The sequence below is a fragment of the Abramis brama genome, assembly GCF_963993115.1.
Source record: "Abramis brama genome assembly, chromosome: 21".
NCBI classification, from domain to species: Eukaryota; Metazoa; Chordata; class Actinopteri; order Cypriniformes; family Leuciscidae; genus Abramis; species Abramis brama.
This window is the reverse complement of record NC_139983.1, coordinates 1,942,996-2,231,353: the sequence shown is the minus strand read 5'-3', so window position 1 is coordinate 2,231,353 and position 288,358 is coordinate 1,942,996. Positions and strand designations below refer to the sequence as shown.

The 288,358-nt window shown below is 40.8% G+C and overlaps 8 protein-coding genes across 11 annotated transcripts; 3 read left to right on the top strand and 5 right to left on the bottom strand.

Annotated features, from left to right (window-relative positions):
• Positions 1–28,984: 28,984 nt before the first annotated feature.
• On the top strand, positions 28,985–40,709 carry LOC311072351 (complement C1q tumor necrosis factor-related protein 3-like). The gene is made up of 4 exons (XM_084097315.1): positions 28,985–29,169; positions 29,659–29,733; positions 39,197–39,328; positions 40,212–40,709. Exons 1-4 carry the CDS (start codon positions 29,109–29,111, stop codon positions 40,499–40,501), a joined length of 558 nt encoding a protein of 185 aa, XP_083953441.1. The 5' UTR covers positions 28,985–29,108; the 3' UTR covers positions 40,502–40,709.
• Positions 40,710–56,633: 15,924 nt separating this feature from the next.
• On the top strand, positions 56,634–59,403 carry LOC311072350 (nuclear factor 7, ovary-like). Its single transcript, XM_084097314.1, has 4 exons — positions 56,634–56,869; positions 56,946–56,968; positions 57,050–57,168; positions 58,464–59,403. Exons 1-4 carry the CDS (start codon positions 56,762–56,764, stop codon positions 58,946–58,948), a joined length of 735 nt encoding a protein of 244 aa, XP_083953440.1. The 5' UTR covers positions 56,634–56,761; the 3' UTR covers positions 58,949–59,403.
• Positions 59,404–68,496: 9,093 nt separating this feature from the next.
• On the bottom strand, positions 68,497–111,906 carry LOC311072349 (uncharacterized protein). Its single transcript, XM_084097313.1, has 4 exons — positions 111,793–111,906; positions 70,814–70,982; positions 70,564–70,685; positions 68,497–69,635 (listed from the first exon to the last, which is right to left on the bottom strand). The coding sequence occupies exons 2-4, from the start codon at positions 70,962–70,964 to the stop codon at positions 69,321–69,323; spliced, it is 588 nt and encodes a 195-aa protein (XP_083953439.1). The 5' UTR covers positions 70,965–70,982; positions 111,793–111,906; the 3' UTR covers positions 68,497–69,320.
• Positions 79,729–113,645, top strand: LOC311072348 (nuclear factor 7, brain-like). Its single transcript, XM_084097312.1, has 6 exons — positions 79,729–80,441; positions 83,370–83,465; positions 83,682–83,912; positions 83,990–84,012; positions 84,094–84,212; positions 111,334–113,645. Exons 1-6 carry the CDS (start codon positions 80,040–80,042, stop codon positions 111,807–111,809), a joined length of 1,347 nt encoding a protein of 448 aa, XP_083953438.1. The 5' UTR covers positions 79,729–80,039; the 3' UTR covers positions 111,810–113,645.
• A 1,751-nt stretch (positions 113,646–115,396) lies between these two features.
• Positions 115,397–128,537, bottom strand: serpina10b (serpin peptidase inhibitor, clade A (alpha-1 antiproteinase, antitrypsin), member 10b). Its single transcript, XM_084097117.1, has 5 exons — positions 128,022–128,537; positions 127,087–127,711; positions 117,412–117,685; positions 116,432–116,579; positions 115,397–115,779 (listed from the first exon to the last, which is right to left on the bottom strand). Exons 2-5 carry the CDS (start codon positions 127,676–127,678, stop codon positions 115,588–115,590), a joined length of 1,206 nt encoding a protein of 401 aa, XP_083953243.1. The 5' UTR covers positions 127,679–127,711; positions 128,022–128,537; the 3' UTR covers positions 115,397–115,587.
• Positions 128,538–131,134: 2,597 nt separating this feature from the next.
• atxn3 (ataxin 3) lies at positions 131,135–144,075 on the bottom strand (the record flags this gene model as incomplete). 3 transcript variants are annotated; one of them, XM_084097569.1, is made up of 11 exons in its annotated part: positions 144,013–144,075; positions 141,889–142,053; positions 141,757–141,801; positions 139,836–139,921; positions 139,692–139,758; positions 138,553–138,640; positions 138,347–138,467; positions 135,179–135,342; positions 133,994–134,123; positions 133,885–133,913; positions 131,135–131,763 (listed from the first exon to the last, which is right to left on the bottom strand). In XM_084097569.1, exons 1-11 carry the CDS (start codon positions 144,034–144,036, stop codon positions 131,726–131,728), a joined length of 957 nt encoding a protein of 318 aa, XP_083953695.1. In that variant the 5' UTR covers positions 144,037–144,075. The 3 variants fall into 3 exon arrangements, with proteins under 3 accessions (XP_083953695.1, XP_083953696.1, XP_083953697.1); XM_084097570.1 differs by having other exon boundaries at positions 133,994–134,120; XM_084097571.1 differs by lacking the exons at positions 131,135–131,763; positions 133,885–133,913 and having other exon boundaries at positions 133,990–134,123.
• Positions 144,076–146,990: 2,915 nt separating this feature from the next.
• nek9 (NIMA related kinase 9) lies at positions 146,991–180,498 on the bottom strand. The gene is made up of 23 exons (XM_084096705.1): positions 180,054–180,498; positions 177,821–177,998; positions 177,525–177,580; positions 177,352–177,422; positions 175,291–175,396; positions 172,558–172,689; positions 172,368–172,478; positions 172,208–172,272; positions 171,285–171,335; positions 170,909–171,101; positions 168,920–169,064; positions 167,229–167,429; positions 164,737–164,783; positions 163,669–163,830; positions 162,461–162,569; positions 160,083–160,244; positions 159,058–159,225; positions 158,195–158,254; positions 156,812–156,990; positions 153,811–153,945; positions 152,729–152,821; positions 152,179–152,232; positions 146,991–149,006 (listed from the first exon to the last, which is right to left on the bottom strand). Exons 1-23 carry the CDS (start codon positions 180,237–180,239, stop codon positions 148,917–148,919), a joined length of 2,754 nt encoding a protein of 917 aa, XP_083952831.1. The 5' UTR covers positions 180,240–180,498; the 3' UTR covers positions 146,991–148,916.
• Positions 180,499–184,619: 4,121 nt separating this feature from the next.
• On the bottom strand, positions 184,620–284,826 carry dph6 (diphthamine biosynthesis 6). 2 transcript variants are annotated; one of them, XM_084097317.1, is made up of 15 exons: positions 284,553–284,826; positions 284,380–284,471; positions 283,836–284,029; positions 269,587–269,660; positions 265,263–265,381; positions 249,857–249,918; positions 248,520–248,614; positions 248,349–248,442; positions 243,962–244,106; positions 242,583–242,708; positions 240,851–240,980; positions 237,091–237,265; positions 216,723–216,962; positions 193,461–193,824; positions 184,620–185,983 (listed from the first exon to the last, which is right to left on the bottom strand). In XM_084097317.1, the coding sequence occupies exons 1-15, from the start codon at positions 284,573–284,575 to the stop codon at positions 185,487–185,489; spliced, it is 2,430 nt and encodes an 809-aa protein (XP_083953443.1). In that variant the 5' UTR covers positions 284,576–284,826; the 3' UTR covers positions 184,620–185,486. The 2 variants fall into 2 exon arrangements, with proteins under 2 accessions (XP_083953443.1, XP_083953444.1); XM_084097318.1 differs by lacking the exon at positions 184,620–185,983 and adding an exon at positions 193,079–193,247 and having other exon boundaries at positions 284,553–284,719.
• Between the last annotated feature and the right edge of the window lie 3,532 nt (positions 284,827–288,358).

The following is a 288,358-nucleotide window of genomic DNA, read 5'->3' as shown; positions in this document are numbered from 1 at the left end:
TGGTATAAATCTCTATGGTAAGCTTATTTTTATTTTAAAGCCGTCTGGACTTTCATCATTAGTCTGTGTGTTTACTTCATATTCATAATAAATGAAAGGTCAGGCTACTACTTGGCTATATGCAGAAGCTTGAAGCCCAACAGCTGAACCTCGAACTGAAAAGAGTTTGCAAGTAAAAAGAAAAAGCAGCAGTTATCCGCAATAAAACATGAATCAACATGGTTTGTGTGGCGTCACATTTGTTGTGCTGCTTGTGTGTTGAGTCGGATCTGCTTTACACAAACTCCATCTTCAGTGCAGACGAATCACATCTGAAAACTGAGTGTAAGAGCGGACGACCATTCCTGATCCGCTCCCGATGTGACGAAGATAAATTCTGCGGCTCAATTCGGCTAATTATACTACACCCTAAAAGTATGTACTCTTTTTGTGAAGAAAAATATACTTTTGTATGGGACGAATTTAGTCTCAAAATGATTAACACATGCATGCACAATTATGCATAAACCTGATAAATGATAAACTCGATGTGTATTCACAAACAAATGCCTTTCAACTTGCGTATGTAAAATTCAGAATTAAATGAATGTGCAGTATTTTGTAAAAAATAGATTCATTTTTGTGAATACAAATGTTTTCTTTTGTGTTAGTGTATCAGAATTTGCGCGTACAACACAGAAGATGTGCATTTGTGGATCAGGCGACAAGTCAATCTCATTAATTTGGATATTGAGACTTTCTTTTTGCGGTTTTCAAGCATTTCACAAACCAGACACAAACAACTACAAATGAATAGGCCTGGTGCTGATTATTAATGTTTGCACTACCCATCTATTTGACAAATTCACGTTACTACATTTAAACTAATACTTTACAACTTGAGTGAGCAAAATCCAGTGTTACATGAATTTGCAGCATTTTGTACAAATAGAGACAGTTGTAAATATAAAACCTTGATTTTGCATTAATGTTGGTCAGAATTTGTTCATGCAATAAGATGTGCATTTGTGGATCAGGTGACATGCGTGCATTCATTTACTCGTTTCTGAGGCCCTGTTTACACGAGAACGCTCGCGGGTGAAAACGTAAAAATATTTTATCAGATGTGCCTTTCGTTTAGACGGCGACGGCGTTTTTGGGGCTTAAAAACGCAAAAAAGTGAAACCACCCTCCAGAGTGGAAATCTTAAAAACGCTCCACCGTCGCGTTTCCGTCTAAACGGTAAAAACGCAAAAGTCTGCTAGACAGTGAAGGCACCGATCAGTGCTTCACATTGACACCTAGCCGCCTGGAGTGCATACTACATTGAATTTCACACACTTTTGCGTCACCATATGCACGCAGATTTCCCCCCCATAACGTTCGTCTAAACGCAGAATAAAAAGTGATCACTTTTGCGTTTTCTCTTCAGATCGTTTCCGTGTAAACGTAGCCTGAGTCGATCCTGTTTAATTCATTTGGATTTTGAGACTTTCATTTCGCTGGTTTAGCCTTGCACGATCCCCCCCCACACACACACAGTCTAAGAAAACCTGCTACCACTAGATGGCAGTAGCTGCTAAAACAGACAACGGCACCGTAATCAAGCGTTCCCTTTTGTGGTCACTACGAGTTACGTCAGTGACGACGAATGGGGTTTCGCTTAGAAAGCCTGTCACCTTCGAGTATATAAAACGAGCTAATGGCAATGGAATGCCATGGGTCTGTGGAATTTGCATAGCGTAACTCCGCCCCACCTCGTGGGTATATAAGGAAGTACGCCAGCAACATGCAGATATGTTTTCGCTTCGGAGCCAAGTATTCACTTCACTCCACATGCCAAATCTGAGATTCATCTCTACACTCTTCGAGACGAGCTTCTCTCCAGGTGTTGGTGTGACAGCGAATTCCAGCGAGTGCACATTCCCTGCTGATCTGTGCAGTGATCTGCCAGTGTTTGTGTGTTCATCTCCCTGGTCGCTTCAACATTCTGCGGAGACTTCTCCTTTCACAAAAGAGCTTGCACGCGGCACGTCTTTTTAAAGATGCCTCGCCCGTGCACTTCTGGTTGCGGTCGCGTTGTGTCAGATTCTGATGGGCACAATCACTGTCTTGCGTGTCTGGGCGTTGATCACGCTAAGGCAGCGTTTGTGGATGAGTCATGTTCCCATTGCGGGAACATGACCATCGCGCTGTTACGGTCTAGACTCAATGATCTCGTTAGAGGGAGAGTCCTCATCCACACCCCGATCTATGAGCTCCACGAGAGCTGGTACTTCAGCTGGTGGCCAGGGTGACCTGAGGGTGACGGTGTTGAACAAAGCGCCGACTATTCCACGCTCCACACCCCCCTCTCTCACAGCGCAACCCGAGAGCGTCCCGACTGAACCCGCGGCATTGTCTTTCGGTGTGGCGTGGGTCTCTTTCGGCGCTCCAGATGACGATACGATGTCGATCGCGGCATCACAAGGTGGGCAGGAGTCATCAGGAGATGACGATTCGGCTGTGCTGCCGCCTTCAGGCGTGCCAGCATTGCCCGAGTCTGATCCCGAGCTGACAGCCATGCTTTCCCGGGCCGGCGCGGCCATTGGGCTCAAGTGGTCCCCGCCGCCCGGCCCTGTGCGCTCGCGGCTGGACGATTGGTTTTTGGGTGCGGACGCTGACCCCTGTCAGCGTCCAACCCCAATACCTTTCTTCCTGGATGTGCATGAGGAGGTCACGAGGTCCTGGAAGACTCCCCTGTCTTTCCGCGATCGCTCGTCGGCCTCCTCCGCCTTTCCTCCTCTTGACCAGGCAGCTGCCAAAGGGTACACTGGGGTTCCCCAGGTTGAACGCTCTGTTGCGATGCAACTATGTCCGCAGAGTGCTTCTTCCCGCAGCGACCCAAAGCACCCCTCCAAGGCCTGTAGGTTCTCCTCCACTCTTGTGGCGAAGGCCTATAGAGCCGTGGGGCAGGCGGCTCACATATACATTAATTTCAGTACATTTAATTGAGATAATAAGGTATTATGCTGCATACAAACATAAAAAAAAATGTCCAGAGCAAAATATGAAATGTAGCCTATAATAAATAAAATCTATATATTGATCAAAATGAGAGAAATATATGAAATATTACTAGGGGTGGCACGGTTCACAAAACCCACAGTTCGGTTCGTATCACGGTTTTAGGGTCACGGTTTTCGCGGCACGTATGTACCAATACAAATAAATAAAACATCTCCAGTTAACTAGCAAAGTATTCGTTTCGTTCATTTGTTAAGAAGCAATCTAGCACTGAAATGTGTTTTTTTTTTTAAATCAAGTGATCACAGTGCTAGTTGCCGCTGCGATCAGTGGCGCGGATACAGTGTTCTCTTGTGGCTCGCGCACACGCCGCAGCGGCCGCACATTCTTCACTCGGACACGCGCTTCAATCCGTTGTGGAGACACTCTATTCGTTCCGGTGAAATCACAAAACAAAATTCACACAAATCTGTCCCTGCTTGATATACAACCACTGATAAACATAATCGGTTTTGATGAAAAAATAAAATAAAAAAATATACGAGTGCGGATTAGAACTCAGAACCTATGACACGCTTGGCAAAAGTTCTGCCACTGGACCATTAAAGTACATACGTGAAACAGTCGATCTATGTATTCACGTGAAAAAACAACATATAGTGGAGTAGATCTCATTAAATGTCTAAGTAAACCCAGTGTACTATTTAAATCGATTTCTGGACATCGTAATGTTATTCTACATACATCTGATTTATGATTTTGCATTGTATTAGCACGGGCACAAGGCTACATTGCGCATGTGTCAAACCGTGCGATGCACACACAATCCGAACCGAGACAAGCGAACCGAACGGTTCGGATGTTTTTTCATGTACCGTGCCACCCCTAAATATTACTATCATTGGGGTGAAATACAATTTTTTTTTGTCAGTTTTGTTACCTGACTCATGTGGAAGGGAAGGCAGAACGTACTCGGTTACTTATGTAACCTCGGTTCCCTGAGAGATAAGGGAACGAGTATTGCGTTGCAAACGCTATGGGAAAAGTCCTTTTCTCGAGAAAAGAACGGCCATGGTGTGTAAAGCAGAAGCAGTTTGGTGTGTAAAGCAGAAGCAGCCTGGCCAACGGCGGAGTATGCACGATCCGCGAGTGCTGAAGACGTTCTGGGTGCGCGGCCTTTGCTCTCCAACTGCCAGCAGCAGGTAGGACACAGATGGGTGGCGACCGCTTCTTCCAGTGGCGGGAGCTTCACATATCCTTTTTTCCTCAGCGCCGTGACCGTCAACAGATGAGAGCGTTAAGAGGCAGAAGAGCGTGTGCGCGCTGAAAAGGGCGCGCTGAATATTTCATATTTTGGTATGAACATTCACCTGCCAGTGTGGCGGATAGCCTTTTGAGATTTACTCGCCAAACGGAAAAATCTACCCGCATTTGGCACTTGGCGGGTGTTAATTTCAGACCCTGAGTACGCGGTTCTTCCATTCGGGCTAGCCCTGTCTCCTCGCGTCTTCACAAAGGTCGTCGAGGCAGCCCTTGTTCCTCTATGGGAACACAGGGTTTGCATCCTGAACTATCTCGACGACTGGCTGATCCTAGCTCACTCTCGAGAACAAGTTTGTGAACACAGGGACCTAGTGCTCCGGCACCTATCTCGTCTGGGCTTTCGGGTCAACTGGGAGAAGAGCAAACTCTGCCCCGTGCAGGGGATCTCTTTTCTCGGTTTGAAAATCGACTCGGTCGCCATGTGTCACGCCATGTGTCACATGTGTCACGCAGTCACTGCTGACTTGCCTCCATCAATTCGAGGGCAAGAGTGCGGTTCCACTGAAACTGTTTCAGAGGCTCCTGGGGCATATGGCATCCGCAGCCGCAGTAACGCCACTCAGTAAAATTGCCCTGTGACATCCATCCTATGACATAATTGAAGACAGAAAGATAAAGGAACAAGAGAAAAAGCTAATATGACGGTGTTTAAGACAGAAAAAGACATTTCCACAATGAAATACATTATGCATATTTCATGTACATTAAATTATATTACATTAGGGACGTCTCTACAATTATTAACCCAGAAAAACAAAACAAAACTATGCTTGACACATCATTTAAACCGAAATAAACAATTATTTATTTACAAATTCATTGAAACTGTCCATGTAGAATTAGGCTCAGTTTATAGAAAAAAATATTATATAATTATGTGAAAATGAGCAAAGTGACAAACTTCACTGTTGTTTATTGATCTGTTAAATGAAGCGACACCAGCTCAAATGAGGGGAATGTACAATTATTGATTATTAAAGGAGAACTCCGGTCAATTTTAACATTGAGCTCATTTTTTTGTACATTTGGAGTGCTGTCAATACAGAGAACAACGACAAAAATCGGTGTTGCCTACACCGTGTTATCCTCTTTTTAAAATTTGCACCCTGTTGACTTCAATAGGGCAAGTTTTAAACCTGCTTAGCCTCCATAGTAATCGACTGTCGAGTTCACGCGCATAGGTTTAGTACCTATGATCACGCGCGTGAACTCGACAATCGATTACTATGGACTTTGACCAAAAACAGGATGTAAATACAGGTATGAGCGCTGGCTGAATAAACATAATTTTTATTCATATCTTTCACATCTACTGCAGTCAGATTGACCCGTGTTCACGCTGAAGGAATCACTCACATTGGCTGTGCACTTGTAATGACACATCAAGGATGTTAAGAGGCTAAAAGCAGGTTTAAAACTTGCCCTATTGAAGTCAACAGGGTGCAAATTTTAAAAAGAGGATAACACGGTGTAGGCAACACCGATTTTTGTCGTTGTTGTCTGCATTGACAGCACTCCAAATGTACAAAAAAATGAGCTCAATGTTAAAATTGACCGGAGTTCTCCTTTAATTATCAATTATTAATTATTAATAATCAATAACTAATCATACTGGCTATCGCTAACACACTTTAAATCGCCAAAAAAGGGAATACAAAGCCCATATATTTGTATCTCTATGTATAAATAATTAACCACAACGAATTACAATTAATTATGAATATACAAATGGGCTATATATCAAATTTGTGAATTCCTACAAAGTTAATATTACATTGAAAAATTAGTTTGTCTGCCAAATGAATCTTGCGATTTCTTATCGACTCTCAAGGAGGATTCTTCTTATAAACTTTCATGAAAGGCTATTCCTCTGGCCATGAGGAAGAACTTTCTTGTTTTACGAAATTATTAACTTGTAGTCTGATCACAAATGCAGTTTGTAGCTAAGATCGTACACATTTAAGAGGCTTTTGTTCTGTGAGCAGCAAACAGAGACAATCAAGCGTATAATTGGTTTTTAATAAACGAAACTATAAAAGTACAACTACATCTAACAAAGAATACATATTTGAGCAGTATAAGGAAAGTAAATAAAGACAGAAAAACAGATCACAGCGTGGAAAACACAAACAATGAACCTTGAGAACCAGCAAAAGAATCAAAATCACCTTAAAGGGTTAGTTCACCCAAAAATGAAAATTCTGTCAGTAATTACTCACCCTCATGTTGTTCCAACCCCGTAAGACCTTCGTTCATCTTCGGAACACAAATTAAGATATTTTTTATTAAATCTGAGAGCTGATCACTCCTCCATAGGCTTCTAAGACATTATAACTTGCTGGCCCAGAAAATTCATTAAAGACATCGTTAATATAGTCCAAGTGACTACAGTGGTTCAATCTTAAGTTTATAAAGCGACGAAAATACTTTTTGTGCGAAAACCCCCCCCACAAAAATAACAACTTTATTCCACTATTAATTTCCTTCTCTCTGGGCCTCGAGTTTTTTCACGTAGTATAACTGCGCAGCGCTTCTGTGTTATACGTCACACGTAGGCTCACTATTGGCCGACGCTGGTCATGTGTGTGATGCGTGTGACGTACACGCTTGCGGTTCTTGCGGTTCTTCCGGAGCTTGTGTAGTTTGCGGGAAGTTCAAACGGTTTACTTGTAAGAGTTACCAGAAAGTAGCTTAAAGACTGTTTCGTTGGTAAGTAGAGATGGGTGAACACGAGACTAAAACTCGGCAAGGACGTAAAACAAAACGGAGAGAGAACAAACTCTAGATAACGAAACCAACTTGAAGAAAACAAAAGCTTAGAAGCAAAACGAAGAGCGACGAAAACATGAAGAGACAAAACGTGAAGGGACGAACAAGCAGAAGAGAAAAAGCAAGGACAAAAAGCAAAGACAAACAGCAAAGACTCTGGCGTGTGTCTCCTTTTTTAAGGATTTCAAAGTCCACTCCTTTTCTGTGGAGTCAGACCAATCGGAACAAGACATTCTGAGCGGGAAAAAGTTTATTTGTCTCAGCTCGCAGCTTAATTTGCATGTTTTACGACAGTGTTAGTATTTTGTCAGTTCTACTCCAAATGATGGTAAACACAATATAATACATTTTATCATAAACTAATACATATATTTAGCCTAAGCACACCGAGAGGTTTAATTAGAGACCAAGATTGATATATCTGGAAGATACTACATAGAGATACATTCTTATTCTTTAAAATAGGCATTTAAAAGTTCAACTAACAACTAGGAATAACACAACTATGTCCATATAAGGGCATATCATACATGCATACTTTAATAAATATACAGATTTTGAATCACTTATATTCTGAATTAAATGCAAGGAATGTGTGTGTGTGTGTGTGTGTGTGTGTGTGTGTGTGTGTGTGTGTGTGTGTGTGTGTGGAATGACATCTCAGAGGTCTTCTGGCCTGCAGAGATGGGGGAGAATAGATAACAATCTCTTTAAAACTGCAAGAGAGGAGCTTGGAGATGGTCCTGTTAAGCTTCAGTTGGCAACAAACGTGTCAAAAAGGGTAATTTGATTCAGACTCTTAGGCGCTAAGCTGTGATTTACACTTATGGGTTAACGGTTAAAAGCTTTTCTGAATCTTAATAATGACAAGTCACTGTGAGATTGTCCATACGCTACATAAAGCAACATGAGAGTGTGAGTGTTGCTGTAGTGCTGGATATCAGTCATGTGATCATCACGGCCCAATCACAGCCACCGTACTGATATTCAGATCAACAGCACTCTTACTCATGAGATATGGATTAAATATTGGAAACATGATGAAAGCAGGAAGATCCAGATAGGAGTGACGTCATAGTCCTCCGTCATAGTCCAGATTCACTCTCACACGATCAAGATCCTGATTAACACGAAAACCTCCTATACATCCGTACGACACACTCCAGACATCAGTGTTGAAGAAAACACGTCCCTTCCTCTTTATTGATGCTGTAGTTACTCCAAGACTCCAGCATTCACTCTCTTTAACCTCCACATCCCAGCAGTGTGTTCCTGAGTTAAAACCCTCTGAACCCAGAACACAGAGACAACCGTCAATTCTCTCTGGATTATCAGGAAGAGGTTGATTGTTCCGGCTGTATCTCACAATGGTCAGATCATCAGACAGGACGAGACGTGGATTCGCAGTATTTGGATCCAGAATCACAGGAGCTGATGAGACACAATCAACAGATGCTTTTATTCTGATCTTCATATAATGATCAACAGTGAACCCAACACAGATTATTATGAATTATGACACTCGTCCTGTTGATCAAACACATTTTCCTCTGATCACTGTCAGTGCTGTTATTAGTTTTGTAAGGATGGACTTCTACTAAGACTGAATTCAAGAATTCAAACCTGCAATAAAACAATAAAACTTACTAATCTGAAGAAGAGATCTATGGGACAGAGAGCACAACACAACTGGCCCAATCTCATCTCTTCCCCCTATGCTGAGTTCCTGACCCCTCACACTGTTTTCTCCCCTCAGTCATACAAAACACACAAACCTACTGCCCCCAGCTGTTCTATGTGAGGGCAAAACAAATACTTCTGGTGCGAATGGTAAAGGAGTTTCATTCCCGCAGCAGCAGAACAGTCAGAAAAAAGAAAACAATGCCTGTTCTTCTGATGTAGGAGATGCCCCAATAAAGATCGCTGATAACCATTTGTCTTTTTATCCCCCAAACTCAGGCGTGACCACTTGGGGCATGAAACTATTTTGATATTGCATTTTGAATGATGTCTCTATTATATGCTGATCAGTTGTATACTATGTATTCTTTTTAATTATTTTATTTGATGTTTAATTCTGCCTGGCAAAAATAAATGTTAACTTTGATTTATTCTGCATTCTTCTGAAATCATTATCTACTAGTAGATTAAAGTGCAGTCTGGTGTTTCCGCAAATCTCTGTCCAGGATAGATCAAACCGAAGGCACTATGAATGGAGCATGGGGACACATCATTAGGGAGACCTTCCGATTTCTGACTATCACTGACTTAGCATGTTGCAAGCTCGCAACTATTAAAAAAAATGACACCTTTGTTATGAGTCAACAGTGAGCAGCCGCTTAGGGTAAAATAGTTGCACTGCACCCTCTGACTATACGACGTGACGTCTCAAAGTGACACTGGGTCCTTAATGAACGAATATTTGAAATTATGAGATGCCCAGAATAATCCTTGGTCTAAATTAAATCACAACTAATCCGAGGATTAAGATAGAAAATTGTAAAAAAACAAAGAGTCACTTAAATTTGGAGTCAGATTAAATTATTTATGGAGTCCGAATTAAAAATTGGAAATCAACTGTTTAATAAATGAAAGTGATTTTTCCAGAAGCGTCCGAAAAGACATACATGCTGAATTACCTTCGACCACGACACCGGACACCGTTTTTGGGCCAGTGGGTGGAGTTTACAGTTTCACACTCGTTTTATCATCAGCATTTAACGGCATCAACTACAAACAATAAATCTATCTGTCTGTGTCATGAAGAACATTTAACTCTCCAGCTCAGATCTTCTGCAGTATGACTCACTGTTTTGGACGATGTCCTGCATCTTCTTCCAGACTCTGAACGGCAGGTTGCCCAAGTATCGTGGCACATGAATCAAAGCTCCAGAAGCCATCTGTGGATCCGGCTGTGAGCTCTGGACTCTGGAAGAACATACAGGAGTCAGAACTGCAGTGGCTTTGGATCAGAACCAGAGAGACCAGAGACAGGAGCAGATCACTCACCATTCCATTGAGACTGGAAACTCCTGCAGAACAAACACATCATTTATCATCAACAACTCAATCAATCAACCAATGATCAACCAATGATCTGAAATCAGACCTTCAGAAAGCAGACGTCATTGGCTTTCATCATCTCCTCCATGTCTTTGATTGTGTGTGAAAGAGCTGAGATGTGTGTGTTCATCTCCTCCAGCTTCTCCTTCATCATCTGCTTCTTCTGCTCCTCTTCCTCCCTCAGTGCAGTGACTGTAGCTTCTTCTTCATCTCTGAGAAACTGATGAAGCTTCTCAAACTGCTGTTTAATCTGACGCTCTGTGTGCTCAGCTTGAGACTGAAATCACATCACATTCTTTATTCTTTATTCTTTATTTCAAGGATAGCCCCTTGAGATGTACCATCTCATTTTCAAGGGGGTCCTTACAATCATAACGAACAATACAAGATAATAAAGAGTAAATATTAAAGATAATTTCAAACACATAAGCACAAAGACATACACACACTCACATACCCACACACTCTCCAACAATGCTCCCCGAAACTAGCCCCCCATGAATAAATAAGTAAATAAAAAAATAAAAAAATTACAAAAAAATAAAATCCCTCTGCGAAAAATAGTAGACATTTGTACACATAAGCATACTATACACCCCCTTATAAATACATCTGCTTGCATGCACAAATAAAGAATACAATACATAATTGTACACAATATATATACGATAAACTGGACAGTGAGTAATGTAAGTCCTAAAACAGTTCAGAAACAAAAGCAGGATGTTTGAAAATGCGTGATTAGAGATGATTTGAAGATATGAAAAGAAGTGATCGACCTAAGTGAGGAAGGAAGGTTATTCCAATCTGATGGAGCTTTATATTTAAATGCACGACGACCAATTTCTTTACTGATTCTAGGTGTAACTAGAAACAGTTGATCCAAGTGCCTTAGGCTATATTGAGAGCTGAAAGGGATTAAAAGATCTTTCAGATATGAAGGAAAATTAAAATGAATACATTTGAAAATAAGTGTTAACCAATGGAGTTGCCTTCTGGACTTCGGGGCTGGCCAGTTCAAGGACTCGTACATTAGACAGTGATGGGTTCTATAAGGACACCTGAGCACAAATCTGCAAAGACTATTATATAATACATTAAGAGGATAGAGATTTGTTTCAAAGGTGTTACCATAAATCACATCAGCATAGTCCAGTATTGGGAATATAAGTTGTGTTATAATTCTTTTCCGGACTTCTTGTGAGAAGCAGTCAGCAGAACGATAAAGTGATTTCAGACACCCAAATATTTTCTTAGTGATCGAATTAATATGAAATTTAAAAGATATCTGGGAATCAAGCCAGAGGCCTAGATATTTAAGTTCTTCCATTTTATCTATTGCTGTTCCATCAAGAAGGCTAATAGACCAGTTACTTAACAGCGAAGGATTAGGTCGAGTGCAAAACAACATATTATATGATTTTCTCTTGTTCAACAGAAGCTTGTTTGAGGAAAACCAACCTTGAACCAAATTGAAATCAGATTGTAAAGAGTACTGAATTTGTGAAATATCAGCGCTGGAAAAGTATAATACAGTGTCATCTGCATATAAATGAATTTGACAATCAGAACAGATTTGAGAAAGATCATTAATAAAGATTGAGAACAAGAGAGGACCTAAGGATGAGCCCTGTGGAACACCTTTATCAATGATCTTGAAATCTGATTGACTTCCTAGAAAGGAAACACACTGACTTCTATTATGAAGAAATGAATTAAAAAATAATAAAGAGTTCGAAGAAAGACCAATGGCATACAATTTATCTAAAAGAAGATAATGATCAACCATATCAAATGCTTTTGAAAGATCAATAAATATAGCACCCGTAAGCATATTGCTGTCAGCTGCTGACAGTATATCATTTGTAAATTTTAAAAGAGCAGTGGTGGTTGAATGGCTAGGTCGAAAACCTGATTGATATGGAGATAATATATTATAGTCTGTAAGATATGTAGATAATTGATTAAATATTAATTTTTCAAATATTTTTGCTATACTATTGATAATAGAGATTGGTCTATAATTATTGGTGTCTGAAGTGTCACCTCCTTTATGAAGAGGGATTAGTCTAGCACTTTTCCATGATATGGGTGTTTCACAAGATGCTAAAGATAAATTAAATAAGTCAGCCAGTGGAAAGGACAAAACATGAGAGGCAAGTTTAAAGAACTTAATTTCCAGACCATCTGGACCAGCATTGCATCCAGAACTTAGACTATCAATAACCCGCTGAACATCAATTGGAAAAATAGTTTTAAAACAAAAGGAGCTGCCACACCTATTCTGAGTCGATGTAAGACCAGAGTAAGTGTAACCGGACAGAGAGCTGCCAATTGTAGAAAAGTGCTGGCTGAATGCCTCTGCAATTAATAAAGGTTCACTCACAGTTTGATTGTTTAATCTAATGTGTTGTAGAGCTTTTAGTAGATTTATTGGTTATACCATTGATTCTCTTCCAAAATTTCTTCGGGTTCTTAAAATCAGTTGATAGGCAATCCTTATAGTAATTTGCTTTAGCATTTCTTGTATTGGTTTTACATTTATTCCTTAACTCCTTATATACATTCCAGTCAGTAGAGTCCTTTGTGTTACGGTATTTTTTCCAGGCCTTGTCTCTTTGTTTGAATAAGTATATGAGATCTCCCTTGATCCAAGGTAGATGTCGACCCTTGACCTTAATTGATATCCAAGGAGCATGCTTGTTAATAATCTAAAAAAACTCGGTATAAAAAAAATTCCAAGCATCTTCCACAGATGGAATTAATTGAAATCTCTCCCAGTTTATATTGAATATATCCTGTATGAAGAGTTCAGGGTTCATTTTATTAAATTGTCTTACTTTAATCAATTTAGAAGGAAGACGAGGCACTTTAATTTTCCAAATACAAAAAAACATAGAATGGTCACTAAAAGAATCCGGTAAGACCCCAGATTGTAAAATCCTGTCAGGGTGGGAGACTAGAATCCAGTCAAGCAAAGAAGAGGAACTGGGACCGACTCTAGTAGGTTCAGTTATAAGTTGAGTTAGATTTATACTGTTAAAGAGATTGCGATCTTTTTGAGAGGAGCGATCTAGCCAATTAGAATTGAAGTCACCTAATATAATCTTTTCACATTTGCAGTCTAAAGAATTAATGGTAGACAAAATACAATCAGTAGTTTCTGCTGGCGCAGATGGAGGTTTATAAATATTTCCAATGATTAATCGTTTGTTTTCATGAAAAATGATTTTGACAAAAAGGCCTTCAAAATGCCGGGGATACTCATTTGGAAGAACAAGTTCTGCAGTCAAATTTGAGGATACATATATTAAGAGGCCCCCACCTCTTGAACCTCTACTGTATCATTCCTAAATAAAACATAATTGTCAAGTTTGACATCATCATCAGAAATATTGCTGTTTAGCCAAGTTTCAGACAAAGTAATTACATGGGGTTTATTATAGGTAAGCCAGGCTCTCAATAAATCCATTTTCGGTGGCAAACTCCTAATGTTCAAATGAATAACATACAGCCCTTTAGCACAATTCATTGTTCCAAAGTAACTGAATAAATATGTGTATAATCTGGCAGTAAGAATGCACACAAAGCATCATCGCAGATTGAGGTATATAGCAGGCGGAATAGGTGGAGAGAGAGGCAGAAGGAGAGCAACAAACAAAAACACAGGCACACACGCACTCACACATAGACCGAACAGGAAAGCGCATACGGAATTGGAGTAAACACATACAGCTCTTTCCAAATAAGTAATAATAAATAATAATAAATAATACGCAGCTCAATCTGCATGGCTCAGCATAATGCGAACATATCAAATGAAAAATCCAGATCTACTAACAGTAAGATAAAGGGCTTTTATGAAGTCGTCAGAAGACAAACAAACAAAAATAAGATAATATAATAATAATAATAATAATATGCTTCGACAGCTTCATAATTTATTAGCTTCAAAAACCCAAAAGTAGGCAATTCTATAATTTTACTAAACAAATTATTTATGGGCGTCTATCATACCCAGTTTACATCATTTAGACTAACCCATCTTTTAGTGTTAAGCTATTTTACAACACTTGTGTTATGCTATACGGCAAACAGTAATAAAGAAGCTGCCACTAGCATTGCACATAAACAATTTTGCCAAAAAGAAAGCAAAAGTAAAGCAGCAGTTGCCAACACAGTAATTCTATCAGCGACAAGACTGAACATATGAAACATAAACTCAATGCCAGTCCGATGATGAAATAAATTCACAGATATAAATAACAGAAGAGTTCCAAAGAGAAAAAAAAAAAAGTTCATCAGTCCGCAATGTATTATGCTAGCGCTGGTACTATCCACTGATCACCAGCCATTAGTCTGCTGCCATCTCAAAGTCAATGGAGGAGTTATTGGAGGAAATTGCACCGAGGAATTTGAAAGATCATGGAGGGAAAGATCAGGCCATATTCAATGTCCCGATCACGGAACTTTTTCTTCACAGTATCAAATTCTCGGCGTCTCTGGACTACACCAGTGGAGAAGTCCGGGTAAATATAGACTCAAACTTCTTTCGAGGAGCCCTCTCGATTCACAGCCCTCACTTTGTACTGAAGGAGGTCCTTCTTGTCCCTGGCTAGTTTCATTATCTTCAGCTTGTCTTGGAAATGCTGAAACTTTACCAAGATAGGCCTGGGACCCTTGGCTTTAACGTTGTCCATGATACCGATGTGATGACAACGCTCAATCATAGGAGGAACGGAGAAATTTGTTTCACCTAGGAGCTGTGGAATCAGATGACTCATGAAGCCGAGAATATCTTTAGCCTCAGCCTTCTCAGGAATGCCGATGAATCGTAAATTAGAGCGTCTGCTTCGGTTCTCGGCGTCTTCAGTCCATGCTTTAAGGTCAGTATTTTCCTTTTCGAGCAACTTTACGCATTTGACCAGATCAGCTATGTTATCTTCGTTTGCGCTAACTCTCAGCTGAATCTCATTGACCTGATCTCCAAGCATATGAAGTGAGTCATCTATTTTCTCCAGACTGGGTCGAAGTGAATCTATTTTAGAGTCAATATGTGAAATCATGTCGAGCTTCATTTGCTGCATCATATCAAAAATGCTTTGGAGAGTAATTGGTTCACCCATTGTGAGGCCAGCTGCGTTTCCACTCGCACAGAAAGAAGGGTGAATTCACAAAGCTCATATGGTTGAAGCTAGAGGCTGCTTTAGTATTTCTTTCTTGTTTCACCACATGTAGATCATTAGCACCAAATACTTTTTGAAGTAGAAATATAAATCACAACATCCTTAGTAGACAAATAGTTGAGCCAGCAGAATAGAGCTCACAGCACTCACTCACTACACGGCAGCACATCTTGGATTGGAAAAACTCATGCTCACTTCACTTCAATCATCTCAGTCGACACACATCAACACTTCACATCATTCATATCAGAGATAAACTCAGATACCCGACATAGAACGGATCCAGAAGCAGATTGATGCTCGTCATTTACAGAAATAATAAACTATAATCCATTATATTAAATCATAACTGTATACAGTGATACTATACATGACTTTTGATTCTGTTTCCTCACCTTGATGTGTTGAACTGTTTTCTCAATCTTTCCTTTCATTTTTTCATTACGTTTAAGTTTCTCTTGTAAGGTCTTCAGTGCTGTATTGAGCTCCTCCTAGAATTGAAAAAAAAACCCCCCATAAAACACTAGATTACAGTGAAGAGAAGAAGAGAAGACAATACAGTGATATGATCATATAATGCAGTGAAAAAGTATTTGCCCTATTCTTCTAGTTTTGTGCACATCTCATATTAAATTGATTCAGAAATTAAAACATAAAACAAAGACAACCTGAGTAAACACAAAATACAGTTTGTAAAAGAAAATGTTATTTATTGAAGCAAAAAGTTATTGTTGTGGAAAAATTCAGTATTTCTTATATTCATTTGTTTCCAAACTGTTAATTTCATTTAATCATGTGTTTCTGTGAGGGTTTCTAACAGCTGAAGAGGGACAGGAAAGAACAGACATAATAAACCAGATGGGCCAGGAAGATAGTGGACACCTGGACACGAGAAAAAGTTTTAGTCAGGAATACAGGGTGTCGTTTAGTAATAAAGTTAAGTCCCATGCCCTCTCCTGAGGGAAGCAGGAGGTAATTTAGGTCATAAATTAAGGCCTTTTGGCTTCTCAGCCAAACTGTATAAAATGTCTATGTTTTATTGAGTCTAACAGGAATTCTGTTCCCTAGCTGGGTGGCTGTGGCTGGTTGTGAAAGAATCCTCAAAGAATAAACATTTTCTCTTTATAACAATTTGCCTCTTGAAAGTTTCTTACACCTTTTGATGCTGTTTTTATTAACCTCTGAAAATTGCTGTTACAAGTGGTGTCAGAGTCCTGAGAACGGATTTGACAGAAGTGCACGACCCCAGCAGCACCAGGCGGCCGGTCTCATACCTCGACGGCTTGAGATAGAACTCAACGGGTTAAGGGAGAGAGAGCCAATACCCGCATTCAGGACCAAGGGAAGAACTCCCACCAAGGTGTAAAGAATCTGCGGCAATTACAGAAAAGAGAAAGCATCTCTGGGTAAGAAACGGCAAATTGTTTTATTGATGTTGAGTGTAAATTGATAATTGTGAGTGAACGTGAACCATATTGGCTGAATTTGTCTTTTGGTACGAGCAGAGAAAGTTTTGAGGGAGAAATTGATCTGACAAAATCAGACCGGTTTCTACAAAAAACTAGCTCGTAGGTGGACGGAAGTACCACAGTTGATTAAATAGGTGAACGGAAGAGTCACAGATAATCACAGAGCATATTTGCTAAAACCTGGCCGATTTTGGGTGAAAAAATCGGATCTGTTGAAGACGTCTGACAGACTAGTAGGACGCGCGTCAAAAGGAAAATCCAAGAGAGTAAATTCAGCCAAAATGGGGTCATCTAACAGTAAATTAGACCATTTTTACACACCCATTTTCTGTCAAATGAGAAATAATTATGGGGGTAAATGTATGGTTGACATACAGAAACTGATCAAATATCACGATTTCCCCGAGGCGGGGACCTTGAGTAAGATAAGACTTAATGTCGTAAAAGAATCAATAGAAAAAAAGAACGAGGGAAAACAGAATGGTTGCTGTATGTGTGTTAAACACGTATGCAAGGGCTGTGAACAGACTATAATCAAATCAAATCAAATCAAGTATATTTGTATAGCGCTTTTCACAATACAGATTGTATCAAAGCAGCTTCACAGTATTAAAATAAAATAATACAACAAAGTTATATAATGTGTTGGGTGGAAGAGGCTGACAGGCGAGAATGAAAGCAAATACAAAAAGAACTAGGGGGTAGCAGTGAGAGAGATGTGAAGAATGTGGTATGTGTGAAAACAGTTCCACTGGAACAGAATGCTACTAATGAACCCAATGTATGCGTTTCCCCACATGTGACCGAGATGGCAACGGCTCCGCCGCCTGCCTACAACACAAACCACTATCCCGTAGCAGAGATAACGGCCCTCAAGCTGGACCTCGATCTGGACCGCTCTCCACCGCCCCTGAGAACCGCACAAGAACAGGAGCAGGACAGACAACGAATGGCACAGCGAATGGCAGCCCAAGAAGAACAACTCGCAGAAGCAAGAGCACAAATTGAATTGACATTGGCAGCCCAAAGAGCAGCGCAGACAAAGGCAGATGCAAGAGCACCGCGAGCGGGGGCAGAAGCCGCAGAGCGAGTGGCACAAAGACTAACAGCGCAGTTTCATGCACAATTACCAGTGTCGCCAGTACAGCAGGGGGAGGCAGACTCCTCAGCACGGGCCACGACAGGCAGCGAAGAAGACGAGGGGGAGGTTTCCGGAGAAGCAGTTCCGGACACCCCAAATGAAGAAAGACCGGGACCAAGCGGACAACAAAGGCTGACAAGATCACAAGTCAAGCAAGAAAAGGTCAGTTTTACAGCGGCAAAAGTTAAAGTGTCGAGTGTGACGGCTCCGATGGTTGAAGTTGCCGGCACGGACCAATGCTTGTTTTCAGAGCTTGGACAATGTCGGACATGAAGGACGCTATGGCACATCTACCATATCCGCAAGATGCGGGTGAACGTTTTGCCAGTGAACTGCTTGCAGTATGCAGAGAATTCAGCCCGACCACACAAGAACTGAAACGATTGCTAACTGCGAGAATGGGCGCTGCGAACTGGGGCAAAGTGGCCGGAAAGCTGGCGAAAGCAGACATTAGAAGAGTGCACGCAGACTGGGACCATGACAGCAACGAGCCATACAGGAAAGAAGTGGAAAATTTCTCCACCGCCATCGGTGCAGCCTTTCCTCCACGTGTGGACACTGAAAAAATCACATGTTGTGTCCAGGAGAAAGACGAATCGGTAAGCAGCTATTATTTCAGACTTTTTGAGATATTTGCAAAGTACAGTGGCTTAACTGAGCCAGCAGATAGGGGAACGAAAGCAGGTACTTGGGAAAACCATTTGATGGGCTATTTTCTGCAAGGACTGAAACCCGACATCAAGAGAGGGACAAAGTCAAGTTATGTGGAGTGGAAGGGCGCCCTGGTCGCCTTCACTGCCTGATCCGCCCTGGTCGCCTGCGTCGCCCTGCACCGCCTGATCCGCCCTGGTCGCCTGCACTGCCTGATCCGCCCTGGTCGCCTGCACCGCCTTATCCCCCCTGGTCGCCTGCACCGCCTGCTCCGCCCTGATCGCCTGCACCGCCTGCTCCGCCCTGATTGCCTGCACAGCCTGGTCTGCCTGCTCCGCCCTGGTCGCCTGCACCGCCTGGTCTGCCTGATCCCCCCTGGTCGCCTGCACCGCCTGCTCCGCCCTGATCGCCTGCACAGCCTGGTCTGCCTGCTCCGCCCTGGTCGCCTGCACAGCCTGGTCTGCCTGCTCCGCCCTGGTCGCCTGCACCGCCTGCTCCGCCCTGGTCGCCTGCACAGCCTGGTCCACCTGCTCCGCCCTGGTCGCCTACACCGCCTGATCCACCCTGGTCGCCTGCACCGCCTGATCCGCCCAGGTCGCCTGCACCGCCTGATCCGCCCTGGTCGCCTGCACTGCCTGATCTGCCCTGGTCGCCTGCACCGCCTGCTCTGCCCTGGTCGCCTGCACAGCCTGCTCCGCCCTGATCGCCTGCACAGCCTGGTCTGCCTGCTCCGCCCTGGTCGCCTGCACCGCCTGCTCCGCCCTGGTCGCCTGCACAGCCTGGTCCACCTGCTCCGCCCTGGTCGCCTACACCGCCTGATCCACCCTGGTCGCCTGCACCGCCTGATCCGCCCAGGTCGCCTGCACCACCTGCTCCGCCCTGGTCGCCTGCACAGCCTGGTCCGCCTGCTCCGCCCTGGTCGCCTACACCGCCTGATCCACCTTGGTCGCCTGCGTCGCCCTGCACTGCCCTGGTCGCCTGCACCGCCTACTCCGCCCTGGTCGCCTGCACAGCCTGGTCCACCTGCTCCGCCCTGGTCGCCTACACCGCCTGATCCACCCTGGTCGCCTGCGTCGCCCTGCACTGCCCTGGTCGCCTGCACCGCCTGCTCCGCCCTGGTCGCCTGCACAGCCTGGTCCACCTGCTCCGCCCTGGTCGCCTACACCGCCTGATCCACCCTGGTCGCCTGCACCGCCTGCTCTGCCCTGGTCGCCTGCACAGCCTGGTCCGACTGCTCCGCCCTGGTCAACTACACCGCCTGATCCACCCTGGTCGCCTGCGTCGCCCTGCACTGCCCTGGACGCCTGCACCGCCTGCTCCACCCTGGTCGCCTGCACAGCCTGGTCCACCTGCTCCGCCCTGGTCGCCTACACCGCCTGATCCACCCTGGTCGCCTGCACCGCCTGATCCGCCCAGGTCGCCTGCACCGCCTGATCCGCCCTGGTCGCCTGCACCTGGTCGCCTACACCACCTGATCTACCCTGGTCGCCTGCACCGCCTGCTCCGCCCTGGTCGCCTGCACAGCCTGGTCCACCTGCTCCGCCCTGGTCGCCTACACCACCTGATCCACCCTGGTCGCCTGCGTCGCCCTGCACCACCCTGGACGCCTGCACAGCCTGCACCGCCTGATCCGCCCTGGTCGCCTGCTCCGCCCTGATCGCCTGCACAGCCTGGTCTGCCTGCTCCGCCCTGGTCGCCTGCACCGCCTGCTCCGCCCTGGTCGCCTGCACTGCCTGATCTGCCCTGGTCGCCTGCACCGCCTGCTCCGCCCTGGTTGCCTGCACTGCCTGCTCCGCCCTGGTCGCCTGCACTGCCTGATCTGCCCTGGTCGCCTGCACCGCCTGCTCCGCCCTGGTCGCCTGCACCGCCTGATCCACCCTGGTCGCCTGCACCGCCTGATCCGCCCAGGTCGCCTGCACCACCTGCTCCGCCCTGGTCGCCTGCACAGCCTGGTCCGCCTGCTCCGCCCTGGTCGCCTACACCGCCTGATCCACCTTGGTCGCCTGCGTCGCCCTGCACTGCCCTGGTCGCCTGCACCGCCTACTCCGCCCTGGTCGCCTGCACAGCCTGGTCCACCTGCTCCGCCCTGGTCGCCTACACCGCCTGATCCACCCTGGTCGCCTGCGTCGCCCTGCACCACCCTGGACGCCTGCACAGCCTGCACCGCCTGATCCGCCCTGGTCGCCTGCTCCGCCCTGATCGCCTGCACAGCCTGGTCTGCCTGCTCCGCCCTGGTCGCCTGCACCGCCTGCTCCGCCCTGGTCGCCTGCACTGCCTGATCTGCCCTGGTCGCCTGCACCGCCTGCTCCGCCCTGGTTGCCTGCACTGCCTGCTCCGCCCTGGTCGCCTGCACTGCCTGATCTGCCCTGGTCGCCTGCACCGCCTGCTCCGCCCTGGTCGCCTGCACTGCCTGATCCGCCCTGGTCGCCTGCACTGCCTGATCTGCCCTGGTCGCCTGCACCGCCTGATCCGCCCTGGTCGCCTGCACTGCCTGATCTGCCCTGAGCGTCTGCACTGCCTGATCTGCCTGAGCGTCCTTAGAGGAGGGGTAATGTCACAATGTCTGGGTGATGTACCCTGGGTAGCCACTAGAGGTCCTCTTCCCCTACAGGTGTCAGTCACTATTGGACTACAATCCCCATCACCCTTGTCGGACTCATTATTCATTATCACACTCAGCTGTTCCCACTCACCTTGTTAGTGTCTGTCTATTTATACCCTGTCTGTTTTATCACTTGTTCTGAAATCCTTGTATTTTGTCAACCGCTTCTGTCTTGGTTTGGTTAAGTGTTTATTTCTTGTTTTTGGACTGCTTACATGGATCTTGACCTTTTGCCTGTTCCTGGATTTATGATTACGGATTACCCAATAAAACTGCACTTGGACTATCACCCTTTTGTGTGCGTGTCGTGACACATGTCTTTGCACAATGACACCTTCAGTCTGGAATGTATGTGGGCAGGTTTTCTTCTGAATAATTAGTTACTAATAATTCTAATCAGTAACATAGTTATATGACCTCAATGTGCCGCCCATATAAGGACAAATCTGAATTTCTCTGAAATATCAAGTACAAGATAAACAAGATGAACAAGAGACACACACGTACACACAAACACACACGTACACAATTCAACATCTGTGACGCCCTTTTTGCTGTCGACTTCTATATAAAGCTTACACAGGTTTACAGATGGCACAGTTCAACAGTAAGCTGCCAGTGCAAGAATTAAGATCTCTGTGAGTTCTCTTACGAGAGGTTCTCTCGTATTGCGTAAGTAGCTTACGCATCGGAAAGTCTTCTTTCTTCGAGATCTGAAGCCAAAAAATTATCCTTAATTTTGTATTCATTGTCAACGCAGTGCAGCAGCCGACAGACCTAGGCAGGCTAAATAAGCGTGCTCATTGGCTGCTCGGCTGCAACTGCTTAAGCCTATCGGTGAGTGCTCTGAACGCGGCAACCAATGAGGGCGCTTCGCGCCCTCCACACCCTTCTAACCGTCAGAATGGGCGTGGCCAGCGTGTATATATTCAGCGCTCACAGGCTAAAATTCTGATTTTCTTGTCTTCAGCGACGCTCTTCGCATCGCTAGATCTTGAGAGCCGCCGCCGTTGAAACCAGCGACCAGCAAGCTTAGGACAGCGCCTGAGGAAGCCGGCCGTCTTCGCCGCCTTCAGCCATCCGTGCCTGCTACGCTATCCGGCGACATATCCTTTACATTATTACTGTTTCTGTGTGTACTCTAAAAGAGCACGAGGCGTTTTTGTAAAAACGCCTCGTTTTTGCGGCTCGTGCCGCGCCCCGCTCAGCAACGGAGACCGCCACCTCTCTGCGCTCTCCGCCTGGGCCGCGGGCACGCCGCCACCGCACTCTCCGAGTGCGAAGAGCTTTCAATGTCGACCCTGCGGGCTCGACTTGAAGCTTTCGACCAAGCTGTCGCTCCGCCTGTCCCTGCCGGGCCGCGCAATAAGAAGTGCCGCTCGCAGCGACCACCGGAGACTGTTGTGACTGAGGAGCTCGCCGGAACCTCTCCCTCGAGCTCTCTCTCGCCCTCTCCCTCCCGGCCGCTCTACCGCCGGCTCTGCCCGCGTCGCCGCCGCGTCAGGAGATGAGGAGAATGTGATAGATACCCGTACTCTCCCTCTGTTCGAGCCGTGCAGTACGCCGCTCACAAGGGATGGCAGAAGCGGACGGTCCCGGAGCGAGTTTCCTCTCCCTCTGTTCGAGCCGTGCAATACGCCGCTCACGAGGGATGGCAGGAGCGGACGGTCTCGGAGCGAGTTTCCTCTCCCTCTGTTCGAGCCGCGCAAACTGCGCCGCTCACAAGGGATGGCAGGAGCGGACGGTCTGAGCTCTCTTTACGTTACAAGAAAGCTACTCCGTCCTCGCGCGTCACTGGTGAAAGGGGAACAGAGTGTTTTCGTCCCGCCGTGGCCTGGACTATAACCTCCATTCTCACACATTTCTCAGTCCCCTCTTAAGTTCAGGCGACTGGAATTGTTACTATTGCAGTATACGAGCCTGTTATAATACACGCTCGCCTGCAAGCAAAGCCGTCACAAGACATGATACTAATGTATTCTCCCCTGTGGCTCAGTGGCGGAATCCTAGACTGTCAAGCTAGAGACCGGGGTTCGGTCCCCGCTCTCGCGGCAGTTAAAGTTTATGCTGTTCGCTTCTCCGAGCTCGCGGCCAGTTTTTCTTACATACAGAAAACAAGCCCGCTCTCTCCCTCGTTGGGCCGCGCAGATTGCGCCGTTCAAGGGATGACAAAGCGGACGGTCACGAGCAGCGTTCAGCGTACGCGCCTCACTCACCGGCGAAAAGAGAAGAGAGTGTGTTAGTCTCGCAACGGCTGGACAACCGCCAATTCTCACACATTTCTCAGTCCCCTCTTAAGTTCAGGCGACTGGAAATATTGCTATTGCAGTAAACGAGCCTGTTTTAAACACACGCTCGCCTGCAAACGAACGCCGACGCGACACATGAGGTCGCTTTTTATATGCTCGCGCTAACTTAAAGCCTATGTGATTCCCCTGTGGCTCAGTGGCAGAATCATACGCTTTCATGCGAGAGACCCGCGTTCGAGCCCAGCTCTCGGGGAAAATAAAATTTATGCTGCTTGCTTCTCCGAGCTCGCGGCCAGTCTTTCTTACTTACAGAAAGCGAACCCGCCCCTCGCACCACACCTTCTCAGGGTGCTCGAGTATTTTTTGAGCGTCTAAACACGAGAGAAGAAAAGACGGTTAAATCCCGCAGCCCTGCGGCTGGACCACCGTCGAAGCTTAACGCTCTGTCAGTCCCCGTTGCCACGGCTACTGCAGCTGTTTACCCCGCAGTCAACGAGCCGGTATCTACCCGCTCGCCTGCGCGCATCCGCCGTTCTCACGGCAACCCAGAAAAATGTCAAAAGAGCATAATGTCTGGTTGCACGGCTGACGCCGTATGTGTTTCTAGTACAGTGAATGTGCCCACGTTCTGTGCTCACCCCTGTACACAAGCACTATACATCCCGTGTCTCTCACAGAGCCCACTCTCATGAAGCAGGCAAAAGCCGCTTTAGTGTTAAAAGTAGGTCACGTGTCCACTTCTCCGTGCCCACACCTACTCACTGCCCGCTCTGTCACACGGCCTCGCACGACCGGTCATGTTTTAAATGTGAGTCCTGTGCCCGCCCTCGAGCGCTCACACATACATTTTCGCGCCTCACACTATATGTTCCCCGTTCAAAGCCACCGGGACACTGTGTGTAAAACGGCCAGCTATCGCTACGTGCGATCCGCCGTATCTAACCACCAAGAGCGCGCGCGCCGCGCCCGCCCCTGAATGTAACTCCTGTGCCCGCCCTCGAGCGCTCACACATACTAACGAACATTTTCGCCCCGACGCCGCCATCGCGCGTCGTGCCTCACACTTTATGTTCCCCGTCTAAAGCCACCGGGACACTGTGTGTAAAACGGCCAGCTATCGCTGCGTGCGATCTGCCGTATCTAAGCACCAAGAGCGCGCGCGCCGCGCCCGCCCCTCCGTTTCGAGCTCTCGAGCCCGCGATGCGCGGCGATCGGAGCCCGGAGGCCATTCTGCCCCTGGCTGCACACGCAAAAGCGTGGGAAACTATTCCAGGCGCATCAGAACGGGTGCTAAGCACAGTAAAACAGGGCTATACTCTGCAGTTCGCTCGCCGCCCTCCGCGCTTTCAAGCGCGTATCGAGACCAGAGTGAATGGGGAAGTAGCACATCTACTTCGAGCAGAAATAGCTACACTTCTGTGCAAAGGGGCTATGGAACCGGTTTCCCCTTCCATGAGCGAGTCGGGCTTTTACAGCCGTTATTTCCTCGTTCCCAAGAAGGACGGAGCACTCAGACCAATTTTGGATCTGAGACGTTTGAACGAGGCTCTTATGAGAAGACCGTTCAAAATGCTCACAACCAGACAAATTCTCGCGCAAATTCGCCCGAGGGACTGGTTTATATCTCTCGATCTAAAAGACGCGTGCTTTTCAGATCCTGATAATACCCCGTCACAGGCCATTCTTGAGATTCGCCTTCGACGGTCAGGTATATCAGTACACGGCCCACCTGTCGACACAGCGCGCGCGCTGCATTCGACGCCTGGCCGCGTCCCTCCGGCCGGGCAGCACCGTACCTCTCAAAACATTTCAGAGGCTACTGGGTTGTATGGCCTCAGCCGCAGCAGTGCTTCGGCTGGGTCTTTTACGAATGCGCCCGCTACAACGCTGGCTGAATGCCCGAGTGCCTCACAGAGCATGGGCTTCCGGCGGTATTCGCATCAGAGTCACTCAGAGCTGCGTTTCAGCTCTGAAGCCCTGGTTAGCGGTCGACTGGTACCAGCGGGGAGTGACAATGGGAGCTATCTCACACCGCAAAATTATCTCGACGGACGCTTCCACCTCAGGCTGGGGCGCTCTGTTCGAGGGCAAACCGGCTTTTGGCCTATGGTCAGACCGGGAAAAATGCCTCCACATAAACTGTTTGGAGATGATAGCGGTCGAGAACGCGCTCAGGCGCTTCCTCCCATTCATACGGGATCACCATGTGCTAGTCCGCTCGGACAACATGTCCGTGGTATCCTATGTGAACCGACAGGGCGGTGTCAGATCCAGGAATCTGTGCAGGCTGACAGAACGCCTTCTCGTGTGGGCTTACCGCTCGCTGAAAGCCGCGCACGTACCGGGCCACCTGAATGTCGGTCCAGACAGACTGTCCAGGGACAACATTCCCCCGGGAGAATGGTCTCTGCACCTCCAGACAGTCCAGTTTCTCTGGCGCCTATTCGGCAGAGCGGAAATCGACCTCTTTGCGTCGAAAGACAATGCTCAATGCCTGAAGTTTTAATTTGAAGAGCGAGGACGCGCTGTCCCAGACATGGCCCAGCCTCCCGCTGTATGCTTTTCCTCCGATCTCCCTGTTGCCACAGGTCATTTCGAGGATCAGAGAAACGCACCACTCAGTGCTGCTTATAGCCCCGCGATGGGAAAACCAAACTTGGTACCCAGAGCTAGTGAGGCTGTCGCACTCACCCCCGTGGCCGATCCCGGTGAGAAAGGATCTCCTCTCCCAAGCCGCTGGATCGATCTGGCATCCCCATCCAGAGCGCTGGTCGCTGCATGCATGGGTGATCAACGGATACCCGTTGACCTGTCAGAAGGGGTCGTGAACACGATCACACAGTCGAGAGCCCCCTCCACGAGACGGCTCTATGCGTCTAAATGGTCGGTGTTTTCTAAATGGTGCGCTACTCAAAACCTGGATCCGCGCGCATGCGGGGTCCCGCGGGTGCTCTCCTTCTTACAAGAGCTGTTGGAAAAGGGCAGATCCCCTTCCACGCTCAAAGTATATGTAGCCGCTATTACAGCGTTCGCTGAGACGACGCGCGGCCGGGAAATGGGAAGGAATGAGCTCATTATCCGCTTCCTCAGAGGAGCTAGACGGATGAATCCCCCGCGGCCCCCCTCGGTTCCCTCGTGGGATCTGTCCTTGGTCCTGGCGGCCCTAAAGGCTTTCCCTTTGAACCGCTTGAATCCGCGGATTTAAAGTATCTGTCGCTTAAAACCGTTTTTCTGATAGCTCTGTCTTCAGCCAAACGAGTGGGTGATTTGCACGCGCTATCTGTTAGCCCTGCATGTCTCGAGTTCGGGCCGAATGACTCGAAAGTCATTCTCCGACCGAGGCACGGTTACATCCCCAAAGCGATTGGAACCCTGTTTAGGGCACAAGTTATTTCCCTCTCGGCTCTGCCAGCATCCGATAGTGGGGACAGTGATAACCTCCTATGCCCTGTCCGGGCGCTGAGAGTTTACATCACGTGCTCCGCCGCTTTCAGGCGTTCAAAGCAGCTCTTTGTTTCCTTCGGCGGACGCACCAAAGGTCTTGCCGCCTCGAAGCAGAGCTTGTCCAGGTGGATAGTGGATGCGATAGCAGCAGCTTATGCCTCCAAACACCTGCAGTGCCCTCTGGGCATCAGAGCCCATTCCACTAGAGGCATGGCCTCGTCGTGGGCCTGGTCCAGCGGAATTTCTATCCACGACATTTGTATGGCGGCGAGCTGGGCCTCCCCGTCAACATTCGTGAGGTTTTATAACCTGGAAGTTCCTGCCCTACAGGCAAAAATATTGTCAGTATAAGTGACATGTATGCTCTGCCCAGCTCCCGTGTGCAGACTACGTTCATATGCTGGCGCTATTCTGGTAACTACTCAGGGTGAAGTGTTTGACTCAGACCGGCTGATCCGTTCTGTTTCCTATTTCCCGTTACGCGCTGTTATCGGTGCTGGCCCGCGCTGCTGGCCGCCCGCATTATTCTCTGCCGCGCGGGAATTTTTCTCTTCATGTGAGACCGACTATGTCGTTTTCTCCTACCCTTATGAGTGCTTATGTACTGTATGGGCTCGCTCCGCCGGCCCTACTGTTTGTACTGTTATGTTTATAGACCGGCCGCGCCGCTCTATTTCATATGCTGCATGAAGTGCATGTACTGCGCTGGCCCGTCTCTCCGACCGGCCACATTTCCCAGCAGAGTGTTTTCCCCGGTTCCCCTGGGATTCATGGGCTGGATGCTCGGCGCACACGGCGTTGACAAAGGGTTCCCGATGCGTAAGCTACTTACGCAATACGAGAGAACCTCTCGTAAGAGAACGTACTCGGTTACTAATGTAACCTCGGTTCTCTCTAGAAGAGGGAACGAGTATTGCGTAACCTGCCGTGTCGCGCCACGAGCTTTTGCGCTTCAGACTGCGAAAACCAGAATTTTAGCCTGTGAGCGCTGAATATATACACGCTGGCCACGCCCATTCTGACGGTTAGAAGGGTGTGGAGGGCGCGAAGCGCCCTCATTGGTTGCCGCGTTCAGAGCACTCACCGATAGGCTTAAGCAGTTGCAGCCGAGCAGCCAATGAGCACGCTTATTTAGCCTGCCTAGGTTTGTCGGCTGCTGCACTGCGTTGACAATGAATACAAAATTAAGGATAATTTTTTGGCTTCAGATCTCGAAGAAAGAAGACTTTCCGATGCGTAAGCTACTTACGCAATACTCGTTCCCTCTTCTAGAGAGAACCGAGGTTACATTAGTAACCGAGTACGTTTTATGCTGTTGCTGCTACTCGTCTCCGCAAAGTGAAAGTGTTGAAAGCCAGCAGACTTTTCCTCAAGACATCTACGCTGTTCTGATAGAGATGACTACCTCGTTGTGTCAACTGAAGGAGGACATGGCGCTGTTGCAAAGAGAGACTAAAAGTACAGTAATGATCTATTTGCATTGTATCATAGCAGTTCAGAAATACCCAAAAGGATAGAAATAAGCATTTTTCTATCTAGTGACGCAAAGTAGGGCTGCACATAGCTACCGATTATTTTCATTGTGGATTAATGTGTGGATTGTCTTCTGGATGAATAGATTAGTTGTTTGGTCTCTAAAATGAGGATCAGTGTTTCCCCTGTCTTGGTTTGGTTAAGTGTTTATTTCTTGTTTTTGGACTGCTTACATGGATCTTGACCTTTTGCCTGTTCCTGGATTTATGATTACGGATTACCCAATAAAACTGCACTTGGACTATCACCCTTTCGTGTGCGTGTCGTGACACATGTCTTTGCACAATGACACCTTCAGTCTGGAAATTATGTGGGCAGGTTTTCTTCTGAATAATTAGTTACTAATAATTCTAATCAGTAACATAGTTATATGACCTCAATGTGCCGCCCATATAAGGACAAATCTGAATTTCTCTGAAATATCAAGTACAAGATAAACAAGATGAACAAGAGACACACACGTACACACAAACACACACGTACACAATTCAACATCTGTGACGCCCTTTTTGCTGTCGACTTCTATATAAAGCTTACACAGGTTTACAGATGGCACAGTTCAACAGTAAGCTGCCAGTGCAAGAATTAAGATCTCTGTGAGTTTTATGCTGTTGCTGCTACTCGTCTCCGCAAAGTGAAAGTGTTGAAAGCCAGCAGACTTTTCCTCAAGACATCTACGCTGTTCTGATAGAGATGACTACCTCGTTGTGTCAACTGAAGGAGGACATGGCGCTGTTGCAAAGAGAGACTAAAAGTACAGTAATGATCTATTTGCATTGTGTCGTAGCAGTTCAGAAATACCCAAAAGGATAGAAATAAGCATTTTTCTATCTAGTGACGCAAAGTAGGGCTGCACATAGCTACCGATTATTTTCATTGTGGATTAATGTGTGGATTGTCTTCTGGATGAATAGATTAGTTGTTTGGTCTCTAAAATGAGGATCAGTGTTTCCCAAAGCCCAAGATGACGTCCTCAAATGTCTTGTTTTGTCCAGAATTCAAAGATATATTGAGTTTCCTGTCACAGAGAAGAGAAGAAACTATAATATTCACATTTAACAAGCTGACATCACAAAAGTTTCACTGTTTTAAAATAAAAAATGACTTGAATCGATTCATCGATTATCAAAATAGTTGGAGATTTATTTAATAGTTGACAACTGACTCATGCAGCTCTAAAGCAATGTCCAAAGAAACTGAAGGTGCAGTAAAATGAAGCTGACAAAGAAATCTGTTTTTGCAGGTCAAGTAGCACAGCTGAAGACTGAAGTGGACAAGCTGAAGACTGAAGTGGACAAGCTGAAGCAACAACTGACAGGTATTGTTCTCTCTGTTCAACTGTGGCATGAAGTTCAACTTATTCATTCTAAATAACTGAAAACTGCAGAGGTTGTAATCAGAGTGCGAATTACCCCACCATAATTCAGGGATGTGATTTTTCCGGATTAATCCGGAATTCCGGATTTTCCGACCTGAAAATGTGACCTACGTGAATCATGCAGATCTGTAAAAAAAAAAAAAAAAAAAAAGGGGGGCGGGGGGTAATCTCACAGCCGTCACCATGGTAACCCGGGACGGAACCTCAATCGCCGCGAATCGCGGCCACACCGGGCGGCACGTCAACATGGTTACAGATGGCAGAGAGATGCAATCTTTCCCCGCCCAGCGAGTGCTTGAAGTGCGTCAGAAACAGAGCGCGCGCGCGATCAGTTGTTGGTAATTTGTTGTGTAGCGTGCGCGACGCCGCATCCAATGTAGACAGCATTGCTTTTTTTTTTGAGGGCGCTTAACACACAGGCTCGTAGAAACGGGTCTGGCAGCTCGCGCCAGTTCTAGACGCGGTGAAAGTTTCCTGATTGTGACGGATGGCTGAATTTACATGACACATTATAAATGAGCATTATAGTCTGCGATAGATACAGTGCCAAAAAGAAGAGAAGAGGATAAAAGGGGATAAAGACAGAGGTAAAGTGATGTAGTGAATGAACAGTTTATCTAATTGCATAGGAGTGAGATACTATAATTTCATGGCAGTTATTTTTACCTTAAACTTAATGTTAGCAGTTGTTCTGAGTTCTCCAGAGGCCCCAGACTGTGTGATTTTGTTACAATCATGTCAGTTTTAAGACGCATTTTTTATTATCACTTTTTTATTAATGTTTTACCCTACAGTTGTGCAGTTTTGGGGGGAATACAGTATACATTACTATTTTTAATGTTTTTGAAAGAAGTTTCTTCTGCTCATCAAGCCTGCATTTATTTGATCAAAAAACCAGATTTTTTTTTTTTTAATATTGTGATATATTATTACAATTTAAAATAATTGGTTTTCAATTTATTATACTTTAAATTATAATTTTTTCTGTGATGCAAAGCTGAATTTTCAGGATCATTACTCCAGTCTTCAGCATGTGACATCCGGTCTATCACATGATCCTTTAGAAATCATTCTAATATTCTGATTTATTATAAGTGTTAGAAACAGTTCTGCTGCCTAAAATATTTGATGAATAAAAGGTTAAAAAGAACTGCATTTATTCAAAAAAAATATATATATATTTTCTAATAATATAAATCTTCTTTACTATCACTTTTTATCAATTTAACACATCCTTGCTGAATAAAAGTATTGATTTATTTCAAAAAAAGAAAGAAAAAAATTACTGAACCCAAATTACTGACCAGTCGTGTATATTGTTGTTACAAAAGATTTCTATTTTTTTTTTTTTATTATTATTCTTCTATTTTTATTTTATTTTAATTTTATTACTTTTTATTCATCAAAGTATCCTAAAAGTATCACAGGTTATTAAAAAATATTAAGCAGCAGAACTGTTTCCAACTTTGATAATGAATCGTCATATTAGAATGATTTCTAAAGGACTGGAGTAATGATCCTGAAAATTCAGCTTTGCATCACAGAAATAAATGATAATTTAAAGTATAGGCTAATAAATGGAAAACCAATTATTTTAAATTGTAATAATATATCACAATATTGCATTTTTTTTTTGTTATGTTGTTATGTGTCATACTCATGACATAAGTTGGATATTGCACATTAAGCAGTTTAAGTTTGGTGTAAATTTTTTTAAAAAGATATATTTTATTTTTTAAATTCAAATAAGTTGTTGTCATGTGTCATAAAAAGTTGGATGTAGCGCATTTAGCAGTATAGGTTTGGTAAAAAGATATTATTTTTTAAAATTCAAATAAGTTATTGTCATTGTTGTTATAATTATTATTACTACTATTATTATACTATACTATACTATACTATACTATAACTATAGTATAGTAATTACTATTACTATATTACTATACTATTATTATAGAATGGTGTTGATGGCACAGTGGATTAGACACTTGGCTTTGATTTCCACTGCAACACATCCACCAAATAAGTTGTCATTTGTCATACTGTACAAAGAAATTTGCATGTTGCACAACTAGTTGTAAAATAAATTAAAATGTATTTTTTTGTTCAAATAAGTTGTTATGGGTCCTGCTTTACTATCCATATAGATGTGCCACCAGTTTGATCGGCGGGGGGGGGGGGGGGGGGGTCTCTCAGTATGTTTTCCTGCTTTTTTGTCCTTAGCCAATCACATGCCTGATAATTGGGGGGTACTGCTCCTTCACTACTTCTATGACCATCATGGTCCACCACCATTTTAATCCCCACCGTAATCGCCAAGTGCAACATGTGTTGTGCAACCCACTTACAAGGTCTAAACATGCGACAAACATACTCGGTTCTCTCTAGAAGAGGGAACGAGTACTGCGTAAGTATCTTACGCTAGGGAAAAATCTCTTTTCCGCGAGATATTGAAGCCAAAAAATTATCCTTTAATTTTGTATTAATGTAAAACGCGTTGCAGCAGTATGCAGGCATAGGCGAGACAGCTCGCGTGCCTCTTGGCTGCTCTGCGGCAACTGCATCAGCCTATCGAGCGAGGCCTATCGTGACGTCAGATCCAATGAGGGCGCTTCGCGTCCACTGCGTCATGTCCCGCCGAAACGGTCGTGGCTTCGGCCTATAAATAAGGCTCGGAGGCAGCTGATATCTGGTTTTTCATCGCCGAAGCGAACCAGAGCGTGTTGCATGCACGGCAAGATATGCAGTACTCGTTCCCTCTTCTAGAGAGAACCGAGGTTAGGTCAGTAACCGAGTACATTCTCTTACGAGAGGTCTCTCGTAAGACAGACAGACAGACAGCACTGATTCGTCTAGACCGACAACAGCTTGGCCTGTAAGGCGGGAACCTCTAGGTTATAAAACCTTATAAATGTAGACGGGGAGGCCCAGCCTGCCGCCATACATATGTCTTGCAAGGCAATCCCACTGGACCAAGCCCATGAAGAGGCCATGCCCCTTGTGGAGTGCGCTCTGACACCCAACGGGCACTGCAAGCCCTTGGTAGTGTATGCCAGCGCTATAGCATCAACTATCCATCTGGATAGGCTTTCGATGCAGCTAGTCCCTTGAAACGCCCGCTGAACAAAACAAATAGCTGCTCTGTCTGTCTAAAAGCAGACGAGAGAGAAACATAAGCTCTTAGCGCCCTAACTGTACAGAGAAAGCTTCCTCGTCAGAGACCGGCAGGGCTGACAGGGAAATGACCTGAGCCCGAAACGTTGTGTTGAAGGATTTTGGAACATAACCATGCCTAGGTTTGAGTATGACTCTCGAGTCATTTGCCCCAAACTCCATGCATGCCGCGCTCACGGAGAGCGAGTGTAAGTCACCTATTCGCTTCACTGAAGCGAGAGCAAGTAAAAACACTGTTTTGAAAGACAAGTGTTTAAAATCAATCGTTTGGATAGGCTCGAATGGGTCACCTTTCATGGCCTCCAACACCGTAGAAAGGTCCCACACAGGGACTGAAGGAGGTCTGGGAGGATTCAGCCTCCTAGCTCCCCTAAGGAAGCGGATGACTAAATCGTTCCTTCCTATTGACTGACCAAGCGCCGTTTTAGAAAACGCTGCTATAGCCGCCACATAGACTTTGAGCGTGGAAGGGGTCCTGCCCTTATCCAGCAGCTCTTGCAGGAAGGAGAGAACCTCCATCACCCCACAGTCTAGGGGTGAAACGCCCCGAGCTGTGCACCAGCCGGAAAACACTGACCACTTTGAGGAATAGAGCCGTCGAGTAGACGGGGCCCTAGCCTGAGTGATAGTGTTTAACACTCCCTCTGGGAGGTCAGCGGGTACCCGTTGATAGTCCATACATGAAGGAACCACAGCTACGGGTGAGGATGCCAAATCGATCCCCTGGCCTGAGAGAGGAGGTCCCTCCTCACTGGCACTGGCCATGGGGCAGTGTCCGCTAGCTGCATCAGAACTGGGAACCACGGTTGGCTCTTCCAGAGCGGCGCTACGAGCAGCACTGAGCACCTGAGGCAGGAGAGAGACGGGGGGAAAAGCACACTTGGGCCAGCGCGTTCCTGCTCTTGGAGAAAAATTCCGGACAGTGAGCGTTTTCGTGAGACGCGAACAGTTCCACTTTCGCTCTGCCAAATTTCTCCCACAGCAGTTCGACTGTGTGCGGGTGTAGAGACCATTCGCCTGCCGGAACGTTGTTCCTGGACAGCCTGTCTGGTCCCAAATTCTGTAGCCCAGGCACGTGCACCGCTTTCAGCGAGCGCAGGTTGCGCTGAGCCCATACCAGAAGGCGTTCCGCCAACCTGTATAGGTTTCGGGATCTGAGACCACCACCGACATGTTGTCCGAGCGGACCAAGACGTGGTGACCCTTTATCTGGGGACAAAAACGCGTCAGCGCGTTGTCCACTGCCAACATTTCCAGGCAGTTTATATGCTGAAGCTTTTCCCGTTCTGACCACTGGCCGAAGAACGGTCTGCCCTCGAGCAGCGCTCCCCATCCCGAGGTGGACGCGTCTGTTGACACCACTTTCACCCTCGAGGAAGTCCCCAGGCTTACACCTGATTGGTACCAGTCGTTCGCTTTCCAAGGTTTCAGAGCTATGATGCATGTCTGATCGACCTTGAGATAAAGCAGACCGGACGTCCATGCTCAGCGCAGCACTCGCGCTTTCAACCAGAACTGCAGAGGGCGCATGCGGAGCTCAAGAAATTTCAGAGGATGCTGGGTCTCATGGCCTCAGCATCCTCTGAAATTTCTTGAGCGGGACGGTCGCGCCGCAGCGGAAAGAGCTCGCTGCGCGCTGAATGTCTAGTGCGCGCTGTGATGACAGCCACGCTATCATAGACCGCGAGTCCAGTTCTGTGCAAATTCAATCGTCCAAATAGTTCAACACTCGCATGCCCCTGAGTCTGAGGGGCGCGAGCGCTGTGTCCATGCACTTCGTAAATGTACGGGGTGCTAGGGACAAGCCGAACAGTAGGACTGTGTACTGATATGCCTGGCCCTCGAAGGCGAATCTCAAGTATCGCCTGTGACGTGACGCTATCTGTATTTGAAAATACGCGTCCTTCAGATCTATTGACATAAACCAGTCTCCTCGGCGAACCTGCGCAAGGATTTTTCTGGTTGTGAGCATTTTGAACCGGCGTCTCGCCAATGCTTTGTTCAGTTTGTTCTAGTATGGGTCTGAGACCCCCGTCTTTCTTCGGCACCAGGAAGTATCTGCTGTACAGCCCCCCTTCGCTTTGAGCTTGAGATAAAGGCTCTATAGCCCCTTTGCTCAACAGTTTCGATATTTCGGCTCGAAGTAGGTGTGCTACTTCTGTATTCACCGTGGTTTCGACGCGCGCCGCCGCACGGCGAGGGCGTCGACAGAACTGTAGCGAATAGCCTCTTTTTATAATGTCTAGCACCCATTCCGAAACCCCGGGAAGCGCTGCCCACGCATCTGCATGGGTGGCTAGGTGTTGAATGCGAAGAGCGCTCTGGTCGCTTGGCGACAGAGGCGCTTCGGTGTGCTGTAACATAAGCGTTACACTCGCGACATTTGAGGCGGGGAGCGCGCTGATCACAGCGGGCAGATTGCCCGCGCTCGACCCCGCTGCGGTGTTTAACCGAGTGAGGGAGGGCTGGGCGAGTCCCGTCGGACTTGTCATGTCTGTGAGTGAATGTGGGCGCAGGAGAGCGGGCACATTTACTGCGTTGAGCGCATTGTCTGCCTGAGCAGAGTGAATGCACACTGGTTTCGTTTTTACAGAAACCGTGAGACATGCAGAACATAGTGTTTGTGGGCACTGGGCAGTGGGCACGTTTACTATGTTTGATGCGCAATCAACCTGAGTCGATTTTATTAGCGCAAGCCCTGTGTGGAGGGCTGTGCTTGTGTGTAGGGATGAGCACTGGGCAGTGGGCATTTTTTCTACACTCATAGCACCATGGGACACCAGAAAATACACTCTTTATGGGATTTATCTGTGTAGCCGTAAAAACGGCATTTGTGTGCAGGCAAGCGGGCAGCTGTTCCGGCTTGTACACTGCAGAATACACTGGAACAGTCACATTTCTTGGAACTGAACGAGCGATGAGCTTTGGTGGAAGCCCGGCCGCGGCGGGACTCGAACACCGACGCTTTCCTAGGCGTGCTAGGATGACTTCGGGGCCTCGGGCTTCACCGCAATCCTAGGCCGTGGCCCACGCTGAGCGGGGCGGCGGCTAGTCGAGCGAGAGCGTGGCCTCAAGCTTCGGGCCTGTCGGCGCTGCGACGAGGCGGCAGGGGGCGGAGGCTGTGGCTGGGAGCTCCGAGTAGGTGGTTTTGCACGGCCCGCTGCGGAACTGGAGCGCTTCGGTAAGAAGTGCTTCATGGCCTGTGACGCTTTCTGCACCCCGGCGAATCTCTCTACGAACTCATTGACAGAGGATCCGAAGAGGCCAGCAGAAGAAAGCGGGGCGTCGAGGAACGCGGTGCGCTCAGACTCAGACATCAGACACTATTGGATAGGCGGTTTTCTTCCTGATTGGACTCAGGAAGAAAGGGTGCCGGTTTGGACTCAGGCGAAGCACGCTCCCCAGGAAGGAAAAATCCATCCAGCCGGTTGTGAGAGGGTAGCTCAGGCGTAGACCACTCGAGGCCGAGGCTCGCCGCGGCCTCCGCGAGTATACGCATCAACTCCGTCTCGATGCTAGCTCTTTTGCTTGACGGTCCACGAGAAGAGGGCGCGAGATCCACAGAGCTCGGCCAATCCTCACTGCTCGACGCCAGAAGAGAGCAGGTGTCATTCTCCCCAGACGCGGCTTTCTCGTCAGCATCATCAACAGAAGCGGCACCGCAGCGGGCAGAAGTGCAGGCTCAGAGAAAACTGCCAGGCGAGTCCTCAGAGTCGCCATAGGCAGTAGCTCGCAGTGAGGGCAGCCGCCATCGGCGAGCGCGAGAGCTGCATGATCTTAACCCAGGCACGAAACGCAGATCACATGGCGGTCTCCCTCGCTGAGTGGGGCTCGGCACGAGCCGCAGGAAGGCATCTTTAAAAAGACGCTAGCTCTTTTAGAGAGTGTGTGTCGCGCCGGCAAACACACACACACAGAACAGAGAGTAAAAGGATATAGGTGCCGGATAGCGCAGCGGGAGCGGCAGTACAAGGCGGCGTGGCCAGCAGCTTCAGATGATGGCTCGTCCCGCTGAGAGGCTTTTTCAGACGGCGCGGCTTCTCTCTCCGGATTCAGTGATGCGAGAGCTTCGCTGAAGAGATGAAAAATCAGAAATCAGCTGCCTCCGAGCCTTATTTATAATCCTAAGCCACGCCCGTTTCGGCGGGATGTGACGCATTGGATCTGACGTCACGATAGGCCTCGCTCGGTAGGCTGATGCAGTTGCCGCAGAGCAGCCAATAGGCGCACGAGCCGTCTCGCCCATGGCCGCGTGCTGCCGCAACGCGTTTTACATTAATACAAAATTAAAGGATAATTTTTTGGCTTCAATATCTCGTGGAAAATAGATTTTCCCCTAGCGTAAGATACTTACGCAGTACGAGAGACCTCTCGTAAGAGAACTGATAATCAGTAGGCTACAGAATATCTCATTGTTATTATATATCCAAAAGAGAACTGTTTTGATCAACTCCCAAAAGTTAGAAGTTAAGTGCACTGAAATACCTAGTAATTACTCTAATTACTAGTAAAAGTTATACCTTTACAAGAAGCCTATTGCCTATTTCAGGGTTTTTCCTGGCTCAAAATGAGGCGGAGGTGGTAAAATCATAATAATGTATTTTAATAATAAGATAATAAAATGTGTATTTTTTTTTGGTAGATCATCCTATAGCCTAATGTGTTTCCCACATTTTTTTGTTGGTGGAGCTTGGTACCTCTAGGGGGGTCCGGGGGCATGCCCCCCCAGAAGAAAATGTTGTACATTTTAAAGATAAATGCATTAATCTGGTGCACTTTGAGGCACCCAAATCCACTATTAAAAATAGATAATCCACGCGCAAACCGCCTATATTCTTTGATTTAGATATCTGCATCTGATCATCACATTACAATTATTCAAATTCTTGTTAAGCATGATAATATGGTAACATGGTAACATATCACACTGAAGTAGGCTGACTTAAAATGAACATTTATTTAAAATACAAGTTCTTCTTTTGGCAAAATTAAATTTCCTTAATAGTCTAAACAGAGGCTTTACTCCCTTCAAGCTTAAATTGTCAATGTTTCATTGCATCACTGTTTGAAAACACAATCATTTTTTGTACCTTTATAAAGGGCATTTTCCCCTAATTGTATTAAATGTATGCTCCATCTTTCATTTCAAATTAAATTTGATAAATATATTTAATAATAATAATTAGACACTAGGTTGTTACCAATAAAATTAAATAATTTACATGGAAAAATTATAACTGTATTTAATTAGATTATTTTAAATATTTTTGAATATACAAATAAGGAATGTTGAAAAGAATGATACTTTATGAAACTAGCGTTTTTGTCATTCAACGTTGACACTTGCTTGAGAAGTTGAAGTCGTTCTCTATCTCCGTTGCTTCTAGCCACGGTGGTTAAAAATGGTACGGTCCACAATAGGGGTGTCTGAAATCGCTTTACATTCAAATGTTCCTACAGTGAAAATAGGAGTTGACTTGTATTGTAACTGTAATTATATTTTTTCACAATATCAGAAAAATTATCTCCCCTACCCCCACCCCCCCCCCCTGATATTTCTATCCCTTTGGGGGTAATTCAAACTATATATTCGAACTGAATATTCTAACTCCTAGAAGCAGCCAAATCCCTAGGTACTTATGTAGCTGCTGCCTCGGAGCCGGCTGCCACCTCTGAGTGCTCCACAGTAGAGAAAAGTGTAGTGGTGAGATCAGGGAAACACAGCAGGGACAGTCAGGGGAGACAGGTGAGGTGCAGACTGATGAGGTTAATGAAAAGGTAAATTAAACAGTGGAACAAAGTGTAAAGTGGAGTGAACAGGTGGAGGAGGTAGTAACGGAGGAGGAAGAGGCAGCAGTTAAATCTAAAATGACTGCTAAACGCAGAAGGAAGGCAAACAGTGAAGTTAAAACAAGGGCAGGGCCGTCCAGAGCAGTCTGGCTCTGCAACATCAGGGCCAGACTCTGGTTAGAGTTCAGGTTTTATAAACATATTGGAGACATTGATGTTTTTAAACAGCGTTGGTGTTTTAATGGTATTGTTTGTTCTGTTGTTGATGAAGAGTTGGTTTTTGCACAATTTTTTACCGGATATTATTTTTAAACATATACTGAGATTTTAATGCATTAGCGCTTTATTTCATTGTGAAATTGTACAAATTATAAATATGTAAATAAAGTGTTTTTGTAAAAAACAAAAAAATCTCTCTCTCTCTCTCTCTCTCTCTCAGTCCGACAGGTTGCATTCTCAGCCTCTCTGGTGGTTGCAGACCCAACAACTATTGGACCCTTTCCCAAGGATACTACCCTGATCTACAAACACGTCGCCACGAACATCGGAAATGCCTACAACTCAAAAACAGGTAGCTCTGATATTCTAACAAACATTTTAGGGATGCACCGAAATGAACATTTTGGCAGAATACCAATATAGCGATATAAAACAAGTTTCTATGATAATTATATTTTGTACGTTCACGTGTAAACGCTATATTTATAAAACTAATGTCTTTTTTGCAAAACATTTGGAAAATCCCATAAATCATAGATTATTATTCTAAGTGTCTGACAACATTATGGAAAGGATCCCTATAGAGATAGACCTTTTTGTTAAAGAGTAAGATCCTTTTAGTTTAACATGAAACAGCCCCGAAATCACCAAACCCACCAGACCCCATGTAAATAATCAGTACTTTTAGCGTGTTTAGACGCTAGAGCCAGCATATTTCCACATGTAAATGGGTGAATTAAGGGTTTATTTCAACCAAACCAGATTGGTGATTGTTGGAACAGTGGAAAGATGAACCAAGATGGCTGTTGATAGTTTTATTTTGTTTCTGTCCACTTTGAATGAAGTGTGTTTTACGATGATAAAAGTGCTGATTATTTACATGGAGTCTGGTGGGTTTGGTGATGGTGATTTTGGGGCTGTTTCATGTTAAACTAAAAGGATCTTACTCTTTAACTAAAAGGTCTATCTCTGTAGGGACCCTTTCCGTAATGTTGTCAGACACATAGAATAATAATCTGAGTCTGTCAGCGGCAAAAACAAACATTTTTAGTTGACGCTAACTGATGCTGAACATTTGTCCTGTAGGGTTACATTAGAGCTTGTTTCTTGTTTAATACTGGACCAGTTTCAGAGATGTGATATATTGTGCATCCCTAATATATTTCACTTTTATGTTGCTGTTCAAACTTTTTTTTCGTTTTCCATTTAAAATGACAAAAACAAACGTCCAACAGGTATATTCACTGCTCCGGTGAAAGGAGTGTACAACTTTGAGTGGTCGATCGGTGCATATGCAGATGGCAGACACGGTTCAGCGGGTTGGTTGGTCAAGAACTCAGAGAATGTTTTCATGGCATGGGAGAAACAGACGTCCGGTTTTATGAGTTCTTCTAAAGCCGTTGCGCTGTTGCTGGAGGTGGGAGACGTTGTGTGTGTGCGTCTGGTGGCTAACGGTGGCAATGTGGCGTACGACGATGGAAGTCACCACAACACCTTCAGTGGGCATCTGCTGTTCCCCATGTAAGACAGAAACAGCAGCTCTGTGTGATAGTCACGCAGGTTTTTGTTGTCTTAAACAAGTCTTCATAGCACTTCAAAGATTTGCTCAGATTTTCATCTGCATCCAAATAACAAGTAATAATTGTCGACAGGCATCTTTTTTTCCTTCAAATATAAAGTGATTAATGTATCTGATTCTCTCTTGTTTCTGTCATTTTAATCAAATAAACATATCATTGCAATTATATCTGTGAGCATTTCTTTAATCTGTTTGTTTCAACTTTAACTTATTGAAAGCAGATAATCAAATTCAACATCATAGCAGTATAAAGAAACAGAGAATGTTAAGCTGTTGTAACATATCAACTCTGTACAATGTCCACATGAGATTCTCTGGACATTGTACGGTTCAGTCTCGCTTTCTAACATGAAGCACACAACAGGAGATTTGTAAACTTAAGTAGTTTTGGTGCCTAAATCTAACCAAACTGTGACTGTTTCCCAGCGTTAACAGCATAATTTTAGGTGTTAAAATCATGTCTCTAGATCAGCTGGCTCACTCAGTTCGAACCGCAAATCAATTTCCAAATATCAAATTGTTGGTTTCACAGGTATTGGGACCAAGTGGCCTATAACATTTCAATTGTTGTTATACTGGCCACAGTTAGAGGGCACTCCCTCAAAAGGCAAGAGGTTTGTTGCCAAGCAACCGCGGCCTTGGTCTTGACTGGCAAACCTCATTCCCAAAGATATGCGGCGCAAAGAGAGACATAATCAACCCAAAAAAGAAAACTGGACCAAAAGAAACGTGTCTTCCAGGCAAGATGGGAAACAGATTATCTTTTTACAGAATTCAAACTCACTGCCTCACAGTGATTATTATTTAACCAGTTCTTAAGAAACTTCATAATAGCTGGAACAGCTTCCAGAAGAGATCAGATGTGCTCCTACAGTAGCCACATTCAAATCCAGACTCAAAACACTTCTGTTTAGCCGTGTATCTGCTGAATGAGCACTGTGCCACTGTTCGTCCGACTGTTTTTACTGTATTATTTTATTTTATTTTTATTCTAAACTGTTTTAATTATTCTTATTTCTTTTGATTATTTTAATTTCTTCTATGTAAGCACTTTGAATTACCATTGTGTATGAAATGTAATATATAAATAAACTTGCCTTGCCTTAGCCTACATACATTTCAGAAACTCGCAGGCTAAATTCCCATCCGACCCACTCTTCGCAGACGACTCCAATCACCCCGTCACACGATTCCGCTTTCAAAAACACCTTAAGTCCATTTTGCTCCAATCCGGCATCCCATCCTCACTTTTCCAGCCATTCATTTCGTATAGGTGCAGCTCTGGGACAGCGCTTTCAGTAGGAGCAGAGGGGTCTGGGACAGCGCTTTCAGTAGCGGGCTCTGGGACAGCGCTTTCAGTAGCGGGCTCTGGGACAGCGCTTTCAGTAGGAGCAGAGGGGTCTGGGACAGCGCTCTCTGCAGCAGCGGGATCAGGACCAAGCAGAAATGAAGGACGGGAGGCTCCCTTCCTCCTCTTCTTCCTCCTAGGTCGCGGTGCAGATGCCGTTGGCGGACTGGTGAGTGGTTGGGGAACAGACATCTGTGTCTGGGGTTGGAAGATCCGTCTCTAGGAGGGCTGATTCCGTCACGGAGGTCTCTGATGCCGACTCCCAAGAGGTCCGTCTCCCTCGCTTGCCGAGAAGACTTTCGGGTCCGGATGACGTCTCGGGAGTGGAAGTGGGACCAGCTTGATCCCCCTGGGAAACAACACCTAGGACACAACCCTCCGGAATCACTGGAAGTGTGGTAGAAGGAGATCCCGTGGAAGAAGCCTGCAGCTCTTCCCGACTGTGAAACTCCACCAACTCCCAGGATGGGCGAAGAAACAACTCCTGCCCAGACAGAGGGGGAAACAAAATCCCGCCACTCTTCGTATAAGAGACAGACGGCGTCCACCAGGATTCCTGGAGCCTTAATTGACACTTGGAAAGGGAGGACATACAATCTGCTGGGTTCTGTCTTCGCCGGTTCATTCTGTTATGGTGATTGCGGAGGAGATGAACCCAAATGCAGACAGTATGCAATATACATGGTTTATTGATACAACTTGACGGAATAAACAGGAAAACAAAACCCACGAGGGGGCAAAACAAGACAGGATAGACTAATCTAGACTAGGACTTGACAGCTAACTAGACGATAAACAAACAGCAAAAACAGAACTTTCTCTAGACAATACTCTTGACAGGATACTCACAAGGTTTCACAATGAATAACAATGAACCAGCACAGGACAGCAAACACAAGGGGATTAAATAGGGAGACTAATGATAACATAACAGGTGACACAGGTAAAGCAATAATGACAAAACGAGGATAACAAGGGGGCGGGACGAGGAACGAGACAACACAAGCACATGGCCCAAACAAAAGGCCATGTGCTTGCACACAAAATATGGGTCTGTCATGATCCTGCCACAAGAATTAAAGAATGACAAGGATTAGATGGCAGAATCATGACACCCTGCCATGTTAGTCGTGCTGCCGGTGGAATAATGTGGTATACGTACATAGCAGAGCTTGCAAACTGTGTTTTTTTTGTCGACAACACGAACGTTGTCAACATAACTGACTGGAAATCCAAAATACTTCCACAACGGCGACTTCAGTGAAAGAGGAGGGGGTTCAAGTTCTGTCGACGGGTCTCCTGCGTCTGCAGTTGCCATGCTATCTTTTGGCTGGTTGTTGTAGCTGTTAGGTTGACTCGCAGCACTTCAACGCATGGGTTTTTTTTTTTTTCGCTTGGCAAGCCGAGCTGACGTGACATGGGGGCGTGGCAGGATCGACGATTCCATTTTTTGATTCGATAATCGAGATTGAGCATTAATTTCGATCGATTTCGATTTAAAATCAAACTCGTGACACCCTTAATACATATTCAGTGTCTTGTACTCAGTTACCTCACTAAATACAGTAATGTGTAACTTTACTGTATTTTTCAAATGGCTGTGCAAATAATATATAGTGCTGTCTTGAGCATTTTCAGGTAGTGTCACCAAGATCTGACTTTTTGCATTGGAAAACATTTACAGAGTAAACTGTCATAATGAAAACATGACAAAGCCATTTGACTATCTTGTTCATAAACAATGGTGTCAGGACTTTTCATCTTGATGACACTGACACTTTCATTGACATGAATACTTGCTTTTGAGGAATGAGCTATCCATTTTGAGCAAGTGACACGCTTTTGCAGGTTATCAACTAGGTTTTGCAGTTTGTAGTAATTGTTTTGAGAACTGCATTAACTGTTGTGCAAATGTAAATAGTGATGTGAGAAATGCACCAAAGCGACTGAGAAAAACTGTAACTGTATCAATAACAGCGCATACGTTAGCCGAGCACTAACGTGAATGACTGTAATGTAAACGTTGGTAAAACAAATCTTGCTCCATCCTTTATTTTTACTCAAAGTAGTAAGAACGACAGACGATCTGCATTAATAGACACAGTTTTAGGTAACAGTGATTAGCAGAAGTATTTTAGTAAGACAGTAATAACTGAAGTTAGCCGGTTAGCCGGAAACTTGCACAATATTAAACACAAAGCTATGTATTCTGAAAACCCGGTAGAAAATATATACATCAATAATTAATCATACTTGCAGGTTGTAATTCTGAGGAGCAAGTTGTTCAAAATAAAGTGGGTACTGACCCATCTTTAATGAATGAGTGTTTTGTAAATCTCATTTAGACCTCACAGAGATTTGAGAAGCAGTCGTCAGAAGGTTACACTGCTGTTGTATCGCTGTGGTCATTTTAACCACTGATTTAATTTTAATCCTCATCCTTTGGAAGTGTTTACAAAGAGAGTTTTCTTTTGTAGCGCAGAAAACTGCATCTTCTCGACATGTACACAACATGAACACGAACAGCTGCAGCTTTTGAGGGCGGGGCAAAGTAGACGTTGTTCGCGGGCAGCCAATGAAGACCATAGGCGTTAATTATGCAAATGTGTTACATTGTTACGTATGCCGGTCACAGAAGTGAGACTTGAGTTACTGACGACTCGTTTACGCGGTTCTGACTCGATTCTTTCTTTTGGGAGACAATAACTTCATTTATCGAGCACTTTCCACTTTACAACTTTGCAGAACATTTACATTCACAAACAGCCGTATTACACACTGCATGAAGGGAATATTCTAAAAAGCATATGGGGCACTTTAAGACCTTTTAACAAACTTGATGGTGTTGAAAAAGTCCTATTTAAGTGTTGATTTGATTGAATAGGGCTTCAGTAATCAGGACTAGTTGTGTTTAGTCCAGCTGAACCACATTATAAATACATTTCATAGATTTGAGGAATTAGTAACTACAGGGGCACATACATTTTCACGCAGGCCTTGTTGGTATTGGATAACTTTTTGCTTCAATAAATAACATTTTCTTTTACAAACTGTACTTTGTGTTTACTCAGGTTGTATTTGTTTTATGTTTTAATTTCTGAATCAATTTAATATGAGATGTGCACAAAAATAGAAGAAATCAGGATGAGGATAAATACTTTTTCACTGCATTATATGATCATATCACTGTATTGTCTTCTCTTCTTCTATTCACTGTAATCTTGTGTTTTATGTTTTTTGTTCAATTCTAGGAGGAGCTCAATACAGCACTGAAGACCTTACAAGAGAAACTTAAACACAATGAAAAAATTAAAGCAGAGTTTGAGAAAACAGTTCAACACATCAAGGTGAGGAAACAGAATCAAGAGTCATGTATAGTATCACTGTAAACAGTTATGATTTAATATAATGGATTCCAGTTGATTATTTCTGTAAATAATGAGCATCAATCTGCTTCTGGATCCGTTCTATGTCGGGTATCTGAGTTTATCTCTGATATGAATGATGTGAAGTGTTGATGTGTGTTGATTGAGATGATTGAAGTGAATGTGATGTCTCAGTCTCAGTCAATTTCAGTCTCAAGCTGAGCACACAGAGCGTCAGATTAAACAGCAGTTTGAGAAGCTTCATCAGTTTCTCAGAGATGAAGAAGAAGCTACAGTCACTGCACTGAGGGAGGAAGAGGAGCAGAAGAAGCAGAGGATGAAGGAGAAGCTGGAGGAGATGAACACACACATCTCAGCTCTTTCACACACAATCAAAGACATGGAGGAGATGATGAAAGCCAATGACGTCTGCTTTCTGAAGGTCTGATTTCAGATCATTGGTTGATCATTGGTTGATTGATTGAGTTCTTGATGATAAATGGTGTGTTTGTTCTGCAGGCGTTTCCAGTCTCAATGGAAAGGTGAGTGATCTGCTCCTGTCTCTGGTCTCTCTGGTTCTGATCCAAAGCCACTGCAGTTCTGACTCCTGAATGTTCTTCCAGAGTCCAGAGCTCACAGCCGGATCCACAGATGGCTTCTGGAGCTTTGATTCATGTGCCACGATACTTGGGCAACCTGCCGTTCAGAGTCTGGAAGAAGATGCAGGACATCGTCCAAAACAGTGAGTCTGACTGCTGGAGAGTTAAAGGTTCTTCATGACTACCGATAGATAGATAGATAGATAGATAGATAGATAGATAGATAGATAGATAGATAGATAGATAGATAGATAGATAGATGCATAGATAGATAGATAGATAGATAGATAGATAGATAGATGCATAGATGCATAGATAGATGGATGGATGGATGGATGGATATGAAAACTGTATTTCTGGGGTTTTTTAGCTTGTTTGCTGTACACCTTGTAACATAGCAGCTTTTAGACATAGTTTTGTTTTTTGTTATAAGTCATAAATGACGGACGACATCTTCACACAATGCAAAGTCAATGGAGAAGGTTGGATTGCCCCCGGTGGGCGTGGCCTAAATGTGCTCTGTCTCTATGGGATTCTCTCTGTTTAAATGTGATTTTTTATTTTATTTTATTTTTTAGTTTTAACAGTTTTGGCTCATTTGAAGATTCTGTCAAAGACAGTCAATGAGATTAAGTAAGTATGATCAGTTATAACAGAAAGTAGTAAGTCTGATCAGTTATAAGAGATAAAGCCGGAGTCAGAACAGTCTGATGGTCTGAGCCGAGGTTGGACGTTGTTAGGAGGAGTTTTAGAAAATTAGAAAATTTTGTCTCAGAATAATAATAATAATTTCCAATCCAAAATAATTAGTTAGTCAAACACAACGGACCGTAAGAATAAACTGTTTTAAACGATACACAGACTGTCCTCCTTATTTCTAGCTCCCATGAATCCATTTCCTTGCGTGAATTACGTTTGATGGGTAATCGCTTTAGTGTCTGGTAACAAATCAGATATCACTTTATTATATAAGTCGTTTGAACTATGTTTAACGACCATGGATGTCTTTTAACTTATGTTTCATATACTAGTATATAACTGAAGCTATAGATTGTTAAATTAAACATTTCTCGTTCTTAGTGTTTTTTTAGTTAGCTTAGATAGTAGCATTGCATACAGTTGTCCGAAATGATTATAGATAACGTTTTTTTTTAACCATATGCAATATTTTTCTATAAAAAACATTATAACATTACATTATAAATTACATCAAGAATTGCGAGAACAGCTTTAGATCAGGCATAATACTGGGGTCCTAAGCTGGACTCAGCACTTCACCACACCGGAACCGGAGGTTTCCATGGTAACGGTCATAAACAGTCTATGCTAGCGGTACGCTAATCCTCTTGTTAGAGTGCTTGGGAACTAAAACATGTGGGAACACACCCTGTTACACCTACAGTAGCGCCCGAGAATAAGGAGGATAAGAGCCAATAAAATGAAGATGATCAGATGCTGATGAAGATCACACACACACTTACAGTTCTTCATCTACAGCAGAAATATCAACACATCTCATTGATTTATTGTTATTTAAATTTCCCAAAGTATCAGTTTCTCCTGATGGACACAAATGTCTGAATCCCATATTTAATGTTTGTAGTTGATGCCGTTAAACGCTGATGATAAAACGAGTGTGAAACTAATAACAGCACTGACAGTGATCAGAGGAAAATGTGTTTGATCAACAGGATCATAATTCATAATAATCTGTGTTGGGTTCACTGTTGATCATTATATGAAGATCAGAATAAAAGCATCTGTTGATTGTGTCTCATCAGCTCCTGTGATTCTGGATCCAAACACTGCGAATCCACGTCTCGTCGTGTCTCATGATCTGACCAGTGTGAGATACAGCGAGAACTATCAGCATCTTCCTGATAATCCAGAGAGATTTGACTGTTATCCCTGTGTTCTGGGTTCAGAGGGTTTTAACTCAGGAACACACTGCTGGGATGTGGAGGTTAAAGAGAGTTTATTCTGGACTCTTGGAGTAACTACAGCATCAAACCAGAGGAAGGGAGGTGATTTCTTCAACACTGATGTCTGGTGTGTGACGCACAGATGGACTCCAGGTTCTGGTTTTCTTGTTAAACAGGATCTTGATCGTGTGAGAGTGAACCTGGACTGTGACGGAGGAACGGTGTCGTTCTCTGATCCTGTAACTAACACACATCTACACACATTCACAACCACCTTCACTCACACACTCTTTCCATTCTTCCGTTGTTCCTCTCTGAGGATCTTACCGGTCAATATTCAGTAAACGTCACTCCTGTAGATCTGGATCTTCCTGCTTTCATCATGTTTCCAATATTTAATCCATATCTCATGAGTAAGAGTGCTGTTGATCTGAGTATCAGTACGGTGGCTGTGATTGGGCCATGATGATCACATGACTGATATCCAGCACTACAGCAACACACACACTCTCATGTTGCTTTAACAGATCAATAAACAACAGTGAAGTTTGTCACTTTGCTCATTTTCACATTATTATATGAGAGCTTGACATTTTTTAATGGTTAATTATTAATTAGGAATTGTGAAAACTCAAGTGTGTCAAACATAGTTTTGTTTTGTTTTTCTTGGTTAATAACTGTAGAGACGTCCCTAATGTAATATAATTTAATGTACATGAAATATGCATAATGTATTTCATTGTGGAAATGTATTTTTCTGTCTTAAACACTGTCATATTAGCTTTTTCTCTTGTTCCTTCATCTTTCTGTCTTCAGTCACGTCATAGGATGGATGTCACAGGGCAATTTTAAATGAATGTGAAGATAATTTGCAGCTCAAAACCTTATTTATCTTAAGGCTCTTTTCATTTATAGAATTTATTTCTATATATAGATTTCCTCCTAACCTTATGCTTGCAGTTTAACACACAAGTGTTTGTTTTATTATTCATATTCCATACCTAAACAATACATGTCTTTATAGAAATGTTTAAACAGAAATGAAATTGTCTCTTCATTTTAAATGTGTTTTATTGGGGTCTAAAAAATTCAACGTTAGACTTTATTGTAATTTTTAGAAATGCTGTCTAGTGAATCTCAGTAAAAGATTCAAATAAAAACAAAACTTAAAACAAACAACAATAAACAGCAACAATTACAGCAGAATAAAGTGCAGTTATGTCACTAGCTGGAAGGTGTTTGTATGTGTGTGTGTTTAGTGTCACCATCTATCTGTGTTGCCATTGTTATGGAAAATTTTGATTTTCATTGATTTACAGTATTGATTTTCATTTACTTTCAGTAAGACATTGAAATGATCCTTGCTGGACTGTACGTGGTCTGCCAACATATGACTAATGTGTGTGTGTTTTGAAACACTGGGAAACAGGTGAGACCCCTAGGGTCAGAGGCCGTCCAATTTAGAACTTGTGAGTTTGTAAGAATAAACTCAGCAGGATTAGATCACTAGCAGAGAAACTTTCCCTTGTTTAGATAAGGGCCTGTAAGCTATGGAAGCCCGTTTCCGCCACATTGAGTAAAAAAAATAAAGATTCTTTAAGTCATAATAATGAGAAACTTTCTCATAATAATGACTTAACATCTCATAATAATGAGAAACTTTCTCGTAATAATGACTTAACATCTCATAATAATGAGAAACTTTCTCGTAATAATGACTTAACATCTCGTAATAATGAGAAACTTTCTCGTAATAATGAGAAACTTTCTCGTAATAATGACTTAATATCTCGTAATAATGAGAAACTTTCTCATAATTATGACTTAAAGGTAGGGTAGGTAGGATTTTTCTAAAAAAAAAACATTCCAAATTTGTTTAAACTGTCTTTATATACCAATACATAATTAAAATGTAAGAATTCTGAAAAAGAGAGCATAAAAATCGAGTGTCTGTAGACCTCTCACGACTGTTGTAAAGACAGCTCATTATTTCCATTCACTCCACCCCCTCCCTTCTGGGCTCCTTCCAAAGCCACGCCCCCAAAACACATGAACGCGCGACTCCAAATGCTCAGGCTCAGCTGGAAGACGCATTTATTTACTTATTTATTTACCTGAGACGAGTGCAGAGGAAGGAGCGCAGTGCATGCAGTGACATCATGTCAGAATCACATGTAATAAAATACCTAACTTTATCACTATAAATAGAAACAAATAATATGGCTTTTAGTACTCACTATCAAGCTAGCATATCGATACTGGTAAAGTTTAAAATATAATTTGTTTGATTCGGTAACGAGCTATATTTAGGCTATAGGTAACGAGCTATATTTATAAGGCAAAGCTAAAAACAGGTTGCATTGATACACGTTTTTCCATTACCATCAGTTAAACTGTGATGAAGGTGAATTTCGTGTAAGATTCATAACATATACGGTGTTTTGCATGTAAGAGTTTTCATGATGAAAACGTACTCGGTTACCTAATGTAACCTCGGTTCTCTCTAGAAGAGGGAACGAGTATTGCGTAAGTAGCTTACGCTTCGGGAAAGTTCTCTTTCTTCGAGATCTGAAGCCAAAAAATTATCCTTAATTTTGCATTTATTGTCAACGCAGTGCAGCAGCAGGCAGACCAAAGCAAGCTGTATAAGCGTGCTCATTGGCTGCCAGGCGGCAACTGCTTAAGCCTACCCGGCTTCGCGCCCTCCACACCCTTCTAACCGTCAAGAAGGGTGTGACCAGTGTGTATATATTGAGGGCTCACAGGCTGAACTCTGGTTTTCATAGTCTGAAGCGCAAAAGCTTGTGGCGCGTCACGGCAGGTTACGCAATACTCGTTCCCTCTTCTAGAGAGAACCGAGGTTACATTAGCTAACCGAGTACGTTCTCTTACGAGAGGTTCTCTCGTATTGCGTAAGTAGCTTACGCTTCGGGAACCCATTGTCAACGCCGTGCGCGCCGAGCATCCAACACATGAATCCCAGGGAGACCGGGGAAAAACATAACGTTGAAACAGGTGGCCGGTCGGGCCCACACCTGTACTAAGCACTTCACTTCACATAAATGATAGAGCGGCATAGCCGGTCTGTATACATCAGTGGAAATGGTGTGGCCGGCAGCGCGGGCCCACACAGTGCATAAACACGTATAGGGAAAGGGAATAGAGCAGAAACACTGGTCTATTTGTGGAAAAGAATCCTTCCCCTGGTGCCAACCAGAAAATTAACCAGTATGTGGACATAGTCTGCGCATAAGCGACTAGGCAGCATACATGCCACTTATACTGATAACAGTTTAGCCTGCAGGGCAGGAACTTCCAGGTTATAAAACCTCACGAATGTAGATGGGGAGGCCCAGCCCGCCGCCATACAAATATCGTGAATAGAAATTCCGCTGGACCAGGCCCACGAAGAGGCCATGCCTCTAGTGGAGTGGGCTCTGACACCCAAAGGACACTGCAGGTGTTTGGAGGCGTAAGCTGCTGCAATCGCGTCCACTATCCACCTGGGCAGACTCTGTTTCGAGGCGGCGAGACCCTTGGTGCGTCCGCCAAAAGAAACAAAGAGCTGCTCGGACCGCCTGAAAGCGGCGGAACACGTGATATAAACTCTCAGCGCCCTAACACTGTTCCCGTTATCGGATATTGGCAGAGCCTAGAGGGAGATGATTTGTGCCCTAAAGGGGGTACCAATCGCTTTGGGAATATACCTGTGTCTCGGTCTGAGAATGACTTTAGAGTCATTCGGTCCGAACTCAAGACATGCAGGGCTAATAGATAGCGCGTGCAGATCCCCCACGCGTTTTACTGAAGACAGAGCTATCAGAAAAACGGTTTTGAGCGAAAGGTACTTAGGATCCACAGATTCAAGCGGTTCAAAAGGAAAAGCCTTCAGGGCCTCCAGGACCAAGGACAGATCCCAAATAGGAACCGAGGGGGGCCGCGGGGGATTCATCCGCCTGGCTCCTCTGAGGAAATGGATAATAAGCTCATTCCTTCCGATTGCCCGGCTGCGCGTCATCTCAGCGAACGCTGCAATAGCCGCCACATACACTTTGAGCGTGGAAGGGGACCTGCCCTTTTCCAACAGCTCCTGTAGGAAGGAGAGCACTTGCGGAACCCCACATGTGCGTGGATCAAAGCTCTTAGTAGCGCACCATTTAGAGAACACAGACCACTTAGACGCATAGAGCCGTCTCGTGGAGGGAGCTCTAGACTGCGTGATCGTGTTCACGACCCCTTCTGGCAGGTCAACGGGTATCCGTTGATTACCCATGCATGCAGAGACCATCGCTCCGGATGGGGATGCCAGATTGACCTACCGGCTTGAGAGAGGAGATCCTTTCTCACGGGGATCGGCCATGGGGATGAGTGCGACAGCCTCACCAGCTCTGGGTACCAGGTTTGGTTCTCCCAACGCGGGGCTATAAGAAGCACTGGGTGGTGCGTTTCCCTGATCCTCGCAATGACCTGTGGTAACAGGGAGATCGGGGGAAAAGCGTACAGCGGGAGGCTGGGCCATGTCTGGGACAGCGCATCCTCGCTTTTCGAGAAAAATTTCGGGCAGTGAGCGTTGTCTCTTGACGCAAAGAGATCGACCTCCGCTCTGCCGAATAGGCGCCAGAGAAACTGGACTGTCTGGGGGTGCAGGGACCATTCTCCCGGGGGAATGATGTCTCTGGACAGTCTGTCTGGACCGACATTCAGGTGGCCCGGCACGTGCGCGGCTCTCAGCGAGCGCAATGAGAGGTGAGCCCACACGAGAAGGCGTTCTGTCAGCTTGCACAGGTTTCTGGATCTGACGCCGCCCTGTCGGTTCACATAGGATACCACTGACATGTTGTCCGAGCGGACTAGCACATGGTGATCCTGTATAAATGGGAGGAAGCGCTTGAGCGCGTTCTCGACCGCTATCATCTCCAGTTTATGTGGAGGCATTTCTCCTGGTCTGACCACAGGCCAAAGACCGGTTTGCCCTCGAAAAGAGCGCCCCAACCTGAGGTGGAAGCGTCCGTCGAGATAACTTTGCGGTGCGAGATGGCTCCCATTGTCACTCCCCGCTGGTACCAGTCGGCCGCTAACCAGGGCTTCAGTGCTGAAACGCAGCTCTGAGTCACTCTGATTCGAATGCCGCTGGAAGCCCAGGCTCTGTGAGGCACTCGGGCATTCAGCCAGCGTTGTAGCGGGCACATACGTAACAGACCCAGCTGAAGCACTGCTGCAGCTGAAGCCATACAACCCAGCATCCTCTGAAATGTCTTGAGAGGTGCGGTGCTGCCCGGCTGGAAAGACGCGGCTAGGCGTCGAATGCAGCGCGCGCGCTGTGTCGACAGGCGGGCCGTCATTGCCATAGTGTCCAGATCCAAACCCAGAAAAGAGGTTGATTGACTGGGCACTAATGAGCTCTTGGTCCAGTTGACCGTGAGCCCCAGGCTGTCCAGGTGGCTTAGAAGCACTGTTCTGTGGGCGATGAGTTCGGCCTCTGACTGTGCTAGAATTAGCAAATCGTCCAAGTAGTTCAGAATTCGCATTCCCCGACCCCTCAGGGGAGCGAGAGCCGTGTCCATGCACTTCGTAAATGTACGGGGTGCCAGCGACAGGCCGAAAGGCAGGACGGTGTACTGATATACCTGACCGTCGAAGGCGAATCTCAAGAATGGCCTGTGACGGGGTATTATCTGGATCTGAAAGTACGCGTCTTTTAGATCGAGAGATATAAACCAGTCCCTCGGGCGAATTTGCGCGAGAATTTGCCTGGTTGTGAGCATTTTGAACGGTCTTCTCATAAGAGTTTTGTTCAAACGTCTCAGATCCAAAATTGGTCTGAGAGCTCCGTCCGTCTTGGGAACGAGGAAATAACGGCTGTAAAAGCCCGACTCGCTCATAGAAGGGGAAAACCGGTTCTATAGCCCCTTTGCACAGAAGTGTAGCTATTTCTGCTCGAAGTAGATGTGCTACTTCCCCATTCACTCTGGTCTCGGTACGCGCTTGAAAGCGCGGAGGGCGGCGAACGAACTGCAGAGTATAGCCCTGTTTTACTGTGCTTAGCACCCATTCTGACGCGCCTGGAATAGCTTCCCACGCTTTCGCGTGTGCAGCCAGGAGCAGAATGGCCTCCAAGCTCTGATTGCGGCGCGTCGCGGGCTCGAGAGCTCGAAACGGAGGTGCGGGCGCAGCGCGCGCTCTTGGTGCTTAGATACGGCGGCTCGCATGCAGCGATAGCTGGCAGTTTTACACACAGTATCCCAGTGGCTTTGGACGGGGAACATACAGTGTGAGGCGCGACGCGCGAGGGCGGCGTCGGGGCGAAATGTTTGTTAGTATGTGTGAGCGCTCGAGGGCGGGCACAGGACTTGCATTTAAAACATGACCGGTCGTGAGAGGCCGTGTGACAGAGCGGGCAGTGAGTAGGTGTGGGCACGGGGAGGTGGACACGTGACCTACTTTTAACACTCGAGCGGCTTCTGCCTGCTTTATGAGAGTGGGCTCTGTGAGAGACAAGGGATTTATAGTGCTTGTGTGCAGGGGTGAACACAGAAACGTGGGCACATTCACTGCATTTGAAACACATACGGCGTGAGCCGTGCAACCAGACATTATGCTCATTTGAGATTTCTCTGGGTCGCCGTGAGAACGGTGGTTGCGCGCAGGCGAGCGGGTAGATATACCGGCTCGTTGGCTGCGAGGTAAACATCTGCAGTAGCCATGGCAATGGGGACTGACAGAGCGTGAAGCTTTGACGGTGGTCCAACCGCAGCGGGACTTAACCGTCTTTTCTTCCCTCGTGTATAGAGGCTCAATAATAATCGAGCACCATGAGTAGGAGGGGTGCGAGAGGCGGGTTCGCTTTCTGTATGTAAGAAAAGCTGGCCGCGAGCTCGGAGAAGCGAACAGCATAAATTTTATCTGTTGCAAGAGCCGGGATCGAACACGGGACTCTGGTGCGAAAGCCTATAATTCTGCCACTGTACCACAGGGGAGAACACAATAGCTTTCGGTTAGCGCGAGCATATAAGTGAGCGACCTCAAGTTTGTTTGCAGGCGTGCGTGTAATAAAAACAGGCTCGTTTACTGCAATAGTAATATTTCCAGCCGCCTGAACTTAAGAGCGGACTGAGAAATGTGCGAGAATTGGCGGTTTGTCCGGCCACAGCGGGACGAAAACACTCTCTCTCCTCTTTTCGCCGGTGAGTGAGGCGCGCGCGCTGAACGTTGCTCGTGACCGTCCGCTCTGTCATCCCTTGTGAACGGCGCAATCTGCGCGGCCCAACAAGGGGGAGAGCGGGTTCGCTTTCTGTAAATAAGAAAAGCTTGCCGCGAGCTTGGAGAAGCGAACAGCATACATTTTTATCTGCCGCGAGAGCCGGGATCGAACCCGGATCCCTGGCGCAAAAGCCTAAGATTCTGCCACTGAGCCACAGGGGAGAATACATAAGATTTCAGTTAGAGCGAGCATATAAGAGCGTCATGTCTTGCGACGGCGTTTGCTTGCAGGCGTGCGTGTATTTATAACAGGCTCGTATCCTGCAATATGAACAATTCCAGTCGCCTGAACTCAAGAGGGGACTGAGAAATGTGTGAGGAATGGAGGTAGGTCCGGCCAGGGCGGGACGAAAACACTCTGTTCTCCTTTCGCCGGTGAGTGACGCACGAGGACGGAGTAGCTTTCTTGTAACGTAAAGAGAGCTGCAGGACCGTCCGCTTCTGCCATCCCTTGTGAGCGGCGCAGTAGCGCGACTCGAACAAAGGGAAAGGAAGCTCGCTCCGAGACCGTCCACTTCTGCCATCCCTTGTGAGCGGCGTAGTAGCGCGGCTCGAACAGAGGGAGTGTATCTATCTCATTCGCCTCATCCCCTGACGCGGCGGCGGCGCGGGCGAGAGCCGGCGGTTGAACGGCCGGGAGGGGGGGCGGAGAGAGCGAGCGAGAGAGAAGCTCGAGGGAGAAGTTCCGGCGAGCTCCTCAGTCACATCAGTGTCCGGAGGTCTCTGCGAGCGGCGCTTCTTCTTGCGCGGCCCGGCAGGGACAGGCGGAACGACAGCTTGGTCGAAAACTTCAAGTCGAGCCCGCAGGGTCGACATTGAAAGTTCTTCGCACTCGGGGCAGCCGCCCGTAGAGAGTGCGGTGGCGGCGTGCTCGCGGCCCAGGCAGAGAGCGCAGAAGAGGTGGCGGTCTCCGTTGCTGAGCGGGGCGCGGCACAAGCCGCAGGAAAAAACGAGGCATTTTTAGAAAAACGCCTCGTGCTCTTTTAGAATGAGAGAAAGTATGTGTCGCAGTAGGCGAACACACACAGCAGTAAAAGGCTATGTCGCCGGATAGCGTAGCAGGCACGGATGGCTGAAGGCGGCGAAGGCGGCCGGCTTCTTCAGGCGCTGTCCTAGGCTTGCTGGTCGCTGGTTTCAACGGCGGCGGCTCTCAAGATCCAGCGATGCGAAGAGCTTCGCTGAAGACAAGAAAATCAGATATTCAGCCTGTGAGCCTTCCTTATATACACTCTGGCCACACCCATCTTGACGGTTAGAAGGGTGTGGAGGGCGCGAAGCGCCCTCATTGGAGGCCACGTTTCACGAGGCTCACTGATAGGCTTAAGCAGTTGCCGCCGAGCAGCCAATGAGCACGCTTATACAGCCTGCCTTGGTCTGCCGGCTGCCGCACTGCGTTGACAATGAATACAAAATTAAGGATAATTTTTGGCTTCAGATCTCGAAGAAAGAAGACTTTCCCGTAGCGTAAGCAACTTACGCAATACGAGAGAACCTCTCGTAAGAGAACCGAGTTTATCTCTGATATGAATGATGTGAAGTGTTGATGAGTGTCGATTGAGATGATTGAAGTGAATGTGCTTTGATTTCAGTCTCAAGCTGAGCACACAGAGCGTCAGATTAAACAGCAGTTTGAGAAGCTTCATCAGTTTCTCAGAGATGAAGAAGAAGCTACAGTCACTGCACTGAGGGAGGAAGAGGAGCAGAAGAAGCAGATGATGAAGGAGAAGCTGGAGGAGATGAACACACACATCTCAGCTCTTTCACACACAATCAAAGACATGGAGGAGATGATGAAAGCCAATGACGTCTGCTTTCTGAAGGTCTGATTTCAGATCATTGTTGATCATTGGTTGATTGATTGAGTTCTTGATGATAAATGGTGTGTTTGTTCTGCAGGAGTTTCCAGTCTCAATGGAAAGGTGAGTGATCTGCTCCTGTCTCTGGTCTCTCTGGTTCTGATCCAAAGCCACCGCAGTTCTGACTCCTGAATGTTCTTCCAGAGTCCAGAGCTCACAGCCGGATCCACAGATGGCTTCTGGAGCTTTGATTCATGTGCCACGATACTTGGGCAACCTGCCGTTCAGAGTCTGGAAGAAGATGCAGGACATCGTCCAAAACAGTGAGTCTGACTGCAGGAGATCTGAGCTGGAGAGTTAAACGTTCTTCATGACTTGATAGATAGATAGATAGATACAGATAGATAGATAGATACAGATAGATAGATAGATAGATAGATAGATAATAATTTCTCAATCTAAAATAATTAGTTAGTCAAACACAACAGACCGTAAGAATAAAGAGTTTTAAACGATACACAGACTGTCCTCCTTATTTCTAGCTCCCATGAATCCATTTCCTTGCGGGAATTACGTTTGATGGGTAATCGCTTTAGTGCCTGGTAACAAATCAGATATCACTTTATTATATAAGTCGTTTGAACTACGTTTTAATGACCATGAATGTCTTTTAACTTATGTTTCATATACTAGTAAATAACCAAATCTATAGATTGTTAAATTAAACATTTCTCGTTCTTAGTGTTTTTTTAGTTAGCTTAGACAGTAGCATTGAATACAGCTATCCGAAATTATTAGAGATAACGTTTTTTTCACCATATGCGATATTTTTCAAAAAAGAAAAACTTTGAAAATATGATACAAGCATAATTCTGTTTAAGAATTAATTATGTAAAAAATATATTATACCTCATTACTTAATAACAATGAACAATGGAAAAACATACCTAAAAATGCAATTTCTTTCACTTATAACTTTCACTATATAAATAATCAGGATAAAAAATAAAAGATTATTACATTAATTAAAGTTTGATTGATTACATCAAAAATCACGAGAACATCTTTAGATCAGGCATAATACTGGGGTCCTAAGCTGGACTCAGCACTTCACCACACCGGAACCGGAGGTTTCCATGGTAACGGTCATAAACAGTCTATGCTAGCGGTACGCTAATCCTCTTGTTAGAGTGCTTGGGAACTAAAACATGTGGGAACACACCCTGTTACACCTACAGTAGCGCCCGAGAATAAGGAGGATAAGAGCCAATAAAATGAAGATGATCTGATGAAGATCACACACACACTTACAGTTCTTCATCTACAGCATAAATCTCAACAGATCTCATTGATTTATTGTTATTTAAATTTCCCAAAGTATCAGTTTCTCCTGATGGACACAAATGTCTGAATCCCATATTTAATGTTTGTAGTTGATGCCGTTAAACGCTGATGATAAAAACGAGTGTGAAACTAATAACAGCACTGACAGTGATCAGAGGAAAATGTGTTTGATCAACAGGACGAGTGTCATAATTCATAATAATCTGTGTTGGGTTCACTGTTGATCATTATATGAAGATCAGAATAAAAGCATCTGTTGATTGTGTCTCATCAGCTCCTGTGATTCTGGATCCAAACACTGCAGATCCACGTCTCGTCCTGTCTGATGATCTGACCAGTGTGAGATACAGCGGGAAAAATCAACCTCTTCCTGATAATCCAGAGAGAATTAACGGTTGTCTCTGTGTTCTGGGTTCAGAGGGTTTTAACTCAGGAACACACTGCTGGGATGTGGAGGTTAAAGAGGGTTCAAGCTGGATTCTTGGAGTATCTACAGCAAACCAGAGGAAGGGACGTGTTTTCTTCAACACTGATGTCTGGTGTGTGTCGTACAGATGGTCTCTAGGTTCTGGTTTTCGTGTTAAACAGAAGCTTGATCGTGTGAGAGTGAATCTGGACTATGACGGAGGAACGGTGTCGTTCTCTGATCCTGTAACTAACACACATCTACACACATTCACAACCACCTTCACTCACACACTCTTTCCGTTCTTCAGGTGTTATCCCTCTCTGAGGATCTTACCGGTCAATAGTCAGTAAACGTCACTCCTGTAGATCTGGATCTTTCTGCTTTCATCATGTTTCCAATATTTAATCCATATCTCATGAGTAAGAGTGCTGTTGATCTGAGTATCAGTACGCTGGCTGTGATTGGGCCATGATGATCACATGACTGATATCCAGCACTACAGCAACACACACACTCTCATGTTGCTTTAACAGATCAATAAACAAGAGTGAAGTTTGTCACTTTGCTCATTTCCACATAATTATATAATATTTTTTTTTCTATAAACTGAGCCTAATTCTACACATGGGCAGTTTCAATGAATTTGTAAATAAATAATTGTTTATTTCAGTTTAAATGATCATTTGCTCACTTTAGTACATGGATGTAAATGATAACCATTATGAGGAGATGAGAGCATAGACATAATAAATACATTGTTGTAAACTCAGAATCGAAGACCGGGGGCCTGTACCATGAAGCCGGATTAGGTGGCTAGCCAGCTATGTTTCAGCTTAGTTTCCGCCAACCCTGGGTTTTAGGTACTATGAAAGTAGCTCGGCTTTAATCGGTGTTCGTTGCCATGGTATCTTGCGCTGCACGGCTAACCTGCTCCGGGGCAGGTTATGTTCTGGATTCAAGATCTCAGACCGAAGTTTGACCAATCAGCTGAGAGCAAAGAAACATACAGGTGACGTAACTTATTCCCAGTGTCTGTTGCAATGACTTCACCTTTTCTTCCAAATCCGGTGGACATCTCAGCGCAAATTGTTTGACGAGCACTTCGTAGAGAAAGAGTTTTTAGCCAGACAAAATCCCCTTGCCTTAACTGATAGTTACTTGTATGAAAGATACAGATTTTCCGCGGAAGCAATGTCTTATCTTTGCGAACTTCTTGAGCCGCACATAAAGAATTTAACACGTCGAATTCATGCACTTACTGTACCGCAAATTGTATTGCGTTGCATTTTTTTTTTTTTTTTGCAAGTGGTACATTCTTGCACGGTGGCTGACCAGGCGGGAAGGAAGTCGACCGGAAGTTGAAGTCGGCCGGGTGCCGACATCTTGTAGCAGAACTTCACTTGCGTTAGCATCCCATTGACTCCCATTCATTTTGGCGTCACTTTGACAGCGAATAACTTTACATCTGAGGCGTTTAAAGACTCCATTTGTCCATTATTTATTTCTAAAGATACACGACAATGTATAAAATGATCCATTACCTTGTAGCTTATGTTATGGACCCGTAGAAGCAGTTTTTGTAAAAGTAGGCTAACGATTGCGTCATAACCACGCGACTCTCTGTCGCACACTAGAGAAATTACCGTATAGACGGGAGGAGAAGCTCGCAGGCAATCGGGGGGACGTGGAGGCAAAATGACAATATAATTAATCAGAATACCTAGCAAAAGTTTCTCCTGCTCCAAGCTTATGGACAGCTCCTACTCACACTCTCCGTCTCTGCAAGATTCGGAAGGGAATGATTCAGATTTCTCTTGGCACAGCTACTAGAAGACAGACAGGTTGCTCACGTGGTCCGTGTAACGCTTTGCTCGGTTTGAGTCTGCGCGTCAGGAAAGGAAGTGCTAAGAAATCGCTGAAAATGGGCTTCACTTGTCTCAATTGAGTTCCAATGGGGTCGCTGTGTCCATTTCTTTTACTGTCTATGTGGCTGACGCACAGAAGCTATAGGGGAAAACACGGTTTGTCGAACCATTCGCAAGGTGGTCCTCGCTCTGCAGGAGTACATGAAAAGTTTAATTAATAATGTTCCCCGGACATTTATCGACCATGTCCATAAAAGAGGGCTTTTATAAAATTGCCGGTAAGATATATTGATAGGGTGACATCACATGAACACATTTTTTTTTCTCAAAAAGCAAATTTCACAAATGTACTATACAATATAATACATATTAAGAATTATTTTGAATCTTTTTTATTATTATTCTGTTAATCTTATGATAGGATTCTTATTCTTAATCTTATTCTTATGATGCAACATGTATGCAGTCTATTGCTCCAATCTCCACTGCTCTAGGGGAACATGAGGCAGATTATGTTAATAGGAAGTCCTATCACAGCCTTAATGTTCAGGTAGAGATGATGTGAATATGTGAGATGATTATTTTCTGTGAGATGAATCTTTAAATTAATAGTAACTTTAACAGATATAACAATGATCTACTAAACATTTCATCTGCAGACGACTTGTGGTCATGAACATATGATCAAGTTTGGATGCCAAATGGCCTGGCTCCAGTACTTGTCTTACAAATTTTCCATGAGTCTGTGTTGTGTCAGCGCTTTGAGGAAAGCAAGTTAAATTTGGTACAGTACAAAACACTGTTCATTTAAACTGAGATAGAAAAACCTACACAATAACCCCCTATCATGACCCTCAGACAGGGCCACAGCACCGCTTCAGTGTGGCCCTCAGTAAAACCAGAGTGAAGATATGACCTTTGGCATCCTAAAGGCACATTTCAACTGTGTTCGGCGCTTCAGAGTCACCAGAGCGGGCATCACAGATAGTGTCTGCATGTGCCATTCTGCATATTATAGCCACCAGTAGAAAGGAGCGAGAAACACCACAAAACCAGCTTCTCCCTGATGAAACTGACCCGATCACACTTAACCACCCAGCTGGAGCAGATGTAGATGCAATCACCATACAATATTACACTTAATAAAAGCACATTGAAACTGCAGATATGTCTCAAACTGTTTTATTGGTTTTGTGGGATGGGAAGGAGAAAGAGAGCAAGAGAAAGTTGCATTAATAAATATTCGTACTAAAGTGTTACTTGGTTAAATAAGTTATACATATATATATATATATATATATATATATATATATATATATATATAACTATATACATACTGAGATCAGTTTTATCCAGCTGTTTGATTTTGTTTGGAGCCTCCTCAGCTCACAGTCTGCTCCTTTAGTGTGCAGTCTAGTTCAAGTCTCCTTTAGTGTGCAGTCTAGTTCAAGTCTCCTTTAGTGAACAGTCTAGTTCAAGTCTCCTTTAGTGTGCAGTCTAGTTCAAGTCTCCTTTAGTGTGCAGTCTAGTTCAAGTCTCCTTTAGTGTGCAGTCTAGTTCAAGTCTCCTTTAGTGTGCAGTCTAGTTCAAGACTCCTTTTGTACAGGGCCCTGACTGAGTCGGTTTCCACCTGAAACATAATTCCACCACAAACATGATCATTACAAGTTTTCTGGAGGCTCATCAAAATCACAAAAAGTTCCTTGACTTCCTACAAACACAGGACTGACTGTAATTTATGTCAAGGGTTTTAAATCCTTACACATTTCTTCTGAAGCCCATTGAGTAGAGGCCTCAGTTTCTGGGGCAGGTTGTGAAAAATCCTACAAAAGAGATGTGTAAGGGCCAGTCCCTTTTTTATGCCACACATTCAAATGTTTGCCATAATAAAAAGCCCAGTGCATTCACATCAGCAACTGAACACACAGACAGAGTGTCTTCATCATTTGCTTCACCCTAATAAATAAAAAAAGGCCAATGTAAAGCAGGTTATGTTTGGTGTTCTGTCTGCTGCATACTGACCTCTGTGTGGGAGACTGTGTGTGTGTGTGTGTGTGTGTGTGTGTGTGTGTGTGTGTGTGTGTGTGTGTGTGTGTGTGTGTGTGTGTGTGTGTGTGTGTGTGTGTGCTAGCTTCAACAGGGACACTGTATTTCCCTGCAGAACATACAGTCAGCCATATTTAAAACTTAAAAAAAGTAGTAATGTATTGCACACTTACCCAGTGTTACTTGCTTAGAGGAGCCAGCACCAGGGTCAGACTGTACAGCACCTGTAATCACATCCATAATCGGCCGTCCCTTATTGCCTACTCAGAGCCAACTCCTCCGCCAGTGTATTCTGGTTTTCTGAATTTAATTCTTTATTTCTGTTTGCTGCAAACAAGTGTGATAAAATGTTCACAAAAGTAATAAAAGGTTGTGGTAAATACTCTTTGAATTAACTCCTTGAAATAACCACTTTGAATTATATTTTTATATTTTGTCTTTATCTGCTGCCAAGAACATTTGGAGTTGGGGTTGCATCTAAAAATCTAAAAATCAATGAATATTTATCTTTCTTAGGACATACATGCACATTTTTTATATATTATAAAAATAGGCTATTGGCTATATTACACATATAGGCTACACATACATATATACATACATAATTTTAGATAAATATAGAACGTATTTGTTTAACTTACACATTAACAATCAGCAATCTTTCTCCAACAGTCTTCTCTTGCTTTGGCAGCAGAGACCGTATTGTTTCGAGCTTGACATACATATTTAAATTAATCGTAATTATGAATGATTATCTCTTGCTCCTCCGCGGAAAAATATATCGCTCTCGCTCTACCCGCGATTGGCTGTTCAGTGTCGACGTCACTCTTTTATGTGCACGCGCGCGTGGAGTAATCATAGCTTAAGGATCAAAGCCTGAGTTGACAAAGAAAGTTGATGAGCTGCATCATGGTACCAATAAAGCCTGATTGCATCGGTTTGGTTTTGTCAACTCAAAACTAATCCTGTAACCCCGAGTTTGTTAAGCTACCTTCATGGTACAGGCCCCAGGAGTCTTGGTTGTTTCTTCAGCAGGATTCTTTATTGAGATCACAAGGTGTCGGTAGCTGCAGTCACCAAAGTCTAACTAAAACATTATACATTGTAGTTATATACATTCCAAGGGGAAGGGATTACATAAAATCTGAATAAAGCATGCAAATGAAGTGGGAACACACCCTACTCTGAGAGCACTACCAGTCCCATTGAATCAGCATAACTATTCACATGCTGATACTGGCCAGGAACTCCAATTCCAAGAGCCATCCCAGAGCCATTAAAGACAAAATTTGAAAGTCAATCAACCTAACGATTCAACGTCTGGGCTCCGAAAGGTGAGAATCTCAGTGATCTGACTTATTTAAAACACAATAGAGAAAACAGGTCTGGCAGGAAAGGAGACTCTTGCTGGAGACTCAATAATCATCTGAAATCAGTCTACTAAACTTTATCAGTTTATATACTATTGCCGTGGAAAAACTAAATTAAACATTTAATAAATATGTAATACAACACTTCCCCCTTTGAGAGTTCTAATAACTCTCACAAAAATACAAATTTAAACACTTAAAAGTTCATTCTTGTAACTTGATCGTTACAGGCACATACAGTAGCATGTTCTGTGCTGTTCATCTGTAATTGCATGTTGACACTATTGCATGTTGACACAGAAACAAACGTGCAATTAGGGTCCGTGAAGTTCTTACGGGTAATATTCTTTTATGATTGGACCAGTCATGTTCTCGTGCGAGGCGTGAGTCATTTGTTAAATGAAACACTTGATACTGTGGACGCATACGTAGAATGCCAGTAGGAGAAACAACAGCAGAATTGCTATTTCTTTAATCCACAGCCAGGGTTTACCAATCAAGTTTCTGAACCATGAAGAATTGTCTTCAGTCATCTGGTGTAATTTTGTTGAAAGATCAAGAATGTCTTGTTGGATTTTGTTCAAATTCTCTGTTGGATCCATTAACCCAGTGCAGCACTCAGGTCCGATAATGGTGCAGGCCCCCCCTTGCGTTGCAAGAATGTAATCCAAGGCCACTCGGTTCTTTAAGATCATTATCTTGTGTGAAGCTAGAGTGTCTGTGATGTTACCCAGGACCAAAGCCGTATCGTTGGCCAATTTCTGTACAGAATCCGACAGGCTTCTGACTTGATCGAGAGCCTGCATGACACCATACGATGGGATTAAGGCTCCAAGAGTTCTTGACCACCACGTTTGAACACAAGTGAGTCCTGGAATGCAGCCATCTTTGTTGGTAGAAGGAGCTGAATTATGTAACTGTGGAGAGCTTGGGGTGGAGTGTGTATTTTCTCTGATAGCTGGCAGAACATACACCAGGGTGCACCTGCCGTTGAATTGGCTGGGTAGGATGCTGTAGACAGAAGTTCCACATAACCAAAAAGTGCCAGTTGGTGGAGGAATCATACACAACTAATTTATTGCAAAAAGTTTCGGAAGGGATGTTCCTTAAGAGACACTCATTTAAATCATTTTCCTGTTTCATTTCTGTAGTAGTGACGTACACATGGGACTCATCTGTTCCTCTTTCAATCACAAAATTGCAACGTTCACGAGGAATTTCACCCAGTGGAGTCGATGCTGGAGCATAATTTTCTATGCCCCAGTGGAACATCATTGGCAGGAGTAGATCTGTCATGATGGGAGTAGCTGAAGTTAGGTTGCAGGATGGTAGTCCAGGAATGCAACACTGAGAAACTGGAGGAATGGTTACATTGTGACATGTATCCTTGTTGAATAATCCACTGGTATGATGATCGAATAAGGTACACGTGTCACATTTGGAGATAGGGTGTGCAACCCAAGGGATTCCGGCTCCTACTGAAGGTGCATGTGGCATGCAAACGTTCTTTCCAGCAAACAAGGCATTTCTTGACATATTCATCAGCTCTAAGAATATGTTGTTTCTGGGGTCTACACTTTGCGCTATGTCCATGATGGTTAGTATTAAGGCAATCTTGATCATGTTGCTGGATGACTGAAGTTCCCGTAGGTGTGTCTCTGCGTTGTGTATTTTTCTTATGTGTTGGTTGTAGTCTCTGCAGTTGGTCTAGTTGTTTCCTGGAGGTTGGGTCTTCATATGCAGGTGTGTAGGTCCGTGCATATGGTTCTCAGGATAACCGTCAAGTGGTATCTGCACAGATTTAAGAAAACAAAAACAAAAGAGAACAACAGCAAAAGAGTATTTGTTGTAAAGACTGCAAACATTAGGGTTGTATCCTCTGTTCAATCTGATTCTGCTATTGTTGTTCCTTCTTTCCCTATTTCTTAATTCATGAGACACCTAAAAGGAACAGTGAGGTGAGGATGGACTAGTGGTTGGGCAGGGCCTATAAGGGAATCTTCACCGCAGGATTGGCCCCCGAAGCCTGTTGCTTTCGGTTCTTCCCTGGGCTCCTCACTGGTCCATGTGTCCTATCCTATCCCTGTAGGTGGAGGAACAACTTTACAGTGTGAAACATGAGTCCAGGTTTTCCTTCCCTGACACAATACTGCAGCTGCTGTAATCAACATAACTTGATGTGGTCCTTGCCACTAAGGCTATAGTCATTTCGCCTTCATCCTTTAACACAACTTCAGTCATTGCAGACATCATACATGTTGAGGGGTTCGTGACTGGTGCACGCTGTAAAACAATGTTCGGGGCTGTGAGAGTAGTCAACCAATTTCCCCAACGAGAGGAAGTGACAGAAGTGACTTTTGCTTGATTCATTAGTGCGGACACTGCGGGAGGGCATTTTACATTACAGTCTGACCTAACACCATTACTGATGAAGCCTGAAGCGCTAGATGAACTGCCTGTATTGCTCTGAGGCATGGTCCCATACCTTGAGCGACTATGTCAAGTTTACCAGAATAGTAATGAATTGGACGTAAACTGCCCCCATGATCTTGCATTAGACATGCAGTCATAAAGCCCAAGTGTTCATGCACAGCAAATCTGAAAGTGTTAAATTAACACTCACAGTGTGAAAATTAACACTTTTTCGGGGTTTATATAGGTCCACACTAAATAGAGTTAAACTTACACTTTAAATAGTGTTGCTTTTTTTTACACTTGCTTAGTGTAAAAACAACACCGTAAGTGTTCACCGTTAACACCATTAGTGTTCCCCTACCTCATTTACACCAAGTTAGTGTTGAAAGTACACTAGGTGTGTCAATATCTTAACACCAAGAGATTTATTTCAGCCCTAATATAGTGTTCATACAAACCCTGATTAAGGTAATTGGTATTTGACTAAAAAAAATGCATATGTGCATTCAGTTAAATAAGTCAACACAACACGCTGTATCAGTTTGAAATTTTATTTTCAACAACAGAGATAACAATTACACCAACACAAAGGAAGGTACAACATATTCACCATCATCTGACCCATATAAACACTGCAGATCAAAAGGCCTGTAGAACTTCAAGCTGTTGGCTTTTACAAGTTCACTCAACTCACAGTATCGCTGTACTTTAAATGCATGATAATGTTCTGAAAAGTGTTCTGTGAAAAGTTTGTCGACAATGAAATACACAGTGCTGTCAATGAAAAGTATTTTCCGAATCTGACTGAAAACAGGTATTTCATCCTCAATTTCATTGCATACAATGAGGTCTTGTCTATATTCTGTCCCATCTATTTTGACCCAGTTCATGGAATGCATGCTTGTCTGCATGGGATTCTGTAGCATCCCTGCCAACTTTTCACCATTGTCAACATCATTCCAACAAAATGATTTCATTGGTCCACACTCAACTTGACTAAATGGTGTCATTTCCCAAAGATACCCTACTGACATTTGATGACTTTTTGCCAGTGATTTGGTGATGTTTTTGAAATTCTTTAGTGTATTCTTAAAAACTTTATGCTTGGCCTCGAACCTCATGCTCCACATGTGCACTAATGGTCCAATTTTGCGAATACAGGCTGGATAATGCACCATAAAATGGTGTTTGGGCAGCAAGTTTTTTTGTGGATACAACTCTTTAAATAATTCATGGTGCTCAGTTGTTAAATACTTCAGGAGGACAGTCATGCCTTTAGAAATACAAGGGGAAAACACAAGATTTAGAATTTGAAGTAAGAGCAGGAGCAAATGCCAATTTTTATCACCTAAGGGTACAATATCACCAAACACTAATGGAACGTGTTTGACAAGACAGAGTGCCTGGATAGAATTAAGCCTTATGCTATTTCCACTGTGCTCTAGATTGACTTTTGTAGGACGATTTTTTCTCTCCAAATATCCATAATCATATGAATATATTCTGGAGAGCAATTCACTCCGTGTAACAAATTTTTCTGAAAGATACTCAAACAGTAGTTTCATTTCAAATTGTACAACTCCTTCCAGGAGGTCATGCATCACATCTAGAGAGTAGTTGTGGCACACATGAAAATACTGCAGACTATTGAGTGATGAATTTCTTTTGAGGCCATGTGTTGACTTAAGTTGAGGGTCAGATTCTAACTCACTACAGTGCTGTTCATAAATTGAATGATCACGCAAAATAACCCTAAAATCATCCTCGTTGTGAACTAACTGGACATCAGCTTTTACAGTTAAACATAGACAACATGAGTAATGTCCACTAAATGATTCTGTGAACCCAAGTATTGAGTGCATCCCCAAGTTGTCTCCAATTACTTGACATATTGTGCCATAAACTCTACTCATTGATATGGGTAGTTCAATACCATCCGTTTCTAGAATCTTTATGTCACGAATCAATGGTTCCAAGATGGGGTCAAAACCGTACCTTTTCACATCTTGCGCATGAAATAGAGCAATCAAATGGATATTCATCAGTCTCGAATTAAATTTGGGAGGTAGATTTCGAAGCACAAAATAAAGAGCACCAACCTTGTGTACCCCACGTTTAGAGCCAAGAGGGTTTGCGGTTTCAAATTCATCGTAGTACACCTGAATTTGTAAAGCACTGGGATGTCTTGAGAATAATGGATGACTCTGGAAGTAACTTCCATCACAAAAGTCCTCAAAATGTGATTTCTGCCTTCCTGTAAATTCTGCCAGCAGAGTACATACATCTACATTTCGACACATAAATCTCAATGTTTCCAAAATTGGGACATACACGTATGTATCTTTTACTGGGACCTGATCATAACATCCAGTCTTTTTGTTTCTCCTCATGTCATATCTCATGCCAAGCACAATTTCAACAGGCTCCACAACACCCCATTTGTCAACGAAATAATTAGTTCTTTTAGTTTCGGTGTTAAACATGGAAAAGGGATTCTCAAAATGCTCTAAACTATTTTCGACAGCTGATCTGACAGGGTTATTAAGAGGAATGACAGAAATCACATCTTGACGAGTTTGGCTATGCAGTTCCGTGGTGAGGTCCTCAAGGTCTGAAACAACTGATGATACCAAGCTATTGGCTACTCCACTGCACTGTAATTTGGCGACAATTGAGGCACATATATCTGCCGTTTCTCTCCTGGAAAATGTAACATTCTCAATGAGAGCAACTTGGGGATCACTTTCTCCAACAAACAAAGAACCTGACTGATTATCATCAACATTTTGAGATGACGGTTCACCAGATGACAAATCAAAAGCGGGACAGCCATCAACAGCATGAAAAGTGTTCAAATGCTTTCGAAACCCAGAATATGAGCAAGACTGCCGACTACAGCCACTCTGTGCACACAACAACTTAAACTTTAACGAAGGATAGAAACTTTGTGTGACTCTTAAATGAGCTATCAAAGAGTGGCTGTTTGCATGCAAACTTTTACAGAGGAAACACTTTAACATTGAAAACTAATTTAAAAGCTTTGCACGCAGTTCCCTAACTCTGGGAGACTCACTTGAAAGACCAACATCTATGTTGTAAACTGTGGTCTGCAGGAAGGTAAAGAAGTTGACCAGGGCTTCCTCGTAGGACAAGTTGAAGACATAGTGAACTTTGAAAAGTTCATCAAAGGCACTTAAGGAGCTGGTTCCAGAGCAAGGGATAAGGCGCTTGTCCACAGCGACGTAAAAGTGGTCGATCCTGCCCTTGATCCTTCCTGATCTCAGTAGAAATGGCTGGTGGCCCTCCCTCCCACTGAGATGGCCTTCAATACTGGTGCAGGACTGAAACAAAAAATTAGATCAAACATACAGGAAAAAAACTAATTACAATGTGAAATGATAAATGCATCAAACCTGGTACTGGTAACTTGCTCACATTCTAATTAACAAAAAAATTGAATTAAAATCAATAAAAAAACACACCTATATGACACCTTAACCCAATATGTGCCTGACAAAACCAGTTGGTATCATGCTTTGTGTATCACAGTGAAAGGATAACCATTAAATGAATCCCCCGCCTCCCACCACCACCACAAGAAAAAAAAAAAAAATTGCTGATACACACTCAGCCAAACCAAGCTATGTGACTGACTTACTTCATTAGAACAAAGAGTTGTACATGGAAATCCGAGAGCTGTAGGTCAATAGAATGCAACTGAATGCATGCAATTAGAGATTCTAAAAGGTACAATTAGACAGTCACATTATGCCCGCGATTTTCAATCCCGGTCCTGTGGACCAACAGCTCTGCACATGTTGTATGTCTCCCTTATTCAACAAACCTGTTTAAGATCTTCACCTCATTAGGTAAGAGCTCCATGAACTAAACTAAAGGGTTAGTTTACCCAAAAATGAAAATTCTGTCATTTACACACACTCAGGTTGTTCCAAACCTGTATATATTTCTTTGTACTGCTGAGCACAAAGGAGGATATTTTGAAGAAAGTTTGTAAACAGACCACTTTGGGCACAAACTTTCTTCAAAATATCTTCCTTTGTGCTCAGCAGTACAAAGAAATATATACAGGTTTGGAACAACCTGAGGGTGATTTTTTTGGGTGAACTACCTTGACAGGTCAGAGAGACAAAATGTGCAGAGGGTTCAGTCCCAAGGACCATGAATGAAAACCACTGCATTTTAGGGTTTATAACCCAAATCTTAATTGAAATGTTCACAATGACTTTGCAACTGTATTGTGAGTTTTACCTTATGGAAATGCACAAGTCTGTCAACAGCCTCTGTTGGACTGATCTTAGTCTTCTTCCTCCCTGGAGGAGGAGGCAGGAGATGCAACAGCAGCATAACAGATGACATGTCACTGTCCCAATCTGAATAAGTAGATGTTTAGGGAGTGGTGGGTGATTTAAGATAAAACAAAAACAAAAGATTCAGTGCTCACAATAACAAGAAACCAGAGCAAATATGAAATTATGACATCCTCACAAATCATACCAACCATTTTCAGATCCTTGTCTACCTGCTGCATTGAGAAGACACAGAATTTCTGCTGTTGAAGTAAGAGACTTGGCTTCATTGATGACCTTTTGCTTGAATGCCGTCTCCCACCTCTTAAGAAACTTGTTGGATGTTTCAGCATTGAACAGCATAGCAAAGTCCAGATTTATCTAATGACAAAGCATATTACAAGATTGCAAAGAGGTTACTTGGGACTTTTTCATCCTTTACCACCATGGATAGTGTGCACATGTTTTGATAGACTAAGAAATCATGATTGTGTATTTACTTGAATTCTTTCAAAATCTATCACTATCTCAATGAAGGCATGTACGAGCAAGAGAGATATCTATGAACGAATGAGTCAAAGTAGCAATTATGTTAAAGTGTAACCTCATAAGATAAAAAAAAAGCAGGCATATCTAAAACAAACTTAAAACAATCTTTGTAGAATAAATGGGTAACACTTTATTTTGATAGTCCGTTTGTTGAGATTTTACTAGTTATTAGTAGCCATTCAGTAGTTGACATTCAACAACACTGTTTCAACTGACAAGTAACATACGTTCAACTGACTGCCTATAGACTATAAGGTACAATTCAAGTGTTAATCTACAGATTTTATGAAAAAGTGCCTGTTGACTGTCAATGTTATTTTGCAACAGGTTATTAACCAATTGGCGACTAACTTTCAATTGTCAACTAACTTTCTGTAGATTGAGTACCAACAACTCAAGATCAATCTGTCAGTTAAATGTCAACAGTCATGTCAGCATATGAAGTATATGATACTGTATATCCTACTCAAGGGGTCTCATATGCATCAAATGAATGATTATTTTAGCTGATTTAAAATCTGTTGATAGTCAACTAAAGATTACATGTAGTTGCTTATTTGTTGCTTGTCAACAAAGAAATTGTTTATGATCAGTTGACTATTAATAGACATTCTCAACTAAGTATTAGTAGATATATTTTAGGACTATCTAATTAAAGTGAAAAACAGTTTATATCAGTAGAAAGTCTATAACCTATCAACAGATTGCATACCTAACCTGACTGAAGTAGAACAAACACTATGGCCAGCACATCAGAGAAAGAAAAAAAACACTTTTATTAAATAAAAAAAATAATACAACCCATTATTTACTAGGATATCACGATCACATCTGAACCATCTGATTATGTGAAAAACATTATATTGAGCATTCAAAATGAGAAAACTCTCAATAGTCTACATTATGCCTGGTTCAGATTACACGATTTTAGGCCGATTTTGGCACGATCCGTTTTACGTAGGATGTCGTGGGGATTCGCAAAATACAACGGCCGTCGGGACGCAAGATTCGATCGTTTCATCTCGTATAGTGTGTCATAGTGGGCGACAACCTACGTCGCGTCTGCGATGCTTCACAACATCAGACAGAAAGACTAGCATGCTTAATTTTTTAACGGTCCTCCACGATGAAGGCGCGCGAGTGAGTGAGTGAGCGAGTGTGTGACTGTGTGTGCGCGAGAGCGAGTGTGTGTGTGTGTGTGTGCGCACGAGAGTGAGTGTGTGAGTGAGAGAGCATGTGTGTGTGTGCGTGAGAGAGAGAGAGAGAGAGAGAGAGAGAGAGAGAGAGAGAGAGAGAGAGAGAGAGTATGTGAGTGAGTGTGTGTGTGTGAGTGAGTGCGTGTAGGCTATGTGAGTGAGCATGTGTAGCCTATGTGTGTGAATGAGTGTGTGAGACGGCCCGCGATGAATGGTCGGAAAACAACGTGTAGTCAGGGCTGCGTTCAGCCCCGACAAAACGTTGCACAACGTTTTTTAAACCGAAACGGTGATGCGTTGAACACACTGTTCTGATGACGCAAGAGTTGCAACTATGGCAGCTGAGAAGGCCATTCTTTGTGTTCTTTGTGAAGAATTTTCAGAGCCTGATGAAGTCGGTATAAATATGTGTTTAATACTATATGCCCGATGTTACAGTTACTGCACTTGCCGCCCAGAACAAAAGAGAACATCCCAGTCGAGTGAAGGGATTGCTGAAACTGAAATGGAAGCACATCAGACCTAATTCAGACTAAAACACATCTATTTAGCCTCACATACTGACTTTATTTGTAGTTCATACTGTTTTAATACCCTGTATTTTCTTTCTCATTTTTAGGAAAAGCACTTAATTATCATTGTTTATTTCTATACCAAATGTCATACACTTGCAATGAAGCTAAAAATATAAACAACTACATCATCATTATGTTGATATCAGGGGCGTTTCCAGCATTTAAGGACATCCGGGGCTTAGCCCAGCCCATTTTATGTAAATACAGGGATCACTCGAAGAGTTTTTTTTTATTTTATTATTACAGTAACAATTTACTTTCACAGGGTTCCCACACCTTGGTTAACTTCATTATTTTTGTGGGTGGAGCCTGGTACCCCTAGGGGGGTCTGGGGGCATGCTCCCCCGTAAGAAAATTTTGTACATTTTAAAGATAAATTCATTAATCTGGTGGACACTGAGTCACCATAATCCACTGTTAAAAATAAATAATCCACCCGCAAAACCGCCCATATTCTTTGATTTAGATATCTGCATCTGATCATCACATTACAATTATTCAGATTCTCACTGTTAAGCATGATAATATGGTAACATATCACACTGAAGTAGGCTGATTTAAAATGAACATTTATATAAAATAAAAGTTCTTCTTTTGGCAAAATTTAATTTCCTTAATAGCCTAAACAGAGGCTTTACTCCCTTCAATCTTAAATTGTCAATGTTTCATTACATCACTGCTTGAAAAAAATATTTTTTTGTACCTTTTATAAAGGTAATTCCCCCCCTAATTTTATTAAATCTAAATCTAAACTAAATTAGATTATTTTTAAATGTTTTTAAATATACAAATAAGGAATGTTGAAAAGAATGACAATTTATGAAACTAAACCGCCAGTAGGAGGCGGCAGGCGACCGTCTTAATGAGCGAGTCATTGAGTCATTCATTCAAACGATTCGTTCAAACGGCCGATTTATTCAGAATGAGGCAGTTTATGAATGGGTAAATAAATCTTTGACTCAACCGATTCGTTCAAAACGCCGAATCATTCAGTAATGCAACAAGTGTTGCTGTGAGATGGTTCTGCTGTGATCTTTGTTTGGAACTATTTTCACTGCTGAAACAGAACAAAAACATTGAATTGAACATTGTTGCAACTGTTATGAAATCAGTCTCGGTTTCAATCTTGATGGCATTCAGGAAAACAGCTCTCTGGTCGTGTATAGCCTAGGATGTTGTTTCTTAACTATAATATGTTATAAATAACTGCGCGAGCCTCAACAGCATGTTCAGTGTTTTCTTATTACATTTATTTAGAATTGTAATTTAAAGGACGATTAAATAAAATGATGCAGACAAAATTAAATTGCGTCACAACAAAGCTTCACATTTCAAATCAAAAGCTTCAAATTTGAAAGCTTCCCGCAAAATGCGGGACAGGTGGTCCCCCTTTGGTAATATTAAGCAGGTTTTTGATTTACACACTGTTTAATGTTTGATGACCACGTTATTTTATATTTTGAGTGAGTGAGCAATCTTCTATCACTTGTTTCAGCTTCTTCTTCTGTGTTTTTATCCGGAGGAGATTCTGTACTTGAAGATTAGCCAATCGTAATGACTAGTTAAACAAATGCCTACAGTGAAATCCAGCCAGATGATGATCTTCAGACTTTAAGGATAAAAAAACTGAATTCTTACCCACTGACTTCTTTCCGAAAAAAACCCAAAATCTCGTTTGCTTCATTTTTCTTTAATTTTTTCTTTCCTGCTCGCTGACTGTCTCAGTTATTATCTCGGCTCGCACTCTTGCGGTTGGACTGTGCTAGCTCCTCCCCTACCTGCTGCATGAGAGGAAGAAACGGAGTACCCCATAGGCTACCGACAGCAAAGAAATGTATTCTATAGGCTAGATTATTTTTAAGGTCTATTTTTACAGGCTGTGTGCAGTATATGCAAAGCCAAAGCGCAATGAAATAAAGCAACTTATGATTTCGGGGGTTTACATAGGCTATTGTCCAGTTTCATATTTGTTCAGTGACAGTCATTACATTCGGGGCTTGACTCAAAACATTCGGGGCTGAAGCCCCGGTAAAATCGGCTGGCGCCGCCCCTGGTTGATATCCTATATTTTTACAATAAAACTTACGACAAACATGTCTTCTAATATCCTCAGTTGTTGCGTATACCGAGCTGCATCCAACACATTTGTAAATTACTTTCCTTGAACCCATTGTGCGAGTTCACTTTAATACCGCGTGCTTCATATACATGTTGCTGCTGATTGGACTGCAGTTCTGACACACCCACCAAACAAGAGAAAACGTATCTCAAACCCCGTTGCACACCGGTGCACGACGTTTCCAGGAAACATGACGTTCAACCCGGAAACCGTAGCAAAACGTTTCGCACCGTTTTGAACTTGAACGTGCCCCAGTTCTCATAATATTTAAAATAATCAAATTTAATACAGTTATAATTTTTCAATGTAAATTATTACATTTTATTGGTAAAAGCCTAGTGTCTAATTATTTTAATTGAATATATTTATCAAATTTAAGAATTTGAAATGAAAGATGGAGCATACATTTAATAAAATTAGGGGAAAATGCCCTTTATAAAGGTACAAAAAATTATTCTGAGTGTTTTCAAACAGTGATGTAATGAAACATTGTCAATTTAAGCTTGAAGGAAATAAAGCCTCTGTTTAGGCTATTAAGGAAATGTAATTTTGCCAAAAGAAGAACTTTTATTTTAAATAAATGTTCATTTTAAATCAGCCTACCATATGCTTAACACTAAGAATTTGAATAATTGTAATGTGATGATCAGATGCAGATATCTAAATCAGAGAATATGGGGTTTGCGGGTGGATTATTTATTTTTAACAGTGGATTCGGGTGACTCAAAATGCACCAGATTAATGAATTATCTTTAAAATGGGAGATGAGACACTGATTGGTTTATTGCACGTTATGCCCAAAACACACCTATTACTCATTAAGAGTAATAGGTGAAAAGAGATGCAAAAAAATGCAAAGAGAGTTTGCTGTTGCAGCGCAGAAAACAGCATCTTCTCGACATGAACACGAACAGCTGCAGCTTTTGAGGGCGGGGCAAAGTAGACGTTGTTCACGGGCAGCCAATGAAGACCATAGGCGTTTATTATGCAAATATGTTACATTGTTACATATGCCGGTCACAGAAGTGAGACTGGAGTTACTGACGACTCGTTTAGGCGGTTCAGACTCGATTCCGATTCTTTCTTTTGGGAGACAATAACTTTATTTATCGAGCACTTTCCACTTTACAACTTTGCAGAACATTTACATTCACAAACAGCCGTATTACACACTGCATGAAAGGGAATATTCGAGAAAGCATATGGGGCACTTTAAGACCTTTTAACAAACTTGATGCTGTTGAAAAAGTCCTATTTAAGTGTTGATTTGATTGAATAGGGCTTCAGTAATCAGGACTGGTTGTGTTTAGTCCAGCTGAACCACATTATAAATACATTTCATAGATTTGAGGAATTAGTAACTACAGGGGCAAATACATTTTCACGCAGGCCTTGTTGGTATTGAATAACTTTTTGCTTCAATAAATAACATTTTCTTTTACAAACTGTACCTTGTGTTTACTTAGGTTTTCTTATGATCATATCACTGTATTGTCTTCTCTTCTTCTCTTCACTGTAATCTTGTGTTTTATGTTTTTTGTTCAATTCTAGGGGGAGCTCAATACAGCACTGAAGACCTTACAAGAGAAACTTAAACACAATGAAGAAATGAAAGGAGAGTTTGAGAAAACAGTTCAACACATCAAGGTGAGGAAACAGAATCAAGAGTCATGTATAGTATCACTGTATACAGTTATGATTTAATATAATGGATTATAGTTGATTATTTCTGTAAATGACGAGCATCGACCTGCTTCTGGATCCGTTCTATGTCGGGTATCTGAGTTTATCTCTGATATGAATGATGTGAAGTGTTGATGTGTGTCGACTGAGATGATTGAAGTGAATGTGATGTGATTTCAGTCTCAAGCTGAGCACACAGAGCGTCAGATTAAACAGCAGTTTGAGAAGCTTCATCAGTTTCTCAGAGATGAAGAAGAAGCTACAGTCACTGCACTGAGGGAGGAAGAGGAGCAGAAGAAGCAGAGGATGAAGGAGAAGCTGGAGGAGATGAACACACACATCTCAGCTCTTTCACACACAATCAAAGACATGGAGGAGATGATGAAAGCCAATGACGTCTGCTTTCTGAAGGTCTGATTTCAGATCATTGGTTGATCATTGGTTGATTGATTGAGTTCTTGATGATAAATGGTGTGTTTGTTCTGCAGGAGTTTCCAGTCTCAATGGAAAGGTGAGTGATCTGCTCCTGTCTCTGGTCTCTCTGGTTCTGATCCAAAGCCACTGCAGTTCTGACTCCTGAATGTTCTTCCAGAGTCCAGAGCTTACAGCCGGATCCACAGATGGCTTCTGGAGCTTTGATTCATGTGCCACGATACTTGGGCAACCTGCCGTTCAGAGTCTGGAAGAAGATGCAGGACATCGTCCAAAACAGTGAGTCTGACTGCAGAAGATCTGAGCTGGAGAGTTACAGGTTCTTCATGATACAAACTGATAGATTTCTGGGAACTTTATTTCTGGGTTTTTTAGCTTTTTTGTCAGTTGGAGTTTTAACAGTTTTGACTCGTTTGAAGATTCTGTCAAAGACAGAAACAAGGACTATTCAGAGTTTTGATCCTTTTTAGGAAAATTATTATTAATTCAATTTTCCAAAGTATCAGTTTCTCTTGATGGACACAAATGTCTGAATCCCATATTTAATGTTTGTAGTTGATGCCGTTAAACGCTGATGATAAAAACGAGTGTGAAACTAATAACAGCACTGACAGTGATCAGAGGAAAATGTGTTTGATCAACAGGACGAGAGTCATAATTCATAATAATCTGTGTTGGGTTCACTGTCGATCATTATATGAAGATCAGAATAAAAGCATCTGTTGATTGTGTCTCATCAGCTCCTGTGATGCTGGATCCAAACACTGCAGATCCACGTCTCGTCCTGTCTGATGATCTGACCAGTGTGAGATACAGCGAGAACTATCAACCTCTTCCTGATAATCCAGAGAGATTTGACTCTCTTCCCTGTGTTCTGGGTAGGGTTGGGCGATATATCGCATGACATTGTTATGCGCATCTCGTCAGTAAAGCCGGTTCCTTGATTAGTAGTAAATCGCCATCACCTGCTTTCAGATGGAGCGGCATTTACTACACAGAGCCATAGTTCACTGACAAGCTGAGCCATATCGCATTAATTATCACGGACGTATTGCCTGCGATAATTAATGCGATATGACTTTTTCTGTCTTAAACGCCGTCATATTAGCTTTCTCTCTTGTTCCTTTATCTTTCTGTCTTCAGTCATGTCATAGGATGGATGTCACAGTGCAATTTAAAGGTCCCGTATTATGCCCCTTTTCACAAGATGTAAAATAAGTCTCTGATGTCCCCAGAGTGTGTATGTGAAGTTTTAGCTCAAAATACCCAACAGATCATTTTTTACAGCATGTTTAAATTGTCATTTTTTGGGGCTCAGAAAAACGTGCTGTTTTAGTGTGTGCCCTTTAAATGCAAATGAGCTGCTGCTGGACGACCCAGGGGGCGGAGCTTCATGAGCTCACGCTCAGTCTCTCAGGACAATCTCATCTCACGGAATGATGATAATATCAGAAACTCTCAGTAACGGTGTTCATTTCGAGTCGGACAATAATGCCTTCAGAGTCAGAGTGCTGTATAGAGATGGAACAGGTATAGTTTAGTAGTTTAATTACGGTTATTATAACGTATTTGTCATCTGCTTGTATGTATCCATTATTTATTAATAGCCTACAAGTCTGCTGTCTGAATGATGATCAAACATATACTGATGAGTTTAATAAAGTTTATTGTACATCACACAAAAGATGAAGCGTCAGTTTTACTTCAGAAAATCACTGTAAGAGCTGAGTAAACACAGTAAGTTATAAGAAGTGCGCAAGTACATAAACGAATTTCGGTAGAGTTGAGGGAGCATTCCTGTGGGCGGAGGTTAGTCAAAAAACGGTTCTAGTGACGTCATTAAAGAAGGAAGTAGAGGGATGTAGTCCAAACGGGCCGTTCGATGTAGTCAACTTCTGTTAAATAAAATATCTCGCTTGGCATTGAACTTTGAGCTTTATAATTTTACAGATATTATTTATGCTCTAACAGCAACATTACACACTAACTAAAGTTTGAAACATGGGATCACGAAGAACGGGACCTTTAATCTTAAGGCTCTTTTCATTTATAGAAATTATTATTATTTATTAAAAGCATCTTTTGCAGCGATTTTTGTGTGAGCATATCAGTGAACACCCCTGACCACTCGGTGAGTTTCACGTCTTTGTAAACGATAGTTTAATGCGTTTTAGGAAGGATTGTTCCAGTGCACCTATGCAACCATTGTGGAGGTGGGGGGTGCTACCACAGAAACCGAAAATTCTCGGGCCAGCAGCATTTGTCCAAATTTCAATCTTAACCATTGCATTTCATCAGAAACGATCTGAAAACAGGGCTTTAAGTGTAAAATACCGAACTTGTCCTTTAATAAAACATAATTTCAGGTGTGTTCAATATGCCTGGTTAAGGTTATGGTGGGTTTTCGTCGTCATTGTTGTTTATTGGACGATTTAAATCGGATGTTCAGTTCAACATAATCTACTGAGCGCCTACAAGTTTCCTACTACGTGACTGCTGTTTGATTGACTTGCTTTAACGGAGAGACGCTGCTACGAGTGCACGATTCAGTGCGCTGCTGAGTTCAAATTTAACCTGAAGAAATCCTGATGTTGTTCTTTGAACCACATGTGATCATAAACTCCACCCTCTTACAACACTTACCAGGAAGAGACTGACTTATTATTTCTCTGTTCTGTCATGCTGACTCTCTTCTCTCGCGACAAAAGCAATAAAGAAGCAGCGATCAGTGGAGAATGAAGACAAACACTTCCAAGAAGGATTTGTGAGACATTTGTTTCTGAACAGACAGCAGATCGTTGTGATTCTCAAGGCGATTCATTTTTAAACCCGTCGTTCAGAAAGTGAAAGTAAAGTTTGTGTTGCTGGAGCTCAGACGGTGAAAATGGCTTCACTAAATGTCTTTGCAGAAGAGCTTTCTTGTCCCGTGTGCTGTGAAATCTTCAAGGCTCCTGTTGTTTTATCATGTAGTCACAGTGTCTGTAAAGAGTGTCTTCAACAGTTCTGGAGAAACAAGAAAACTCAGGAGTGTCCTGTCTGCAGGAGAAGATCCTCCAAAGACAATCCTCCTCTTAATCTGGCGTTAAAAAACATGTGTGAGTCATTCCTGAAGGAGAGAAATGAGACGCGTTCATCAGGATCTGAGGAGATCTGCAGTTTACACAGTGAGAAACTCAAACTCTTGTGTCTGCAGGACAAACAGCCTGTGTGTTTAGTGTGTATTACTTCACAACAACATGACAATCATAAATTCAGACCCATCAGTGAAGTGGTTTCATCATATAAGGTAAGACAAATAAATCTTGTTTTACATGTATGAAACTGAAAGTGACATGAAGAGAGTAGCGCACACACACACACACACACACACACAAACAGGGCCCTGTCATACAGCCAGAGCAATTTCCGCCGATCTGTGCACCCATGGGCTGCTGGTCTGAGAACCAGGAGTGTGTTCAGGCCATAGACTGTAAAAAATAGGTTCAGGCGCATTGTTGGACCGTTGCTATTTTGAGGAACTGAAATAGACTGAGCCATTGACCAAATCAAACCTGGGGCCGGTTGCATAAACCTCTAAGACTAGTCTTACAAGTTAGACATCAATTTATTTTCTTTAAGATGGTTCATAGCTTTTCTAAATCAGTTACATAAAAATGTAGATAAGCCTACTTTGATACCGAAAATGTCTCGGTTACTAACGTAACTTCGGTTCCCTGAGATGAGGGAACAGTGCTTGTGTGCAGGGATGCGTACATGACAGTAGACACGCGCTCTACATTTATGAAACTTCCAGCATGAGCTGGGGACATGTTTGAGACTGTGGGAACAGTACTTGTGTGTAGGGGTGCGTACGTTATCGTGGGTATCGTGGGTAAACGCCGCCTTATCTGCGTCCTTCATGTCCGTCAGCGTGAGCCACAGGTGTCGTACTAGAACAGTCAGGTTTGCCATGCTGCAGCCGATGGACTGGGCTGTAGACTTTGTGGCTCGCAGGGCCAAGTCTGTGGCGCTGCGTAGATCCTTAAAAGCCTCTGGGTTGGAGAAGCTTGGCCTGAAACACTTGGAGGACAGCCATTGTGTGAAGCGCCGATGCAGCTTAACCGGCGGCGGTGTATGCGCGACTGGCAAGAGCTGAAGTAGTGCGGCAGGGCTTCGACGGGTGAGTGGCTTTAGCCTTCCATCCAGCAGTGGGCGAGCAGAGGTGAGCGGCCATGGCCTCTTCGAGGGGAGGAATCGCGTTATAGCCTTTTTCCTTTGCGCCGTCCACGGAGGAGAGCGTCAAGGAAAAGGAACGTTTCAGGCGAGCTGAGTGTGGCACCTTCCACGACTTGGTGAGTTCGTCGTGAACTTCCGTGAAGAACGGGGCGGGTCTCTGCTGAGGGGCCTGCCGGCGCCCCTGCAGGAGCCACTCGTCTAACCTGCTGCGTGCAGGTTCTTCCAGGGAAGACCAATCGATCCCGAGGTCTTCGACGGCCCTGGAGAGAACACGGATGATTTCAGAATCCAGATTCGCCCTCGCACTGGCCTGTGTGGACGGTATCGGGTCAGAAGACCCCGTCCAATCGTCCGATGCAGCTAGAGAAAGGCTGTCATCCTTGTCGTCCGACACTCCAAAGGAGACGAGACCTGCCGCTCGCGTAGAGGGGCACTGGTCCGCCTGTGTGAACTGACCTGGCGAGGGGGAATCATCCAGAGAGAGCGAGGCATGCGGGGAATGTACCGGTGTGACATCGCTCGTCTCCGTCCGCTCAGGCATCCTTTGTGAATGGCGCTTTTTCTTGCGCAGCTCGAGCAAAGGGAAAGAGGGAGCGGCGGGGTCGTCCTCGGTGAAGATGGCAAGGCGAGCCCGCAGTGTGGGGAGATCCATCACGTCACACTCAGGGCAGCCGCCCTTGGCGAGTGCAGCTTCTGCGTGGTCCCGGCCCAGGCAGGAAGCGCAGAGGATGTAGCGATCTCCTCCAACAAGAGGGCCTCTGCACGAGGCGCAGGTGGTGCGAGGCATTTGCAACAACGCTCGCAGGAAATTTATCTTAGTAATGTGTCGCAGCGGCGAACACACAGCAAAAAAGGATATGGCACGCTGGATAGGCGCAGCAGAAGCAGCAGTAAGAAGGCAGCAAAGGAAGCCGGCGTCCTCAAGCCTGCGAAGCAGGGGCTGGTTCCACTGGATGCTTTTCAACGGCGGCGAAGGCTTAATAATCCGGAGGTTCAGTGAAGTGGTGGTTCGCTGAAGGAGATTTTAATCTAAAGAAACTTGACGTACAATGGCAGGCTCTGACGTGTCAGGGCGCGAGTTGCCCTGATTTGACTATGCGCCTGAGCCGCCCCGTCATAGGTTCGTGCAGTTGCCGCAGCACAGCCAATGACCACGCTCACCGTTCATCTGTGTGTGCTGTGCAGCTACACTGCGTTTAAAAAAAAATGGCTTCAATATATTTTTGAGAAAATGAGTTTTCCCATAGCGTAAGCTACTTACGCAATAGGGGAGACCTCTCGAAAGGGAACTAAGACTGACTGCCCCTGACTAACTGCTAGTAGGTCATACTAGAACTTAAGACACTGTCTTAACATTATGGCTATGTTTATGCAACCAGCCGCTGGTCTAAAGTCAATGACGCAGTATTTTTTTATTTTATTTAAAGAGCGCGTTAGTAATATAAACTTATTGGCGGGTCTACAACGCGTGCACACTCTGCTTACTACACACACACCCAGACACACACACTCTCTGCTTATTACACAGAGCGCAGCAGCACACAAATATGCAAAACATTCAAAATAAAAGGATTACAATGTAAAAAATGTATATTGTGTACATAAAGATATGGTGGAATCCGGCTTGTCCTGTAGATGGTCCGTTTCCTCGCTTGAGAAGTGTTCAGTTTTTCCACTATCAAATTCCGTCATGTAAATAGTGAATCCTCCATGGCGCGAGCACAACTAGCTATTAAAGGGAATGTGAGATGAGACACTGATTGGTTTATTGCACGTTATGCCCAAAACACACCCATTACTCATTAAGAGAATAGGGACGACCCTTTTAGACCATGCGCCGGGAGTGTCAACCATTTTTCCCGTCGTTAAACTAGCAAAAGTGGATTCGCCATGAAAAGAGATGATATATGATCATATCACTGTATTGGCTTCTCTTCTTCTTCTTCTTCTTCTTCTCTTCACTGTAATCTTGTGTTTCATGTTTTTTGTTCAATTCTAGGAGGAGCTCAATACAGCACTGAAGACCTTACAAGAGAAACTTAAACGCAATGAAAAAATGAAAGCAGAGTTTGAGAAAACAGTTCAACACATCAAGGTGAGGAAACAGAATCAAGAGTCATGTATAGTATCACTGTATACAGTTATGATTTAATATAATGGATTCCAGTTGATTATTTCTGTAAATGACGAGCATCAATCTGCTTCTGGATCCGTTCTATGTCGGGTATCTGAGTTTATCTCTGATATGAATGATGTGAAGTGTTGATGTGTGTTGGTTGAGATGATTGAAGTGAATGTGATGTGATTTCAGTCTCAAGCTGAGCACACAGAGCGTCAGATTAAACAGCAGTTTGAGAAGCTTCATCAGTTTCTCAGAGATGAAGAAGAAGCTACAGTCACTGCACTGAGGGAGGAAGAGGAGCAGAAGAAGCAGAGGATGAAGGAGAAGCTGGAGGAGATGAACACACACATCTCAGCTCTTTCACACACAATCAAAGACATGGAGGAGATGATGAAAGCCAATGACGTCTGCTTTCTGAAGGTCTGATTTCAGATCATTGGTTGATCATTGGTTGATTGATTGAGTTCTTGATGATAAATGGTGTGTTTGTTCTGCAGGAGTTTCCAGTCTCAATGGAAAGGTGAGTGATCTGCTCCTGTCTCTGGTCTCTCTGGTTCTGATCCAAAGCCACTGCAGTTCTGACTCCTGAATGTTCTTCCAGAGTCCAGAGCTTACAGCCGGATCCACAGAAGGCTTCTGGAGCTTTGATTCATGTGCCACGATACTTGGGCAACCTGCCGTTCACAGTCTGGAAGAAGATGCAGGACATCGTCCAAAACAGTGAGTCTGACTGCAGAAGATCTGAGCTGGAGAGTTAAAGGTTCTTCATGACACAGATGGTTAGATAGATAGATAGATAGATAGATAGATAGATAGATATATGTATTTATAGATAGATAGATAGATAGATAGATAGATTAGAAGTATTAGATATAATGGCAGTTTAATTGAGTCTAATAGAGACAGAGCGACACACGTCATAATCTGAAGACCACGGGGAAAACAATCCAATTTGTGTCCTTAAACCAGTGCTTCTCAAACTTTTTTGGTCATGCCCCCCATTCGACCTATGAATAAATGTGAAAAATGTATGATTTTGTTTATTGAAATTAAACATTTTGAAATTACAATTGCTGTTAAAACTGATCGGGAATCCTTGTTAGAGAATAACATATTATAGAAGAACTTTTAATTTAAATAATCAACAAATTTACATATTTCAGTGATGCTACATTATGAACGTTCAGTGGCTGCAGTGAGCCTGCTTTTCACTGCACATTTTTTCAAAACGGGGCTGCAGCTTTGATATTGCCACTCTTAAGTCATTTTCAATGTTGAGCTTAGATCTGTACTTTGTCTTCAGTAAGGAAACAGCAGAGAACCCTGTTTCACACAGATAGGACGTAGCAAAAGGGAGCAGAATTTTAACTGCCTTCTGACCAATGAGTGGGAACTACTTCTCCACACCAAGCCAGAATTCACAGAGTCTTTGTGATGGGAGCTTTAGCCTCATGTTTGAGTCAGACGTCATCTCAATGAACTGCTCTTCCTCAGAGGAGCTCAGATCAGCAGGTGCAGGAGCAGTGAATGGATCTCTCACCCAGTCAAATTGCACACTATTGTCAGGGAAGTACTTCTGAAAATGACCTCTCAGAGCAGAAATGTGTTCCAAAAAACAGGGCATCGGTGTGATTTCTGTGAGCTTATTAATTTCGGAATAATTAGTAAGATTTTCAAATGAACCTGTATTGCCTTGCTCCAGTTTCCTCCGCCACATCTCCAATTTTCGACGAATGAGTTGACTTGGTCTGCCAGATATGGTAGGTGTTTGTCTTTGCCCTGCAGCTGAAGGTTTAATTGATTCAGCTTGGCGAACATGTCACTGAGATATGCCAATTTCATTAGAAATTGTTCATTGCTGAACTTGCTGGAAAGCTCATTCAATCCTTCTTCCTGCAGAAAAATTAGAATTTGCTCCCTGAGCTCAAACACTCTGGATAGCACTTTGCCGCAGGAGAGCCATCTCGTTTCACTGTAAAACAGCACAGCACTGCACTGTGATCGGTGCCCATCTTCGACAGAGCGCGGAAAACAGTCGGGATTTCAGCGGTCTTGTTTTGATGTAATTGACCACGGTAACAACGTCAGACAAAACATCATTTAACGCAGGACTTAACTGCCGTGATGCGAGTGCTTCTCGATGTATAAAGCAGTGAGTCCACTTTGCTTTAGGTGCGACTCTCTTGATGAGTGCCTGCAATCCTGCTCGTTTCCCAGCCATGCTCTGTGCGCCGTGCAAATTCCCAAGCAGTCCTCCCATTTAATCCCTGCCTCTGTCAAGTACGAATCTATAATCTTGAAAAGTTCATCAGCCGTTGCTCTGTTTGGGATGTACTTGCAAAACAGTATATCTTCAGTCAGCGAGTTTTCATCAATGAAGCGCACATACGCTATTAACAAACTGTCCTTGGAACTCTCAGTGGCCTCGTCAACTTGGAGCGCAAAGCGTTTCCCTTTTATTTTCTCAATGAGCTGTTCCTCCACATCATTTGCAATATCAGAAATTCGTCTTGATATTGTGTCATTAGACACTGGGATAGTCTTTAATTTCGGGACACTTGCCTCATCAAGCATAACTGACACTATATCTATGGCAGCAGGAATAATCAATTCTTATGCAGTCGTGTGTGGTTTCTTGCATTGTGCAATGCGATATGCAATTTTGTACAAAGCCATTTGCGCTTTCGCTGTTGCTGAAGTGACTTTTGCAAAATGACTTTGCTGCCCACGACATTGATCAAGTTTTCTTTTAAAGGAACACTCCACCGTTTTTTGAAATAGGGCTTATTCACATTCTTTCATATATTTAGACTGGTGGGTAAATGCATTTTTGTCTCAGTGCATGCATTGTTTTAGTTTGACAGGGTCGGCGCTAGCTTAGCTTAGCACAATGAATGGAATCCTTTGTTGCCAGCTAGCATGTCCTGAGTAAAAGTGATAAAAAAAAAAAAAAGAAACCCACGTAATTACTTCTTGCGGCCTGCGTATTCACAACGAGTACAAATAGCGATGCAGATTAACACTATGTGATTTCTTAGGCAGATATTGACTTGGGACTATATTAGGGGGAAGCACAGGCGAAGCACGGCTACTTAGGCAAAGCACTGCTACTTGGGCGCAGAGATATCACGCAACACATGAAATTCCACGACTTCCGTCAACATACCGGCGTGCAACGAGTCAAAACACAGAAGAAGAAGAACAACACGCGTGACCTGCACCGAGTGTCTTCGCTTTTGGATTGTTTATTTTGAGAAGTTACAGCTACAGTTACAGCAAACATGGTAATTACCTGCGTAGCAAAAGGTTGTGAGAACAAGCAAAGGACATACACAAATGTAATGTTTCACAGAATTCCATCGAATGTGGAACTGAGAAATAAATGGCTAAGTTAGCTGCTCTGGAGATCTGTACTTCAACGCCTCTCTACAAAATCAAACAGTATCGTGTTTGCGAAGAGCATTTTGCACCGGAGGACTAAGTTACTTTGAAAAAATGGAATATGGGTCTAGAAAGACGGTACTAGGTCTGAAACATACGGCTGTCCCCATCCCATCTATTTTCAAAGCACAGGCAGAACAAAGTGCACATGTAAGTTGTCTTTTATTACTCTTCCTTATGTTAATCTGTGTCTTTATTCGGTTGTAAGATATAGACTACGGTTCAAATAACATTAGCCTCCTCTAGTATAACCTCTTGTTGAATTCAACCTGTTTAGCATGAACAACCAAACTAAAATAAAAATCGCTATTATCGTTACCTGTAAAATAAAATGACTGAGGGCTAAGTTAGCTATATTTCTCTCACCGAGTTAGGCTCAGGAGTTTTAGTATAACTACTATGAGGAGAAGGCTACAAGCAGTTTACTATACATGTGTCATGTTTAAAATAATCACTTACTCTGTGGACAGCTGTCCATTTGGTCCATTCGGCGTGGGGCGTTTTTTCCAGTTCACTTTATCACACCGGAAAAAAAAATCGAGTACTGCCGGATGGATCAGCACCATGAAATCCTTGGTAGCTGTGACACAACTGCGGGCACGCTCATCTTGATCTGACACGTTGAGCCTGGTCATCGATGGCAGCAACTTGTCCCACTCGCCACAGCACCGACACTCTATTTCAGTCGGCATATTCCCCCAATAGCCAAAATAGCCAGGCAGCTACTATTCACGCCGGTATGTTGACGGAAGTCGTGGGATTTCATGTGTTGCGTGATATCTCTGCGCCCAAGTAGCAGTGCTTCGCCTAAGTAGCTGTGCTTCGCCTAAGTAGCCGTGCTTCGCCTGTGCTTCCCCATAATATAGTCCCAAGTCAATATCTGCCTAGGAAATCACCTAGTGTTAATCTGCATCGCTATTTGTACTCGTTGTGAATACGCAGGCCACAAGAAGTAATTACGTGTTTTTTTATTATTTTTTTATCACTTTTACTCAGGACATGCTAGCTGGCAACAAAGGATTCCATTCATTGTGCTAAGCTAAGCTAGCGCCGACCCTGTCAAACTAAAACAATGCATGCACTGAGACAAAAATGCATTTACCCACCTATCTAAATGTAGGAAAAGAATGTGAATAAGCCCTATTTCAAAAAACGGTGGAGTGTTCCTTTAAAAAACTCAGTTGGCTTGTGAACATAATTCGGATGTACCGTCTCAATGTGTCTTCTTAATTTGGTAGGTTTCATGCTGTCTGCTGCCAGCGTTTTAAGACATAGTACACACATTGGCCTCTCCTCCTCACCAACCACATTAACAGTGAAGCCGAGAGCAAGATATGCCTCATCATATTTTCAGCATTTAGCTTTAGAATGACCAGCACCTGCCTGTGATGTCTGTGAGACCTCATCTACTGCTTTCCTGTTGCCTTTTATAAACCGATCCATCTTCCATGCGACGTCAGTTAACTTGGCAGTTTTTATTTTTTTTTATTTTTTATCTCCCGTGCCCCCCGCTACATCATTTGGCAGTTTTTTTGTTTTGTTTGTTTTTTGCGCCCCACACTTTGAGAACCACTGCCTTAAACGCTCGTTTTTTGGGGTCGACTGCTTATAAAACTTATTTCTGGGTTTTTTAGCTTGTTTGCTGTACACCTTGTAACATAGCAGCTTTTAGACATAGTTTTGTTGTTTGTTATAAGTCAGAAATGACACCCCCCGGTGGGCGTGGCCTGAATGCGCTCTGTCTCTATGGGATTCTCTCTGTTTAAATATGATTTTGTCAGTTTTTAACAGTTTTGGCAAAGACAGTCAATGAGATTAAATAAGTAAGATCAGTTATAACATAAAACTGTAAGTCTGATCAGTTATAAGAGATAAAGCCAGAGTCAGAACAGTCTGAAGGTTTGAGCCGAGTTTGGAGGTTGTTAGGAGAGTTACAATTAGAACATTTTGTCTCAGAATAATAATAATTATTTCTCAATCCAAAATAATTAGTTAGTCAAACACAACAGACCTGTAGAATAAACAGTTTTAAACGATACACAGACTGTCTATGGAATTATTCTTGAGCCAGTAATAATGAACGTAGCTTTTCAAGAAACTAATGAAAATATAAATTGAAACTAAATAAATTATCTCTGAAACTGAAAAAGAATAAATCGCAGGCAAATTTTTTTACTTCGTTTTTAATACACTGCATGTTTTGCTAACTATTTCTCATATTTCAATCGCTGATCTGAACTTACAAATGCGCTTCCAGAGTTTTCATTTGCGCTTCTGAAGTTTTCGTTTACGATCCCAGAGTTTTCGTTCGCCGTTCTGACACATTTCTCTCGTGGGGGCGGGGCTAGTAGCAGTGTGTTCTCATTGGTTACTGAGTTTTTGATTGACAGCTTCGTGACCTGGAAGTGAAGACGTCAGTGGTGTGTTTATGTGTGGATGTCAGCGTCTGTAATCGCAGCTTTCTATTTCATTTTAGTGATATTAGGTTATGTTTGTTTTTTAATTTTATCTGTATTTACCTGCTGCTACTACTACTACTTAGTTGGCAGAACCTTTTAGGAGCACAAGAGATCTATTCAGTCTATTCAGGTGTAATTGCACATTAAAGTACTGTACAGATCCTTTTACTGTTTGTACACAATGATGACATATGCGCACGCATATTGGCAACGGAAGTATGGCGAGAATCAGCAGCGTGTCAAGCTACACGAGCGGATTAAACAACAGACGTGAGCATTTTTTATTATGTCCTCGCTCCAATCAACACGTTTAATCGCCTGCAGGCACTATTCTGAAACGGCCGTGATCCTGTCGGAATCCTATAAAACTTAAGCCCCTTGGTGGAATATTGATTAGTGCAACCGTAAACGCAACAACCAGACATTTTGATGCTGGGAAACCGTTTTGATAAACTTTCGGAGGTGCCAACACGTTAGAGCCAGTGGGGAAAAACCAAGCGGGAAGGAAGTCGACCGGAAGTTGAAGCCGGCCGCGTGCCACCATCTTGTAGCAGAACTTCACCTGCTGTTAGCATTCCATTGACTTCCATTCATTTTGGCGTCACTTTGACAGCGAATAACTTTACATCTGAGGCGTTTGAAGACTCCATTTGTCCATTATTTATTTCTAAAGAAACACGACAATGTATAAAATGCTCCATTACCTTGTAGCTTATGTTATGGCCCCGTAGAAGCAGTTTTTGTAAAAGTAGGCTAACGATTGCGTCATAACCACGCGACTCTCTGTCGCACAGTAGAGAGATTACCGTATGGACAGGAGGAGAAATCGTGGGGCAATCGGGGGGATGTGGAGGCAAAATGACAAAATAATTAATCAGAATACCTAGCAAAAGTTTCTCCTGCTCCAGCTCATGGACAGCTCCTACTCACACTCTCCGTCTCTGCAAGTTTCGGAAGGGAATGATTCAGATTTCTCATGCCACAGCCACTAGAAGACAGACGGGTTGCTCACGTCACATCTACGTCGTCAAGCTCAGTTTGAGTCTGCGCGTCAGGAACGGAAGTCCTAAAAAATCGCTAAAAATGGGCTTCACTTGTCTCAATTGAGTTCCAATGAGATGGCTTTGTCCACTTCTTATACTGTCTATGGGAAAAACACCACTTCCGTTGCCAAAATGCGCGTGCAACTATTTGATCACGTGGGCTGTAAAAGGGTCTATATAATACTTAAAATATTGTAGTGTCCAATGTTTTCGGAGAATATTTGTTTATTCCTGATGATTCTTTTGCATGTTAGGCTCTGATTAGGTTCAGCTGTTACAATTTAAAGAGAATACTAGCAAACGTGTGTGATATATTCAGCCCTCAAGAAAGTCAAACTTCAACCAGGTAATCAAGGTTGGCAACCATGGCCATCACACTACTCATTGTTAGCATGATATACGTTTACACCATCAAAATTAATGATCACTTAAATAAGAGGAATTTAAACAATATGAAAATTACAGTTGTGGCCTGCTGTCAGATACAGACCTCAAAGGGCATATCATTACATATGTCACACAAAGAATGTTCTTGTTGCCATTTTTTTTATTGATAATTGTATTTAGTTATTTCATTTAATTAACACTATCTTCTAACATTTAAAATTGTAAATATATTTTAACAATCATCAACCGTTTCAATCGTGACTTATACAACCAGTTAAATGAATGTAATTGAAAATATGAATTCAAATAAATGTATGCTTTATTGTCACTAAAGCATATATACACAAGTATCAGAGTGAAAGTCTTTGATGCAATTATGTTGTGACCGGAAAGACCAGAATCCACAAAACATTAACTGCATAATATACATGTAATGCACAGTATTCTCATGATATACATTACTGTAAGGCCCGTTATATTGGCCCAATTGCCGGTTCGCCAATACACGGGGAAGGTTATCACGTGTTCTGTCCTTACTCGTGCAAAGTATTGGTTGGTTAAATTTACAATACATTTAGTTATGTATTCTCTCGTTAATTCATCTGACTCCATAAATGAAAGGTTTTAATAATATCTGTGCCTCACTAAAAGTGAGTGAATGTTTGACTATTCCGTTTAACTCTTCAATGAAAATAATATCAAAGTCAGTTAGAATAATCAAATGTAACAATTTATTATGTCAGGTAAATGTATCATGCCAATTTCATAATCAATTCAAAGATAATCGATACAAAACATCAAATTCTCTGGAATAAAGAAAAGAGATGCATACCCAACATTAAGAAATACGTGAGGGGGGGCGCTAGTGAGCACCGCATGGATTAGACGCTTTCTCGTGGAGCTCCGTCAAACCCTCACAAAAATTGTACTAAAAATCCACGCTTGCATCTTTTAACTACAACCATGGGCAAACCTAAAGCTAAAGGGAAAACTATGAACCCTGATTCTCCTGCCAAAGAAGACAGTAAGACAACTTTATTCGTTGAAGAAGACGACGACGCTAGCAACCAATCCGAGCTAACTACAGACGCAACCACCAGCACCAGCGAGACCCCAAGTTCACAACCCACTCTGGCTAACATCCTAGCGGCTATTGGAAAACTGGAAGAGGACATAACGGCCAGATTTAATGGCCTGGACTCAAAACTGCACCTCGTTCAAACCTCCCTTACCAACCATGCAACACGTATTACTGATCTTGAGGGAGCAATGACCGACCATGACACCCGCATAACAAGTCTCGAGCGCCGCTGTGAGGAAATGATTGAATCCAACACAGCCATGAAGCGCAAATTAACTGACCTCGAAAGCCGCTCAAGACGGTCAAACATTAAAATCGTGGGCTTACCAGAGAAAGTTGAGAAGGGAAATCCGACTCATTTCATAGCCGACCTCCTGCCAAAACTTCTCGGATCCGACAATTTCCCCGCTGGCCTGAAAGTGGACCGAGCCCATCGGATAGGCGCACAATCGTCAAAATACACCACTTCCCAGAGAAGGAGAAAATACTCAACCTCGCCCGCCTGCAATCTCCACTGACATTTAACGGAGCCCGGATCAGCATTTATCCAGATTTTCCACCTGAAGTTTCCGAGCAGCGCCGGGCCTTTGATGGCGTAAAGAAGAAACTGAGGGAGGCAGGAATAAAACACAGTCTCCTTTTTCCTGCGCGTCTGATTCTCACGTTTGGGACCGAGCAGAAAACATTTCTTAAGCCTGCTGATGCCGAGGCATTCATAGACAAGTTTGTTACACCGGCTGCTACCGCGCAGCCGACCTGAGACACTCCCGCTCTCTCACAGCTGTTTCCAGAGGCGCGCGCGACGCCGGACTAGCCAGCTGTCTTCCGTCTTCTCACGTTGAGCAAGTTCTGTTCCTTGCCCTCCCTAGCTTATATGTAAGCAAATAGACATGAGGGTAGATGGGGCCACCCAGAGGGCCCACTGTTAAGGTAATTGTATGCTATGATTATTTCATTGAACCGTACAATTAGTCCGACGGGACATTTCCTTGTAGTGTTAAATCGTTTCCCAATGTTTATGGGGGTATTCATGTTCTGCTTCGTTTGGGGAAGTAGACAGTGGGGTGGGATTAATGTTACCATCTTGTTGCCATTTTTTCCTCTGTTATGTTTTTGTTTTTTGTTTTCTCGTTCTTTTATTCTGCTCGTGCATTCAGTGCCGATACCATTATTGCTGTTATCACACCACATTATTCTGACATTATCTCCTCATGGTTACTAGCACTTTTTCGTCCTCGCCACAAGGTGGCAGTCTAACCTTATTAAGCTGGAATGTCAGAGGTTTAAGAACCAATTTAAAGAGAGGCAAGGTTTTCTCCCACTTGAAATCTCTGTCTGGGGACATTATTTTTTTACAGGAAACGCACATTAAACATTCAGACCAATGGAGGCTAAAATGCAGTTGGGTGTCACAAATTTATCAGTCAACATTTTCTTCTAAAGCAAGAGGAGTAGCTATATTATTTCGCCGAAATGTCCCATTTCAACACATTTCAACCATTTCTGATCCAAACGGTCGCTATATCATTGTAACGGGTCATATTTTGTCACGGCATGTAACATTTCTTAATATCTACGCGCCCAATTTTGACGACCCTGGCTTCTTTAGAAAAGTTTTTAATCTCATTCCGGACTCTTCCACCACTCACTTGATTGCAGGAGGAGACTTCAATAATATATTGGATTGTTTTACTGATAGGCTTTCTACACGCCCGATTGCTCCTTCCAAGTCCACCATTACCATAAATAACCTAATTAGATCTATGAACCTTGTTGATATCTGGAGGCTTCAACACCCCGCTGCTAGAGATTACTCTTTTTTTTCACATGTACACAAATCATACACAAGAATTGATTATTTTCTAACAGATGCTAAATTGACTTCTGATATTATCTACACCAAATACCACAACATTTTAATCTCCGACCACTGCCCTATAGAACTAAAGATAGACTTAGGCAGGACAAAACCCACATTTGACTGGCGATTCAACCCGCTACTACTCAACGATATCTATTTTCGCCAACAAACAGCCAACCTCATAACAGACTATCTATCCCATAATGACACATCTGACGTTACAGATTCCACTCTATGGGAAGCTTTCAAAGCTGTTATGCGGGGCCACATCATAGCCTACGAGGCTAAACTGAAAAAAGACAGACAGAAGGAAATGTCAGAAATCACAGCTCAGTTGTCAGTCCTTGAAAGCGACTTTCAACGATCTGCCTCACCTTCTACACTGAATGAGATTGTGAAACTTAAATTCAAATATAACACTATTCTTTCTAACCAAGTGAGTACTATGCTGTTAAAGGTCAAACAAAAACATTTTGAACTGGCCGACAAACCAGATAAATTATTAGCCCGTCAGCTTAAAAGCATACAGGCTAAACGAACAATCCATAAAATCAAGACAAAAACAGGTACTATCACCACAGATCCAAAAGAGATTAATAAATGTTTCCGCCAATTTTATGAAGACCTTTACACATCGAAAACCACTGCAGATGCCACACAAATCTCTGACTTCCTTCATACCCTCCATCTACCTAAATTGAACACCTCAGCACAAGCAGACCTAAACGCAAATATAACTCCAGAGGAAGTTGAGAGGGCAATACGCTCCTTCCCGAACGGAAAAGCGGCTGGCCCGGACGGTTTTAACATAGAGTTTTATAAAGCATACTCAGACAAAATAGCTCCTCTCATGTTACGGATGTTCAACCACTCCACCGCTACTGGCCTGCTTCCTGACACCTTGTATTCAGCCAACATCTCCTTGATATTGAAAAAAGATAAGGATGAGTTAGACCCCGCTTCATATCGCCCTATTGCCCTCCTTAACTCTGATCTTAAGGTGTTCACTAAAGTGCTTGCCAACAGACTAAATAAGTGTATAACAACCATAATCCACCATGACCAAACTGGATTTATTCCAGGGAGATTTTCCTTTTTCAACGTTAGACGGCTAATGAATATAATGTATGCCAGATATGATAGAAGCTCCAAAATCTCTGTTCTAGCCCTTGATGCTAAAAAAGCTTTCGACCAGGTCGAGTGGAAGTACATCCTGGCGGTGATAAAGGAGTTTGGTCTGGGTGATAATTTTGCCTCCTGGGTCGAAATGCTATACGCCCACCCGACAGCCTCAGTTGTCACCAATTGTGACAAATCACCCATTTTTTCATTGCAACGTTCCTGTCGTCAAGGCTGCCCGCTAAGCCCACTACTTTTTGCACTGGCAATGGAACCTCTCGCCACCAATATAAGGAATCACCCCTCCATTGCTCCTTTAATCCTAGGCAAAGTGGACCACCGTATTTCGCTTTACGCGGACGATGTAGTCCTGTTCCTCTCCCATCCTGAAGAATCGGTTCCTCTTTTACTCAAACTTATTAATAAATTTGGTGAACTGTCTGGCTACACTATAAATTGGGACAAAAGCGAATTCTTATCTCTCAAAAATAACTTGAGCCCAAATTTTGTTAACAGCTTGCCCTTCCATATTGTCACAGACAAAATAAAATATTTAGGATTGGTTATCCCCAAAGACCCCAAACAAATTTATAAATTGAACTATTTAAATATGTTAGAAAAACTTAAATCTAATATTGAAACCTGGAGGCTGTTACCCTTATCTATGATAGGGCGCGTGAACGCAATTAAAATGATGGCTCTCCCCAGGTTCCTCTATCTTTTCCAATCTTTGCCTATATTCATACCGAAAACATTTTTCAAGCTTTTGAACTCCATAATCTTTTCTTTCATTTGGGGATTTAAGGTACACCGCATTTCTAAAAAACACATCACCAAACCCAAATCGACAGGAGGCCTTAGCCTGCCTAATTTCCAGCACTACTATTGGGCCGCAAATTGTAGAGCCTTGACGTATTGGCAAAATGCACACCCAGGTAATGTTACAGATTCTACCCCTGCATGGCTTGCAATTGAACAGGACCTTCCCGAAGGCTCTCTTCCCGCTCTTCTCTTTTCAGCAAACAAACTTCCGACAGCTATCGCTGGTTATAGGTTCATAGTTGCCAGCTCCCTAAGAATTTGGCAACAAATAAAAAAAACATACAATCTACCCGATTTTTCAGCTTACACCCCTATTTGCCACAACCCCACTTTCCCCCCCTCTTTAAGTGATAACACTTTTGTGATCTGGAAGAACAAAGGTCTCGCCACTTTAGCAGACCTTTACATTGAAAAAGCTTTCGCTACCTTCACGCAACTGAAGGAAAAATATGCACTCCCACCTTCACATTTCTTCCGTTTCCTCCAGATTAGGGATTACACACGCAAAAACATAACAAACTTTGAGTCACTCCCTGTCTCCACAGATTTGTACGCTCTACTAAACCAGGCCCCTGATTCGAGGAGATTTGTCTCTCGTTTTATCAAAATTTTTACAGATTATGAGCCTGCTCCTACTCGACACCTAAAGGAAGCCTGGGAGAAAGATCTTGGTATTACAATCAGTGTTGATGACTGGGATACTTGCGTTTCCTCCATCCACTGCTGCTCGATAAACTCTCGACATCAACTCATCCAATTCAAAGTAATCCATAGACTCCATTATTCCTGCACTAAACTACACTCTTTTTATCCCTCTGTTTCCCCAATCTGTCCAAAATGTAAAGCAGAAGAGGGCACTCTTGGTCATCTCTTCTGGTTCTGCCCCAAACTATACGAATTCTGGTCTGATATTTTCAATTGCCTCTCCACGATTCATGGTTGTGATATCACCCCAGACCCTTACACTGCTATACTGGGCGGGGCCCAACACCTTACTACTCTAACCCATCTTCAACAAAAAACGGTACAATATAGTATGGTCATTGCAAAAAGAAATATTTTAACTTTATGGAAAAATGAAAATGTGCCATCTTTTAAGACCTGGTTATTAGAAATCACTCATCTATTGCATCTAGAGAGAGTTCGACATAGCGTTTGTTTGACCTCTGCGACCTTTGATAAAATGTGGCAGCCTTTTATGTTGTACTTGTCGAGACTATAACCCTGTGGGTATTTAGGTGTGTATGCATTATCGGTGCTTCTCGCCATGTACATGTATTTCACTTTGTTGAGATAACAAACATGTTCTTACTGGTGCTGATTGCTCCTTTACTAACAGTGCTTTGTATTACTTCTGAGCAGGTTTTTTTTTTTTTTTTTTTCTGTAGTTGATTTTACTTTTATATTATCTATACTATTTTGTTTCTTTCTAAGGGAGGGAATGTGTATTCCACTTATTTATTTATATTTGAGTTTATGTGTCTTTTATTTGTATTTTTTCTGTCTATATTTACACTGTTTGTGTAATTGAAAATGTGTAAATAAAATATAAAAAAAAAAGAAAAAAAAAAGAAATACGTGAGGCTGAGAGCTCTCACTCTCAACCTCACGGACCGATCTGAGGTACAGAAAAGGCCTCGATCTCCCTGCTGCACTTCCTTAAATAGACAAACCTTTTCACCTGGAACCATGTGCTAACAATAGAAATTTGCATTCAGAGGTACACTGTAGCACCTCTTGGGGGTGCGTGACCATTTGCTTGAGAGACCAACCCCTCCTTGTATGCTAGTTATCCATAAACCTTCAAAAACCTTATTACCTTGTGTTTTACTTATTCTGGAAATAGGACATTTGTACCAGTCGCACTGTGACATTTTAAATGATACCAAACATGAAAATACTCTGTGATAATCATTTACATTAAGCTATACATTTTCTTGGGAGAAACCAGGTGATCATCTGAGTATGAGAGAGGGGGGTGAGGGGAGAGGGAAGGAGATGTAGATTAGGATGACTCGGAGGTGAGACTTTCGTCTCAATGGTGCACGAGGGCCAATTCAAATGGTAATCTCCAGAGAGGTCCTTTTGTCCTCTCAGGGCCTGGCCACCCCCAAAACAGACTGTCTGGAATTTCCTAATTTATCAATTCTTACAGTTTTCCCTCCTTGACTCCGTGGGTCAAATTCAAATGAGCTCCTATGGAGTCACTGATTAATGTCTGTTGTAATCCTTGAGAAAATTGTCTTTTCAATGTTAGCATCTGTAGAAGCTTGCAGAGGACTGTGTTCACCTGTAGAACACCTGGTCTCACCAGGTGTATGTTGCTTGAGTCCAGCAGGTGGATGAAAGCATTCAGGTTTTCTTCCTGTGATCTTGTGATGCGAGCAAAGTTCGTAGAGTCAATCTGGACCTTTGTGACTTGTTCAGTGACTTGTCCTTCATGGAGAAACTTCTGCTTCTCTGGCACCTTCTCCACGATGATGATCTGACCCTTCTTGACCAATCCTGTCACCTCCAGTGGTGCGGTTGTCTGGGCAGACCTCAGTGGATGAAGGGCTTCTCCTTGGTTCACACTGCTTTGTGTGAAAAGCCTGAGACACCTGAAAAGCATCTTAAATGTCCACTTCACGATTGAGCACTTATGAACTTGAAGTCGTATGGAAATGCATGGGAACACATAATGCAACAAAACAAAATCATGTCACGTCTAATATAAAATATCATGTTCATGTCAGCAAGTGCGAATGGTACATCTGGTCTCAAATGTTTCTCAGGGTCATGTAGAATGGTCTCATTTTAAATATCCAATTCTTCACTACCACTGTGATGTTAAATGGTAGTGGAATTTAAATATTCTTGGTCTGAATTATTCAAAGGAAATGCAGCAAGAGGTCGGTGTAACCTAAATAAATTACAGCAATAATAATATTCAATCACAATTAGGAAGAAATGCATGTATATAATAATCACTTTGTTCATGAATCTTCCAATGCAAGCCACCTATGCAGATCTAAGAAGTGACTTGGAACATGTTTAGGCATATAAGAATGGAGATTGTTCATTCATTGCAACAGTGTTGTGTGTGTGTGTGTATGTGTGTATGTGTGTGAGAGAGAGAGAGAGAGAGAGAGCTGGCTAAGTCACAGTCGATGACAGGGTTAAATTGTAAATTTTGTAATTGATTGAAGTGCTCACACTTCAGATCTATCCGTTTTTATGATATTTCTGTTATTAGTGGTAAGTTGAGAAATCAGGGGCCCTCTGATTTTCCAACCACCTTAATAACAATCAGAAAGTTTGAACATTTAGAAATTTTATAGCAGGTCTGTCTCTGCTTTATACTTTGCATCATTGACTTGTGACTGTAGTCATTCATATGTATATTTCAGTGTTTTCCAATGAGTTGGCAGTGGGTTGTGAATAGCGTATGCTATGTGTGTCTCTTTTAGACTGTCATGAACAACCTATGTGTGTGAAGCTATCTGGATCTGTTTTTGTGAAGATGACACATCTTTGTATGATGTGTAGTGTTTAGTTGTGAGGGTATAGTGATGGAGGTGTGTGTTCAGTGTTCACTTCTAGGAGATGGGTGTAATCTAATTTATAACAATTGTGTTGCAAATTTAGTTCCAGTTCTAAACTGGGAGGCCATATTTATGCAGTAATGTAATAGTGTGACGTGTGAAAAGGCCTTTTATAATGTCTTTTAACCCATCTCCCGAGGTTATGTTCTAACAATTCCGCTGTCCTGGCCTTGATCCAGGTGGGGTCCGGCCCATCCTGGCGTCCGTCCTTCGAGGAATTTGCAGAAGTAAACCTGAGACAGAAAACAGAGGAGAGCGAACCACAGGCAGATAATTCCAATATTTCAAAAACATTAAATTCAGACGTGTGGAATTCTTTTACTTGTTTGATTATCATGTCAGTTGCAATTTTAATTCCAGATTTCACATGAAACCGAGTTTCATTGACCACGTTGTCTCAGTGTGTTGTGACACCTGAAGCTGCTTTTTCAGTTCAGCCTTCAGTCTGCTGCATGTGCAATGCTCATTGCTTTCTCTCATTACAGCCAGATCTCTGGGTTGTCTGGTTAGCATTTGCGGTTTATGGTGTCGTTCACACATTTTAGTTAGTGCAGATATTTTTTGACCTGCAAAAAACTGTGGTACTTTGTCTGCTGTTTAGCATTTCACACCCTCCTTGTAAATTTACTTCTCTGATTAGATTACATTTTAGTTGTTGCACAATTTGGTTTGCTATTACCTGTGCCACAATTCTAGCCGTGTTTTCTAACGGTGAAAAATAAAGGCATACCCCTCCCCTTTTTTGGCACTGGGTAGCACACAAATAAAATTCTGTTTCAGAAATTCAATTTTAATGACGACAGTCACACTTCTCCAATTATTATTATGCTCTGCGAGTGTAATATAATGTTTATTATAATTCAAGTTATAATATAATTATATTCTTTAACAATACAAGTCAAATTATATTGTTTTCGGTCTCTGAAGAGTCTCTGGAACAACAACGCATGGTCAAATCTCAGCTTGTTCTCATGTCAATACATTTGAATATAAAAAGGCTTTTTTGGCTCTGGGCTGATAAGATGTACATTCGCTATTTCTCTTTTTTCTTTGCTAGGTTTCAAATACCTTTTCTTCTCATTTAGTCTTTTTAAATGGCCATTTTAATGTTTGATTATTCTATTTGCTCTTACTTTATATTTTCTTTTTATAGATGCAGGAAACTATATCGCTTTGCAGTCCTTCTCCTAAGGATGCACGACACAATCTCGCCAGTCTGACTTACCAAAACAGAGGTAATTGGCTAAATATCTGGAATCTGCCGTATTCACACGTACAAAATAACAGACACTTAAATAGCCCCCTTGAATGCCACCTCAGGAACTTAATTCAATCGTTTCAATTAGTAGAGGTCAAGACCACCATTAAAAGACGTTAGCCGATCAACTTACTTTTCTTAAAATGGCTTTGGTTTAGTCAAGCCCGTGGGATATCCACGTACACTTATCTAAAAGAACATTAAATTAGAACAGAGGTTATGGAACGCACCCGAATCCAGGTTGATCAAACAGCATTAGCTGATTCTGGACGGAAATTAACTCGCCCCCCTCATTCAAGTACACTTGAATCTGATATCCAGTATTAGTCGTCACTAATGTCTGGCGCAAACTTGTGGAAATATACGAATCCGGTAATCTATTTGGGAAAAATAATTGCAGGGCAATCCAGAATGAGTTCAAATGTGACAATATTTAGTTCTCTGAAGCCTTAAATATGAAAAGGTTTTTGTTTCAGGATTAATGAGATGCGTTCGCTGTTTCTGATTTTCAAATTCATTGTGAATCACACTATAGCCGCCAAATTCAGCACAGACACACGTTTAATTCAGTTTACACAGGATCCATGGCCTAGAATACAACATCTACAACCTTTACCTAAGTGTTCCAAATACACTCACAGCAAAACAATAGAATACAACATCTATATCACCTTTGCTTAAGTATTTCAAATACACTTACAGTAAAGCAATCCTGTGTTAAAGAATAAACTTTAAATTAGCCTATGTGCATGTAACACAAACAACCAAATTGTGTTCTCTGTGCACGATGTATTAAGCACAATTTCAAATTTGAAAATTAACAGAATTATTCATTGCTCAGAATAGTATCCTCAAATATTTGAACAGCTTGACGTCAAAATCAGGATGCGCGCGATCATAGCTAGTTATAACGGCGCCTTTTTATACTTGTATTACCCCAGCGTGTTACAATGTTTTAGAGTTTATTCTGCCATCGTTTTAACAGCTCCTGTCAGTTGTGTTGGATATATTTTAGAGATTACTCTGCCATCGTTTTTACAGTCTTGCCATATCCCCAACCACCTAACAGTGATAACCAAGCAAAATTTTCTTATTTTCCCGAATTTTTGACTAGATAGCATATCAAATACTTTAGAGGTTTACTTTTCAGAGGAACTGAAATAAGCCAAATTAAATTGAATATCTTAATTTAATTCCATCAATGTAAAAGTTTAAGCTTTTAAATTCAATATAGAGTTTGTCAAGATTAGTTTTGGTTTAGTATAGGATATTGCCTATCAGTAAGCCAGTGACACAAACCAACACAGCATGGCTTTAGCATTTAGCATTAGCCTTGAGCGTTTTGAAAACAGCATGGACAATAGCATTTAGCATTAGCCTTGAGCGCAGCATGGCTTTAGCATTTAGCATAGCCTTGAGCGTTTTTAAAGCAACATGGTGCCAGGGACAAGCCGAACGGCAGGACTGTACACTGGTATGTCTGACCCTCGAAGGCGAATCTCAAGTATCGCCTGTGATGTGACGCTATCTGTATTTGAAAATACGCGTCCTTCAGATCTATCGACATAAACCAGTCTCCTCGGCGAATATGCGCGAGGATTTTCCTGGTCGTGAGCATTTTGAAACTGCGTTTCACTAATGCTCTGTTCGGCCGTCTTAGATCCAGTATGGGTCTGATACCACCGTCCTTTTTGGGGACCAGAAAGTATCTGCTGTATAGCCCCCCTTCGCTTTGAGCTTGGGATACATGCTCTATCGCCCCTTTGCTCATCAGTTTTGATATTTCGGCGCGAAGTAGGTGTGCTACTTCTAGAGTCACCGTAGTTTCGACGCGCGCTGTGAAGCGGGGAGGGCGTCGACAAAACTGTAGCGAGAAGCCTCTGTTTATAATGTCTAGCACCCAGTCCGAAACCCCTGGAAGCGCTGCCCATGCCTCTGCATGGCTGGCTAAGGGTTGGATGCGAAGCGCGCTCTGTTCGCCGTACAACAGAGGTGCTTCGGGGCGCAATAACATAGGCGTTACGCCTGTGACATTCGAGGCGGGGAGCGCCCTTATTACAGCGGGCAGAACGCTCGTCCTCGACCCTACTACAGTGCTTAACTGAGTGAGGGAGGGCTGAGAAAGTCTCGTGGGACTCATGCTGTCTGCGAGTAAATGTGGGCGGGAAACTGGCACATTCACTGCTTTGGACGCGCTGCCTGCCTGAGCAGAGCGAGCGCGCACAGGTCCCGTTTTTACAGAGAGCCTGTGATCTGTGAGACATAGTGTTCGTGGGCACTGGGAAGTGGGCACTTTTACTATGTTGGAAGCGCAATCGACCTGAGTCGATTTTATGTGCGCGAGCCCTGAGTGTAGGGCTGTGCTTGTGTGTAGGGATGGGCACTGGGGAGTGGGCATCTGCTCTACACCTGAAGCACCATCGGCCGCGGCCGGGATTTTTATTTATTTAAATTCTTTTATGAAGCGCGTTCTACCGAGGGGGAAGCGCGCTGATCACAGCGGACAGAATGCCTGCGCTCGACCCCGCTGCGGTGTTTAACCGAGCAAAGGAGGGCTGGGCGAGTCCCGTAGGACATATAATGGCCGTGAGTAAGTGTGGGCGCGGGAGAGCGGGCACAGTTACTGCAATGAGTGCACTGTCTGCCTGAGCAGAGTGAATGCACACAGGTTTCGTCTTTACAGAAACCACAAGGCATGCAGAACATAGTGTTTGTGGGCACTAGGCAGTGGGCACGTTCACTATGTTGTGTGCGTGATCGACCCGAGTCGAATATATGAGCGCGGGCCCTGTGTGAAGGGCTGTGCTAGTGTGTAGGGATGAGCACTAGGCAGTGGGCATCTTCTTTACACATATAGCATCATCGGCCGTGGCCGGGACTTCGGTAGAAGTCCGGCCATGTACCACGTGCTCGTGGGCTGCAAAAAACACGTCTGCAGTTGCCTCTCGGGGAACAAACAGAGTGATTTGCATTCGGCGGCATAAATATTTTCTGCCAGCAGACCCGGGATTCGAACTCGGATCCCCCGCGCGAAAGCCTAAGAATTTACCACTGTACCACAGTGAAGATACATAGACATAAAGTCAGCGCGAGAATTATCCACACTGGCGTTTGCTTGCAGGCATGCGAGTAAGCACAACATGCAATACTAACATTTTCAGACGCCTGAAAAATGTCAGAATGTGAGAAGAGTGGATATCGCCCAGTTTCAGCGGGGCTGAAAACACTCCATTCTCCTTTCGCCAGTGACGCACGGGAACCGTAGAAACGGTGTTCGGTTGCAGGCAAGCGGGTACTACGCGCTCGCTGGCTGCAAAATGCATCTCTGCAGTCGCCTTCAGGGGACTGACAGAGCGAAGCATTGGCGGCATAAATATATATGCCGCTAGACCGGGATTCGAACTCCGGTCTCCCATGCGGAAAACCTATAATTCCACCACTGAGCCACAGGGGGATACAGGCTTTTGAAAGCGGCGTCAACATGTATTCTTCGGCGTTTGCTGGCAGGCAAGCGTGTTATAACAGACTCACTTGCTGCAATAATATTTCCAGTCGCCGAACAGGGAACTGAGAAATGTGAGAGAAAAGAGGTCAGACCGACCAACGGCGAGACTAAGAACACTCTTTTCTCCTTCGCCGGTGAATGACGCGTGCAGAGGCAGGGTAGCTTTTCTTGTAACGTAAAGAAAAACTAATCCCGCCATCCGCTTCCAGGAAGGGAAGCCTCGGAAAGGATGCCCGGCGAGTCCTCAGAGTCACCGTAGGCAATTGGCTCGGAGTGAAGGCGTATCGCCGTCAGCGAGCGCGAGCGCTGCATGAGAAGGCATCTTGAAAAAGACGCAGCTCTTTTAGGGGTGAGTGTTGCAAAGCGAACACACACACACACACACACACAAGAACAATAGAATGGAAAGGATATGGCGTTGGAAAGCGCAGCAGGTACGGCGGTAGAAGGCGGCGTTGGCCAGCGGCTTCGAGGGCTCGTCCCGCTGAAGTGCTTGCATCAGACGACGCGTGCTTCCTCGTGATCCAGCGATGCGTGAGCTTCGCTGAAGAGATGAAAATCAAGTGAATCAGCCTTTTCGAGCTCCTTTTATAGAGGTTAGCCACACCCGTCGCGAAGCGCCCTCATTGGCCTGACGTCACTTCAGGCCTCGCTCGATAGGCTTATGCAGTTGCCGCAGAACAGCCAATGAGCGAGCAAGCTGTCTCGCCATAGCTGTGTACTGCTGCAACGCGCTTTACATATATGGAAAATTAAGGATAATTTTTTGCTTCAGTATTTCGTGAAAAAAGAGTTTTTCCCATAGCGTTTTTACAAAAAACGCAGTAAGAGAGGACTCTCGTAAGAGAACGGCCCTGCATGTACATAAGACAGTTGGTCGGAAGTAGAGTTGGGGTACTCGAGTCCAATTTTGAATGAACTCGGACTTGTCACGCACTCGGGTGAATTTGTACTCGGACTTGTCACGGACTCGGACATTTTAGACTCGGAAAATTTGCCCGAGTACAGTCGAGTCCGGGCACTGGAGGACACAATATTTTATTATTCAAAAACGAAACGAAGCTAAGGTTAGTGTTGTTTCAGCGTTGAGCATTGTAGCCAATCACAGACATGTATATTATGCGCATGAACGCAGTGGCAAATCAGAGGCGTTTTAGTCACCATGCGGAGAATTCACTCAAAATGTTCAGAATCAGCGCGAGCTTTATCCTTTCGCAAAAATCTCCTTATAAACAACAAAGTCTAGACGCGATGTAAATAAGAGATTCACTGCAGTGCGGACAACTTCAGTGTTTATGATGAGAGTTTCAGTGAGAGTGCAGAACGCGGTAAGTAAGTGATGGCTTAAAGGGAGCGCTATTGACGATCTAAATAATAGTTCTGTTTTTCATGCTTCTAGAGGACCAGTGGTTACATTCACACTGTAAAGTTTGAGGAGTGATAACAGCATTTAAATGTGCGAGTGAACCCGCTAAATTATAGTCCTGTGAGTCATGAAATTGCGATGATTTGACATAGTAACCATTGCAACATTTTGGGGTCTAATAATGTTATGATTTTTGTTACATTATACTTTAGGAATAAGTTTACATACACCTTGCAGAACCTCTAAAATGTTATTTTATTTATTTTTTAATAATACGGATCATAAAAACTTTTTTTTTTTTTTATACTGCCCTGAAAAAGCTTTTTCACATTACAGATGTATAAGTAGCCTAGGCTATAGCCTAGTCCACAAGACAAAATACAAACACAAATTACAAGACAAATTACATAAGCTTGATTTTTAATACTGTGTGTCATTGCCTGAATGATCCACAACTGTTTTTTTTTTTTGTAATGGTTGTTCATGAATGTAATGGTCTTCAGAAAAATCCTCCAGCTCCTGCACATTCTTTGCTTTTCCAGCATCTTCTGCATATTTGACTCTTTACAGTGATTGTATGATTTTGAGATCCATCTTTTCACACTGGGATTCATACACAACTACTGGTATTACAAACACTGAAAACATTCAGTGATGCACAAGAAGGAAACATCCATTCAGAGCCAGGGCGTGTAAATTGGTGTAAATTGTTCATATTTTGTTTAAAAATTCATTAATTAATTTAATACTGCCCTTCAGAGGCTAAATACGATATTAACATAAAAGAAAATAAGAGAAATGTACATATCACTATCTTCTTGATCAAACGTTTACCCCTGGCTCTTAATGCATCGTGTTCTTGAGCATTACCTTGCAGTTTCTGAATAATGTGACCAATCATAAAGCAGATATCCACCATTTTTGTCTGACAAACAAACCAAATCAAAACTAAAAGGTGTGTATTGAGTGCATTTCTAATGTTCATTCATGTTTAAATCGTGCTATAACTAAAATAGATGATCAGTACATGCTGCTTGAACTAAGGCGCTATGCAGTAAAGCGCCACAAAATGGTATTCATTGTTTGAATTTCACAAAATTACTCAATTTTAAAGCTGAGACTTTATTTTATACCAAAAGGACCCTGCTCTGTCTTGTCTGTTGGCGCATTGTCAGTATCCTCTTTGCTCCGCAATAAATTTTTCACTGTGTGAGTACACTGTGTGGATTGAGAGCAGAATGGCTTGTCAGACGTAGCAACAGTAACTAAGAGGGGCGGGTCTTTGTGAAAGGTCAATTTCAAATCATTGAAATCTTTGTGGACTCGGCCGGACTCGACTCGGACTCGGATGTTAAGGACTCGGACTCAAGTCCGACTCGGGTCCATTTGTACTCGGACTTGATTGGTAAGGACTTGGACTTGACTCGGACTCGACAAAGGTGGACTCGGACCCAACACTAGTCGGAAGTGATTTTTAATAGTTAAAACAGTCACATCATTAGTATTTTTCTTATCTAGCCTATTGTTTTACTTCAGAAGGCATTGACTCATCCACTGAGGTCGCATGGATTACCGTCACGCTCACTGTGTGTGGTTTTTAAAGCGTCTTTAGGACTCACAGAGATGGAATACTTTCCTTACAATCTTAATTCGTGTTTATCTGTATAAAGAAAGTAAAATGCATCTGGGACAGCATGAGGGAGAGTAAAATAAGAGAGAATTGTATTTTTGGGTGAACTATCCCCTCAACATTCATATGCTGTTGGTATGCTAATCCAAGATCAGCATAGATTAATAAGAATAAACCTCTTGTGTACTTGTGAACTATGTTTGTTTTAATCTAGAGGAAATTGAAATTTTTGCTAGTTTATATTAAAATAAATCAGGTGTCTGAAGATCAAGATCCCAGTCATTCAAAGGTGATGTGTCTGAACAAAGTAAGATTATTGTCTGACAGGGACAGTGGATCTCTGGTACTGTCACTCCATCCTCTGTGTCAGCATCAGAATTTTGTTTATGGAAAAGTTGCTCCACTCCCTGGAAAATGAGAGAGGAAATGTATTATAATCTAACAATACAAACTGCTTTAAACTCCCACATACAGTAACAAGTTGCAGACTTAAAATATTTATTATATATACAGTACCAGTCAAAAGTTTGGAAACACTACTATTTTTAATGCTTTTGAAAGAAGTCTCTTATGCTCATCAAGCCTGCAGTTAAAAAACAAAAAAAAACAAAAAAAAAAAACAGTAATATTATGAAATATTATTACAATTTAAAATAATGGTTCTCTTTTTTAATATACTTTAAAATGTAATTTATTTTTGTGATGCAAAGCTGAATTTTCATCAGCAAGTACTCCAGTCTTTGGTGTCTTATGATCCTTCAGAAATCATTCTAATATGCTGGTTTATGATCAATGTTGGAAACAGTTGTGCTGCTTAATATTTTTTTATAACCTGAGATACTTTTTTCAGGATTATTTGATGAATAAAAAGTTAAAAAGAACTGTATTTATTTAGAATAGAAATCTTTTGTAACAATATACACTACCGTTCAAAAGTTTGGGAACAATAACTTTTTTTTTAAAAAGAAATTAGTACTTTAATTCAACAAGAATGCGTTAAATTGATAAAAGGTGATGGTAACGATTTATATTGTTAGAAATGTTTTTATTTTGAATAAATGCTGTTTTTATGAATAAATGCTGTTAACGTTTTACTCATCAATGAATCCTGAAAAAAGTATTCCAAAAAAATATATTAAACAGCACAACTGTTTCCATCATTGATAATAACTGAGTATCAAATCATCATATTAGAATGATTTCTGAAGGATCATAAGACGCCAAAGACTGGAGTACTTGCTGATGAAAATTCAGCTTTGCATCACAAAAATAAATTACATTTTAAAGTATATTAAAAAAGAGAACCATTATTTTAAATTGTAATAATATTTCATAATATTACTGTTTTTTTTGTTTTGTTTTTTGTTTTTAACTGCAGGCTTGATGAGCATAAGAGACTTCTTGCAAAAGCATTCAAATAGTAGTGTTTCCAAACTAGCTTTATTGGCATGGTAAAAAAGGCTTTACATTGCCAAAGTTGAATCAGGCAATGATTGACAGTTTTCTGGTCCTATGGCATCGGCCCAATGTTGTTTGGGGTGGCTGGGGGGAAATATGATCTAATCGAAGACTGTAACCGAATGTAACATTAGATAAACAAGTCATGTAATGATTGGGCTAACAGTTAAATCAAGACAACACAGCTGTATAATGTTATGGGCTCTCACTGAGCTCTAAAATGCCTCTCCACCTGAAAAAAGCCAGTACTGTATTATAAATAGTATTAGTATAGTATAAAAAAAAATCAGACTTACCACGAGTAAGCTAACGTTTTCCAGTATCCTCCTGATATAGCGACGATGACTATATATCATTCGTCTGTACTAGGGGTGGAACGGTACATGTATTCGTATTGAACCGAAACGGTACGGGCGTCACGGTTCGGTGCATGAATACACACGGAGAATACACGGTATAAAAATAAATAAAACTCGCGTGCAAATTAATTAATGTAATGCGGAACTACTGTTAGATACGCGGGTTCATAGGGACACCTAATCTGTAGCCCCGCCTTAGCTTTGAAGCTCCGTGGCTATAATCATAGACAGGCTATAATGGACAGGCTGCAATGTCAAGTTTGCAATGCTGGAATATGTTGTGTGTGTGTGTGTGTGCCTGCGTGCGTGCGTGTGTGTGTGTGTGTGTGTGTGTTGAGAGAGGCGCGGGCGCGATCGAACAGTGGAAACATAAAAACATACTCCGCCATTTTGTTCATAGGACATCATTCAAACTGCAAAGTGTTTACTTATATTTGTGTACACTCGCAATAAAACACAACATTGTGCTTTTGTCAAATTGTAAACTCTTGTCAAACTGTAACCTACAACAGTCACACAACACTGAGTAAGTTACACATTCTACATTGATTAAAAGAAAATCAAATTTGTTTTTAATAGTAGTATTATTTTATACAGAAATAAATTATTTATAATTCAGATGAGAATAAAGTTAGTGTTAATTAAAATTTTAAGGAAAACAAATATATTGATCTGAAATATAGCAAATTAATTTTAAATTCATTAAGGTACAATTACCAAACATATCTCAAGGTCTTTTTGTCTTTTTATTAATTTAATTAATAAACTAATTATATAAAACTATTGTCAATGCACTACAAATAAACTGGTTCTATGCCTTTACTTTATTAATAAAACTTATTTAAAAAATACAAGGTTTAAGACATTTATTTTCCTTTGGTGGTACAGCCTACAGACATGCACAATAAAAAAAAAAAATTGCCTTCTACATTTTTGTTTTGCTTTTCCCTCCATTGTACCGAACTCGTACCGAACCGTGATGTCTGAACCGAGGTATGTACCGAACCGTGACTTCTGTGTACCGTTCCACCCCTAGTCTGTACTATTCCTTCTATAAGAAATCATCTCAACAATATAGTGTAGCAGCAAATAAATACAGATATAAACTTAATATCACTAAAATGAAATAGAAAGCTGCGATTACAGACACTCACATCCACACATAAACACACCACTGACGTCTTCACTTCCAGGTCACGAAGCTGTCAATCAAAAACTCAGTAACCAATGAGAACACACTGCTACTAGCCCCGCCCCCACGAGAGAAATGTGTCAGAACGGCGAACGAAAACTCAGGGAGCGTAAACGAAAACTTCAGAAGCGCAAATGAAAACTCTGGAAGCGCATTTGTAAGTTCAGATCAGCGATTGAAATATGAGAAATAGTTAGCAAAACATGCAGTGTATTAAAAACGAAGTAAAAAAATTTGCCTGATATTTATTCTTTTTCAGTTTCAGAGATAATTTATTTAGTTTCAATTTATATTTTCATTAGTTTCTTGAAAAGCTACGTTCATTATTATTGGCACAAGAATAACTCCATAACTGTCCACCTTATTTCTACCTCCCAAGATTCCATTTCCTTGCGTGAATTACGTTTGATGGGTAATCGCTTTAGAGTCTGGTAACAAATCAGATATCACTTTATTATATAAGTTGTTTGAACTACGTTTTAATGAGCATGAATATCTTTTAACTTATGTTTATGTTTAAGAATTAATTATGACATGACATGCTTGTAATTTAAAAAATATATATTTTACCTTATTGCTTAATAACAATTATCAATGTCACAAAACATACCTAAAAATGTAATTTCTTTCACTTTAACTATATAAATAATCAGGATAAAAAATAAAAGATTATTACAGGAATTAAAGTTTGATTGATTATAATCAAGAATCGCAAGAACAGCTTTAGTTCAGGCATAATACTGGGGTCCTAAGCTGGACTCAGCACTTCACCACACCAGAACCGGAGGTTTCCATGGTAACGGTCATAAACAGTCTATGCTAGCGGTACGCTAATCCCCTTTTTAGAGTGCTTGGGAACTAAAACATGTGGGAACACACCCTGTTACACCTACAGTAGCGCCCCGAGAATAAGGAGGATAAGAGCCAATAAAATGAAGATGATCAGATGAAGATCACACACACACTTACAGTTCTTCATCTACAGCAGAAATCTCAACACATCTCACTGATTTATTGTTATTTAAATTTCCCAAAGTATCAGTTTCTCCTGATGGACACAAATGTCTGAATCCCATATTTAATGTTTGTAGTTGATGCCGTTAAACGCTGATGATAAAAACGAGTGTGAAACTAATAACAGCACTGACAGTGATCAGAGGAAAATGTGTTTGATCAACAGGACGAGTGTCATAATTCATAATAATCTGTGTTGGGTTCACTGTCGATCATTATATGAAGATCAGAATAAAAGCATCTGTTGATTGTGTTTCATCAGCTCCTGTGATTCTGGATCCAAACACTGCAGATCCACGTCTCGTCGTGTCTGATGATCTGACCAGTGTGAGATACAGCCGGAACAAACAACCTCTTCCTGATAATCCAGAGAGATTTAACTGTTTCTGTGTTCTGGGTTCAGAGGGTTTTAACTCAGGAACACACTGCTGGGATGTGGAGGTTAAAGAGAGTTCAGGCTGGACTCTTGGAGTAACTACAGCATCAATCCAGAGGAAGGGAGGTGTTTTCTTCGACACTGATGTCTGGTGTGTGACGTACGGATGGATTGGAGGTTTTCCTGTTAAACAGAAGCTTGATCGTGTGAGAGTGAATCTGGACTATGACAGAGGAACGGTGTCGTTCTCTGATCCTGTAACTAACACACATCTAAACACATTCACAACCACCTTCACTCACACACTCTTTCCATTCTTCCGTTGTTCCTCTCTGAGGATCTTACCGGTCAATATTCAGTAAACGTCACTCCTGTAGATCTGGATCTTCCTGCTTTCATCATGTTTCCAATATTTACTCCATATCTCATGAGTAAGAGTGCTGTTGATCTGAGTATCAGTACGCTGACTGTGATTGGGCCGTGATGATCACATGACTGATATCCAGCACTACAGCAACACACACACTCTCATGTTGCTTTAACACAGGGTTTCTCAAACTCGGTCCTGAAGGGCCACTGTCCTGCAGAGTTTAGCTCCAACCCTGATCAAACACACCTGAACAAGCTAATCAATGTCTTCAGGATCACTAGAAACTCACAGCTAGGTGTGTTTGATCAGGGTTGGAGCTAAACTGTGCAGGACAGTGGCCCTTCAGGACCGAGTTTGAGAAACCCTGCTTTAACAGATCAATAAACAACAGTGAAGTTTGTCACTTTGCTCATTTACACATTATTATATAGGCCTAATATTTTTTTTCTATAAACTGAGCCTAATTCTACACATGCACAGTTTCAATGAATTTGTAAATAAATAATTGTTTATTTAAGTTTAAATGATCATTTGCTCACTTAAGTACATGGATGTAAATGATAACTATTATGAGGAGATGAGAGCATAGACATAATAAATATATAGACGGCCATATTGATCAGGGCAAAAAGCACAATAACGTTTATATTTCTCAACTGATTTCAGTGGTTTATGATCTACGTGGAAAACGAAAAAGATTCTGTCTGAAATTATTAAGAATCTCGCTGGTTAAGAGCTTGACATTTTTTAATGGTTAATTATTAATTAGGAATTGTGGAAACTCAAGTGTGTCAAGCATAGTTTTGTTTTTCTGGGTTAATAATTGTAGAGACGTCCCTAATGTAATATAATTTAATGTACATGAAATATGCATAATGTATTTCATTGTGGAAATGTCTTTTTCTGTCTTAAACACTGTCATATTAGCTTTTTCTCTTGTTCCTTCATCTTTCTGTCTTCAGTCACGTCATAGGATGGATGTCACAGGGCAATTTTAAATGAATGTGAAGATAATTTGCAGCTCAAAACCTTATTTATCTTAAGGCTCTTTTCATTTATATCATTTATTTCTACATATAGATTTCCTCCTAACCTTATGCTTGCAGTTTAACACACAAGTGTTTGTTTTATTATTCATATTCCATACCTAAACAATACATGTCTTTATAGAAATGTTTAAACAGAAATGAAATTGTCTCTTCAGTTTAAATGTGTTTTATTGGGGTCTAAAAAATTCAACGTTAGACTTTATTGTAATTTTTAGAAATGCTGTCTAGTGAATCTCAGTAAAAGATTCAAATAAAAACAAAACTTAAAACAAACCTCAATAAACAGCAACAATTACAGCAGAATAAAGTGCAGTTATGTCACTAGCTGGAAGGTGTTTGTATGTGTGTGTGTTTAGTGTCACCATCTATCTGTGTTGCCATTGTTATGGAAAATTTTGATTTTCATTGATTTACAGTATTGATTTTCATTTACTTTCAGTAAGACATTGAAATGATCCTTGCTGGACTGTACGTGGTCTGCCAACATATGACTAATGTGTGTGTGTTTTGAAACACTGGGAAACAGGTGAGACCCCTAGGGTCAGAGGCCATCCAATTTAGAACTTGTGAGTTTGTAAGAATAAACTCAGCAGGATTAGATCACTAGCAGAGAAACCTTCCCTTGTTTAGATAAGGGCCTGTAAGCAGAAGACCTTGAAAGCAGTATAAAGACTCCTCTGCCCTCCCTCTCGTCGTCACACTTGTTTCACAGACTGTACTGGTGACTTCTGTGTGGCAACTGGGCCTTCTTGCAAGAATAAAATACTTTTTAATGATCATTTGAATTTCAGAGTGTCTCTTACGCAGTTGATGATTGTTTAATGAATTTTTGCCACAACACCATCTACTGGTTAAAGTGATAATATGTTACTTTTAAAACTGCTTTTCCCAAAAGATGAGCAAAAATCTACACTAAACCATGTCAAATTATCCATGTTATCCCCATGACTGAAAGTTGGAAATGTGGGTCAAAAAGACCTGAACATAATATTATGCATAAATACATAATATTTGTATTGTGTGGTAACCGTTTTATAAAAGCAATAATGAGTTGTGAATAGTACAATAATATAAAAGTGGTATAGTAATAATAGGCAGAAGAGGGACAGTCTCTTGGAAATGCAGAGAACAGTCACTGACAGGCTTTCTTCAGCTTTCCTTGAGGTTTGTGTTGTCCTGGTTCCACTGGCTAAAATATATAAATGAGCCACGATTAGATGCCAAGCAATCAGAACAGCTCTGTAATTCTGTCCTGTCAGTCCTCTGATCACTGCACTGACCTGAAGACTCACTTGCCATTCACATGAGCTCATAATATAAACTACAAAGAAATACAGAAATATAAATATAAATTCATGTTCCTCACAAACCACAACCATCTAAACAATTCCCCACGGACAAATCAAGCCCTACATTTGTTCTTTTTTGAGAGGCGTTTCAGTCTGCAGGCAAAAGTGGCCTAAATCTGTTTTTAACAGCCTAATAACAGTGTAAAAGCACAAACCACAGGGAATCTGATCTTTGTGATTCTGATTTGGTCCACTTTCGCATTAATTTTTAAAAAAACCTACATGATTTATTTGAAAGATTGTAATTAATAGAGTACTGCAACTTCTCAACTTTAACAAGTTTCTCTTTGTTTTGTGCTGTCTTAAAGGGGTGGTATAATGCCCTTTTCACAAGATGTAAATCAAGTCTCTGATGTCCCCAGAGTGTGTGAAGTTTTATCTCAAAATACCCCACAGATATTTTTATAGCATGTTAAAATTGTCAAATTGTCAAAAACGCGTAATTTTTCTGTGTGTCCCTTTAAATGCAAATGAGCTGCTGCTCCCGGCACAGAGGGCGGAGCTGCAAGAGCTTGTGTGTGTGTCTGTGTGTGTGATTACCTCACACACACGCACTGAAAATTTCAAAAACGTTGAAACTTCCTCGTCAGAAAGATGGAGAGACTCAAGAAGAAGTGACAACATGTAGAAGCAACAGGACATTTCTGAATGGTTAGTTGATGAATTTATGTAGCTTATGTGAAGTTAACTATCTTCTAGTCATTGATTAGCATATTCTGTCATGATAATATATCAATGCGTCCCCGGGGGCGGGGTTTATGTATATTCTAGGGTTGGTGATGTCACTAACCCAGGAGGAATGTCGTGTAGTCTCTATCAGTCGTTTGTTGTAGTCCTTAAAAAGCTATTTCTGTAAAATAAAATATCTCCCTTTGCTTTGAACTTTGAGCGTTGTAACTTTGCAGATGTTGTTTATGTTCAGACAGCAACATTACACACTGACTAAAGTTAGAAAAGTGAAATTATAATCAATGAACCCTTTAACTTGTTTGGCTTCACGCAGTCAGAAGCTCATATTCTGAGGCACAGGTGGTGTCTCTCCATTACCCACCGTTATACTGGTGCATCCAAGGGCGAGATACTGTATTCTTCATAATATTTCCTCATATTTTCACTGTCTACACTGGACACGAAGCCCTCACCGTTCGTGGAAAGAAAGTAGAGAGGCAAAACAACACAATTTCCTCACTTTATTCTTAGAATATGTTCACGCTGTTCACCCACATACTGTTCATCCAGACACGATTATAGACGAGTGCACTATTTGTGCGATTTTAATTTGATAATGTGTGTGTCAGTAGTGTGTGATTGACCCGTTGTCTGCGTTTGTTGAAAGCATGTTTCTGTTTAGTGGCGGCCCGTGTTTGTGTTCTCAGTTCTGTGTGGGGTCGATCACTCTCCCCATGAACAACAGGCTAGAAGTGGCTTCATGGTACAGAAAGAAGAAGAAGGGCCTGTTGATGATGAAAGTGGCTGGAAGAGAATAAGCCGTGATTCCCACTGATGTGGCGGAGGCTGCGCTGGTGCCTTTCTCATCCACCTCGATCACGGCTTTATGCAGCACCTGCACAACACACACACGTAATCAAGCATTAATGGCTGCGTTTACATCCAATGTTGTCAATTTAACTTATGCGTAAAATTATAATATGGCATAAAACATTTGTGAATAAAGCAGCATTTCCATCTCATGTGTTCAAGAGAACAAAATCATCACTTCCTGTGAAATTGGTGTAAATTATCAGTAATAAAACTGTAAGTTTCTGCAATCGGGCTCTTTTTCCCTCCATCATAAACGAGTGTGTCTCAGAGCGTCAGACGAACACAATAAACGCTGTCATGTTCTCTAGCGTCCGGATGCTGGTGTTCGGGAACACACTCGTGTGTGTGAGACGCTTCTGAGGGAATTAAACCCAATCATTCTGATCACACACTTCGACTCCGGTGTTTCAGAAACACCAAACCAACATCTGAGATGCTGCGATGCCATTGGTCCACTGGTTACTCCAGTTATCCAATCACATCATCTCATGAGGCGTCGAGGGATTTATTCAGTTAACGTGTTTCCACCGTAGTTTATGTGAGTGTCTTATTATATAATTAAAAAAAGTGCAAATGAGTGCAAATGTTTTTATGCAGATTTTTAGAATCTATGCACAATAACCCAAGATTCACATAAAAACAGTTAATGTGAGTGTGTGTGAGGCTACAGTAACCTGTGAGATTTTCAGATGCCCCTCTTTGCTTAAACCCGTCAGGTTGGCTGAATCGAGGAAAACACTGTCGATGCCCAGATGTGGCAGAATTTCATGCATGTTGTAAGACTGCTCCATCTTGAACTTGGGCAGATGAACCTCCATTCTCCTGAACGAGAGAGAGAGAGTCGGAGAAAGACAGTACAACATGTATAAAAGTCAATCATGAGGTTAAAATAGAGGATGAATAAAGTTCCACCAAATATGGGAATTAATTTACTCTCCCGTCTGTCTTCTCCACACAACAGCAGCTGATAGTGATCATGTTTTTCAGTTGCAGAAAAGTATGAGTGTATTAATCCTGCACTATTGCCTTACATCGCTTTGAGTCTTTGAGAAGATATTTTTTTTCATGAATTTCATTCACTGTTATGATGAAAAGGGTCTTTGTTTTGTGTTTATCAGGGTTTTGAAAGAACACAAAGAAAAGTAAATGGTTATTTTTTTTTCTATCTTTGAGAAGCTGTTATAGTTTTTATTAATATTGTGAATTACTTATTGTTATATGTTCCGTTTACATTTTAAATGTATAGTTTTAGTACGCACACACAGTAGTGGCCAAAACTGATGCCCAGCCTTGGAAAATTGACAACTTCACACTATATTCAAAAATGATTAAAAATGTGTTAAAAGATTTTGTAATCATATCATGTAGTTGTGCTAGGAGTCGAGTGTTTATTAGTGATATAACGCAAAGAAACATGGCAAATTGTGTGACAATTTTTAGCCATACAAAAAAAATTATGAATTCATAATTAAAAAATAAGTAAAAACAAGAGCGATTTTTAGAATGCCTTGTCATGCATGAGATGCTCAAAACACGCGAGCACAGCGATCAAACACGTCTGTCTAGCGCATTTACATAGAAAAACAATGAAAAAGTAGCGCAGTGGAATGCAAAAACACATTCTGTGTGAACATCTCCCAAATATGCCGCTCACGTTCGCCTCATGTTTTTGATCCAGCCTAAGAATCGCTCAGCGTTGATCTCGTCATCTATGACGGTGTAGTCGGCAGCGGCGTCGGGCAGGACGATGAGCAGAGCCGCTCCACCGCGGTACGGCAGGCGCAGCACTCGAGCGCGCAGCTCACTGTCTTCAGCCGTCGAGAATTTATCTTCCTTAAACATCATGGGGACTTGAACAATCTTGTACTTGTCGACATAAAAACGACTCATTTCCGTGCTGTTGGGGTTGAACGGATGATCCCAGTCACCTTGAAAACAAAGAGTTTTAGATGATATAACAATTGTTTTACATTAGTTCATTGCTGTTTCCACACTGCAAGAAATTATTTTACTTGAGAATCAAAATTACTTAAGATATTAAATCTTGTTTTCTGAAAAAATATATTTTGATTGATTAACTTTCCCCACCATGATTGGATTTTCTGGCAATCCACATTTTCACTGTTATACAGTAGGGGGCGCTATTACGCATCTTCTGAAAGAGTACTGAATCTCCAGATCAAAACACAGGAGAAGAAGCAGCAGAAACAAGTAATATAAGCATTGCTGACACTAGTCAGCTAACGTGAACATCAAACAGCATATAAATCAAAACTGCCTAATGTTACTAAATGAAATGTTGAACCCATCCATCTTCTTCCGCTTATCCGGGGCCGGGTCGCGGGGGCAGCAGTCTAAGCAGAGATGCCCAGACTTCCCTCTCCCTAGACACTTCCTCTAGCTCTTCCGGGGGGACACCGAGGCGTACCCAAGCCAGCCATAATCCCTCCAGCGTGGGACGCGCCCGGAACACCTCCCAGGGAAGACGTCCACAACAGGCATCCGGAACAGATGCCCGAGCCACCTCAGCTGGCACCTCTCGATGTGGAGGAGCAGCGTCTCTACTCTGAGCTCCTCCTGAGTGACCGAGCTTCTCACCCTATCTCTAAGGGAGCGTCCAGCCACAGCTCATGACAATAGGTGAGAGTAGGAACGTAGATTGAACAGTAAATCGAGAGCTTCGCCTTGCAGCTCAGCTCCTTCTTCTCCACGACAGACCGGTACATCGACCGCATTACTGCAGAAGCTGCACCGATCCGTCTGTCAATCTCCCGTTCCATCCTTCCCTCACTCATGAACAAGACCCCAAGATACTTGAACTCCTCCACTTGAGGCAGGAACTCTCCACCTACCTGAAGTGGGCAAGCCACCCTTTTCCGACTGAGAACCATGGCCTCGGATTTACAGGTACTGATTCTCATCCCAGCCGCTTCACACTCGGCTGCAAACCGTCCCAGTGCATGCTGAAGGTCCTGGTCTGATGGGGCCAACACGACAACATTATCCGCATAGAGCAGAGACGAAATTGTGTGGTCCCCAAACCTTACACCATCCGGCCCCTGGCTGCGCCTTTAAATTCTGTCCATAAAAATTTAAAAAACAGAACTGGTGACAAAGGGCAGTCCTGCCGGAGTCCAACATGCACCGGGAACAAGTCTGACTTACTGCCATCAATGCGAACCAAGCTCCTGCTCCGGTCGTACAGGGACCGTACAGCCCTTAGCAAAGGGCCCTGGACTCCATACTCCCAGAGCACCCTCCACAGGACGCCACGAGGGACACAGTCAAATGCCTTCTCCAAATCCACAAAGCACATGTGGATAGGTTGGGCAAAATCCCATGAACCCTCCAGGACCCTGGATAGGGTATAGAGCTGGTCCAGTGTTCCACGACCGGGACAAAAACCACATTGTTCCTCCTGAATCTGAGGTTCTACTATCGGCCGAAATCTCCTCTCCAGTACCCTGGCATAGACTTTCCCAGGGAGGCTGAGAAGTGTGATCCCCCTATAGTTGGAACACACCCTCTTCTTTTCCATTCGTAAAAAGAGGGACCACCACTCCGGTCTGCCAGCCCAAAGGCACTGTCCCCGACCGCCACGCGATGTTGCAGAGGTGTGTCAGCGAAGCCACTCCACAACATCCAGAGACTTGAGGTACTCAGGGCGGATCTCATCCACCCCCGGTGCCTTGCCATGAGGAGCTTCTTCACTACCTCGGTGACTTCAGCTTGGGTAATGGACGAGTCCATCTCTGAGCCCTTGGCCTCTGCTTCCCCAATGGAAGACGTGACGGTGGGATTGAGGAGATCTTCGAAGTATTCCTTACACTGTCCGACGATATCCCCAGTTGAGGTCAACAGCTGCCCACCTCCACTGTAAATGGCGTTGGTAGGGCACTGCTTCCCTCTGCAGAGGCGCCGGGCGGTTTGCCAGAATCTATTTGAGGCCAACCGGTAGTCCTTCTCCATGGCCTCACCGAACTCCTCCCAGGCCAGATTTTTTGCCTCCACAACCACCCGGGCTGCAATCCGCTTGGCCTGCTGGTACCCCTCAGCTGCCTCAGGAGTCCCACAAGCCAGCCAGGCCTGATAGGACTCCTCCTTCAGCTTGAAGGCATCCCTTACTTACGGTGTCCACCACCGGGTTCGGGGATTGCCGCCTCGACAGGCACCGGAGACCTTACGGCCACAGCTCCGAGCGGCCGAGTCAACAATGGAGGTGGAGAACATGGTCCACTCTGACTCATTATCTTCAGACTCCCTCAGGATCCGGTCAAAGCTCCGCCGGAGGTGGGAGTTTAAGATCTCTCTGACAGGGGAATCGGCCAAACGTTCCCAACAGACCCTCACGTTTGGGTCTGCCGAGTCTGTCCAGCTTTCCCCCCCGCCATCGGATCCAACTCACCACCAGGTGGTGATCAGTTGACAGCTCCGCCCCTCTCTTCACCCGAGTGTCCAAGACATACGGCCGGAGGTCGGATGAAATGACCACAAAGTCGATCATCGACCTCTGGCCTAGGGTATCCTGGTGCCACGTGCAGTCGTGCACTGATGGACACCCTTATGCTGGAACATGGTGTTCATTATGGACAAGTTGTAACTAGCACAGAAGTCCAATAACAGAACACTGCCCCTCCAGGTGTCACTGTCGCTGCCCACGTGGGCATTGAAGTCCCCCAGTAGAACGACGGAGTCCCCAGTCGGAGCACTTTCCAGCACCCCTCCCAGAGACCCCAAGAGGGCCGGATACTCAGCACTGCCGTTCGGCCCGTAGGCACACACGACAGTGAGAGACCTATCCCAGACCCGAAGGCGCAGGGAAGCAACCCTCTATCTCTAGTCGGTGCCTCTGAACCTCACACACAATCTCAGGTTCCTTCCCCATCAGCGAGATGACGTTCCACGTCTATAAAGCTTGTTTCCGTGTCCAGGGATCGGGTTGTCGGGGCCCCCGCCTTCGACTGCCGCCCGATCCACTATACTATACTATATATTTTTTGATCACCATTCTGAATCCCATCCCGACGAAGTCTCTGACAAAAACATGATTTTCTCAGCTTTTTGTTCAAAATATTACCTTTTTGATCTTCTCAATACTCTCATACTTTCCCCCAGAATATTTTGTTTTATGAATGCAATATATCAAATGAAAAAAAAAAAAACAGCCTCTGCTTTTTTATTTAAAAAAATAAAATAAAAAATTAGCTTCATGCATTCTTTTTTTTATCAACATTTGAATGTGGGCAAGTTTCATTAAAACAAATGCTGGTGCTGACTGCCAACTTTTAAAAAAATGCTGGCGGGGAAAGAGTTAAGATAATTTTTACTTAAACCAAGAACAAATATCTGCAATTGGGGTCAGAAAAATAATCTTGTTCCCTTTTGAGTCTGTATCTCGACATTGCAAGCTACGCTACTTAAAGGGGTGGTATAATGCCCCTTTTTACAATGTGTAAAATAAGTCTCTGTTGTCCACAGAGTGTGTATGTGAAGTTTTAGCTCAAAATACCCCACAGATAATTTTGTACAGCATGTTAAAGTTGTCCCTTTTTGAGGGTCAGTAAAAACGTGTAGTTTGTGGCCCTTTAAATGCAAATGAGCTGCTGCTCCCGGCACAGAGGTGCAGAGCTACAAGAGCTCCTGTGTGTGTGTGTGTGTTAGCACCTCCGATTACCTCACGCAGACAAGCACTAAAATGTCAGAAACTGTTCTGCCTTTTATGTTTAAACTGGAGTCGGACAATGATGGAGAGACTCAAGAAGAAGTGACAACATGTAGAATGCAACAGGCCGTTTCTGAATGGTTAGTTCAGGGATGCAAACACATGTATGGTCAAAAAAGAGAGAGGTTATCGAAGCCCTCGCCCGTGGCAAATATCCAGATACTTACATAATTGTGATGAATTTAATCCTTTGTAAGTTATCATTTTGCAGTGTAAGATTACAGTTAACACCTTTAAATATTACATAAATGTATTGTGTATTTTTATTAAACTTAGTGAGTGTATAAATCAGCAACAAAAAGTAATTCTTGAGAAAATCTGCACAGTAATTTTATAAAATCTAAACATGTTAATAAAAACAAATTACTATTAGTACTCATAAAATTCAATCAGGCCTTCATACATTTCACAATTTTATATTTATATATGAATGTCAAGAATTCAGAAGTGTGTATATATATATAGCCTACACTACACTACACAGAAGTAATATACAATGAAATTATGCTTATTTTAAATGTATTGTGCAGGCTAGACATAAAAAATATAGGCCTTATCTTTCAGTGCGCAAAACCATGATAATATGAAACGCTTCAAAACAGAGCGCACAAAGCGCGTATGCAGAATGATGTGCTCAAAGCAACATGGAGTCACAGTGTGCAGCGCTGCACCGCACAAGTGCGCATTTAAAAGTTCACATGATGTGAATATATCATATTGGAGAGAGTTTTACCGTGCATCCTGCTGTAACCGGACGAGGCGCACGCGCTGTTTGAATACTGAATGGAGAATGATTGACAGCCGCAGAGGAGGGAAAACGAGTTTCCGTAAACTTTAATTTAATGATGTAAATAGACTTCTGTCCCTCACATTAAGCTATGGAATGGCTTCAAATGACTTTGTGAAATTATAATCAGAAACTCTTCTCCTTTCCTCTGTCGATGGTGCAGACTGCTCGTTGAAGAGGCCGCTGCAGCCCACCTCTGCCCAGCGTACATAGATAGAAGTCTACGCCATTGTTTCCCTCGAAGCCGTGCCATACTACAGCCCATATTGCTGAAAAAGTGCATATGGCAGCCAGCCAGGCAGCACTAGCCATTCACACAATGGCAATGCTCCAGGTTTTTCAAGCCAAAATGCTGCAGGCCTTGGATGAGCCACAACATCACGGACCTGGCGTTCAGGGCGACTAAGAAGACCGCTCAAGGTATTGGAAGCAGCATGAGCAGTTTTGTCATACTTCAGTGTCACTCATGGCTTGCGCTTGCTTGGCATGCTGTGGGGTCTTTTTCTGAGAAGTTTTTGGAGGTGCAGAAGTAATCTAAGGCGCCGAGTCGTTTTCTTCCAAAGCGAGCTGCAGCTCCTCCACCGTGTTCCAGATCTTGCGCCTATTTTGCAAGCAGAGATTCAGTCTCTCACCTCAGGGGAGAACATACACTGCTCACTGTTCTTTATGCTGACCAATGACTCTATCGAGTCGCTAGCCGAAGGGCTCAAATATGCTTTTCCCCGATCAAGATCATGCCGCTGGTTCTGCACAAGATTAGGGAAGAGTGGGAGACAGTTTTGTTGGTTGCACCGAACTGACCCAACCATCCGTGGTTTCTGGAGTTAATAGATCTGGTATCTCCGGCGATGAGCACAATATGTCACCATAGCCCAAAGCTCTGGAACTTGCATGTCTGGTAAGTCATCGCGACGGCCAGACACTGACCACATCACAGCAAGTTTTGGACACGATTGCAGAAGCAAGAGCCCCTTCAACCAGGCTGCCATTTCAGCTTTCCATTTACACATTGAGCATTGCTTAGTAGGGAGGCATGTGTTAGTGTCAAGAATTCTAAGGGAAGCGAGGCGGTTGCATCCTTCTCGCCCTAACTGGATTCCTGTCTGGGATTTTGCCACTTTTCAAACAACTGCATACGGTGCGGTTAAATGTGCTCTCTCTCTCAAGACAACGCTTTTACTCACTTTGGCGTGTGGTAAAACAGTAGGGGACCTGCATGCATGGTCTACGAGCACTGCTTGTTTGAAATTTTGGTAGGAATGACTGCATGATCAGGCTGACACTCAGAAGCAGTTACAATATGTGCCCAGAGTGTTGTCTACTTCATACAGAGTGCAAATTATAAAACTGCAAGCGTATACCCCTCAGAAACCTGCATGCTTTATGCCCGGTCGCGCTTTACTAGTTTATGTGGACAGATTCAACGAGTCAGTTCAGGCTGTCAGAACAGCTGTTTGTGTATTTCGGAGGTTGTGCTTTTGGAGTCCACGCTCATTCTACTAAGGCCCCGTCCACACTACTGCGTTTTCGTTTAAAAACGGAGACCTTTTTCTACGTTTGCACCTCCCGTCCACACTAAAACGGCAAAAACGGAGACCCAAAATGGAGAAGTTTAGAAACGCTGCAGACCCGTTTTCCGTTTTGAATCTCCGGAGGGCGTTTTAGTCTAGACGGGTCAAAACGGAGGACTTTAGAAACGATGACGTAGTAGAGGCTCACGCTCGGCTCTATGATTGGGTGTCATCAGTCATGGCGTATATCTTTGCTAGCCGCTGTTGTGCAAGTAAATTCTGCATTTTACAATGCTATAACTGCCTACATGCGCCGGAGGCAAGCTATTATTCGAGCGATCTGTGACAACTTGCGTATGCAGCGGCGGTATCGACCGTACATGGAGCGTCGGTTTTGGGTTAACCCGGGAAGAACCAGCGCATGGTGGGATAATTTTATCAATGAAGTTGTGTTTACACCGGCACGCACATGCCCAGTGTTGGTGAATGGTCACGTGATCCGCGTTTTCAGTCGTTTTAATGTGGACGGAGATCAATTCTAATACGCAGCTAAAATGCTGGTGTGGACGGAGATCGTATTCGTTTTAATTCTCCGTTTCTAAACTAAAACGCAGTAGTGTGGACGGGGCCTAAGAGCATGGCTTCTTCGTAGGCTTGGGCAAAAGGAATGTCGATTTAGGACATTTTGTCTGGCTGCAGGATGGTCTTCTAGAAACACCTTTGCTAGACTTTACAACCTTGATATTTCCTCTTGTGTACCACATTTTGTCTGTGCAAAGAGATGCCAGCTGACTTTCTATTGTTTGTTTGTGCACCTGACCACTCCTTTCACTCTGAAATGCGTCGTTTTAACAGGGTCCAGTACTGACCATGCCCTTCAATCTGAACTGTGTGGTTTCAACTAGGTCTGGTACTGAGCTCTGCTTTTACTCGGCTGCTATGATTAGATCATTTATTCATTGCCTTAGATAAGCACTCGAGCTGTAATTCTGTTGGCTGTCATGGTTTCTCCTAGGTCCGCTAGTTGGTATGTAAGGCAGTCAACAGACTCAAACTTGATTTTTTTATTGTGATTTTGTTCGCTACGTTTGAGTTCTGTACACAGCGGGATTTTATGCTATTCCTAAAAGCGTAGCTCGCAATGTCGAGAGACTGACTCGAAAGGGAGCGTCTCCGGTTACTTTCGTAACCTCAGTTCCATGAGAAGAGGTAATGAGACATTGCACATGCTACTGTGTACAAACCTCAGAGACTTATAAATGTTGCTTTTCAGTCTTAAGATTCTGAGGCAATGACAATGAGTAACAAGCAATATAGTGGATGGCTCCGCCCCTAGCTTGCAAGTTCAAACGTCATTGGCCAGTAAAGTTTACTGGTGCTGTGCAATTAAGCTTCAGTATTAAGGGAAGGAGGGGATACACCCTATAGCGTAGATAGCAATGTCTCATTCCCTCCTCTCAGGGAACTGAGGTCACGAAAGTAACCAGAGACGTTTTCCCTTTAAGTTAAGATTTAGAATGGGTTTAGAATCCATACAGATATTTGTTCTTGTTTTAAGCACAAACTTTTTCAGAAACAAAAACTTTTTCAGAAAACAACACTTAATATTTTGTCATTTTGCATCTCCAGTTAATATATCTCGATTTACAAATGTTTAAATATTTGCAGTGGCGGCTGGTGGGTTTTAAAATAGAGTAGGCACACAAAATATTTTTTAACTGCTTTAAAATGGCTTTTCTGGTCACTTATAGACAGAATATTTGTAGAAAATGACACATACATCAAGACAATATAGATATTAGTTAACTCACCTTGTCCTATCACTTGAAGCCAAAATACATGTCCTTTTAAATGTCTGTGTTAAAAGAGTACGTTCGGTCGTTTAGTGAAGCTGATTGCTGTAACGTTAGTATATATTCAACTTAGGCATGGGATCTTCCTTCATTTTTAATTTATAGCTGTTGTTTGAATGGTAGTTTAGAAAAAATTTTAGCGATCAAATATTCAATATCTCTATTCTCCATAGTTACATCAGTGGTAGCAGTTCAAACAAATATTACGTAATTTATGTCTCGTCGATGATTGGTTTATATACCAAGGGCCCTATCTTACACCCAGCGCAAATGACTTTGTACAGCGACACATGTATCATTCCTATTTTGCACCCGACGCACAGCGGACTTTTCCCTCCACAGACGCACGTCGGTAAATTAGGGAATGAACTTGCGCTCCCGGGGGCGGTTCAGCGCAAAAAGGAGGCGTGTTCCGGCGCAAACGTTCCCTGGTGCTATTTTGCAGTTTCAGAAAACAATTCCGCCACTGACCAGGAAAAACCTCGTCTAAAGTCAGTGGCGCGTTGCACATGTTATTCAGATGCTATTTTAAGGGCGCATGCTTGGCCATAATCAGTGTAGCGTGTGCACAACGCGCATACACTTTGCTTATCTCATCTACACAGACGCATCAGTTCTCATTTTTAGAAAACCATACATTATTACAAGGAACAATATTAACACATGAGGGAAATCATTGTTGTGTCCATGAAGATGTGTAAAAATAGGCATAAATCTAGCTTACACATTTACTCAAATTTTTATTCGCCTGTTTAACCGAAGCTAATTTGGGTGGGTTTCTCCATCCCCAATGTCACTTCTCTGTGTTTTACGTCCCTGATGAGAACGTCGGTCTCCTCGGCTGTGAACCGCTCCTGGCGTGCGCCTGGCAAATCCGCCATGGAACAAGCGCGCCTGCTCTTAAAGGGAATGTGAGATGACGCTCTGATGACGCCCAAACCACACCTATGAGTAATGAAGCTACTTCAGACCAACCCATTTTAGATTTGCGCCGGGCGCAAGAGTCATTTATCCCGCCGGTATAATAACAACAGTGCCCGAGATCCGCCCACAGTTACTTGCGTTTCGTGCTTGATACTTGCATTTCAGATCGTTAAAATAGGGCCCCAAGGGTGAAATACTCAATGGTGATTGGTAAAAATTTTTTTACCAATGAAGGCACAAGTCTTCGGCTAAGGATTTGCCTCCCCCTCCCTTTCTCTATTTCCTTAGACTCGCATGGTGATTACACTTAAAAGTGGTGAAATAACAAACAGGAAATACACATTCTGAGACATTTAATGAATAACCGGGAATTTTATTGACATTAAATCGTCCTTCTCCCATTTTCACCTCAATGTTTTGGGTAGGCTGTGCCTCCCTTGCCGAGCCGCCACTGAATATTTGTACTGGGAAACTAGACAAAAACACAGAGGAAGAACATAATATTTAGCCATGCATGCGCAGAGAAACTCACCCTGATAGAAAATGGTGTTGAGGAGCATCATCTTCGTCAATGGCTCGATACTCGTCACCATTTCATTCACTTTATTGCCGGTCTTTCTGCTCACATACTCATTGACGATGCTCTTGCTGAGCTCAGCCTTGCTGAAATCCACATTATTCACATCAGCACCAAAGAACGTCTTGATCTGATCGCTGAAGAGACTCTCGACCTGAAAGCGCTCGTCCACGAAGAGTGCCGTGCCCTGCTCCATCTGCAGTTTTCTGTCCTGCGAGATGTTCTTCTGCAGCTGCTCGAAGAGCCGTGGGACGAGCAAAGCGTCTCCGCTTGCATCCAGAGAGTCCAGATTCAGTCCCTTCAAGATCTCACTGCGAGTCGAGCCCTTGGCAGCCAGTAAGAGCGTGGCGAAAGACGTGGAAACACTTAGCGGTGAGAAGAAGACGTTTTTGTCATGAAAACTTGATATCTTGCGATAGAGGTTCATGGCAAAGTCAATATTTTTGAAGGCCAGATCAGTGACACCAGGAGTTTTGGTCTCTTGACTTTTGAGAACGCACAGAAATCCAGATGAAAAAATGAGGGTGAACAGCACTTTTAAGTCCATTTTATAATCTTGTTTGTCAGAAAATCCCTTGACCTGAAGATATATAAATAAATAAATAAATAAACTATATTGTTTATTGATTATATTGAGATTTAATAATGAATGCAGACACAAGAAGACCCAATGCAATACATACTGAACTGTACTGTTAGCTATGCATGTTTTTTTTTTTTTAATGCACAAAATATAAGCTACAAAATAATAATCTGTTTGCGAAACTATTCTGTACTAATGGAAGAACTAAAAGCACCAAACATGGTGGCAAAACCTTGAAGAATAAAAAAACCCTAACATCTGAAAATGTGAACTATAATTATATATGTAAAATAACATTTATACTCACCGACAGACCGCAGAGAAAGATCCTGTGTTGTCTGTTGTGTTCTGACTGTTTGCAGAGACAAAGTTCAGTGTGCGTTAGAGATTATCTATTAACAATCAAACAATTTCCAGCCTAAAGACTCATCCGAGACAGATCAATGACGGCGATCGCCAGGTCCTTCTGATTTAAGTTTGAGTTTTGATGACAGCTCGAGTAAGTACTTCATTAAGAATGATCGTAGGGAACTCACTACAATATCTACATATTTTTCAGGTCATCACAACTTAAAGGGATTGTTCACCCACAAATGAACCGTCTGTCATTATTTACTCTCCCTCATGTCGTTCCAGACCTGCATGACTTACTGTCTTCTGTGGAACACAAAACTTCTTGTCCATAATGTGGCGTCAAATGGAGTCAATGAGAGTCAATGGTGTCCAAAACAACACTGAATCCCATTGATTATATGGAAAAAACAACTGAATGTCCTTCAAATATCTTCTTTTATGCTCCACAGAAGAAAGAAAGTCATAGTGCGTGTAAATGATGACAGAATGCTTATTTTGGGCATGTACGTCATTTGTTCATGTGAAGCAGCGAAGTGCGTCTGAATCATAATCACAACTGAAGGTGAACTCGGATGTGAAGACGGTGGACGATCAGCCAAACTTAACCGTATAACGAGTGTAAAATCAGCTGTGGATCAGCTTCAGTCATGAGAAATCACATGCAGGTCATTCCTACAGTTTGCTGGATTAAGTCCCCATGAAAGAACACTGCATATATTTTGCATAAAATGCAACTTTCACACCACATGGCTTTTCATGCATAGATGTACCCAAATTAATAGAAATTCATAATGATTAGTACCCAAGCATAATTTAAAACAACAACTTTTTTAAGCACTTGACAGGCAAATTCCCGCGCCCCCAATCACGCTTTCTCAACTTCACTTTGAAATAAAGGTTACATATACATAACCCTTTAAAATCTCAAGCATACGCCCAATCGAATACAGCTTCGGAGGCTAAGCGTATCCCATCATGCATCATGTTCGGGAGGTCACGTGTCCTGAAATGTCGAGGAAAACATTCCACTGCAAGTTAAAATAATTAGATTTTACAGATAATTTGGTTGTAAAACCAAGTGTTGCACATTTTATTGGTGCAAAGATGAGAAGGCTTTTTGTACAACATTTGCAACTGTTTTTATTTATTATAATTTAATTAGAAGCACCACAGTTTTTAAATTGTGTTTTATTACATGGGTATTGTATTGCATGCACATTTAATTTTAGGATTTTTTTAAAATCATTATTGAAAATCTAAATAAAGCTCTGTAAACACTTGCATTTTAAAGTGTGTCCCATCAGATAATCAAGTGTTCTACACACACTTGCAGTCTTCACGCTTGAACACTTGGGCCAACAGGAAATACATGGTCATGTAGGTGTCAAGTGCAAAGACTGCATGTGTGGTATTCAGACAGGCCCGATGTTTCAGAAGGGTGCTCGTGAGCTCATTAGCTTAAAACCCCCACCGTTACACATTGCCTTGTAAGAATGTCATGTAACATGGTGGACTAATGTCAAAGTGAATGTGAAATATTTGAATGTGGATTATTAGGTTAACCTGAGCTTGACCAGTGTGTTTACTGGTAGACAGACATCTCTCCCTCTGAAAAGCCAAAAAAATCACTGAATTAAAAAAAATATTAATTCAACAAACCTGCTAAGCTGTAGGAATGACCCGTGTGCCTGAAGTCACTGGTTTAGCTGCGTGACGAAGAAGCTTCACTGAGAAAATCTCTTCTGTTGTTCGATTTTTTTGTTTAATTCAATATGAATAAATGTTGGAACATTTTAAATTTCACTCTGCGAACAATTTTGACAAAGTACATCACTGCATCATCCTTCCCTCGGGTCATTGACCTGAAACATATATTTTTTTAAAGAAATTAAAAAATTGAGTGTTCATCGGAGGACTTTTGTCGCACTTGAACCACGAATACACACTTAAAAAAAATTTGGACTCAAGGAGTTTTGTTTTAAAAAAGTAACAAATCCTTCCATCGCGGGTCAATTTGACCCCCTTAGGAATGAATGGAAAGCGAGGAATGCTTCAGTACACACAGAAAAACCAAAAAAATGCTCAAAATTCAAACTAAAAATGCTAAAACTGTAGCAAAAAAATATTTTATAATGTCACGTGTCTCTGAATGTATACTGAAGAAGAAACAGAGTTTAGGACCCAGCAGAACAGCTCATTTACTCCATATAGAGATATAAGGCCATCTAGAGTCATGAAATATCATCTTATATTATTATTTTTCCACACGAGGTCGACAAAGACACACAATGTAAGATATTTTGAGCTGAATTAAAAGGGTTATGCATTAAATTGTGAGTTATTTTGAATTTAAGTTGAAAGAATGTGAGGAATGTGCTTAAATTATTAATTATTAATTATTTATTGATGAAATCTAGTAATTTAAAGGTAAACACAAAATCTCCACAAAAAATTGCATTAAAATTAGGGCTGTCAAAAGATTAATCGCGATTAATCGCATCCAAAATAAAAGTTTGTGTTTAAATAATATATGTGTGTGTACTGTGTATAATTATTTTGTATATATAAATACACACACATGCATGTATATATTTAAGAAATATTTGCATACATATACTGTATATATTTATATATAATTTATATTATATATAAATATATTTTTTTTATATATAAATAACTAATTTTTCTTAAATATATACATGCATGTGTGTGTATTTATATATACAAAATAATTATACACAGTACACACACATATATTATTTAAACACAAACTTTTATTTTGGATGCGATTAATCGCGATTAATCTTTTGACAGCCCTAATTAAAATAGAAAAAATATCAAAATGAAATGAAAGCAGCTTTCTGGACCAAAAAAAAAAAATATATATATATATATATATAATTTTAGGGCTTCGAGGGAAGGATTTGTTAAAAAGTGCGAGGGAAGGATGAAGATTAAACTAAAGTGTGGATAAAGAGAGAGTCGTGCGACTGCTAGTCATCAGTGGAACATCTGACGTCTTCAAGAACGCTAATAATCCAGAGAGAAGGGACAGAGAAAAACCACTCGAGGGGGAAAACAAATATTTTTATTTAAGAAACAAAAGTGTGTATATAGAAGTGCAAGAATAATCAATCACTTAAAAACTATTGCTGAATATGAAACGAGTTTGGAGCCGAAAGATCTGCAGAGGGACGACTAAACCAAGAGAAGGTCTGAATCTGTACGATGATGAACGTCATTTCATCACAGTCTCATTCTTCAACATCTGCCCTCACACACACACACACACACACACTGTGCTCGTGAGAGTCGACCTTCACAGGCCACTGATGAATCACAGATACGGACACGTGTCACACGCCTCACCTGTGACAGTAATTCACTACAGTTCACAGAGGAAAAGAGGAAAGAGACCCAGTAAAGCCCGAATGGTCCCGCTTGAACAGGTTCCTCGTGACGCGGGCGTCTCGCGCTCGGCGACTGCAGTCTGAGGAAGAGGAATGTACCGGGGGAAGCGCTTCCCTTTGACCTCATTCATCTCACAGAGGTCAAGCGAAGCTAAACGAATGTCCCTTGATTGACACGGCAGGACCCGAGCGCAGTGGAGACTCCCGTCGGGTGGATCGTGGCGTTCAGAGCGTCTCTGCTGGATGGTCACTGGTTGGGTTTGGTCCCGCTGTCCTTCTCTTCGCCTGCCAATGACACACAGCAAAACAACATGTGCTGAGGAGCGGAGATCCTGTGGCCGTCGCTTCAATGGCTTAGACTGTGGTCGCATAAACTTAGTTTAAGCCTGTCGCTGCGTCCGAAATACTTTCCTACTTAATAGTTTACGAAAAACAGTAGGCTGAAATAACCGCATTTGATTGACACTTTACTATCCCATGAGGCCATAGGAGAGGGTATATGAGTGGCGGTGAACTGACGCTGGGAGGTCATGTGACAGTATCAACATGGCGGATGTAGTACTAGCACTGTTGTATGTGTGCTATTTCTTGTCATTTGATTACCGGTATTTGTTCTTATTCTATCACTGACAGTTGTCTCTAACAATACTTGATATTTATATGAGTTGTAGTTGTTACTTGTAGTTGTAACTGTCACAACCATATTTCTTAAGGTCATGGATACAAAAAAAAAAGACAAGAAGACTATAACTAGGCCTATTTTATATATTTATTACTCTATTTATTTATTCTGAAAAACAATCGTTAGGCCGTGTGTCCACCAAAGCGTGTTTTCACGCGGCTGGCGTGTTTTGTCAATTGTTTTCAAAGCGAGCGCCGCGTTTTTAAAACGCCATGAGCGTAACGAGGCGCTGAGCGTTCGGTGTTATTCACAGGTCGCCGAGAGTTGAAGAATGTTCAACTTTGGGTAAAACGCTAGCGCTCATCACTAGGCGCGTTTCCATTACAGATGTGCGCAAAACTTTTGCGTTTTTTTTCTAAATATCGATAAAAAACTTGCGAAATGACGGCATTTCCATTAACCGATGTTATTCGACTAAAACGTAATTTTTTTCCTCTCGCGATTAGTCATTCCAAAAATCAGTTTTTGCGAAATTGACGTGTTTCCGTTGAGCATATTTTCAATTCGCAATTTCAATTTGCGCAATTTAAAGGGTAATGGAAATACGGCTACTGTCACTTTTTACCCAACCGTCCAATCACAGTGGAGGAGGGGCGGGACTAATACCACATCGACCAACCGCCACATTCTGCTTGTACAACGTCAACAGACGACAACAACAAGCATAATAACGAAACAACATAATTTAAAACAAGAGCCAGAGAAAATACACTGTATCGACATTTTTAATATAGAATCAACACAGAAACAAAATATGTGTGAAATGAGATACTAGTAACACTTTTGCGGATATTCCGTATCATTACTAGCAAAGCGTCTCAATTGAAAAAATAACGCAACGCTGCCAAAACGCTCTCAAGCGCACACAGCTAAGTGTTTTCATCTGGCTTTGGTGGACACACGGCCTTAATGTTTAGCCCTGGAAACCTTTAAAATAGCCTAACAGGAGCACTTTAAAGCATTAGTTCACTTCACAATTAAAATGTCCTGATCATTTACTCTCCTCCACGTCATCCAAGATGTTCATGTCTTTCTTTCTTCAATGGAAAAGATATGAAGGTTTTTGAGGAAAACATTCCAGGATGTTTCTCCATATAGTGTCTTCAATGGGGTCCAACGGGTCGAAGGTCCAGATGTGAGTTTCAGTGCAGCTTCAAAGTCTCGACACGATCCAGCCGAGGAATAAGAGTCTGATCTAGACAAACCAGCGGACATTTATAACAAAATAAACATTTATATACTTTTAAACCACAAACACTCGTCTTGCACTAGCTGTGATGCAACACACATTACGTACATTTGGACCTTCGACCCGTTGGACCCCATTGAAGTCACTATATTGAGAAAAATCCTGGAATGTTTTCCTTAAAATCCTTAATTTCTTTTCCACTGAAGAAAGAAAAACATGAACATCTTGGATGACGTGGGGGGATTATTAAATTCTTAGGAAATTTTAATTCTGTGGTGAACTACTACAAATGGGCCGAAACCCCCTGATTCAGATGAACTGCTTCGGTGTGGATCATCCCTAAACGAGGTCCTGAGACAAACACTCCAGACGAGCTGGGTGTGAAAACGCCCTCAGACTGATAACCCCTTACACAGCTAGCTGGATAAACTACATCTGGATCCCTCACATGACCTGAGGGACTGGTCTGGTGTCTTTAGCTCTGCTGTTGAGAGATGTGTAAAGCAGGAGTATTGGATGACTGAGGGACTCTTACCGGTGGTGTTGCTGGCGTTCTGCTGCTGCCTGTGAGGAGATCACACCATCATCACTCTGATCTGATCATGTACGATCACAGTAACACGAGTGTGTGCCGGTGCGCTCACCTGTCGAAGTAGGCCTGTCTCCTCCTGCGCAGCTCCTCTGCCGAGAGCGCCTCCTTCTCCATGCTTCCCGACTCATGAGACGAGCTCGCCGTCACAACCGCACCGGGGATTCTGGGATCAACGCCGCCTGCTGACATTACATTACAGTCACCATCAAACCGAAACTTGGTACAAATATACGCAATTTTTATTGATACACTGCAAAAAAAAGATTTTCTTTCTTAGTATTTTTGTCTTGATTCCAGTCCAAATGTCAAAAACAATTTATTAAGAAGCATTTACTATATGAGTAAAATGCCATAAGATATTAGGCCTATGTCTTGTTTTGTGGGGACGCGACTCAAGTGTGTTTTGCTAGTTTCAGCCCGACGCAGTTTTCATTTTCGCGTCCTGCGCCACGATGTTTAAATAACAAATGCATTTGCGCCGATCTGTGCGCCCACGAGCTGCTGGGCTGAGAACGAGGAGTGTGTTCAGACGCATTGTTGGACCGTTGCTATTTTGAGGAACTGAAATAGACTGAGCCATTGACCAACTGAAACCTGCTCTAAAGTCAATGGCGCAGTATTTTTTTATTTTTTTAAGTTAAAGGGCGCGTTAGTAATATGAGCCTATAGGCGGGTCCACAACGCGTGTACACTCTGCTTATTACACACACACGTACACCCAGCAGCACACAAACATGCCAAATATTAAAAATGAAAGGATCACAATGTAAAAGATTATTATTGTGAACATAAAGATATGGTGCAATCCGGTTTGTCTCGTAGATTATATGCTTGCGCTTTAATCTCTCTCACACACACACACAAACACACAAACACAAACAGCTTTAACCTCGCGCACGAGCAGATCCGTTTCCTCGCTAGAGAAGCGTTCAGTTTTTCTACTTGCAAATTCTGCCATGTAAATAGCGAATCCGCCATGGCACGAGCGCAACTGTCTTGCAAAGGGAATAGGAGATGAGACTCTGATTGGTTTATTGAACGTTATGCCCAAAACACACCCATTACTCATTAAGAGAATAGAGACAAAACACATAGAGAATAGGGATGACTCTTTTAGATCATGCACCGGGAGCGTCGACCATTTTTCCCGTCGTTAAACTAGCCCTAAAGTGCACTTGCCCATGAGCTTAAATTGTTAAAATAGGGCCCGATATGCACAGACGAGTGTGTGTCTCACCCTGCATGCTGAGCTGAATGGCCCTGCGCAGGTCGGCCTCCTCGTCCTCCACCTCCATGTGTTGTCTACTGAGAGCCAGAGCCTTCCTCAGCTCCTCCTCATCCTCGTCCAGCGGCGCTTCGTCCCCGGGGAGAGTGGTGTCTGACACCTGCGGCACTGACAACCTGATCCACAGCACACACTCGTCAGAGACACACACACTCAACGTGCAGACATCAGTGATCCACGGCTACGCATTACGTAAGGGATAATGTACATCCAGCCGGCTGTTATCTCAGAATAAACCCGACAGGGTGATCAGGATCAGGTGTTCATCAGCCTGAAGGGGTTTATTCTGAGATAACACACTCTCACACACACACACACACACCTGAAGGGGTTTATTCTGAGATAACACACTCTCACACACACACACACACCTGAAGGGGTTTATTCTGAGATAACACACACACACACACACACACACCTGAAGGGGTTTATTCTGAGATAACACACTCTCACACACACACACACACCTGAAGGGGTTTATTCTGAGATAACACACTCTCACACACACACACCTGAAGGGGTTTATTCTGAGATAACACACACACACACCTGAAGGGGTTTATTCTGAGATAACACACTCTCACACACACACACCTGAAGGGGTTTATTCTGAGATAACACACACACACACACACACCTGAAGGGGTTTATTCTGAGATAACACACTCTCACACACACACACACACACACACACACACACACCTGAAGGGGGTTTATTCTGAGATAACAACCGGCTGGATGTACAGACCCTTTCCAAAACATTAGAATATCATGGAAAAGTTTATTTATTTCCATAATTCCATTCAAAACGTTAAACTTCCATAGATTATAGATTCAGGGCCCACAACTTAAACGATTTCAAGTATTTAGTTGTTTATTTGTACATAATTTGGGCTTCCAGCTCATAAAACCCACGAAAACAGGATTTAAAAAATTAGAATATTACATGAAATCACACAGTAATTACACAGTGATACCATGGTCACTGAACCAGGTTTTGGTTCTTTTGGCAGTGTGTGCAGGTGCAAATCCTGCTGGGAAATGAAGGAAGCATGAAGTGCTCTGGAAATGTCCTGGTAGACGGCTGCGTTGACTCTGGATTTAATAAAGCACAGTGGACCAAAGTCCTCTTTTCTGATGAGAGCAGATTTTGCATCTCATTTGGAAACCAAGGTCCCAGAGTCTGGAGGAAGAATGGAGAGGCACACAATCCAAGATGCTTGAAGTCCAGTGTGAAGTTTCCACAGTCTGTGTTGGTTTGGGGAGCCATGTCATCGGCTGGTGTTGGTCCACTGTGCTGTCCGTCACGCAGCCGTCTACCAGGACATTTTCAGAGCACTTCATGCTTCCTTCAGCAGACAAGCTTTATGGAGATGCTGACTTCATTTTCCAGCAGGATTTGCACCTGCCCACACTGCCAAAACCTGGTTCAGTGACCATGGTATCACTGTGTAATTACTGTGTGATTTCATGTAATATTCAAATTTTTTTAAATCCTGTTTTCGTGGGTTTTATGAGCTGGAAGCCCAAATTATGTACAAATAAACAACGAAATACTTGAAATCGTTTAAGTTGTGGGCCCTGAATCTATAATCTATGGAAGTTTAACGTGTTGAATGGAATTATAAATAAACTTTTCCATGATATTAACATTTTTTGGAAAGGGTCTGTACATTATCCCGCTTATTACACAACTACTTGCTACATAAATTAATAATTAGACATGAAATATTGATCTGAGTTGAAATATTTAATTAGATCTTTAAACGCAAAGCTTCGCGGAGAGAGCAGTTTCAGCGGCAAGATCAAACTAGACGGACATTTAAGAGATACGGTTTACAGTCATACAATAGTCACAAAATTACAGCATCTGACTTTGTATGAAACGAGAGAGCGAGTCCACGATACTGGATGGCATAATTAAATAACTGTACACAAAATATTGATTTGACTGAGTTTTAATATTTTATTAGCTCAAAACTTCAACGAAGAAAACCCGTTCCTAGCGAGTGTCTAGCGCTGCTGACTTCAGTGACCCGGATGAGCCCGTGTTTCTGTTCTCAGCGGCTGTTATCTGGGAATAATATACTGCAGGATGGAGCGATTGACCAATCAGAATCAAGCATTCCACTGAGCCGTGTAATAAATAATTATTAAAGTGCCCCTATTATATGCTATTTTAAAGGCTCCTAATTTTCTTTTAAATGTCTCCTACAACAGGTTAAATGCATCAAAGGTCAAAAACACTTTAATGTCCTCATAATCATCAGCTCTTTCCTCTCAGTGTCTGAAACGCTTCGATCGAGGATTCAGTCTCTCTAAACCCCGCCTCTCTGAGAGCTGCTCGGCTCTGATTGGTCAGAAAGCAAACGCTCATTATCATATCTGAATCTCAGCTCTTGATCTCAGTGAAACGAACAGTAACGATGGCGTTGGTGTTACCGTATCAACCTCATCAAAGTGGATTTGCTTTGTCAGCAGAAAACAGCGTCTTCTCGACACGAACAACACGAGCCAAACTCTTCCAGTCTCAGATACACTACAGTGTTTGAGGGCGGAGCTAAGAGACCAGAGGCTGGCATTATGCAAATTGGTTACAACCATACGCAGATTCATCAGGAAGTGAGACTGAATTACTGACGACTCGTTTCAGTTCAGAATCACTTCTTTTTTTTAGGAGACTAAAACTCCATTCATCTGCACTTTTATCTTTGCAGAGCTTTTACATTCACAAACAGCTCCATTACACACTGCAGGAGAGGGAATATCTGAAAAAGCATAATAGGGGCACTTTAACACCGGTGGGTCTTTGCCTGCACGCCATGCACTGAAATCATTTGATGCACATCTAGCCGTGGATTAACCTTTATGCATTTAATCCTCATGCTATGATGAAATTATGACGTTTGTTTTGGGTGTAAAATAACTTTGCATGCACATTCATCACCAATAAGGAATAAATACAGTAGTCAACATTTGAAGTGGATCAAAAAAGTGAATCAAAGTTGTCCTAAAACAAGAACAGGTATTGTTTAAAATTCATGTATCACTCTGATGAGAGGTTTTGATCCACTTCAAAGGTTGATGACTGTAGTTTAGAGTGTTTCAGGCTTAGCGCACCTCTGGGCCTCGTCTTCTCCGATCAGCTTCGGCCGCTGCTGTTGCTCCACTCGCATGATCCGCAAAATCTGATCCGCTTCACAGTCCGGCAGGTTTCCCCGGATCACAAATATGGAATAACCTGGAATATGGAATTTCCATGCATTATGCATGTGGACGCACCATGACGAGAGCTCATGTGATGCGCGGCCATGTACGAGCTTTACCTTCTTGCTGAAGCTGCGCTAAGAACAGGGCCAAGTATGTGTCTGATATGAGCTCCGGTCCGGTCAACAGCGAGTTCAGATTAAACCACTAGATCAAGAGAGAGAAACTCAACATCATCTCACACACAGTAGACACACACAGTGATCGTGACGCAATTCATACAACCCCAGTGGATGAATCTGTGTCTTCTCAAGCCAAAGATAGGTGTGTGTGAGAAAAACATCAACATTCTGTCAGATGAGCAATCCGAAGGGTGTTAGTTCTCGCACAAACTTCACAACGCACTTACATTTAAGTCAAGCTGAACTTATAAACATGCCTAAAACTGTTGGCTGGGAGTGATGATTTATAGCTAAAATAGTTTAATAATTTAAGTACATATCGTTTGGCTTCAGAGGACAGATTCATCCACTAGAATCGTGTGAATCACCGTGTGTGTGTGGTTTTTGAACAAGTGTCAAATGAGTGCCAGCCATTCACTTGCATTATATAGACTCAGAGATAGATTATTTTCCAGAAAATCTTTGATTGTGTTAAACTTAAGAAAGAAAGTCATATACCGTACTATACATTGAGAATTACATGAGGGGGAGTAAATGAAGAGAGAACTTTCATTTTTGGGTGAACTATTCCTTTAAATTATCAGGAAATTTTAATTCTGAAGTGAACTAATACCTTAAGCTCATAATCATAGTAAAACATGGTGTACGCCGATTTCAATAAACAAGCATGTAAACACTTTAATGGCATCTATTCCAGTGTGCATGTGCATTTCTGAAGTGCTGAAGAACTGAGTTCATGTTGACATGAATATAACGCAGTATGTTAATGGTCAAAAACATGGAAATGGATAATTGATTTAAAAAAATTATCTACTATCAAAAAAAAGTGATAAATAGATCAATTAGAAAAATACAAAAAAAAGATAGATACAAAAGAACTGGCATGTGTGCTGAAAGAGCTTGACCAGAAGAGCCTTGGTAAAAATAACCACTATTTTTAGAAAATAATCAGAATGATGCAAACTGCATGTAAACACGAGTGTTTGCTCGTGTCATGTAAACATTTTACTGTGATTGAGTCCTGATTGGAAATAGTCACATGCAAACGTAGTGCTTGTTTTAGACGAAACACATACCTGCTGTCCCAGCTTACGCACCGTGAACCAGTGCTCCTTATAGTTACATATAAAGGCCTTCTCGTGTCTGAAAGCAAACATGAAGAGGATGAACGTCACTCAGCGGATACCAGTGCGGATGCTGAAGCTGTCAGAAAGGCTTACATGGGATCGATCTGTAACTGCTGGTACTCTCTGCTGTTGAAGAGAACGATCTCCAAACCCCAAACCCCCAGCGCGTTACTGATGACCTGCAAGACACAGCACACCTGTACTCAGCGAGTGCTCATGGGACGTCTGAAACAGTCACACAGGGACAGCGGGACGTGATTGTGAAAGTGTCTCTACATGTAAAATAAGAGGGACTGAAGATGCACGATGAAAAGGAATCACAGAAGTACTGGGATAAAAGTTTATAGTTTGATATAAACACTGATGTCTGCAGTAGCGAACAAAATAGAGCAAATTACCTTTTAAAAGTAACTTGACACTTCAATTTGTCATCGAATCATTCGTTCAAGAGATTTGTTCAAAAATGCTGATTCATCCAGTAATGAATCAAGTGAAGTCATTATGAGTGAGTCCTTGAAGCATTCATTCAAAAGATTCATTCAAAAATGCTGATTCATCCAGTAATGAAGCAAAATAAGTCATTATGAGTGAGTTATTGAAGCATTCATTCAAAAGATTCATTCAAAAATGCTGATTCATCCAGTAATGAAGCAAGTGAAGTCATTATGAGTGAGTTATTGAAGCATTCATTCAAAAGATTCATTCAAAAATGCTGATTCATCCAGTAATGAAGCAAGTGAAGTCATTATGAGTGAGTCCTTGAAGCATTCATTCAAAAGATTCATTCAAAAATGCTGATTCATCCAGTAATGAAGCAAGTGAAGTCATTATGAGTGAGTTATTGAAGCATTCATTCAAAAGATTCATTCAAAAATGCTGATTCATCCAGTAATGAAGCAAGTGAAGTCATTATGAGTGAGTCCTTGAAGCATTCATTCAAAAGATTCATTCAAAAATGCTGATTCATCCAGTAATGAAGCAAAATAAGTCTTTATGTGCGAGTGATTGAAGCACTCACTTAAGAGATTTGTTAAAAAACACTGATTCATGCAGTAATGAAGCCAGTGGGAAGTCTTTATGAGTGAGTTATTGAATCATTAATTTAAATAAATTTTAAATATTCAGATTAATGAAACACTTTTATAAATAGACTACAGAAAATAACATTTAAATTGTGATTCTCAGTTTATCCAGAATCGTGCAGCTCTAAAAAGATTATGAAGACAAACTTTAGACAATCATGCACAAGAAGCCGAAGAACATGACTGAAGGAGGAGTGTGATGTGGTTTGATGCTCTCACTGTCAACACTACAACACTCTTACAAATAGAGGTTTTCACAGCAGTGATGCCAAAGAAGAACAGTTTTCGGTTCTTAAAGTCCCCCTGTGGTGTAAATCCAGCTTTTAATGTAGTTTATGTGTCTATGTGGTGTTTTTAATCTGCTTTAAGACAAAGCATGTGTAAATTCATAAGTCGACTCCATTGCTGAGTATTTCCTCCTTAAAACTGCAGTGAACCAAAGACAGTCTCAAAAACACGCTTTGAAATCGCTGGTGTTTCTGACGTCACAAACTACCTTGTAACCAATCAGATCAACGTGTGATCGTCAACCAGTGGATCTCTGAGCTGAGTGAGTGAGTGGAGGCGGGGCTCATTTGCATATTCATAGAACCGTGCATACTAAATGAGGCAAGGGTGTCGAGTTACATTCAAGATATTTTAAGGTAGGATGACTTTTTTTTCAAGGAAAAAAACGTTATGTAATTTTGGTGATCAATGATGAGTTTTAAGGGATACAATTATTGACTACAGGGGGATTTCTAAAGAATCACTTTATTCTTAGTGTAAAGAACAATTTAATAATCTAAAGCACCTTTTTATACTATAAAGACCGTTTTGTGCAATCGAAAGATTCAAAGGATGTGAAATATCCTTCACTGAACCATCAATGCCACTAAAGAACCGTTATAAGAGTGCAGAAACTGCTGTATCGTGCCTCGGATGTGACTCACCTGAATGGAAAAGAAGCCGCTGTCATCCATGTTTCCCGACGGTTGCTGGAGAAGGCAGAACACACAGGTGTTAGGATTATAAGAGTGAGCTGTGAGCAGTGTGTGTGTGTGTGTGTGTGTGTGTGTGCGCACCTGTAGGAAGGTCCTGTACTCCTCCGTCTGCACTCCTCCCTCCGCCATGCGCATGCGCTCCTCCTCGTCCAGCTGGTGTGCGATCAACGACAGCTCCACCGGACTGAAGTACTCGCCCTGCAGGAGGTTATTCAAGCAGTGCTGCGCACACAGAGAGCCCTCTTGCTGAAACACACACACACACATATTACTGTCAGGGATTTTACATGCACATTCAGTCATTAAGCAGACGCCTTTTTTCCAAAGCGACTTACAAACTTACAGCAAACGAGTCGTCATGAAGAGGCAAAAACAAAAACCAGTGCTCAAAATATGCTTAGAGTAGCACAGACCAGACAAGGCAGGATTACAGGAAAAAATAATAATATTAATAATAATAATAATATATCATACTTTACATGATATATACATATATATATATATATATATATATTACATGTAAAGTATGATCCTTCTCGTGTGAGTGACCCAATCCTCACACTTAAAAAACAGCTAGGCCTATATCATTTCATATATTATGACCCAATTAATACTGTGAAAGAATTATTATTATAAATTTGTAAAACATTTAGTTTCTGTTACATCACTGTGTTTTTTTTCTACTGACAGTACTGTACTGTTATGTTTAATTATTTATTTTTATCAAATGATTTTAATGAAACGTATTAATTGTTACATTTGTTTAAATCAAATTTCATGCATTTAAATCAACTTTTATTTTAATCTAAAAAAAAAAAAATCTTATTTTAACTGTATTTATTTTGACCTTTTACACTTTTGTTATTTTTTATTTATTTTAATCAAGTTTTATTTATTTGTTTAGCTTTATCAACTTTATATCAAATTGTATTTTCATTTATTTTTATTGTATTAATTTTTTATTAAATCAAATTGTAGCAATTTATTACACTACATTATTGAATTTTTCTACTCACTGTAGTACTGTACTGTTAGATGTTCTATTTATTTGTTTATTTTTATTAACTATTTTAATCACATATTAATTTATTATTTAAATCATTTTTTATTTTAATAAATGTATTTAATTACTTAGTTTTTATTTATTTTAATCGAGTTATTTTTAATTAGTTAGTTTTACTAAATGTAATTATTTTAATTTAAATCGATTTGTTTTTATCTTATTTATTTTAATAAAATGTACTAATTTATTATTCATTTATTTAAACACATTAATCAATTTATTTACTTAGTATATTATTTTTATTTGTACACTACTTTTCAGTTTTTATTTATTTTAATCAAGCTTTTTTTAATCAAATGTAATTATTTATTTGTTTTACATTTATTTTATTTTAATCAAATGTACAAATGTATTAATTTCAATTAATTTTTTTTATTTTTATTTTTTTACATTTATTTGTTAAATGTTTTATTAAATAACATTTTTAACAATTTATTTATCTAATCTGATATATTATTGAATTATTTAAATAAATAAAAATATATATATTTTTTTAATTCGTGTTTTATTTTAATAACATTTATTTAGTTTGTTAAATTGATCTATTTTTACACTGTTTTTCTCTAAACTTTGCCCCGGACCGCAGTTTATAAACCCTGATTACTGTGACTCATTTACAGTGCTAACCAGAGTTATTGCAGTTCTTGGTCTTACAGTAAAGCTGTGACTTTAGAAATGAAAACCACTGAAAGCTCATTCCATAATAACGGATTATGCGTTTACTGTAGTAAAACTAAAGGACACGACATTCCCAGAATTACCCTGGAGAACAGCATTAGTCGCATGATATTTATTCAGAACCACGGTAACGGTGTATAATAACGTAAGTTACCATGGTAAATGTTAGTAAATGCAGTTACTGTGGTGTTTATAGAATCATAATCCGCGACATTAGCTTCACATGAGAGAGAGAATAATAAAAGCGGAACAATGACAGTAAACAAAACAACTCGAAGAATTTCAGCCCATTTCTGATCGTTGACAGTCGATAAAAGTCCATAAACGCTTCATATAAGCCCGTCTGAGCTCGTTCGTGTGAGAATAAGCTGAAACACGGACAAAGCTCTTATTTATGGGGTGGAGCACGTGTGTTAAATATAGATATCATTCATAAATATAATTCGCTAAAATGCGATTCTTACTTTTTCGTGGAAAATAGACTCCATGTTTGTGAAAGTGTGAATGACGGGACAGTCGGAAACAGCGACACGCCAAAACATGTCAAAATACAAGTCACCCATTATTCAACATTTGTTAACGATCTTTTTTTAAATTACATATTAAAAACTAGATAGATAGATAGATAGATAGATAGATAGATAGATAGATAGATAGATAGATAGATAGATAGATAGATAGATAGATAGATTTATGTCTCTGATTTTCTGTTTTAGAGTAAACGTGTTTTGGATTTTTTTTTACAATTTTAAATTTAAAAGTAGTCTTTTTATTCATTTTTCATAACAATAAACAAACATTTATTTAGTTTCACATTTTTACAACTTTGTTTCACTTCAATAATCGTGGCAATAATCTTCGTAATAATAATCTTCTTTAAAAAGAACTCAAACTTCAGTCTGTGACCCAAAGCATTCCAGATTTACCACAGTTTAATTTGGAAATTTGAATTTTCAAGTCTACACTCAAAAAGTGATTAACAGCTAATAAATGGAAGTTAACTATTCCATAAATATAATTTAGTACCATAAAATCCCTTAAAACTATAAAATATTAAACAAAAAACACTATCGAACTAAAATATAACCTATTACATTTATTTCTTTAATTTAAAAAACAAAAATAAATCGGTAATTTTGACCCCTGCACATGCAGCACCAAAGAGTTCAGGGCTGAGTTTCCCGATAACGTTGTCTCTTAGCGCGCTACGAAGACTCTTAAGGTATAACTTAACTGAAGGTATACCATTTCTAGGTGTGTTCCCCGATCTATACATTAGGAAGCTGCTTAAGATATTCCTTCTTACGTGCGACGTTACCCGGTGCTGTCCGTGGCGATGGTGCTGAATTGGTTGATATCGATGGCTCGAGAATCAATTATTCTCTCGTGCAGGGGCTGTTTATGTGAGAAAGCGGTGATCTTTATAAAATAAGCACTTCATAAATAGTTGAAATTGCATTTATTAGGACTCATGGGATATTATAAAAAATAACCCAAACTATAATAGCCTTTAATAGCCTTGCCGACATATTTTAAAATTGTATCATATATTTCTGCCATAATAACCATTTAAATTATTTATGTGCTTTCTTCTCTTTCCTATTTTTGTTCGCTGAGATGGAGCTGTGATGAAATATTGTTCTTGTAAATACTTTACAGCATTTCAGTAATAAAAGTGTACATCACGTACGGTGCTCGGCAGTGATCAAAAAGGATTTAAGCAGTGGATTTTGAATCTCTTCTTGTAAACTCGGAGATGTGGATTCAGACGGCAATTAAATTCCCACACGACCTGTTTGTCAAAAAACAGTAGGTACTAATTTGGCCAGGGATTTTTACGCGGGTTGGGTGAGAAAAAACACTAATATTATGGATTCGGACGGCACTAAAATAACTGACTTACTGTACGAGCCCATGAGAAACAATATTAGTGTCCGAATAGGACTTAACTGACAGTAGCCTGCTTTCACTGGCATTTAAAAGCGCTCTTTAATTAAAATAAATGTATAACATTTTATTATATATAATAATATAATTAAAATTCTATTAACAATCAGTGTAATGACAATTTTATTCTTTGCATGAAAACACTTGAATTAGCCTAATCGAACACTGTCTGTGTGTATTAAAACTTCAGAATTATATTCATATAGACCTGCAACAGTGATAAGGTAAAGCTAAGAGTGGTCCAGACCAACCTTCCGAAAGTATGACTTACAGAAGGTATACTTAACTAAGAACGTTTCGGGAAACACGTATTAACGATAAGGTACAGCTTAAGGTGTAACTTAAGAACGACGTAGCGTTAAGATGGTTTCGGGAAACCCAGCCCAGTATCTTTTGCCTATTTTGTATTTTGAATGAGTATCAAAGATATTAGCAACTTTTACTCTCTACTTGACTACATTTTTGACTAAGTATACTCTTTACTCCAATACATTTCTAAACACGTTACATTTTGCATGTCACTAGCTTTTTCTGCAGCAGTTTGTTTCTGCTATAAAGAAGTGATATCGCCATCTTGTGTGTGTTGCCTACAAGGCTCCTTCACGTGAATACGAGTGCATTAGTTCAGGTAGTTGCTAAATCACAGGTGTTTCATATGTGAGATGAGGACATGATGAGGCCAAAACCAGTGCAAGACTTGAGTATTTCTAGACAAATAAAAGGCTTGTGTCGATTGCATTTTTAAGGTGTTCAGTTTTATTTTGACTTTAGAAAATAAACACATGATTGCTCTCCTCACAAATCAACTGTTTCCCCCTGTATTCATTTTATCCCTTTAAACTAATCATTGATCACCAAAATGACATATTTAAAGTTTTTCCTTGAAAAAAAGTCATCCTGCCTTAGAATATCTTGAATGTAACTCGACACCCTTGCCTCATTTAGTATTCGCGGTTCTATGAATATGCAAATGAGCCCCGCCTCCACTCACTCACTCAGCTCAGCTGGTTACAAGGTAGTTTGTGACGTCAGAAACACCAGCGATTTCAAAGTGTGTTTTTGAGGCTGTCTTTGGTTCACTGCAGTTTTAAGGAGAAAATACTCAGCAATGGTGTCGACTTATGAATTTACACATGGTTTGAATATAAGCTTATTAAAAACACCACATAGACACATAAACAACATTAGAAGCTGGATTTTCACCACAGGGGGACTTTAACACAAATATCTATTTACTGTTTTGTTACAGAAACAAATGCATTAAAATGTTAATATATAATAGTATAGAGTTCTCTACACTCAAAAATGCTGCAAATGGCATAAATTTCAAACTAAATCATTCAGATCCTGACGACACTGATATTAGGCTGTTTAGCAACATGTAAATAAAACAATTATGAAACACAATAAAAACGAATGCAAAAAAGTATTGGTCAACACTGAAATTAAAGAATTATATAAAGATACAACATAAAAAATGACTCCAATATCAATGTGACTTTTTGCCTCAACTTTTTTCACCCTTTTATTAAAAATGTGCATCAATCAGTGTCTGATACGAGTGTACAAAGCATAAAAACACCTCAAGAGCAAGTCCCATAATTATATGATACAGTTTCAGAGTACAGAAAATGTAAACAAAACAACAGACTAAAATCTAAACACAAACTCCAGATAAGATACACACACGGAGAACAAAACCATATTTGCATATTTGGTTGTAGTTGCTTCAAAGACACGTGTAAGTCAGTCCGATGCGGAGGCAGAGCGAGAACACGGGAGCTGAGCTCAGTATAGTTCAACACAACATGCGCTTGCTCCGCTATATTTGGCAATGTAAACAAAATAAGCAAAGAACGATCAAGAAATACAACAGAAAGCAATAAGTTCAGTAGTTTTGACACGCGTGTACGCACAACAGTCGGACTCTGATATCATGTGAAATCACGGCACACAGCGTGTCTTTAGTTGCACATCTCCGCAGAAACAGGAGTGCGTATAAAGAGTCTCGTCCCGTGACGCAGATAAACCGTGTTTTGGCTTCACATTCACACTTTAAAGTTTGCTTGTAAAAATCTCTGACTGAAATACATCAGTCACAATAACAGATGTGCAACCGCAAAACATTAACACTGATATAGAGACACAAGGTTTCACAGACGAGGATTGAGCTGGTCTCAGACTAATGCATGTTTGAGCTGTTTTAAGTCCCCCGGTAATCAACTGTATCCCTTAAAATTCATCTTTGATCATTAAAATTACATTTAAACGTTTTTTTTTTTCCTAGAAAAGAATGTCTTCATGACTTAAAATAGCTTGAATGTAACTTGACACCCTTGCCTCATTTAGTATGCGTGGTTCTATGAATATGCAAATGAGCCCCGCCTCCACTCACTCAGCTCAGAGATCCACTGGTTGACGATCACACGTTGATCTGATTGGTTACAAGGTAGTTTGTGACGTCAGAAACACCAGCGATTTCAAAGCGTGTTTTTGAGACTGTCTTTGGTTCACTGCAGTTTTAAGGAGGAAATACTCAGCAATGGTGTCGACTTATGAATTTACACCACACAGACACATAAACAACATTAAAAGCTTGTTTTCCACCACAGGGAGACTTTAAGATCTCAAGATGCACACCAGTAATGTTTTTTTTTTCCAAGGCACGATTATAAAATCTACTTAAATGTCCAGACTGAGGCCTAATCCTGACTTAATCTAAACCCTGTCTGTGAAACCAGGCCATAGAGTTTAACTCTTTCCCCGCCATTGACAGAATTTTCCGGCCATCCATGTTCTCACTGTTATACAGTAGGGGGCGCAATTACACATCATCTGAAAGAGTGCTGAATCTCCAGATCAAGACAAGCAATAAAAGCATTGCTGACGCACACTGTAAACTTTGACAAAAACTTGATTTTCTCAGCTTATTGTTCAAAATGTTGCTTTTTTTAATGAAACCCACATTGAAGTGTTGATAAAAAAAAGAATGCATGAAGCTAGAATAAAATGTTGAGCCTCTGCTCTTTCTTTTGATAGTTTGCATGTTCAGATTTTCATACAACAGAATATTCCGTGAAAACTTTGTGAAAATGATCAGAAACGCCGGTGGGGAAAGAGTTAACATTTTCATCTCTTTGACATAAAAGAGCTTCTTTGAAAACTAAATGTTCAATATAAAAGCATTCAGAGTAAACCCACGTCTCGAGGCCTGAACCCAACGGTTTATGACACGTTTCTTACATTCACCCTTGAGGACCGTCTGACGATTACCCTGCTGCTGTTCCCAGATGAAGCGTTCCCAGATCCCAGATTTGGCTTGACATTAGCAGCAGGATCGAGTCTTTGGCTGTTCGGTGATCTTGGCTTTAGCTCTAACACACAGGCACTGATAGCTAATGACTGAGGGATGCTGGGAGTCTCACTCTTCTTCATGGCTCTGACTGGCGTCTGCGCCGAGGCTCTGGATGGCCTTCCACAGCCTCTCGTTCTCCTTCAGCTGATCGCTGAACTGAAACCACAGACAGAACCGCGTTAGAGCTGCTCCCCACGCACTGCATGATGGGAAACGGCTATCTGACGACACAGCTCAACACTCATTGGTTTAAAGTAAACCACCGTGATGAATCGTTCTCTTCTAATATGATTGATTTTGTAACTTTGATATCATGTTTTAATGTGTATAAATTAAGTAGTTTTCCCAAACTCTCTGACAGTGCGATCTCTCCATGTGATCCAAAATCCCAAAACATGTCCATATATTGAACTAAAAATGAATGGAAAACACGTCTTTCAGATGGAATTAAATACCAAGTATTTTGGGTGTCTTGTTCATCATATTTATTTGTATATAAAAGCAAAAGAACTTAAAGTGCCCCTATTATATGCTATTTTAAAGATTTCTGATTTTCTTTTAAATGTCTCCTACAACAGGTTAAATGCATCAAAGGTCAAAAACACTTTAATGTCCTCATAATCTCCACTGCAGCATCAGCTGTTTCCTCTCAGTGTCTGAAACGCTTCGATCGAGGATTCAGTCTCTCTAAACCCCGCCTCTCTGAGAGCTGCTCTGCTGTGATTGGTCAGATGGCTCAGTCTGCTGTGATTGGTCAGAAAGCAAACGCTCATTATCATATCTGAATCTCAGCTCTTGATCACAGTGATACGAACAGTAACAATGGCGTGGGTTTTACCGTATCAACCTCATCAAAGTGGATTTGCTTTGTCAGCAGAAAACAGCGTCTTCTCGACATGAACAACACGAGCCAAACTCTTCCAGTCTCAGATACACTACAGTGTTTGAGGGCGGAGCTAAGAGACGCTGTTCAGCCAATCAAGACCACAGGCTGGCATTATGCAAAATTAGTTACAAACCTACGCAGGTTCAGCATGAAGTGAGACTGAATTACTGACGACTCGTTTCAGTTCAGAATCACTTCTTTCTTTTGAGAGACAAAAACTCCATTCATCTGCACTTTGATCTTGGCAGTCTTTCACATTCACAAACAGCTCCATTACACACTGCAGAAAAGGTCATATCCCAAAAGCATAATAGGGGCACTTTAAATTCCACGCAGTTCATTAGAAGCGCAGCGGACGAGTGTGAATCACGTGATGTCCTCTTCGATCTCGTACTGTTGGTGTCTGATCCGCTCTGAGGAGAGAGAACGTCTCGGGTACGCATGTAACCCTCGTTCCCTGAAGGAGGGAACGGAGACATCACGTAGATTACGACGAATAGGAATCTCGCTAGAGAGGCCAATCTACTTCAAGTGTAACTAAATGAGGCAATGCACATTGGCATGCGATGATTGCATCAGCTGCGCTGCATCACTGCACGCGCATATAATGAGCAGCAAGTGCACTGCATCTTCAGGCTTTCCCTGAGGCGCAGTGAGACTTATTGGATAACACTGGGAAAGAGTGCCCTCTCCATTGGAAAAGGAACGCTGCGGAAGCCACATCCTTCCCTGAAGGAGTCATGTGGAGATAACACATAACCTCGTGGGGTTGTTTACATATGGAGTATTGGGGTGACACCAATCTCCTACGAGATGGGTTCTTCCCAAAGGGAAAGACACGGGCTTCCGTTTAGGAGCAACCGTGGAAAAATCAACATATGGGATCCTCGCAGGGTTACACATATGTCACCCAGCCTAGACCCGGTTCTCAAGGATTCAGCGGGATATCATTTAATGATCAATGGGATTGCACTAATCGTAATTACAGTTAGGGTCACTTTGTGACAACAATGTGCAATATCTTTACATAAAACTGTCAAGTTTCTGTATTGTAGTGTGTTACAACTATGGTGTCTTAATTATTGTCATTGTGTTGTCATGTGTGGATGCACAGTAAGGTTTGCTAATTAATTTCATTGTATAAAACATGCAATGACAATAAAAAGGAATTGAATTGATATAGGCCTGACGCCAGACGCTCCGCCATGTCCGGTGCCGAGGGTGATGGAGGACTCAACAGGTTTTTCTGGAGACATGAGCGCAACTGTAGGCAACAAGAGACGGGCCTCTCGGTGCTTCGACCCGTGTGAGGTGAGAACACAGGAGGAAAGCGGCTCTAGACGGAGGCTAGAGAATCTAGCGAACGTGTTGGATGTCGCCTAGCCCGCAGCTCTACAAATATCTGCTAGCGAGGCGCCACGTGCCAGGAGGATGCAACACTTCTTGTTGAGTGAGCTCGCAGCCTGAGCGGGCAAGGCACGCCCTCTACTTCATAAGCCAAGGCACTGGCGTCCACTATCCAGAGAGATGAAGAGCTGGTCTGAGGTCCTGAGGCTTTGAGTTCTGGGACAGAGCAAAGCCAGGGCTGGGTCTGCCTCCTCCAGGGGCAGCGCTTGCAGGTTCACCACCTGATCCCCGAAGGGAGTGGTAGGAACCTTGGGCACATAGCCAGACCGGGGTCTCAGGACAACATGGCCGTCACCCGGCCCGAACTCTAGGCACGATTCATTGACCGAAAGTGCCTGCAGGTCCCCTACCCTCTTGATGGAGGCCAATGCAACCAGTCAGGGTGCGGGTGCCCTGTCTCTGAGAAAGAAGGTCCTTCCTCAGAGTAATGCGCCAGAGAGGGGCAGTCGCGAGGAGCATGAGTTCTGGGAACCAGGTCCAGTTGGGTCAGTAGGGCGCAACTAGCAAGACCTGGTCCTCTTCCTCGCTGGCTTGCACAGGGTCTGTGGCTCGCTGGGAGAAACACATATTTGCGAAGGCCCCGGGGCCAGCTGTGTGCCAGTGCATCCCTCGGGCAGGGAGAAAAACAACTGGCATTGGGTGATCTCTGGAGAGGCACTCAGATCGACCTGTGCGGCTCCGAAACAACGCTAGATCAGCGGGACCACCTGGGGTGGAGTCGCCACTCTCCCGGGAGCCCAGCTCGGGAAAGCTCGTCGGCCACACAGCAGCACAGGGACCTGAATGGCCCGAAGCGACCTCAGGTGCTTCTGACTCCAGAGGAGGAGATGGCGGGCGAGCTGCGACAGGAGCGTAGACCACCTTGTCGGTTGATGTACGCCACGATCAGTGTTGTCCGTCCGAACAAGCACATCTTTGCCCTGTAGAGGCTCAGAGCAAGACACCTCGAGGTAGTGGACGTGACGTCGAGTGACCGACTGAAAGGGAACTGCACTTATCTGAGATTATTTCTCACAGCACTCGCTCTGAACTGACCTGCTTCTGTAACATCTGGATTTGAGCTTCCTGCCGGTTCACGGTTTCTCTGAGCTGAAAAACACAACATGACTTCATTACACTCAATATTCAAATCAGCCAAACATTCTTTTTAAAATGACAATATTACTGGACATCCATGTTTTGTTCAAAAAGCAATGACACATGAGCATTTTCCAGCTGGCCTCAAACCCGTGACTGTTTCCGGAAGGCTTCCCCTTTAAGACTTAAACGCCCACTGTATATATTTACCTTCTAAAATTAATATAAGAGCCATTCACTCTCTTTTTCTTACTATGCCGTATGTAATATATAATATCTTACTGGGACTGGAAAGCGAAAGTGATATGCTGGGAAAAATTGTGAATTGAAAAATTCCCAGTTTACAAGTTGTAATTACGAGTTCTACAAGGACGTGAATGCTTTTTACGAGTCGTAATCTCGTGATTCCAGTAATGACAACATGGCATTAATGCACCTTTATTTAAGCATCTGTATATTTGATTAAAAGTAACAGGTCATGCGGTGTGAAGTTGGGCATCATGCGTACGTGTGCCAGCTCGACGCTCGCTCCGCAGCAGCTCTGATCGGATCGGGCCGTCTCCGCGCCGTTCATCTGCACGTAATCCACACATGCCGTCGGCTGCCGAACAAACACAACACAGCGGCTTGAGACACACAAACAAACACCAGTCGACTGCTGATAGTCTTTAAAGCATTAGTTCACTTCAGAATTAAAATATCCTGTTAATTTACTCTCCCCCACGTCATCCAAGATGTTCATGTCTTTCTTCAGTGGAAAAGAAATGAAGGTTTTTGAGGAAAACACTCCAGGATGTTTCTCCATATAGTGTCTTCAATGGGGTCCAACGGGTCGAAGGTCCAGATGTGAGTTTCAGTGCAGCTTCAAAGTCTCGACACGATCCAGCCGAGGAATAAGAGTCTCATCCAGACAAACCAGCGGACATTTATAACAAAATAAACATTTATATACTTTTAAACCACAAATGCTGGTCTTGCACTAGCTGTGATGCAACACACATTACGTAATCAAGTTGAAAGGTCACGCGTGACGAAGGCGGAAGAACAGACCCAGCGTTTACAAAGAGAACGTGCAAAGACTAAGACAAACGCCATTCACAAAAAAATAAATAAAAGGTAAAGCAATGGTGTCGAACGATTTTGAAGTTGGAGGAGAAAATGAGAGTTTTTCACCCGACTCTACATTTCTGAACCGGAACACGCGTGACCTTTCAACCTGATTACATAATGTGTGTCGCATCACAGCTAGGAGCATTTGTGGTTAAAAAGTATATAAATGTTTTTTTTGTTATAAATGTCCGCTGGTTTGTCTGGATAAGACTCTTATTCCTCGGCTGGATCGTGTCGAGACTTTGAAGCTGCACTGAAACTCACATCTGGACCTTCGACCCGTTGGACCCCATTGAAGACACTATATGGAGAAACATCCTGGAGTGTTTTCCTCAAAAACCTTCATTTCTTTTCCACTGAAGAAAGAAAGACATGAACATCTTGGATGACGTGGAGGAGAGTAAATTATCAAGAAGTTTTAATTCTGAAATGAACTAATGCTTTATTTCTTCCTGATTGGGTCAGCAGAGCGTTCAGTACCATCAGGCTCTTGGCTTTGAGCTGGTCCAGCTCCTCGTACGGCAGCGTGTTGCTCTCGGGGTAGGAGGACGGCAGCGGCTCGATGGAGTCTCGGGAGTCGTTCGGCAGGGGGATGAACTCTGCGTCCAGCAGCTCCTGCACTCACAACCACAGAGAAACACACTGCAAGCTTTATGAAGGAAGACTTTAAGACTAAGCAACGAAAATTGAAGGGTACAATATTTGTAGACATTGTAATGCCAGCTGAGGCTGTTTTCATGGCAAAATCTGTGTGGTTTATTTAATTCATATCTTTATTTTGCTTCTTCAGTAAATGTGTCTTGATTTAAAGGGGACATATCATGAAAATCTGACTTTTTCCGTGTGTAAGTGTTATAATCGGGTCCCCGGTGCTTCTAACAACCCAGAAAACATGAAAAGTAAAACCCAGTAACTTTGTTCTGGTGAGCCTTTCTCTGCAAGCATGTCAAAAAATAAGCCGATCAGATTTCGCTCCCCTTCTGACGTATGAAGAGGATCTTAATATAATATTACCGGCCCTTAATCTGCACGTTTACACACATCAACAACAGTGACCAGTTCTAACGCAATGGCCAAAGATCCAGCAAAGCCTGAAGCTGTTCTGTGGTTGAGCGCAGACGAGCACTGAACACTATTGACCAGAACATGTCACCGCTGTCTTATAAAGACCTCAGGAACTGTGGACACTTGTGGAGAAGTTAAACACGATGATGAGATGATCAGTGTAACTCCACAACAACTACAGAAATGTCTCCACTAACATTCAGAAGCTCTTCCTGAGTCTCTCCGTAAGGCTGCACTCGCTCCTGGTGATTCTGGGATTCTGGATGAGTGAGATTGGCCTGTTCTGTTATTGCTGGAGTTTCTGAAGCTTGTGTAAAGACTCCGCCCTCTTCTGAACGGAGGCGGAGCTAAAGCTCATTTGCATTTAAAGGGACACACACAAACAACGGCACGTTTTTGCTCACAACCAAAAAGGGGCAAATTTTACAAGCTATAATAAATGATCTGGGGATTTTGAGCTGAAATTTAACAGACACATTCTGGGGACACCAGAGATTTATATTACATCTTGTGAAAAGGGGCATAATATGTCACCTTGCTATTTCAGGGTATATGCAGGAATCATAGAGATGAATTTACTACCTTGTACTACCTTTTTTACCACCTCCACAATATTTTTTACTACCAACACGACATCAAGCAGCAGCCCTTTTTTTTTTGGGGGGGGGGGGGGGTATGCAAAGCACCACTTACTACTTACTATAAGGTATAAGTGTGACACTGTTACACCCATCATACATATTCGGTACACTGTTTAATTGTGATCATTAAGTATTGTCATTGTCAATTATGTTTTTTTGTAGTGTCGAGTTGAGTTTCAGTTGTCCTCATCTTAACCCTAGCCCTTGAGTTATCCTAACCATAGCCCTTAGCCCTAATAAGGTGAATAATAACCTTGGCACTTTGTCATTGCTATCATCTCCGACTCACTCAGGGCTCGACATTAAGCCTTTTCATGTGCTTGTCGTTTGGACAAGTAAATCAGTCATTCGCTTGTCCGAGTAAAACAGTTGCTTGTCCGGAATTTTTTGGGTGTGTGTGTGTGTGTGTGTGTGTGTGTGTGCTGTAAATATAATTTATTCTGAAGAAATATCCTCATCTGTGTTCAGTCAGCTCTGATATATTTAAATCTGCATATTGTCATATCTGCACCTTTAAAGGGCATTCCCTATAAATTAAATTGGAATAGCCTAATAAGATATAGGGCTGTTGTTACCCTAGGTAGGGCTAATCAAATTAAATCATTTACACTGAAAATTTACAACTGCATTATATAATGTTATGAATATGAGATCGTTTTAAATATTTTTGAATATACAAATAAGAAACGTTGGAAAGAATGATACTTTTAAACATGAAAGTAAACCGCCAGTAGGAGGCGGCAGGCAACCGTCTTAATGAGCGAGTCATTGAGTCATTCATTCAAACGATTCGTTCAAACAACTGATTCATTCAAGAATGAGACATGTTTATGAATGGTTCATTGAATCGGCCAATTCGTACACAACGCTGAATCATTCAGTAATGAAACACGGTTGAGTGTTGCTGTGAGATGCGTTACGGTTCTGCTGTGATCTTTGTTTGGAACTATTTTTGCTGCTGAAACAGAACAAAAACAGTCAATATTGTGTCTAAAATGTAAGTGACTTAATTTGAACTGTTTATTGAACTGTTGCATCAAAAGCAATGTCACATTTTCAGTCGTGATGGTACTAGAAAACAGCACTCGTCGTGTGAGGTTGCTAAACTGTATCATATGTTAAAAATATTAAAACTCATTTTGAATTGTGGCACTGGCAGTATGTTGTTAACTGAGTTTACATTTGTTTGGACTTCTCCTCGAGAGGCTGCGCGAGCCTCAACAGCGCAACCTTGTTACCGTCAGTAATACTTATCCACTATCAATCGCAACATACAATAAATATAATACAATCAGAATCATTCTCTCATTTTAGTGATTCCCTAGTTATTTTCTTGTTATTGACGTTTAATCAGGCTACTTGTCCCTTCAAAAAATCCACTTGTCCCGGACAAGCGTTAGTGTCGAGCCCGTCGGGTCCTGTTGTTAGCACCGTATATATGTTTAAATTATGCTAGATGTTAAAATATGGAGACACAAATATTAAGCAAAAACATGTAAACTCATATATATTTAGGTGGTGATGAAAAATTTACTACCAGGTCAAATTGCGTTTGTTACCTTTTACTACCTTTCAAGGGCCTTAATTTTGGTAGATTCTTTTTACTACCGCGCGGACACTGTATTTGCACTGAATAAGACACAAATACAGAGCAAGATTTTTTTTTTTTTTCAGTGCATGTAATGTTTATGCCATGACTTTATGAATTAAAGCTGTTCTGCTGTAATGAGTGTGTGTGAAGGCCGTGTTGTGTGCGGGTGGAGGCCCGGCTTCACCTTGCGCAGCCACGAGGGGCAGGAGCTCTGGCCGGTCCTGCTGTCGATGGAGAAGATGGGCGTCTGCAGACCCCGCTCCCCCAGATCCGCCTCCACGGTTCCTCCCAGCATGCCCTCACGCAGCTCTGAGTCTGTGGCCGAGCCCGTCTCCAGATCCACCGAGGAGGTCGAGCACTGGCCTGAGGACCGGCATGCTCAGTTACACACACAGATTACACACACGCTACACACGCTATATACAGACTACACAAACGCTATACACATGCTACACACACACGCTACACAAATGCTACACACGCTATATACAGACTACACAAACGCTATACACACGCTACACACACATGCTATACAATCGTTACACACACTACACACGCTCTACACAAGCACTACAAACACACTACATGCGCTCTACATGTCATACACGTGCTACACACACACACACACACACAAGACTTTTATTTCAGCTAGCTGCCAAAGCACTAAACCTGCGCAACACTTGCACTACACACACACACACACACACTACAAACTACACACACGTTGCACACACTACACACAGGCTAAAACTTTTTAATGTTAATTAAACAACAAAAGACAAGGAAATCACTCACAGCTCCAGATTGAATAGCTATTGTATTTATTTGTGCTCTTGCTTGTAGTTTGATTATTTGTTCTCATTTTCTTTATTTTTATTTTGACAGTAGTGCTCTTCTCCCTGAACACGGCACATACCGAACCGAACCAAAACCGTGACCCTAAAACCGTGACACAAACTGGACCAGAAATTTGAACCGTTACACTCCTACTACACATAAGCTACACACACGCTTACACACACACTAAACACAAACACACACATGCGCTGAACAAAAACAACACACGCGCCACACTACACAAACACACACTACACAGGCACTACACACACATTGCACACCACACACACTACACTTTTATTTCAGCTAGCTGTGAAGGCACTACACCGCTACACACACACGCTACAAAAGCACTGTACGTGCGCTACACACACGCGCTACACAAAACTACATACACGCCGCACACACAGTAAACACGTGTTACACGCCACACACACATGCAGTACACACACACTACACTTTTATTTCGACTAGCTGCAGAGGAAACATTTATCTTTTACATTTAATTTAACTCGACACACTCAAATGACTAAAACTTAAATAAAAATGTATTAAAACTATATACAAAAAAAACTAATTCAAATGACAAAAAACTAATTTAATAAAACTTTAACAAATGAAAACAGAAAATATGATAATATTAATAAAACCTGTAACAGTATCTGAACGATACTAAAGCACCGCTGGCTCTCACACACGGACACTGAATAACAGGAGTATGTGATCTCACCGCTGCCGATGGACAGGCCGCTGCTGTTTGAGCGGATCGTTTTGGAGTTCAGGACCTTTTCTGTCAATAAACATGAACAGGAAGTTAAACTACAAACCTTCACTTAAAGAGGGGATTCACAGCTACACAGATGGACGTTTAATACACACTCCCTTCCGCCAGAAACCTCAATACCCACAATGCACTGGTTGCCGCCAGGGTTTGAAATTAATGTTTTCACTCACCGGCCAATTTGGCTACTATATTTTTAAGTTACCGGCCATTCAGAACTTCTACTAGCCAAAAAATCAATTAAATTAAATAAACCAGATTAACTATGCACTAAATCTGCACAGATTAGGCTTAACGAACTTCCCCAGCAAAGTGAGGAAATATAATAAGTAACACGCCAAATCACTGCACTGCAAAAAATGCACTTTTCTTACTTAGAATTTAAACATCTTAAATCAAGATGCATTTACTAGATGAATAAGATTTTAGAATAAGCCATAAGATTTTATGTCTTGTTTTCCGGGGGAATTAATGCAAATTAAGTGAGTTTTTGCTTAAAACAAGCTAAATTATCTGCCAATGGGGTGAGACAATTGGCAGAACATTTTATTTCGATTAATTCCCCTGGAAAACAAGACATAAAATCTTATGGCATTCATCTAGTAAATGCATCTTGATTTAAGATTTTTGATATTTGGACTTTAAACAAGACAAAAACACTAAGAAAAGTGCATTTTTTTGCAGTGTAGCCAATTCGGCGTGTTAATTTGTAGCTTTAACTAAAGCCCTGGATCTGCCTTTCACATGTGATGCGTCATCCAGCGGACTTCAGCTGATAAATAAGCGTGAACAGAGAGTGTGTGAGGACGCACCCATGATGAGGATGGTGTGCCAGCCCCTGCAGGACAGATCCGGCACGTGGTGTAAGGAGCCGAAGATGGGCCGGGGCAGAGCCGGACACACCTCAGAGCCGAAGCCTTTATCAGGAGGCATCCCGAGCCGGCCGTTCCCTGCGTTCCCCCACGCGAAGATCTGGTTATCTGAGGGACACACACACACATCACACATCACTGCAGAGGAGGAGGAGGAGGACACTGAAGAAGAGCAGTGGAAGTCTGGGAAGAAAACTAATGCTTCTGCTGCTTCCTAGTCCAGACTGCGCTGATAACAGGGTTATTATTGTTGACCAACACTAAATCTACTGTAAAGAACACTGAAGGTGATTGAAATAAAGGCTGCAATAAAATAACATTTTATTACAAACTAAAATAAACTAAAAAAAAAAAACGTTTTTTTTTTTTGTTAAAGTAAATTTAAAAAATAAATGAAAGCTTAATAGTAATATTTTAAGTAATAGTTACACAAAAAAAATAATTGGAAAAAACAAAAGTTAAATGCACTAAAAATTAAATGAAAAGTTAAAAATAAATTCAAAATATTAATATAAGTACATAAATACTAAAATGATAGATGGACATTCATCAACCAATCTTTTTAAACGTGTGATGATGATGATGATGATGATGCTTCTCCTTCACTATCTGCTATAACGCATTCATTTAGATAAAAACACACTACACACACACACACACACACTACTAACACGCACCACATACACACACACATTACAAACACACTACACAAACACTACAAACACACTACACAAACACGCTACACAAACACGCTACACAGAGGCTACAGACACACACACACACACAGTCACAGACACAAGCTATAACACTACACACACACTAGACACATACTACAAACACGCTACACGCACATGAAAGCACACACACACACACAATATACAAAACATTAAATAAATTGACTGTCAAAGAAATGAACACGCGAGGACAGTGTGTGTGTGTGTGCTCAGCTGATGTGCGGTCCTCACCCTCAGTGGCGGCGATGGTGAAGCCGTCTCCACACGACACCTTGCACACCGCCTTCCCCCCGAAGGCCCCCACCAGCACCTTCACCCCCTGGTGCTTCTTGAAGTCCTTGACCCCCAGCTGCCCGTACTTATTACAGCCGAAGGTCACCAGACGCCCTCGCTCTGCACAGGCAGGAACATTCACATTAGCAGACGCCTGTGTCCAAAGCGGCTTACAGATGAGGAATACAGCAAGAGTCGTCATGAAGAGGCCAAACAACACAAGAAGTGCTCAGAATACACAGCTCAGACACTGCTGACAGCAGCACAGGCCGGACGAGCAGGACTACAGGACAAGGAAAGGGTTTATTTACATTTTTTATGGATAACACCATGAGACTGGGTTACGAGGCGGCGCACAGTGAGAGTGGTGTGTGTATGTGTGAGACGCACAGTAAGAGCAGTGTGTGTGTGTGTGTGTGTGTGAGACGCACAGTAAGAGCAGTGTGTGTGTGTGTGTGTGTGAGATGCACAGTGAGAGCAGTGTTGCCAGATTGGGACGGTGATTTCCAGCCCAAAAGCTCACCAAAACCCGCCCACTACAAGAAAAAACCGCCCAAAATTTTACTGCCAAAATAATGTGCTATAATTTCATTACCATGTCATTCAAGGTTGATAAGCACAATTTGTATCTCCTTAAAACAAAATAACGATGATAAAATAAAAAATAAATAAATTTTCCAGGAAAACAGATCAAAACAGGGCAATAATTAAGGAGAATTAGCCAATATGACTAAAATGTCCAGGTGGACACTGTCAAAACGGCAATCAAGAAATGAACCGATGACTTTAACCCTCGTAAGTACACATTGCAGAACATAACATAATTTAGCAGTCAAAACGGATTCATCGTTGATTCAAACCTTTTGCAGCAGCTGTCAGGGTCGAGTAGAGTGCAGTCTGGATGGTGTAAAAGTTGCAGATGTCTGGTAGGCTGCCAACTCTCACGTATTGAGTGTGAGACTCACGCAATTGACACTTTTCACATGCTCTCACGCCACACATCCATTTTCTCAGGCACAGAAAAATTGCGGAGCAAAGAGGTACTTTTAATATTAAACTAATTCTCAGCTATTAGATTCCGTCAATTTTATTACGAAATTCAGACAAAAATACGTTTGGCGCTTGTAAATGTGACGTGACAGATCGCTGAGCGCCTCAGTTCAAGTGCACGTGAACCGATCATCTGTTACTTTTTTTATTTAAAGATGAGGTAGGCTACAACTTACTGAAAGTATACATAATATCGGCCAATTAGTGTTTTTCAACCACGGAAAGAGGTCAATATAACAGCAGGAGAACAATTATGTCACATAACGTTACATTTACCTCAGGAAAGCCATTTAATGACCATGTTAATTGAATAGAAAAAATAGCTAGAGAGGAGATTTTGCTGAGCACTATATTACTTATTTATTATATTTTTACTTATGTCATTAAATAATTGTTATTATAACAAAAACTGCATTATATTTAATTTAATTTGTTATTTTTAACCTTTAATAATACCAGCAGATTGGGCCCTCTGTTTACAGCATTAGGTGAGATTTATTTTTTAAAATAAAATTTAAAATAAACATGTTCAACAAATTCAAAGTCAATATTGAATCAAAATCGGAATCAAATCACAAGAATGGAATTGAAATCTTGAATTTTTTGTCAAGCAATAATAAAAACTGTATCCTACCAGTCATTGTAGGCTACAATGTAAACAAAAGTTGGCAGCCCTGGGCTAGTGTGCACATGACCATGGCCAGGAGTCGTCCCATATTTGATTTCAATTCAAGTCATTCAACTGTGCTCTCCTCTCAGAGTTATATTCACCATCGAGTGATCTCCCTCCACATGTGTACGTTTTTAGAGTTGCTCACTATCTCACTCTTTACTGTAGATACAACTTAACTTACTGTATATAGTAGGCTATGTCACTTTGCTCAGCGATCACTTGACAGCTACAACTTCTCGCGCTCAATCGCGTCTGCCTGCGGATCGCTGATTGGCTAAAAGTGCGTGCTCGTCGGTGATGTCAACACTAACGCCAGCTGACTCTGCATGGGCGTGTGTGTACAGTAATGTCATGATGACTGATTTTATGGACTACATGCACACTTTAGTTTCGTTTTTTAACCAATTAGACTTTAAAATGTAGATGTTTGAAAACCGCCGAACTGACCCCAAATCAGCCCAAATTTTGTCCACCTGCCCAAACCCTTTTTTACCCGCACAATCAAATTCAAAACCGCCCAATCTGGCAACACTGAGTGAGAGCGGTGTGTGTGTGTGAGACGCACAGTAAGAGCAGTGTGTGTGTGTGTGTGTGTGTGTGAGAGCAAACGCACCGTCTATGGCGCCGGTGTGGGCCTTTCCCGGAGAGATGAAGATGATCTTGAAGCGCGAGAGCAGCCGGACCAGCGAGAGTGTGGTGGTGTACGGGATCCCCTGATAACTCTGCACACACACACACACACACACACACACAGCTCACAATCACAACACTACATCATCAACACACTAATTTACCAAAGTCGGTTTTACATTCTCACTCTTCTGGATTTTAACAGTTAAATCAAATGCAAAGTAACCAAAAAGCAAGTCTAATTAATTGAAAATGATCTTAAACAATTTAACAATTTATTACCATTTTGGTATACCCTTATGTATAATGCATTATAAAGGTATTCATTACATACATTATAATGCATTATATCTTTTCAGAAATAATTGTAACCAAAATTAAAATGCATTATGATATTTGCAGATTCTGAAATTGGTTGTTTATCATGTGTATTAATGTATTATACTGTGTTCAATGATTAGACAAGTATTATAACTGTAGTTAGAAGGTAAGTCATTATAAAGTGCATTACAAGGCATAATTAATGCATTAAAAAACTTTTATAATGCATTATACATAAAGGCTTTAAGTAAAGATTTACCAAAATGTTCAGGGCCCCGTGAAATACGCTTGATTTTTACTCAAATTCTGTTTTATTCCAAATTGTGTGTTTTCCATTTTAATGGTTTAATTAGGTTTTAATAATCAAAAAGCATGTCGAATCAACTGAACTGATCAGATTTAACAACTTAATAAGATATTACAACAGGGCCTTATGACTTTTTTCTCCAAAAATTCTATTTTGAGTTTTAATTTTTTTGGATTTATGATTTTCATTCACATATAAACTGATCAATGATTATATGTGTGAATAAAAGCCTAAATTAAATTAAACCCGTTTATCATTTAAAGCGATCTTGGATTCATGTGGATTTGTTTTACTATCTCTTTGTGAAACAGAGTTTCAAATGTTACAGATACCTGCTGTTTTTTTATTTTATTAAAAAAATATTCGATATTATAATATTTTTTATTTGACAGCCCTAGTCCATATTGTGATTTGACTGAGTGTGCAGCTCTACTTTTGATTTAAACACACAAAATTTTATTTGTATGACTGTAAAGCGTGATTCGCTCCGTGTTTTCCGCCTGGCGTGAACCGTAGGGCCGCACTGATCTCGCTAGCAGAGCTGTGAATAATGATGGACATACTTCTCCCGAGTGGTTTTTGATCCCAGTGATGCCCAGATTCAGACCCAGCTTGTTGAGCTCGTTGTTCCCGCAGGCTAAAACCTTCCCAGAATCGGTGAGGAAGAAGGTGCCGTCGCTGCCGCAGAACACAGAGGTGATGATCCCACCTTTAGGAACCTCCACCTACCGTTAGTCAACACATTAGCCTACAGTGAGCCATACATTCACCACAGCATTCATGAATCTTTGTTAACACTCGTTAATAAAAACACAGCGGTTCACAGGGTTCGTACAGACACTGTAAAATAAAATTCCAGGACTTTCAAGGACTTTAAGCACTACTTTTGGGGGTTTTCAAGGACTACAATCAGAGATTTCACTTATCAAACAATATCTTTATTATCTTTCAAATTCTAAAAAAGGTAAACAGATAAATAAAAATATTCTAATAAAGTGCAGCACATGCAATGACTGTGGCAACTTTAACCATATGACAAAGATGTCACTTTCCATATTCAAACTGATTTTTTTTTTTGCCATGAATATATGATTGACCTGAAGAATGAAAGCTGTATCACATACTTGGATATTTATATGAGCAATATCACGTTCATAGCCATGCAAAATGTTTATGTATATATATATATATATGTATATATATATATATATATATATATATATATATATATATATATATATATATATATATATATATATCAGACAGGCTGCAGCGTTACTTTTGCATGAAACTATTGTGTATCATCGAAAAAATGTACACTAATTTCATACAAGTACTTTAAGTACCTTTCATAAATATGATTGTTTTCAAGGGTTTTCCAAGACTTACATTTCAAAAAGTCAATTTCAAGCACCTTGTACGAACTCTGTTAGCTAGTTCACGTCAGCTCAGGTTCATTAAATCATATTACCAGATACAACTCTTGATTTTAATAATGTATTAGTAAATGTTGAAGTGAACCTTAACTGAGATTTATAAATACTTGAGGTGTGTTTTTCATTGTTAGATCATGTTAATGAAGGATTCTTGATTCGAGGGCAATGGTGAAACATGAGTGAAGTTTCTCTCACTTGCATTGGAGAAGAGAAATCATCCTCGCAGTCCAAACCCAGTCGACCTGCGGAGGGAAACGCCGTCAGTGTCACTCAACAGCAGTGATGCCACAGGAAGCCAGTGTGGTCATGTGACTCACTCAACAGCACCAGAGCCCGTCTACGGAGAGCCTGGCCACTCCCTATTAAGTCCTATTGTACCGAATTGTGGTTGTAGTTCCACCAGAGCTCCACTGGGGGCGATCGCCATGAGGGCAGAATGAATGGGAGTCTATGGGGCTAGACGGCTAAATTTGTCTCTTTCATCCGATTGCCGTTGAGAAATCTCAGATTTGAATGTAGGTTTTGCAATTCAGTTCAATTTGGAGTTCAACATGGGTTATAGGTTGAAAGTTGAATGAACGAGTACTTATGTCCTTTCGATTTCTTACAGGTTGAGTTGTTGTTGCCCATAACACGCTAGCATTCTGCTAATGAACGCTGATTGGTCAGTGAAGGACTGATTACGACCAGAGATACCGCTTGATGGCATCGTGGCATCCGAAGCGGGACCAGAAACAAACAAAACAAAAACTCTTCTAGCACGTGTATTTACCTGTGTCAGCTGTGTTGTGTGTTTACCTGTGTCAGCTGTGTTGTGTGTTTGCCTGTGTCAGCTGTGTTGTGTGTTTACCTGTGTCAGCTGTGTTGTGTGTTTACCTGTGTCAGCTGTGTTGTGTGTTTGCCTGTGTCAGCTGTGTTGTGTGTTTGCCTGTGTCAGCTGTGTTGTGTGTTTGCCTGTGTCAGCTGTGTTGTGTGTTTACCTGTGTCAGCTGTGTTGTGTGTTTACCTGTGTCAGCTGTGTTGTGTGTTTGCCTGTGTCAGCTGTGTTGTGTGTTTGCCTGTGTCAGCTGTGTTGTGTGTTTACCTGTGTCAGCTGTGTTGTGTGTTTGCCTGTGTCAGCTGTGTTGTGTGTTTACCTGTGTCGGCTGTGTTGTGTGTTTGCCTGTGTCAGCTGTGTTGTGTGTTTGCCTGTGTCAGCTGTGTTGTGTGTTTGCCTGTGTCAGCTGTGTCGTGTGTTTGCCTGTGTCAGCTGTGTTGTGCGTTTGCCTGTGTCAGCTGTGTTGTGCGTTTGCCTGTGTCAGCTGTGTTGTGCGTTTCCCTGTGTCAGCTGTGTTGTGCGTTTCCCTGTGTCAGCTGTGTTGTGCGTTTCCCTGTGTTGTGCGTTTGCCTGTGTCAGCTGTGTTGTGCGTTTGCCTGTGTCAGCTGTGTTGTGCGTTTGCCTGTGTCAGCTGTGTTGTGCGTTTGCCTGTGTCAGCTGTGTTGTGCGTTTCCCTGTGTCAGCTGTGTTGTGCGTTTGCCTGTGTCAGCTGTGTTGTGCGTTTGCCTGTGTCAGCTGTGTTGTGTGTTTGCCTGTGCTGTGTTGTGTGTTTGCCTGTGTCAGCTGTGTTGTGCGTTTGCCTGTGTCAGCTGTGTTGTGCGTTTGCCTGTGTCAGCTGTGTTGTGCGTTTGCCTGTGTCAGCTGTGTTGTGCGTTTCCCTGTGTCAGCTGTGTTGTGCGTTTGCCTGTGTCAGCTGTGTTGTGCGTTTGCCTGTGTCAGCTGTGTTGTGCGTTTGCCTGTGTCAGCTGTGTTGTGCGTTTGCCTGTGTCAGCTGTGTTGTGCGTTTGCCTGTGTCAGCTGTGTTGTGCGTTTCCCTGTGTCAGCTGTGTTGTGCGTTTGCCTGTGTCAGCTGTGTTGTGTGTTTGCCTGTGTCAGCTGTGTTGTGCGTTTGCCTGTGTCAGCTGTGTTGTGCGTTTCCCTGTGTCAGCTGTGTTGTGCGTTTGCCTGTGTTGTGCGTTTGCCTGTGTCAGCTGTGTTGTGCGTTTGCCTGTGTCGGCTGTGTTGTGCGTTTGCCTGTGTCGGCTGTGTTGTGCGTTTGCCTGTGTCAGCTGTGTTGTGCGTTTGCCTGTGTCAGCTGTGTTGTGCGTTTGCCTGTGTCAGCTGTGTTGTGTGTTTGCCTGTGTCAGCTGTGTTGTGCGTTTGCCTGTGTCAGCTGTGTTGTGCGTTTGCCTGTGTCAGCTGTGTTGTGTGTTTGCCTGTGTCAGCTGTGTTGTTGATTCCTCGAGAGAAAAGAAAGTGCAGAGCGCGAAAGCACCAGAGCGACTGAAGGATTGCCGTAAAGCAGTATCTCTGGTCGTACGATGTGTATGACGTCATTAACATTTTAAAAGACTTTTTAAAGCAAATAAGTGACTCTAAAAAAGCTAACACCCAGCAATGTGTAATTTCTTTGCATCTCCTTTCGAATACAACATTCAAATTACTAGAAAAAAAATTATATCCTGAGAAACGTGGATTTTTATTTGTATAGCGCCATAGACCTCCATTCATCCTGCACTCGTCCTGTGAGCGCCCTCATGTGGAGCCAGAGTGGAACTGCAACCAGTTCAGAAGCCGGAAGTGTACTGAGAGTGGAAGCTCTCCCCTTATTAGACATTCTCTGACAGCAGTGATGTCACAGGAAGTCAGTGCGGTCATGTGATGCGCTCACCGTGCTCTCCGCATCCCCAGGAATAGATGTCCCCGCTCTGGGTCAGCGCCACCACGTGATTGTCCCCGCAGGACACCTGTCTGACGGGCCGCTCCTGGAAGAACTCCAGCAGCACCGGCTCCAGCACCTCCATGCCGTGCTCGTTCTCCACACCCAGGCAGCCATAGTAGTCCGAGCCGAACATGTACATCTGGTCCTCGTCTGGCAGAGGAACGTGAGAGAGCACACGTGTGTCATTACTGGACAAAGAACCCACGTGAACCACACGGCACACGCTCCTCCCAGTGTCTCTACAAACAATTCATTTCTATTTTGTATTTGATTTGATTATATTTAGGCACCTATTGTAATCTTTGCCGTTCTTATTATTCTTCCCTTCCTTCCGCTCTGGAAGTCTATGGCAGCCAGAGCCGATCAGCCCTATACGCTCACACACACACTACGCAAGCTGCGGAGGCCCCGGAAAATACTCCAGGTGTGTTTGCGCTGGTCTGAGATGTCAGGGAGTGTGTGTTGCGCTGGTCTGAGATGTCAGGGAGTGTGTGTGTCAGGGAGTGTGTGTTGCGGTGGTCTGAGATGTCAGGGAGTGTGTGTTGCGGTGGTCTGAGATGTCAGGGAGTGTGTGTTGCGCTGGTCTGAGATGTCAGGGAGTGTGTGTGTCAGGGAGTGTGTGTTGCGGTGGTCTGAGATGTCAGGGAGTGTGTGTTGCGGTGGTCTGAGATGTCAGGGAGTGTGTGTTGCGCTGGTCTGAGATGTCAGGGAGTGTGTGTTGCGCTGGTCTGAGATGTCAGGGAGTGTGTGTTGCGGTGGTCTGAGATGTCAGGGAGTGTGTGTTGCGCTGGTCTGAGATGTCAGGGAGTGTGTGTTGCGGTGGTCTGAGATGTCAGGGAGTGTGTGTTGCGCTGGTCTGAGATGTCAGGGAGTGTGTGTTGCGCTGGTCTGAGATGTCAGGGAGTGTGTGTTGCGGTGGTCTGAGATGTCAGGGAGTGTGTGTTGCGCTGGTCTGAGATGTCAGGGAGTGTGTGTTGCGCTGGTCTGAGATGTCAGGGAGTGTGTGTTGCGGTGGTCTGAGATGTCAGGGAGTGTGTGTTGCGCTGGTCTGAGATGTCAGGGAGTGTGTGTTGCGCTGGTCTGAGATGTCAGGGAGTGTGTGTTGCGCTGGTCTGAGATGTCAGGGAGTGTGTGTGTCAGGGAGTGTGTGTTGCGGTGGTCTGAGATGTCAGGGAGTGTGTGTTGCGCTGGTCTGAGATGTCAGGGAGTGTGTGTTGCGCTGGTCTGAGATGTCAGGGAGTGTGTGTTGCGCTGGTCTGAGATGTCAGGGAGTGTGTGTTGCGCTGGTCTGAGATGTCAGGGAGTGTGTGTTGCGCTGGTCTGAGATGTCAGGGAGTGTGTGTGTCAGGGAGTGTGTGTTGCGCTGGTCTGAGATGTCAGGGAGTGTGTGTTGCGCTGGTCTGAGATGTCAGGGAGTGTGTGTTGCGCTGGTCTGAGATGTCAGGGAGTGTGTGTTGCGCTGGTCTGAGATGTCAGGGAGTGTGTGTTGCGCTGGTCTGAGATGTCAGGGAGTGTGTGTGTCAGGGAGTGTGTGTTGCGGTGGTCTGAGATGTCAGGGAGTGTGTGTTGCGCTGGTCTGAGATGTCAGGGAGTGTGTGTTGCGCTGGTCTGAGATGTCAGGGAGTGTGTGTTGCGCTCACCGGTGACGCAGGCGGTGAAGTCGGCCCCGCAGGACACCTGTCGGATGGCTTTACCCTGCAGACGCTCCACGCGCCGGGGCTGGCGGTACGAGGCCTGGTCTCCGTGACCCAGCTGACCCACCATCTTCGCTCCTCCCTGAACGCTCTGCACACACACACACACACACACACACACACACACACACACACACACACAGGAGATCAGATCCCAACACTCTTCGTTACCAGCACTAAACAGGCCGTCAATCTGTTTCTTGGTTTTGTTTTCATTTCTACTTTATTCTGCTCTGCTTTTTATCTCTATTTTATTTAATTGTTTTCTTTATTTTGAATGAATGGGATCGGGACTCAAACCAGTGTTATTTCAGTATCATTGAAATACTATTATAGTTTTTATAAATAGTTAAATTCGTTTTTTTTTTTTTTTTCAATTGTTAATGTCTATATAGTTTTTATGTTTAGTTATTTTAGTACATCAAGTTAAAATACATGAACTTGCTAGAAAAAATAAGTCATTTTTACATAGTTTACATTTTATTTCAGTTAACGTTTGTTTTAATTTTTAAAGAATTTTTTAATAGTTTTAGTTTACTAGAATACTACATGAAGTAGGAGTAGGTTACTATAACTATAATACTCAGAGATATTTAGTTTCACTTGCTAATAAGCAGTAAAAAATGTTTATAAAAATAAAAAATTCGCAAAATTACAGAAAATACTCCAGTCAGTCACACAGAGCGGCGAAAGTGCTTAACCCTCAATGCATGAATGTTTCGTCAATCATTATTGCATATTCATGTCTTTAGCGACCCGGATCTATCGATATCGAACACGGATCATGAACTACAACTGATGCAATAGTATAAAACTCTCCTGATATTTTAATGAAGGCATGAATGCAATTACAACGCCATATATAATGTTATGAGATAATGTTAGAATAAAAATGTTCAATAGAGAAATATGAAATGATGGTAAAAACAAAGTGATACTTTAGTTTAAAGCGTTAAAAAGCATAACTAAAACCGCCAGTAAGTCACTGTCTGGAGTGAGTCACTCCACGTGTTAATGAATGAATGAATTAAGTAATTGGCTGCATTTATGAAGGATTTATTGAATCATTGACTCATGATTAGTTCAAAGCCGCAGATTCGTTCACAAACACTGGTGTTCTGCTACAATACTGGTTAAAATATACGTCACTTAATATTAGCTTTTTGTTTGTAGAACTGTTGCATAAAATCAATGTCGAGTAGATATTCGGGGAAAAATTGCATTCTCGCTAGAGTAACATAATCAACATTAAAAACAATATCAACTCACACAGGATATGTTTCTGTATCTGTAGAGTTTGGGTCTTTAATCTATGCACAGTCTGTGTCTATACGTGTTCTTCATGCTAGTAAGAGCTAAATCCCCACTCGTACAGGGGTATACTGTGGAGAACGGCAGTAATGCAGCGTGATTTGCTAAGGCATCATATCTGCACACAACAGGTCACATGTGCTCGTGTGGATGCAGTGAGTATTACAGCAAAAGATGAGGTCATTTGATTGGATGTCAAGCATTTACGGCATATTACCTGTTAGAAATACATGCTCAGTTTTAATGTTATTCTAAGAATTAAATGAACAGCAGAACCAGAAACACCAGCGATTTCAAAGCGTGTTTTTGAGACTGTCTTTGGTTCACTGCAGTTTTAAGGAGGAAATACTCAGCAATGGAGTCGACTTATGAATTTACACATGGTTTGTCTTAAAGCATATTAAAAACACCACATAGACACATAAACAACATTAAACGCTGGATTTACACCACAGGGGGACTTATCCTAACCGCTTCTTAATTTGAACCCTAGTCAGTTTGGGAAACTCTAATCAGCACCTCAGGTCCAGTTATTTATGTATTTGATCATCAGGCATTATGATGAACTAAAGCTCACAGAAATGGACCAGGGTGATTATCAGCGCTGGTTTAGAGGATGCTTACGGCCCAGGTGTACAGCTCCTTCTCGACAGTGACCACTGCGAAGTGTGTTTCTCCGGCGCAGACGTGCTGAGCGCTGCTGCCGCCCTTAAACATGTCCAGCTTCTGCGGGGTGAACTTCCCCCCGCCCCAGAAATACACCTCTCGCGAGCGGGTCGTCACCACCGCCACCGACGTCTCCGTCGCCGTGCTCAGCCTGGGGCCACACACACTCACAGTCAATCAGTTCACATGAGGAGAGCGACAGAAGCAGTGAAACAAGAGGACAACAGTGTGTACGTGCTGTGACCCTTCCCAGTTCAGTCTAACGCATAACACACGACACACACAGCAGGACTGCAGAGAGAGCAAAGGCTGCTGGGAATGAGGCGTCACTCACTTGGGCTTCCTGATGGCGGAGTTCAGCGTCGCAACCCTCTCCTCCAGCTCTCTGAACACACACACACACACACACACAACATCCTCACTCACTGCACAACTCACAGCTCAACACACAATTACATTAAATACTAATTAAAGCAAATAAATACAATATAATATAATTAGAAAAATAAATAAATAGAGTAAACAAATAAAAATATAAAAAACAAAAATATAAAAATAAATATAAAAATTATAAATACAATACAAATAAAAACATAAAATATTAAAATACAAAAATAAAATAAATTAAACTAAATGAATACTACAATAAATCAACACAAAAAATAGCTATAAATACAAATTTGTAATAAATTAAATTAATAAACAAAGTAAATTAATGAAATTAATACAAATTGAATGATTAAATATATAAATAAATAATTAAATAAATGTAAAATAAACAAACAAATTACTAAATAAAAAACAAATCACAACAAATAAATAAATAAATAAAAAACTGAATAAACAAAAAATATTAAAATACAATTTTTATTAATTCAATTAAACTAAATAAGTACAATAAAAAATAAAAAATACAATAAATAAACAAATAAATACAATAAATAAATAATTAAAATAAAAATTAAATAAATGTAATTTAATTCATAAAATGTATGAAATTAATAAATTAATAAATTAACGAAATTAATAAAAAATTAATAAATAAATAAAATAATTTAAATACAATTCATATAATAAATAAAATAAAAATGTAAATAAATGTAAAATAAATAGACAAACAAAATAATAAATAAAATAATAAACGTTTAATATTTAACCTTTGGGAATAATAGTAATGCCGAGAAACTCCTCAAAAGAGAGTCCCGGATGCGAGGGTACATGTGTTTAAAGAGTGAAATGTGCGCTGGATCGACTCACGCTCGGACTCGAGAGATCACGGGCCGCTCTAAAATCTGCTCCGCCGTCGGCCTCTTCTCAGGGTCCTTTAACACACACACACACACACACACACACACACATCATGACATCACTACAGGCATGATTGACAGGCACAGTGAGCCGTCGCACTTTCAGCTACCTGATCTAAACACTCGTACACCATCTTGATGAGGTCAGACGTGTAGATGTCCGAGTTGATCTCCATCGTCCAGTTGCCCTGCACGATCTTCACACACAGGTTCAGGGCATTCTGGGAAACACATCAGCACATGTGGTTGAGTGGTTTCCAGTCTAACGGAGGAGAATGAGTGAATGTTTCGGGCGATTACCGTGGCCTCAAAGGTCCTGGTGAGGGTCAGCAGCTCGAATAACACACACCCCATGGCCCAGATGTCGGACTTAAAGTTGTACTTTACTCCCTGACACAGCTCAGGAGACATGTAGTATGGAGTCCCCACACACTAGACATCAGAAGAAGAAGAAACACTTCATATTTGACTATTCATGTCCTCATTTATTATTCATTATTGCACTGTTTTTATTCCTGCATTGTCTATTCTAGTTGTGCTATTTATTGACGAAGCTGCTGAGACATACACTCTAGTTTCTCATGTTTTATTGGTTAATGTTTCTATCCTGTGTTTTGACCGGGACCTTAATACTTCATTTTTCCTTCATGTAAAGATGTGTATGGAATGACAATAAAAGACCCGTGACCCTTGAAGAAGTATCTGTCATTGTTAGTTAATGTTAACAAATGAAACATTATTGTAAAGTGTCAACCATAAAATATTTCACTTTTTTACTGTTTTATTTAGACTGTTTCTATATTAAAATTATGGATGCATTTTAATTTAGCATTTTAATGACTTAATATTTAACCCTAACTGTTTTTTGTTTTGTTTTTACCCTACACTGCAAAAACTCAAATCTAAGAAAGTTAAAAAATATATATTTCTAGAAAATATGTCTTGTTTTTTATGCTATAAAAGATAAAAGGTCTTTTAAAATATTGCACACTAGACTATAAACCTTTATTTAAGAAAATTGGTGTTAATTTTAGCTCATTTTGAGGAAGATTTGACCAGAAACAAGTGAAAGTAAAGTGCAAGTTGTGGTGCATGTTGTTGTGCTTTTTTTAAGAATAATATCACCCCTAAAAATGATAATTTCAAGAATCTTAATTAAGAAAGGTCAAATCTTTCTTTTTTGTTACACTGCAAAAAAGTGTCCTTCTTGAAACAAGCAAGATGCACTTAAATCTAGGTAAAGTCATCTAAAACTTTACATTTTATTGTGATGTTTTAAGAATTTCCATCTATTTCAGGTTATTGTGTATCTTAAAAATGTTTAATAAAAACTGTATTTAAGGTTAAATATTCTAGTTAATGCAATATTCAATAAAATTACTTATTATTTAATGATTATAAAAAGTAAAAACTGCAGTTTTAAGCATGTTTGTCTAGTTTCAAGATCCAATAGCATTTATTAGTGACTGGATATTTATTCTATTTTGCTTGATTTTAGTTCACTTGGCCTATATTAAAGTGCATCATGCTTGTTTCAAGAAGGGCATTGTTTGCAGTGTGGAGAGTCTGGGAAACTCTAATCAACACCTCAGGTCAAATAAAGCACACAGAACTGGACCAGGGTTATTATTATAGTTCACTAAAACTACAACTACAACCATTACAAAAAATAAAAAACGCCTGTTACATGAAATAAAAGAAACTTAACTGAAATAAAATAAAATAAAATATATTAAAAAATATATATATTTTATTTCAGCTACTTAAGGCAACATTTTTAATAATAATAAATGACAAAAACAACATGAAATTGGAAAATATATAAAAATAAAAACATTTGAAATATTTGAAATATTAAAGGCGCACTATGCAGTTTCTGTTTTTTTCAAACAGCGCCCCCTAGAGTCGCTGTGGAGGACGTGTATTTAACGTTACTGTCGTAAATACCACTCACGCAGAGCCGTCTCTGCACTCTTCCGACCGCGCTTTCTCCGTTTTCTTCGTCGACTCTGCCATGATTCACGTCTGAAATGCGTGCTAGTGTCTTCCATTGAGGCTGCTTCATGTGTTGTTGATGTATGTGACGTCGTGCCGTAAAGCAAGTTGTGATTCTCGCGAGATTTGTCGGGACGCCACCTCTCAGACCTGCATTGCTGGTTTTGCCAGCGGCGCCGCCTCCCCCCACTTTGCTATCGGGATGATTCACTCTACTACGAGTTTGTTTACCATCGAAATGACTTCGAAGCTGTTATATTAAGGTACAAATCTTGCATAGTGTGCCTTCAATGCCAAGTTTGACGTTGTTTGGATGAGAAATGCAAAAGATATCGTTAAATATATCATTTTTAGAAGGTTGTATCGGTCAAAGAAGCCCCAAGAAGGTTGTGGTTTAAAAATAAACATTCTGACATAAACACTCTGTCAGCTACACTGTTTACTTCTGAATATTATAGTTTGGTTCCAAATCGTGATAAAAATAACATAAAAAATTCAAATCCAGATTTTGATTTTCAACGATTTATTATAAAAACGGATTATTTTTCCCCAAAAATGCAATAAATTCATGACACTTTTTTTTTTTCAAAATGCAAATAATCCATTGAATCAATATAAAAGTTATTTTTTATCATATTGAAACTGTTGAAATCAGCCATTGCTAAGAAATATCTCCTGAACTTTTTTGACGGCGATCAGCTCACAAAAACTGATTTTGCACACACTTTGCACTGCTCCCTGAATCGCAACGCGCTTATTCATTTGTGGATGTTAACTGAATCTGTAAGTCAGCTATGCTGTTTACTTCTGAATATTATATTTCATTCTGGTGCGCTTAACGTTATCGCTACTGTGTAATAGTAGCCTATGCTATTCACCAACTAAACATATCCTTTTCAGTGTGTTCACAGCCTCTTTCACGGGCATCATTTGTAGTTGCCTATTCACAAACTGTTTGCTCAAGCATAGCGTTTTCACAGGCATTTTGCACTAGTAATAATAATATTATAATGACCCTGCATGATTGAGCAAACTCACAGTTTCAGCCATGGAATACTGCGAGTCCAGCTTCTTGGCCAGCCCATAATCACCCAGCTTGATCAGGTTGGTTTTAGTGAGGAAGATGTTCAGCGTTTTGATGTCCCTTCAAACACAAACACACACACACACACACTATTCACAGAGCTGTTAAACCCTGCTGTAATCAACATAATCAACTGATTATAATACAAAGTAGTTCTTTGTGACTAATTTAATTTTAGTTTTGATTTTGGCTTCCAACGACGAATATGAAAACTTTGGAATTTTAGATTCATGCATTCAATCTAAGAGTGACAGCAGCCTAATATACCTGCTGTGTCGTTAATGCTAATTAAACGACAGAAGACAAACAGAAAAATCACTCACGGTTCATGACTGAGTAGCTTTAATAAGAGTCTTTAAGAATAATTATAATCGTAATGCTTAAACGCACACTTCGGGTCTTTATCGACCCGGGACGTCATTCACTACCCTCAACCTCATTCATCAGTGAAATTTACACATCAAGTATTCGTCAATCTAGTCATTATAAACAATATAACTAGAAAAATAGAAGAACGTCTGTTTTCTAATGTTGTTTTTGTTATAAGCGTATAGGGTCGCTAGTACGGAAGAGGATTAGGGCCAAGCAATAATACAAAAATAAAACCATCTCGACATTAATTAAAGTCATAACAATGCGAGATTAAACTCGTTAAATTCCAAGAAAAAAAGTTGAAATACAATGTTCAGGCATGAAAACAGGTCAGGGGTAAAAAAGGTGAGAAGAATGCGGCATATATACCCCCTCCCCCCCAAAAAATAAATAAATAAATAAATAAATAAATGTAATGAGTGAGTAGGAACGCGTGAGAGTTAACACGAACAGCTGAAATAAGTACAAAATTCTAATTTATTAATAGAATTGAACTATACCCCACAGTGATGAATCAGAGGTGAAAGAACCAATGGGCCGCTGATCTACGCGTTTCATCGGGTGTTAGAGAAAAAAAACTATTTACTACTACTATTTATCACGCATTAAAAATGCCCCAAACCAGTCGTCTGTATGATAATCTGAAACAAGGACTGGTGGGCCGTTGTCCTGCTTCACTTCACAGATGCTGAGTGAAAGGAGAATTATAGAATGAAAGGATACTCATTTATATGACACTTTATTCATCAGGAGAACAGCTCGCTCAGCGCGTCATACGTCGTCCTTTCAGTTTCAGTTTTCAATCGATCAAGTTTTTTCACGTTCTCTCGATAAACCACCCCTTTCAATCCGATCGAAATTATTTGTAATAGAGCTGACACTTTGAGTTTTTAACGGGTTATGTTAAAGCCCTACTTATTATTAATGTTTTTATGAAATATCTCTAGTGAATGCATCATATCACCGTATTATTTATCGCCATGCCACAAATTAAAGCTTGGCGAGCCACATGAGGCTCGCGAGCCGCGCAATGAATAACACTGCACTGTTCCTACTCGCTCAGCACTCACGGCGCCCGCGCCCGCTCGCGATATTATCTCGCCCACTTCTATGCCAAAATTAAAAATAATGACATTGGCAACATCGCTGTCTGTATCTGACAGGACAGTTAACATTGTAAGCTAACTTACCTCAGGCTTGCTTTCCGACGTGCGGTACTTTGTTCGGCAGTGTGTCCAGTTGTCAGACTCGCGGTGTAAAAGACTTTGAAAACATTTCTGCCCTAACGTTACTCTGACTCATATTGGCTGTCATGTTCTGCACAAATCACGTAGGTGACCCTTTTAGGTTTTAAAACTGAGGAGTTTTCATGCCTGAATGTTGTTCTATAAATAAATTCTATTCGATATGTTCTATATTCTATTCAATATTCTTTTATCAAAATGTCCTCTAGTGGAAGCATTTGGTACTGCAGCCGAACAACATCACACTGAAAGATCGAGATATCAACCTCAAATTTTGAGCACAACTTGTTTATATTTATAGCTTTGATTCTCTCAGAGTTTTAGAGTAAAACATGTTTTTGAAAATATATATTTCATCTAAATGTGTGTGTGTGTGTGTGTGTGTGTGTGTGTGTTTACCTGTGGAGGACGCCGGCTTTATGAATGTGCGCCACAGCTGCGGTGATCTGATATAAGTACCACACCACCACCTGTGGATAACAGAAGCTCAGGTGTAAAGCAGCTCTGAGCTCAGGGTGTGTAACTCGTGAACTCATGAGCTCAGTGTGTGAGTGTGTGTAACCGTAACTCACCTCCTCTTTGAACAGCGCTCCTTTCTGCTGGTTGATCTTGTCATAAAGGTTTCCACCTGTACACACACACATTCAGGCCGTGTGAGTCACACATGAGTCTCTCTGATCGCTCGCGGGGTGTGTGTGAGTGAGTGTGTGTGAGTGAGTGTGTGCGAGTGAGAGTGTGCGACTGAGTGAGTGTGCGACTGAGTGAGTGTGTGAGTGAGAGAGTGTGCGAGTGAGAGTGTGTATGAGTGAGTGAGTGTGCGAGTGAGAGTGAGTGTGAGAGTGAGTGTACGTGAGTGAGTGTGCAGTACCGTTGCAGTACTCCAGCTCGATCAGCAGTGTGTTCTTGTCCAAGAAGTGGTTGAAGTACGCGATGATGTTGTTGTGCTGAAGGATGGAGAGGATGCTGATCTCGTTCATTACATCTCTGCGCTTCTTATCCGAGAGACAGTTCAGGTCGATCTCCTTCCACACCACCAGAGAGTTATCCTGCACAGAACCAGAGAGTTATCCTGCACACCACCAGAGAGTTATGGCTCTGCTCTGGTCTAAGTCAGCCTCAAATACACTTTTATAGAAGTTGGAAATAAAACAAAGACTACAGTAGTACAAGAAAACAATATTTCAGTCTATTAAGTTTACTTATATTTTTTTCTAAAAATGAACATTATTTCAAATAAAATGCACATACCCATTTAAGAAATAATCATTATCGGTATTGTTAAAATACAATAAAAAAGTATCTGTGTCGGTAAAATGAAACAAAAGTACCAGTATCGTAAAAATGCAACAAAAAGTATAGATGTAAAAATGCAACAAAAGTATCGGCATCATTAAAATGCAACAGAAGTATCAGTATCGTATAAATGCAACAAAATAATTGATATTGTTAAAATGCAACAAAAGTATCAGTACCGTATAAATGCAAAAAAGTATAGATATCGTTAAAATGCAAAAAAGTATAGATATCGTTAAAATGCAACAAAAGTATAGATATCGTTAAAATGCAAAAAAGTATAGATATCGTTAAAATGCAAAAAAGTATAGATATCGTTAAAATGCAACAAAAGTTTTGATATCGTTAAAATGCAACAAAAGTATAGATATCGTTAAAATGCAAAAAAGTATAGATATCGTTAAAATGCAACAAAAGTTTTGATATCGTTAAAATGCAACAAAAGTATAGATATCGTTAAAATGCAACAAAAGTATAGATATCGTTAAAATGCAACAAAAGTAGATACATTCAAAAAGCAAAAAAGTTTTGATATCGTTAAAATGCAACAAAAGTTTTGATATCGTTAAAATGCAACAAAAGTATGAATATCGTTAAAATGCAAAAAAAGTATGGATATCGTTAAAATGCAACAAAAGTTTAGATATCGTTAAAATGCAACAAAAGTATAGATATCGTTAAAATGCAACAAAAGTATAGATATCGTTAAAATGCAACAAAACTATAGATATCGTTAAAATGCAAAAAAGTGTAGATATTGTTAAAATGCAACAAAAGTTTAGATATCGTTAAAATGCAACAAAAGTTTTGATATCGTTAAAATGCAACAAAAGTAGATACATTCAAAAAGCAAAAAAGTTTTGATATCGTTAAAATGCAACAAAAGTTTTGATATCGTTAAAATGCAACAAAAGTATGAATATCGTTAAAATGCAAAAAAAGTATGGATATCGTTAAAATGCAACAAAAGTTTAGATATCGTTAAAATGCAACAAAAGTATAGATATCGTTAAAATGCAACAAAACTATAGATATCGTTAAAATGCAAAAAAGTGTAGATATTGTTAAAATGCAACAAAAGTTTAGATATCGTTAAAATGCAACAAAAGTTTTGATATCGTTAAAATGCAACAAAAGTATGAATATTGTTAAAATGCAACAAAAGTATAGATATCGTTAAAATGCAACAAAAGTTTAGATATCGTTAAAATGCAACAAAAGTATAGATATCGTTAAAATGCAACAAAACTATAGATATCGTTAAAATGCAACAAAACTATAGATATCGTTAAAATGCAAAAAAGTGTAGATATTGTTAAAATGCAACAAAAGTTTTGATATCATTAAAATGCAACAAAAGTTTTGATATCATTAAAATGCAACAAAAGTTTTGATATCGTTAAAATGCAAAAAAGTATAGATATCGTTAAAATGCAAAAAAAGTTTTGATATCGTTAAAATGCAACAAAAGTTTAGATATCGTTAAAATGCAAAAAAAGTTTTGATATCGTTAAAATGCAACAAAAGTTTAGATATCGTTAAAATGCAACAAAAGTAGACACATTCAAAATGCAACAAAAGTATAGATATCGTTAAAATGCAACAAAAGTATCAGTATCATTAAAATGTAAGTATCAGTATTGTGTCATATTTAAAAAGTGTGTTATCGCCCCTCCCTCAGCTGCAGAGTGGGCGTGGCTGGAATTCCCAAATCGGAGCAGAATTGAGTGACGTGTGCTCTTGATTGCTGCGGAATCGGAGCAGATGATAGATATTAATAAATATCACTCATATTGAGAGCTGCTGACCTCAGTGCGCCTGTAGAGAGTCGCTTCCCCAAAGGCGCCCTTTCCCAGCACTCGAATGGGGATGTAATGCAGTTTCTCCTCTTCTCCAGCGAAAGTTCCAGATGTTGTCGATCTTCCACTGACTGATTCACATCCAGTCTCTGAGTTTAAAGAGGCGTAATGCCTCTCATACTCCTCCAGAGACATCTTACTCTCTCACAGTAACGCGTGTTTAATCTGGGCCTGCTTCAGTTCACCTCACAGATCCACTCAAATCACACACATCTGCACTGCTAAACTCGCGCGTAAACACACACCCTCTTCTTCGTCTTTAAGTTGCATTAGATTAAACTACTTTCCTCGTGCCCCGTTTCTTCTTTCCCTAACTGAACTACACAAGACAAAGTTGCTGTTGGGAGTCATTTCCGATAGGGAATCGATTCATTTGTTTGTTTTGAACAATCACATATATTTATAAAGCGAATCAAATGAATCTTTGAGAGTCGACACAGGAGACAAACAACAAGCGATGCAGGAACCGGAAGTGACCAGAATTCACGATACTCACGGACTTTTATTTCAAAATAGAGCGCCAGCATAAAATCAATAGATTTTTTTATTATTATTATAACAAATGTAATAAATATTAATTGAAATATTTCGATAAACAATAATAAAATAATTAAATTTGGTTAAAAAATAATAAAATAAAAATGTTGGCTTCACAAACTCGTCAAGAAAAAAGTTTCAAAGTTTTCTTCAACATCACATGTGTAATGGTTGTGATCAATTCAATGCGAACTCATGAATGACTCAATTCAGTTTCAGAACACTTTCATTATATATTTATTTCGTGGAGCTGCTATGATTTCTAGTCGCACTCACTCATATTTGATTGTACAATACTGCTTAATGACTGGCATTCAAAAGTTATTGAAGTTTAATTCATGTATTTTAATATTTACGTACATGTACATTCATATTTATTTCAATATTACATTGATTTTATTATATATTAATAAAACATTTTGTACAAAATATTAACTTAAATTTATATCCTTCTTTAAAAAAAATATATGAATACGAATCACATAAACTAAATAGTCCTTTTTCCAATAAGATTTATACAAAATGTTTTATTAACCTCTAGTTGTTGTTTTTTTACTCATTTAAAATTCTTCATTCGTAAAATGAAAAATATGTAAGGATTATTCAATTTGATGGAATTTTATTATTAATCGGAATGCGTAAATCTTGAAACAATACTTTCTTTGAGTGTGTTTTTGACGCGATGTCCTCTATATTGTGTTGATCTGTGTCGACGGCTGTACATCAGCTCTGTCCATATGCATTACTGTACTTCATAACCGCTGACGAGTTTCTCATAAACAATCATATTACAGCGAGTAAATGAGCTGTCAGAATATGATCTGATGAGCTGAGGCAAACATCACACTTTCTGACAGAGACAATCAAGATCACACAGGACCAACAAACTCATTACAGCTGACACACATATGCAAATCAATATAGCTGAAACTATAGATGTGTTATAGTTAATAACCTTTAGGATATCAGTAATCCTATAAAGCCTGCTGGATCATATTCTGATTCACACATTCATAATTCCTCTAATGATCAACATGATCTGTTAAACCTCGATCTCCTCAGTCCGTCTGTCTCTGACTGATAGTTTAGACTGTTTTATCCAGTAAAAGTCTTTCAGTATAATTGTACAAGCGTCCTCCTTCAGCTCGAGCTTCACGAGTCTTTCTGTGTCAAATCTGCCCTGATTTATCAAGGAAACGCAAGAATAACTTTGATATTGTTAGTAATATTTCAGCTGGACTGAAGCAGCTTCGCTTTACTTGATTATCATACATCATTTATTATCATAATCATGAGTATCAAATATGATCATCAGGCTTTTGAGGAAGGTTTATTTGTTCATCTCTCAATCATCATTATATTGCATTGCATTATATGATTTAAAACTACAGATTTGATCATAAAACTAAGCATTTAAATATCAGCTTACTAAGACATATTATTGGCAGATATTGATATTTATATGCATTTTATGTAAGAATCTGCTATACTGTTATAAAGATCTTATTGATTTACATCAATATATAGTAGGCTATATAGTATTATTTCATAATATTTAATAATCTTGCAGCTTAATGTGATATTTTCAGAGAGCAACATTGACAGCTTCCACATGAGGGCGACACACTCCACTGAATACTGACTGTACTCTAACACACACACACACACGCACACACACGTGAAGAAAAGGGCGAAAGTTAAATTAAAGTTATAAAAGAAATGTAACATTAAAAATGCTTCTGTAATTTGTTCCTCATCATGTGTTTCAAACATCCTTCATAACTCAATTAGAGCATACATTTTTTTTATAATGAACCCAAAAATTAAAATTATATGAAATATTGTAATGAACTCGACTGCCAGTGATCGGCCTTCATGTGTGTCATTGGAAAAACCCAATCCCACACACAATATATATATATATATATATATGAAATAACTGTCTTCAGGTCCAAATATCTTTTTAAACTCGTTCTGAAATATGAACCAAAGCGAGATCATACATTATTAACCCTTACTGTCGCTATTCCAGAACATTTAAAGTCCCGCATGGATTCACTCTTCCATGTATATTTGTAGTTTATATATATATATATATATATATATATATATATATATATATATATATATATATATATATATATATATACATACACTCATATATAAAAATAGTATATAAAAAACATATTTGTTTTTGTGCAAAAAGCTTTATTAACATTATAAGTGAACCTCAAGGAGCATAGGCTAACATATAATATTAAAATAATAAACCTAAAATAATACTTTAAAAAATCCAAGACATGATCCCATTAAACTCTGAGGTTGTGTTGTTAAAAAATAATGTTTTGAAAAATTTTGGACCGATTTCCCCAACCAGCCTTAAACTACATGAAAGCATCAAGAAACGGTGAGTTTGACTGAATCGTGACGAGACGACCTTGAGGAACTGATCATTATGAACCTACAATAAGCATAATGGAAGATCATTATTTAATGTCTTTTGGAAGTTGCATTCACTTTTGCACTTTTAAAACACTTTTATGATGGACAGATGCACTTTTATGATGGATAGATGAACTTTTATGATGGACAGATGCACTTTTATGATGGACAGATGCACTTTTATGATGATAGATTCACTTTTATGATGGACAGATGCACTTTTATGATGGATAGATGCACTTTTATGATGGACTGATGCACTTTTATGATGGACAGATGCACTTTTATGATGGATAGATTAACTTTTATGATGGACAGATGCACTTTTATGATGGACAGATGCACTTTTATGATGGATAGATGAACTTTTATGATGATAGATGCACTTTTATGATGATAGATTCACTTTTATGATGGACAGATGCACTTTTATGATGGATAGATGCACTTTTATGATGGATAGATGCACTTTTATGATGATAGATGCACTTTTATGATGGACAGATGCACTTTTATGATGGACAGATGCACTTTTATGATGATAGATGCACTTTTATGATGATAGATTCACTTTTATGATGGACAGATGCACTTTTATGATGATAGATGCACTTTTATGATGGACTGATGCACTTTTATGATGGATAGATGCACTTTTATGATGGATAGATGCACTTTTATGATGATAGATGCACTTTTATGATGGATAGATGCACTTTTATCATGGATAGATGCACTTTTATGATGGATAGATGCACTTTTATGATGGATAGATGCACTTTTATGATGATAGATGCACTTTTATGATGGACAGATGCACTTTTATGATGATAGATGCACTTTTATGATGATAGATGCACTTTTATGATGGACAGATGCACTTTTATGATGGACAGATGCACTTTTATGATGATAGATGCACTTTTATGATGGACTGATGCACTTTTATGATGGATAGATGCACTTTTATGATGGACAGATGCACTTTTATGATGGATAGATGCACTTTTATGATGGACTGATGCACTTTTATCATGGACAGATGCACTTTTATGATGGATAGATGCACTTTTATGATGATAGATGCACTTTTATGATGGATAGATGCACTTTTATCATGGATAGATGCACTTTTATGATGATAGATGCACTTTTATGATGGATAGATGCACTTTTATCATGGACAGATGCACTTTTATGATGGATAGATGCACTTTTATGATGGACAGATGCACTTTTATGATGATAGATGCACTTTTATGATGGACTGATGCACTTTTATCATGGATAGATGCACTTTTATGATGAATAGATGCACTGTTATGATGGACAGATGCACTTTTATGATGGACAGATGCACTTTTATGATGGATAGATGCACTTTTATGATGGACAGATGCACTTTTATGATGGACAGATGCACTTTTATGATGATAGATGCACTTTTATGATGGACTGATGCACTTTTATGATGGACAGATGCACTTTTATGATGATAGATGCACTTTTATGATGATAGATTCACTTTTATGATGGACAGATGCACTTTTATGATGGATGGATGCACTTTTATGATGGACTGATGCACTTTTATGATGGATAGATGCACTTTTATGATGGATAGATGCACTTTTATGATGGACTGATGCACTTTTATGATGGACTGATGCACTTTTATGATGGATAGATGCACTTTTATGATGATAGATGCACTTTTATGATGATAGATTCACTTTTATGATGGACAGATGCACTTTTATGATGGATAGATGCACTTTTATGATGGATAGATGCACTTTTATGATGATAGATGCACTTTTATCATGGATAGATGCACTTTTATGATGGACAGATGCACTTTTATGATGGATAGATGCACTTTTATGATGGATAGATGCACTTTTATCATGGATAGATGCACTTTTATGATGGACAGATGCACTTTTATGATGGATAGATGCACTTTTATGATGGACTGATGCACTTTTATCATGGATAGATGCACTTTTATGATGAATAGATGCACTGTTATGATGGATAGATGCACTTTTATGATGGATAGATAAACTTATCATGGATAGATGCACTTTTATGATGGACAGATGCACTTTTATGATGGATAGATGCACTTTTATGATGGACTGATGCACTTCTATGGACTTCGGAACAGAAACAGCCATTCACTGCCATTATAAGCTTGGACGAGCCAGGACATTTTTTAATATAACTCTGATTGTATTCGTCTGAAAGAAGAATGTCATATACACCTAGGATGACTTGAGGGTGAGTAAATCATGGGCTAATTTTCATTTTTGGGTGAACTATCCCTTTAAAAACACACACTCATGCAATGAATGAGAGCGGCACTGATTCCAGGTCTGGATCTGAGCAGGTTTGACTCCTCTACACACTGAGCCAGCAGGAGACGAGCAGGAGAACACGACCCGGCAGATCCTCAACCGGAACCAGCACCACAGTGGGACCAGATCCATCGAGACCAGATCCAGCGGGACCAGATCCATCAGGACCAGATCCATCGAGACCGGATCCAGCGGGACCAGATCCATCGAGACCAGATCCATCAGGACCAGATCCATCAGGACCAGATCCATCGAGACCGGATCCAGCGGGACCAGATCCATCGAGACCAGATCCATCGAGACCAGATCCATCGGGACCAGATCCATCGAGACCAGATCCATCAGGACCAGATCCATCGAGACCAGATCCATCGGGACCAGATCCATCAGGACCAGATCCAGCGGGACCAGATCCATCAGGACCAGATCCAGCGGGACCAGATCCATCGAGACCAGATCCATCAGGACCAGATCCATCGGGACCAGATCCATCAAGACCAAAACCATCAGGACCAGATCCGTTCAGACGCCGCTCCAGCCCTGCGGACACAACACACAGAGGTCAGAGGCCACGCTTCACACACGTCATCATAAGTGCTCGCTCAATTCTGCTCAACCCTTCCAGCACATTCCTGAAGTATTGACCTGCTCAGATCCTCGACAGCTTGCGGGTGTGTGTGTGTGTGTGTGTGTGTGTGTGGACATATGGTCAGAGCGGTACTAAACACGCGCGTGTAATACACAGAGGAGCAGAAAATCTTTAGTTAGCCATTTGCAACAGATTAGCAGCTTGTAGAGGCTCCGGTGGGATTGATCGGGAAGGTTTGTAAGCGCAGGAGGGATTCAGACGCTCTTCTGATGTCCACTAAAGTCAAATAATGAATAGCGTCACCTGATCCAGCGACACACACTCTTTCTGGACAGACTTTGAATGCACACGCAAGGAAACACACACACACACACACACACACACACACACACACACACACGTACAGATTCAGTTCGGTCTGTTCCTCATTCAAAACTGTAATACGGCGTACTTTTCATGAGCCGAAACTAAACTTAACTTTTTTTAACTTTTAAAAAAAATAAACTTTTTTTAAATAATCAATTAATCCAATTTAATTAAATGATAATTTCTCAAATAAAAAGTTTCATATAAACATTTAAATTGCACATTTTTATATTGACACTTTAATGACATTAAGTTTCTACTCCAATTTGTTTTTTGAAATATAAAGATTTAAACGGCAGCTGTCATAAACACTTGTTTTTATGATGAATTTATTGAAACATGCATTAAACAGGTTGAGTATAAATATAATGAATGTGTAATATACTGCATATATTTATAAAAATGCTGCTCTCTAGAGTTATTTTTCCAGCTGACTATCGAGTTTATGGTCATTGAACGTCTTTTCTGAGTTAAACGTGACATAATTGTTCTCCAGCTGTTCTACTGAGGGCTGAAACACTGATCGATGGATTACAGGAGACACGACTGATCTCAGGAAGTTGTTCTGTATCTTTCAGCACTCCTTCTGATGTTCATTTGCTGCTGTAACTGTTAGTGAAGAGGAAGAGATGATCAACACTCACGACTCATCTCAATCTCATGACCTTTCTAACTCCAGCTCGACCGATGCACCGCAGCGATGGGATGCCGAGGTCAGTGTGTAGTGTGTGTGAGTGTGTGAACTATGAAAGTGAACAAGTTCGTCATACAAACGAAGGGACGCTGAGATTGGAAGGTAAAAGCTCTTTTGATAATCATCAGGCTCTTTCATTAAGAACACACACACAGCACGTCAAAGATCGCACGTGGAGTAATTAACTCTGTGTGTTATCGAGGCCTGTGGTGTTTGACTTTCAGCAGCAGATCACATAGAAAACAAGTTATATTAGTGACACGGTCACCTTCAAGAGGACCATTCATGTCAGACTTTCATGAGGCTAAAGGTGTGTGTGTGTGTGTGTGTGTGTAACAGTGGAAACTACCATCAGACCATCGCCTATGAAAATTAACCATGGTTTTATTATAGTAAAAGTGTAGTAACCATAGTTTTTTGGCAGACTGATTAACATTTGTATAGCCACAGTTTTACAACACATACAGTTTTACATGGTTAACTATGGTTATTATATTATATTTCAATTGTAGTTACCATTGTTTAACTATAATGTTTTTTTGGTTTTATTTGTAGTAAAACCATGGTTAATTTTCGTAAGGATCTCGTGGAAACCAGCTCAACGAGTTCGGCAAGTCACTTTACATTTACAATTTGGCAGATGCTTTTTTCCATGCAACTTAAACTGGATTCAGGATGTACATGATATGAGTTCATGCATTCCCTGGGAATCGTGACTCGCTTCTGACTGTAATTTAAAATGTCAGGCTTTATAGGGTTAATGCTTTATTTAACATCACAACATAATACATGGAATACAGTAGGGCTGTTAAATAAAAACTTGAATTTTGAATATTCGTTGAATAAAAAATAAATAAATAAAAACTGCACATTCAAATGCAAAAACCGTGCATTAGAAGTTTTGGTGTGTCGAGAGACGCTAGACATGATGGTGACGTCACCGGCGCGGTTTGTTTTTGTTGGCTTATCATCCAGTATACAGCGCTGCGTTACTAATGGCGGGAAAAGGCTTCCTGCTTCCTGAGTTTGTGGCAAAAATCGTGCAAAGACATACTTGACCAAACCTGCACATCGGTCAGATCTGAGTGTGTGTTCATCAGCTCAAACACTGTCAACAGAGAGCGCTCAGCACTCGCTCAGATCAAGCTGAGCCTCTGGTGTGTCTGATGAACTATATGTAGATTTGGTGAGTAGAAGTGAGTGTTTCTGAATGGCAGTTTGCTGTTGTGTGTTCATGTAGTTCATTACGCTGTGCTGAAGTGTGTTTTCTCAGGTTACTGATGCACAAACACAGTTTAACACACTATTGTAACCTAATTTTCCGTGCATGCACATTAAGGAAATTATATTAATGCACTTTAAAAAGTGAATGTCATTTCATTTCATTTCAATAAAAGATGTAATGCTTGATTTGGTTTATATTTGTCTATTGCGCTCGCTTGCGCCCTCTTGTGGGCATCGGAGACAATACAGTACTTTTTTCCCTGTAACATTAAGTATTGCCCAAAGCAGTGGCGTAGCCACGAGGGGGCCTGGGTGGGCCTAGGCCCCCTCATTTACATGTCCAGCCCCCTCAGATTTCTGATTGCTTAAAATAAAATAATAAAAATGAGAAATTGTTGATGTGTTAGTCTAATTGATAGATTGACCAATCAAAATACTGCGCGGTAAAATGCGGCTGTTTTCAAACTTGATTTGACGTGTTGTGCGTAACCTATGCTTTCATCTTCACGTGAGAGTTCATGCGGTGAATGGCAGCGTTGTGCAAAGTACAATATTACGCACGAAAAGATGAGCGAGAAGGGGAAAATAAGCCATCTACATCTGAGTTTGCTTCAGCTTACTACAAGACGACAGCGAGTGAAGCGGCTAGGAGACAGAAACGCACATATTTCATCAGAGGAGAGGAATATTCACCGGAATAGCGGTGAGACTTCGACTCAGATCGGCACAATGCGCAATGACTTGTTTGCAATTGATGAACAGCCTTCACAGCCAGTGATGACACATTTTCTGTATAGCCTATCTGTTGTATATGAAGAGTTTGGTTTCAAAACGCGATAAATTCATTATTAATTTGAGTAATAATGTGTTTTCTTTACCAAGAGAGTGGAAAGATTAAAACCACTATTTTTTTGTTTCTTTCACATAGCATATTTTGATTTTCAAATATTATAAAATATAATAAAGGATTAGTTTCCCCCCAAAATGCAATAAATTCATGACACTTTTTTTTCCCAAAATGCAATTAATCCATTGAATCAATATAAAAATTATTTTTCATATTTTAACTGTTGAAATACACAACAAAGTAAGTTGATCCACATATGACAGCCTCTGAACTCGGTCAATACTAATCTTATATAACTTACAGGCACTGGACTAAAAATAGCCGACATTAAATCACCATCACTAAGAAATACCTCCTGAACTTTTTTTTACGGCGATCAGCTGTAAAATCGCTTGGTCCTGCTCGGTTTCCGTTGACTTTGAGTAAAACAATTGAAAGTTTTTCAAAAGATCCCCTGGGGTGAAAGTGTCAGCGTGACAGAAGTTTGATGCTGTCCTGTGAGAACAAGCAACAGTCGAGATTTTTCCTCCTCCCGCGTGCCTCATCTTCTTAAAGGGATAGTTCGCCCAAAAATGATATTTAAGCCATGATTTACTCACCCTCAAGCCGTTCGAGATGCATATGTCAATCTTTTTTCAGACGAACACATTTTCAGTTATTTTAGAAAATGTCTTAGATCTTTCAGTGGTTATAATGTGAAGCAATGGGGTCCAGCAGATTCAAGTCGCAAAATGTGCATGCATCCTTCTCAAAAATAATCCATCCGGCTCCAGGGGGATAAACGAAGGCCTTCTGAGGGTAATCCGTGCGGTTTTGTCGTAAAAATATACATATTTAAAACTTTATAAACTAAAATAACTGGCTTCCGGTGGCGGTCGGCGCGTTCACAGAGATGGAAAGCGTCGTGACGTAGAACGAACGTTGAGTTTTGTTTTGCTCTGCTCTCTGGCTGCGCTGTCACGTTCGTTCTACGTCACGCCGCTTCCTACTCTACGTCATACGTCATACGCCAGCATCCATTATTAAAAATGTACTTTTCAACACCGACCAGAAACAAAACAGATTTTTGCGGGAACTATATACATAGCATATATATAAATATATATAGGCTATATATATATTTAACGTTTATCGCGTTTTGGAACCAAACTCTTCATATATTTGCTGAGTAAGATGACATGATTGACACTTTTTATAATCGCCCTCGTACTTCATGTAAAAGATAATAATCGCCTAATATATATATATTAGTTGCCCCCTCATTTTAAGATGGGGCCCCCCCAAAAATAAAATTCTGGCTACGCCCCTGGCCCAAAGAATTCGAATATAATATGAATTTTGCCAATATATAAGAAATTTAGCTTTTCAGCCATTCTGACAGCCCTAGAATACACAGTGGAATATACAGGAATGGGAAGTCTTGTAAATGCGGTTTTCTTTGTGTTAGCGGGTTACTGGTTTGCATGCAAACTGGTATAACTAGCGTTTCACAAAAAAAAAAGATTTTTGGTAGTTATCAGCACATCTGTGTGCATGTAAATTTATGTTGAGGAACAATGTTTCTAAAAGACACCAGGAGCCGATGATCACTGGACAACATCAACCTGATCTCCGGTCAGACGAGACGTTTCCAGAAGAGTTCATGTTTCCAGAATGTCCAGAAGCCAAACATGCATCTGTCACGAGAGGATATCAGGAGAAACGACAGGAGATTCAGGCTTTTGTGAAGCGAACGTGTGCCCCGTCCCACGGAAAGGGTTGGAGGGCAAATGTCTTCATATCTGCTGTGGTATTGTTGGTCTGTGACCCGTGAAGACGCTCTCGGCTCTCTCTGAGGGCATCAGGAACACACTGACAGCTCGATAAATGTGTCTGAACATATGCTACACCGTCGGCTCATGACGGACCCGAAGACCACAGCATGCTTCGGAAGAGGAAACTTCCACAACAGAAGATGCGCAGTTAGCCGTGTCAGGTCTGATTATGATCTGCTGATGAATTATGACGCGTGACATTTGGAGGAGTTTCTGTCTGAAAACATATTTAAAAGATTTCAGTTTCACTTCAGTCGAATTATCTATGATAGTAAAATCTAAAAAATATTAAGATGCCTTCTGAACAATAATCCAATAAAACTGTATTATTTTCAGTAATAGAATAGAACTGTATTAAAACTGTATATTATTTAGATGGTAGCATATAGTTTTACTTTTGAATCAGTTTTCCATTTTAATTTTAATTTTGGTTAAAGTTTTAGTAATTTTGTGGGTTTTATGTCTTTGTCAACTAGCCTTTTTCAGGTAATGATTATTAGGTAACAAATATGTTTTTTATGGTTTTATTTTTACTTTATTTATTTATTTATTTACATTTTAGTACATCAAGTTAAAGTAGATTAAAATGAAAAATAATTCCTTGGCAATAAAAGTTGAAATAGCCAATGAGGTTCATTCTCGTGTTACGCAGCACGCTTGGAAGTTCGGTTAAAGGGGTGGTTGATTATGATTTGACTTTTCTAACTTTAGTTAGTGTGTAATGTTGCTGTTTGAGCATAAACAACATCTGCAAAGTTACAACGCTCAAAGTTCAAAGCAAAGGGAGATATTTTATTTTACAGAAATCGTGTTTTAAGGACTACAACAAACGGCTGGTAGAGACTACACCACATTCCTCCCGGGTTAGTGACATCACCAACCCTAGAATTTACATAAACCCCGCCCCCTGAACACGATTTATAGATTATCATGACAGAATATGCTAATCAATGACTAGAAGATAACTACACATAAGCTACATAAATTCGTCAACTAACCATTCAGAAACGTCCTGTTGCTTTCCATGTCAACAAAATACTGTAAATTCTTCTTGAGTCTCTCCATCATTGTCTGACTCTGGTTTGAACATAAAAGGCTAAAAGTTTTTAAAATTTTGGCCAACGCCCAGGAAGAAGCCACACTCTGAGTGGAGAGGGCTCGCAACCCGAGGGGGAATGGTGCATCCTGGGATTGGTACGCCAAAACAATGGCATCCAATATCCAGTGGGCCAACCTCTGCTTGGAGACAGCCTTCCCCTTCTGCTGGCCTCCGTAACAGAGTGAAAAGCCGGAGCTAGGTCTGCCTCCTCTGGTTGCAGGTTCACCACCTGGTCCCGAAAGGGAGTGTTAGGAACCTTGGTGTCAGAATGACATGAGAGTAATTCCAGGTACGATTCGTTGACCGAAAATGTGTGCAGTTCCCCTACCCTCTTGATGGACGCCAAAGCAAGCAGGAGAACTGTTTTTAAAGACAGGACTTCACAGTGCGGACCAGCACAGGCTTGCCGAGCAGCAGTGTTTTGAGGCTCACTTTCAAGAGGTTCACTTTTCAAGTACCTCTTCATTTATATGGTTGTTTTCAAGGATTTTCCAGAACTTAAATTTCAAAAAGTCAAATTCAAGTTCTTCAAGCACTTCAAGCACCTTGTACGAACTTACAGTAAGTGCAAATAATGTACAATTTGTTGTGTTTTTCATAGGGTTGATTGCAAATTGCATGGAAGTCAATACAGGTGAATTTGACTTGCAACACAAAAGTTGTACCCAACAATCAAAATAATCAAAACAAAAGAGAACTTCTCCACGAGGATCAGCTACACCCAGTGTTTGAGTCGATGGAGATAAGCCGTACCGTGTAAAACGTGTAAAAGTTTGACTAAACTGCTTGATTCTTATGGATTAGTTTTACAATCTCTATATGAACTTTTTGAAGCAAAAAAAAGGTAGTTGCATGGGCTGTCAATGGAGGTACAGAAATCTCTCAGATTTCATTTAAAATATCTTTATTTGTGTTTCGAAGATGTACGAAAATCTTATAGGTTTGGAGGTTTGGAACAAAGGGTGAGTAAATAATGTCAATTTTTTAATTAGAAGAACTAACCCTTTAAGATGCCAAATGGAAGACTCATCTTCTTAATCATCCGAGGAGAATTCGCTGTTTGAGTTTCACAGTCACAAATTCTGTCAGTGGATGTTTTTGATTGGTAGTTTTTGTGGGATCTTAATTCCTAGACTGTTGCAGCACTGAGCAGACGGGTGAGAAACTCATTCTGCCCTTACACGGGTTTGAGAAACAGACATAGCAAAAAGCAAGAGAAAGTACAGTACTTACAGTAAGTGCAGATAATGTACAATCTTTAGTGTTTTTCAGAGGGTTGATTTTTGCAAATTGCATGGAAACCCATACAGGTGAATTTGACCCGCAAGACTAAAGTTGTACACAGTTTTTTAACAATCAAAATAGTTATGGAGATGAGCCGTACCTGTGGCGATCTCTGTGACGAACATGTCGTGGCTCTTATAGAAAACTCTGGCACACAGTGCCGAAAGATTCTCCGTCTTCTGAACAGCGTTTCGGTACGAGGAAAGCAGTGCGTCCGTGAGCGTCTGGGCCGCTGGTGTGTGTGCGTCGCTGGAACTCAGGCTCAGAGACAGGGAGGCGTATCGACCGCAGCTGGACTGAAGCAGCCGGCACTCGACGGAGCCGCCCGGGACCCGTGAGACGCTGCGATGGGACGCTCGGTCTGCGGGACGGTCCTGCACTGCGATCACATGGAGCTCCACCGCGGCTCCTCTGGGTAACGACTGAACGACCACGACACTGACCTCCACACCATCACTGTCCTCCTGTGGACACACACACAACAACCCCAATAAACTCTTATGGATTATAAATATATTTCATTCAATGTCCGGTCAGGTTTATTTCTACAGCTCTTTATACAGTACAGATTGTTTCAAAGCAGCTTCACCGTGATAAGCAGAACCAATGATGCAGATTTCATCAGATATGAGACTCATTCAAATTGAGTTCTGCAGAAGACTATGGTGTCATTAATCAGCTAAATATCTTTCAAATTCTCATCTAGAGTCAGTGCAGTTTCAATAATAATAGTTTAATCCAATTTTAACCCTCTGGTGCTCTTCGCTCATTTTGGGCATTTGTTTTTTGTGGAATTTTTTTCTTCATTGGAATGGTACGAAACTTGGTAAAGGTTTTGGCACTTGCTGTGTGAACACACACACACAAAAAAATTCATGGACATGATTCGAACAGGTTAAATGGTCCTGAAAAAAATAGTCACACTTGAGCTCGTCTCGGTCAAAAATGAGCGCATTGGAAATGAATGAGACGAACTTCCTCTAGTGGAAGCGTTTGGTACTGCAGCCGAACAACATCTCACTGAAAGCAAATATTTTTTAGATATCACGCTCAAATTTTGAACACAACTTGTTTAGATGTATGGCTTTGGTTTTCTCACAGTTTTAGAGTAAAACATGTTTTTAAAAATATATATTTCATATAAAAATTGAAAATAGTATTTTTGCACATTTTTCATAATAAACGTAAAATTCGTAAAAGTGGTTCAGTGAAGCTGCTTTGAAACAATCTGTACTGTATAAAGAGCTGTAGAAATAAAGTTGACCTTACATTGAATCAAATATTTATAATCCATAAGTCTCTGGAGTTTATTGGGATTGTTTTGTGTGTCTTTTACGTTTTTTTACGAAAATACTTTTTTTTTGTAAAAAACGTAAAAGAAAAAAATTATCATCCATTGTTTTGTGTCTCTTTTACGTTTTTTTACGAAAAACTTTTTTCCCATAAAAAACCCCCCGTAAAAGACACAAAACAATCCCAATAAACTGCAGAGACTATAAATTTAGTCTAAGGATTATAAATATATTTGATTCAATGTAAGGTCAACTTTATTTCTACAGCTCTTTATACAGTAAAGCTTGTTTCAAAGCAGCTTCACAGAACCGATGATGGAAACTTCATCAAATATGAGACTAACTGAAACTGACTTCTAGAGAAGACAACAGTGTCATTAATCAGCTAAATATCTTTCAAATTCTCATCTGATCTCATCTGACAGTATCAACAAAAATAGCTTAATCCAACTAGAAATTGAGTGTGTGTGTGTTGTGTATTTTTATGCTTCATTAGGTTCATTGACAACATTTTAAAGTTAAACTCCATTGAGTCTTGTGTGCTTCACATCAGTGTATATGATGAGTGCTGTCTGTGTAGGGCTGTGTATGCCTTTTAAGGTGGTTAAGAAGCCGCTGTTATATTTTTGCAGGATCTTCCTGAAACGACACGAGAAGAACTAATATCCCCGTATTTCCAGCCAGGAATAATGTCAAAAGCTGATGTTCAGTGGTCGCTGGTCACATGACTGGTCATTTGTTGTATCAGTTCAGCACTACAGACGTTTACACAACTGTGACGACTTCTGCCTCTGAGAACCACGGAAAAGTTAAAAGTATCAATTGATCCGAGTCTGTTCGGAAAACTTTCCTCCATCCAATGGGATTGAAGTCGCTGGAAACACTTTACAATATGGTTCCATTAGTTAATATTAGATAACATTTGTAACATAGTGTTGTTTATTAAACTTTGCGGTAACGCTTTACAATAAGGTTCATTAGTTAACATTAGTTTATGTATTAATTAACATGAACTAACAATGAGCAATACATTTACTACAGTATTGATTAATCTTTGTTAATGTTAGTTAATAAAAATCCAGCTGTTCATTGTTTGTTCATGTTAGTTCACAGTGCATTAACTAATGTTCACTAATACAGCCTTTGATTTTAATAACGTATTAGTAAATGTTGAATTTAATATTAACTAAGATTAATAAATGCCGAAGAAGAATTGTTCATTCTTAGTTCACGTTAACTAGGGTAGTTAACTAATGAAGCTTATTGTAAAGTGTTGTCCAACTTTGTTAATGTTATTAAATAAACACACACGAGCGCAGAGATGAACTACAACAAAGACACACACGGCACGATTGATTCCAGACACGCACGGGTGGTTTTACACCATTTCACCACGAGCGTTTGAGATGGCTTTAAATGATCCGCAGAGTTAAAATCTTTATTCTTCGCCGAGCCATTATCGCCTCTCGAGCATCTTTGTGTTGTGTTCAGCACAATGCGGGCCTCAAATAACACCGTCTCATCTGCTAATGGGGGACAAACGAGTGTTTCATACAACAGCCGCTCTGCTGTGCCGTCGATAAGGGCAAAAACACTTAACCCCCTTTTTCAATTCTCTGGATCAATTTTCATCCACTCACATCCCACTCCAGCACAGCAGAATAATGACGGGTTACATACACTTTATTTTGAAATTCGCTCAAAAGCAGACGGCGAATAAATCAGAGAGGCTTTTCTCCCAATTTTCAGGCCGAGTCCTCGTCGTGACCCGATCGGCCAACGCTGCACTTACATCCAGATTAAACCAGCCCTGATTGTGTATCAACATCAAACCACTTTTCAGTGCAGCTACGAGTAAACAATAGAAGCTTTAAGTAGCTGTGTGTAAAGTGTTCACTCAGACGTCTTTAACGAGAGCGCTTTAATACGCGTTAGATTAGCACTTAACAGCGCGAGGAGCCGTGATGAAGGGGAGGCTGTTAATGGCCCTCGGGGACCGTAACAAGGACCCAGAGGGGCTCGTTTAGTGGGTTTAAAGGCCGACCCGTGACATCCAGACGCTTGAAACGCATCGCTGGATCCGCTTCACAGGGCAAAACCACCCAAAAAAGTTAGGTAGGCATGTGTGAAGGCTAGGCGGATGAGGCGGGGAGCGCGAGCCGAATGGTAAACACCATTATAAGGGAGTGTGTGGAGTCGGATCGCAGCGGGTGCTGATGGGTTCGGATGATCAGCCGGTTCCTCTACATTTGCTGCCCAGCATGAAGTCCTGCTGAGGAATGATTGAAACACAGCCCTGAAAACCACTGATGGAGGCGCTAGTACTGAACACCAGCGCTTGACTAGCAGTGCTGCCAGATTGGGACGGTGATTTGCAGCCCAAAATCTCACCAATACACGCCCACTCCAGGAAAAACCCGCCCAAAACTTTAACTGCTAAAATAATGTGATTCTGGCTCAATGTAGGAGGAAAAACTCATTTTTGGAGAAAACGGCCTTTAAAGGGGTCATATAATGCCATTTTTGTACAAGCTAATATGATTCTTTGGGGTCTAAATTAAAAGTTTGTAATAAACTTTAATTAATAATTCTCATTAGTATTGTAAGAAAACACTAATTTTACCTGGTCAAAAACAGCTCTGTTTTCAGCACGCCATTTCAGTGCATGTGTCTTTAAATGATAATGAGCTTTGCTGACCCCGCCCCTCTGTTCTGTGGAGCCCCGCCCCTCTGTTCTGCGCGTACACCGTAACACAATAACACAATAACCATAACGCGGTGTTCATTATAAACGTTGGATTATGAATTATATTGAGAACGTCGTACATAGAAAACATGCCGTAATGTACCCTGAGTGTAAACAGCCGCATTCATTGTGAAGCGTGCTAGCGATTTGCAAAAGATTAATTAAATATTAATATAAAGGTCAATAAAACGTTACACTCACTTCAGTTCTTCTGGAGGTTCAGCAGGAACACGAATAGTTGGTACCGATCCTTTTTTCAGGAACAGCTTTTAGCAAAACCAGCTTTATACTGACCCTCGTTTGTAAAGCAGTCTGGTGTGTGAAATGATTCGCGCAAACATGAAAGCATTGACGTTGATCGTGGGGAATATTCCCTTCGAAAACAAACTCAGCCACTGCGTCTTCAGCGGATCGGATTTAGGAACATCAAAATGATGCTGTGTTCCTTATTACACCCAAGAGCAGAAGAACACCACAATCGCTTAGACGCCATTCTGCTCATAGACAGTGCTCCAGCATATCAACAATGACTGCGTGGGCTATGATTGACAGCTAAAAAAAAACAAAAAAAACCCCCAAAAAAACAACACTTTATGGAAAGCCAAAAAGCCCAAATTCTCAAAATTGACAGATGCATGAAAAAAAGTTTTTGCCCGTATTGTCTCACCTTAAAGGTACAATATGTAAGATTTTTGTAATAAAATATCCAAAAATCACTTGCACAGTGTGATATATTTCCTGCAGTTGTGTCCTTACAATGTCCCAAAAGATCCCAAAGATTTTTAATTTCAGAGAAATTCCCATTTTAAAGGTGCTCTAGGTAACTTTTTAACCTTAACTGAACAGCTTTGGAGTCAGTGGAATGGTTATATTACTTATTTCGAGTTGAATGGTGGTGGTTTCGCACCCCCCCGGTGCCCGAGAGCGGAAAAAACTTTGGGCCGGCGGGTCGGCGTCAGGAAGTATCGCGTGATATCAGGTCTCGCGATGTAACGAATTGCTTGACGGCACTGCACACGTACACGCCCCCATTCAAGCACCGGCTAGCTATAAGCAAAGGGCAACGATAGACTGAGTTATGGCTGAGGCTGTAAAAAAGATGCAGAAAGCTAGGAAATCTTTTTCGGAGGACCAATGAAAGAGGAAACGGGAGACTGACCGAGCAAGTCAGACTCGAGTAAATATCGGACCGGCTTTTTCAGAATGGGGAGAACTGAGAGAAACAGAAGCCTGCAAAACGGATGCTGATCCTGCTGTTGCACTTGTAAGTATCTTTGGAATAAACTGTGTTTAATATTTAAATTTCAAGTAATTGCGACCTCAGGATGTTTGCTATTGTCTGTAAAGGTTTTTATTATGATCGCTGTCTGTTACGGGCTTACTAGTACGCTAGATACTGCTATAACTTTGATGTTAACATTGTCATTAGCAAACACGTTTGATTTCTGTAGTTGTTTGGCCGTTCCTCTGTCGGTTTTATTTGTGTAACTTACACTTTTATTTTATGTCACTAAGTCAACGCGTCTGATAATAGGCAATAAACATGTTGCACATATCGAGCTAGAAAAAACGTTCTGATGTTTTCTTAGACAAGCAAAGGTAAACCGTCATTCTACCAGATTAACTTATAGACCTTACTAATATAACTTTAGACAAATATTAGCCTCCGATATATATATATATATATATATATATATATATATATATATATATATATATATATATATATATATATATATATTTATGCTCATGCCCATTCTCCCAAAAACAAACAAACACCAAAGCAGTAGTTCGCCTCGTTCATATCGTTCGTTCCCGGTAAAAATAATAGTATGCATGACAACACAATAATAAAAAAAATAAAAAAAATCGCCATCTGTTGGAAAGAAAATATTGCTTTACTTGCCTCGGTAGACATAACTGGTTTTGAAATAGCCGGTTCCTCTGCTCAGCTGGGTTGCTCGTTGCTCGTGGCGAGGGGGGAGGGACAACAGCTCGTTTTTACGACAGAGTGTTTGAAAGCATTTACTACCAGACACTAGGGGGAGCTACGTAGAGAAAAAACACTCAGACTTGCCTGGTGTCCCTTTAAATAATGGCTCGTCCCTGTTCACTTGTCGCCTGTCAATGACGTAATATCCGCGTTATCCCTGGTTTCCGCTCGTTATGCCATAGTAACCATGGCGACAGACGTGGACAACTGCGTTACGTCTAGCAACACGCTCACGCTGTTGTTGTTTCGTTCAAAACATTATGGATCATGGCAAGCAGACTTTGGGACAAAAGGAGAACTAAAACGAGGATCAAAATCAGCGCGTTGTTTTCGAGATGACGAGAGCTAGTGTCCGCGGCTAACTTCCACTCGACAGAGATGCGCAAATGTAGAGGTGAGCTAATGTACATAAACGAATCAATGTTATGTAGCTGCTCAGCATGATGAAATGTTAGAATATGATCAGTGTTATTTTAATGTTGATCTAGCTCACTGCTAGTCTCATACAAACAAACTAACACACAGAATAACATTATAACTTTAACACACTCAAATACAGTTTAGTGTGATAGTGTAGAGCAAGTGAAACAGCGCCGCGTTCCCTCACAAGTTTCATCCGTCTAATAAACTGTCCTGTGTGAGTATTATTCAGCACTAGCGTAAGTTAGTTCGGTAGAATGAAATGTTCCTTTATATCCGCGGGACTCGCGTGTGGCGCTGATATCTGTCTCGTTAGCACTCGCGCCCTGCTTCACATCTCAGTCATGTTAAACACAACAGTGTATTCACTCATCCATAAACATTATTAGATCCTTCAGCATGACGACAAGTTCCATAATTCTGCTTATGCGTCATCAACATATGCCTTTGTTATTGTAAGAGGCTAGCGACCCCTAGCGGCGAAAACAATTACATATTGTAGCTTTAAGGAAACATTAGGAAGGAACAAAGGAAAATCTGTAACATGCATTTAGAAAATAGGGTGAATTTTAGGGTGATATAATTTTATTGCTGTGTCAATCAAGGTTAATAAGCACCATTTTTATCTCCTTAAAACAAACTGTTTTTCCATAAAATGGAAAAAGGAAAACGGATCAAAACAGGGCAATAAATTAAAGAGAATTTTCCTAATGCCTAAAGAAATATGACTAATATGTCCAGGTGGAATGGCAAAACGGCAATCAAAGAAATTAACCGATAACTTTAACCCTTGGAAAACACATGCATCATTTTGCATCAAGAATAAGCCAATTTAAGTGCAAAAAGTGTCCAGTATAAGTGATTGGAATAAGCAGTGTAATTAGAAGATATATCACACACATTAATGCACACACCACAGCCAAAATGTGTAATTCATTGATATGTACTGTACGATAATCCGACAACATAAATATAACAACAAGAATGTGCTTTGTGTTGCACTTTAACTTCAGACAGAACTACAGAACGTCTTTTGTGAAGTACACATGTCTCACTCTATCTCACTCTTTACTGTAGATACAACTTACTGTATATTTATGCCACTTTGGCATTAGCAATCACTTGAATATCCAGCTACAGGTTATCGCGCTAAACCCCGGGAACGCGCCCAATCTGGCAACACCGTCGACTCGTTGACTGAGGAACACCTTCAGGCCCACAGATTTGACAAGCCCACAAGGTGTGACAAGACGTTAAGAAGAAACGATACATCATTATCAGCCCTCGCAGTGAGTGTGAGTGTTTCATTTCAGTCTGTGATGTGCATCACTTTCCGAAGTGGCTCATTAGCCTGATCATAATTTCTTTAATATTTTTTGAGAATCTCTTGCCTTACACTTTTAACAAAACCAACCAATATTAAAATCTCTTAAAGTTCTGTATGCTATTTTAAAGATTTTGTTTTTAAGGTCTCATACAACAGGTTTGCAAATAACACTCGTAATATTCATTACAGCATCAGCTCTTTCCTCTCAGTGTCTGAAACGCTTCGATCGAGGATTCAGTCTCTCTAAACTCCGCCTCTCTGAGAGCTGCTCTGCTGTGATTGGTCAGAAAGCAAACACTCATTATCATATCTGAATCTCAGCTCTTGATCTCAGTGAAACGAACAGTAACGATGGCGTGGGTTTTACCGTATCAGTCTCAGAAAACAGCGTCTGCTCGACATGAACAACACGAACCAAACTCTTCCAGTCTCAGATAAACTACAGAGTTTGAGGGCGGAGCTAAGAGACGCTGTTCAGCCAATCAAGATCACAGGCTGCATTATGCAAATTAGTTACACAAACAGCTATATTACACACTACATGAAAGGGAATATACCAAAAATAGGGGAACTTTAATAGAACAAAACCAACCGACATTTAAATCTCTTAATATCATATAGAAACAACCAACATTTATCAAATCAAATCAAAATGTATCTATAAAGCACAATAAAAACAACAGTAGTTGACCACTGTGCTGTACAATACTAAACTAAAATTGTAATAAAAAATAAATATAAACAATAAAGACCGCAATGCAATGAGAAAAAAAATTATTATAACAATTTTTAAATAAAAAATATATAATTTTTCATTTATTATTATAACAAAAATATATCAAAATATATATATAAAATATATAAAAAAAAATATATATATAAATATCACTATTCAGTGATTGATTTAAATCACTGCATAGATCAATACAACCTATAAATACAATATATCTAATCTAAATCCAGAGATTCACTAATTTCATCATTATAGACACATCGCTCAACAGTAAAGCACTGAGGCATTATAGACTCACTGTAAAATTGCTTTAAAACCGCGTGCATTGTGAAAAGCGATATATATATATAGAAATATAAACTTGACTTAGTCTGCATGCATAGATAATGAAAACATAATGAAAACAAGCCTAGTGAAATATAATATATGTGCAGCTCAAACAGATCATGATACTAGCAATGCCAACGTCATGGGTTCGATTCCCACGGAATGAATGATGAAATTTACACACAGTCAAACCAACATTTATTCAGACACCATCAACATTTCTCACTTTATCTCAGTTTATTCACTATAGTTTAGAAAATGGTAATAAATATGAGCAGAACTCAGAGTTATGAACTCAGCTGATATTTGACTGGTTTTGTCCGTCCTTCTGTTAGACTGTCTCACACATGAATTATGTTGAATATCTGTCAGCTGTTAAATTTAACTACACAATTAGATAATACCAGTTTAGCTCAACCAATCACCAAGCAATGCTTCATTTTGTTCAGTCTGTGTGTAAAAAGAGCATTAGCAATTAAAGACAAAACACTTCAGAAAACATGATCAGCTCAAAGTGTCTGAACAAGTTTTGATCCCAAATATTGATAAATGTCACTGGTAGTCACTGTATGAGGAATATCTGGGTATAATATGTCACAGTTTACTTTATTTTGCTCTCCTCACTTACATAAATGAACTATAGTGTCTTTGCACAGACTAGTAAAAGACATCAAAAATGATATCTGTTGTCTGAATAACGTCTGGTTTGACTGAATATACATTGATAAGTCATTGTAAGTCACTTTGCATAAAAGCATCTGTCAAATGCATGAACTTGGCTTTAAGAACTTCTTCAAGTTGTGAGGAGGTGTTGTTATGATTGATCTGAAGTTAAATGCTCACTACAACCAGAGCGTTTCTGCTCTCCACAAACAACACATCTGCTCCTCCGCCAATTAACCCCGCAAACTCCATCACACACTCCATTACAGACGTTATGAACGCTCAGGCTGTTTAAAGAAGCGCACGCTCGTGTTTCTATCACGGGCTCTTCCGCTTCGCCAGCTCCATCTCCGTTAACCAGTGCTCGGACTGTGGGATGCGTGGTGAAGCCACTGGTAAACGCGATAAGTGCTTTATTGTTAATCTAAAGAAAGCATTTTCATCATAACACTTGAGTGCACAAATCCGGCAGCGCCGAAACAACACGCCAATGATGAGAGAATCAACAACTAAACTTACTGTACACACTTCAATATTCATTCATGTAACTTATGCGTTGTTAAAAAAAAGATCCAAACCGTTTTACTCAGTTTGCGCTGTAATAATTGAATAAATAAAACATTTATTAAAAAAATAAAATAAAAGGAAATTCAACCTATTTTCTGAATGCATATTATAGATCTTCCTAATGTTTCCTTAAGGCGAGACACTACAGGCAAAACAGTGTTTTTCATCCATCTGTCAATTTTGAGATTTTTGGCTTTTCAAGTGTTTTTTTCAGACTAGTGGACAGAAAACATCCAAAACACACTTTTAACTGTATCTTTTAGAGCACTTTATCTATTTGCGTCTGTAGATTTCAATTATATATCTCTAAAGGCCGTTTTCTCAAAATGAGTTTTTCCTCCTACATTGAGCCAGAAACCTCCACTTCAGTGACACTGACATACATCAAAAAACAAGATTTTCGAAGCTGACTTTATCCAATGTTCAGATTTTTGTTCTAGAAATGTATGCAAATCAGTGCATATTTAATTAGATAACGTCTCATTTGCATATTTAAACATAACATTTCCGAAAACTTGTAATACAATTTTTTTTTGTTGCAATTATTAATGTAATCAATCAACTGATCAATCAATCAAAAACATTTTTTTTTTATTTTTTTTTTTACCCTATTCACCAGGGCAGTCTTGCCTTAAACATGTAGTGTTCTCTGAGTATAAGGAATATGCATATGATAGAATCACAGTAACAACAAACAAGAGTGAAAATCAGCGAGCGGCATCATTAATATTCCTGTCACACTAGTGTATGTCAACATCTGCGCACTCGTGTTGTGTTTGCATTGAAGCATGCACACAACTGGAGGGTGTTGCAGTGTTATTGAGGAACGCAAACCTCCTCACTTCTGACAGCGTGTCAGTCGTCTGCAGTTTTGCGTCTCATCTGTTTTGTCACATGAATACATGCATGTGAAACACAACTCTTCATGTGAAACAGAACCAGCAGATGAGAATGTGACGTTTCATTCAGATCATGACTTTATGATGCTTAAACTTTTACATGTGCGTCCTCAATCTTAAATATTTGCCTGTTTACTGGCTTTAGTCCAGAACTCAGTTAGCATGATTGTGGCTAAGAATCTTTTTCACGTGTTCAGTATTCTCATGATACTGAGTTCTAGAGTCATGTCTAATCCTAATCCAGCACATTTAAAGAGTTACACATTTACTCTTCCTTGTGTCGCTTTAAACCTGTTTGACATCCTTTCTTCTGTGCAACTTGAACGAAGATGTGTTTCGGGAACCGAATTTGACTTGCATTGGACACAATATACAATGTAGTCAATGGGAACTGAAACGGTTTGGTTACCAATGTTATATTATTTACAATTCTCATTATTCATAAAGCAGATTCTCACTAGATTTTCAGTGTCACTGTACATGTCTCAGTCACTCAAAAGTTTAGGCTCTGTGAGATTTTATTTATTAAGAGATTAATACTTATCTTCAGCAAGGATGCATTAAATTGATTATTATTATCAATGCTGAAAACAGTTGTGCTGGTTCATATTGCTGTGGAAACCGTGATACACTACTATCCAAAAGTTTGGAGTAAGATTGAAATGAATACTTTTATTCAGCTAGGATTAAATCAAGTTGATTAAAAGTGACAGTAAAGACATTTATAATGTCACAAAAGATTTTATTTCAAATAAATGCTGTTCTTTTGAACTTTCTATTCATCAAAAAATCCTGAAAAATAACTATTTTCAACATTGATAATAATCATACATTTTTCTTGAGCAGCAAATCATCATATTAGAATGATTTCTGAAGGATCATGTGACACTGAAGAGTAATGATGCTGAAAATTAAGTAAATTATGCTTTACTATATATTCACATAGAAAACAGCTGATTTACACTGATTGTAATAATATTTCAGTTTTCACTGTATTTCTGGTGATCACTGTCACACTATAACAACACATCTGTTCATTCAGAGCATCTGAACTCTCACTAATCTTCCTCACTGTGATCTGATCAATAATCTCATCTGGATTGTCAGATCAGAAGAGGAACACATCTGTCTCGTGAGCGCTCACACACCTGGAGATCAGCTCGAGTCCATCGCTTTACATCCCGACAGTTTCGAGGCGGCTTCAGCAGGGAGTTCATTTGCATTTAAATGTCAGATTCGTAAAGGTTCTGCAGGTCTCGGGGATTAATTGCTTTTCCCTAATCGGGGTCTCTTAAATAAACATAAAATAATGAAACAATTCAGACAGCCGGAGAAAATAATTACAACTATCTCAAAGCAAACTCGTTAATGAAAGGATTAGGATAATATTAGTCTCAGACGTCTGATGGATAACACACAATAGGGAAGAAAAGACCAGCACAACTCCCCTTCATGACGATTTTAAAGTCATATTGGATGGGTCAGAAACAGTGGAAATGCACCAATCAAGTGAAGTGTATACAGGTATGCTGGACCAATGAGATTTCACAGTGGGTGGGGCTCAAATATCTGACTCTGGGCCACTGAACTGTATAGAGGTTTATGAACTGAACTGTTTATGCATTGAGTCTCTTTCCCGTGGGAACACACTCCCTCAGCCGGACTGAGTGGCAGAAGACATGACTGGATTTAATAGAGGAAACTAAGAAAACGCCAGTAAAACAAACGATTATCAGTTTAAACTAAAGGTTGGACTTGATATTGTGTTTCTAACAACTTACCAAAGATCCAGTGATCTGTGGATATTGACATGCAGCAGGAATCATGTTTCCTGATATTTATATGAGCCTGATTTTGACACCGGGGGACTATATAAAGCAAATCTCTCAGTGTCTCTCAGTGTTTCTGCCCCTCAGTGTCTCTCAGTGTCTCTCAGTGTTTCTCAGTGTCTCTCAGTGTCTCTCAGTGTCTCTCAGTGTTTCTGCCCCTCAGTGTCTCTCAGTGTTTCTCAGTGTCTCTCAGTGTCTCTCAGTGTTTCTCAGTGTTTCTGCCCCTCAGTGTCTCTCAGTGTTTCTCAGTGTCTCTCAGTGTGTCTCAGTGTGTCTCAGTGTTTCTCAGTGTCTCTCAGTGTTTCTCAGTGTTTCTCAGTGTCTCTCAGTGTCTCTCAGTGTTTCTCAGTGTCTCTCAGTGTTTCTGCCCCTCAGTGTTTCTCAGTGTCTCTCAGTGTCTCTCAGTGTTTCTCAGTGTCTCTCAGTGTCTCTCAGTGTTTCTCAGTGTCTCTCAGTGTCTCTCAGTGTCTCTCAGTGTCTCTCAGTGTTTCTGCCCCTCAGTGTCTCTCAGTGTTTCTCAGTGTCTCTCAGTGTCTCTCAGTGTCTCTCAGTGTTTCTCAGTGTCTCTCAGTGTCTCTCAGTGTCTCTCAGTGTTTCTGCCCCTCAGTGTCTCTCAGTGTTTCTCAGTGTCTCTCAGTGTCTCTCAGTGTTTCTGCCCCTCAGTGTCTCTCAGTGTTTCTCAGTGTCTCTCAGTGTCTCTCAGTGTTTCTCAGTGTTTCTGCCCCTCAGTGTCTCTCAGTGTTTCTCAGTGTCTCTCAGTGTGTCTCAGTGTGTCTCAGTGTTTCTCAGTGTCTATCAGTGTTTCTCAGTGTCTCTCAGTGTCTCTCAGTGTTTCTCAGTGTCTCTCAGTGTTTCTCAGTGTTTCTCAGTGTCTCTCAGTGTCTCTCAGTGTCTCTCAGTGTTTCTCAGTCTCTCAGTGTCTCTCAGTGTTTCTCAGTGTCTCTCAGTGTCTCTCAGTGTTTCTCAGTGTTTCTGCCCCTCAGTGTCTCACAGTGTCTCTCAGTGTTTCTCAGTGTCTCTCAGTGTCTCTCAGTGTTTCTCAGTGTCTCTCAGTGTTTCTGCCCCTCAGTGTTTCTCAGTGTCTCTCAGTGTCTCTCAGTGTTTCTCAGTGTTTCTCGTTGTTTCTCAGTGTCTCTCAGTGTCTCTCAGTGTTTCTCAGTGTCTCTCAGTGTTTCTCAGTGTTTCTGCCCCTCAGTGTCTCTCAGTGTCTCTCAGTGTCTCTCAGTGTCTCTCAGTGTTTCTCAGTGTTTCTGCCCCTCAGTGTTTCTCAGTGTCTCTCAGTGTCTCTCAGTGTTTCTCAGTGTTTCTCAGTGTTTCTCAGTGTCTCTCAGTGTTTCTCATTGTTTCTCAGTGTCTCTCAGTGTTTCTCAGTGTTTCTCAGTGTCTCTCAGTGTCTCTCAGTGTTTCTCAGTGTTTCTGCCTCTCAGTGTCTCTCAGTGTTTCTCAGTGTCTCTCAGTGTTTCTCAGTGTCTCTCAGTGTCTCTCAGTGTTTCTCAGTGTTTCTGCCCCTCAGTGTCTCTCATTGTCTCTCAGTGTTTCTCAGTGTCTCTCAGTGTTTCTCAGTGTTTCTCAGTGTTTCTCAGTGTCTCTCAGTGTTTCTCAGTGTCTCTCAGTGTCTCTCAGTGTTTCTGCCCCTCAGTGTTTCTCAGTGTCTCTCAGTGTTTCTCAGTGTTTCTCAGTGTCTCTCAGTGTCTCTCAGTGTTTCTCAGTGTCTCTCAGTGTCTCTCGGTGTCTCTCAGTGTTTCTGCCCCTCAGTGTCTCTCAGTGTCTCTCAGTGTCTCTCAGTGTCTCTCAGTGTTTCTCAGTGTCTCTCAGTGTTTCTGTCTCTCCGTGTTTCTGTCTCTCAGTGTCTCTCAGTGTCTCTCAGTGTTTCTCAGTGTTTCTGCCCCTCAGTGTCTCTCAGTGTTTCTCAGTGTCTCTCAGTGTCTCTCGGTGTCTCTCAGTGTTTCTGCCCCTCAGTGTCTCTCAGTGTCTCTCAGTGTCTCTCAGTGCCTCTCAGTGTCTCTCAGTGTCTCTCAGTGTTTCTCAGTGTCTCTCAGTGTTTCTGTCTCTCCGTGTTTCTGTCTGTCAGTGTCTCTCAGTGTCTCTCAGTGTTTCTCAGTGTTTCTGCCCCTCAGTGTCTCTCAGTGTTTCTCAGTGTCTCTCAGTGTTTCTCAGTGTCTCTAAGTGTCTCTCAGTGTCTCTCAGTGTTTCTGCCCCTCAGTGTCTCTCAGTGTTTCTCAGTGTCTCTCAGTGTTTCTCAGTGTTTCTGCCCCTCAGTGTCTCTCAGTGTTTCTCAGTGTTTCTCAGTGTCTCTCAGTGTTTCTGTCTCTCCGTGTTTCTGTCTCTCAGTGTCTCTCAGTGTTTCTCAGTGTTTCTGCCCCTCAGTGTCTCTCAGTGTTTCTCAGTGTTTCTCAGTGTCTCTCAGTGTTTCTGTCTCTCCGTGTTTCTGTCTCTCAGTGTCTCTCAGTGTTTCTCAGTGTCTCTCAGTGTTTCTGTCTCTCAGTGTTTCTCAGTGTCTCTCAGTGTTTCTCAGTGTTTCTGCCCCTCAGTGTTTCTCAGTGTCTCTCAGTGTGTCTCAGTGTCTCTCAGTGTGTCTCAGTGTCTCTCAGTGTTTCTCAGTGTCTCTCAGTGTTTCTCAGTGTTTCTGCCCCTAAGTGTTTCTCAGTGTCTCTCAGTGTCTCTCAGTGTTTCTGCCCCTCAGTGTTTCTCAGTGTCTCTCAGTGTCTCTCAGTGTCTCTCAGTGTTTCTCAGTGTCTCTCAGTGTCTCTCAGTGTTTCTCAGTGTTTCTCAGTGTCTCTCAGTGTCTCTCAGTGTCTCACAGTGCCTCTCAGTGCCTCTCAGTGTCTCTCAGTGTTTCTGTCTCAGTGTTTCTGTCTCTCAGTGTTTCTGTCTCTCCGTGTTTCTGTCTCTCCGTGTTTCTGTCTCTCAGTGTTTCTCAGTGTTTCTCAGTGTTTCTCAGTGTCTCTCCGTGTTTCTGTCTCTCCGTGTTTCTGTCTCTCAGTGTTTCTCAGTGTTTCTCAGTGTCTCTCAGTGTTTCTCAGTGTTTCTGCCCCTCAGTGTCTCTCAGTGTCTCTCTGTGTTTCTCAGTGTCTCTCAGTGTCTCTCAGTGTTTTTCATTGTCTCTCAGTGTCTCTCAGTGTCTCTGCCCCTTAGTGTCTCTCAGTGTCTCTCAGTGTTTCTCAGTGTCTCTCAGTGTCTCTCAGTGTTTCTCAGTGTTTCTCAGTGTCTCTCAGTGTCTCTCAGTGTTTCTCAGTGTCTCTCAGTGTTTCTGTCTCTCCGTGTTTCTGTCTCTTAGTGTCTCTCAGTGTCTCTCAGTGTCTCTCAGTGTCTCTCAGTGTTTCTCAGTGTCTCTCAGTGTCTCTCAGTGTCTCTCAGTGTCTCTCAGTGTCTCTCAGTGTTTCTCAGTGTTTCTGCCCCTCAGTGTCTCTCAGTGTCTCTCAGTGTTTTTCAGTGTCTCTCAGTGTCTCTCAGTGTTTCTGCCCCTCAGTGTCTCTCAGTGTTTCTCAGTGTCTCTCAGTGTCTCTCAGTGTTTCTCAGTGTCTCTCAGTGTCTCTCAGTGTTTCTCAGTGTCTCTCAGTGTCTCTCAGTGTTTCTCAGTGTCTCTCAGTGTTTCTCAGTGTCTCTCAGTGTTTCTGCCCCTCAGTGTCTCTCAGTGTTTCTCAGTGTTTCTCAGTGTCCCTCAGTGTTTCTCAGTGTTTCTGCCCCTCAGTGTCTCTCAGTGTCTCTCAGTGTTTCTCAGTGTCTCTCAGTGTCTCTCAGTGTTTCTCAGTGTCTCTCAGTGTCTCTCAGTGTTTCTCAGTGTCTCTCAGTGTTTATCAGTGTCTCTCAGTGTTTCTGTCTCTCAGTGTTTCTCAGTGTCTCTCAGTGTTTCTGCCCCTCAGTGTCTCTCAGTGTCTCTCAGTGTTTCTCAGTGTTTCTCAGTGTCCCTCAGTGTTTCTCAGTGTTTCTGCCCCTCAGTGTCTCTCAGTGTCTCTCAGTGTCTCTCAGTGTTTCTCAGTGTCTCTCAGTGTCTCTCAGTGTTTCTCAGTGTCTCTCAGTGTTTCTCAGTGTCTCTCAGTGTTTCTCAGTGTCTCTCAGTGTCTCTCAGTGTCTATCAGTGTTTCTAAGTGTCTCTCAGTGTCTCTCAGTGTCTCTCAGTGTCTCTCAGTGTTTCTCAGTGTCTCTCAGTGTTTCTCAGTGTCTCTCAGTGTCTCTCAGTGTTTCTCAGTGTTTCTCAGTGTCTCTCAGTGTCTCTCAGTGTCTCACAGTGCCTCTCAGTGCCTCTCAGTGTCTCTCAGTGTTTCTGTCTCAGTGTTTCTGTCTCTCAGTGTTTCTGTCTCTCCGTGTTTCTGTCTCTCCGTGTTTCTGTCTCTCAGTGTTTCTCAGTGTTTCTCAGTGTTTCTCAGTGTTTCTCAGTGTCTCTCCGTGTTTCTGTCTCTCCGTGTTTCTGTCTCTCAGTGTTTCTCAGTGTTTCTCAGTGTCTCTCAGTGTCTCTCAGTGTTTCTCAGTGTTTCTGCCCCTCAGTGTCTCTCAGTGTCTCTCAGTGTTTCTCAGTGTCTCTCAGTGTCTCTCAGTGTTTTTCATTGTCTCTCAGTGTCTCTCAGTGTCTCTCAGTGTTTCTCAGTGTCTCTCAGTGTCTCTCAGTGTTTCTCAGTGTTTCTCAGTGTCTCTCAGTGTCTCTCAGTGTTTCTCAGTGTCTCTCAGTGTTTCTGTCTCTCCGTGTTTCTGTCTCTTAGTGTCTCTCAGTGTCTCTCAGTGTCTCTCAGTGTCTCTCAGTGTTTCTCAGTGTTTCTCAGTGTCTCTCAGTGTCTCTCAGTGTTTCTCAGTGTTTCTGCCCCTCAGTGTCTCTCAGTGTCTCTCAGTGTCTCTCAGTGTTTCTCAGTGTCTCTCAGTGTCTCTCAGTGTTTCTGCCCCTCAGTGTCTCTCAGTGTTTCTCAGTGTCTCTCAGTGTCTCTCAGTGTTTCTCAGTGTCTCTCAGTGTCTCTCAGTGTTTCTCAGTGTCTCTCAGTGTCTCTCAGTGTTTCTCAGTGTCTCTCAGTGTTTCTCAGTGTCTCTCAGTGTTTCTGCCCCTCAGTGTCTCTCAGTGTTTCTCAGTGTTTCTCAGTGTCCCTCAGTGTTTCTCAGTGTTTCTGCCCCTCAGTGTCTCTCAGTGTCTCTCAGTGTTTCTCAGTGTCTCTCAGTGTCTCTCAGTGTTTCTCAGTGTCTCTCAGTGTCTCTCAGTGTCTCTCAGTGTTTCTCAGTGTCTCTCAGTGTTTATCAGTGTCTCTCAGTGTTTCTGTCTCTCAGTGTTTCTCAGTGTCTCTCAGTGTTTCTGCCCCTCAGTGTCTCTCAATGTTTCTCAGTGTTTCTCAGTGTCCCTCAGTGTCCCTCAGTGTTTCTCAGTGTTTCTGCCCCTCAGTGTCTCTCAGTGTCTCTCAGTGTCTCTCAGTGTTTCTCAGTGTCTCTCAGTGTTTCTCAGTGTCTCTCAGTGTTTCTCAGTGTCTCTCAGTGTTTCTCAGTGTCTCTCAGTGTCTCTCAGTGTCTATCAGTGTTTTTAAGTGTCTCTCAGTGTCTCTCAGTGTCTCTCAGTGTTTCTGCCCCTCAGTGTCTCTCAGTGTTTCTCAGTGTCTCGCAGTGTTTCTGCCCCTCAGTGTCTCTCAGTGTTTCTCAGTGTTTCTCAGTGTCCCTCAGTGTTTCTCAGTGTTTCTGCCCCTCAGTGTCTCTCAGTGTCTCTCAGTGTCTCTCAGTGTTTCTCAGTGTCTCTCAGTGTCTCTCAGTGTTTCTCAGTGTCTCTCAGTGTTTCTCAGTGTCTCTCAGTGTTTCTCAGTGTCTCTCAGTGTTTCTGTCTCTCAGTGTCTCTCAGTGTTTCTCAGTGTTCTGCCCCTCAGTGTCTCTCAGTGTCTCTCAGTGTTTCTCAGTGTCTCTCAGTGTCTCTCAGTGTCTCTCAGTGTTTCTCAGCGTCTCTCAGTGTCTCTCAGTGTTTCTCAGTGTCTCTCAGTGTTTCTGTCTCTCCGTGTTTCTGTCTCTCAGTGTTTCTGTCTCTCAGTGTTTCTCAGTGTCTCTCAGTGTCTCTCAGTGTTTCTCAGTGTCTCTCAGTGTTTCTGTCTCTCCGTGTTTCTGTCTCTCAGTGTCTCTCAGTGTTTCTCAGTGTCTCTCAGTGTTTCTGTCTCTCAGTGTTTCTGTCTCTCAGTGTTTCTGTCTCTCAGTGTTTCTCAGTGTCTCTCAGTGTTTCTCAGTGTCTCTCAGTGTTTCTGTCTCTCCGTGTTTCTGTCTCTCAGTGTCTCTCAGTGTTTCTCAGTGTCTCTCAGTGTTTCTGTCTCTCAGTGTTTCTGTCTCTCAGTGTTTCTGTCTCTCAGTGTTTCTCAGTGTCTCTCAGTGTCTCTCAGTGTTTCTCAGTGTCTCTCAGTGTTTCTGTCTCTCCGTGTTTCTGTCTCTCAGTGTCTCTCAGTGTTTCTCAGTGTCTCTCAGTGTTTCTGTCTCTCAGTGTTTCTGTCTCTCAGTGTTTCTGTCTCTCAGTGTTTCTCAGTGTCTCTCAGTGTTTCTCAGTGTCTCTCAGTGTTTCTGCCCCTCAGTGTCTCTCAGTGTTTCTCAGTGTCTCTCAGTGTTTCTGTCTCTCCGTGTTTCTCAGTGTCTCTCAGTGTCTCTCGGTGTTTCTCAGTGTCTCTCAGTGTTTCTCAGTGTCTCTCAGTGTTTCTGTCTCTCAGTGTCTCTCAGTGTTTCTCAGTGTTTCTAAGTGTCTCTCAGTGTCTCTCAGTGTTTCTAAGTGTCTCTCAGTGTCTCTCAGTGTTTCTCAGTGTTTCTAAGTGTCTCTCAGTGTCTCTCAGTGTCTCTCAGTGTTTCTCAGTGTCTCTCAGTGTCTCTCAGTGTTTCTGCCCCTCAGTGTCTCTCAGTGTCTCTCAGTGTTTCTCAGTGTCTCTCAGTGTCTCTCAGTGTCTCTCAGTGTTTCTCAGCGTCTCTCAGTGTCTCTCAGTGTTTCTCAGTGTCTCTCAGTGTTTCTGTCTCTCCGTGTTTCTGTCTCTCAGTGTTTCTGTCTCTCAGTGTTTCTCAGTGTCTCTCAGTGTCTCTCAGTGTTTCTCAGTGTCTCTCAGTGTTTCTGTCTCTCCGTGTTTCTGTCTCTCAGTGTCTCTCAGTGTCTCTCAGTGTCTCTCAGTGTTTCTGTCTCTCAGTGTTTCTGTCTCTCAGTGTTTCTGTCTCTCAGTGTTTCTCAGTGTCTCTCAGTGTCTCTCAGTGTTTCTCAGTGTCTCTTAGTGTTTCTGTCTCTCCGTGTTTCTGTCTCTCAGTGTTTCTGTCTCTCAGTGTTTCTGCCCCTCAGTGTCTCTCAGTGTTTCTCAGTGTCTCTCAGTGTTTCTGTCTCTCCGTGTTTCTCAGTGTCTCTCAGTGTCTCTCGGTGTTTCTCAGTGTCTCTCAGTGTTTCTCAGTGTCTCTCAGTGTTTCTGTCTCTCAGTGTCTCTCAGTGTTTCTCAGTGTTTCTAAGTGTCTCTCAGTGTCTCTCAGTGTTTCTAAGTGTCTCTCAGTGTCTCTCAGTGTTTCTCAGTGTTTCTAAGTGTCTCTCAGTGTCTCTCAGTGTTTCTCAGTGTCTCTCAGTGTCTCTCAGTGTTTCTGCCCCTCAGTGTCTCTCAGTGTTTCTGCCCCTCAGTGTCTCTCAGTGTCTCTCAGTGTCTCTCAGTGTTTCTCAGCGTCTCTCAGTGTCTCTCAGTGTTTCTCAGTGTCTCTCAGTGTTTCTGTCTCTCCGTGTTTCTGTCTCTCAGTGTTTCTGTCTCTCAGTGTTTCTCAGTGTCTCTCAGTGTCTCTCAGTGTTTCTCAGTGTCTCTCAGTGTTTCTGTCTCTCCGTGTTTCTGTCTCTCAGTGTCTCTCAGTGTCTCTCAGTGTCTCTCAGTGTTTCTGTCTCTCAGTGTTTCTGTCTCTCAGTGTTTCTGTCTCTCAGTGTTTCTCAGTGTCTCTCAGTGTCTCTCAGTGTTTCTCAGTGTCTCTTAGTGTTTCTGTCTCTCCGTGTTTCTGTCTCTCAGTGTTTCTGTCTCTCAGTGTTTCTGTCTCTCAGTGTTTCTCAGTGTCTCTCAGTGTCTCTCAGTGTTTCTCAGTGTCTCTCAGTGTTTCTGTCTCTCCGTGTTTCTGTCTCTCAGTGTTTCTCAGTGTCTCTCAGTATCTCTCAGTGTCTCTCAGTGTTTCTCAGTGTCTCTCAGTGTTTCTCAGTGTTTCTGTCTCTCAGTGTCTCTCAGTGTTTCTCAGTGTTTCTAAGTGTCTCTCAGTGTCTCTCAGTGTCTCTCAGTGTTTCTAAGTGTCTCTCAGTGTCTCTCAGTGTTTCTCAGTGTTTCTAAGTGTCTCTCAGTGTCTCTCAGTGTCTCTCAGTGTTTCTAAGTGTCTCTCAGTGTCTCTCAGTGTTTCTCAGTGTCTCTCAGTGTTTCTCAGTGTTTCTGTCTCTCAGTGTCTCTCAGTGTTTCTCAGTGTTTCTAAGTGTCTCTCAGTGTCTCTCAGTGTCTCTCAGTGTTTCTCAGTGTCTCTCAGTGTCTCTCAGTGTTTCTCAGCGTCTCTCAGTGTCTCTCAGTGTTTCTCAGTGTCTCTCAGTGTTTCTGTCTCTCCGTGTTTCTGTCTCTCAGTGTTTCTGTCTCTCAGTGTTTCTGTCTCTCAGTGTTTCTCAGTGTCTCTCAGTGTCTCTCAGTGTTTCTCAGTGTCTCTCAGTGTTTCTGTCTCTCCGTGTTTCTGTCTCTCAGTGTTTCTCAGTGTCTCTCAGTGTTTCTGTCTCTCAGTGTTTCTGTCTCTCAGTGTTTCTGTCTCTCAGTGTTTCTCAGTGTCTCTCAGTGTCTCTCAGTGTTTCTCAGTGTCTCTTAGTGTTTCTGTCTCTCCGTGTTTCTGTCTCTCAGTGTTTCTGTCTCTCAGTGTTTCTGTCTCTCAGTGTTTCTCAGTGTCTCTCAGTGTCTCTCAGTGTTTCTCAGTGTCTCTCAGTGTTTCTGTCTCTCCGTGTTTCTGTCTCTCAGTGTTTCTCAGTGTCTCTCAGTATCTCTCAGTGTCTCTCAGTGTTTCTCAGTGTCTCTCAGTGTTTCTCAGTGTTTCTGTCTCTCAGTGTCTCTCAGTGTTTCTCAGTGTTTCTGTCTCTCAGTGTCTCTCAGTGTCTCTCAGTGTTTCTAAGTGTCTCTCAGTGTCTCTCAGTGTCTCTCAGTGTTTCTCAGTGTTTCTAAGTGTCTCTCAGTGTCTCTCAGTGTCTCTCAGTGTTTCTGTCTCTCAGTGTCTCTCAGTGTTTCTCAGTGTTTCTGTCTCTCAGTGTCTCTCAGTGTCTCTCAGTGTTTCTAAGTGTCTCTCAGTGTCTCTCAGTGTCTCTCAGTGTTTCTCAGTGTTTCTAAGTGTCTCTCAGTGTCTCTCAGTGTTTCTCAGTGTTTCTGTCTCTCAGTGTCTCTCAGTGTTTCTCAGTGTTTCTCAGTGTTTCTAAGTGTCTCTCAGTGTCTCTCAGTGTCTCTCAGTGTTTCTAAGTGTCTCTCAGTGTCTCTCAGTGTTTCTCAGTGTCTCTCAGTGTTTCTCAGTGTTTCTGTCTCTCAGTGTCTCTCAGTGTTTCTCAGTGTTTCTAAGTGTCTCTCAGTGTCTCTCAGTGTCTCTCAGTGTTTCTAAGTGTCTCTCAGTGTCTCTCAGTGTTTCTCAGTGTTTCTAAGTGTCTCTCAGTGTCTCTCAGTGTCTCTCAGTGTTTCTCAGTGTCTCTCAGTGTCTCTCAGTGTTTCTCAGTGTTTCTCAGTGTCTCTCAGTGTCTCTCAGTGTCTCTCAGTGTCTCTCAGTGTCTCTCAGTGTTTCTCAGCGTCTCTCAGTGTCTCTCAGTGTTTCTCAGTGTCTCTCAGTGTTTCTCAGTGTCTCTCAGTGTCTCTCAGTGTCTCTCAGTGTCTCTCAGTGTTTCTGTCTCTCCGTGTTTCTGTCTCTCAGTGTTTCTGTCTCTCCGTGTTTCTGTCTCTCAGTGTTTCTCAGTGTCTCTCAGTGTCTCTCAGTGTTTCTCAGTGTCTCTCAGTGTTTCTGTCTCTCCGTGTTTCTGTCTCTCAGTGTTTCTGTCTCTCAGTGTTTCTGTCTCTCAGTGTTTCTCAGTGTCTCTCAGTGTCTCTCAGTGTCTCTCAGTGTCTCTCAGTGTTTCTCAGTGTCTCTCAGTGTTTCTGTCTCTCCGTGTTTCTGTCTCTCAGTGTTTCTGTCTCTCAGTGTTTCTGTCTCTCAGTGTTTCTCAGTGTCTCTCAGTGTCTCTCAGTGTTTCTCAGTGTCTCTCAGTGTTTCTGTCTCTCCGTGTTTCTGTCTCTCAGTGTTTCTCAGTGTCTCTCAGTGTCTCTCAGTGTTTCTGTCTCTCAGTGTCTCTCAGTGTCTCTCAGTGTTTCTCAGTGTCTCTCAGTGTCTCTCAGTGTTTCTCAGTGTCTCTCAGTGTTTCTCAGTGTCTCTCAGTGTTTCTCAGTGTTTCTGCCGCTCAGTGGGTGTAACCAGCTGACGATGACATCACACGCATAACCTCTATTGTCCACAGTGAGTTTTCAGACTGTTGAGGCACAGATGAAGCTCACCTCAGATATAGATATAGATATAGATAAAGCTCACCTCAGATATAGATAAAGATATAGATAAAGCTCACCTCAGATATAGATATATATACACAGATATACAGATGAAGCTCACCTGGAGGTCCTGCAGGTGTGTGTTCCAGGCCGCGGTGACGGCCGGTATGTGTTCGGGGTGTGTGAGGTAGATGTGCGCCTGCAGAGCGTGAGCCAGCGTGAGTCCGGCACTGACGGCACACAGAACCTTCTCCGTGTGACTGAAGCAGAGCCGGGCCTGGAGCGCTGGCGGCCCGTCCAGCATCTGCATAGAGCAGGGGGTCAGAGCGACCTGTCCCGCGCAGAACACAGCCTCCCGCACCTGACACACAGCAGTATAGACACATATATTTACAGATGCATTAATTAATTAATAAATACATACTATATAAATTATTATTACACGGCTCTGTGGAATACTTGATTCTGTATTCATAATTCATATTTATCTGTTCGTTTATTTATTATTTATTAATAATAAATAATCAATACCAACATAATAAATACATTCATTAATCGATATATTTCTTATTCATTAATGATAATTTATTATATATACATATATATATATATATATATATAATGATAAATACATAAATAATAAATAATAAAATAAATATTAAAATATATATAAATGAATAAATATGAATATATAAATGAATATATATATTTCAATGTACTTATTTAATTATAGTTCTAATTTATGTATTTATAGATTTATTATTTATGAATAAATATATAAATATGAATGAATAAATGAATGAATCAATGAAAATAAATACAAACATAATAAATACATTACTAATAAATGTATGAATGAATGGATAATTAAATAAATATATGAATTATGTATTCATATATTTATTGTTTATGAAAAAATATATAATAAATATGGATAAATTAATAAATACATATAAAATAAATAAATAAATGAAAGATACAAATATGAATAAAGATATATGTTTTATTATGTGTTTACTTTATTTAAAATGTCAGCATATTTAATGTTTATTGTAAGAAAATAATAAAATTATATAAATCAAGTGTTTAATTGTACCTGTATTCAGATTTACAGGCTTGCAAAATTTGCAAAAGCCATGAAAGATAAATAGAAAATAAAGAGCTTGTACATGGTAATATTCAGTAAAAAATAAATAAATAAATGCATTTGTACAATTTAAAATGCACTTCATATTTTATACATCTACTGAATATTCAGTAATATTGAGTGCACTGACACTATCAGAAGAGAACAAAACTGGATCTGATTAATGACACTGCTGTCTGTATGAGTCTATCTGATGAAGTTTGCTCATAGGTTTGGATCATCCCTGTGAAGCTGCTTGGAAACAGTCTGCACTGAATAAAGCGCTGTAGAAATAAAGCTTGCTTTGGTTTGCCTTTCTGAAGCTCAAAACTCTAACCATTCACCAAAAATGAAGAAGTTTCGCGGCCGGTTTTGTTTCAGCCGCTGATGGAAACGTCCATCAATCCCAACACAGTGAAGAGTTCAGACAAACGCCAGAGACTTGCATCAGAAAAGGTGCAATTCATTAACATTATTATAGCATTAGTGTTTGATCAGCAGAGCGTCAATTAACGCTCCACACCTTCACTGTTATCTTATCACCTACAGTTCCCGTTTCACACCAGCGATGAGAGCTCGCGCATCACTAATAACAGGTGATAATTAGAGATCTGCAGCTAAAAATACAGGAGCTGGTCAGAGATGAGGCGTCCCAGAGGTCAGAGCGAGAGGTCAAACGCTGGGAAACACACTTCCTCTAAACACACACCTCAGGTGTTCCACGGGGAGAGAGGGAAGAAAGAAGTGGGTTTAGAGTGGATCATTTGATCGAATGAACACATGAATGTGTTTGATCCAAAAGGATCAGTCTACATTTGATTTTGTAGTCATACATCATGTGCATTGAGTGATCATTTGGGATCATATAGTTTTTATTAATATTTTACTTAGTTTAGATAGTTTTTTCCATTTTTTTTTCAGTTTTAGTTCTATTTATTTTAATATGTCAAGTTAAACTAAATGAAAATGAGATATTTCAACTAGTTCAACAAGTAAATGAAATTTAAATTGATAACACTTCACAATAAGGTCCCATTAGTTAATGCATTATCTAATATTAACTAACAGTGATTAATACATTTGCCACTTTGGCAATGTTAGTTATTATAAATCCAGCTGGTGATTGTTAGTTCATGTGTCCATTAAATGATATGGAAACACTTTACAATAAGGTTCATTAGTTAACATTAGATAATGTATAACTAACATGGACTAACTATGAGCAATACATTTACTACAGTATTTATTAATCTTTGTTAATGTTAGTTAACTCTTTCCCCGTCAGTGTTTAATAAAGTTGATGATCAGCACCGGCATTTCTGATCATTTTCACACAAATGTCATGGCCTCCAGAATATTTTGTTGTATGAATATCTGAATATGCATTATATAAAAAGAAAGAACAGAGTATCTGCTTTTAAACAAAACATTTAGTTGTAGCTTCATGATTTTTTTTTCATAAAGTTTCATAAAAAAGCTACATTTTGAGCATAAAGCTGAGAAAATTGTGTGTTTTGGCAGGGAAAGAGTTAATAAGGTATTAGTAAATGCTGGAATGAAGATGAACTACGATAATCATTCTATCATTGTTATCAAATATTATCACAGTAAGTTCAGTTTCACAGTTACCAAATGAAACCTTTGCAGTTTTTAACATCTTGTTTGATTTCAGCGTACGTTTATTTATTTATTTTTGTTTTGTTTTTTAGTCCTGCATCATGTGCAGTGAGTGTTAGTTTCAGATCATATAGTTTTGCTTTAGTTTTTATTTTCATATTTTCCATCTTTATTATAATTTGTCATATTTTTTTAATTTTTTTTCAGTTTTAGCTCTAGTTATTTTAATACATCAAATTAAACTGAAGGACAATTAGATGTTTCCACTAGTTCAACTAGTAAATAAGATTTAAATAGGTAACACTTCACAATAAGGTCTCATTAGCTAATGTTAGTTAGTAAATGCTGGAATTAACATTAAGATTAATAAATGCTGTATTAGTATTATCAAGTATTATCACAGTATCATGGTTAGTTCATGTTAATAGCAAATGAAACCTTATTGTGAAGTGTTACAGTTGTTAACAGCGTGATTGAGTTCAGCGAACATTTATTTTATTTTTCAAGTTAGGATATTGTTGATGTTGTGTTGGAGACACATATTCATTCTCCGGCCTGTTCTTAGAGAGCGTGTGCGATGCTCTTTCCTCTCCGCACTTGGGAAACGACGGATCAACAGAAAGCGCTTTGCTGCAGGGAGCGAACAGTCACATTCATTTCCATAATCATATGTGTTTCTGGAGATTCCCGCTGCTGGGTTCACCTGTCAGCTGTGATGAATCCTCAGCATCCGCCCGGACCGCCGCAAATCACCAGGACGAGCAGAGAGAAAGGCAGGAAGAAAGCCGGATCAATCAGCGCATCATTTACCTGGGAGCGCCATTCCCAAATCTACGGCGTTCCCAAATCGGGATTGGCGTTCCCGTTATGAGCCATCAAGAGCCATCAGACCTTTCCCACACAATCCGGCACGAAGTCCGACATAAAGAAGCTCTTTCGGCTTCATATTTGTGGATTTGAATATCAAAAGCACGACCTCTCGGCTATTATAATATTTAGAAATAAAAAACAGGTGCGGCGTGATCAATTATTAAGAGCCTGGCGCAGGTAACCGGGATCCGGGGAATACTATTTACATAAAATTAACAGTTCAAAAGAATGAGTTCACACACCAATCAAACCTGTTAATTGACTGTCAATGGCGTGTCCCTGAATGTACAACACAACTACATTATTCATCCGCGCCGCTGACAGGGAGACAGGCCAATTTGCATGGGCATCCGAAATCTGATCAACAACTACAACGCCACATGCATTTTTAATAGAGCCTTATTAATATTCATAGGGGTCAAACTATGGCACCGCGTTTCATTTAACTCGCAGCAGCCGGCAAAGTGTTTGAGGAAAAGGCAAGTTTAAGGCTCGAGCGAGGCGCTTCCCAAAAGAAGTGTTTCTGGAGGAAACGGGCAGATGATGTCCTGCATGTTAATGAGCTCTCGGAGGTCCAGCGTCGCGTGTGTGTGTGTGTGTGTGTCAGCGGAGGTGACCTTAAAGATGTTATTTCTGGCTCTGGGTAAATGACCTGTTATTGACGAACAGTCAGACTCAGTGGCGCTGGTCAAGGACGCGGAGGAAAAGCACCATCAGGTATGCTAATGCTAATGCTAATGCACGCGCATCTGAAGCTTCATGCATAATTGATGAATGCGCTGGGGAACCACACACACACACACACACACACACACATGATCCTGAGCCAGTTACATGTGTGTGTCGATCTGCTCCTCTACGACTTCAGTCGGTTTACAGTGAGCTGGGCCTGATCTGAAATACTCCAGGAGCCGAACACAAGCCTGATGTTAGCTAAATAAATATGGTGTAAAGTGTGAGAAACAGTGTGAAGTGACTATAGTGAACTAAAACCATTAAAAAAAAATGTGTTATGCACATTTATGCATTTAACATTAACATTTAAATGAATATATTTATATATATCAAAAATATAAAAACAAAACTTAATTCAAAATATTAATAAAAACTGTCAATAGTACTAAAATAACAGGTCATAGGATTCTTTGAAGAATAGAAATTCAAAAGAACAGCGTTTATTTGAAATAGAATCTTTAGTAACATTATAAATGTCTTTACTGTCACTTTTGATCAATTTAATTCAACCTTGCTGAATAAAAGATTATAAATTAAAATAAATAGCATTAATTCTAAACTTTTGAACGGTGGTGTATGTACAGTATATCTTCTCCACAGAATGAATCTATTGACCAATCATGATGAGGAGCTCCAGAGAGTCTTCAGAGTATATAACATTATTACTGCACTATTACTGTATTCTTACTGCATTATTACTGAATTATTACTGCTTTATTACTATACTATTACAGCATTAATGCACTGTTACTGTATTACTGTACTATTACTGTATTATTACTGCATTATTACTGCACTATTACTGCATTATTACTGCATTATTACTGTATTATTACTGCTTTATTACTATACTATTACAGCATTAATGCACTGTTACTGTATTACTGTACTATTACTGTATTATTACTGCATTATTACTGTATTATTACTGCATTATTACTGCATTATTACTGTATTATTACTGCTTTATTACTATACTATTACGGCATTAATGCACTATTACTGTATTATTACTGCATTATTACTGCATTATTACTGTATTATTACTGCATTATTACTGCATTATTACTATACTATTACGGCATTATTAATGCACTGTTACTGTATTATTACTGCACTGTTACTGTATTATTACTGCTTTATTACTATACTATTACTGTATTATTACTGCTTTATTACTATACTATTACGGCATTATTACTGTATTCTTACTGCACTATTACTGCATTATTACTGCATTATTACTGCACTATTACTGTATTATTACTGCTTTATTACTATACTATTACGACATTATTACTGTATTATTACTGCATTATTACTGTATTATTACTGCACTATTACTGCACTATTACTGTATTATTACTGCATTATTACTGCACTATTACTGTATTATTACTGCTTTATTACTATACTATTACTGTATTATTACTGCATTATTACTGCACTATTACTGCATTATTACTGCTTTATTACTATACTATTACGACATTATTACTGTATTATTACTGCATTATTACTGTATTATTACTGCACTATTACTGCACTATTACTGTATTATTACTGCATTATTACTGCACTATTACTGTATTATTACTGCTTTATTACTGTATTATTACTGCATTATTACTGCACTATTACTGTATTATTACTGCATTATTACTGCACTATTACTGCATTATTACTGCTTTATTACTATACTATTACGGCATTATTACTGTATTCTTACTGCACTATTACTGTATTATTACTGCATTATTACTGCACTATTACTGTATTATTACTGCATTATTACTGCACTATTACTGTATTATTACTGTATTATTACTGCATTATTACTGCACTATTACTGCACTATTACTGCACTATTACTGCATTATTACTGCACTATTACTGCACTATTACTGCATTATTACTGCACTATTACTGCATTATTACTGCATTATTACTGCACTATTACTGCACTATTACTGCATTATTACTATACTATTACGGCATTATTACTGTATTCTTACTGCACTATTACTGCATTATTACTGCACTATTACTGCATTATTACTGCATTATTACTGCATTATTACTGCTTTATTACTATACTATTACGGCATTATTAATGCACTGTTACTGTATTATTACTGCACTGTTACTGTATTATTACTGCACTATTACTGTATTATTACTGCACTATTACTGCATTATTACTGCTTTATTACTATACTATTACGGCATTATTACTGTATTCTTACTGCACTATTACTGCATTATTACTGCATTATTACTGCACTATTACTGTATTATTACTGCATTATTACTGCACTATTACTGCACTATTACTGCATTATTACTGCATTATTACTGCATTATTACTGCACTATTACTGTATTATTACTGCATTATTACTGCACTATTACTGCACTATTACTGCACTATTACTGCACTATTACTGCACTATTACTGCACTATTACTGCATTATTACTGCACTATTACTGTATTATTACTGCATTATTACTGCACTATTACTGTATTATTACTGCATTATTACTGCATTACTGCACTATTACTGTATTATTACTGCATTATTACTGCACTATTACTGCATTATTACTATACTATTACTGCATTATTACTGCACTATTACTGCATTATTACTATACTATTACTGCACTATTACTGCATTATTACTGCACTATTACTGTATTATTACTGCATTATTACTGCATTATTACTGCACTATTACTGCATTATTACTGCACTATTACTGTATTATTACTGCATTATTACTGCATTATTACTGCACTATTACTGCATTATTACTGCATTATTACTGCACTATTACTGCACTATTACTGCATTATTACTGCACTATTACTGCACTATTACTGCATTATTACTGCACTATTACTGCATTATTACTGCACTATTACTGCACTATTACTGCATTATTACTGCACTATTACTGCATTATTACTGTATTCTTACTGCACTATTATTGCATTATTACTGCATTATTACTGCACTATTACTGTATTATTACTGCACTATTACTGCATTATTACTGCACTATTACTGCATTATTACTGCAGTATTACTGCATTATTACTGCATTATTACTGAATTATTACTGCATTATTACTGCACTATTACTGCACTATTACTGTATTATTACTGCATTATTACTGCATTATTACTATACTATTACGGCATTATTACTGCACTGTTACTGTATTATTACTGCACTATTACTGTATTATTACTGTACTAATATTACATTACTGCTGCACTATTACTGTATTATTACTGCATTATTATTACATTACTGCTGCACTATTACTATATAATGACTGCACTATTACTGCATTATAAATACATTACTTCTGCACTATTACTGTATTATTACTGCACGCTTACTGCACTATTGCTGCATTATTACTGGTCTTTCAGCTTCAGATGGCATGTTGAAGATCATACACTTGCAGAGATTCATGCTTCTTCAACACTACTCTTTCAAATGCTCGTGAGAATCTCAAATCCTCAAATCTGGTTCTGAAGGCCTGATCAAGTCTCTCCTCTGTATTTTATTTGCTCATGCTACACGCGTCGCAGGAAAGCAGAGTAACTTGAGCAGCACTATAAATAGCGTTACCCAAATGCACAAAGGAAGCCTTTTGACCGGATTCAGACGAACAAAAATCTGAAATCACACACGTGACAGAAGTGTGACAGATGAGCCGGTGTCTTTGAGGAGCGTCTGACCCCGAGCCGGATGAGGAACGCTGTCAGCTCGGCTTCTGTCAGATTTACGCTGATTATTGCTCTCTATCTATCGGCTGTTTGGAGGTCAGACGGGAGAAAGACACAATATAACACTCAAAACGCTGCTATTTATGTTTCATTTCACTGAAACCAACAGCGCTCAGAAGCTAGACTAAATATTGCACATTCGATAATATCTAGACAACACGAGCTTGTCCGAGATATAAGCAGCCGTCACCGAGCGAGGAGGAACAACGCCCCGTCGCCGTCAAACGCTGCTTTTGTGACAAATTGGTTGTGAGGTTTTTTCGACTGATGCACAAAGCGCAGAAATCTCCCCGTGACCTGCCCGTGGGACATGACAAGCCCCTCACGCGTCGCTCTATCAAGCAGGATCTTTCCAGGACAATGCAAATGATGACAAATTCCATCATCCCGCATTATGCGCTTTCCCGCTAATCTCCCTAATTCGGGGGACTGGCGAGGGTTGGGAGGTTTCGGCCGAGGGGCATCAGTGATGATGTCTGACTGAATGATGCCGAAACCCAATCCACACATATCTGTGGTTCTGGTCCGGTTTGTGAGGGTCTCTCCTCATGTCAGGCTGCGTCACATCATCACACAAGGCCCTCGACACACACACACACACACACACACACACACACACGAGTGCAGTTTCAGCATCTGTTCAAAAGATGGCAGTGTGACTTCATGAAACACACAGAAGCGATCCGGTCACATCAAACCACTGCTCATTAACACCAGCCAAATAAACTCACTCTTATGAAATCTCAAAGCTTTTCATTACGTTCACAGGGTTTTACAGTAGTTTAGGCAAGACACGTTTATGTTTTATATTTCTTTAATTTGCTCTGATAAGGGTGACTGCATCTCCAATGCGGGTTTCTTTTAATACACGAGGTTTCACAAAAACAACTCTTTTATATATATAGTACAAGTTTCTATATATATATTCTATATTTCTTACATCGAATGTGTAATAATTAGCCTAGCTTCTGAGCGCTGTTGGTTTCAGTGAAATAAAACAGAAATATTTATTAACATATTCATTTTTATTATAAATAACATTTTGAGTATTGGTAAAAAAATAATAAAAAATTGGCCATCCAGGTAATGTGTGTGTGTGTGTGTTTTTTTTTTTAAATAAAGAAAATCAATTCTATATTTAACTCTTTTTTTTTGCATTGACTTTTTATTTCAATTAAACTGTCTCTTTACTGTCATTTAAAAAGTCTCATTCTCATTAAGCTAATGCAAAAAATATTAATGTATAATGGTATTATTTAATTTATTCTGATTTAAATAAAAACATTGCATTATGTTTATTTATCTGCAAAAATAACTATTATGTTAACAAAAATCTAATGGTAATCTTTAATGAAAATAATAAAATTCACAATATTCTGCATTTTGGTTAATTGCCATGAGAATACTGTACAAAGGGTTTGTTATGTTTGAGAGCTGGGAATGTATTTCTGCAAGAATCACACTTACAAACCCTGAAGTATGAATAATGAATCTGCATGAAAGTGAAGATGCTGCATCTGTCTATTATTCATCCACAGCACTTTTATATCTTGTGCAACGGGTGAAAATGACAATGGCTAATGAAAAATGAACGAGCGAGGTTAAAAGGTGCAAGTCAAACGAGAAATTAATGACAAAGTGAGAGGCCAAAAGTAAATGGAACATAAACGTTAATATCTCCATTCAGCGACGGCCATTAAAACGCAACATCTCCCTAATAAATTACGGCCCGATGGTGACGCCCGTCCACTGTTGCATGAGAATGCGATAATAATGTGGAAGAAATGACGGATAAAGTATCAAACGCGGGCTTGGACATCGCAGGAGCCCGAGGCGCTGAAATCTCCCTGTCTAATTGCCGGCGTTTTCCGGCGTTCGCTCTTCCCGTGTTTGTCTGCGTGTCAAAGCCTGTCCTGTCAAACTCGGGCGTACAGGAATAACCCTCGTTTCCATAGTAATGGGACGGTCACTCGGATCTGGACGAGATGAGACCGGACAGCGCTCGCTGGTCTCCTCCGACACAAGCCGTTATTATTGTGTTTTTCATCTTCTGTCTTCAATATGCAATTCAAAAATATATAGTTTTCTGGGGTTATAAAAACATGCACACATCATCCTGTCACGACAGCTTTCATTCCAATCTGAGTCATATTGCATCCTTGGGAATCTTCAATGAAAATAATCACGTTTTTTTTTTTTTAGCATTTCGGTTAATAGGCATGAAAATAGCCTCTGAAAATACAGGTTTCACACATCACACTCTGAGCTGAATACGCGATGGGTTAAATATAATTCTGCTGTGTGTTTGTGGACACTGACGAGCCAGACCTACAGTCAGACCAACATTTATTCAGACACCTTCAACATTTCTCACTTTATCTCAGTTTATTCACTATAGTTTAGAAAATGGTAATAAATATGAGCAGAACTCAGAGTTATTTAACTACACAATTAGATAATACCAGTTTAGCTCAACCAATCACCAAGCAATGCTTCATTTTGTTCAGTCTGTGTGTAAAAAGAGCATTAGCAATTAAAGACAAAACACTTCAGAAAACATGATCAGGTCAAAGAGTCTCAATCATTTTTGGTCCCAAATGTCACTGTATGAAGAATATCTGGGTATAATAAGTTTACTTTATTTTGCTCTCCTCGCTCACACAAATGAACTGTAGTGTCCTGCACACACTAGTAAGAGCATCAGAAATGATCTCTGGTGTGTGAGTATCGTCTGGTCTGACTGTACTTCAGTGTTGACGTGAGGAGAGCCGGTCAGGCTCCAGTAACACATGAAGAGCTCTTCAGACACAATTAGGATCAGATGTCGAGGCGAGCGCATTAATGAAGAGTGTGTCGGCAGAAGACCATCGGCTCTGACAGATCCAGATCTTCCCAGTACAAGCTCATACCAGCACTGTGAAGCGTTCGGCAGGTCGTGAGATGACGAGTGTGTTCGGCTGATTCATCTGTGCATGCTGTCACACACACCCTGAACGCGTCAGTGCACCGGCCTCCTGTTCTCCAGCGCTGGACTCGTGACCTTCAGGACACACACATCTACGGCTGCGGCGCGGGTGAGTGAGTGTTCGGCCGCTCGGGACGAGGCTTCCTCTCAACACGCAGGGTTATTATTTACAATACACCGGTTATGGTGATTAACAGTGTGAATATTGTGACTCGTTCAGTTTCTCTCGCTGTACGAACTCAGAATAACAGAGAACGCATTTGGGAGGTTTGAGTCGTTTCTGCAGATTAACTCTTTCAAACAGGGTTTAACCATGTTCTTTTCTTACTATTTTACACACACACACACACACACACACACACACACACACACACACACACACACACACACAAATATATAATTTTATTATATGAGCCTGTGGTGAAAATCCAGTTTTTAATGTTGTTTATGTGTCTATGTGGTGTTTTTAATATGCTTTAAGACAAACCATGTGTAAATTCATAAGTCGACACCATTGCTGAGTATTTCCTCCTTAAAACTGCAGTGAACCGCTTTGAAATCGCTGGTGTTTCTGACGTCACAAACTACCTTGTAACCATCAGATCAACGTGTGATCGTCAACCAGTGGATCTCTGAGCTGAGTGAGTGAGTGGAGGCGGGGCTCATTTGCATATTCATAGAACCGCGCATACTAAATGAGGCAAGGGTGTCGAGTTACATTCAAGATATTTTAAGGCATGAAGACTTTCTTTCAAGGAAAAAGGGTTTAAATATGTAATTTTGGTGATCAAAAATGAGTTTTAAGGGATTAAATTACTGACTACAGGGGGACTTTAAGTCTATGCATAGCATTTTATATTCATTCATTACAAACACATTGCTGTTTTTACCATGCTCCCCTCTTACTACCTTATTTACATATTACATTTAACATTAAATATTACATAATTTATATTTAAATAAATGGGTCCCACTTCATATTAAGTGTATTTAACTAGGACGTGGATGGATGCCAAACATTTTATAACACAGCTCTCCATGACATAACAGTTTTCATCGTATTTTCACTTTAAATAAAATGCAACGCGTTCCTGCTGTCCAGTGATAGGATAGAAAACACTACTGTTGAGAAACGAATGCAACATTAAGGGCAGGTTCACACAGAACATGGTTTTCCATTAAAAATCAAAGATGGCGCTGCAGTGAATCAGGTTTAAAACGCTCCTGTGAGTGTTTATGTGTGAGCGGTTTCTCTTTACACTGTGTTTTAGCAGCGTTGAGCTTTATAGCCAATCACAGACGTATCTGTTGAGCACATGAACGCAATGGCCAATCAGAAGTGTTTAAGTTAGTCAGAATCCGCTCAATGCTCAGCGCTAGTTCTACACGCTCGCGAATCCTTTCAACATAACGAACAAAGTACAAACATAATGTCCATAAGAGATTCACTGCACAGCTTCATTGATCATAACAGGAGTTTCTGGATTAGCAACCGAATTTAAATGTGCAATTGAATCCGACTGACAGTGAAAACCATTGAAATGGATGGAACAAAACAATCTGATACTGGACATATAATTGAGAAATATTTGCATGTATATATATATTTAGATATAATTTATATTATATATAAATATAAATATTATATATAAATAACAAATTTGTCTTAAAATATATACATGCATGTGTGTATTTATATATGTGTATAATTTTTTGTATATATAAATACACAAACATGCATGTATATTTTTAAGAAATATTTGCATGTATATACTGTATGTATATATATATATATATATATATATATATATATTTAGATATAATTTATATTATATATAAATATTTTATAAACAACATATTTTTCTTAAATATATACATGTATATATATATATATATATATATATATATATATATATATATATATATATATATGTATATACACACACACACACACACATACATACATACATACATACATACAAATTAATTATACACACACACACACACGTATATATTATGTAAACACAAACTTTTATTTAGGATGTGATTAATCGCGATTAATAGTTTCACAGCACTATTTGGAAATAATCTTTGGTTTCAGATGCATTTGGTCTTTAGTTTCCATTTGACAATATTAAGAATATCGTTGATTGGTTGAGAATGCATTAGATGTGAGTTTGTGAAGATGTACACTTTTTGCACAATCCAATCCAGAAAATATTGTTTTTCTTGACAGACTTCTGTAGTGTGCACTGAATTCAGTGTGTGGCCAGACACCTTCTCGCTCGCTTTATTATGTTAAAAGATGAGGTTTTGGTCTTCAGGAGTGTGTTGCGCTGTAAGTGATGGTTTATTAAAGCTGATGGCATCTTTACAGTGTTTCTGCTCTCGCCTGCAGCGCTGCGCATTACTGACGCATTATTACACGCTCGCATGCTCTCCTATCAACTGCTCCTCAACTAATGTTAATAGACTAGAAAATTGAGACATTTATGAAGTATGGGCAGTGTTTATGAAAAAATCCATAAAATATGACAAGGGCGAGGTGAGATGAAAGCGAGCTTTAATAGACGATGGCGACGGGAGAGCGCACCGCGAGCTGACGAGATCCTCCTACCAGATCCTCATTTACACGCGCTACAAACACAGTTAAATGTTCTAATTAATCTGAACACACACTCCTCCTGCCCAGAGCCTCATTAACTGATCCTGCTAATGAAGAGGCTTCCACACACACCATCATTTCTCTCAGACATACACACACACCATCATAAAACATACACACACACCATCATATCACATACACACACACACACACACACACACACAAACACCATCATTTCTCTCAGACATACACACACACCATCATATCACACACACACACCATCAGAAAACATACTCACTCACACACATCACATCACACACTCACTCACACACATCACATCACACACACACACACACACCATCATTTCTCTCAGACATACACACACACACACCATCATATCACATACACACACCATCAGAAAATACACTCACTCACACACATACACACACACACACACACACACACACTCACACTCACTCACGCATTCTTGTACATCTATCTTTATGAGGACATTCAATGCAGTCTCCAGCCGCTTACCCTAACCTTACCCATCACAACTAAGTGCCTAACCCGACCCTTAACCTCATTATAACCTTATCCCTAAAACCAAGTGTTGACCCTCAAACACACTGAACTATAACTGACTGTAAAGGCCTCGATTTAAACAACTTTACATTTCAAATACAGGTTTTGATTGGATCATTTTGATAAAATGAAAAATTTCGCATTTCAGCATTTAAAGCATTTTTAAGTAAAGGATCATGTATATTAATTTAAAATATATACGATTATAAATACACACACACACACACACACACACACACACACACACACACACACACACCTTACTATTATAATTGTGAAGCTTTTTAGAAAGTCCATTAGCTTCTCCTTGATCCACCAGTTAAACACTGAATGTAAAGCTGTGTAAGGGTGTGTGGAGACCCTGGAAACACCCCTGACCTTTGACCTCTCCCAAACCTGAGTGCAGGATCAGATCGTCTAATAAAAGCATCCGGCCTCTAGTGTCGCCATCCAGTCTCCCCGCATCTGCACTAAAATTACTTCATTTAGTGCTTATAAGAAGTAAAAACTGCAGTTTTCAGCATGTTTGTCTAGTGTTAAGACCTAACAGTATTTTTAGTGACTGGATTTAAGATCATATATATATATATATATATATATACGTATATGCAATTTTCACTTTACGTATTTATTATTCAATTCTTAAGTAAAACTGCAGTTTTCAGCATGTTTGTCTAGTGTTAAGATCCAATAGCATGTATTAGTGCCTGTTCTCAAGAGCTCTGGCAGGTCAGCTGTGTGTTCCCCATTGGCAGATTCACTGGCTTGATTTCAGTTCACTTTGCCCAGATCTAAGAGCATCTCGCTTGTTCCAGAAAGGGCTTTTTTGTGCAGGGTGTTAATGCAAAAAAAATGCTTTTCTTACTTAGTATTTTTGTCTTGTTTCCAGTCCATATATCTAAACATTCTTACATCAAGAAGCATTTACTAGATGAGTAAAATGACAAGAAATTCTGTCTTGTTTCCTGATAAAAATGTTCAAGTTTTTGCTTAAAACAAGGAAAATGATCTGCCAATGGGGTAAGAAATTATAATCTTGTTTTCCATTTGAATTAAGATTATTTTTCTGACCCCATTGGCAGATAATTTTGCTTGTTTTAAGCAAAAACTCAATTTTATTTATTTTGATTATTTTACTCATCTAGTAAATGCTTCTTGATTCAATATTTTTAGATATTTGGACTGGAAACGAGACAAAAATACTGAGCAAGAAAAGCCTTTCCTGTTATTGAGAGTGAAGAGTTCATTGACGGCTCTTATCGGAGCGTCAGAAGCAGGCGTCCCGTCATATTCCTCAATGGAGGCGGATTACAGTCCCGGAGCGTCTCGGGAGAATCCCAGCTCATTGTTTTAATCGAGTTACACCCTTAAGCAGATTACGGAGATGTTCCCGCAGCACACACGCTCATTGTGGGCGGCAGAACCAGATTCTTCCCCAATGCAAATCCAATTGCGGGGCCATTCCTCGGGAATAAAACGAGCCTCCCGATGGAGTGGGCGTATTCCCGAAACTGGGACTAACAGGACTACGTGTTAAAGGGGATTATTCCACATGTCCCAGGGTGGCGTGCTGATCGTGATTTAACAGTGTTTGTGTTTCTGTTACGATCGCTGCAGTTTGAGTCGCTCTTCCGAAGGGATTTTCAGGAACGGGAAACATTAAATCACCAAAGTGTGCGTCGACACGCAATTTACAACTCCTGCTGTTAACCACGACTTTGGTTAATGAAGGGTCAGCCCAACCATCTGCCAACATGCAAAGCTTAATCGTCTGTTATGAGAGGAAATTGATTTTTTTTTTTTCATTCGCTTGGAAAAATGTTTCTTCCCTCCATTTGCTTACGCCGGAAGACTCGCAATATTAGCAAGGTGTAAAAGTCACTAATGCGACGTCAAACATCGTTCGATCATCCCTCATTACATCCAGCATCCTTTGCAGGACATAAATATAATATGCTGAAGCCTTAAATGATAAACGGCAAATTGAATTTGCATAAACATCCAAATAACAGCCCAGGATCATCTGATGTGGGAGAACAGAAGCTGAATCTGCCACGCGTCCAGCGTTCCTCATTACGGATATCAGGACTATTATGCTAATCGTGACCTCGGCGCGCAGGCTAATCAGGGGCGAAACGGGAGAAGAAAAACCTAATTCATTTAATCTAAAGGACGCGAGCGCGAGGGCCTGGAGACACAGGAACACCAACGCAAAGGTTAACGAACGTGCCTCATCAAATCTGATCAGCATCGGGAAACATCAGCCTGTTCTCTGCAATTAGACCAGGGCTTTGATGAACACACACACTCATGATTGCACATCTCACACACACTCTACAAACAGCGCCTGAAGTCATTGTTTCGCTCCAACACATGCTCAAGGTTCAGGAAAACTCAATATTATGATAAAACCCAGTTTAAAACCAATTAATTGTTTGATATTGTTCTTTTCTAGCAATAGAGAACGATTTATTATTAAATCAGCATTGAACGCCTGGGTTAACCGTCTGCAGCCAGTGTGGGAAAAATATTACAAGAAAATCATTTTTCTTTCAATAACAGGATTAATTGTGACAGGAAAATAGTTTTGGCTATCAAAATGTAAGTTAATTAAATTCACTGAAGAACAGCATATGAGTCTGACAAGACACTTCACAATTAAAAAATAAAGTTCACATATTCTTATTTCATTTTTAATTCTGAAGTGTCTTTACAGTGGGGTTAATATCAACTAAAACTTAATAAAAATAAATTTAAAAAAACTTTAAAAAAAACTAAATATACCATATAATATAAAATAAAATATACTATAATATATTATAACTTCAGAATTTAAAATAATTTAATTTTTCTTATTTCATTATTTTCTCATTTCATTTTTCTTAATTCTTCATTTTTTTTAAACTTATTTTTAATTCTGAAGTGTCTTTATAGCAGGGTTAATATTAACCAAAAAAAAAAAAATATATATATATATAATAAAATATATAATATAAAAACATTATATAATAAAACATAATATTAAATAATTTTAATTCAGCTAGTTGCAACATTCCCCATTTTCGGTTTAGTTTAACTTGATTCACTAAAGTAACTAAAACCTAAACTTAAATAAAATGAATAAAAACTATAGACACATAAAAAATAAAAAATAAATAAATTATATATATATATATATATGTACAGTGAGGAAAATAAGTATTTGAACACCCTGCTATTTTGCAAGTTCTCCCACTTAGAAATCATGGAGGGGTCTGAAATTGTCATCGTAGGTGCATGTCCACTGTGAGAGACATAATCTAAAAAAAAAAATCCAGAAATCACAATGTATGATTTTTTAACTATTTATTTGTATGACACAGCTGCAAATAAGTATTTGAACACCTGTCTATCAGCTAGAATTCTGACCCTCAAAGACCTGTTAGTCTGCCTTTAAAATGTCCACCTCCACTCCATTTATTATCCTAAATTAGATGCACCTGTTTGAGGTCGTTAGCTTCATAAAGACACCTGTCCACCCCATACAATCAGTAATAATCCAACTACTAACATGGCCAAGACCAAAGAGCTGTCCAAAGACACTAGAGACAAAATTGTACACCTCCACAAGGCTGGAAAGGGCTACGGGGAAATTGCCAAGCAGCTTGGTGAAAAAAGGTCCACTGTTGGAGCAATCATTAGAAAATGGAAGAAGCTAAACATGACTGTCAATCTCCCTCGGACTGGGGCTCCATGCAAGATCTCACCTCGTGGGGTCTCAATGATCCTAAGAAAGGTGAGAAATCAGCCCAGAACTACACGGGAGGAGCTGGTCAATGACCTGAAAAGAGCTGGGACCACCGTTTCCAAGGTTACTGTTGGTAATACACTAAGACGTCATGGTTTGAAATCATGCATGGCACGGAAGGTTCCCCTGCTTAAACCAGCACATGTCAAGGCCTGTCTTAAGTTTGCCAATGACCATTTGGATGATCCAGAGGAGTCATGGGAGAAAGTCATGTGGTCAGATGAGACCAAAATAGAACTTTTTGGTCATAATTCCACTAAACGTGTTTGGAGGAAGAAGAATGATGAGTACCATCCCTACACCATCCCTACTGTGAAGCATGGGGGTGGTAGCATCATGCTTTGGGGGTGTTTTTCTGCACATGGGACAGGGCGACTGCACTGTATTAAGGAGAGGATGACCGGGGCCATGTATTGCGAGATTTTGGGGAACAACCTCCTTCCCTCAGTTAGAGCATTGAAGATGGGTCGAGGCTGGGTCTTCCAACATGACAATGACCCGAAGCACACAGCCAGGATAACCAAGGAGTGGCTCTGTAAGAAGCATATCAAGGTTCTGGCGTGGCCTAGCCAGTCTCCAGACCTAAACCCAATAGAGAATCTTTGGAGGGAGCTCAAACTCCGTGTTTCTCAGCGACAGCCCAGAAACCTGACTGATCTAGAGAAGATCTGTGTGGAGGAGTGGGCCAAAATCCCTCCTGCAGTGTGTGCAAACCTGGTGAAAAACTACAGGAAACGTTTGACCTCTGTAATTGCAAACAAAGGCTACTGTACCAAATATTAACATTGATTTTCTCAAGTGTTCAAATACTTATTTGCAGCTGTATCATACAAATAAATAGTTAAAAAAATCATACATTGTGATTTCTGGATTTTTTTTTTTAGATTATGTCTCTCACAGTGGACATGCACCTACGATGACAATTTCAGACCCCTCCATGATTTCTAAGTGGAAGAACTTGCAAAATAGCAGGGTGTTCAAATACTTATTTTCCTCACTGTATATATATATATATATATATATATATATATATATATATATATAATATTAAATAAAATATATAATATAATATAATATAATATATAATATAACTTCAGAATTCAGAATACTTTTTACTAATTTTAATTCAGCTAGTTGCAACATTGCAACATTTCTCATTTTCGTTTAGTTTAACGTAAAACACTAAAGTAACTAAAATTTAAATAAAATTCATAAAAACTAAGACACATAAAACAAAACAAAAAACACGAATAAAAAAGACAAAACACAGAAAACAATTGCACAAACATAAAATGTAAAAGCGTGAATTAAAACCTACAGAAGTGTCTCAGTATCAGCAACATAAGCCAGTCTCTCGACTCGTGCGCGGTTCTCCTCTGAACCCTGACGTTAGCCGTTTCTCCAAACTCAGTCTAATAATGAATCAGTGGTTATTGGCGGGAAAGGTCGAGGGGGATTCCTCATTGGAGCGCGTGGCGGGGGGTTAGCGTGCGCGCAGGCTCAGCGTGGGGCTAATTATATCACTGTGGGGCCGAGTCTACAGGCTCCACTTCAGCACATGTGACGCGAGCGCTGGCTGTCGTGTGTGTGTGTGTGTGTGTGACGGGCTGTGCAACTGCGTTTACCCGTGATTGAGCTGTTGAGTTTAGCATATTACACTCGCTGTGTGCTAATTCAACACAGATTAGCATATAGAGCGATCGCGCCTCAATCATGTCAGCCTTTGTTTCCTCCATTAGAGGCTTTCGCACCGGAGGATCCGCTTCAGAGTTCCTGAACCACTGCCGGAAGTTCCCGGATGTCGGCGTGTTCACACCAAACACCAGCACCCGCCATTTTAAAAAAGCTGTGTAACACACAGATTATAGCCTATATATTTACTCCAGAAACTGACTCTACAAACATGGAAAACAGGGATAGATGAAGCTCTTGATCTTTACGCTGAGGAGAAATCCCAACGCGACTTTGAGGGACCAAGAGAAACATGATTATGTGTTTCTGCAACACAAACACACGGCACACGCTAATAACTCTTCATCACTGTCTACTTTCTATGTATGACAGTTCTATCTACTAACGTATTACAGCACTGTTAGTCAGTCGTTCTCAGCGCCGTCAACATAAAAGTCCCAACAACAAGTGAGTCTCACGTCACTCTTCACATTTGATGTATTTTTGTTGAAATAACTATGTTTCTTAATAGTTTTAACATTATATTAGATAATGAAATACATTTTATTTTACTGTATATTTAACTTAAGTCTGTAAAACCTAAAATGTTTCTTACGGTAAATGTCTGGCAACCACAGCTGCTGTTTTTTACCATAAATTTGACATTTGGATTTTTGTACGTTGAGCTAGCCGGTGTGAGCGGCCCTATAGAGAGCTGAAGTGTACCCGCGCGGCCTGGCTGTAGGGCCCGATGCTGGCCGGGGCCCAGTGAGACCGGCTCTGGACGTGAAGCATGTGTCTCTGAGGAAAGCTGTCGTTCTCGCTCGCCATCGTCCAATCGTGAAGCAGAACGTCCATCTGAAGATGCTGACCGAGCGGGAGAGACGCCTGGACACACACCCTGAGGAGACAACACACACTGAACAGCTTGTAACGAAACTTAACAAACGAGACCTTCCCAGACTTCCTATGTTGTCTATGAAAGCCTGATTTTTATGTGAAGGACTAGAAACATTTTAGCAACTGCAACATGGACCTTCGACCCGTTGGACCCCATTGAAGTCACTATATGGAGAAAAATCCTGGAATGTTTTCCTCAAAAACCTTCATTTCTTTTCGACTGAAGAAAGAAGACATGAACATCTTGGATGACGTGGAGGAGAGTAAATTATCAGGAAAGTTTAATCCTGAAGTGAACTAATGCTTTAAAGGGACTGTAGAGTTCAGGACCGTGTTACAGCGACACCGGTGGCCGTTAGCTGAACTGTACTATAAGTAGAGTTCAGGACCGTGTTACAGCGACACCGGTGGCCGTTAGCTGAACTGTACTATAAGTAGAGTTCAGGACCGTGTTACAGCGACACCGGTGGCCGTTAGCTGAACTGCACTATAAGTAGAGTTCAGGACCGTGTTACAGCGACACCGGTGGCCGTTAGCTGAACTGCACTATAAGTAGAGTTCAGGACCGTGTTACAGCGACACCGGTGGCCGTTAGCTGAACTGCACTATAAGTAGAGTTCAGGACCGACACCGGTGGCCGTTAGCTGAACTGCACTATAAGTAGAGTTCAGGACTGTGTTACAGCGACACCGGTGGCCGTTAGCTGAACTGCACTATAAGTAGAGTTCAGGACCGACACCGGTGGCCGTTAGCTGAACTGCACTATAAGTAGAGTTCAGGACTGTGTTACAGCGACACCGGTGGCCGTTAGCTGAACTGCACTATAAGTAGAGTTCAGGACCGTGTTACAGCGACACCGGTGGCCGTTAGCTGAACTGCACTATAAGTAGAGTTCAGGACTGTGTTACAGCGACACCGGTGGCCGTTAGCTGAACTGCACTATAAGTAGAGTTCAGGACCGTGTTACAGCGACACCGGTGGCCGTTAGCTGAACTGCACTATAAGTAGAGTTCAGGACCGACACCGGTGGCCGTTAGCTGAACTGCACTATAAGTAGAGTTCAGGACCGTGTTACAGCGACACCGGTGGCCGTTAGCTGAACTGCACTATAAGTAGAGTTCAGGACCGTGTTACAGCGACACCGGTGGCCGTTAGCTGAACTGCACTATAAGTAGAGTTCAGGACCGTGTTACAGCGACACCGGTGGCCGTTAGCTGAACTGCACTATAAGTAGAGTTCAGGACCGTGTTACAGCGACACCGGTGGCCGTTAGCTGAACTGCACTATAAGTAGAGTTCAGGACCGTGTTACAGCGACACCGGTGGCCGTTAGCTGAACTGCACTATAAGTAGAGTTCAGACACGTGTTACAGCGACACCGGTGGCCGTTAGCTGAACTGCACTATAAGTAGAGTTCAGGACCGTGTTATAGCGACACCGGTGGCCGTTAGCTGAACTGCACTATAAGTAGAGTTCAGGACCGTGTTACAGCGACACCGGTGGCCGTTAGCTGAACTGCACTATAAGTAGAGTTCAGGACCGTGTTACAGCGACACCGGTGGCCGTTAGCTGAACTGCACTATAAGTAGAGTTCAGACACGTGTTACAGCGACACCGGTGGCCGTTAGCTGAACTGCACTATAAGTAGAGTTCAGACACGTGTTACAGCGACACCGGTGGCCGTTAGCTGAACTGCACTATAAGTAGAGTTCAGGACCGTGTTACAGCGACACCGGTGGCCGTTAGCTGAACTGCACTATAAGTAGAGTTCAGACACGTGTTACAGCGACACCGGTGGCCGTTAGCTGAACTGCACTATAAGTAGAGTTCAGACACGTGTTACAGCGACACCGGTGGCCGTTAGCTGAACTGCACTATAAGTAGAGTTCAGACACGTGTTATAGCGACACCGGTGGCCGTTAGCTGAACTGCAGCACAACTCCTGAGACTATAGTCTGAATTAATCCATTTTCTTTGCATGACACACTGACATTACAGGCTCTATCGGCATTATCCTGAACATTATATGCAGCGCACACACACGTCACATTCATTTGATATTCTCAGCAAAAATGTATCTAGTCCATCACATAAAAATCAGGCTTACAGAGACAACATAGGAAGTCTGGGAAGTGGTGGTGCAATAGATCACAAAATTCACGGTTCGAATCATTTACGGTTTTTAAGCCACGGATCGGATCATTTTTCAGATCAGCAATTTTTTTTTACAAAAAAACAAAATAAAAATTACATATATATATATGGGGGGGGGGGGGGGGGAATGTAACTTTTAATTTATTACTTAAAGCTTGAAGTTCTTCAATACCACATCAAAAACTACTTGCCTAACTGATAATGTTCAAACATTATTAAAAACAAGTGAACAGTCAGTAATAAAATAAGAACAAATTACAAGCAGAGGTGAATACTAAATAACAAAGTTAAAGTCTAACAGTAGTAGTCAGGTACAGAAATTAATAATTAGGCCTAAATGTAAAATAACACTATTTGTTCACTGTAGAAGTTAAATATAGTTTCATCTTTGTTAAAGCTGTATTTTGTTGTATTATTAACATTAATGACACAGATGACAGTAGGAATATTAGTCTGCTGTCACTTTAAGACCAAATAAACTGACAAACATCCGGTTTCTTTCTCAACTGTTCACTTACGACAGAACCGAGAGAATACTCGCCGAGACGGGCATTTAGACATCTCTCTCTCTCTCTCTCTCTCTCTCTCTCTCTCTATGTGTGTGTGCATGCGCTTCGGGTGTGTGTGTGTGTGTGTGTGTGCACAGATAACTCGCAAGTCAAGTGCCGAAATCAAGTGCATTGTGGGTGTTGAAGTTTTTGACAAAAATAAAAAAAGATTAAAAAAAATAGATCAAATGTTATAACTCCATTGTCATTTTTATAACAAATACCCATTTTTCTAGTTATTCCCAGCTCTAAAATATATTAGCAGGTATAAATTGTATATTCTCTCGTCAATTTTACACACACATATATATATATATATATGTAAAAAATTATTTTTCATTTTAATTCATTCAGTATTCACACGGTCTTGGAAACCTGAATATATGAGAAAGTGTGATTTCTAGACCTGGTAAAGTCATGAAAAATAATAAATGTATGTAAATCTATGGGTATTTTTATTTTTATAATGAATATACATTTTTCTAGTTATTCCAACACTAGAATATTTTACCAGGTATAAACTGAGTAAAAAAAAAATAAAAATAAGATTCACTAACACTACTTGAAACCTTTATGCATCATGAATTATAAAGGTATTCATAATGCACATTGTAATGCATTAAATATTTTAATAAATGACTGTAACAAAAGTTAAACCCATTATAATATGAACAGATTTCTTGTTGCATCATTGGCTGTTTTAATGCATTGTACTTTCTAAAGGTTTCTGTAACCAAAAACTGCGGTTACAATTATTCATACAATGCATTATAAGGAGCATAATTAATGCATTAAAATACCTTTATAATGCATTATAGATAAAGGCTTGGAGTAAAAGTGTTATCCAGTGACGCTGAAGCTGTGGTGATGCTCTCGGTGGTGTACCTGGCGGGCGGATCGAGTGTGAAGAAGCTCTGATACAGAGAGTTGATGAGGCTGAAGTCCTGCATGTCCCTGACGTACAGATGGACCAGAAGCACATGCTTCATCAGCCAGCCGCTCTCCTGCAGACGCCCTGAGAACACACACACACTTAACACATCATCTCAGACAGGCAAAAATACCCTGTTCGGAGGAAATATGTCTTGCTTTTTTGCCATGAAAGATAAAAAAAAGTCTAATAAAATACATTGTAAACCTTAATTAAGGAAAATTGGTGTTCTTCAGTCTTGCCGAGCGAACTATAGCTCATTTTGAGGAAGATTTGACCAGAAACAAGTGACGGGTGTAAAGTGCAAGTTTTTGTGCATGTTCAATTAGATTGTTGTGCTAATTTTAATAATAATACCACCCCTAAAAAAAATCTAATTTCAAGAATCTTAATTAAGAAAGTGAATTAATTTTATTTAATTTTTTTACACTTTTTGTTTGTTTTTTTTACAAAAAATGCCCTAAAGCAAGATGCACTTAAATCTAGGTCAAGTGAACTAAAATTATTAATTAAATGGTATGTTTTAAGAATTTTCATCTATTTTCAGGTTATTGTGTATCTTAAACTAAATTAAATAAGCTGAATTTAAGGTTAAATATTCTTGTTTTAATGGAATCTTCACTAAAATGACTTATTATTTAGAGCTGCAGTTTTCAGCATGTTTGTCTAGTGTTAAGATCCAATAGCATGTATTAGTGCCTGTTCTCAAGAGCTCTGGCAGGTCAGCTGTGTGTTCCCCATTGGCAGATTCACTGGCTTGATTTCAGTTCACTTTGCCCAGATCTAAGAGCATCTCGCTTGTTTCAGAAAGGGCTTTTGTGCAGTGTTCTTCATGTTTCATTAGTGGAGTTTGCGGCTGAACTTCTAAGAAATCCTGCTTTCTCACCTCAGGCTCAGAGACGCACAAACACACACACGTCGTACATGAAAACACAGTGTTTTCAACACCCTGCCGCACGCACAATGGAAGCGCCCGAGACCCCATTAGACTTTCACACGCCGTCGAGTTTGTTTTTCCTTCGCAGGCGTTTGCGTTTCAGCGCACTTCGCTCGACAAGAAAGCCGGTCATTAAATATTAACTTGTTTAATATTGTCTCAGCGCTGTGAAGCTGTTTGGCGAAGTAAGACGAAAAAGATTAAATATGCTTTTCATCTGGAGCCGCTCCGGCTAAAGACTGCTCTGCTGTTACGGGCCACTCTTGTGAAAGTTCTGCGGGCGATAGAAAGAGCTTTGTTTAATCTGAAGTGTGTTTCGTGACAGATGGAGCCGCTGACACTCGTGTGAAGAAGAGCGGTCCCGAATAAAGAGCCCCTGTACCTCTTAAAAGTGCACTTTACCAGCACAACAACAGCGATGAAAGCGTGTGTGAACAAAGGCCCGTTTGCCGTCAGCGTGTGATGGGCTGAACTGCCCAGAAGCTCTTCATACTCTTCATTATTCAGGGGGAAAACAACACAAACTCAACACTAGCACTGCAAAAAAGCTTTTCTTACTTAGTATTTTTGTCTTGTTTTCAAAAAACTCTTAAATCAAGATGCATTTACTAAAGTAGTGAAATGCCATAAGATATTATGTCTTATTTTCTGGGGAAATAAAATTTGCTTAAAACAAACACTATTATCTGCCAATGAAAAATATCCTGTTTCTGTTTGAATTACACACAGGACACGAGCACTGATCTTACTCTGCAGGAGTGTGAAGATGTGCCGGGTCTGGCTCTGGACGTGTGTGTGTTCGGACCGACGCGCCGTCAAGCCACTGATCCACTGGAAACCCGACGGACTCCTGGATGAGTGTGACGGCAGACGACCTTCAACAGAACATCATCATCATCATCTGTACATGTGCCTCACACACGTTTCATCCGTTCACGCGTTCCCTGGGAAAAGCTGGTGACTTACATTGGAAACAAGCACTGTGTACATTGATGATATCAACTCTATATTTGCAAAATCAGCTAAACTCGTTAAATAACACGTTTCTGAACTCTACTTATAGTCCCTTTAGAGGATTAGTTCATTTCAGAATTCAGACTCTTATTCCTCGGCTGGATCGTGTCGAGACTTTGAAGCTGCACTGAAACTCACATCTGGACCTTCGACCCGTTGGACCCCATTGAAGACACTATATGGAGAAACATCCTGGAGTGTTTTCCTCAAAAACCTTCATTTCTTTTCCACTGAAGAAAGAAAGACATGAACATCTTGGATGATGTGGAGGAGAGTATAAGGAAGTTTTAATTCTGAAGTGAACTAATGCTTTAAAGACGCTACTCTACTGAGAGGGTTTTACTGTGAAACTGTCTATGCTAGCATGCTAATTACCTTGCTAGTAGGCCACACTAATTGACTAGTTGGTTGTTAAACAGCTAGTGGTGACTTAAAATGATTTTAAACACGATAAAACAAGCATTAAAATAATCCAACAACTGATAATTCTTATTTTAATTCACTCCATCAACAACTGGATTCACATGCACTGATGTTAGTGATGCATTCAGGTTATTTCTCTCTATAAGTTTTTCTTTTTCTCTAAAATGTGTCTTTGGTTGTCGGTAGCATTGCATAGGTTGTAATTTTTAAATTAATGGTGAAAAAAGATACATCAGAAAAACCAGCAGTTTCAACAGGAGTGTGTAGAGTTTTATATTCACTGTAAGAGGAAGCTCTTTTCTGGCACAGAGGACATCATGGTGCGGAACGATTAACTTTACACATAAACATACTGTATAATTTATAAACACCATGGAATTAATAATGGCAACATCCAAAACACATGGTTCATCCCCCAAAAAACACTGTATTAACCAGGGTGGCCAATGAGGTCTGTGCTTTTGTTTTGCTATTGTAATGATGCTACATGATCCACCGACTGGCTCGCCAACCATAAACATGGCATTAGCATAGTGTCTCATACCGTCCTACTTTTGTTTTGGTGTTGATGTTGATGAACCAGTACAATTTTGAAAGAATTTCAATGAAGTAACAGTTATACTGCAGGCGGACAATATGATGTGCTTTATACCAGAACACACACACACACACACACACACACACTCCTCACCCTGCTCCGGCTGACAACTGCGCTCCGCGTTTGATGGACATGCTCGCTGGACGTCTGGAGTTTTATCAGCATATTCCAGCTCTTCTGTCATCTTGTCAATGGTGTTCTGGCAAGGACATCCACTGAGAGGCAGTGCTCCCGAGCCCTGCAGGAGACGACACACACCATCACACACACACACACACACACACACACGCTTGATCAGTCAACCTGCAGGCTGATACGCTGGAAAATATATGAATATGATCATCACCTCAGTGTGGAAGCCCATGACCACCACATGCTTTTAAATCACAATTATGAGATAAAAAGTCGCAATTTTGAGATAAGTCACAATTATGATAAAAGTCGTGAGTATGAGATAACTACGAGATGTTAGTTAACAGGGTTTGAAATTTACTTTTTCACCCACCGGCCAATTTGGGTACTAAAGTTATCGGCCATTCAGAACTTCTACTAATACTTCTTATTATAGAGTATAGAAATATATATATATAAAATTATAAAATACATTCATTTCTTCTTGTTAATTTCAAACCCTGATTATGATAAAAAGTCACAATTCTGAGATACTCAGTCAATTATGAAATAAGTGTCAACACTGAAACTAATAATTGTATGAAATTATCAAAATGTTAATCAATTATGAGATAAAAAGTCAAAATTATGAGACACTAAGTCAAAATTAAGAAATAAGTGTCAAAATTGCCATACTAATAATTATGAGATAAAGTAAAAATTATAATATATTAAGTCATTATTATAAGATAAAAAGTAAATTACGAAATGTCAATTATGAGATAAAGTCAAAATTATGAGATATTCAGTCAATTATGAAATAAGTGTCAAAATTGACATACTAATAATTATATGAAGTGTTGAAATTAAGAAACATTAATAATTATCAGAAAAAAGTCAAAATTATAAGATGCTAAGACAATTATTAAGATGCTAAGGCATTATGAGATAAAGTCAAAATTATGACAGTGTCTTGTGACTTTTTATCTCATAATTGTGTTTTTTAAGTCATAATTATGAGATAAGTTTCAAAATGAGGACATACTTAGTCATAATCATGAGATAAAAACAGCAAAATTATAAGATACTAAGCCCTGATTATGAAATAAGTGTTGAAATTGACATGATAATCAATTATGAGACAAAAAGTAAAAATCCAAGTCAAACTTTTGTCATAATACTCAACTTTCTCTCATAATGACTTTTTATATTATAATTATGATTTACCAAAGCATGATTTTTCCCTCACGTTTGAAAGAAACAGGGCTTCCACACGCCTGTGTGTTCCCGGAGCGGGTTCGGTCCGATGTGTCCAGGGTCATCCGGGTCACACCCGCGGGTTTGCTTTTCTCACAGTAACATTTGTGATGTAGTGCAAGAAAGACCCCCTCACACACACACACACACACCACCTGATTACAGCATGCCGGACACGGCACATTTTTAATAAATATTTCAGATCTCTTTAATGTCCCGCTGTCATCTGCAGTTGACCGTATGATAATTAGATTAATTATGCTGCAGTGTGTGTGTGCAGAGGAGGAACACACACACACACACACCCCCCCAGAGCCGTGTCAGCGTGGATCTGTCAGCGTGACGGAGAGTGCTCTCGACTGAGCTTCTCTCGCAGGGTTTCCCTGCGCTGCGGGCGAGAGAGCTTGCCTTCTCAGGCCATGTGTTCTCATCCCCGATCCTCCACCAACACACAGCAGAACACACACACACACACAAATAAACACGCGACCGCATAGAGCCAGAAGCTGAGACTGAGGACACGGCGTGACCCGAAACACACCAACTCCTCCACAAGAGCAGATCCACAGTCCAACATCACCATAACCTGCTGATTATAAAACACACGCTGGTTTCTGATTGGTCGGCAGCTACTGTGCATCAATATTCAATACACATTTGCAATGAATATAGTTTTACATTTCAGTCTGTTGCTTTCATAAAACTATCACATGACACACTTCGAATGTAATGCGCAATGGGTGGGGTGTGTCTGGTAAGGGGTTAAAGGTCACTGTGACCTTGACGGATGCGTTCACATGCCGCATTATAACATGAGAGGAGTAGTATGGACACACACACACGGGCATGAACAGCACACACTCCTTAAGGACATCATCACAACAACAGTTAGAGGAAACGCTCAACACAAAGTCACATGAATAACCTTCCCAGCGTACCTGAGCACTCAGAGGATGATGTGAGCGGACGTGTGTGTGTACGGCAGGCCTGCTTTCAGGCACGGGTGAATATTGCAGACGTCACAGTCTCCTACACACGGGACACACAGAGAAGAGAGCTGGCAGAACGCCCTCCTGATGCTGAACCACAGACACACGAGGAGACTAACTGAGCTTTTCTGTACATCACTGGTTTCTGCACAGGGGTTTGAGAGTGGACGAAAAACAATGATTGATTCAATTTTAATGTGACATTAAATTAAACACACTAACCTCAAATAGCGATATATCTTATTAAATTGAAAGCTGCAATTAAATTAAAGTCCCCCTGTGGTGAAAATCCAGCTTTTAATGTAGTTTATGTGTCTATGTGGTGTTTTTAATATGCTTTAAGACAAAGCATGTGTAAATTCATAAGTCGACTCCATTGCTGAGTATTTCCTCCTTAAAACTGCAGTGAACCAAAGACAGTCTCAAAAACACGCTTTGAAATCGCTGGTGTTTCTGACGTCACAAACTACCTTGTAACCAATCAGATCAACGTGTGATCGTCAACCAGTGGATCTCTGAGCTGAGTGAGTGAGTGGAGGCGGGGCTCATTTGCATATTCATAGAACCGCGCATACTAAATGAAGCAAGGGTGTCGAGTTATATTCTTTATTAGAGACATTATTTTCAAGGGAAAAACCTTTAAATATGTCATTTTGGTGATAAAAGATGAGTTTTAAAGGGGTGCTATAATGCCCTTTTCACAAGATGTAAAATAAGTCTCTGTTGTCCCCAGAGTGTGTGTGTGAAGTTTTAGCTCAAAATACCCCACAGATATTTTTATAGCATGTTAAAATTGTCACTTTTTGAGGGTGAGCAAAAACACACCGTTTTTGTGTCTGTCCCTTTAAATGCAAATGAGCTGCTGCTCCCGGCACAGGGGGCGGAGCTTCAAGAGCTTGTGTCCTTTTACCTCACACACACACACACACACACAAACACACACTGAAAACTTAAAAAACTTTTAGCCTTTTATGTTCAAACCGTAGTCAGACAATGATGTAGAGACTCAAGAAGAAGTGACAACATGTAGAAGCAACAGCACATTTCTGAATGGTTAGTTGATTAATTTATGTAGCTTATGTGTAGTTATCTTCTGGTCATTGATTAGCATATTCTGCCATGATAATCTATAAATCGTGTTCAGGGGGCGGGGTTTATGTAAATTTTAGGGTTGGTGATGTCACTAACCCAGGAGGAATGTGGTGTAGTCTCTACCAGCCGTTTGTTGTAGTCCTTAAAACACGATTTCTTTAAGAGCAAATATCTCCCTTTGCTTTGAACTCTGAGTGTCGTAACTTTGCAGATGTTTTTATGCTCAAACAGCAACATTACACACTAACTACAGTTAGAAAAGTGAAATCATAATCAACCACCCCTTTAAGGGATAAAATGATTGAATACAAGGGGACTTTACAGTATATAGTCTGTTGCGCTGCGTGTTTCAGAACGAAGAGCGGCGGTGATTTCATTTACACATGAGCAGCTTATAGCGTGCTTTTGGGGGAAAAACATGAGATTATATTATATAATAACAATAATTATTATTATTTTATTTGAATGCTTCTGGAAATTGTGTTTCCTGGATACATTGAGTTCCCCCCAAAAACTTTGTGTTCACTCGCAAAAGCACTGAAATAGATTTTGCCTCCAATCTCATATTATTTCCATCACAAAAGATTTATGGGCAAATGCAAAGTTTCTCAGGGAAACGGAAAGCTTTGCTAGAGAACACACAAGCAGCGAAAGATCATTTCCTCCCATTTCACACATACACACACATATATACAGTGTAATAAAAGCAATAAAAATTTAACACAAAACAAATTTCTGAAAAAGTATTTTGTCTGTTTACTTCCATGTCATGTGACCATTAGCCTACATCAGAACCGATAACACTTATAATAATATAAGTATTACTAATATTTTAGGTCCAGTTGCTTCCGCTGACAACAGTTTTGGAAGGGTTCGATTCCCAGAGAAGGCTTGAACTCATGGAAATGTGCATTGCTCTGGAAATAGCAGCGAAGAGCCAGTCGCTGGTTCTGACATCACACACACTGACACGACTAACTTCATTAGTGGCCGTCAGGAGCAGGACAGGACTGGTTTAGGCTGAACCGTACTTCTGTTTTGTCCTCGGTGTGCATGCGTGTGAAGCGCAGGTATCCCACAGGAGCGAAGGCATCGGCCGAGTGGATCACGGTCTCCGCAGAGTCACTGAAACACAGAGCACACAGTCTCACACACACACACACACAGGATAAGCACACACTGGCGTTGTGTTTGAGACTCACATGACGATCTTCTTCTTGAAGAGCGGACAGTCAACGGTGAAGGTCTCGTACTCGCCTCCTTCCCCACAGATGTGAACTCCATACTTCTCTGAAAGCTGCCGCAAACATTCACACCATCACTACATATTCATATTACAGCAACATCACAGTTATTATTAATTACAGGATATAGTTATTTTTTGCTGGCTATTAATAGCAAATGTTTATATACACTACCGGTCAAAAGTTATTATTATTTTTTTTATATTTTGAAAGTCTCTTCTGCTCACCAAGGCCGTGTTTGTTTGATCAAAAATACAGTAAAAATTGTGAAATATTGTTATAATGTAAATCAGCTGTTTTCTATGTGAATATATAGTAAAGTGTAATTTATTCCTGTGATCAAAGCTGTATTTTCAGCATCATTACTCCAGTCTTCAGTGTCACATGATCCTTCAGAAATCACTCTAATATGAGGATTTTAAACATTTCTGATTATTATCAATGTTGAAAACTGATTAAAATGTTTTTTCTGCTTAATATTTCTCCAAGTAAGATTTAAAAAAGAAAAGAAAAAATGTTTATTCATCAAGGACGCATTAAACTGATCAAAAGTGACAGTAAAGACATTTATAATGTTACAAAAGATTATATTTCAAATAAATGTTGTTCTTTTGAACTTTCTATTCATCAAAGAATCCTGAAAAATAACATGTTTCACAGTTTCCACAAAAATATGAATAATCAGAAATGTTTCTTGAGCATCAAATCCTCATATTAGAGTGATTTGTGAAGGATCATGTGACACTGAAGACTGGAGTAATGATGCTGAAAATTAATTACATTTCACAACATATTCACACAGAAAACAGCTGTTTTACACTGTAATAATATTTTGCAATATCACAGTTTTTTCCTGTATTTTTTTGATCGGCTCTGTATTAAAGAACATGAGTTGATGTGGATTTGCAGTGAATAAAAGATTTTACAATGAAAGGTTCTCCATCTGACCTGATCATGTGTGATATTGGACTAAACCTTAAAGAACATCATGATGGTGATTTGCAAGAAACGAATGAATCAGTGTGTCATCAGTCAACACAGCCTGACATAGTGAAACACTTGATCTGAATCAATCAAAACTAGCTTTATCTGGACAATAACTTTATTCTAGATCTGCTGTAAAGCCTAAATCTCTGTTACTGTAATCTCCTGTTATCACTGTAAAGCTGCTGTGAAACAGTCTATATGTTAAAAGTGCTGTATAAATGAAGGAGACTCGAGTTGCTGTGAAAGCTGAAGCAGAAACAGCTGAAGGAGGTTCATTTTTATTATTATTATTATTATTTCCCTCTGACCTCGTGCAGATACGGTTCCATCTCCGCCAGGGATTTTCCTAAATGTCTCTCTGGATCCAGACCTGCCACACACACACACACACACACACACAACACAAGAGTGTAAGTGTTAGTGTTTAACACACTAACAACACGTCCCCTGCTCTGTTTGACTGTGCAAATGTGTGTGTACACACAGATCTGCTTTAACGCTCGACTCCTCTGAGAGCCGCAGGTCAACATACGCACGTCAGTCTGAAAATATTTTAGCATGTCAATACAAATGCATCACGAGTGTGATAAACTGGAGATGTCAGTCATGGAGGTTCACGAGACCATCATGCACTGCCAGCTGGTTGTGATCTGCCTCTCTCTGTACACAAGCCTTTCCATAAACAAACACACAAGTTATTCATATATCATGAGCTAGCATAGCTCACACAACATGGCCGCTGCGGGAATCAAATCAGGCTCACATCAACAACGCCCAGACATAATAAACACATATAATCCGACACAGAGCATCTGCAGGACGGGACTCAAACATACGTGGAACTTTCCATGATTCGGGATATACTTTTGTTTTATCTTTTTAAACCAATGGTCTGTGAAAGGAGCGGCTGAAATGATCTTCAATCTCAACCAAACTAAATATGTGTGCAGGCTTATTTTAAATGATGTCTACTAGCAAAATTTGGAAAATTACTAAATATTGTTAAAAAACCCTGATTTGTGTGATTTTGTAAGCAGAAACCAAATGCTTAAAGTTACTTATAAATGTATATTATTTGCCACAAATTAAATAAAAACACAGTACACTCATGTACTGTAATATTAAAGTCCCACTGTAGTCAATAATGCCTCGTTTCCACTGAGCAGTACGGTACGGAACGGTACGCATTTATTTGCGTTTCCACTATCAAAAGTTGTGAATGGTACCAAAATGCCGAACCGTACCGTACCACTTTTTAGGTACCCTTCCATTGGGGTACCTAGCACAGTGGAACGGTACTAAAAGGTGGAGCTAGACTCACTGCACGACGTTGATTGGTTGACAGAGAATCGTCACTTGAGTGTGCTACAAGGGGAATGACAACATAAGAAGCGCCATTTTTTAATATACAGTTTAATATAATACTACTGTTACTGTATCACGAAATGTAATTTTAAGAGTTTTTCAGGCGAGAATGTAGTTGTTTAAAGCTCAAATCTGTGTCGGTTGTGCTCAAATCGGTTTATTTATAAAGATGATTTTTTTTTTCCCCGGTTGTGAGATCCATGCGTTCAGCGGGGCTCGGCGCTCATGTTTCCCGGCTGGATGAGCCTTTCCTCGGCTAATCTTCTGACGTTCGTCGCTGACTCCGACGGTAGTGGTTAAACATGAGATATAATTCGTCTTGTGTAGACCTAACGGGCGATCTTTGCTCTCGTGAATATATAATGAGTTCCCAGTCAATCGTTTTGGCTGAGGGCTAAGTTTAGTTTCATATTAACGTTATAGGCTATTTATATTTAACTTTACTTGTAATGTTAGACTAGAGCGCTGCATTTGGATATTTGACTGAATTGTTTGCTTTATTTCTTATTGTATAGCTTCTTGTACCTTTTACTTAAACTTTTATATAGGCTATTATTGATAAAACTGAAATTTTACAAAAAGAAATATGGTTTCTTGTCTTTTTTTATTACAAGATTATCACTGATGTTTATTGCAACATTTGTACAAACGCATATATTGCCTGGAATATGTTTATTTATTTTTTTATTTAAACGAAAAGAGGTAACGTTAGGGTTGTGTTTTAAATTTCGTTTTGTTATAAATAGAATAACGTATAACGTGCAGTGAATAATGAATATGCGTTGCGCATGAACCACATTTGTGTCCCTATAATGTTTAATTTATTTAAATGAAAACGAAAAGAGGCAGAGTGGTGTTTTATATTACATATTTCGTTTTATTGTTTCTTAAAATGTACATACAGAGCAAGTTAACAGAGATAACCGGAGTAGCAGAGCGAGCTGAGTGACGCTTTTAAAAACGCGCTGTACCATTTGCATGTAGGAGTCGCACATGGCAAGTACAAACTTTGCGTACTTGATATTGAGAAAAGCCTAATGTCGGCGCTTGTCTTCTTGTGACAAACATGTCGAGGAGCAAGAACAAGATCTGCTGCATGTCATCCATTGTAGCATGTTCTACATGCTCTATGTTCTTCTTCGCGCGAAAATGACGTTGATCGAAACACCACGCCTATCAAGTAAGGGTACTGTTGGCAGTGGAAACGCTAGCCAGATCATGGTTAACAGACCCGAACCGTACCGTACTGCTCAGTGGAAACGAGGCATAATTGTATCCTTTAAAACTCATCTTTGATCACAAAATAACCCATTTAAATATTTTTCCTTGAAAAAAATGTCTTCATGCCCTAAAATATCTTGATTGTATCTCGACACCTTTGCCTCATTTAGTATGCGTGGTTCTATGAATATGCAAATGAGCCCCGCCTCCACTCACTCCCTCAGCTCAGAGATCCACTGGTTGACGATCACACGTTGATCTGATTGGTTACAAGGTAGTTTGTGACGTCAGAAACACCAGCGATTTCAAAGCGTGTTTTTGAGACTGTCTTTGGTTCACTGCAGTTTTAAGGAGAAAATACTCAGCAATGGAGTCGACTTATGAATTTACACATGGTTTGTCTTAAAGCAGATTTATTCATTAGTTCATTAGTTAACATTAGATAATGTATTAACTAACATAAACTAACAATAAGCAATACATTTGTTACAGTATTTATTAATCTTTGTTAATGTTAGTTAATAAAAATCCAGCTGTTCATTGTTTGTTCATGTTAGTTCACAGTGCATTAACTAATGTTAACTAATACAACCTTTGATTTTAATAACGTATTAGTAAATGTTGAAATTAATATTAACTAAGATTAATAAATGCTGAAGTATTGTTCATTCTTAGTTCATGTTAACTAAGGTAGTTAACTAATGTTAACTAATGAACCTTATTGTAAAATGTTACCAAAATAGCTTTTGTAATAGAGTTCACGGCTGAGCTTGATGCATTCAGTCTAAAATTAGTGTAAAAAAGCTACCATGATCTCCCACCCCACATGAAGCTTTCATTGCTTGTCATATGTCAGTATTTAATGGAAAGTGCAATAAAGTGGCCAAAACTACTACTGCAAAACCTTGTACAAACTCAAATCCATCAAGAGGTTAAAATCTCACCACTTTTCACAACAAACCATGACAACCCATCATAACACAAGCCCATATTTTCCCGTCCGCTCATGATTGTCGTGTAGCACTAGAGCGAACCGCAGAAAAGCGCCTTTCTTCCCGCCTGACCTCAGAGATCAGGGTCCAAACCACAAGCCCTGAGGGAACCTGCACTTTAGCTGGCGTGTTTTCAGAGGATCATGCCGGCGCGCTCGGATCTGCAGGGGATCAATGAGAACGAGAGCGGCCCCATTACCCGGCCCTGGGGAACACCGCTCATAATTAGTGTGAGAATATCTAATCTCCTCTCCTCTCATGTTAACCCCACACAAAGGTAACAGGGAGAACGCCATTAAAATTCAATCCTATTTAAATATCCTTTTTAATTAGTCATGCCTTTAAAACAAATTTAATGATTGATTTCAAACTGCTGAGAGGGAGTCTTTTTTATAATATCTTCATTAACGTCTTGATTTTAAATAAAGGATCAAGCACACTGCAAATTTGGTATTTAAAGCTAGGATGCAGAGGGAAAATAAAGTAAAAGAGACGGATTGCATCATGTAACTGTGTGTCTCGCTCCACTCCTTATGAAGTAAATCAGTATATCACTGATTCTTGAGAGTATATATACAGTGAAACTGAATCTGGGAAGAGGCATGCTTATAATCTTGGTGTTTTTTCTCTATTTCTGTCACCTTGATCTTGCTCCTCGCCACTGTCGCCTTCAGCTTGCTCAGTTAGGGTTAATATTCAGTAATATTATTGATTTAACTGCACTGACATTGTTGGATGAGAACAAATCTTGAACTGAATTAATCTGAATAATGACATTATTGCCTTCTGTAGAGCTGCTTTACAGCAGAATTGAACTTGTTGCATAATTTACACAATGAACTGAACTAAATCAACACTGAACTGAATTGAGCTGAATTTGCATCATATTTGATGAAGTGTGCATTATTAGGGGCCAAGCACTGAAGGCTGGCGTTCCTATTATTATTATTCTTCCGTTTCCGTTTCTTCTTCTTGCGCTTGAGTCAATGGTAGCCCGTAGAATCGTATGGTAAAAAGTTATGAAATTTGGCACACGGATAGAAGTAAGTCCAAACATTCACCATAGCAAATTTGGAGTCTCTATCTCAATCCCTCTAGCGCCACCAACTGTCCAAAGTTTGACCTACATCTGTGCTAATAACTTTTGAATCGCAAGGGCTAGAAACAATATTCAATTAGAACAAAATTTTCTGAAAAACCTACTTTTTCTAACTCCTCCAAGGCTGTTGCTCCGATTTTCACGAAATGTAAACCAGACCATCTTCAGACCGTGCTAAAAAAAGTTATGGAATTCAAGTCAATTTGTTAAACCGTTTTCAAAAAACGTACAAACAAATGGTATGCAGCGCTTGCGAAAATAGACGTAAGGCTGTATCTCCTCAATGCTTTATCGTATTCACAACAAACTTGGTCCATGTCATCTCAAGCATGACCTGAGGCTGCATGCTGTGTTTCGCCACAGTGCCACCTACTGGTCCAGAGATATGAAAAATTGCCAATTTTAATAAGTGTTCTTGTTAGATTCGGAGCGGCGTGCTGAGTCGAATGATATCCAATTTTTCCATATCGGTTATTTTGGCCGTCGGCCATTTTGAATTTTGTAGTAAAATGCTGTATTGAAAATCATAAAGTATTAAAAAAATGCTGTATTTTATGAATGCATTAGCGTATCGTTACAAACCTTGGTATGGGTCATCAGCACGATGCCCTGAAGGAGCCTGAGAAGTTTTGAGACAGCGCCATCTAGCGGTAAAATCAAATATTCAAATGCATATAATGTTGGGTGTGGTCAACTTATTTTTATGGGAGTCACGTCATTAGAATCTTGAATCCTTGTCGAGTCCAATGATACCAAACATGCCAAGTTTCACCTTATGGCTTGTGCAACATTGTGATTTAGCACTTAAAAAACTTCCGCTAATATCTTCAAAACTGTCCAATCGAGACGAAACCACCGTAGGAAATTCGGAAACATAGGTCGCTAGCAATCTGCTAATGCCCCAATATAAAAATTTTGATAGTAAGTGGCAAAAAAATCCAATCAATGTCGCCCATGAATCATTTATAATGCGCTCATACATATAAATGTCTAAAACTCCAAAACAAAGTAATATATTTTCACCAAATTTGACACACACATGTACTTTTGAAGGCGCCATAATAGAACAAAACACGAAATTGCCATTAATTACAATACAGTATTATGCCATTAATGTTTTTATATTGTGCATCGTCATCGTAGCTGTTGTAACTTTCTGACTGTCGACATAACGAACATCTAAAACCAGGTGAATATAGCAGATCTGGACCAACTACATCCATACTGGCCTAAAATATTCAGACAGTCAAGATCATCTCTCATTTACATGAGCTGCACGGCGTTCATTCATCTGCACCTGTTTTACTACCTGACCTAAAGCTAATTACCTCACCCCCTTATGGCACATTAAACACAAATAAGCTCAGTCCAAGCACCATTCATCTGTCTGCACGTCCATTCCCGCTGCCCTTTAGACAAGCAGAGTCCAAGCAGAGCCCCAAGGAGAGATACGCTGGAAAAAAGTCCTTAACTCATTATTATCCTATAAAACTCAGATTTAATCCAGTCAACTTCCAAGCCAGTGAACTGCGCACAAATGGATTCTCAAGTTTTGCATTAGATTTCATGAGCTTCAAATTAGAGCAAATTCTTTTTAGGTCACAAGTTCTTACAATACGGCTTTCTTTCCTTACGTGCTTCTTTAGTCTAGACTTCAAGACACCATTGTTTTTACATGCACTGGTCAAGTTTAGAGATTTTGGACTATTTTGCTTACATAACTTGTCTTCTTTCAGACTAGAGGAAACAAAACATCCAACATGTACATTTAAAGTCCCCTGTGGTGAAAATCCAGCTTTTAATGTAGTTTATGTGTCTATGTGGTGTTTTTAATATGCTTTAAGACAAACCATGTGTAAATTCATAAGTCGACTCCATTGCTGAGTATTTCCTCCTTAAAACTGCAGTGAACCAAAGACAGTCTCAAAAACACGCTTTGAAATCGCTGGTGTTTCTGACATCACAAACTACCTTGTAACCAATCAGATCAACGTGTGATCGTCAACTAGTGGATCTCTGAGCTGAGTGAGTGGAGGCGGGGCTCATTTGTATATTCATAGAACCATGCATACTAAATGAGGCAAGGGTGTCGAGTTACATTCAAGATATTTTAAGGCATGAAGACTTTCTTTCAAGGAAAAAGGGTTTAAATATGTAATTTTGGTGATCAAAGATGAGTTTTAAGGGAAAAAATTATTGACTACAGGCGGACTTAATACACATTTATAATGCTATACCTTGTGATATATTACCTTGGCAGTAAATGACAAAAAACGAATTGACACGAGGGTGTTTCTAATACAACAGCTGATGGAGTGGCGGAAAAATATATTTTCCTCTTTTGGAAAGTCGTTGAAACGCTATCACAGACTTTTTCTTTTGCTATTAGAGCAAATGCAAATACAAAAAATATATATTTGCGGTCATCTCCCATTCACCGCTATAGAAGTTTATGACTTTTGCTTCTGAGACTTTTCACAAATGAGAAAAGGGTCCATTCCAATACATACAGGAATCTAAATGAGAAATCACCACTTTAGCAGCTCTTACACCAAACTTTACAGGATTATTCCTGTCCACTGTATATTCTGGAGGTTTTTATTTATTTATTATTTTTTTAAAGGTTTTGTTCATTTAACATTCACCTGATTTATATAACATTTGATTCCTAAAAACATGGAGAAAATCATTTGAAAAAAACCCTCTATTTTCTGATTTCTGGAGTGATAAAAAGAGAAATCCAAAATCCCCTCCGCAAAAACCTTTAATACGTCAAAAACGATTAACAAGAATAATGAACTTGGCTTTATCCAATGTTCAGATTTATGTTATGGAAATGCATGCAAATTAGTGCATGCATATTTAATTAGATAATGCCTCATTTCAATATTTAGACAACATTTCAGAAGACTTGCGGTACAAATCAATTGTCGTAATGAACTGTGATTAACAGATTGGGATAATTCACCAAAAAACAACAATTCTACCATTGTTTACTCGCTCCGGTGCCAATGCAAACCTGTACAACTGTCTTGCTCCTGCTGTGCTTCGCAGAAGAAAGAACGTAATTTACTTTGGGAAATGTTTATGTTATTAGACGCTAGATTATTATTACAGAAATAATACAATAACTTTTGATTTGAATTGCTTGAAATATGATTGAAATCACTTAAAAAAAGGAAAATACAGTAAAGTGCAACATGTGCAAGTCTGTCATATCGGCTACATAAAATTATAATGAGAACATCACAATTGTGTGCTTGGGACATGGATTATAATGGTGAGACTTTTGTTTTTGTAATCAGGCTCTAAAAAAAATTCTATAAAAACTTGTATTTAGATTAATCAGCCGATATATCGGTTATCGGCTTTCAAATATATCGATTTATCGGCATCGCCCAAAATGTTCATATCGGTGCATCCCTAAAGATAACTGACCCTCTCAGAAAAAAAGGTACAAAAGCTTCCAAAAGCTACACCCTTGTACCTAAAAGTGAACATATTAGTACCTAAATGGTATTTAAAGGGCACCGTTCCAGTGACAGCTTTTGTACCCTTCTTGTCTGAGAGTGCAGGATCTCGTGGTCTTGAGCGAAGTAAAGTTTAAGAGGCTCCATATCGAGCAATCCTCATCTTTCAGCCTTATCAACGAGACTCCAGTATCGCCAACAGCATCATTAAACAGTCAAAGTCCCAATGGCCTGCCTATATGCTTAATGTGAACCAAATCTGCTACTGAATTAAAGCGCACAGATTCGACTGACAGATCCGCTTTAATCCAACGCCAGCTAAATTGGATTCATGTTGAGGAACATTTTAGCTTTAAAACGGATGAAATAAGCATCTCGCGCTGGAAGGTGAGCTAGTTCATCTCCTGAACAATGCTCTCGCAGACCCGAGCCGAAACAATAGTGGTGCGTTATCGGCCGATCTGTGAGCGAGAGCTTTGTAGGGGAGAGCGAACGAACACACACGAGATGGGGAGATTAAGACAGATCGGAAAATTTGTTCGAGCTCTTATCAGAAATTCAACAGCTGTGTGAGGAATAATAGCCGTACGACGAATACAATTCAGCAGACACATCAGAGATTTAATCTTTTTATCCAATAAATGGAATAAAGCTGCAATTATAACCTCATCTGATGTTTATCACAGCCAGTTAAAACTGACAGTGTATAACCTGCATACTGAAAGCATTAAAGCAGTAATACAAACATTAACAACACTAATGCGACAATCAATGCATGACTGATATGTGATGTTTATGAAGAGTATGAACTTTCATAAAGAGCTGATGCTCATAATCAAACACACAGGCTAGTTTTGTCCTGGGATTGAAACTGTTACTCTTAATATCACCAATCTCAAAGTCTTATCGCTGTTTGTGCCATAAACGTCAACAGCAAATCAGGATCAGAGTGAGTTATTGAGCTCCCAATGTGTGAGATTTTACATATTACCACATGCAAATACTTAACTACAGAATATTTAAGTACATTTTTATTAAAAAATGACCTCTTCAGCAACTGGTGAAGCAAGTTTCTCTTCGTTCAAGCACTTTATAAGGGACAGTTCAACCAAAAATGAATGTAATTATGTCAATCCAAACATGTATGACTTTCTGTCTTCTGTGTGAAAAAAAAAAAAAAAGATGTTTTGAAGAATTTTAACCAAACCTTTTGGTGACTTCCATTGTATAGGGAGAAAAAAAACCAGAGATATTTCTCAAAATATCTTCTTTTTTTGTCCCTGCCAATAAAGTGTAGGCTTCTCTGAATATTAACATTGATAAATCTGTTCATTATTATGGTTATCATTCAACTGGAGAGTTGGAAAATTATCATTGAATGTTATATATATGAGTGTCAAACAAATGCAATGTTAGATATTTGACACTTTTATCACAAACTCCAGTTAATCAGCAAACAAGAATTATATAAATCATTCCAATGGACAAAGCAGAAGGATTTAAGGTAAACGTCTGGTTGGTTTAGCGATCAGTCTGGATGCTAGATGTTACGTTGCTTTCATGGAAACTGACAGAAACACTGAAGAACAGATATGATTTCCATCCAGCGATGTTCCCTGGATCATCAAGATTTGCACATATCTCTAAATAAAATACACAAAACACATGTCGAGAAAGGGTCGCGTGCATTTCAATTATAAGAACATGATGCCAACCATCCGGGTGGAAAAGTTTGTGCCGAAAGTGTCCGTATAATTGCAGAAAATAAATTCTAAAGCACGCAATAAACACAGGAAAGCCGTAACACTGCAAACAGACCTTTCAACTTCACACATGCCAATTTCCACTGGAACTGTCATCCAATTAACAGCTGGAAACAACCCTGCGCCTGGACATCCTCACACACACAAATCAACCAATTAACTAATTACATGAATATCCAACGCTGCCGTATTCACCAGCCAATTATCTCCGCTCGGCTTCACGGAGGTGGCGAGCGATCGCGAAACTTCTGCTCTGGTTTCTGACATGATTACAGAAACTTGTTGGCACAAACACGCAGGAGATCGTCTTGGACTTGGACACTGTGTGGGCAGCCGTCTCATAAACACAGACCCCCTCCTTTAAAACGCTGTCAACCCCCCGATTACCCACAATCCTCCTCTTCAAGTGTTATCACAGGATTATAGTTCATATCACCGGTGACGAGGGAGCAGACGCCTAATGCGTGGGCACTATATTCACAACGGGACACCATTTACAGTGAGGTTACGCTCAACATCAGGTCGTTAACATCAGTTCATGCGTTTAGGTATGAATGAAATTATATTTTATAGCAGCGTTTCATTTCTAGACATTCCTGGTGGTGAACATTTTTTATAATGAACAAACGACAATGACTAGAATATATATAAATTAACATGGTAACCCTTTACAATAAGGTTCATTAGTTAACATGAACTAAGGATGAACAATTCTTCTTCCTCATTTATTAATCTTAGTTAATATTAATTTCAACATTTACTAATACGTTATTAAAATCAAAGGTTGTATTAGTGAACATTAGTTAATGCACTGTGAACTAACATTAACAAACAGCTGGATTTTTATTAACTAACATTAACAAAGATTAATAAATACTGTAACAAATGTATTGCTCATTGTTAGTTCATGATAGTTAATACATAAACTAATGTTAACTAATGAACCTTATTGTAAAGCGTTACAATTAACATTTACTTAGATTAACTCATGCTGTAAATGTAATCTTTGTTGTATTTTTAAATGTTAACAAACCTTATTGTTACCTTTACTGTTCCCTCACTATGACTATGACATTGTGAATGACATTGACATTGTGTCATTACTCGCTCATGACTCTTTTTTATCATGTGAGTCGAGTTAATACATTTGATTTGTTTCTGTGAATCAGTTCAAAACTCATGTACCAATTTATTTGTGTCATTATTCAAAAATTGTCACAAATTCTTTGTATTTCCATACAGTCAAACCAAAAATTATTCAGACACCAGATATAATTTTTTATATATATGTTTTACTAGTGTGTGCAGGACACTATAGTTCATTTATGTAAGTGAGGAGAGCAAAATAAAGTCAACTGTGACATATTATACACAAAAACTCTTAACTCTGTAAAATTCTAAAATTTGTAAAAATTTGGGATCAAAAATGATTGAGACTCTTTGACTTGATCATGTTTTCTGAAGTGTTTTGTCTTTAATTGCTAATGCTCTTTTTACACACAGACTGAACACAATGAAGCATTGCTTGGTGATTGGTTGAGCTAAACTGGTATAGTCTAATTGTGTAGTTAAATTTAACAGCTGACAGATATTCAACATAATTCATGTGTGAGACAGTCTAACAGAAGGACGGACAAAACCAGTCAAATATCAACTGAGTTCATAACTCTGAGTTCTGCTCATATTTATTACCATTTTCTAAACTATAGTGAATAAACTGAGATAATGTGAAAAAATGTAGCACAAATATAATGTAGAGTATTGTTATATTGGTGCATATAAAAGAAAACAAGCCTGGATTTTTGTTCAATTCTTGCATTAAACATTTGGAATCTACAGTATACGGCTACAAGGCTGTTATTTGTACCCCACAGTCGTAGCAGGCACACATTTAAAGACATTTCTCACGTCACAAGTGTTTATTTCCACCTGTGGTGTGTGTGAATGTACAACACACCTCTGTCACCCAATACACACACGCAGCCCTGACCCATGAAACCCATGAAAGCCTCAATTACTCGACGGCCTGAGGCAGTGCAAGTCCATCCAAACCCTCTAATTTCTAATTACCGGTGCCTGAGGCCAGGTGAAAAGCCAGCCGAGATAACATCTTCCCCTTCTACCTGTAGCCAAGCAGAAAACACACACCTCGCATAATTACACTCTTCCAGATATGTGGGGAATTTGCTTTTAGAGGATGATTTGTCAAGAGCCGGCGGTGCTGTAGGGGTTTGGGGGTAAGCTGTGCCGGCAGATCGCTCAGGGCTCATTTGGACAAGCGTTCGGCTGATATTTAACATTCCTTCAACACACACACACACACGGATCCAGTGAGTATCAGTCTAAACAAGCGACAGAAAATACACAAGAAAACACAAAGCTCCTCTTGAGTGTCTCCTGCAGCGAAGGGTTTAAAACACAGGCGGTGTGATCGCTCATATTCACACGCTGAATTATCAGCTTAAAAACACATTTAGAAGAGCGCAGATAAGACACGGGACGGGATTTGTTGGGGGGAAAAAAAGGGATTTTGATAGAAAAAAAAACAAGTGGTAATCCCAATTCATCTGAAACCCTTCAAATAATAGAAAGGGACGGAAGATTTACAACTCCACATTTACATTCTAATCATTCAAGCTTTAAAGCTCAATATAAACATTATATGCAAAAGAGCTACTGAGATATAACCTTCTCCAGTTCACCGTTACCAGTCCATTAGTGTTAACCACAAACACACTCATTTCAAAGTCAACATCGTACAAATCGTGCATAAAATTGTAACTTTAGGGGTCTTTGTACATTATTTACCCCTAAATGGTCCATAGTTGTACCTTAAGGGTACGTATTACTCTAAGGCACCTTTTAGGAACAGATAAGGTACAGATTTGTCCATTTACTGTGCCAGAGACAAGCTTTTATACCTCTAAAGGTAACATTTTTTCTGACAGTGAACTTTTTCAGTGAAAGTTTTATCAAACTATAATTATAAAACGGATATTTCCCAAATCTAAATTCTGATTGGTTGAGCCATGCTTGAAGCCATTATAAAATTCACACATTCTATGAAGCGCTCTTGCTGTTTGACCACCATAAATGAGCCAAACTGTTTTATTCTGATCTATTGCTATTAATAAATTTAACACATGGGTGTCTTTTATCATGTTGCTGTTGCCGCTGTGTGTTACAGTAATGTTATGGTGATGTTACGAGATATTACAGTAATGTTATGGTGATGTTACAGCGAGTAATGTTATGGTGATGTGACAGAAATGTTACAATGATGCTGTGGAGACGTTGCAGAGATGTTACGGTGATGATACAGTAACATTATGGTGAGGTTTTTGTGATGTTACAATGATGTTACGAGATATTACAGTAATGTTATGGTGATGTTACAAGATATTACAGTAATTATGGTGATGTTACGAGATATTACAGTAATGTTATGGTGATGTTACGAGATATTACAGTAATTATGGTGATGTTACGAGATATTACAGTAAATATGGTGATGTTACAAGATATTACAGTAATGTTATGGTGATGTTACGAGATATAGTAATGTTATGGTGATGTTACAAGATATTACAGTAATTATGGTGATGTAACGAGATATTACAGTAATTATGGTGATGTTACAGATGTTACAAGATATAGTAATGTTATGGTAATGTTACAAGATATTACAGTAATTATGGTGATGTTACGAGATATTACAGTAATTATGGTGATGTTACGAGATATTACAGTAAATATGGTGATGTTACGAGATATTACAGTAATGTTATGGTGATGTTACCAATGTTATGAGATATTACAGTAATGTTATGGTGATGTTACAGATGTTACGAGATATTCTAGTAATGTTATGGTGATGTTACAAGATATTACAGTAATTATGGTGATGTAACGAGATATTACAGTAATGTTATGTGATGTGACAGATGTTACGAGATATTACAGTGATGTTATGGTGATGCTACAGAGATGTTGCTGTGATGTTGTGGTGAGGTTTGTGGTAATGTGTAACTGTAATGTTATGGTAATGTGTAACAGTAATGTTATGGAGATATTACAGTAATTATGGTGATGTTACGAGATATTACAGTGATTTTATGGTGATGTAACGAGATATTACAGTAATGTTATGTGATGTGACAGATGTTACGAGATATTACAGTGATGTTATGGTGATGTTACAGAGATGTTACAATGATGCTGTGGAGACGTTGCGGAGATATTACGGTGATGGTACAGTAACATTATGGTGATGTTATTGTGATGTTCAAATGATGTTACAAGATATTACAGTGACGTCATGGTGATGTTACAGAGATGTTACGAGATATTACATTAATGTTATGGTGATGTGACAGAGATGTTACGAGATATTACAGTAATTATGGTGATGTTACGAGATATTACAGTAATGTTATGGTGATGTTACAGAGATGTTACGAGATATTACAGTGATGTTATGGTGATGTGACAGATGTTATGAGATATTACAGTGATGTTATGGTGATGTTGCAGTGATGTTACGCTGATGTTGTGGTCAGGTTTATGGTGATGTTACAGTGATGTTGCAGAGCTGCTAGAGAGATATTACGGTGATGTTATGGTGAGGTTACAATAATGATGTAGTGATGTTGCAGAGATGCTACAGTAATGTTACAATGATGGTATTGTGATGTTAAGGAAATGTTCTGGTCATGTTATTGGTAAGGGCTGTTCTCAGGCATAATGTAAAGCAGAGCTTTTTGCTTTATTTAAGCACTGTTCACCAGTATGCAGTTTTGGTTACTAATCAGTTTAAAACTCACATATTACATGTTGATATCATTATTTCTATCAATCCACACATGCCCAGTGTGTAAATACATGCACATCAGGCCACCACAAAAACTTTTCCCCTCAGTTTAACTTTAAATGTGGAACCTGATCAGCGTTTCCCTTGCAGCGGTGTGTGAAACAGGAGTGAGAGAGCAGGTGACGCCGCAGACATTTCAGGGATTAAAAGACACCCTGGGTGTGTTCCAATGCACACATCCCCTGAAGAACCACCCATGTGTGAATTACTGATGTCATCTGATCCGGGCTGCAAAGTTCAGGCATCACACAGGATCAATGCCATTACAAAACGATTCTCAGTGTACCATGGTTTTTCAAAAACATCAAAGTGTAAATGTAATTTTGGTGGTACATGATACTACAGATGCTGTATGTGTAGTGCTGTACATTGTCTATATTAGTAATGTTTTATAAGGTAAAATTTTAATTAAAAATTTAAGTTTTAATTAAAAATGTTAGGGATGCACAATGTATTGGCTACCATATCAGTATCGGCCGATATATGTTCATTTTTAATGTTATCGGCACAATAAGAAAATCTGGGCGCTATATTAAAGCCAATAAAATAATGCCTTCAGCTGAGACACTTCAGATGCGTATTGTTCAACATTTGATTTTAATAATGTATTAGTAAATGTTAAAATTAATATTAATAAATGCTGTAGAAGTATTCTTCATTCTTAGTTCATGTTAACTAAGGTAGTTAACTAATGTTAACTAATGAACCTTATTGTAAAGTGTTACCATAATAATAATACATTTAATTTTATAGCCATATTGATCCATAATCAACGTAAACACAGCAAAACACTTTTAATATTCAATCAGAAAAATCGCTATTAGATTGTTTCCCTAAATCGTGCAGCCCTGCCAGTCTAAAAGAAGGATCAGTGTAAACACTCAATAGTGGCTGGACTGCTCAAGCCCTGCCCGATTTAAAGGCCGTCACCCACCGATCGCTGCCACTTTGATGAGGAGGGCGTCGAGGCCGCTTGATATGATCTCTCTGAGCAGCTCGGCCTGGTCTCGGCGCCACAGGTACGCCAGCGGCTGGAGCTGAAGCCTGGCACACCTGCGGAGAACACACACACCACAGGTGGAGAACTGAGAGGAACAATGCAAACTGAGCAGGCGTGAAGGAGGACATGATGGATGTGAAGAGAAAAGAGGGCGGCACTCTGACACCACTTCAAACACTATTTGTTAAAGGGGTCATCGGATGCCCATTTTCCACAAGTTGATGTGATTCTTTAGGGTCTTCATGTAAAGTTTGTAACATACTCTGGTTAAAATTCCTCAATGGTTGTGTAAAACAACACCCTTTTACCTCCTCAAAAACAGCTCTGTTTCACAGCGACCCGTTTCGGTGCATGTCTCTTTAAATGATAATAATAATAAACAGTTCGTCAGTGGCGTAAAAATGCTAATACGGGCAGTTTGTCAGTGGTCGAGGGCGTAAATATGCTAATACGGGCAGTTTGTCAGTGGTCGAGGGCGTAAATATGCTAATACGGGCGGTTCGTCAGTGGTCGAGGGCGTAAATATGCTAATACGGGACAGGGACAGGTCGTCAGTGGTCGAGGGCGTAAATATGCTAATACGGGCAGTTCGTCAGTGGTCGAGGGCGTAAATATGCTAATACGGGCAGTTCGTCAGTGGTCGAGGGTGTAAATATGCTTATACGGGCAGTTTGTCAGTGGTCGAGGGCGTAAATATGCTAATACGGGACAGTTTCGTCAGTGATCTAGGGCGTAAAAATGCTAATACGGGCAGTTCGTCAGTGGTCGAGGGCATAAATATGCTAATACGGGCAGTTTGTCAGTGGTCGAGGGCGTAAATATGCTAATACGGGACAGTTTCGTCAGTGGTCTAGGGCGTAAATATGCTAATACGGGCGGTTCGTCAGTGGTCGAGGGCGTAAATATGCTAATACGGGACAGGGACAGGTCGTCAGTGGTCGAGGGCGTAAATATGCTAATACGGGCAGTTCGTCAGTGGTCGAGGGCGTAAATATGCTAATACGGGCAGTTCGTCAGTGGTCGAGGGTGTAAATATGCTTATACGGGCAGTTTGTCAGTGGTCGAGGGCGTAAATATGCTAATACGGGACAGTTTCGTCAGTGATCTAGGGCGTAAAAATGCTAATACGGGCAGTTCGTCAGTGGTCGAGGGCATAAATATGCTAATACGGGCAGTTTGTCAGTGGTCGAGGGCGTAAATATGCTAATACGGGACAGTTTCGTCAGTGGTCGAGGGTGTAAATATGCTTATACGGGCAGTTTGTCAGTGGTCGAGGGCGTAAATATGCTAATACGGGCAGTTCGTCAGTGGTCGAGGGCGTAAATATGCTAATACGGGACAGTTTCGTCAGTGGTCGAGGGTGTAAATATGCTTATACGGGCAGTTCGTCAGTGGTCGAGGGCATAAATATGCTAATACGGGCAGTTCGTCAGTGGTCGAGGGCGTAAATATGCTAATACGGGACAGTTTCGTCAGTGGTCGAGGGTGTAAATATGCTTATACGGGCAGTTTGTCAGTGGTCGAGGGCGTAAATATGCTAATACGGGACAGTTTCGTCAGTGATCTAGGGCGTAAAAATGCTAATACGGGCAGTTCGTCAGTGGTCGAGGGCATAAATATGCTAATACGGGCAGTTTGTCAGTGGTCGAGGGCGTAAATATGCTAATACGGGACAGTTTCGTCAGTGGTCTAGGGCGTAAATATGCTAATACGGGACAGTTTCGTCAGTGGTCTAGGGCGTAAAAATGCTAATACGGGCAGTTCGTCAGTGGTCGAGGGCATAAATATGCTAATACGGGCAGTTTGTCAGTGGTCGAGGGCGTAAATATGCTAATACGGGACAGTTTCGTCAGTGGTCTAGGGCGTAAATATGCTAATACGGGACAGTTTCGTCAGTGGTCGAGGGTGTAAATATGCTAATACGGGACAGTTTCGTCAGTGGTCGAGGGCATAAATATGCTAATACGGGCAGTTCGTCAGTGGTCGAGGGCATAAGTATGCTAATACAGGCAGTTTGTCAGTGGTCGAGGGCGTAAATATGCTAATACAGGCAGTTTGTCAGTGGTCGAGGGCGTAAATATGCTAATACGGGACAGGTCGTCAGTGGTCGAGGGCATAAGTATGCTAATACAGGCAGTTTGTCAGTGGTCGAGGGCGTAAATATGCTAATACGGGCAGTTTGTCAGTGGTCGAGGGCGTAAATATGCTAATACGGGACAGGGACAGGTCGTCAGTGGTCGAGGGCGTAAATATGCTAATACAGGAAGTTCGTCAGTGGTCAAGGGCGTATGCTAATACGGGACAGGTCGACAGTGGTCAAGGGCGTACATATGCTAATATGGGCAGTTTGTCAGTGGTCAAGGGCGTAAATATGCTAATACGGGACAGTTCGTCAGTGGTCGAGGGCGTAAATATGCTAATACAGGAAGTGCGTCAGTGGTCAAGGGCGTATGCTAATACGGGCAGTTCGTCAGTGGTCGAGGGCGTAAATATGCTAATACGGGACAGTCCGTCAATGGTGTAAATATGCTAATACGGGACAGTCCGTCAATGGTTGAGGGCGGAGCATGAGCAATGTTACATCATAATGCTCAGAAAATCCAAACGGCTTGATTATTGAGAGTGTTTAGACTTTTTTGAGGATTAAAAAAAAGGAGATAATGGATTTTTTTCATTGTATGGTGGTTGTGCAAACACCATATAAAAGTGAATTTTGCATCCGATGACCAATTTAAATAGTTTAAGTCAATACAATAGAGATAAACAAAGACAATAGAGATTGCTACGTATTCCGAAATCAAAGCTGAAAAGTAGTTGTGACCGTGTGTTTCTCACTGGCTGATGCATTGCCATTCAGTATTAGATCTGCTCCATCCATGTCTGTTTTTAATCTAGGCTAAAAACTTACCTTTTTGAACTAGCATATGGTCAATGATGAAATGTATTGTATTGTGTGTTTTGTTTATGTTTTTTCTTAATTTTTTGTATTGTAAAGCACACTGGTCAACTGGTGTTCTGTTTAGTTGTGCTATAGAAATAAAATTGACATTGACATTGACAATTAGCACTCGCTCTCCGGCTTGGCTGAACGCCAGCTCATGTGACATGGGTAGACGTCAGCTCAATGCTAGCGCCACGGGTCAAAGCGAGAGCGCAAGTGATTAGCACGATACGCTGTGCCCCTCGGCATCATGGGATGTCAGGTATACAGGTAGGGTTACACCACTTATCCTGTGGAGGAACAATAGCTGACTGACAGCGGATACATGCACAGCTCGAGTGAGAGGCAGAGACATCGGCTGTGAACATGAAAAACATCGTGAAATATATCACTAGTTTAATGCTAGTCCGTTTAATGTTTGGAGTCACTGTAAATCAGTCACTAACAGTTAAAGTCCCCCTGTAGGCAATAATTGTATCCATTAAAACTCATCTTTGATCACCAAAATTACACATTTAAAAGTTTTTTCCTTGAAAAAAAAGTGTCTTCATGTCTTAAAATATCTTGAATGTAACTCGACACCCTAGCCTCATTTAGTATGCGTGGTTCTATGAATATGCAAATGAGCCCCGCCTCCACTCACTCACTCAGCTCAGAGATCCACTGGTTGACGATCACACGTTGATCTGATTGGTTACAAGGTAGTTTGTGACGTCAGAAACACCAGCGATTTCAAAGCGTGTTTTTGAGACTGTCTTTGGTTCACTGCAGTTTTAAGGAGGAAATACTCAGCAATGGAGTCGACTTATGAATTTACACATGGATTGTCTTAAAGCATATTAAAAACACCACATAGACACATAAACAACATTAAAAGCTGGATTTTCAAAAGACGAGTTTTAAGGGATAAAATGATTGACTTTAAAACACTTTAAATCAATTCTTAATGTTTTATTCTTTACTTTTATTGTAATTTTTTTTCTTATGCTCTTCTGATTATTTTTTTTAAATCCTTTTTATGCAAAGCACTTTGAATTACCATTGTGTATGAAATGTGCTATATAAATAAACTTGCTTTGCATATAAATGTGCCAAATCAAGCTCTAAAGCTCTCGCAGTCGCGGAGTTCAGCTCGAGGAACACAGAGGATCACATCAGCAAAACCACAGCTGAACATCTGAACGTCCAGCATGATGCGGTGGCGATACAAGTCTTGGGCATATTGGCTTATTGTGTTGTAAATGACTCAAGGACATAATGTGGTGTGTTGTGTGTGAGAAAGGGAAAGGAGAGGCGAGAGAGAGGATCTCCACTTACACGTTCTCCACACGTATCCTCTGGTAGTCGGACAGAATGGCCCCGACAGACACGGCCTCCACACACACCTCCTCCTGAACACACAGAAGACGGAGGAAAGATGCTCAAATAACACACGCAAACATCATTAAACATCGCGCAGGCTTCCCACACCTCGCTTAACTTCAGATTCAAGGAGCTTTCAAGGACTTTCCAGGTCCAACACTAGGGCTGCACAACATATCAAAATCATCGAAATATCACAAATGTATAAATCGTGATATGAATATCGCCAAGGCTTGCAATAACTGCGGTCATGAACACAAGACAGAGAAAATCACTCGCTGCTCTCGGCTGAATAACTGTCGTAGCTTTAATAAGAATCAGGATATATTTAATTCATACAGTGAAAACTAAGCAGTGTTTTAGTTTTACATTTGATTATTCAGTTTCTGTTGTTAATAACCCTAATGTAGGATAACCTGAACCCCTGATGTTAAAATAACTCTTCTGATATACAGTAAAACACTGATGTTAAAATAACTCTTCTGATATACAGTAAAACACTGATGTTAAAATAACTCCTGATATACAGTAAAACACTGATGTTAAAATAACTCTTCTGATATACAGTAAAACACTGATGTTAAAATAACTCTTCTGATATACAGTAAAACACTGATGTTAAAATAACTCTTCTGATATACAGTAAAACACTGATGTTAAAATAACTCTTCTGATATACAGTAAAACACTGATGTTAAAATAACTGTTCTGATATACAGTAAAACACTGATGTTAAAATAACTGTTCTGATATACAGTAAAACACTGATGTTAAAATAACTGTTCTGATATACAGTAAAACACTGATGTTAAAATAACTCTTCTGATATACAGTAAAACACTGATGTTAAAATAACTCTTCTGATATACAGTAAAACACTGATGTTAAAATAACTCTTCTGATATACAGTAAAACACTGATGTTCACTGTCAGAAGTTTAGGGATGTTTTCTCGTCACAAAAAGAATGTGAAACGTGTAGGTTATATCATTTTAAATATATTTTAAAGATCATTTAAGTTTATTTTACACACTTTTTAAGCATTATCATATCGCATATCGAATATCGCATTATTTAATGAGTTATGGAATGTCGCATTTTTCTTCAATATCGCGCAGCTCTACTGTATACCCTCAAACTCAAGGACTTCATGTGGGACATGTTTCGAGTGAGAGCAAGGTCGTGTTACCTTGTAAGATACATTGTTACAGTTTTGCGTGTGTGAACGTCATGGCAACGTACAACACAAAGTACCGGGAAACACTTAACGTAACGTGTAAATGTGTGTAACTAACGTAAATCAAGCAAGCTAGTGCGCATAGGCCATGAAGTGTTGCTGAAATAACACATGAGTGGACCAGAGGGAATCATGTAGAATCTTTCCAGAAAACTTCTTTCACAAAATAAATCTGTTTATCCGTTTATTTAAAAAAAACTTCCCAGGGCCTTTAGACAAACTTTCAAGGATTTTGAGGAGCCGTGGGAACCCTGATCACGTGACCACCTCACACGTCTAATCCACTCGAAGACGGACCCTCTTCACGGAGTATGGGAGACATTTTTAAATTGTCTGGACCGTACAGTTGCAAACATTATATTTAGTTATTTGGATTTTACCGATGATCACTTTGTTTATCCATAATGCGAGCTAATAGTTTGCAATGAAAGTTTGTTCTCTCTGAGCTGCTTTTGTGTGTGTTTTGTGTATTGTTAATCTATTCTGTCAATGAATGGAAGTTGTTTTTGAGTTCTAAAAATGCAACAACAACAAAAACCCATCATGTGAACATCACACACAGATGATCAGTGATCAACACACACTCACATTAACACACTAACTCAGACACAACACTACGCTCCGTCAGTCGCAGTGTCCACATCTCCTCCTCACTTCCTCCCAGTGGTCAGACACACACACACACACACACAGCGTAACGTGACGTCAGCGCTGGAGCGAACGCGGCTGATACTCATGCCTTCAGCAAACGAGATAAGCCTATCGCTCTCCGTCATCACTAAACAACACTGAGCAAACTACATTAGGCAGAACACACACACACATTACAAGAGCTTTAGGCTTGACTCTTTATCTGTGTGTGTGTGTGTGTGTGTGTGTGTGTACACGCCGATTCAATTTTAAAAATAATTTGCAAATTTAGATCAATTCACTTTGTTTCAGCATAATTAGATTTGAGTAATAACTATCGTCAGCTAGAAAGCATTCTGATAAATACAGTGAGGAAAATAAGTATTTGAACACCCTGCTATTTTGCAAGTTCTTCCACTTAGAAATCATGGAGGGGTCTGAAATTGTCATCGTAGGTGCATGTCCACTGTGAGAGACATAATCTAAAGAAAAAATCCAGAAATCACAATGTATGATTTTTTAACTATTTATTTGTATGATACAGCTGCAAATAAGTATTTGAACACTTGAGAAAATCAATGTTAATATTTGGTACAGTAGCCTTTGTTTGCGATTACAGAGGTCAAACGTTTCCTGTAGTTTTTCACCAGGTTTGCACACACTGCAGGAGGGATTTTGGCCCACTCCTCCACACAGATCTTCTCTAGATCAGTCAGGTTTCTGGGCTGTCGCTGAGAAACACGGAGTTTGAGCTTCCTCCAAAGATTCTCTATTGGGTTTAGGTCTGGAGACTGGCTAGGCCACGCCAGAACCTTGATATGCTTCTTACAGAGCCACTCCTTGGTTATCCTGGCTGTGTGCTTCGGGTCATTGTCATGTTGGAAGACCCAGCCTCGACCCATCTTCAATGCTCTAACTGAGGGAAGGAGGTTGTTCCCCAAAATCTCGCAATACATGGCCCCGGTCATCCTCTCCTTAATACAGTGCAGTCGCCCTGTCCCATGTGCAGAAAAACACCCCCAAAGCATGATGCTACCACCCCCATGCTTCACAGTAGGGATGGTGTTCTTGGGATGGTACTCATCATTCTTCTTCCTCCAAACACGTTTAGTGGAATTATGACCAAAAAGTTCTATTTTGGTCTCATCTGACCACATGACTTTCTCCCATGACTCCTCTGGATCATCCAAATGGTCATTGGCAAACTTAAGACGGGCCTTGACATGTGCTGGTTTAAGCAGGGGAACCTTCCGTGCCATGCATGATTTCAAACCATGACGTCTTAGTGTATTACCAACAGTAACCTTGGAAACGGTGGTCCCAGCTCTTTTCAGGTCATTGACCAGCTCCTCCCGTGTAGTTCTGGGCTGATTTCTCACCTTTCTTAGGATCATTGAGACCCCACGAGGTGAGATCTTGCATGGAGCCCCAGTCCGAGGGAGATTGACAGTCATGTTTAGCTTCTTCCATTTTCTAATGATTGCTCCAACAGTGGACCTTTTTTCACCAAGCTGCTTGGCAATTTCCCCGTAGCCCTTTCCAGCCTTGTGGAGGTGTACAATTTTGTCTCTAGTGTCTTTGGACAGCTCTTTGGTCTTGGCCATGTTAGTAGTTGGATTCTTACTGATTGTATGGGGTGGACAGGTGTCTTTATGCAGCTAACGACCTCAAACAGGTGCATCTAATTTAGGATAATAAATGGAGTGGAGGTGGACATTTTAAAGGCAGACTAACAGGTCTTTGAGGGTCAGAATTCTAGCTGATAGACAGGTGTTCAAATACTTATTTGCAGCTGTATCATACAAATAAATAGTTAAAAAATCATACATTGTGATTTCTGGATTTTTTTTTTAGATTATGTCTCTCACAGTGGACATGCACCTACGATGACAATTTCAGACCCCTCCATGATTTCCAAGTGGGAGAACTTGCAAAATAGCAGGGTGTTCAAATACTTATTTTCCTCACTATACACTATTATATATATTTGTATATGCATATTTATCATATTTTTACTTGACCTGTAAGTAATGTCTTCATTATTTAATGGATGTTTCAATAAATCTTTAATTAAAACAAGTTATTATAGTTTATTGTCGTTCAAATGTTCATATTTAACCATGAAACTGGAGTAGAAACAAGTCTGTTATTAAAACATTGATATAAAACTGCCTTATGTGCAATTTACATGTTTAGTCCCAAACTCAGTTTGAGCTGTTTGAGTGTTTGCTTGATTATTGATTATTAATTTATTATTTAGTTTCGGCCAAGTGCATCCTGAAATTGCAGTTTTGGCCCAGAATTTTCAGAGAGAGAGAGAGAGAGAGAGAGAGAGAGAGAGAGAGAGAGAGAGAGAGAGAGAGGGAGAGAGAGGGGGAGAGAGAGGGAGAGAGAGAGAGAGAGGGAGAGAGAGAGAGAGAGGGAGAGGGAGAGGGAGAGGGAGAGAGAGAGAGAGAGAGAGAGAGAGAGAGAGGAGAGAGAGGGAGAGAGAGAGAGAGAGAGAGAGAGAGAGAGAGAGAGAGAGAGAGAGAGAGTTGGGGTCGAGCACATGAGGCGTGCACAGATCCCGCAGGAGTCTCCGGATGGGAAGCGTTTGATTGTAACTTTAGGACCTGCTGGATGTAAATGTCATGTGGACAGTAATGAAATAAGCTCTTGTGTAAGGAGCTGGCGTGTTCACAGGTGAAGCGCTCCTCTATTAGCTGCCGCATCGACCGGCGTCCCGGGACGACCCCAGAGGTCATCATTTATGTATTAAGCAGGTTTAAAGGTTTCCATTTCTTTTTATGTTCTTTTTCAGCAGTAATGTGGAAGTAATCAGAGACGGGTTTGATTTCTCTGCGCTCCTGACACCTCGAGCGATCGATGTCCTGCAGAAACCCACCTGGACACAGAAGCGCAGGATAAAAGCGTGTGTGTGTGTGTGTGTGTGTTTGTGTGTGTGTGTTTGAGGGCCGATGGAGCCGGTTCTCAAGGGCCCGTCTGCTGATGTCGATATCAGATCGAGGGCCCGTGAGGCTCTTAAAGAGCAGCTTTAGCTCCGCCTCTGATGAGTGTGTGTGTGTGTGTGTGTGTGTTTCTCTCGCACGCACTGGCGGAAGCAAGCGTTTGAACATCTGACAGTGAATCTCATGACACGAGCCTCTGAAAATAATCATCCGGCACAAACTCAACGACCAATCGATCCACTCCTCCTCTACCGCCAGCGTCAGCGCCGTCTCACCCGCCGTTCGCCAGAGTGTGTGTTCAGCGCAGGGCTGGGCATCGACTAGGGCTGGCACAATACATCGCAGTACAAAAATGCAACAATATGTATTGTGTATAATTCACCCAAAATAAAAATTCTACTTTTCAGAGTTTTAGTGTCAGAACTGCATTAAACTGCTGTATATAATGTTGAATATAATGTATAATAATGCAATGGGGGAATATTAGTGTGTCCTGATAATGCCAGATGTCTGATGTTCCCAGTAAAAGTGTCCTACATTATTTTAAATATATCTAGTCAGTGACAGAGATCAAGCATATTCATCTACAATAATTCAGTATTTTCATCTTCAGAATCATGAATATTGTTATTCTGGTGTCTCTATTGTCCTGTTCATTGGGTTTCAGCACCAAGTCCAAGCCTGTTCATTTACACACACAATGTAGGATCACATTTAGCATTTCATCATTTTCTGTAAACCTTTTATCATGTGTGTTGGAGTATCGCAGTAATATGGTCTCGTGAGTTCAGGATCGTGATGTGTGTCGAGTCGAGACACTCCTGGTGTTGACACAAGTTTCATGATTCGATGCATTGGTTGCACTTTAGATTTAGGTTTATTAACTAAGACTGATAAATACTGTAACAGTTTTCAGTATGATTATATTATCCTATCGTGCGCATGAGGCTGAACGCCGAGATGTTCCACACAGTCTCACAGCAGAGCCGTCGATATTCTCCTGTTTTCTGGCTGTAAGTTTCACGGTTTCTTCCCAGATCTTGAAGGACGGCTGGCACACGCTGTGTTTCTGATGTGTGAACGTTTCATCTATTCTATTGTCCTCAAAACACATCATAATTATATTTGGGGATTGCTGTAAATCAAACAAACACACAAAAAAAACAATCACTTCTGATAAAAAAAAAAAAAAAAACGAATATGCAAAAACAGCTCTGGATGTTCATACACACGCAGCACTCCTGCACGATGATGACAGGTTTGACTGATTTTTTTTTTTTAATTTTGTCAAATTATTATTTAGATAGAAATAGACAGACAGGTTTGGTGGTGTGGGGAGGTTTAAGGGTTAACAGTGTAATTATAGGAGTCATTACAGACATTAATTAAAGCTGTAATTATATGCAGGTATTTTTAAATACAAGTACAATGTAGAACAAGTGCACTGAATCAAATGATTCATTTAATTGTTAGTGCATAGCAGTTAGATATTTAACATGAAAATCCAGCTTTTAATGTAGTTTATGTGTCTATGTGGTGTTTTTAATGTGCTTTAAGACAAAGCATGTGTAAATTCATAAGTCGACTCCATTGCTGAGTATTTCCTCCTTAAAACTGCAGTGAACCAAAGACAGTCTCAAAAACACGCTTTGAAATCGCTGGTGTTTCTGACGTCACAAACTACCTTGTAACCAATCAGATCAACGTGTGATCGTCAACCAGTGGATCTCTGAGCTGAGTGAGTGAGTGGAGGCAGGGCTCATTTGCATATTCATAGAACCGCGCATACTAAATGAGGCAAGGGTGTCGAGTTACATTCAAGATATTTTAAGGCATGAAGACATTTTTTTTTTTCAAGGAAAAACGTTAAAATATGTCATTTTGGAGATTAAAGATGAGTTTATGGGATAAAATTATTGACTACAGGCGCACTTTAATATAAAGTGGGATCATTCTTGCCAAACACACTGAAACACACTGAGATACTATTAAAGACTATAAGAGAAACTTGGAGAATGTGAACAAAAAGACTTTAAGAAGAAAAAGAGAATACACACACTTCACTCACATAAAGCTATTTAAACAGTGTAAATCTAAACTGCTTGATTACTCGTATCTAACTATATCATCGTCCAGCTTTAATCCGCTAAATGAGACATAAGGCATGAAGATATTATAAACATTATCATTATGATTTTATGTGCCGCTGTTTTGAAACCATGTGCTGAAAACACACACGAGTGTAATATGATGAAGGAGCCACACACACACTGATGTGGAGTCTGTGTGACTATATGTGTCACATGGGTCAATTTTGTGAAATTGAGATGTATACAGCATCTGAAAGCTGAATAAATAAGCTTCCCATTGATGTGTGGTTTGTTAGGATATTACAATATTTGTCCGAGACACAACTATTGAACATCTGGAATCTGAGGGAGCAGAAAAATCAAAACATTGAGAAAATCTCCTTTAAAGTTGTTCATTAATGTTGGCGATTGTGCTGCATTCACTCAGAAATACATGTTTTATATCTTTACAGTAGGAAATTTACTAAATATCTTCATGGAACATGATCTTTACTTAATATCATATAAATATTGGCATAAAAGAAAAATCTATAATTTTGACTCATACAGTGTATTGTTGGCTATTGCCTCAGATAAACCCGTGCGACTCGAGACTGGTGACGTGATCCAGGGTCACACATGACATGATGAACATCAAGTCTCCAATCATGATTCTCATCTCAAATGTGACACACACGAAAAACTGAGACAATTCCATATCATTACATATCATTACATATCATTATATATCATAGTGTGTGAAGAGATGTATAAACGCCTTTCTATTGATGATAATGCAGAAGAAAACCTCATGCTCTTCTGGTTTCTGAAGGGCCTCGTTCAGAGGAGAAATTACACGTGTTCAACTATAGATGGCACTATTGCACCATCACACACACACACACACACACACACACACACACACACACACACACACACACACACACACACTGAACGGCACACCTAAAACACAGCCATTCCTTTATGTTCAATTGTCATTTGCTCAAAAGATAACATCTAATTAAGTCAAAGTGCTGGATGAATCTTTTAAAACATCACACTCCTGGAACAGAACACACACTTCTGGAGCAGAACACACACTCCTGGAACAGAACACACACTCCTGGAACAGAACACACACTTCTGGAGCAGAACACACACTCCTGGACCAGAACACACACTTCTGGAGCAGAACACACACTCCTGGAGCAGAACACACACTCCTGGAGCAGAACACACACTCCTGGAACAGAACACACACTCCTGGAGCAGAACACACACTCCTGGAGCAGAACACACACTCCTGGAACAGAACACACACTCCTGGAACAGAACACACACTTCTGGAGCAGAACACACACTCCTGGAACAGAACACACACTCCTGGAGCAGAACACACACACTCCTGGAACAGAACACACACACTCCTGGAGCAGAACACACACACTCCTGGAACAGAACACACACACTCCTGGACCAGAACACACACTCCTGGAACAGAACACACACACTCCTGGACCAGAACACACACACTCCTGGAACAGAACACACACACTCCTGGAACAGAACACACACACTCCTGGAACAGAACACACACACTCCTGGACCAGAACACACACACTCCTGGACCAGAACACACACACTCCTGGAACAGAACACACACACTCCTGGAACAGAACACACACACTCCTGGAACAGAACACACACACTCCTGGAGCAGAACACACACACTCCTGGAGCAGCACACACACACTCCTGGAACAGAACACACACTCCTGGAACAGAACACACACTCCTGGAGCAGAACACACACTCCTGGAGCAGAACACACACTCCTGGAGCAGAACACACACTCCTGGAGCAGAACACACACACTCCTGGAGCAGCACACACACACTCCTGGAACAGAACACACACTCCTGGAACAGAACACACACTCCTGGAGCAGAACACACACTCCTGGAGCAGAACACACACTCCTGGAGCAGAACACACACTCCTGGAGCAGAACACACACACTCTCGCTCCTGTACCAGCAGTTTAACAGCTCATATGTCAGGCCGAATCACACACAAGCCTCAAATAAAGTCTTTTTGATTTCTTCAAATAATTTGGACGTACAAAGAAACTTTTTTTTATTTGGCTAATTTTGTCATCATCAAAATGAATGTTTAATTTTTGTATAATTCTCGATGTTCTGATGATGAAATAATGCTAGAAACTTGTGCAGGAGAATATCTGTATCGACAGCATTCGTGGCATAATGTTGATCATATGACAATAATAAAACAATAGAAATAGTGTGAGAAATGATGTAAAACTGAAATATAAACATTAATACTGTTTTACAGTTATAAATGTCCAAAGATGCTGTTTCAGCACAATTCTGTGTTTCCTAAGATTGCTTGTGAAAGAGTCTCTTCTGCTCGGCATTACTTTGATAAAAATACAGTAAAAACAGTAAAATATTATTATAATTATAATATTGTGAATATACAGTAAAGTGTAATTTATTCCTGTGATCAAAGCTGATTTTCAGCATCATTACTCCAGTCTTCAGTGTCACATGATCCTTCAGAAATCACTCTAATATGAGGATTTGATGATCAAGAGACATTTATGATTATTATCAGTGTTGAAAACAGCTTCATATTTTTGTGGAAACTATGAAACGTTATTTTTCAGGATTCTTTGATGAATAGAAAGTTCAAAAGAACAACATTTATTTGAAATATAATCTTTTGTGACTTTATAATTGTCTTTACTGTCACTTTTGATCAGTTTAATGCGTCCTTGATGAATAAAAGTATTAATTTATTTAAAGAAAAATCAAACTTTTGAACGGTAGTGTATATAAAGAGCCTCTTTGTTAATAAACATTAAAGTCAGCATGAAAGTGAAGTTGCGCTGGTCTTTTCTTCTCTATTGTCCCGTATATCGAGTGAAACGCTTCTGGAACAAGAACAGATGTGGGCGGGGCTTGATTGTGTCTGTGGGGAGTTGATTGGCTAGTTGTGGTTTGCTATTGGCTGATCTCATGTGAGTGACAGGTTATAGCCCCGCCCTCGTCATCTGAGAAGAGAAGAGATGCTGCAAGAGGAACTTATTCTGACTCAAGATTATTAACACAATAATGATGTGCACCGATAAATCATTTACAATAAATCCTACAATATTCCATAAAATCATGAAAAATTTCCATTTTGATTTCATGGTCACAGAGAGCGCACGTTTTCACTGCATGATGTAGTTATTAAAAAGCCTTTATAATGCCCTCAATGTTCAAGACAAGGGGCAGAAATACCTCTGTATGCCTTTTATTTTATCTCATTGAACATCATATGAAGAGTGGCATTTTTTCTCCAGATATCAGCATGATTACAAATGTGATAATTGTTTTTAGCAACAGTTCAATAAACAAGAAGTTAATATTAATTGACTCACATTTTAGACACAGTATTGCTAACGAAAATAGTTCCAAACACAACCACAGGACCGTTCTGACACACGGCCGTGAATGAACGAATCGCTTGAGTGAATGATTCAATGACTCACTCATTAAGAAGTCACAAGCTTCGTTCCTGAATGAATCAGCCGTTTGAATGAATCGTTTGAATCTCAATGATTCGCTCATTAACAGTGACTCACTGACTGGATCTCACATTTAAAGTATCTTTTATTATTTTTAATAATTTCACTATATCAAGATTCAATGTTTTATGTTTAAACCATCAGAGCATTATTTCTGCATGTGTTAAACACAATGATGTCCCTCTGATCTGCATTCAACAGTGTGTGTGAACGCATCTAAACTTCAGATCCAGATTCTGTTTCCTCGGCACTGCAAACATCAACGATGATACTGACTTCATTTGATGGTAACAGCCCTATTGTGTCTTATTATTCTAACTGAATTTATTGATTAAATGTAAGAATTTAACACAAAAGATGATGCATACATTTAATTAAGTTTAAAAAACGACTTTATAAAGGTAAAAAATCTATTTAAACGTATTGGAAAAGATATTTCTGTCAGTGCTGTGAACTGACCAACACACAGAATATGAAGAATATCAAAAATATTCTTGTTTTATATTCTCGGTCCACGGCAGCACAAAACCAAATATCTTCTAATTATCGTTATAGAGAAAATCCCAGAAAATATCAAGATATCGTGTTTTGTCAATATCACACAGCCCTAGTTGTAATAGCCATGGCATTATACACAGAAACGGCCAAACCAGTGTTTCCTGGCGTCTAGACCTCATGCAGACACAGCTGTACCTGAACTCCAGGTGAGAGCACCGCACATATCAGACAAGATCCCACGGGAAAACACACAGCAGGTCTAGCCAGAAGCAGACGGACATGTGTCCGAGTGGAAGTAAACGTCTGGTCTGAACAGAACATCTGAAGACGAGTGGAACTATGAGTTTATGATTTTAAACCATGCAATAGACGAAAAAGCGTAAATGGATCAATACAAGAATAATGTTTGAAAGGATTCATCATAGAAATAACCTTAAAGAATAATCAGAATAATCATACGCATATCTTTTACACCACATTTAACAAGATTTCATTTTTAATATGAATATGAATGAATAATTTTTACTTTTTGTTGCATTTGTTTGGTTCTTTGTTCATCCTCAAACAATTATTTTATTTGTATTATTAAGCGGAGTTCACAAGAGTTAACTGCAAACATTAAACTTTGCTGAAATGAAATGTCTTTAACTGGAAGCCTCTATGAAAGTCATCATTGAAGGGAAGTTGCGCTCGTCTTTGATTCTCTGTCCTCTATTGTGGCGTATATCGAGTGAAACGGCTCAAATGTGGGCGGGGCTTGATTGTGTCCGTGGGGACTGATTGGATGGCTGTGGTTGCTGAAGTCCACGGTGTAATTCCTCATTATCTGAGAGCTTTAGAAGCGTGTTGTTTGGATCACAGAGCTGAAGGAGTCGGAGATCGGAGGCTGAATGGTTAACTTCAGATCCGCACACACACATCTGACCTCCTCCAGCCCAAAACAACAAGCCCTTAAAATCTGATGCCAGTCTTGTGTGAAAATAAGGGGAGACGCGTCTGTCGGGCCTCAAACTCTCTCATTTCTCCTCAGATTCAGGAAGTGATGCGAGCAAACACATCACATCAGCTGACAGACACAACGCACTCATCAATCACAACACATCAATTATTAGGACATCAAGTGTGCAGCAAAACCTCCTTCAGCTGAACGCTCACATTTCACAACACTGTAACTATAGCTACCAGTCCAGCAAATACTGTTTCCTTTAAATTCACCTTCGCCGTAGCACTTTTCTTAACCACTGTTGACGATGCACACAGAAATCTGGCGGATCCTTGACGTGATCGCGCACAGTAGAGCTGCTTGATTCTGGCTAAATTGAGAATCACGATCAAGATTCTGAACAGACAGCTAATTAAAACATTATTTACTAGAAGTTCTGACAAAACGTTCATTGCTGCAGTCTATTTAAAATGTGTAATTAAATGGAATGAATTACTTAAAAAAAAAAAATGGTTAAATGAATGATTCAATGACTCAATGCTTCAATGACTCACTCATAAATACTTGTTTCATTACTGGATGAATCAGCGTTTCTGAACGAATCTCTTGAATTAATGATTCATTGACTCAATCATTAAGACTTCACTTGCTTCATTACTGGATGAATCAGCGTTTCTGAACGAATCTCTTAAATTAATGATTCATTGACTCAATCATTAAGACTTCACTTGCTTCATTACTGGATGAATCAGCGTTTCTGAACGAATCTCTTAAATTAATGATTCATTGACTCAATCATATAGACTTCACTTGCTTCATTACTGGATGAATCAGCGTTTCTGAACGAATCTCTTAAATTAATGATTCATTGACTCAATCATTAAGACTTCACTTGCTTCATTACTGGATGAATCAGCGTTTCTGAACGAATCTCTTAAATTAATGATTCATTGACTAAATCATAAAGACTTCACTTGCTTCATTACTGGATGAATCAGCGTTTCTGAACGAATCTCTTAAATTAATGATTCATTGACTCAATCATATAGACTTCACTTGCTTCATTACTGGATGAATCAGCGTTTCTGAACGAATCTCTTAAATTAATGATTCATTGACTCAATCATAAAGACTTCACTTGCTTCATTACTGGATGAATCAGCGTTTCTGAACGATTCTCTTAAATTAATGATTCATTGACTCAATCATTAAGACTTCACTTGTTTCATTACTGGATGAATCAGCGTTTCTGAACGAATCTCTTAAATTAATGATTCATTCACTCAATCATATAGACTTCACTTGCTTCATTACTGGATGAATCAGCGTTTCTGAACGAATCTCTTAAATTAATGATTCATTGACTCAATCATAAAGACTTCACTTGCTTCATTACTGGATGAATCAGCGTTTTTGAACGAATCTCATAAATGAATGATTTAATGACAAATAAATGTTTTAAGTCACTTGTCGCCACCTACTGGTGTATCGTTATTTGAAGCGTCAAGTTACTTTCAAAAGGTGATTTGCTCTATTTTGTTCGCTACTGCAGACATCAGTGTTTATATCTGAACTATAAACTTTTATCCCAGTTCTTCTGTGATAATCTGAATTATTGTAACAGAAATAATGAAACTGTGTGGTTGAAAAGACTGTTTGTGAAGCGGTTTCATATCTAAACATGAATAACAACGGCTCTCTCTGGATCAGAACGCAGATCTGAATGTTCGCTGCGATCGCACTTGTCAAAGGTTTAATCGACATTATAGGAGAACGGTTGTCATTTAGGAATAAGATCGTGTGGGTGTTTGAATCGAGATTGCGATCTTTTAACGATCAATCGTGCATCTCTACTGCCAACTATATTATAACTTCTGCTTCACAATGGTAAGCAATCAGAAGTTCTGTGGTTAAATGTTTAGATTGTTCATCCGATTAATCAAGGATAGATTCATTGATTATCATAATACAGCCCTAAAGGAGTACCGAGCTTTACTACATGACATGCTTTAACATCTATTTCCCTCTCTTTGTATGATAGCGTCGCAACTTCATCACTGCATCTGACACTGACTCAGAAAACACTGTTTATTAATAAACTATTAATGTTGAGACAGTCTCCTTTCTGACACATTCATAATCATTATTTGTGCCGGTGCGCTTCAGCAAGCTTTATATGTGCTAGTTTATATTTGTAATGCTCATTAGTATTTCTCTGTAATGTAGCAATGCTACTCTTTCTCAGCCCTGAAACTCAACAGCACTGGTGCAGAAGCTGAGGTGTGTTACCTGGACGAGTTTGAGCAGCTGATAGAGATCCTCCACCTCGTCTCCCTCAGTCTGGCTGTACTCTCTGCCGGTGTGCAGACTCGAGCCCTTGATAGTGTGCCTGTACAGGGGCAGATCCATGGCCTCCGCCAGCAGATCCACGGCCTGGTGACCCACCGTCTGATACATGAAACTGTCCAGCTCATCTGACACCGCTGACCAACAACACACACATATCAACACATAGGTATGAACGATCAAAATTTGGGGTTGGTAAGATTTGTAATGCTTCTGAAAGAGTCTCTTCTGCTCACCAAGACTGTGTTTATTTGATCAAAAATACAGTAAAAACAGTGAAATATTATTCCAATGTAAATCAGCTGTTTTCTATGTGAATATATAGTAAAGTGTCATTTATTCCTGCGATCAAAGCTGAATTTTCAGCATCATTACTCCAGTCTTCAGTGTCACATGATCCTTATATCCTAATGTAAAAACTGTAACTGTAACTGAGCAGCTGTGTCTGGGGAGATATTATGGGGGAAAGTCATCATTGTGATCTTACCGTGTGCAGGAGGCCTGAGGTTGGCGAGGGCCACTATAGTGTGACCAGCAGACACACACTGCATCATGTTATAACAGCTGTCTTTACCGCCACTGCAACACACACACAGATTTACACCATCATATTCACGTCTCGTTGTAATCACGGTAAACGCTGCGTCGTGTTAACGTTACCTGACCAACGCAACAACTCTCATGATGTTTATTTCACAGATGATGTGTTTATCGCTGCAGACAGACAGAGAGTCAAGAGCAGTGACTGCAAGCTGTGTTGATCATCACACACACGTGTTTCTGCCGCTCGACTGTAAACACTGGCGCTTCTTCCGGGTGACTGAAGGACCCCTGAGGAGGCTGTCTGAGGATCTGCCTGAGCGAAAAGCTCTGACTGACCGCCGAACGAACCCTCGTGCTAAATAACACACGGGATATTCTGCTTAAATATCCGCTATATGGAAGCAATATGGAAGCAAAGTAAGAAAACAATAATGATTTTGTAAATCACAATTTTGTAAATAACTATGACATCATAAAAAACGAAATTTTGAGACACCGTCGAAACTATGACATTCTAAGTAATAATTATGAGTTAAAGTCGAAATTATGGCATACAAGTCATAATTATACCATAGAAATGTATAATTTCGACTTTTATCTCAAAATTATGATTTTTTTAATATATTCGACTTGATCTCAAAATTTCGACTGTCATGACATTAAGAATTATTATTTAGCACGTCATCATTTCCACTTTTTTATCTCATAAATATGACTTAGTATGTCAACTTTGACTTTATCTCATATTTTAGATTTTTTTTAACGAGTTTTATGTTATAAAGATTTACCAAAGCATAAAGGACACTGTTAAGCTGCCTGCAGAAAACTATCAGTCAAACATAACTTTATTCATTCATATGACTCTTTTTATTAATTAAATTTTATTAATATTAACAAATTATCAAAAACTAGAAAGCTCTGTGCTTAATTATTTTGAAAGAATAGGCTGTATGTGTGGTGGCCATTTGTGGATTGACTGTATTGTTGTGATTCCATTTTTGTGAATAAAATAAGTTGTCTATAAGGCAGTGATGGTGTTTCAAGTGTGCATTATAAAAGATTCATTGACCAGTTTGGGAATGGGATGCGATAATCGGATTTACAGATTCCAAAGATAAATAAATGATCCAAATGCACATAAACATCAAACCGCAGAGGTCAAATGCGATGGCCTTTCTGTACATGTGCGTGAGAATACACTAGTCTCACAGTGTTAGTTGTTGGCCGTGATGCTGTGGAGTCTGGATGTTCTCACAGGTGATGTTTTCCTCGGAGGGAGAATCACACACAGACACACACACACACCTTTCATGCTGCGTTTGCTGTGTGTTGTTGTTGTGTTTCCTCACCTCGTGCCCCGGAGCCGGCCAAAGGCAACGCCTTCTGTCTGAATACACACAATTGAAAGAGACATCTTCCCTGCCCTCTGCTACTGTACACTGGTTATTTATTTAGTTATTCTGAAACCAGCACAATTAACACGAGACTGGGTTTGTCCAAAAATACCCACAGCATTCACTGTTTCTTCACACAGAATATTCTCCTAACGTTCCCATATCTGGTTCCTGCTTGGTTATTTTGGGGAACATTCTCTCTATGGTCTTTAAACCAACCAAAGATTAACGTTCATTTCTGTTTTATTGATTTGTTTGTATATTCTCATCACTCAACACTCGTTTAGATGAAATTTACTCAAAAGTAAATTAACAACCTTATGATTTACGTGCACATACATTGTTTTACTCTCCACTGATGCAAATAACAATAGAAACACTTGAACATCAGATCCTTTTTCTGTACAAAATGCATGTGCTGATCATTTTACTACTTTAGTAAACTAATGTTTTTTCTCCACGTCACAATAATAGTAAAGTAATCAAAGCTAAAAAAACCCCCACAAATTTCAAAGCTTTTGAAAAAAAAGGTGATGCTGTACACTTATTGACTGATTTACAGCTCGCAAAACACACTTCATCACTACAAACATATTCAAAATATAGCTAAAAGAAGCAATTATCAGGGCCAAGCTCAAAAAAGGCATGAAGAGTTATGCAAACATGGCTGGAAGCATCAGCCCAACTGCAACAATGAGTAATTAAAGACATTTTTAGATTATTTTAGGCAAAAAAGCTGGAAAAAACAAACAATATACCTACAGGGCATGGTGCCGATGACACATACCAAGTTTCATAACGATACGCTCATGTGTTCATAAAATACAGTATTTTTACGTCAAAATTAAAAATGGCTGACACCCAAAATGGCCGACGTGGAAAAAAATGTGGATCGTTCGACTCGGTATGCTGCACTGAATCAAAAGAGATTTTTGTGCAAAACCTTCAGAAGTTATCAGCAAAAATAACCATTTCCATATCTCCCGACCAGTAGGTGGCGCTGTGCCGAAACGCTGCAAGTAGCCTCAGGTCATGCTTGTGATGACATGTACCAAGTTTGGTATTTTTACGCGAAGCAGTTGCGGAAGTATAGCCTCACGTCCATTTTGCCGTGTTCTTCTTCAAATTCTTTTGCACGTTATTATTATTTGTTTTTCAAAAGACTTTCAATGTAGTTTATATGTCTGTGTGGTGTTTTTAATATGCTTTAAGACAAACCTTGTGTAAATTCATAAGTCGACTCCATTGCTGAGTATTTCCTCCTTAAAACTGCAGTGAACCAAAGACAGTCTCAAAAACACGCTTTGAAATCGCTGGTGTTTCTGACGTCACAAACGACCTTGTAACCAATCAGATCAACGTGTGATCGTCAACCAGTGGATCTCTGAGCTGAGTGAGTGAGTGGAGGCGGGGCTCATTTGCATATTCATAGAACCACGCATACTAAATGAGGCAAGAGTGTTGAGTTACATTCAAGATATTGAGTGAGGCATGACAAATTTATTTTCAAGGAAAAACAATTAAATATGTCATTTTGGTGATTAAAGATGAGTTTAAGGGATACAATTATTGACTACAGAGGGACTTTAAGACATTCCTCCTTATATGGATCCTTTTTTGCCATAAAGGGTTCTTTAAATTTGACATGAGACCTTAGAGTTCTATATTGAACCTTATTTCTAAGAGTATACCCATTAAAGTATTAAAGTGAAACTAATTCTTCACAATGACAAACATTTAAAAAACAGTCTGAAATCAAACTGTGCTGATGGTGCCTCGACTGGCGGGGCAGAAGCGCAGACGCACTGAATCACGTGTTTGGCCTTTAAAGAGCATCTCACGGCTGATTTACACACACAAACACAACTCATTTTAGTCACACAAGGACACAAAAACTTTGCACTTAATAAGAAGCGCTGGAATTATGACACAGACGTCCAGCAGTCAAGGTTTAGCTGCAGATCTGTTCATCTTCTTTTAAGAGCACAACAAAACAGCCTGACATGCTCCTTAAATTACACTTTTAGCAATTTTGCAGTTTTATAGAAATTTTCTCCATCACACACGTTGGAGCTGACATGTTATTATTAGAGTTTCACTTCTCCACCTCTTACGAGTGGTGACCCCGTGCACGGCCGCCGTGAGTTACGCTCCTGTCCTGAGCCGAAGCTCCTGGACGAGGCCGGACTCTCAGAGGAGCGACTTCAGCTTCCCGAAGAATCTCAGCATGATTGAGTCATAACTGCAAGTCTATTTACATCATCTGACAAGTATTTCCTCTGCAACGAGAGCGCATTTGTAGCCGCGCTTAAGGCAGATGTCCGCCGAGCCTCAAAAGCACCACAAAATCCAGATTGTGCCGTTCAGAAGGAATCAGTTCAGCTCATAATTCTGCAAATGCACAGCAGATCTTCCTGAACATCTCCTGCTTTACAGATCCTCGCGGTGCCGTAAACCCTGAGCGTTTGGCAGGCCGTGTTCTCCACGCCTTCTCTCGGGATCCTCTGTGCTCATGTGCTGTAATGCGTT

Excerpts from the sequence above, each read along its gene's own strand:
- LOC311072351 (XM_084097315.1), top strand. The coding sequence starts at position 29,109 with ATGACTACCTCGTTGTGTCAACTGAAGGAGGACATGGCGCTGTTGCAA. Across the intron at positions 29,734-39,196 it reads GCTGAAGCAACAACTGACAG|TCCGACAGGTTGCATTCTCA; the intron begins GTATTGTTCTCT and ends TCTCTCTCTCAG. Across the intron at positions 39,329-40,211 it reads TGCCTACAACTCAAAAACAG|GTATATTCACTGCTCCGGTG; the intron begins GTAGCTCTGATA and ends AACGTCCAACAG.
- LOC311072350 (XM_084097314.1), top strand. The coding sequence starts at position 56,762 with ATGATGAAGGAGAAGCTGGAGGAGATGAACACACACATCTCAGCTCTT. Across the intron at positions 56,870-56,945 it reads ATGACGTCTGCTTTCTGAAG|GAGTTTCCAGTCTCAATGGA; the intron begins GTCTGATTTCAG and ends TTTGTTCTGCAG. Across the intron at positions 57,169-58,463 it reads GCAGGACATCGTCCAAAACA|CTCCTGTGATTCTGGATCCA; the intron begins GTGAGTCTGACT and ends GTGTCTCATCAG.
- LOC311072349 (XM_084097313.1), bottom strand. The coding sequence starts at position 70,964 with ATGCTGTTCAATGCTGAAACATCCAACAAGTTTCTTAAGAGGTGGGAG. Across the intron at positions 70,686-70,813 it reads TAGACAAGGATCTGAAAATG|ATTGGGACAGTGACATGTCA; the intron begins GTTGGTATGATT and ends CTACTTATTCAG. Across the intron at positions 69,636-70,563 it reads GACTTGTGCATTTCCATAAG|TCCTGCACCAGTATTGAAGG; the intron begins GTAAAACTCACA and ends TTTTTGTTTCAG.
- LOC311072348 (XM_084097312.1), top strand. The coding sequence starts at position 80,040 with ATGGCTTCACTAAATGTCTTTGCAGAAGAGCTTTCTTGTCCCGTGTGC. Across the intron at positions 83,466-83,681 it reads AAACAGTTCAACACATCAAG|TCTCAAGCTGAGCACACAGA; the intron begins GTGAGGAAACAG and ends ATGTGATTTCAG. Across the intron at positions 84,013-84,093 it reads TTTCCAGTCTCAATGGAAAG|AGTCCAGAGCTTACAGCCGG; the intron begins GTGAGTGATCTG and ends ATGTTCTTCCAG.
- serpina10b (XM_084097117.1), bottom strand. The coding sequence starts at position 127,678 with ATGGACTTAAAAGTGCTGTTCACCCTCATTTTTTCATCTGGATTTCTG. Across the intron at positions 117,686-127,086 it reads CAACACCATTTTCTATCAGG|GTGACTGGGATCATCCGTTC; the intron begins GTGAGTTTCTCT and ends TTTGTTTTCAAG. Across the intron at positions 115,780-116,431 it reads GGCATCTGAAAATCTCACAG|GTGCTGCATAAAGCCGTGAT; the intron begins GTTACTGTAGCC and ends TGTGTTGTGCAG.
- nek9 (XM_084096705.1), bottom strand. The coding sequence starts at position 180,239 with ATGTCTCTGGAGGAGTATGAGAGGCATTACGCCTCTTTAAACTCAGAG. Across the intron at positions 172,479-172,557 it reads CCAGGACCTTTGAGGCCACG|AATGCCCTGAACCTGTGTGT; the intron begins GTAATCGCCCGA and ends TGTGTTTCCCAG. Across the intron at positions 152,822-153,810 it reads TCAAAGCCAAGAGCCTGATG|CCGACGGCATGTGTGGATTA; the intron begins GTACTGAACGCT and ends TTTGTTCGGCAG.
- dph6 (XM_084097317.1), bottom strand. The coding sequence starts at position 284,575 with ATGAGAGTTGTTGCGTTGGTCAG. Across the intron at positions 284,030-284,379 it reads CCTCAGGCCTCCTGCACACG|CGGTGTCAGATGAGCTGGAC; the intron begins GTAAGATCACAA and ends GTTGTTGGTCAG. Across the intron at positions 216,963-237,090 it reads CCTACAGCCAGGCCGCGCGG|GTGCGGGAGGCTGTGTTCTG; the intron begins GTACACTTCAGC and ends GCTGTGTGTCAG.